At 40.6% G+C, this 288,358-nt stretch overlaps 1 protein-coding gene and 1 long non-coding RNA gene across 5 annotated transcripts; one reads left to right on the forward strand and one right to left on the reverse strand.

Annotated features, from left to right (window-relative positions):
* Window positions 1–5,402: 5,402 nt before the first annotated feature.
* Npsr1 (neuropeptide S receptor 1) lies at window positions 5,403–208,466 on the forward strand. 2 transcript variants are annotated; one of them, XM_021172302.3, is made up of 9 exons: window positions 5,403–5,549; window positions 43,099–43,231; window positions 166,430–166,533; window positions 182,655–182,748; window positions 185,682–185,883; window positions 194,673–194,749; window positions 204,706–204,792; window positions 207,788–207,968; window positions 208,337–208,466. In XM_021172302.3, the coding sequence occupies exons 1-9, from the start codon at window positions 5,403–5,405 to the stop codon at window positions 208,425–208,427; spliced, it is 1,116 nt and encodes a 371-aa protein (XP_021027961.1). In that variant the 3' UTR covers window positions 208,428–208,466. The 2 variants fall into 2 exon arrangements, with proteins under 2 accessions (XP_021027961.1, XP_021027962.1); XM_021172303.2 differs by lacking the exons at window positions 166,430–166,533; window positions 182,655–182,748.
* Window positions 163,790–220,862, reverse strand: LOC115031937 (uncharacterized). Of its 3 annotated transcripts, XR_015048917.1 has the most exons (9): window positions 220,681–220,862; window positions 203,461–203,649; window positions 201,757–201,906; window positions 184,575–184,923; window positions 183,293–183,544; window positions 182,967–183,180; window positions 166,504–166,653; window positions 166,126–166,241; window positions 163,790–165,256 (listed from the first exon to the last, which is right to left on the reverse strand). It is a non-coding gene; the product is annotated as an uncharacterized LOC115031937 (long non-coding RNA). The 3 variants fall into 3 exon arrangements; XR_015048916.1 differs by having other exon boundaries at window positions 163,790–166,241; XR_003837581.2 differs by lacking the exon at window positions 183,293–183,544 and having other exon boundaries at window positions 163,790–166,241.
* Between the last annotated feature and the right edge of the window lie 67,496 nt (window positions 220,863–288,358).

Genomic DNA, 288,358 nt, shown 5'->3' on the forward strand with positions numbered 1-288,358 from the left:
GGTTGTGGCCCTAAGTAGGCCGGATTTCTCTCTCCCCAACCAGAGCAGTCTCAGGTCCCGCGTGATTGGACTGGAGCAGAAGCTGTGTTCCACTCACCAGCAGTCCCAAAATCCTGCGGCGGGGGGTCGTGGGTAGCTGGCGGGTGTCAGGCAACCCTGAGCTCCCGCTACCCTGGCGCTGATCTGGCCGGATGAGGCCTGTGGCCCTACTTGGGCCGGTTTCTGCTTCCCTAACTAATGCAGTCTCAGGTCCCGCGCAATTGGATTGGAGCAGAAGCTGTGTTCCACTCACCAGCAGTTCCAAAATCCTGCGGTGGGGGTCGTGGGTAGCTGGCGGGTGTCAGGCAACCCTGTGCTCCCGCTACCCTGGCGCTGATCAGGCCGGATCCAGTCTTTTCTTATTCAAAGCTTCTTCTCTCAAACATGAGCATTGGGGAACAGTGTGGAGGGCAGGTGTTTGGCTGATACTTGTGCTGTCTGGGACCTGGAACACACACACACACACACACACACACACACACACACACACATCCATAGCATCACTTTCTCTTGAGTATGGGTACCCATGAATCTTGTTTCAGCTTTTTCTGCTGTGAGGCCTTACTTTTCTGTAGCCATGCAGTAAGCTTGAGAATTGACCCCTCTCAGATTAGCCCAGAGTCTCTGCTGTCTCACCACGTGGCCTGCAGCACTGTGTAAGAAAAAAAAATACACATATTACTACACAGAAGTCACCGGTGAGCTGACAGCAGACCCAGAGGCACTCACAGAGAGGCCCCATGGGAGGCAGGGCTGGTGGAGGCTGCTTTGCTGAGCACCATCATCATCCATGCCTAAGAGAACTCAGCCCTTTTGCATAAAAGCTCTGGATACCAAGTCTAAAGAAAAATATGTTTCAATTGCTTTTTATTTCTTTGAAGAAAAACCATATTGCTTCACACAGCCTAGGATCTAGATTAAAGGATAAGTGTATCAAATCCACAGAAACAATGAACTTTATGGTTTTTCTGCTCCAACTGTGTGATGGATGTCTTTGAAGTCCAGCTTCCTTACAAGTCTTTTTAACCAGTCACACAATTAATTTCTTCTTTAGCAATAGGAAACAGTGTTATCTACACCAATATTAATTTCCCATCTGAGCTGATAGCATGACCATAGAGGCAGAGTCCTAAGTTCAGATCAAAATGCCCCAGGATCTATATGAACTGGAAAAAGTTAGTAAAATTCTCACAGTGTCAGTTTTCTTGCACAAACATGGGAGTGGGTGCACAGGGCAAGGGGAATCCCCTTCTCCTTTATCCTGAGTGAATCCAGAGCTAATTTCCTTCTTACTTTGATATACACATCTGTAAAAAAAAGCTGATAGTAACAATGGCCATTGAAGCTCTGCCACAAGCCTGTGTTCCCAAACACAACCAGGCTGGCTTACTCTAGATAGGGAAAATAGAGAGAAGGCAGAGTGGAAAAACTCCTCACTTCTTAACAGGAACAAGCAGGCAGCATGACCTGTATGGCAGTGAGGCTCACTGATACTCTTAAACCAATGAGATGAGGAAAAGCTAAAAGGGTGTGTGTGGCATGTATGATACTCCTTAAAACCATTACACCATTACACACATTATGTCCCACTCACCCATTTCTGAGCTGACTCTAAATGAGCAACTGCATGAGTTTTGTGCCCGGGAGAATTATGTCAATGGCATGAGGGAACCTAGAAGTGGAGGTCTTCAAGTAAGACCCTGACAGCAGCCAGACTTCTTGATTTCAGACTAATACAGATGAGTAAGAAGAAATACTAGAACCTATCTTTGTGTGTTGGGACCACCCATACCCACTGTACACTCAGGCCTGGCTCAGGTTGTTATTGTCCTGCTGTCTTGTCATCTTAAGCTCACCCACCTGGGTAGAATAGTATATATGAATATAGTATAAACAGAGTTGAACCAGAGAACTCTACAAGATTAGGTGCATCCTCTCCTACTGAGGTCAGACAAGGCAGTCCTCTGCTACATAAGTGCCATATGCATTGGACCAGCCCATGTACTCTCTCTGGTTGGTGGATCAGTCTCTGGAAGTTCCCAGGGGTCCAGGTTAGTCAACACTATTGGTCTTCCTATAAGATTGCCATCCCCTTTGGTTCCTTCAATCCTTCCCCTAACTCTTTCATAAGTGTCCCCAACCTCAGTGCAATGCTTGACTGTGAGTATCTGCATCTGTCTCAGTCAGCTGCTGGTGGAGCCTCTCAGAGGACAGTCATGCTAGGCGCCTCTCTGCAAGTACAACATAGCATCAGTAATAGTGTCAGGGTTTGGTACCTGACCGTGAGTTGAATCCCAGGTTGGGCTGGTCACTGCTCAGTCATTTATTCAGCCTCTATTCCATTTTTGTTCCCACATTTCTTTGAGACAGGAAAGATTGGGGGTTGAAAAATTTGAAGGTGGTTTAGTATCCCCATCCCTCCATGGAGGACTAGGGGCCTGTCTAACTACTGGACGTAGTCTCTTCAGGTTCCATATCACCACTTTTGGGCATTTGGGCTAAGGTCACCCACATTGAATCCTAGGAACCTCCCACATCCCAGGTGTCTGGGACTTTCTAGATGTTCCCTCACCTTTCCATCCCTGGCAGCTGCATATATCCATTCATTCATGAATTTTTTTAAAAAGAAATAATTTTAAGAACACCTACATAATTAGTTGAACATGGAGAAGCCAAGCGGGTGCCTACTTAGATACTCCTCCTGATTAGATACTCTTCCTGAATACTGTTCGTAGTATCGGCAAATTCTTTGCATGCTACCAGAGGACAAAGATAAATACCAGCCCACCTACAAACTTTTCCATCTAAAATTGTAACCTACTTGAAAGCTGCTCTACACAATTTTGCCACAAAAGTTGTTGTCAGAGTAGGTAGCCACTATCAGATTGGATTTAAAGCTCTATAGATGTGACCCATCCTAGACACTGCCTGGCTGGCCGAGAACCTGAGACTAGATGGGCTATGGACTTAGGGGGCAAACAAATATTATTGATCTGCTAAAAGAACATAGTAGCAGAATGACTTCTAGTGGAATTCTGCTACACCCATAGATGGCATTTCTCAGCCATCATCAGATAAACTGCCTTCTGCAGTAGATGGGAGCAAATCAGAGACCCACAGCTGGGCAATGTGCAGAGTGAGACACTGGGACACTCAGTTCTAAATGGGATGTGTCCATCATAATCCCTCCCCTCAGAGCTCAGGGAAATGTGGAGATTGTAAGATACAGTAGGGATGAGGACATCTAGGAAAGAGATCATCTGTATACAACAGGACTGTAGCACATATGAACTCACAGAGACTGGCAGCATGCGTAGGATCTGCAGAGATCTAAGCTAGATGGGGTCCCAGTGCTGAAAGAGAAAGTTGACACAAGCCCTCATCTCTAATCTGGAAACTCTCTCCAGCTGACAATGGCTCACATAGGAAAATTAATTTTCTCTAATAGAATCTCACACTGGGTATACAAACAACACTTGCGGCTATGTCCCATGCTCATCAGTAGATGGCTAACACTACATGAACTCAGTGGTATTTAGGGGATGTTTTGTAAGGCTCATACTTCATAATGTTTTGTCTGTGCATTAACCTTAATGGTCTTTTGTGAATATGTTACAGTTTCTAGTTTTGTATTTTCATGGGATTTCTGTATGTGCAAATGTGTGTCTTTGTGTCTGTATGCTTCTTTTATGTTTCTTTTGCTTTTTCTTTGGCTCTTTTTTCTCCTTGTTTGTTTGTTTGTTTGTTTTGTTCCATTCTGGCTTGTTTGTTGTTGTTTTTACTCAGATGCCTGTTTTCTAATGAGAGAGAGAGAGAGAGAGAGAGAGAGTAAAAAGCTTGTGTGGATTTGTGAGTGAGGAAATAAGGAGAAGAGCTGGAGGAGGGGAAACCATGATCAAAATACAATAGTATGGAAAAATCTATTTTCAATAAAAAGAAATACTGTTGAAGCATAAAATTCTTATAGAAAAATTCATGTCTTAAAAAGTGCAGCATAATGAACACCCCCAAAGTTAACACATTGAAAATAACCCAATATAAAAGGGATCACCACCCAAGTATGATTCCAACCTCATGGCATTCTGCTCTCTGAAGTTACCATGCCAACTAAGTTTGCATCAGAATGAAAACATACACCCTTTTTTTTAATGTCCCTTAAATCTTGTCAATATTTTGGAATTGTCATCTCCTGTCTGTGCTCCTAGATTTAAGTTCTGCTTAAATTGTTTTGCTTTGCCAATGTGGTTGAGCATCTTCTCATGTTTCTTTGCCAGAAGGACCTCGTGCAGAGAGAAGTGTTTGTTTTGTCTTTGAGTCTTTGTTTAATTTTGACCCTTTCTCTAAGAATGCACTTACTCAGCTCTGGCATGTCAAAGCCCTTCTCTTGTGGACTTAATGTCTTCCCTTGTCCAGCCCACTGACTTCTTCCTGCTGCTGGATAAGTCACACTAAGACTTCCCCAGGATATTTCCCTAAGTCATGTTCTTTTGTGATAGAGAACCCCTATCAGTTACCGGGGGCAGTAAAGCAAAGGTTGGTCTACATGGCTCACAGATTGGCTGTGACTGTAAAGAATCAGGCTTGTGGCTTTGGTTATTTCAACCTCAGGTCCTAGAGAATATTTAAAACTGAATTCACAGCAGTCTGTTCTACAGTAAATCGTGAGCATTCTGGAAAGGAGCAGAGGAGACCACACTCACGAGATGAGTTCTCATAGGAAACCCCTAGTCATATTATGAGACAAACACAGACTCCTACCTCCGAGTAAGGTTTCAGTAGAATCATGGGTACTGTTTGCTTACATTTAGTAAATCAAAGTGTTATATTGCTAACTGAATGATGAGATGAGAATTCTATGTCAGAAAGTGATACTAGCTGAAACAAACGCATAACTCTGACAGCTATCAGAAGCACAAACATGACCTGAATTAGTGGACCAGCTAAATATCCCAATTGCTCCTTATTGGAAACTGGAGCAGAGATAAAGGTCTATCACACAAGTTAGGAAAGCACACTGGACATGCAAGCCCATCCAGGAAACGTGAGCAGGGCCTTGGGGTGTCCCCGTAGGATGCGGCTACACTGGGCAGGTCTGTGGGATGGTGAGGGCTGTGCTGGCTTCAGGATCATAACTGCAGAGGAGAGAGCAAGCAGCACGTGGATCTTTCTTGTCGTCAGGCAGAACACTTCACTGAGGTGGGCTCAGGGAGGGCTCTGTGCCTGCGTTCTGGTGAGCAATAGCCAGAAGCCTTGAGAGGCAGAAGAGGCACTGAGCAATCGATCAGCAGCTGCTGCCCCGGCTAACTGAACTCTCTCATCCAGCTGCAGGTGCAGAGACAGTGAGACCTGACCCTGCCTGAGCCATGCCAGCTAACCTCACAGAGGGCAGCTTTCATGCCAACCAGACTGTGCCGATGCTAGATTCTTCCCCAGTAGCTTGCACTGAAATTGTGACGTTCACTGAAGCACTGGTGGCTGAGGAGTGGGGCTCCTTCTACTCCTCCTTTAAGGTAAGTGCCCTGGCTTTAGAGGCTGGAACAGGTGGGACAGGAGAGAGCTGTGAGAGTCTTAGCTGCTGCTAGGGAGGATTTTTATCTTCTTTCTTTTTCCTCCTTTATTTTCTTTTTTTTTTCTTTTTCTTTCCTTTTCCTTTCTTCCTCTCTCTTCCTTTTTCTTCTTCTTTCTTTCTTTCTTTCTTTCTTTCTTTCTTTCTTTCTTTCTTTCTTTCTTTCTTTCTTTCTTTCTTTCCCTTGTTAACTAAGGAGAGGGGAATCCCCCAATCTGGTAAGTTTAAATAAGCAGAATTCATAGTTTTCAAAGCTCAGTACTGTGTTTTTTTAAGAATGCAGATGTGAGATGTTTTTGCTGTTTCTGTATAAATTTGCAACTTGTCAGTAACACTTACCAATGCGATATTTCACTCTCCGCTCCACTGGCAGAGAGCACTATAGTTAACCCTAGAGTAGTGCATGAAGAGTCTGTTTCTAGCAAAAATAGCAAGTTTTCATTATACATTTTTCCTCAATGCATGATCATTGAACTATTGTGGGTTTTTTGTTTCATTTAGTTTTTGTTTTTGAAACATCAGAGGTTTGGAAAGCCCTATTCATAGTGCTGACACCAAGAGAGAGCGGAAGGCAAGGAGGCCCCTTCTGTCTGTCCTGTGCCTTCTCAATGAACATTAGTCAGAAATACATTCTTTGTCGAGTTGTTGATGGTAGTGTTTGCCCAGGTTGCTGCTTTGAATAAATAAAATTAATCTGAATTTAGTGAGTTTCATCCCTGCAATATCAAAGCACCGTAACTCTCTAGTTAAACTACTATTGTCCCATGTTTTCTAGAAAGATCTAGTGGACAAGAAAAAAAATCGGGTGTCTAGAAAATATGAGCTTGCTGCTTCATACATGAAAACTCTGGGTGGTGGGGCCATTTCATGCCTGCCTGCCTAACATGCCCCGCGTAAGTCATTCTCCTAGTCACAGTCTTCAGCCTGCCCTTCCTGGCCAAAGAAGAATTCTTCCAGTCACTGCTGTGCTTTGCTGGTATTGCTGATAGTTTTCTGATGTTCTCGAAATGGTTTGGCTTTGCAGTTAAATTCATGATTACTGTGATATCCACTCTCTACTCTCTGGTTCAATCCCTGCTCCCAACTCTTAGAATGAAACTTTCAGCTGGGAGCTTTCCAGGGACTCACACAGGCTTTTTTTTTTTTTTTTTTTTTTCCTTTAGTGTGGAGTCTCAGAGTGAATTACTGCTGACTTCAGTAGACCCAGTCCCTTAGACTCACCTAACTTGCACACGCACATACACACACACACACACACACACACACACACACACTTGCTTAGCACACCTCTTCATTATCACCGACTAGCGTTTGAACACTGCCTTTTCTGAAACCAGCCCGCGCTCCAGAGTGGATCTCAGCAGGCTTCCTGTGCCCAGGATCCTTGGGCTCTGCAGTACCACTGCCAAGTTGCCTTTGATGTTTATGAAACATGACAGCAAGCATACTGAAGAGACTGCACAGCCCCCCAAGATATAATAATCAACAATAAGGCTATGGTTCCAAGGCTCAGGCAATAACCATTCTCTGCTGAAGGCTCATTTACCATCTTAAATTCCACCTGAGGAAATGTTTTGAACACCCAAACAAATCCCTGCACCCTGGCTCTCCACTACTATTAGCACACTCGTCCTGAAGATGTCATTGTCACTAGACACTGGATAATTGCACCCTCTGTTTCATTCCTGAAGTTGGGCCAGTGGCCAGTGCACAAAGAGAAGCAGAAAGGAATCATGCCCATTGAGCTGGGAGCAGTTCAGTGTTCTGTTTCATTTGTGAGAAATTTATTTATTGGCTAAAGCAGAAATTTTCAGGTACACAAAAATGAGGGAGGGGGGAAGCCTTGGCAACCTAGCCTCAACCTTAGTAGAACTTTATTCTGTGGCTGCCTTGAGCACAAACAGTTCTGTTCCAGTGTTTATACAGAAACCTGCCTGTGATCCAAACCCTTCTTAGCTGGGCTTCCTTTTGTGCCACATAATTCTAATGTAAAATGCCAAAAATGTGCCCAATTTACTACTCCCTAAATGTGTCCCTTTAATTCATATTGCCTTCAGAAAAAAAGCAGTGAAAGAACTATAAATTAGAGAAGAGTGAAAGAAAATAAATAAACCTTGATAGGAGTCCACGTGGTAGAAATTCCAACAGCCGTTGCTGAACAGCCACTTGTTCAACTTCGTGCCAAAGCCAATCTGTGTGGCTCCATGGGCAGCTCTTGTCATTCCCACACTCGTGGCATAAGCACTTGACTTCCATCTTGGTCTGGGTTTATCTAAATTCTGCCTGTTCTTTAAGGTTCAGCAGGGGTTGTTTCCCCCCAAGTACCTCTCACACCTTGTGCTCCTCAGGTTCTTGAACTACATCTCCTCTTGTTACTTCACGGAGCTGTCTCCCACTTCTGCTGTAGTATTTGCTGAGGGATGTGCTATAGACCCTGAGATCCTTACCTTGGTTTCACAAGGTCTTTTCTAGAGACAACTGATAAACAGCTGGGGGCATGAACAATGTATAGCATTCTTCTGTCATCAGTTTCCATTGAAATGGGCAACACAACATTGCCTTTATCCTTGGAAGAAGTGGGGGAACCTGGTGAGAGACCATTCATTTTGCCAGTCCATCCTCATCTGAACTCACTGAACTCACCAAAAGGAAAGACCACATTCACCCAGTACCCACTTTGTTTCAAAGCCAATGGGACTAAAGTCAGTCTTGGATTCCCATGTCTGAGATTCTATCAATAATGGGTCTTCTTAGTGTTAGGATAAGTCCTGGAAAATTCCATCCACCCAATCATAGACTTAGGTTGTTTCAACCTTCTTAGGCCATATCTCTAGATCAGTGTTATCATTTCTGGTCTTATCTGACACAAAGCTATGTTGGCAGAAGACACAGCATCCCTGTATCTGGCTTTCTGGCTCTTTTTATCCTCAAGCTTAGAACCTTTCAATTTCATCCATTTCTAACCTCCTCCCCCATTTTAAGTTCAGCTCTCAGTGTCCCACCCTTCTACATTCTCTTAAGCATGTCAGACTCCCCCGAAACTCAGAAGGGCAGTCAGGTGTGAGCCTACCTCCCACTTACCTCCCCAATATCTCTGTGTGTCTATCTCTGTGTGTCGACACGCAGTTGTTGTCTGGGGCTTTTCAACCAAGGCCTTGGTGAGCATCAGTCTTAGTGTGTTTCAGCTTGCCGTTCCCTCTCCCTCACAAGTCACATCCACTTCAACTACCATGGTTGAGAAGCTATAGTGTTGAGAGATTATCTGAGCTTTGAGAACCTACCAGTTTCAAGTACCTTACACATTATAGCATACATAGCTCTGTCCAAAAACAAGACACAGGCAAAAACCTTCACACAAAATCCTTTCATCTTACAGGTGAGCTTGTTAGCATTGTTTCTGGAACTTAGTGAGTGATGAGACATCTACTTTAAAGAAAGTGGGAGGGAGATATATCTGAATCATTAAATTAGCTAAATTATAAAATAACACAAATCAAACTCAGTGTTATTACTCATAGGTAAAGAGGGGGGGATATGAACTAAGACTGTTAAACATTACCTAATCGTGATCCCCCATCAAGCTTCCTTCAGTGAGTACTTGGAAATAATATGCAATTAGCCTAACTATTGTTTGCATGTAAATGATTGCTCCCTCCTTGCTAAGGGGATACAGTTGATCACTGTGTGTGCCCACTCTCTCTGCCCTGTTGTCCTGCTGGCAGTTTTTTAAACACGACCTTTCCCCCTGTTCTCACAAAAGCAAACTGTAACAGAACCTGCCCCAATTAAGGACACAATGCAGCCAAAACTGCTCTTAAGTTTCTATCATTCTGCAAGCTCTGTTGAGTCAGACAGCTCCCTTCTAAGACCCTATCTGTCTGCCCTGTGCCAGCATTTCCACCTTTGTAGCTCTCAGTTCGATACCTCCTGCTGATTTTTTTGCTCCTCTGAAAGCCCCACTTTACCTATTGTATTCCCTATAAGCCCTGGTGTCCTCATTGTCTACCTTAAAGCCCATCATGTACATTTAAATTCTCTAATTGGTTTTTCTCAGTATGTCCACTTGAGTTCTCCAGTCTAATACTATGGCTGTCCCTAAGGGGAAGCCTTATTTAGCACTACTCAGGCAAATGTCTATTAAGGTTCTGTTCCTTCCTAATTGCTTCTTCTACGAAGACTTAATACACCAGTGGGTCAACCCTCCACTCTGGGTGGACTTAGTCATGCATGCAGTCAGTCCAATGTCATTTCCTGTAAGACACAGGCATTGTTGATAGCTTCATAAGGATGGCATACAATTTGACCAGCTATTTACTAGTGCAGGAAGAGATGGCCTTCTGTCAAATTTTTCTGCATTATTGATAAGTTGAATATCAAGAGGCATAATCTTAATTAATTCAGAGTAAACTTAGTCATTGGGAAGATTTCAGTCCAGGGAGGATTTTCTAAGGGACTGGCTGTAAGGACTTATCTAAGTTCATGGACAGCCTCTTTATATCTACAGAAAGCATGATAGTGGTTGGGGCCTTATCCTACCAGGTTAGCATCAGGGTAAAAGGGCAATTAGGGTTAAGAAAGGAAACATTCCATTGACCCTCCAGAACATTTATCCTTTTCTGGACCACTGTCTGGCTCTGACTCTGGAAAAGGGGCTGCAACATTTTGTGATAGTTCCTTCAGGTTCCTGGTCCTTGGATCTCTCCTTTTCCTTTTTCTCTGCTGGCTAAATACCCATAACCTTCTAGAGAATGGAAATTTGACATCATCTCTAGCCAGCTCTGGGCTGCAGGAAACTGTGGTTCTGTCTCTGCTCCCTTTTCTCCCAACATGTCCGTGTTAAATGTAAATTGTCATGACATCTGGAGATTCTAGAGCCTGATTTCTCCTTTTATCGTGTGGCCTCCTCACATGCCAGACACCTTCTCATTCAGTTCTCTCTCCAACCAGGAGAGGAAATGCAATTACTCTTGCCTCACATCTCATACCACACACAGTCCAACACTCCTGTCTCTTCAGCCTCCTTCCTGGGTTGGGAAAATTACTTCTTGTGGTATTCTCCCATATTCATTGCTAAGGCTCTCTGATGTAAATGATCATTGCCTTGGCAATGTGTGTGTGTGTGTGTGTGTGTGTATCTGTGCACATGTGTGCACAGGGCCTTTAAACCTATTTATTGAAAAATATTCTATATTATTTTAATTTTTTCTTATAATATATTTTCATCATGTTTTCTCCCCAACAATTCTAGACTCTCCCTACCTTGTTATGCACCTAACTTTCTGTTATAACTCTCCTCTCTCTCTCTTTCTCTCTCTCCTTCTCTCTCTCTCTCTCTCTCTCTCTCTCTCTCTCTCACACACACACACACACTCACACACACACACACACAAAGTGAAAATCAAAGCAAGCAAACAAAAACAACAAAACAAAAAATAACAAAGTAAAATAAAACAAAAATTACTCCTTTAAAAAAGCACAGAGTCAGTTTTGTGTTGGCCAACTACTCCTGGGCCTGCCCTGGAGAGTGGTTGATATGCCCAGTTGTCTTAGTCAGTGTTCTATTGCTGTGAAGAGACACCATAATCATGGCAACTTTCATAAAAATAAGAATGTAATTGGGGCTTGGTTACAGATTCAGATGTTTATTCCATTGTCATCATTATGGGAAGCATAACAAGAAACATGGTGGCCTACAGGCAGACAAGGTTGTAAAGTAGCTGAGACTTTGATATCCAGATCCATAGGCAGCAGACAGACAGTGGGAGTAACTCAGGCTTTTGAAACCCAAAAGATCATCTTTGCTGATCTGCATACCAGGGGCAGTCAACTGAGAATCCTTAGCCAGGCTGGCAGGAATGAGAGGTTTTGTGGGGCTTGGGCATGGTCAGAAGGGCCAAAGTGTTACAGCTCTCTGAGGGGAAACCAAAACAAGGTGAGCTTCCAGGCCTCTTATGTGGCCAGTACTGCCCAGAGTTGGTGGTAGGCAGTGAAATGCACCAGGCAGCTAGGAGCCAGAGCCAGAGCCAGAACCACCAGGCAGGAAGTGGCTGCAGTTAAGCAGGCATCCAGCTTGTTGGGCAAGGTTGAGATCCAGGATGAATGCTTTGGGAGAGAAAACTCTTAGATGATCTTCAGTGAAATCCCCATGCACTTTATTTCTTGTAGACAGGAACAGTATCAACATTTTTAGGGTGGAGTGGGATCTAGGGGTAGATCTTCCCATTGGCTCAGTCTGAGATGTTAGGTGCCCTCTATTTGCATGGGGATGGACTCCAGGTGTTGTCCCTACATAATTGACTGTCATGGTTCTTCTAGTGGGATTTAGTGGTCATGTGTTCCAGGACAGGTACCTGGCTGGGAGCTAGTTTGAACTCTTGCTGCTCTCAGTTTTGAGTTTTATTGGGGTTCTGAACTTTTGCTACAACCTTATCAGTTCTTCTGTCTGGTGGATGCCCCACAGATCCCCAGTGACACAATTCCTCCAACAAGACCACAACTCTTAATCTTTTCAAATAGGGTCTGATGACCAAGTATTCAAATCTATGAGCCTATTGCCATTCTCCTTCAAACCACTGCAACAGTGACATTTCATTGATGCAAATGGATTTTCCCATTTTAGGCAGTATCAATTACAAATAGCTTTCCAGTTAGGATGGGACTTTGAAGATACATTCTTTTGCAGTGGAAAAAAAATCATGTCTCTTCAAGCTGTTTATAGTACTCCTCATGACATATTCAGATGCTCAGTACTATTATATTGTGTATTGGTACAGTCAAGGTTATATACCAAGGGAAATGAGTACATGGGCTGTATTTGGGAAGAAGCACATCAATTGATGCTTCAAAGCATCATCCCAGCATCCTGGAAATAACTTCCTGTTTGTACAGTGGGTGGTAGTTTCTAACTACAGCTATAGACTCAAATGAATGAGAAGGTCACTTTGGTATTTTTATTTTAGTGAAATTTAGTTTCTCTGTATTTCATTCATCTCACTGCAAGGAGAGGTAACTGACTCATCAGCAGGTCCAGTGATGTTCCCACGTTTTCTCCTTCATTCGGTGTCTAGAGCAAAGAATCTGAGAGCACAGGCCCTGTTGTTGACCTCTCGGAGACTCAATTCACATGTTCTCAGTGTCTATGTGACTAGTCTGTTTAACCCTCCTCCAGCGTTGGTTTCCTCATCTGATTGAAGCTTTACCAGATGATACTCTGTCAAGAAAGTTAAGGGATAAAATGCTTAAAAGCTTTTAAAAAGCATCAATGGCTTAAACAGTGTTTAATTTTAGCAACTATAGTATTAGGACATAATCCTTATACTATCTCCTGATACTACCTACAGGCCTATGATCTGCATGGAAGAAGTTTGGAGACCCTGGGGAGCCTGGAGCATGCCACACTGCTTGTCAGCAATACCCCAAGTGTGTGTCTAGAGATAATGTCTGGTGTCTGATAGCATACATCACTCTTTTTCTTTTTGTTTTAATTTTAATTAAACTATCAAAATTTTGGAACAAGATACAGATATATAGGGAAGATGCCATTTCTTACTTTTTCATTGTGTTATTAGCTTAATGGTCACTCCATTGAGGGTTCTTGGCTCAGATGAGAAGCTCTGTCTTGCTCATAAAGTGCATGGGTCTCTACTGTAGGAAAAAATGAGATTTTTCTAGGCTACCATATAGCAGAATTACATGACATCATAATACAAGTATAAAAGATAATTTCTTTTTCCCCCACTTAAGCAATATGGATGCCTACTTCACATATGAATACAGTTTTCTTGGCATTTTACAGTTTGTAAAACAACATCCTTTTACGGCATTCAAACTTCCTCTTGGCTTTTAGAGATATGAAAACAGCATTCATTTTTTAAACCAGATGTGAAAATGAATACTGAGAAAAGTTGCAGGCAAAGGGACCCCCAAACAAATGAATACCATAAAATCAAAAGGGAAATAGGATTCCCAGCTGATATCAGGAGAAAGTACATACTGCAGAAATGGGAAAGCAAGACTAGAATCTCAGTGCTCTAATATACCTCATGTTCTTTTCTCTCACATCACAGTGGCAAGCAAGCCAACCTGTAGTTACATTTTCATGCAGCATCCAGAGAAGATGGTCCTCACCTCCTGCTGGTTAAAGGCTGAAATGATTCAGGATTTCACAGTGACCCAAGTGGATCAAGAATCCGTTCATGGTGGGCATGGAAAATATACTTTCCACACATCTCTCTGCAGGCTCCAAAGATTTACTCATTCATGCAGAATATGACCCAGGTCTTTCTGACCTTTCACATCTCCCCAGCCACCCTCTGGGATCCTCTTCTCACTTTTTACACATGTACCAGGTACCTCCCTCTTCCTGTATCTTCTGATATAACTCTGGACTCTGTTGACCCCTTGCTCTTCTTTGAAGAGTCACTCAGTGTCCACTAGCATCAGTATCCCACCACTGCAAAAGCACTCACTGTCTGTAAAAATTGATACTTTCTCTGGACTGCACTCTGTGCAAGCACTAGAGAGCCAAAGAGGAGTTATTAGTGCACTAAGAGGCAGGTAAACTAATGCAGAAACTGAGGACATGTTATTAAAAGAGATTCTCAGCTCTTTGCTAAGACATATAAAAAGATAAAATATGCTTCCTTATTAATCAACTTAATATATAACCTTAAATAAATATCATATCTAAAATTAAGTCAAAGGGTAGTATTGCAGAAGCCAGTTAGTCAGGCTGTGTTGTTTCCTTTCCATTTTGGTGAGTGTCTTTTGTTCTACTAATTAAGAATCACAGATAAGCTTAACTGGGTGTTATGCTAGACACTGGAGGTACAAAGTTGGATGAAACAGGCACCTGACCCTGGGGCAGCTCTGTCTACCTGGGGAGACAGACACACGTGATAGCCACTTCTGATGTCACTTTGAAAGAAGATGCTGTTAATTAGATAAAGCAAAGCAAGGTGCTCAGCAGGATCATAAGCATATAGTCCAGAAGTCCAGAGAAAGCCAATGTTCTGCCTAAGAAGCTGGGTCTAGGTAGAGGAGAGAGGAAAGTGCTTGGCTCATGTGGTCCCTTGTGCTAATAATCATTTGGTATTTTCTCCCAAATGAGAAGAACTCTTTGATGTTTCATTAAGAAAACATGTTAACAGTTAAGACTGTACTTTGGAGCATTTAATCAGGATAACACTGAGATCCAGGGAGAATGCATGTGGATATGAGAGCTTCATGCTCAGCCACTCACTGAGAGTGTGAGATTGGAGAATAAGAAGCCACAGGCATTGGGGTTTGTGGAGGGGAGGTTTCCAGGAGTGTGGGCCTGCCCTGGAGTGTGGTTGATATACTGAGTGGCATTTTATTGGACAAAACTGATTTACTCTTTGCCAGCAAGTATCAATTACAAGCTTCTTGATTAGGGTGGCAGCCCATGTCTCCTTCCCTTTCTCAAGGCTAGGACTCGTTTTGACTTGAACTGGTGCAGATCTTACATGTGCTTTCTCAGTCACTGCGAATTCATATGTGTTTCAGTCTTGTGTCTGGAAGACACTGTTTCCTTGGAGTCATCCATCATCTCTGATGCTTACAATCTTTCTGCCTCCTCTTCTGCATAGATCCCTGAGCCTTAGGAAGAGGAGTTTTGATGAAAATGTCCAATATAGGATTGAGTATCTCACTGTCTGCACATTTGTGGATCTCTATGTTGATACTCATATACTACAAGAAGAAGCTTTCTTTGTGTTGATTGAGGGAGGCACTAGTCTGCAGAGTGCACACAACAAAAGTTTCAATAACAAAAAAACCCAAATGGTTGTCATGGCTATGGATAGAAAAGAAGGGAATACCTTGAAATAAAAAGCTCAGAGAACTCTCCCTACATGATACAATTGTTCTATATTTTGATTTCAGTAATTGTATAAATACCAAAACTCACAGAGCTGTACATTAAGAGGGTTACATGGCTTTTGCATAAATTATAACTCAGTAAAACTTTTACATAGATTAATAGCATGAGTAATTTTCACAACCTGTATTTTATTTAAAGTCATAAATTCTGAGTGACCATGTAGGGGAAGCATGGCTCAGGCTCCATAGGGACCTATAAGGAGACATTAGTATAGAACTAACAATGGGAGGAGCTAGACAATAGATGTGGCCCACAATAATAAGTGTCACAGGGCCATAGGGCATTGTTTAAATAGTCCCTCCTCCAACATTTCCTAACAAGGACACATTTTAATGTTCCCTCTGGCCTAATGGTTTGCTTCTCCTCAAGACATGTACATGTTGTACATGTACATACTGTGCTTGTCCTGTGTCAGCTTCTAGAAGTGGTGCTCAAGACATCTGTCTCTGTCTGTGTGCCCCCTCTGAAGAGCTGTGCCTGGGAGTCTTAGAGAGTGAGCGAATCCTTTCGTGGACTCAGCACCGTGCTGAAGGTCACTTGACAAAGAATTCTGGGGAGAGTTCTGAGTTCTCCCAGGGTCCTTTTCACCATGTTTTACATGAAGCCTATCATATGTACATTTCCTCAGAAATTTTACAATACATTATGCAATAAGGATAAAAAATGATGCTGGTTCTGTGAACATATGGGACACATGAATAAGGTTGATAAGAATGCAGCATATTGGATGGAACACAGGGCCTCCAATAGAGGAGCTAGAGAAAGTACCCAAGGAGCTGAAGGGGTCTGCAACCCTATAGGTGGAACAACAATATGAACTAATCAGTACCCCCAGAGCTTGTGTCTCTAGCTGCATATATAGCAGAAGATGGCCTAGTCGGCCATCAGTGGGAAGAGAGGCCCCTTGATCTTGCAAACTTAAATGCCCCAGTACAGGGGAACGCCAGAGCCAAGAAGTGGGAGTGGGTGAGTAGGAGAGCAGGGTGGGGAGGGTATAGGGAACTTTCAGGATAGCACTTGAAATATAAATAAAGAAAATACCTAATAAAAAATTGGAAAAAAAAAAAAGAATTCAGGATATGAGCCTGGAGAAGGAACCTGGGAAGGGACAAGCTCCTGTAACCAGCTTTTCACTTGTCCCTAGAGTCAGCTTTAACTCACTCCTTGACATTTCCCCTGAAAACTCATCTGAATTTTCTTTACCTTTAATGGTGCCTTGGTGTGAGAAAACTGGTTGGAAAGTCTCTGAGGTATCAAATAAAGGTTTTCCTTTATCTGAAAAAATAGACGGAACTGGTTTGTTGCTTTCCCTTTATCTTTCTACCTTGAGCTCAGATACAATGTGTGCAGCTGCAAGAGCCATTCTGGAACCAAAAGAGGAAAAAAACTAAAGAACCCCAGAGATCAAGGGCAGCTGCAATCTGCCTTCAGGTTTTTAGCTATATGAGGAAGAGCAAAACCACTTTTGTGTAAGTCGTTTTATAATAAATGGACATTGTTTATTTTTAAGCTAAAAACTTTATTGCCATAAAAAACAAGTGAGATGGAGATGTTGCATTGAAAAAAATGGAAGCCTTGTAAATGAAGCAGAGAGCCAAGGAGGCATTTTGGGTGTTTCACGGTTAGGCAGTACAGAAGAAGCTGGCTCTGTCTTAATCTGTTAGATTACAAAGGGTTCCGCATAGTTTGTATGTATCTGAGTAGGAATAAAAGGACTCATCTTCCCGGGGGAGGAAAGGCTTTAAAGTTTCAGATGAATTACTTAAAGGACTTAATTGGGGACAGTGAACATAACAGTGGCTCACTTTTCCATTATATCTTCCCAAGTGAAATAAACCAAGAAAATTTAGCTTTCCAGTTTCTGAGGACAGGCAGTCTCATACTGTGCACTCCTGAGTACTTTTCAGGGCTGTTCAACCAAGTTTTGCAACCCTGACACAATGCTCTGTTCTGGGGGGAGGGCTAGATGTGGCAATTCTAGGCACAGCATTATTACAGGGGAAAAGAAAGAGGCCATCTTGGATGAGTCATGATGACTAGTTTCTGAGATAGTCTCAACAAGCCCAGAGCAGACGACAGGTGGAGAAGGTGTGATGTTCCATCAAACACGTTTCTTAGATCCTATACATCTGGATACCCAGCTTACCATGTTCTCTGCCTTTTGCACCTGTGCATCTCAGTACTCAAAGATTTTCAAGTTCACTGCCCTCCCAGATTCTCCATATATTCATCTGAGTTCTCTGCTTTTCAGGTTCTATAATGCTTCTGACTTTTCACCCACTCACCAGCACTAACCCAGTACAAAAGCAAGCAGAGAAATTCCATGGAACTCCTTCCCTCTTCAATTCTGTCTTAGAAGAACCTTCCCCTCTAGGGGCAATAGGTGGGGCAGAGCAGGAGTAAGAATTGAGTAGAACCTTCAGAGAATCCCAGGAAGCCAGGAAGGTTCCTCCTTTCTCTCTCAAGCCACTCTTTTGCCAGTGTCCCCTAGTGGTCTTGCCACCCTACCCATGACATTCTGTTTACACTTTGCATGTTTGGTTAATCCTTAGTTTTACTTTAATCTCCATTCATAACATTAAACACATTCCTTAATCAACCAATTGCAAGCATCAAAACCATTCTGAATAAATTGATTCTGTTCTTCCAGAGTCTTACCCTATGGCTTATTACCTGAACTTGAGAATTCCATTCATATACAGATATTAAATCTGTGTTTGTTCAAGAATATTGTTCACCCAATTCACAAGTTGATAAATAATTGAAAGGAATATTGTTTGTGCTCTAATGTAGCTTCCCTCTGATCATCTCCTCCTATAGATTCTAGCTTCAGGCAAGAAAAGCAATCAATACAAAAGAAGACACTCTTTGGCTAAGAATAAATTTTATTAACTTTCTAACAATTCAGTATTTTTGAGGACTTTTTGCTTAAATTGAGTAAATATGCAAAGGATATTCAAGAACATAGAAACTATTACCACATAATAAGACTTAAAAATAGTTTCTAGAATGCTAATTGTACAAAACATGCTGTCCCTTCTATTGATCATTTGATTCATTCCTTCATTGATCATATTTAAGCTAAGTTAGGCTGTGTTAACATGCAATCCCAAACCACCATGTTATAATGTCTATTTTCCATGTCAGCCACACACTGTAACACAGTGATAAGAGAACTCTGGTGACTGAAGTCTCTCAGGAACCTAGTAATGGATGATCCACCCAACCCAGACTTCTAGAATCGTAGATCAGGGGAGGAGAGAGAAAAGAGGGGAAGAAATGAAGAAGACTAAAGAAGGAGGGAAGATGAGAAAAATTGGAATTTAGTAACAAAGTAATCCAAACACTGTTAAATGAAACAGACATGGCATTTTTCTAGAAAATCCCCCTTGCTCAGACCCCTTCAAAACTTCTCTACCAGCTCAATGTACCCTAAGGTTGGACCACACAAAAGAGAGGAGCCTATAAGACAGGGATAACCTGGAGAGTAGAAAAGAACTCAGGAGGAAAAGCTGAACAGGGAAAACAAAGGGAGTTAGGAACTCCCCCATCAGTTATCAGTAAATATTACTTAGCATCACAAAGTTAGTACAACAGGCCTAAGATCAATAATGAAAAATGTTTTGTCCTGAAAAGGAAATATTGAGGCATATGTCAATTTAATAATACAAAATTGCCAAAATAGAGAAAGGAATAACTATTTCTGTCAATAAAGTTAGGGGGAGTTGGGCAGGTGTGTGATGTCTCTAACCAAAGGAAAAGGTAAAATCATGGATTTGAATTTTTACAAAGTCAATAGAATAAATATTGAAGATAAACAAAGACTGCCTCAGCCTATAAAATTTTAAAAAGAAAATAAAAGCTAAGAAAATATACATTTAAATATACATACTGAGTCTGATGATTCATAGTATATGTGACCAATATAACATCATGAAGGTCTTTAAAAAATGAAGTTCTTTAGGAGAAAATGTGGAAAACATGAGTAAATATATTTAATACAAGCTAGAATGTAGGGAAATGTATCAGTAGCCTGAATAATAAAAGTTCAGTCATAAACATGAAACCAAGTGGACAAGAGTAAAGAACATTAATATTTAATTAACAGCAATGCTATCAGCATTCTCTTACCTTTGGGAAGATTCTAAAAGTCTTCTGAATACAGGTGCCTTTGTAATAACAAAATCTGACTTCATCTGAGTTCTCTGCTTTTCAGGTTCTGTAATGCCTCTCCCTCTCCCCCTCCCACTCCCCCTCCCCCTCCCCCTCTCTCTCTTTCTCTTTCTCTGCCTCCTTTTATCTCTATCTCTATCTCTTTATCTAGTTCTATATCTAGTTTTAAATCTATCTGTATGATTTATTAAATTGGCTTTGGTATGAGTAGTTCAGTAGTTTAACACTGGCTGCTTTACCCTGGAAAGGCCAAGGACATAGTTGTTTATTCATTCAAAAGGCTTGATGTCCCATATGCCCAATCTGGTGCTAGAAGCCTGAGGAATTTCTAGAGAATTGCTGGGTTCAGATTTAATATCATCAGCAGCAACAGCATAAATGAGTTTGCTGGGGAGAGTAGGGGCAAGCAGGCAAAATGCAAAGTTTCTTCTGTGCATGTCCTTTGATGTGGATTAACAACGGAAGGGGCCACACACAATTAGAGTGGTCTTCTTGCCTCCCATATGAGAGCAGGGTCCATGTCATCCCAATCCATCCCACCATTCCTTTACTATACCCTGAACAACTCATGATCTTGCATTTGAACTGCATACTTTAAAACTCAAGGCTTCAGACTTTAGAAGAAACAAAAGACCTTAGAATTCCTCCCATATCTTTATCCTGGGTTCACTGTTACTCTTCTGTTCTGTCTTATAGTAACGTGATGGTTTGTATATCCTTGGATCAGGGAGTGGCACCATCTGAAGGTGTGGCCTTGTTGGAATAGGTGTGACCTGGTTGGAATGGGTGTGTCACTGTGGGTGTGGGTATAAGATCCTTACCCTAGTTGCCTGGAAGTCAGTCTTCCACTAGCAGCCTTTGGATGAAGACATAGAACTCTCAGCTCCTCCTGTGCCATGCCTGCCTGGATACTGCCATGCTCCCACCTTGATGATAATGGACTGAACCTCTGAACCTGTAAGCCAGCCCCAATTAAATGTTGTTTTTTTATAAGACTTGCCTTGGTCATGGTGTCTGTTCACAACAGTAAAACCCTAACTAATGCAGAAGTTGGTACTGGGAGTGGGGTATTGCTGTGATAGGCCTGACCATGCTTTTATTTGAAAGAATGTGGATTTTGGGACTTTGGATTTGGAAAGCAGTGGAATGCTTTAAATGGGGCTTAATGGGTCATCCTAGTAGGAATATGGAAGACTTTGTTGCTGGGAGTAATTTGAACTGTGTTGACCTGGCCCAAGAGACTTCAAAGGAGAAGAATTTCAGAATGTGGCATAAAGACTGGTTTTGTGGTATTTTGGTGAAGAAAGTGGCTACTTTTTGCCCCTGTCTGAAAAGTTTGCCTGAGGCTAAGGTGAAGAGACTTGGATTAATTGCATTGACAAAAGAAGTTTCAAAAAAGCCCAGCAGAGACTTTGTTCTCTGGTTAAGTCTTATGAAGAGAAGTTTGAACAAGCATAGCAAGCTTAGAAAGGAAAAATATAAAATATATGGTTTGAGTATTAAAGGAGTACCAGGAAGTGAAATGGAGCAAATTCTTGTGTTCTAGGAGATAACAGATTAAGGGAGTGGGACCTTGGGGCAAGATCCTACCCAGCTAAATTAGATCCAGGCATGGTGGTACACACCTTTAATCCCATGAGACAAGCATGCTGATCTCTACATTCAAGGTCAATCTACAGAGCAAGAACCAGGATAGCCAAGCTTAGGCAGTGAAGGATTTAGAAAACATAAAGCTAGTGATAATGTAATAATACAAGGGGGGTAATGTTCTAGTTCCTGTAAGCAGCAGAACTCAGCAGCTTCAGCCATGTGGCTCTGGCTCTAGAGTTAAGAATGGAAGGAACTACTAGGAAAATTGATGCTGGTTAGCTGGAGGTAAGGAATTAGCGGTGATTAAGAAGAGACCAGCATCGTTGAGGTGAAATCTTCTGGAAATTGTTTTCTGGGAGCACAAAGAAGCTGTGTTCCAGAGATACCCAAGGTTGTACCTCATGCTGCGGCTGGACTTGGTAATGTGTAAGAGTCACTCAGGTGGTACTGCTTGTGAAGGAATGAAGGGATCATGGAGAGAAGCTAAGGCTTAGCACTGTGAGAGGCCAGGGAAGCCCATTGGAGAAGGTGAAGCCTCAGCTGTAGTTGATGGCCCAGGATTGAAGGGGTCATGCAAAGGATTTGAGGCTTGGCACCCTGAAGAGAGCCTATGAGAGGCTATTGGTGAAGCCTAGTTGGAGTGGAACACCCCAGTGTATTGGAGATGTCAGTACCATGGGATGATCACCAAGAACAGCAGCCGTAATGGAGTGGATCAACCTGAGCATAGAGTGCTACAGAGGGCAGAGATGGAGAAGTGATGCCAGCCCTTAGGAGGAGTCCAAAAGATCAAGTGGAATCCCAGACACTGAAAGAAGAAGCTGTAACATTGAAATTGCCTTGGAGACTCAAAGCTGTTAAAGATGCCAGAGCCATGGGATACATGCTGAGGAAAGCTGCTAACAGGGAGTGGAACCAGCCCAGGAGGAAGCAGTTTGTTGAAGTCAAAAAAGATGAAAAAGGAGTGGAGATCTGAAGACCACTTTGACATCAGCCATGGAGATGCAGAGTTTGGAGTTTGCCCAGCTGGTTTCCTGCCTTGCTTTGGGGATTACAGTTAATTAAGTTGAATGAATCTCAGAAGAGACCTTGAACTTTGGACTTTTAACATTGTTGCAACTGCTATAGACTATGAGGACTTTGAAAGTTGGACTAAATGCATTTTGCATTATGCTATGTTTAAGTATGGCCCCCATAGACTCATGTTTTTGAACAAGTCTATGGGGACCAGGGAGTGGAATGTGATGGTTTGTATATCCTTGGATCAGGGAGTGGCACCATCTGAAGGTGTGGCCTTGTTGGAATAGGTGTGACCTGGTTGGAATGGGTGTGTCACTGTGGGTGTGGGTATAAGATCCTTACCCTAGTTGCCTGGAAGTCAGTCTTCCACTAGCAGCCTTTGGATGAAGACATAGAACTCTCAGCTCCTCCTGTGCCATGCCTGCCTGGATACTGCCATGCTCCCACCTTGATGATAATGGACTGAACCTCTGAACCTGTAAGCCAGCCCCAATTAAATGTTGTTTTTTTATAAGACTTGCCTTGGTCATGGTGTCTGTTCACAACAGTAAAACCCTAACTAATGCAGTAACTTACTTCTTCCATTCTGCACAGCATATAGTAAGAATGTCTGCTACCCAGACTCTGATAAGTAGATACTACTTTATTAGGTATTTTCCTCATTTACATTTCCAATGCTATTCCAAAAGTTCCCCATACCCTCCCCCCACTCCCCTACCCACCCACTCTCACTTTTTGGCCCTGGCATTCCCCTGTACTGGGGCATATAAAGTTTGCATGTCCAATGGGCCTCTCTTTCCAGTGATGGCCGACTAGGCCATCTTTTGATACATATGCAGCTAGAGTCAAGAGCTCCAGGGTATTGGTTAGTTCATAATGTTGTTCCACCTATAGGGTTGCAGATCTCTTTAGCTCCTCCATTGGGGGCCCTGTGATCCATCCAATAGCTGACTGTGAGCATCCACTTATGTGATGTACATTATCTTAAAATTATTAATCCATAATGTTGTGCAGAAAGTAAGCAGGAATATTTCAATGAGCCACATTAGTTTTCCCATGTTTTTTTTTTTCTTTCCCTGGTTTCTTACATTACAGCCCTTTTCATTTTTGATACTCTAGTTCCAAGTAGTCAAACCCACATAATGCATAAGAGCTCTGACTTACCTACTCTTTCAATAGATCTTCTCTCAAAAACACTATTTTTCAAATATTCTGCCATCTTACATCATCATTGTTAATGGGTGAGCCACTCAGGATGCTGGATTTCCATGCCTACCGGTGAAGAAAATGGAGATGTTGTCAGACAGTGTTAGGCATCAGACTAGAGGAATAACTTGGTCTAGAGCACTGATTTCTACTGGAGTAACCAAGGTTCCTCCAAAATCTCAGACTTAGATACCAGTGGCAGTTGCATCCAAACAGACAGCTGAATCTGTAAATCTCAGGATGTAGATGCAGTAATTGACTTGATGTTGAATGAGGTGGATCTGTCATGTTCCTAGACCTGCATTGTTCATAAGGGACTGTCTTAGTCAGGGTTTCTATTCCTGCACAAACATCATGACCAAGAAGCAAGTTGGGGAGGAAAGAGATTATTTAGCTTACATTTTCTATTCTGCTGTTCATCACCAAGGAAGTCAGGACTGGAACTCAAGCAGATCAGGAAGCAGGAGCTGATGCAGAGTCATGGAGTGATGTTCCTTACTGGCTTGCTTCCTCTGGCTTGCTCAGCTTGCTTTCTTATAGAACCCAAGACTCCCAGTCCAGGGATGGTACCACCCACACGGGGACCTTCCCCCTTGATCACTAATTGAGAAAATGCCTTACAGTTGGATCTCATGGAGGCATTTCCTCACCTGAAACTCCTTTCTCTGTGATAACTCCAGCCTGTGTCAAGTTGACACAAAACCAGCCGGTACATGGACCTAGGAGTAAAGGCGAGCAAATGAAAGGACAGATGGAAACTCAGGCAGATGATGAGCTGTGTGAATTGGGTGCACGCTAACTCATTAGCCCATCACAACTTGGTCAGCACAGCTTAGTTGCATGAAGAATGGAGCATCTGGACTTTGTGGTTTTGGATACTCTCTCTGCATCCACCTGTGAAAAATGGAGCTTCCAGTCTTTGTGATTTTGGATGCTATCTCTGCATCCTCCTATACATTTTTGCCATCTGCCCTATGTCTCTTCTAACCTTTCAGGGCTTTCAGCTTTACATTCTGGTCCTTGCCTCTGCCTCTGCCTTCCACGTGTCAGCAATCCATGTTTTATGCTTTGCTGGTTTTAGCTGTTTGATTTTCAGTCTCCTGAATAAGCTGAAAATATCAGAGTCTGAGATGTGATGGTCCATCCATGAGAATTCTTCAGACACCACCTTCCAGACAAAACAACACATCCCTACTGCCTTAGTTTTATCAATTGCATGTCTCATCAGGAAGAAATCTATCTTTTCATTTTTTTACACTAATTATAGTTAGCCCTACATATCTGTGGATTCTGCATCCACATTCAAACACTAAAAATTTGTTACCAAAGGTCTGCCCTGAACACATAGAGACCTGTTTCTTGTCACTATTTTCCAAGAAGTACAGTATAACAACCATATACACAGAATTTGCATTGCACTGAGTATTATAAGTAATTTAGGTATGTGGTAAAGTACACAGGAGGATGGGCAAGGGCTACATGCTATGATTACAGCATTTTATTAAGGAGATTTGAGCACAGGTGGATTGTGTAGGAAAAATGCTGAAATCAATTCCATGTGGGCTGTGAAGGATGCAATAGCTTGACTTCTACTTGATTGTAGAGATTTGGACCTGATTTATCCAAATGTTAGTTTTTATTATCTCAAGAGTCTAGAGATTAAATAGCAATTTAAATGTTAATCCTAGTTCTTCGTACATAGCAGACACTTGGTTTGTTTATTCAGCAAATATTAATTACTCCATAGACTCAAAGCACAATAGGGTTTCAGATGATTTCTCACAGCTGTGGCTTGATACATTGTGGGAATTCAAATGGAACCTCAGAATTTAATTGTTTCAAAGCTTCCAATCTACCTCATTTGTGGTTAATAAGGACATCCTCTTGTGTGCCAAGAAAGAGTCACGAGAGCCATCGTTGAGGTGCATAAGGAACATTGGTATTTCTGTTGGTGGTTGAATCTAAAGTTTCCTGGCAACCAGAACACTGATTCTCATAATAATGTGAACATAGTTCCATGCTCCAAGTCCTTTCTGACTGAAAATGATACGGAACAGGAAATTAACACATTCAATTAAGCTTAGTCTATGGCTCCCAGCACTGCTGATTAAACACTTCAAACCAGTTGACTAATCCTCCCTGCACAGACTAGAAATGTGCATGCAGTCATTGAACATGTCCTAGATGCTAAGCTAAGAAATACATTTTCAATGGTTATCTGGCGTTGGTGGAAAGAAGCGCACATTTAAAATTTGCTTCCTGTGAAGATAGTGTTGTCACTGAAGATCCAAATAGAGAGTCTTTTCTCCAATAATTCTACTTGCTTGAGACAAGATCTAGGACAGACCATGCCCCATTTTGCGAGGTGCCTTTCGTTATTCAGCTCTGCTTCCTCATTATCAATCTTGGTTACTTGGTGCCCACTATGTACATGTCTAGACAGCCAGGATCTCTCCTCAAGAAATGCCCTTTGCTCAACCTATCTTCCCTACTGTCAATTCTTTGCTTGACTGTTTTCCAGGTCTTCAGACTCAACTCACCTTGTGAGTCTATATTTTTAGAATGCAAGTTCTGGTCAACCATGACAACCTCTCTTCAAGTTCCTCATTTGGGATGTTCATTCATAAACATTTTCCTGAAAGCCATTTTCTTTTTTTTACAATCTTTACCCTCACCATTTGACTATGAACTCTGTGGAAACTGTAAGTCAACTGAATGATGTTCACAGTTATACTATTTCTAAGACAAGTTTCCATTTTTGTTCTGATCATTCTTTGTGTACAACTGTGTATTAGTCCAGTCTCTTCTCAAGGTAAATACCTCCCCTGGATCAATCCTCAGAAGTTTGTAGAATGACTCTTAGACCACAACTACTCTAGACAGGTTGATCCACAGTCCTGCTATACTGCATAGGACAAGTTTTATCCTAAACTCCTATCTCAGCTAGCCAGCCAGCCAGCCAGCCATTCTTTGTCCAGAAATTCTTCCACCAATCTGCTTTGCTAGCCCCAGATAGGACCAGATATTTTAGAGATGCTGTCTCTATCTCTGTTTTACATGTCTATCAAAGAATTATTAAAAGTCTCCAAAAGAAGAAAATGAGAATTAAGTACCCATTTATACATACCTTTAAAATATTTTGGTTTTTTTCCTAACAGTCTATGCATATGAAAATGAGCTAGATAATACAAGGTAGAAATCTTAGCTAGCTCTAGGTAAGACAGCTGGAGATGGTGAATACAGAAAAGCAGTTGGGATTCCAATACTCCAATTGTAATTGCAAAGGTATTACAGCTGAGTTGCTGGGGAGGGTAATAATCTTAGATATTAAAATAAATAAATAAATAAATAAGATTTCTCAAAACTCCATATTCAGAAGATGGCTTTAGGCAAAATTGAAGGTAGCCCTCTGAATAATGACAGTCCTACATCTGGGTTTCCATGTCAGTCAGTGGGCTATTGACCACTTGGCAGAGTTTGCAAAGAAATACTGGATGAGAATAGATAAGACAAAGTGCTGAGCAAGAAATTGCTAACTCTTCAGTAACTGTCCAGACATCTCCAGGGCTCAGTAGAAAGGCAAACTGCCCATGTCTAATTAAGCATCTTCAGGAATCACAGCTTTGCAATCTGTCTCTGACTGTCTCACTGAAATATCCGTTTAGGCATATGGATATCTTTATATTCTCAATAAAATTAAGAATTCATAGTTTTGCTTTTGGTATTCCCAGCTAACCTAAAACCAACCAAACAAACAAAAAAACAAGAGCTTTAATTGGGACTTAGTAGTGGGGTGAAAAGCCACACAGTTCTCAGCAGAAGGAAAGTCTTTGCTGCTTGCTGAGAACCAAGGCTTTATGCATTCATTTATCATTGAGCCTTTTTCTACAATTTCATTTCCTGACTTGAAAAGTATCAGATATTTACTCCTTCCTGTGTTTGAAATATCAGTTTTCAACATCACATAAGGAACAGCATCCAAAAAACATACCAAGGAAATGTGAGGGTGCACAGTTCTCTAACCCTCATGCAGAGCAGATGATGTAGCTGAATCTTTCTGTCACTTGTGATTTGTGATTTGTGATTACTGTCATGCTACAGCCAAACATTGCTCCAGTGTCCAAAATGTGTAATCAGAATTGACCTTAGGCTTACTCTAGCCCAGCTTCCAAGCCAAGCTTGGAACACTGTTTGGATCAGAATGAAGATGAAGATTGTTTTCAACACGAAGGCATAAATTACAGTGCGAGGCAATGTTACTGTCTCTGCCCGAAGTGTGAAAGAAACCCACCAAGTGGGCAGAAATAGCATGAACTTCCTGTGTGCAAAGCTGCATCAGAGTCCAGGCTACAGGGTTTGCAAGCCAAGAGACCCACTTGTGTCTTCCACATTTGCTTACTGGGAAAGACTGAGCACAGGGACACTATAGCAGCCAGGTTCTGATGGGAGTATTGTCAACATGGAAGGCTTCCCCAGGGATGCCCAGATCCTGGTCTGTGATCAACAGTGAACGCACGCTACTACATATGCACTATGATAGTAATGTGATGAGCCAAAGAAGCCACTCACTTTACAACTGATAAATACACTTCAAGCTTTTGTTTTCCATATTCTAGGACTTCTATGGGCAAGATAGTTCCAACTACATCTAGCTAAATCATGACTTGCACTCCAGAAAAGCCTGACATGCCCAGAGTCAAGTAGAATGACTAAATGGTTTCAATCTCCTGAGATACTTGCCATCGCAAATGAACCTCTGTATTTGTCATCCTTTAATCCATCTAATATGTTAACATTTACTGTGGACCATTGTCTTTGGGCTCTTATTGCTGTGATAGAAGACCAGGGCCAAAAAGCAACTTGGAAGAGGAAAGGGTTTATTTACTTCACTCTTCCAGGTAACCATCTGTCACTGAAAAGAACAGGGCAGGAACTCAAGAAGGACGGGAACCTGGAAACAAGAACTGATGGGTAAGCCATGGAGGAGTGCTGTTGGCTGGCTTGTTTTTTCTTGCTTTGCTCAGCCATCCTAGGACCACCAGAACCTAGGACTACCAGTCTAGAAATGGCAGGGTACACAACAAGGATCAATCAAGAAACTGTCCCATGGCCCAATCCAGGGGAAGAATTTTCTCAACTGAGGCTCCCTTTTCCCAATTTACTCCAGCTTGTGTCAGAGTTACACCCAACTAGACAGCACAGCCATACAGATGTCAAGATCATCAAGGGGATCTAGACTCAGTGTCACACACACACACATGAACACACTGTCAGTCCTGTGTCAGTTCTGGCTGACATGACACTTATCATGGACTCCTGTGATTTATCTCTTCAGAGCTGAGCTGCACTACTCTGAGGCTACCACCCAGGCAGCTGACATCATCACATCAGTCAGTTATCCTCTGTTTCAAAGTCAATTAGTTATAAAACATAAACCACAGAACTGAGAGAACTCTACATTTAGGCATTGGAGATTCTAAATTCATCCCATAGATGGGCCTCAGTAAGAAACAGTGCCATGTTCCATCTGGGAACTCACATGGTAGAAAAAGAGTACTGACTTCCAAGGTTTTCTGTTTATCTCAACATATGCACCATGGCATGCATGAGTGGGTACACACTCTCACACAAACACATACAGATGCAAATAAATAAATAATAATAATCAATGTAAAAATAAATTTAAGAAGAAAAATGGCAAATTCTAGTATGGTTTCAATCCAGTTGTGAGGCATCTGACCGGAATCCTGTTTCATGTGGCCACTAGGGGGCATTTAGTCCTCAACTATATTCTGTGAAGGTCAAGAATGGTATTGGCCACCATCAGGATACATTGGATGTAAGGTTATGGGCAGAGACATTGATAAACTTAGATGACAGGACATCAGATTGATTCAGATAACGGGTGAACAGGGAGAATGTGAGCACCATGAGCAAAGGCCTGCCACCCTCAGAACTCTCCAGCAATTGAAGAAAGAATGTAATCCTTCCTATGACACTGCATACAAAGCTAAGCTAAATCCCTCCATCTTCATCATTGCTAACCATCAAGTCAGTCTAAGGAGGATTTTATTTTTATAATTATTCTAGCAATAAGAAAACCAAAGTCAAAGAGCTTCTCACCTAAAATGTATCTCACCTGGACATGAACCAAAGTCTTTGAATTCAATCAGGCTCCACCACTCCACTCAGCTCTGTGGGAAGTACTACTCCTGCATCGGCCTTTCCTCAGCTCCTCATCGCCCTTTCCTTCACAACTTCCCGAATCCTCACATTACCCTGATGTGTGTGTGCATGTGCGCGCACATGCACGCACATACATGTGAATACCATGAAAAATTAGCCAGCCATTCAATGTTTTCAAAGTTATATTTAATGGACAAGATTAAACTTAATTGAACACACCTGCTGTATGTTTTATTATAGCATCAATACTTGTAGCATCAATACTTTAGATTATATCCAATACACTGTGGACAATTAATACATGCTGTATAAATTCATAAATAAATTCATAAATAAATTGACAAAATAAACTTTTAGGAAGAGCGCAGAAATCAATAAAATGACTTTTTCCATCTAAAAATTTCCTCAGATGGGGAGGACCTGTGTGGACTATTTCCTCAGATGGGGAGGACCTGTGTGAACTATTTGCACAGCTTCTACCCATCAAACCCTGAGGAGAAGAAGCCTGGATTTGCTTTCAGAGCTCTTTGTGCCTGCAAATCAAATTTCAAACACTAAAGCAAGTCCAGCCCACCTAACTTCCCAGCACTCCTGCAGGATGGCTGGCACTTCACTGAGATAGCAAACCAGTCACTTGATTAGAGCTTTAGTCACTGGGTGCTCCCAGTGGGGCATGTCTCAGCTCCACACTTACTCAAAGCTAGAATGCCTCAGCCTGAAATATGCTGCTTATATAGAGAGAAAGCTGGCCTCCACAGTAGCCCAATGGACAGAAAATTACCATCTGCCTTTGGTGCCATCACTGTGCTTGCCCACTCACCATGTGCGCAGTGGACCATTCCTGGCTGTCACTGATGAGTCTAACTGCACACACCACAGGCAGAGCTTTGTGTAAAAGAAGGGGAATGTAGAGAGATTTAAACTGAAAGGGTAACATCGAGTTTCAGTGTGGAGAGCCTGAGTCCTCTTACTGTTTTGACTTGCCTGCAAATTGTCATCAGACTGTAATTATAATCAAAACATTCTGTACCAACAATAGAAAATAGGGAGCAAGGATGACAGCATGGGCTTCTGATCTCAGCTACTTGGGAAATTAGAAAGGAGATTGGCAAGTTCAAGACCCATTTGTGTTACACCATGAGTTAAGTCCATCTGGGGAAACTCAATGATTCCCTGTATGAAAATGAAAAGAAAAAATGGGGACTGTGGATGTGCTCAGCACTAGAATGTTTACTGTTATCCTTAAGCTCCCAAATTCACTCCAAACTTTAGAAAGCAGGAGAGGAGGAGGTTGAAGAGGAGGAAGAGAAAGTTAGCTCATTACCTGGTGGAGAGATGAAAGAATTCTTGAAGTCTATGTAGACACTTCTATGTACAAGACTGACTTGAAGTTACCACTCCTGAGGAGCCACTGGGGCTCCACAATGAAGGATCCAGGGAGCAGATTTCTGTTAGGAATGCTGCAGGTGTCACTGTGGAACACTTTGGCTAACATCCTCTTCCAAGTAACAGGACATGGATACCTAGATAAAAAATGCTTCTGCAGGACCACAGATTGTTCTGGTAAAAATGGAGTCTGTGGTGAAGGTAGACCTGATTCCTCATCCCACCATTATCTCTTTTCAGGGGTTTTTCTCAGTTCACTCATCACGATGAATAAGAGGAAACATCACAAGCACTCTAACTTCTTCTACCTTCATCACATGAGCTTGAAAGAGATGAACAAAGATCAGAGAGCTTCTAGGCAAGTGTAGCAATAAATCACTCCTCCAGACCACTATGCAGGCTGAGGGAAAAACAGATGAGTATGAAGAGAATCAAATAAATTTCATGAAAGGAAATTGCCTGAGATATCAAAATGCTTCTCGATATAAAACTTATTTCCTGAAAGAGATGGAAGTCTTAGAAACTCATCCATACTCTCAGCAGACTTGAATGGACGTTGCATTAAAAAGAGGGCATGGGTGAGTTCAGAAAAACATTGTTTTAACATGAAAATACCATTGCTTCAAAAATCTGGACTGAAAAGATAACTTGATAAGAAACATAGAAGAACACTCAATAAAGTCTCATAAAATTCACAGTAAAGGACAGAAAGCTAAGTAGTATGAATACAGGCAGAGGAGAGATGCAGAAACCTAGAAGGTCCACACAATAACCTAGCCATGGCAGTGGTGAGTGGATACATGGCCAGGAAAACCATGATAGAATTCAATTTACCTGATTCTTAAAAGTTGAGCTTTTTAATATAAAAAAATGCCAAAAAGTTTCACAGTGCAAAAAGACCTAACCCAAGTAAATTTGTGTCTAAATCTCAAAAATATTGAAGGAAAGAAACCAAACATCTAACTAGAAAAATGTGTTTAGTCAAAGACAAAAAAAAAAAAAATCCAAGAAGGAAAACTGTTCTGTAGTCCATGTTTGTAATGCATGTCTGATGGTTATAAGAAGAACACAGTGCCATCCCCCAGAATCGGTTTTCATGCAGGTACAGAAGAATTCCAGCTACCACAGAGGGTTTGTATCCTGCCCCAAACTTCCTAAGTGAAGCTAAGAATACTGCAGCCAGGAATTAAGCAAAACAGAAGAGTGATCTTTCAGAAGACATAATTAATAGCTAAATAATTCGTGGTTATGACACTTTAATACATGTGCCAAAAATGACTGTTAGGAAGGTATGTTAAAATTTATTAAGAATAGGAAGAATAAAACTCTTAAATCATTTCAGCATAACTTGGGGGCTTGTGAGGGAATGAAATGTAAATAATTTTCAAGTTAGCTAGTCTTAAGGAATACATAAAGAAATATATAAAGTAGATTACTGCCATATAAACCATCATTTGTCAATTGGGGAAAAGTGAATAAGAGATACCATTTCCAAAAGAAAATTTCAAATGCAGCAAGTGATAAAACATTTCAGAAGACTGAAGTCAATGGACAGAATGATTCCTCATGCCACACTGTCTCCATTCCTAGGAACAGAGGCATGCAAGAGGCAAACAGGACAGCACTCTCTATTACAAGTCACTTGTCTATTGATTTCATGGAGTAAATTAACTGGAGGACTGGAGAGATGGCCCAGTGGGTAAAATACTTCCTTGCAAACCTCAGAAACCATGGTAGCTGCCTGCAATCCCACCAGTGAAAAGGTGGAGCTGGAGGACAGGCTGGAGAGCTCCAGTCCAGTGTGAGAGTGACTCACTTTAAAAGAAAAGTGGAGAATAGTCAAAGAATATGCCTAATACCGATTTTCGGTGTACACACACACACAAGTGCATGCATACATCATACACACACACATACACACACACAAATTCACATGCACATACACACATAAAAAGAGAGAAATGTACATTTGTGAGTACCCCCCACATACACACACAAAAGAGAATTGTAAGTAAATTGAAATAGAATCACAGAACAATACTATATTACAATAAGATCCTACCACCATTCAACAATATTGATGACCTTTCATTATAAACCCAAAAGTCAAGAAGCTACAATTTAAATATATCTTGAATGTGTCCCCCAAATGTTAATATCCAAATTGGTCTCCAGAATAGTGATGTTGTGGTAGCTGAACCTTAATGAAGTAGAACCTTGTGGCAGACACTTCAGCTACAATAGCTTGATTCTAGTGCTGACTGGAAGGAATTGGAGAAAATTGATCCCCATGTCCTGGCTCATGAATCATGTGTGCTTCTTTTCTTACCATATGATATCTCTCTTTCTCTCTCTCTCTCTCTCTCTCTCTCTCTCTCTCTCTCTCACACACACACACACACACACACACACACACACACACACACACACACACACCAATGTCCCCACCATGATTGTATCTACCAATTTGTAATGTAGCCAGGAACTCGCTTCAGAGTCAAACAGATACAAATTAGAAATTGTGCTCTTGAAACACCAAAGCCTTGGGTAAGTGAACTACTTTATGTATTACCCAGCACCAGGAATTTGCCACATCAATTGAAAACAGGCAAAAACATGAATCATAAAGAATATACATGGTGGGACAGGAAAGATGGTTTGGTTGGTAATGTGTTTGCTTCACAAGCACAAATACTTGAGTTTGAATCACCAGCAACCACACAAAAACCATGTGTGAAACTCCAGTCCTGGGAGGAAGGATGTATGCAGACAAGTAGGTCATAAAATATTTGTCACTAACAAAACTGGAAAATATTGATGAAAGATAGCTCCTGTCTTTGTGGGGACATTGAAATTCTCATTTCTATCACCTGCAATGTGAAGAACTGTTGTACAAGTTAATTGGTAATTCTGCAATATTATGGAATTCTACTACTTCTTGATTTCAATCATTGACACCTAGGGATGGATTTTATGGGAATTAGATGCATGTAATAGATGTTTGTAGATTTATGGTTTAAAAAATATCTGAAGTTCAATGAACCCCCAATAGAGGATCAGTATAATAGTTTTCAATGTGTAATAATAATGTTAGAAGGCAGAGAGCTACTAAATAGGTCAGATGAAGTGATTTTCTATTATAGTCCATATGATAGTCCATCCACAGAACAAGCAAGCTAACTCAGATCAGAGTTCATTTGACAATACGGGTTTGTTTTTCAATTATCTCATCTATAAACTGAAGAACAAAAATCCTTTCTTTGGTTGCTAGGAAGATTAAATGAGGGGGCATATGTCAAATTACAGAAAGTTCTTGGTTCAATGTATTGCAATGAAAGAAAGAAGCAGGTTCCCAAGGAAAACCTTGAGGAGAGCAAGGTTGTATTCTGTTAAGAAGCTGATTCTGACATCTCAGACGTGGTGATATTTTAGTCTTCTCATTGTTTGCATATCTTATCATTTTAATTGCATATGTTGGTGGAATTTTTATTATTATGAAAGATCCCTCAAGATGCTCTCATCAGATTCTTCAAATCTAATTGCCATAGTAAACATGACATCTTTGTAGGACAGGTCTTAGCCCAGCTCCATTGCTGGCGCTGCAACCCAGACCCGTGAATTGTTAGCTCTCCGTCTGCACAGCCCTGAAACCCTGGTTTCCTGTTTCCTTTCTTGACACTGTATCTTGAAGCCATTATCATCTCTTACAGACTAAAGTTCCATGCTGTCCCTTTCTTTCCAGAAACTGAATGAGAAGTTGATCTATTTATCTTTTGTCGGAACAGGGAAGTTCAGTCTTCCTTCACATCCTTGTTCCTGGAGGATAAGATTCGCCTGGCAAGGACATAACAGAATGATGCAAAGTTGCACTCTCCCTGCATTGGTGAACACAGTGATAAGCAGGCAGTCTTACCTTCCATACAATTTTAGATATTGTCAACAACAATTCACCTTGACCTCAAGTAACCTTTTATGGTATGTCAACAAATGTGGAGAACAAGTTTATGTAAGTACAAGGAAGGTGGAAGTGTGCAAGGCCTTATGGGTTATGTCCTTTCCCATGTTTGTGAAGAATAGCAGTACAGGCAGCAAAGATTATCATTTCCTCAGTTTCTCAACAGTATCAAAGACATGTACAGCGACCTTCCCAAATCGATGGTACATCTAGAGTCTCTGGGTAAGATAGTGGAGATGGCTATTTTTGACCCACCCCCTCCTTAGACAAGAGTTGAAGTTAATGTGTTCAAATGTTCAGTGAGTGCAGTTCCTGAAGGATCTCCAAAAACTTCAGATCATTAGATGATAAATAGCCTTACTCTAGAGTCTAGATACAGAGTAATTATTAAGTGATGATGCTTACCGGAGTATATCATTTGAAGCCCACAGTCACAAATACATACACACACACACACACACACACACACACACACACATATGTCTCACATATATACATATACACACACATATATACATATATACATATATACACATATATATGTATATACATATATACATATATATACACACACATATATACATATATATACATATATATGTGTGTGTATATGTATATATGTGAGACATATATATATATATATATAATACATGTACAGACATATGTATACAGATGTATATGTGTATCTGTATACATGTAGGTATGTATATATGTGTAGATATATATGTGATATACATATATTCACATATATGTGTGTGTATATATATCACACATATGTATATATAACTACTTGCTAAATGTCCATACTAGGATTATCCTAAACAAACTATATTATGAAATTACCTAGACTGGAGAAGTGGCTCAACAGTTAAGAATGCTGCCTTGTCTTCCAGAGGTTCTGAGTTCAATTCCCAGCAACCACATGGTAGCTCAGAGTCATCTATACTGGGGTCTGATGCCCTCTTCTGGGATGCAGGTGTATATACAGGTAGCACACTAAATAAATAAGTAAATAATTAATTAGATAATTAAATAATTAAATATTAAAAAGAGAAATTACCGAAGTCATAACCCATACTTTTAAAAATTCTTTTCAAAGGCCTCCAACACACACAACTCCTTGTGGCCATGATCATAGTTCACAAACAAGTACTGTTTCTAAGAGATTGTGGGCAACTCTGACCGCCTAGTTTGTTCAAAACACATAGGGCATGGAGGCATTTACAGAAAACTTTGCCAGCAAGACAGCCAACACTGGTGTCCCAACACTGTAAAGACACACACATCAATCTCTACAGCTACTTCCATCAGCTGAGCAAGAGTGTCCTGTGACCCCATTTGACTTTACAAAGCGTATCACTTGCCCAAAGACTCTTCAACCTTTCATGAATCACAGTACCTCTAAGGTGTCACTATCCTTCCTGACAGCATAACATACACAGACGATATTCACTCAGGTCACAAATACTTGGTCAACTCCTTGGCACTCTAATGTATCGTTATCAGTTAGCCATATAAATGCACCTTCTAAGCCAAGTCAACAAATTTATTCTCCAACTTGATCTACAATGTGTAACAGAGAAGTTCTCCATGATCAAATCCATTGTTCACTCCCCACTACCAGACGACCACCTGCTGGATAGGAAGTGTCAGCATGATACATGGAAGAAGCCCTTGCTATCAGCTTCTGGCAAAGAGTTATTTATCTAGATAGATAAACAACTCAAAGCAGCAATTATCTAATAAAACTGAATTTCCCCATTAGATTCAAAATAGTCCGTTTCTGGATAATAGTGTGACCTCCCTGGGCTTTCTCGATGCCGCTCATATGAAAACTACTTTTGAAGTACGAAGTCATCAGACTTCCAACATCTCTGGTGAGAAGAGGACAAATGACAAGGTCTATGCCTTAACAGTTAGCAAGAATGTGATCCTCTAAAAGGGAAATGACAAGCACATAAGAAGTAAGCAATTACCTGTACCTTCCAAATTAGCAAAGGTCAGCACTGTGCCTCCCGCTCCCCTGTTGACTACCACAGTGCCTACCCTCATTTACTTTCATAGAGCTATGGTACAAGGCCCTGATCTAATCAGAAGCTCAGGCCTCCATCTGTAAACCCAGGATAGAAGACTGAAATATTGCCTGATGCACTCTAGGGTTCATGGGAGTTCTGGATTTATCCTGGACTTCCAGGAATGATAGTCTTGAAGAATATCCTAAGGACTTATTTCCATCTCTGTAACATGGCGTGAAGGTTGAGGTTTTAATATGGCAACCAAAGGGACCCCTACTTCTGTTTTGATCAGAAGGAACTAGCAAGTAAGACAATTTGACTTCACTCAACTCATTTTCCAATATTCTCCATTCCCACAGCCATATAAGCATTTATTTTTACATGCATGTGCATGTGTGTGTGTGCATGTGTGTATGTGCATGTGTGTGCATTTGTGTTCTATATCACAGGTTGACATTATTTTTATTCTCACCTTACATTTTTAAATAGTTTTATTAATTCTTTGAGGATTTTATGCAACAATTTTGAAGATATTCACTCCCCATCATCAACCCTACCCATAACCATTCTCTCTACCCTCCACACCCTTCCTATGCAACTTTGGATTTTCTTCTCAGCCTCATTGAGTCTAGTTTGTGTTGTCCTATTAGAATTTAGAAATAAATCCTGCTCTGACATGTGAATAATCTACAGAAATAATATCATTAAAGAAAATTGACCCTCCCTCTCCTGATACTATTAAATGCTGGTAGCTCATCAAATAGTGCTGGGATTTAATGCTTCTATCCCCTTTGCAAGTTGGAATTTTGTAGAGCTTGAATTTGCCTAAGTTTTCTTTCTTTCTTTCTTTCTTTCTTTCTTTCTTTCTTTCTTTCTTTCTTTCTTTCTTTCTTTCTTTCTTCTTTCCTTTCATTTTTTCTCTTTCTTACTTTCATTCTTTCTTTTCTTTCTTTCTTTTTTTTTTTTTTTTTTTGTATACTGGCACAACTGCTAAAGTTCACATGTGCAGCTGCCCTGCGGTATCTAGGAACACACTGTCCCTTTGATGTTGCCTACCATCACTGGAACTTACAATCTTTCTGTCCTCCCTTCTGAGAAGATCTCTGAGATTTGGAAAGATGGGGTTTTTATAGAAGTCTCCTTAAAAACTGAGAATTCCACAATCTCCTCTTCTCTGCATGGCTGAAGGTCTAAGCGATGCTCTACTAGACAAGTCTAGCAATAAATCATTAGAAGTCATTTTAATACTGTATTCATATTGGGTTCTCCCTTAAGGTCTTTGGTTTATCTCTTGTTACCTTGTTCATAGTGAGAGGTATGGGTTTCATCTCATGGAACATGCCTTAGATTTCAATAAAAATATGATTGGTTACTTCCATAGTGTTCATATTGCTCTTCACCAGACAGGTTATCTTGCCTGACCAATGGCTGTTGTAGTTTGCAGTGTTCTGAAATTTGTGAGAGTGATGATGTTTCTCCTCCCATAGTGTGCACAGAACTGTCCAGAACCATGAAAACTATTCAGTAGGGTAGTGATTCCAAATGAGTACCAACTTGGTTTCCCCACTTTCTGTGGCACAAATGAGTGGTGTCTTCAGCCTATACAAAATATAGATAAACCTATACCAAACACTTATCTCCAGGTTGAGCAAGAAATTTTGTCTCAAAAGAATAAGGTGCTACTGCCATTCACTAACCAGTAAACTCTTATGATCTCTCTACTGCCCCACAGCTAAGATTATAAAAATTTATCACTGTGTCTAGCTTTTACCTGTGTGCTGGGAGTCAGAATACAGGTCCTCATATTTTCACACACACGAAAAAAAAAAAAACACTTAATTTACTGAGCTATCTCTCCACCCTCTATTAAGCTACTTTGTTAGATTAATGTATATATGTATGCATTTATATTTGATGTATGTGTGCATGTATGTATATGTACTTGACACGTATCTTTTTATGTATTTTATGTGTATGTTCATATACAAAGATGTGACAGCACATGTGTGGAAATTACAAAATTTTTGGAGTCAGTTATTTCCTTCTGCCATGCACTACATAGGAATTAAAGTCAATTTCCCAAATAGCTGAACCATATTTCTCATTCTGTCAATCCATTTCATTTTTTAAATTTTTATTTTATTTTTAATTTATTTTTTACCCTCCATATTCCATTTCCCAACCCACCATCTACCCTCTGACCATTCCACATCGGACACCTCCTCCCCACCCAACCCCATCTCCATATGGTTGCCCCCAATCCCCACCCCACTTGTCCTTTAAACTCCCTGAGGCCTCCAGTCTCTTGAGGGTTAGGTATATCATCTCTGAATGAACATAGACCCAGAATTCCTCTACTGTATGTGTGTTGGGAGGCTCATATCAGGTGGTGTGTGCTGCCTGTTTGGTGGTCCAGTGTTTGAGAGATCTCTGGGGTCCAGATTAATTGAGACTGCTGGTCCTCCTACAGGATAACCCTTCTACTCAGCTTCTTTCAGCCTTCCCTAATTTAACAACAGGGGTCAGCTGCTTCTGTCCATAGGTTGGGTGCAAATATCTGCCTCTGACTCTTTCAGCTGCTTGTTTCGTCTTTCAGAGTAAAGTCATGATAGATCCCTTTTTGTGAGGCACTCCATAATAGTGTCAGGCCTTGGCACCTCCCTTTGAGCTGGATCCCACTTTAGGCCTGTCGCTGGACCTTCTTATCCTCAGGCTCCTCTCCGTCAATCCATTTCTAAGTGAAATAGTTCATTCTATTGTGTAAAAATATCACTTTTATTTAGACATTTCTCCTGCTTGTTAAAAAAAGTTGTACTGTATGTTGACTCTAGAAAATAAAAAAAAAATGTTCATGCACACACAAACTAACACTAAGTATTTGTTTGTTCTATGTGTTATGTTTATAAAATATTTTGTAAGTATTGGCAGGATATAGACTATAATCAAAATTACATTTGACTAGAACTATATTTGTCTATAAAGGAAAACATATGAGTGAAGTCTAAACATTTAGAAAAGAAATCAAGAAAAATTCACATAATTCATGAAAGAAAAAAGAAACCTATTTTCTTCCCTAGATTTAGCTTTGTCATGGCTTCCACCAGCTGTGTATTGAAGTAGCAAGAACCACTTTTACAATCCTTGAAAAATGCAACATGTGTTATCCCTTTGATGAAGAGGCTGCTGTAAAGCTGGGCTTTTGGTATGATTCTTTATAATGGACAGTTGCTACAATAGAAGCACACATGACTAGTCACCAAATACATTTCTTGCTTAAGAGAAGTAATTTTAAAAAAATGTTCTAGTGAGAAGGGGGTTGTAACCCAAAATAATTCCCTGTTTTCTTCTGTTTGAAATTGTATTGCCATAAGTCTAGAAGTGGTGGGGCATGCCTTTAGCCTCATCACACTTTAGGTGGAGGCAGGCAGAGCTCTAGCAATCAAGGCCAGCATGAGCTACATATTGAATTCTAGAGCAGCCAGACTTATGAAGTGAGAACCTTTACCAAAACAAAACAAAACAAAAAAGCAGGCAACAAAACAAACCAACAATCAAAACTACAATTATTATATTACTCTTTATTATAGATTATTATAATGAGAATGTAAAATCCAATGTGAAGCCTCAGGGCCTCAGGTGAGCTACTCTAACTGTAGAGAAGTTTATCAAGATTATGGACTTTAGATCTGCCTAATTTCAATGTATAATTTTTTTTACTTATAAATCCTTTACAATAAAGATTTAATTGCTAGATAAATAAACAAATGAAATAAAAGACAATAACATAACATTCTAGTACAGTTTAGCAGGATATATAAATTGCTTTGCTATACATAAACTATGGTTTTTAAAACCTATAACAAAACAAAATTGTGAAAAGTCCAGGGCAACATATAACTCTCGGAAAAATTGACCCAGACGCAACCATGCACATAGCACAGCTTCTTCTCCAAGTAACGAATCATGGCTTTTAGGAAGATTTGATTATATGTGTGGGTCTGAATGTGGGCATTGGCTTGAAACCATAAAGGTCTCCTCATGAGAGGAAGAAGGGAGTAGACTCCTGGGAGGGCACTAGAACACACAGACATGCCTGTGGGAAGCAAGTGCCTAGGGGCTGAAAGGCAGAAGTGGGGTGAAGGAAATAGAAGAGAAGGGAGGAAGGGACTCTACAAAAACACCTTTTTGAAAATGTCATAATGAACCTAATTCTTTGTGTGCTAATTAACAGTAAATAACATTTTAATGATGTTTGCCTTGGAATGGGAAGTTGATTAAAATGGAAAGACAGCCAAAGAGTATATGGTCTGCATTGTTCTGGTTTCTTAAAAAACAACTTATCCTCCTGTTATCACATAACTTAGATTAATTTCTATGCTAAGAAAAACAAATAGTGTTACTGGTGAGCTCAGCAGACACAGAGAGTACCAGCCTGGTTCTTCAATGAATAGATTATGGTGAGAGTATATATAATTATGGTCCTTGACTTAATGATGCTTCAACTCTTGAAATTTTTTGCTTTACAGTCATGTAGAAGAATATGCACTCAATATAAATACTGCTTGCTTGTGGTGCTGGGGTGTCAACACACCATAGCTGTCAAGGCTAAGTAGTATTTGATCACTAAGCCAAATGTCCATCTCCATAAACAGTTCTTTGAACTTTGAGCTTGGATATTTTTCCTGGGCCAGCAGCATGCAGTTTGATCTTCTTTTGCAATACAGTGCTCAGTGAGCTACACTGTCATGAGAAGAAGCAGTTATTTGCAACCATTTTCAACAAATCTCATATGCTATTTAATACTTTCTTATAAAATAGACTTTATGTTAGATAATAGTGTTGAACTGTGACTTAATTTAAGTGTTCTGAACAGGTAAGGTTAGCTAAGCTAAAATATGATGTTTGATATGCTAGGTAGGTTAAATACACATAAACTGATATTTTCATCTTTAAAAGGGATTGTTTATACTCAATCCCATGGGAAGTCCACTCACTGCATGAGGGCTGTCCACACTATGCAGGCTAATCTCCTTCACTGACAATAGATGCTAAACACATCTATGAAATTACCTGATTTCAACATCTTAGATTAGTGTTTCCCCAAAGATCAGCACTCAAGAATCTAGCTAAATAACACAGAAAATTTAATCAACACTTGAGATTCTTCTGTTCTTGTGCTAAAGCCCTGGTCTGGTTGGCTCCTAAGATAATCTCGCCTAGACCTCTTGGGATGATTTGGTTTTGATTTCAGGTTTTGCTGAATTCCTCTGAGCATGTGTTCTGTTCTTTCCTCATAAGCCTTATGTCATATCTCATCTGGAGTCTAGAGAGTCCCAGTCCCTCTGTTTATTCTGTTCTGTGGGTGTCAAGCAGACAAAAGGCTCCTTTTGAGGTGATCATGGAAAACACCTTGTGAGGGACTTGGCATTTTAAGTGAGTGGCATCCCTGCTCTTTATTAATTATACATTATTCAGCAGAACTTTAATATTACCATCTCATAAAATTTGTTAAAGGAAAAAGAGAGAGTTAACCCATAATCACACTACCTGAAATAGTCACTGTTAACATTTCAGTGCACATTATTTCTTTTCCTACGTGTGTAATTTTGCAAAGTTGTAATCATCTCCAATGTACAATTTGATCATATTTCCCACTTAAATATTATAATACATGTATTTTTTTAGTGTCTCTACTAAGTCTTCACCACTTACCTTTCATAGCAGCATAATAGTTCACCAAACTGATGAATTTGGTTTACTTATCTATCTTATTATTTCTAAGTACTTTTTTCCCATATCTTTGTGACTGTAGTGTTCTTTTATACACCCTGATCTCTCACATGGAGTTAAAATTACTCCCAGGCCAAAGAAGAATTTTTGTTTGTGTCAATTTACACCGAAGCTTAGATAAAGGAGTCCAGCTTCCCTGGGCATTTGCTGGGTGGGGGTTAGAAGCCATGAAAACACATTCTAGTGCCAAGCACAGGAGTCTGTACCACCTGTCTTAGGAAGCACCCTGGTCCTTTACCTGCTCTGTTTCAAGCTACTCTATGTCTTGCAGACAGAACAGCTGATAACCCTGTGGGTCCTGTTTGTCTTCACTATTGTGGGAAACTCTGTTGTGCTGTTCTCCACATGGAGAAGAAAAAGAAAGTCCAGAATGACCTTCTTTGTGACTCAATTGGCCATCACAGGTAAGTAAAAACACATATACCAGAATGAGAGAAGAAAGCTGGATGCAAAATTCCTGTGGTGTTAGAAAGTCTGGTAATAATTTCTATATGGATATAAAAGCCATGTTTGAATGTTTCCTCTAGCAAGCTTAGAACATTTAGATGTCTACAGATTCATTTACAAAAATGACTTCATATGTTACCAACATGAGTATGCCACCTTCAGTGTCCTCACAAAAGCTCTCTGTAAGGCTTCATCTGTCCTATACAGAAAAGCCTTCCTAGCATGCTAAAGTCATTTTATCTTATCATGCCATTTAAAATCATGAAGAATACATCCTAGAAAATCAACCATAGTGATCTATATTTAATGATAAAATGTGACATCTCCAGTCCTTTGCAGATTAAAGTCTATGAATATGATTTTCAAAATACAAATATGTGGAATACCGCTGTTGGAGGTAGCATGAAAATAAGCTGATATTCAGAATCTGGAAGCTCTAATGTGGCTGTGAGGCATGTCATGTCCAGTTCTGTGGGAAAAAAAATGTGGAGGGGAGCATGGATTCACAGGAGAGAGAGAGAGAGAGAGAGAGAGAGAGAGAGAGAGAGAGAGAGAGAGAGAGAGAGAGGAAGAAGAAGGAGGAGGAGGAGGAAGGGGAGGAGGGGGAGGAGGAAATGAGGCTCAAAGGGAGGGAGCAGTGATCCACAGGCCAGAGGAAGGGTGGGAACAAAAGACTCTCAGAAAAAGTCCATGAAGAACCAGATATGGAAATGAGTGATATGCTAGCAAGGTAGACTTAAAGTAGTTTAATTTGGATCAAATTTTAGGAAAAAAATGGAAAAATGTTTTATATGTTGCAGGGAAGATGGTAAATCTCTAAGAGGCTGCTCAACACATCTCATGCTCAACATGGGCTGTTTATTGCCTCTGCTGCAATAATGGCAGTGGACTTCTTGGGAATTTTACTTTGAGCCACAATCTGAGAAATTTCTTTTTATTGTATATTTTCTTTATTTACATTTCAAATGTTATCCCCTTTCTTGGTTTCCCCTCTAAAACCCCCTATCCCATCCTCCCTCCCCCTGCCTCTATGAGGGTGCTCTCCCACCCACCCACTACCTCCTCCCCACCCTAGTATTCCCCTGCACTGGGGCATTGAGCTTTTGCAGGACCAAGGGCCTCTCCTCTCATTGATATCCCAAAAGACCATCCTCTGCTACATATGCAGCTGGAGCCATGGGTCCTTCCATGTGTGCTCTTTGGTTGGTGCTTTAGTCTCTGGGAGCTCTGGAGGATCTGGCTGTTTGATATTGTTGTTCTTCCTATGGAAAAAAATTCTTAAAGAAAATTGTTGTACATTGTATTTCTTTAGTAACATTTAAATTAATTTTTGAAAAATTTATACAATGTAGTTGAACCATATTTACTACCATCCTCCAACTCCCAGTTGATAGCTCACATCTCAAACCACAAACATGAAGATAAAAAGCACATTTTAACTGGCATGAGTCTTTTAAACATCAACAGCCCCCACCCCTCACAAGGGGCATACTCACTCCAGGAAGTCCATACTTCCTCACCCTCCCCAAACATCCACAAGAAGAGACCAAGTGTTCAAATGCTCAAGACTTGTGCAGATATATTATTCAAGCTAACACATTTCCTTTTCTTTTAAGAACTTCGTTTAATTTTATACCCCAGTTTTAGTTGGGTTGTTTGTTTCCTTGAAGTTAATTTTTTAAAAAAAAAAATTTATTTGTATATGCTACCTGTTAATCCTCTGTGGGATGTATAGGTAGTGAAGGTTCTTCTCAGTTCGACAGACTACCCCACCCTTTAAGGGATAATTCCCTTTGCTAAACAGATACCATTTTGTTTTATGTGATCCTATTCACCAACCCTTGGACTTAAGGCCTGGAATTAACTGATCTTATTGTCTTAGAGAATGCTTTTATATTTTTATAGTTTTAGAAATATTTCAAGTGAATAATAATAAAAAAAAACTAAAAAAAAAAAGAAGAAGAATTTTGAACAAGTGAAATATTGCCAGTAGTCTAAAATTGAGTCTCAGGGTCCTAAGATGGTATGTCTTACAAAGGCTATTAAAAGGACCCCTTACACAAAAAGCCATGACCTTGGAGCCTTTGGTAGCAAAGATGGGAAGACATGAGTAAGAAAGAGAGCATTTATAAACAAAAGCAGGCATCACTAAGGAACCCCATTCTGAAAATTTATATAGATACCCACATCCCTGTATCTCCTCCAAGTTTCTGTAACTCTAAGCCCCTGTTATATTTGTCTCTGGCTACCTGTCTCCACTGATCCCCCCTGTCTCCCCTGATCCCACCTGTCTCCCATGATCCCTCATTCTCACTGACATCTCATTTTCATCAGCTCATGTGATTTTATTTCATGCAAGCCTAACCTCTTCCTTTGTTTTGCATTACCTGCAAAATCATGAATTTTTACGCTAAAAAGACTTTAGTAAACACTTTAAGAAACATAATTACATCATTAAAAAGCAAATATCTTAAAATTTTAAATAATATGTTCTTACAACTACCAGCTGCTACCCAAATTTCTCAATTCTATGTTGTTCCAACTGTGTGTCTTATCTGCACATTCTTAAAAGTTTAATTTATTTCTAACTGTCTATTATGTCAAAAAATCTTACTTTTCTTTGTTTAATTTGTATTTTATTTGCCTTACTTTTTACTCCTACCAAAGAATACCATTTAGATCCTTTGTTTTTAGAAACAACAGATACCAGACTTCGTAATAGAGAGAAAATAAGTTTCTGTCTAAAGAAATAACACCAGAGCCAGCTATAATGAGAAACATATTGACAAACATATGAATTCACATTTTTCTTTAAAATCTCCTAGTCAGAAAAGAAACCCTTCTGAATTATTTTAAATTGTGAGTTTCATGTTTCTAGCTATTAGCATATTATGTGGTCTTATTTCAAACAACTTGAACTTGTCAGTTTATAACCAATACTATAACCTATACTAATTAGAACAATGTTTGAACTTCATTACAAGGTATTCATCACTACTGCAGAGAGCTCAGACGTGAGGGTAAACAGTCCATATTATAAAATAAATTTTAATCCAAAGGAATTGTAAAATGCTATTCTGTTTTTTTTATTATTACGTATTTTCATAAATTACATTTCCAATGCTATCCCAAAAGTCCCCCATACCCTCCCACCCACTTCCCTACCCACCCATTCACATTTTTTTGGCCCTGGCGTTCCCCTGTACTGGGGCATATAAAGTTTGTGTGTCCAAAGGGCCTCTCTTTCCAGTGATGGCCGACTAGGCCATCTTTTGATACATATGCAGTTAGAGTCAAGAGCTCCAGGGAACTGGCTAGTTCACAATGTTGTTGCACCTACACGGTTGCAGATCTCTTTAGCTCCTTGGGTACATTCTCTAGCTCCTACATTGGGAGCCCTGTGATCCATCCAATAGCTGACTGTGAGCATCCACTTCTGTGTTTGCTAGGCCCCAGCATAGTCTCACAAGAGACAGCTGTATCTGGGTGCTTTCAGCAAAATCTTGCTAGTGTATGCAATGGTGTCAGCGTTTGGAAGCTGATTATGGGGTTGATCCCTGGATATGGCAGTCTCTAGGTGGTCCATCCTTTCGTCACAGCTCCAAACTTTGTCTATGTAACTCCTTCCCTGGGTGTTTTGTTCCCAATTCTAAGAAGGGGCACAGTGTCCACACTTTGGTCTTCATTCTTCTTGAGTTTCATGCGTTTAGCAAATTGTATCTTATATCTTGGGTATCCTAAGTTTTTGGGCTAATATCCACTTATCAGTGAGTACATATTGTGTGAGTTCCTTTGTTTTTTTTTTTTAATTTTTAATATTTTTTTATTACGTATTTTCCTCAATTACATTTCCAATGCTATCCCAAAAGTCCCTCATACCCCTCCCCACTTCCCTACCCACCCATTCCCATTCTTTTGGCCCTGGCATTCCCTTGTATTGGGGCATATAAAGTTTGCAAGTCCAATGGGCCTCTCTTTCCAGTGATGGCCGACTAGGCCATCTTTCGATACATATGCAGCTAGAGACAAGAGCTCCAGGGTACTGGTTAGTTCATCATGTTGTTCCCCCCATAGGGTTGCAGATCCCTTTAACTCCTTGGGTACTTTCTCTAGCTTCTCCATTGGGAGCCCTGTGATCCATCCAATAGCTGACTGTGAGCATCCACTTCTGTGTTTGCTAGGCCCCAGCATAGTCTCACAAGAGACACCTATATCTGGGTCCTTTCAGCAAAATCTTGCTAGTGTATGCAATGGTGTCAGCGTTTGGAAGCTGATTATGGGATGGATCCCTGGATATGGCAGTCTCTAGATGGTCCATCCTTTCATCACAGCTCCAAACTTTGTCTATGTAACTCCTTCCATGGGTGTTTTGTTCCCAATTCTAAGAAGGGGCATAGTGTCCACACTTTGGTCTTCATTCTTCTTGAGTTTCATGTGTTTAGCAAATTGTATCTTATATCTTGGGTATCCTAAGTTTTTGGGCTAATATCCACTTATCAGTGACTACATATTGTGTGAGTTCCTTTGTGAATATGTTACCTCTCTCAGGATGATGCCCTCCAGGTCCATCCATTTGCCTAGGAATTTCATAAATTCATTCTTTTTAATAGCTGAGTAGTACTCCATTGTGTAAATGTACCATAATTTCTGTATCCATTCCTCTGTTGAGGGGCATCTGGGTTCTTTCCAGCTTCTGGCTATTATAAATAAGGCTGCTATGAACATAGTGGAGCATGTGTCCTTCTTACTGGTTGGGACATCTTCTGGATATATGCCCAGGAGAGGTATTGCTGAATCCTCCGGTAGTACTATGTCCAATTTTCTGAGGAACTGCCAGACTGATTTCCAGAGTGGTTGTACAAGCTTGCAATCCCACCAATGTGTTCTTGGATTTGGTTAGTGAGAATTTTATTGAGGAGTTTTGCATCTATATTCATAAGGAAAATTGGTCTGAAGTTCTCTATCTTTGTTGGATCTTTCTGTGGTTTAGGTATCAGAGTAATTGTGGCTTCATAGAATGCGTTGGGTAGAGTTCCTTCTACTTTTATTTTGTGGAATAGTTTGTGCAGAACTGGAATTAGATCTTCTTTGAAGGTCTGGTAGAACTCTGCACTAAACCCATCTGGTCCTGGGCTTTTTTTTGACTGGGAGACTATTAATGACTGCTTCTATTTCTTTAGGAGATATGGGACTGTTTAGATCGTTAACTTGATCCTGATTTAACTTTGGTACCTGGTACTTGTCTAGAAATTTGTCCATTTCGTCCAGGTTTTCCAGTTTCCTTGAGTATAGCCTTTTGTAGAAGGATCTGATGGTGTTTTGGATTTTTTCAGGATCTGTTGTTATGTCTCCCTTTTCATTTCTGATTTTGTTAATTAGGGTGTTGTCCCTGTGCCCTCTAGTGAGTCTAGATAAGGGTTTATCTATCTTGTTGATTTTCTCAAAGAACCAACTCCTCGTTTGGTTAATTCTTTGAATAGTTCTTCTTGTTTCCACTTGGTTGATTTCATCCCTGAGTTTGATTATTTCCTGCCATCTACTCCTCTTGGGTGAATTTTCTTCCTTTTTTTCTAGGGCTTTTAGAAGTATTGTCAAGCTACTAGTGTGTATTCTCTCCAGTTTCTTTTTGGAGGCACTCAGAGCTATGACTATCCCTCTTAGAAATGCTTTCATTGTGTCCCATAGGTTTGGGTATATTTTGGCTTCATTTTCATTAAACTCTAAAAAGTCTTTAATTTCTTTCTTTATTCCTTCCTTGACCAAGGTATCATTGAGAAGAGTGTTGTTCATTATCCACGTGAATGTTGGCTTTCCATTATTTATGTTGTTATTGAAGATCAGCCTTAGTCCATGGTGGTCTGATAGGATGCATGGGACAATTTCAATATTTTTGTATCAGTTGAGGCCTGTTTTTTGAACAATTATATGGTAAATTTTGTAGAAGGTCCTGTGAGGTGCTGAGAAGAAGGTATATCCTTTTGTTTTAGGATAAAATGTTCTCTAGATATCTGTTAAGTTCATTTGTTTCATCACTTCTGTTAGTTTCACTGTGTCCCTGTTTAGTTTCTGTTTCTACGTTCTGTCCATTGATGAAAGTGGTGTGTTGAAGTCTCCCACTATTATTGTATGAGGTGCAATGTGTGCTTTGAGCTTTACTAAAGTGTCTTTAATGAATGTGGCTGCCCTTGCATTTGGAGCATAGATATTCAGAATTGAGAGTTCCTCTTGGAGGATTTTACCTTTGATGAGTATGAAGTGTCCCTCCTTGTCTTTTTTGATAACTTTGGGTTGGAAGTCGATTTTATTTGATATTAGAGTTGCTACTCCAGCTTGTTTCTTCAGACCATTTTCTTGGAAAATTGTTTTTCAGCCTTTCACTCTGAGGTAGTGTCTGTCTTTTTCCCTGAGATGGGTTTTGTGTAAGCAGCAGAATGTTGGGTCCTGTTTGTGTAGCCAGTCTGTTAGTCTATGTCTTTTTATTGGGGAATTGAGTCCATTGATATTAAGAGATATTAAGGAAAAGTAATTGTTGCTTCCTTTTATTTTTGTTGTTAGAGTTGGCATTCTGTTCTTGTGGCTGTCTTTTTTTTTTTTTTTGGTTTGTTGAGGGATTACTTTCTTGCTTTTTCTAGGGCGTGATTTCTGTCCTTGTATTTGTTTTTGTTTTTTGTTTTTTCTGTTATTTTCCTTTGAAGGGCTGGATTCATGGAAAGATAATGTGTGAATTTGGTTTTGTCGTGGAATACTTTGGTTCTCCATCTATGGTAATTGAGAGTTTGGCTGGGTATAGTAGCCTGGGCTGGCATTTGTGTTCTCTTAATTTCTGTATAACATCTGTCCAGGCTCTTCTGGCTTTCATAGTCTCTGGTGAAAAGTCTGGTGTAATTCTGATAGGCCTGCCTTTATATGTTACTTGACCTTTTTCCCTTCCTGCTTTTAATATTCTATCTTTATTTAGTGCATTTGTTGTTCTTATTATTATGTGTTGGGAGGAATTTTTTTTCTGGTCCAGTCTATTTGGAGTTCTGTAGGCTTCTTGTATGTTCATGGGCATCTCTTTAGGTTTGGGAAGTTTTCTTCTATAATTTTGTTGAAAATATTTGCTGGCCCTTTAATTTGAAAATCTTCATTCTCATCAACTTCTATTATCCGTAGGTTTGGTCTTCTCATTGTGTCCTCTATTTCCTGGATGTTTTGAGTTAGGATCCTTTTGCGTTTTGTATTTTCTTTGATTGTTGTTCCGATGTTCTCTATGGAATCTTCTGCACCTGAGATTCTCTCTTCCATCTCTTGTATTCTGTTGCTGATGCTCGAATCTATGGTTCCAGATTTCTTTCCTAAGGTTTCTGTCTCCAGGGTGCCTCACTTTGGGTTTTCTTTTTTGTGTCTACTTCCCTTTTTAGGTCTAGTATGGTTTTGTTCATTTCCATCACCTGTTTGGATGTGTTTTCCTGTTTTTCTATAAGGACTTCTACCTGTTTGGTTGTGTTTTCCTCTTTTTCTTTAAGGACTTGTAACTCTTTAGCAGTGTTCTCCTGTATTTCTTTAAGTGAGTTATTAAAGTCCTTCTTGATGTCCTCTATCATCATCATGAGATATTCTTTTAAATCCTGGTCTAGCTTTTCGGTTGTGTTGGGGTGTCCAGGACTAGGTGGGGTGGGAGTGCTGTGTTCTGATGATGGTGAGTGGTCTTGATTTCTGTTAGTAGGATTCTTACGTTTGCCTTTCACCATCTGGTATTCTCTGGAGCTATTTGTTATAGTTGTCTCTGGTTAGAGCTTGTTCCTCAGGTGATTCTGTTAGCCTCTATCAGCAGACCTGGGAGACTAGATCTCTCCTCTGAGTTTCAGTGGTCAGAGCACTCTCTGCAGGCAAGCTCTCCTCTTACAGGAAAGGTGCACAGATATCTGGCCTTAGGACCTCCCTCCTGTCTGAAGACAAAGGCCCAAAACAGGACCTGTCCCAAAGCTGAGTTGCTTTGGCCTGTTCCAGAAGCTGTTAGCTTCTGTATTCTACACTCTCACCTCTGCAGAATACTCTCAGAGGAGTCCTGGAACCAAGATGTCTGCTGCCGATGCTCAGGCCAAGCGCTCCCGGGCCCATCGGACCCCTATCCTCTGGCCGGGAAAGTGGCCAGCTGTCTGAGGCCCGAATAGGGGGCTGCCTTAGATGCTCTGTGGCTCCCGCCTGTCCCAGAAACTTTTAGCTTCTGTATTCTGTACTCTTACCTGTGCAGAACACACTCGGCGGTGTCCTGGAACCAAGATGTCTGCTGATGATGATCAGGCAAAGCGCTCTGGCGCTGGGTGGACGCCTTTCCTCTGGCCGGGATAGTGGCCGGATGTCTGGTGCCTGTGCAGAATACACTCGGCGGGGTCACGGAACCGTAAAATGCTGTTCTTAAAACATGCAAAAAGTACTTAAACTTTTACATAGCATATAGGTATTATATATACTTAATCTAAAGGAAGTTTGTTAAGAAAAAAGATAAAACTATTAGAATTATTAGCCCAGGTAAGATTGACTATGTCAACAGTTACATTGTATATAGGCTAAGTAGCCACACCAAAATAACAACATCATCATAATACATTTTCAAATTACCAGCTGTAATCTTTTCAGAAAAAAATAGTATCTTAAATTTAATATATAAAAAGTTCAGATTTAAAAGAAAAGCAGGGATAGTAAATCGCTATTTGTTGGCTTTCCATTACAAACAAAATGCATACTAAATATGATGACCATATTTGGTCTGGGGGTAATTTGTTAATAACCACAGATATATACATTTAAAATTAAGAATTTGAAATTTTTTCAACATTATGAAAGATGGGCCACAAAGTATGAATCCAATCCACAGTTCACCAGAGCCAATATTAAGCTCTAAGGTTGAGCTTATGAGGAATGGAGGGCAAGGATGGAGGAGTTTAATATTTTCAATGATTCATGCAGAGTTTATGAGGACTTAAAATTTTTTTGTCTACATTGACAGTGCCATGACTCCCCAGTTTTACTTGTAATTTTTAAAATAAGCCTGAAACATTCCATGCCTCAGTCACCCTAATGGTTGAAATAAAGTATAGAGGGAAATTTTCTACTGAAATGAATAGGGAAGCCTTCATGAAGATCATGTGGCCAATCTAAGTTAAAGAGAAAAGCTTACATCATCTCATACCTGTTGAGCACTAACATTCTGTTTGGAGCTGTGTGTGTTGGGTTTTTCTACATAGTGGACAGAACACTAAGACACTGGACCTGAGAAGCAAAGATAGAGGCAGAGGTTTAACTTCATCAGGGTGAGCTAATCTCACTCGAAAGTGCTGATGGTAGAATGTCTCTGCAAAGAACAAGCTCATCTAAGTGCAGCTGTCCTCTACAGGGGACTTTCTCTTGGCACCCAGGGGAAGACATTAATTTAGGCTGCTGCTGTGGTTACTTCTCTATTGCTGTGAGAATATACCTTGGCCTCAGCAACTTAGAGGAGGAAACTTTGTTCGGCTGATGAGTAACAGAAGGGTAACAGTCCATCATGGTGGCTAGTAGCATAAGCAGTGGTAGGAGCAGGAAGCTGATGACATCTTTGATCAGAGCACAAATACAGAATGTGGGGCTCAGGTGTGGTGATTTGAATAAGAATGACCTCCATAAATTCCCAATTTGAATGCTTAGTCACTAGGGGTTGGCACTATTAGGGGATGTGACCTTGTTGGCATAAATGAGACTTTGATGGAAGAAATGTGTCACTGGCACAGGGGTGTGCTTTGAAGATTCAACTGCTCAAGTCAGGTTGTGTCTCTGACTTTTCCTGTTGCCTGTGGATCCATCCAGATATAGAACTCTCAGCGCCATCTCCAGCACCATTTCTGCCTGCATGCTACCATGCTTCCAGCCACAATAACAATGAATTAAACCTGTGAACTGTAAACCAACCTCAACTAAATGCTTTCCTTTATAAGCTTTGCCATGGTCATGGTGTTTCTTTGCCACAATAGAAACACTAATTGAACATTGGGCAATAATTTAAACACTCAAAGCTCATCCTCAGTGAGGTACATCCTGCAGCAAGCCTCCACTTCCCAAAGTCCCATACCATTCCCAAAAAGAACTGCAACTGGAGGCCAAGTGATCAAATGCCTGAGCTTTTGGGATACTCAAACCACCATTGATACTGTTCTGGTTACTTCTCTTTTACTAGGTAACACAATCCATCTTTGAGGGAAGTCAGAGCAGGAACTCAAGCATGAACTAGAAGCAGAAACTATAAGGAGTGCTTTTGGCTGGCTTGTTTGCTCCTGGGCCAACTTATATAGCTCAGAGCCACCTTCCCAGGGAATAGCACCACACACACACACACACACACACACACACACACACACACACACACGGAATGGACTCTCCTGCATCTATTAATAGTCACAATTATCCCATATTCCAAGATCTGCCCATGGGCCAGACTGATCTAGGCAGTTCCTCAATTGAGGCTTTCCTTGGGATGACTAGTTTACATTGTGTTGACAATAAAACAAACTACAACAAGAGTTACCATAACACGAGCACTGTAGTATGGATGATTTAAACAGTGCTGTTCTACTTCCAATCAGGGGATCTATGAGACCCATCCAAGTGGAGGAAATGAACTAGTTATTCTGGTGGGACCAGGTTTTATTGCTACCATGGTAAGGACAGGTATCTAACCTTGTATAAAGTTACAATACTAGCACTGGACTGTGGTACACGAGGCTAAACAGTGAAGTAGAAGCAATGGAAAGCCATTGAGAAGGAAGCCCCACAAAGCCATCAGGCAAGTTCAGTGAGGGCTCCTGGAATAGAAGAGACTAAGACTGCTGTGGAAACAACGTTTCCAGATGATTGATTAGTGGGGAGGATTCAATGAGCCCTGTGGACTAGCTGCAGGGGATGCTGTGGCAGAACAAGGACACCAGAGGAGAAACTTGACTGTACAAAATAAATTCTATAAAATGCTCAAAAGTAGTCATGTGGCCTACCATTGACAGAGCCTCCCCTGTGTTTTAATATTTAAATTGAAATAGAAATGCATCAGTTTTCACTCTTCCCTCCCTCTAACCCCTCTCAGCCACCTCTCAAGTTCATCACCTCTTTTATTTTTTTATTAGATATTTTCTTTATTTACATTTCAAATGTTATCCACTTTCCTAGTTTCATTCCAAAAATACCTTACCCAACCCCCACATCCCCATGCTCACCAACCCGCTCATCAACCTACCCACTGCTTCCTGGTACTGGCACTCCCCTACACTGGGGTATGGAGCCTTCACAGGACCAAGGGCCTCTCCACCTATTGATAAACAACAAGGCCATCCTATGCTACATATGCGGCTGTAGCCATTGGTCCCTCCATGTGCACTCTTTGGTTGGTGCTTTAGTCCCTGGGAGCTTTGGGGGTACTTGTTGGTTCATATTGTTGTTCCTCCTATGGGACTACAAATTCCTTCAGCTTCTTGGGTCCTTTCACTAGATCCTCCATTGGGGACCCTGTGCTCAGTCCAATAGTTGGCTGAGAGCATCTATCTCTGTATTTGCCAGGTACTGGAAAAGCTTCTCAGGAGACAGCTATAAGACTCCTGTCAGCAAGCACTTGTTGACATCCACAATAGTGTCTGGATTTGGTGGTTGTTTATGGGATGAATCCCCAGGTGGGGCAGTCTCTGGATGACATTTCCTTCAGATTCTGCTCCACACTTTGTCTCTGTATCTCCTCCCATGGGTATTTTGATCCCCCTTCTAAGGGTCAAAGTATTCACACTTTGGCCTTCATTCTTCTTAAGTTTCATGTGGTCTGTAAATTATATCTTGAGTATTCTGAGCTTCTGAGCTAATACCCACTTATCAGTGAGTGCATGTCATATATGTTCTTTTGCGATTGGGTTACCTCATTCAGGATGATATTTTCTACTTCTGTCCATTTGCTAAGAATTTATAAATTTATTGTTTTTAATAGCTGAGTAGTACTTCATTGTGTAAATGTACCACATCTTCTGTATCCATTCCTTTGTTGAGGAACATCTGAGTTATTTACAGCTCCTGGCTATTATAAATAAGGCTGCCATTAATATTCTTCCTTTATCTTATGCATTTGATATTTTGATTATTATGTGATGGGAAGAATTTCTTTTCTATTTGGAGTTCTGTAGGCTTCTTGTATGTTCATGGACATCTCTTTCTTTAGGTTAGGGAAGTTTTTTTCTATAATTTTGAAGATATTTACTGGCATTTTAAGTTGGGAATCATTGCTCTCTTCTATACATGTTATCCTTAGGTTTGGTGTTCTCATTGTGTCCTGGATTTCTTGGATGTTTTGTGTTAGGACCATTTCCATTTTGCTTTTTTTTTTTTTTTTTTTACTGTTATGTCAGTGTTTTCTATATGTTATCTTCTGCACTTGAGATTCTCTCTTCTATTTCTTGCATTCTGTTGGTGATGCTTGCATCTATGGCTCCTGATCTCTTTCTTATGTTTTCTATCTCCAGGGTTGTCTCCCTTTGTGATTTCTTTATTGTTTATACTTCCATTTTTAGATCCTGGATGGTTTTGTTCAATTCCTTCAGCTGTTTGGTTGTATTTTCCTGTAATTCTTTAAGGGATTTTCGTGTTTCCTCTTTAAGGCCTTCTACCTATTTGCCTGTGTTCTCCTGCATTTTTTTAAGGGAGTTATTTATGTCCTTCTTAAAGTCCTCTATCTTTATTATGAGATGTGATTTTATATCACACTCTTGCTTTTCTGGTGTGTTGGGATATCCAGGACTTGCTGTGGTGGGAGAACTGGCTTATGATGATTCCAATTAGCCTTGGATTCTGTTAGTATGGTTCTTGTGTTTGCCTTTCACCATCTGGTTATCTCTGGTATTGGTTGGTCTTGCTGTCTCTGGCTGGAGCTTGTTCCTCCTGTGGGCCTGCAACCCTATGTTAGCACTCCTTGGAGAACTGCTCTCTCCTGGTGGGACCTGTGTATAGAGGGCTGTGGAACAGCTTTAGCTCCAGCGTGCAGAGGTGACCAATAGGCCGCCTCTTTTTTCTTTATTATTGTCATGTGCATGTTTACTACCTCTTGAGTCTACTTTTGTTGTGTTGTATATGTGGTTTCAAAACTGACCAGTCTGTGTTATAAGTTGAGGAACTTATCCGTGAGTAAGATTAAGTCTGCCTCTTTTAGAAGTCAGTAGTACTTAGTCTAGGGGTGTGTGGGACTCCATAAAATTTTCCTCCTTCCACAGCAACAAATTCATTGATATTGCCATCATTCCAGTCTCATTTCTAAGACAGAAGTTTTCACAGAACACTTCCTAGTATTCTGGCATTTACAATCTTTCTATTCCACTTTTCCATAATGTTCTCTGAGCCATAGATTCTAGAATCATGATATGGATGTATTGTTGGGACTGGGCTCCTCACAATCAGTTGGTGTCTGAACTATATTCAGTATGATTTTCTGTGTTGGCCTCCATTTGATGTAAAGAAATACTTCTTTGATAAGGGGTGTTAGATATATTTGAGTGAGTAGAAAGATGAGATTTAGAATGTAGTAAGGTATTGTGCTGGTCTAGCAAAGGTGGCAGCAGTAGATTCTTTCCTAATGCCAATTCCTCACTAGCCTCAGGAAGCTGGTTTGGTTTCTAGTACCAGGAATGATGCTCTCCTCTTGAGAGGTCTTAAGTGCAATCAAACAGTCATTGTCTGCCTCTGGCATGTGAGTGCTACTCATTGTACCTTTATTTATAGCCTATCAATCTGATAATTACCATGGTTCATAGATGTGGCAGTTGGACAAGATTTTTAATTCCTTCCCTTTCTTGGTACTTTGCATAGTACTTTCTGGAACCATAGAAGCTAAAGTAAAAGAAATTAACTTTCAGATGGGAAAAAGTGTGAGGTATCTTCATCAATGAGAGCCCATCTTCAACTCCTAAAAGGCAACCGAGGGTTACATCAGTAATTTATATTGTTTTAGGAGTTACTTAAACTATACTTACCAATACTTTAGAGGGGGGTTCTCACACCTGGTACTGGGAGGTTTGTTGGTTTATGGTTCTTGTAGGGACCTTTGTCATTTTAAGAGGCTTGAATTCTTCCCACATACACTTCTATATAAAATAATAATTATTTAAGGTTTCTATCAGGCAGTTTGAGGTCATTTCACCCTTATCACTGCTTCTCCTATATTTATGGTGTGGAAAATTAAGCAAAGAGAGCTTGCCCTAGGTCATACAGTAACAGGAGACAAGAAATGCAAGTCCAGGTACTCCGTTTTCCAGTTGTTATCTCTCAATAAGTGTAAGCTGCACCTTCCTAGCATGCCAAAATGTATGTAGGTGATCCATGGGTGCATGAACTACTTCAGGATAATGGAAGTGGATGTTGCAGAATTGAGAGGATGATGGCAACATATTTGACAAATGTGTAGGAGTATGCAAGATAGAACATAAGAATAACTAGGGGCAAAAGGATGTAAGAGCTAAATGTAGAAATCTCAAAAATTGAAAGTGCGATGACTCAGCTAAAATATCTATAGCCAAGCAGCTGCCTGTATTTCCAGCTTGCACAGTAAGTATCAGGATTGCATGGCTGGTGGAGACCTATTCATGAAGGACAGGGCACAGGAAGTTCCCTCACACTCAGTAGTTCCCAGTTTTGTGTTATTGGTTGAAATGGGTTTCACTGGAGGCATTTCTCTGCATTGCCTCTGTAAACATGCATGCCATACTTCACATCTATCAGCTCCTCCTAGATGGAGGGGGTTTCTGGGAGTCATTAGGATGGAAAGAGAGAATGCTGGGAGTGGGGGGTAGAAAATTACACCCATGTGTTCTCCTGTTCCACAAAACTTCAAGTTCTCCATCATCTAACCAGAGTTCTATTATGCCTTATGCCTATGAATACCCGTCCCATTAAAGAGGGACATTCTCTATGGATTAAATCCTTGGATTGGAAAGAATATAGTTTGATTACCCCCTACTATATGCCCTAGAGAGAGGGGTATGAAAGTGCCAATGCCACAGAAGACAAGTGTCACACATTTGAAATTGTCCTGATTCAGGGAGCTAGAGAGATGCCTCAGCCATCAAGGGAACTTGCTCTCCCAGAATTGCCTAGTTCAGTTCCCATTACTTGAAGTAGGTGGCACACGACCTCCTGTAACTTCAGATCCAGGGGACCCAATGCCTTCTGGTACCCCTACACATAAGTGGAAATAATCCAATAATCCATTTAAAAAATCCAACCTCAGATTAATATTCATGGTAAGTTACACTAGGATTTGCAGAAAGGCAAATGGTTTTATTTGCCCACCCCACCCTCCCCCCGACCTCTCCATTTTTTTTTTTTTATCAAAAATTGGGGAAGCTCAGGCCTGGAACCATTTTCATTTGCAAATTTACCAAGAGATAACTGAAGACACTATTTTTTTTTTCAAAGAATGTATTCTTCTCTAAACTCTTGTAAACAAAAATGTTCACAAACTCATTCTTTCATGAACATTTTGACTTGACAGCATCTTGAGTTAGTCAACTTGGTTATAATTGCAAGCAATTTTACTCCTGCCTTGGAAAAGTGAACATTTTTATGAATATTTATGTCCTAGTTAGCTTTTTTAGTGTTTTGATAAACACATGACAAAAAGCAATGGGGAGCAAGGAGTTTATTTGGCTTACAGATCTGGCTTGTAAGCCATCATTGAAGGAAACCAAAGCAAGCAAGGACTCTAGGCAGGAAACTAGAGTCAGGAACTGAGGCAGAGACCATGGAGGAAAGAGCTGAATGGATTGTTATAAATGAATAGCACACTTTGCTTTCTTCTACTTACTCATTGCCACATGGTCAGAGGCGTAGCACCCAGAGTGGGCTGGTTTCTCCCACATCAACCATTAATCAGGAGAAAACTACACAGACTGGCCTATAGGCTAATCTAATGGGGGTGGGCTGGATTCTCAGTAGGTTTCCTTTGCCCAGATGATCCGAGCTTGTGCCAAGTTAACAATAAACTAACCGCATCAATTGTTTTCCCAATCTACAAGGTGGCACTATCATTTAAGCTTCTGGTGATGACTTAGGGGGTAGTATATTTGTGGTACCCATTCCAAGGAGAGGCACCTGTTGCTCAGAGATACTAGCTGTGCTTGACCTTTGCCATTGCTGAAGAACAAGCTCTCTAAAAGCCCTGGATCGCACCAAAGCCCCCTCATTCACCTGCACTTTTACTTGGGACTTTGCACTTGTTTATCTCTTGAGTCTTAGTGTTGAGTGTGGAGATACTCAAACTTTCTCATGCAATAAATGCCCAAATGAGTTTAAGACATGATGCTTTCAAATTCCTAGACTGATTTATGTTGATTATTTTGAATTGAATACAGTTAAAAACCAGAAAACACTGGAGAGGCTTTCTCTAAATCCTTCTCTACCTAAAGAGAGATCATACACCAAGAACCCAATGAATATAACTTCTTCCATGGGAATTTCATTATCCCAAGGCGAAGGAATCTTACCCTGAGAGCTATCTGGAAGATGCTGTAGCATTCCCAGGTGGCCTGTTATATCTCCATCAAGTCTGTTAATAACTCATTGATATTTCATATAAATCTCACTTCCTTCTAAAGTGATTTGGTAGCAGCTCCACCCCCGTATGTGCCCTCCTACACCTAATTTTAAAAATTAATACATTTGTGTACTTTTCACCTGTCACTTCTCATTTAATAAACCCTGTTACTGGATAAAGAAGAGAGCCTATTTTTCCTTATCTTATTATATCAGCCAGTTCAGATGACATCTTTAATGACAGAATATTTGAAAAACTGTTTTCAGAACCATTATTAGTGGCTCTTCTGAGGCAGGAAATAAGTACAAGCAGTCATAGTTGGGTAAGGCCAGTCGACACTCATCATTAAAATCTGCTCTGTCAGTCTCCTACTCACAGACCAGAGCTTTGAATAACTCTCTGAGGAACAATCTCATTTCCAATTATTCTTTTATTCATTTAGCTGTAAGTCAATTAGAGTTAGACTTAGCTTTAGCTACTCATACATAAGACATAGATAATGGTGGCTTAAATTTATGTAGATTAATATTTTTTTCCTCAGGTAAAGAAGTACAGATCTGGGTAATCTAGGGCTCTTGTTGTATTTTCTTATAATTGGGGACCCAAACATTTTTACATACTTTATCATCATGGTATAGAAGGCTTTTGACTTAAGACAGTTGCTAGAATTTCTACCAATTCATGCCCAAATCCCAGCCAATAGAAGACAAAAGGAAGAGCAAAGGGATTCCTGTGAATTATCTGTCCTCCTTTTACTGGAACTCCCACCTATTGATGTTTTTTGTATGTTACTTACCACTTCTAATTGCAAGAAAGACTAATGCTTTTAATTTTTTTTCACATTGGATGTGAGCTGATTGGTCAGAAGAAAATGAAGTTTTATTTCTTAAGAAAGAGAGAGAGAAAAGTCTATCAAGTCTCTGTCATTGCTCAGCTTCTGTACTTCCCCAAGAACTAAGCTATCTAGGCAATAGATGTCTGGCCATTCATTCCATCCCCCATTTATGCAGATTCCTCTCAGAGTTACAATGTGCAGGAATGTTCCTTTACTCTCAAATACCAGTGAGCAAAGAAGAAATCTGTGACCCCAAAAGGCGTGATAATTGTCTCCACTGAAAACAAGCTTTTGATTTCCCAGCAGACCTTAGTGGGTATCCTCTAAACCAGTGTAAAGCTGACACTTTCCAGAGATGAGACCCCAGGCTGAGGACTGATCTCCACAATTTCAGATGCCTGTTGAAACCTCTGTGTTTCTCTTGAGCTTCTAGAAAAAATTTACAACCCCAACTTCCCATTCTTCCTTCTTAAGTTTGCCATGAGTTTACTACAGAGGCTGAGAAAATACAGGGAAGCATATGCTTTCACTAGTTTATCCAAGGGAAATTTAAAAGCACCCAAATATAGAGTTAGAAGAAAAGATGCACAGGAAAAAAGTGAAGGGGAAGAGAGCAGAGCTTCTGTGCCTTCCTCAGTCCCACCCTAAAAGTCCCAGAGGCTTAGGCATCTGGATATTCCCCAGCAATTATTTTTTGGGTGGGCTTGGGGAGGGTCTATAACTGGTCCTTGGGAAACTTTGTGGTTTCTTCTTTCTTTCATTCTTCTCCACCCTTTTCTGATCTTTTCAACTCCCTAACACTAGATATGAGAGAAAAGAAGTTAGAGGAGAAAGAAGGTGATGTTCTTGTTAGACTACTTCTTACTGAGTGGGGTGTGAATTACTTGGAGCAAGTTTAATCTTCACCCTCAGGGTATCTAACAGCTTCTTCTTCTCCTTCTTCTCCTTCTTCTCCTTCTCCTCCTCCTCCTCTTTCTTCTTCTTCTTCTTTTTCTTCTTCTTCTTCTTCTTCTTCTTCTTCTTCTTCTTCTTCTTCTTCTTCTTCTTCTTCTTCTTCTTCTTCTTCTTCTTCTTCTTCTCCTCCTTCTCCTTCTCCTCCTTCTCCTCCTTCTCCTCCTTCTCCTCCTTCTCCTCCTTCTCCTCCTTCTCCTCCTTCTCCTTCTTCTCCTTCTTCTCCTTCTTCTCCTTCTCCTTCTTCTCCTTCTCCTTCTTCTCCTTCTTCTTCTCCTTCTTCTCCTTCTCCTTCTTCTCCTTCTTCTCCTTCTTCTCCTTCTTCTCCTTCTTCTCCTTCTTCTCCTTCTTCTCCTTCTTCTCCTTCTTCTTCTTCTTCTTCTTCTTCTTCTTCTTCTTCTTCTTCTTCTTCTTCTTCTTCTTCTTTCTTCTTCTCCTTCTCCTTCTCCTTCTCCTTCTTCTTTCTTGTTTATTCTTTGCACACAGCTACTTAACAAACAACAAACAACAGCAACAATCCAACAACTAACAACTCACCAACAGCTCCCCAACTCTTGGGGCTCTAACATTTATATGCCTCTTACGAGTCCCCAGCATTCCAAATCTCGGATAATCGCAGAAACTATCTGCAGCAGGCAAAAACACACCTCTGCTAGAGCATGAGGAAAAATACTGTAAACTGCTAGGGACAGTCTGAGGCAGCTACATATCCCACACTAGGATTAAAACAAAAATCTATACCTATAATATTTCTGTGTTTAAACCAAAATTCTCTCTATAAGGCTCTGTTACATAGACATGGTTATTTAAATCAATAGCCACCATTTATCACTTAACCCTCAGCTATTAATACCCTCCCAGAGGTTGAGAGATGGAATGGATAATCTTAATACTTCCTTGATCTTCTAGTGAGCAGTCCTGCTTCTAAAACTATCAGGGAATGCTAGTCATTTCATAATTTATTCACATTTCAAAAGATAATTATTTTTTTAAATATCAAAAGTACTTTGGAAGTTGCATGCCAGGAATCAGGACAAGAACCCAAATGTATGTATCAGAGCCATGCCCTCTTTTGATCTCCTGTCCTGTCAGCTTCACTTGGTACACTCTCTATACACTATAATGTCTATTGGATACTTGGACCATTATACAGAACAATTCCTATACTGCTATTTATTACTCCATCCGAATTTGAGGCTCTCTGCAATTAATTGGTGAATATTCTTATAATGAAATCTTTGTGAACACTCATTGTAACACATTTAAAAATAATTTATAAAAGAGGACTTACTACATCAAAAAAAGACACTCATCTGGCTTTCAAATTGGCAAATGGCCTTCTAGGCCACCTAGGTCAGAATGAATCTGCTTGGCATCTTGGCTTGAGGCTTTATCTTGAACTTGTAAGGAAAACAGCTGCTATTTTGGCACATCCTGCAATTTTTAGCACAGCCATTCTAACAATTTTCTGGATGAACTTAATGACTGTTTTTATTTTATGTGCTAAAGTGCCAATTAAAATTTATTAGTCATTTATCATCTTCTAGACTTACTTGTCTGTTTTATTCAAATGCAATAAGGAGGGAACACTGATGAGAGCTGCTCCCATTGAGTGTGCCACAAAAGAAAGAAGAAAAGCACATTATTTTTGGCACACACTCAAATCATCTCTTTCTGGGAGGGCCAGACCTTTAAATACTGGCAAAGGAAATTAGTTGAAGTGCAATTTGCTAACAAACCTAGGAACTCTCCACCTTTGTCACTCTTCAAAAAGTATGTGTGGGCAGAGGAAGTGAGGCATTTGCCCAGAGCACAGAGAGAGAGAGAGAGAGAGAGAGAGAAAGAGAGAGAGAGAGAGAGAGAGAAAGAGGAAATGTTGCAGCTCTCCTTGGGGTGCCATTCATGTGAATTCCATATTTAATTCATTTTTGCATCATTAACACTTTTATTATTAGTCATTAACACCTAACATACTAAAAAGTGAATTTTTCTCTAAATCCATACATTTTGAATGTGATGTTACCATTTTAATTTTCTAAATGCTCTTCAGACAATAAGAAGTGGATAGTTTTAGCCATTGGTTTTTTTACTCTTAAGGTATTTTATTTGACAGTTTGTAATCAGAGGGTATTTTAAAAAACACCTGTCCTTTGAAGAGATTGAAAGTATTTGGAGGGGGCTGATGAGATGCCTCAGAGGATAAATGTGCCTGTTGCTAAACCTGAGGACATGAGATTGGTAACTGCACAATGCACAGTAGAAGGAACAAACTGATACCTGCAAGTTGTCCCTTTGCCTACACATACACACTAAATAAATAAAGTAATAAAAATTAAATAGATTTTAAGATTAGAACATACAGTTATATTAAAAAACAATTTTTATCCTTTAACAATAATATTATATATAATGTATATATTATGAATATATAATATATACATATATGTATTATGTATATGCATATATATATATATATATATATATATATACCAAGCCCACTCTGTTTACAGGTTCTCCAGTCCAGGAGTGAGGATTGAAAAGAAAGAGACAATTAGACAATACTTCAGCATGACCTCAGCCAATTCTGAGACTAAAGGCAGGTTTATTTTTTCCCAATTTGCTTTTATACCATTTTAATTACATGTAAGAAATAAGGGCAAACAGTACAATAAACACAAATTGTCAAGGAACAAGCAAGGCATTGAGCAAAGTCCTGTGATCAGTCCAGTGATCAGTCCCATGATCTCTGTTGCTAAGGGCTTGTCAGGATGACCAAAATATCTGAGTCTACTTCCTTGCCCAAGCCCCAAATCAGATTCTTGCCTGAAGCCTACTTCTTTTGTTCCACCCTCTTAAGATTCCTGCCTCAACTTACTTCCCTGCTCTAGCCTAAGATTAGATTCTGACTGAACTTACTTCCTTGTCCTTAGTCAATGTCAGATTCCTGCCAAGTAGCCCCTCAAAGCACCCAACAATATATAATCATTTTAACAATATTCAATACTCCATACCCTTTATTATCCTCTCTCTTGTCCTCCCCGGAAGAATTTCTTATTTGAAAACATTCTCTTTCTAAGTTCGTATCTTTTACAATTTTTTAATTATTTTATGTGTATGAATATTTGCTGCATGTATGTCTGTGTATCACTTGAGTACCTGGTAGCTTCAGTAAAGACAGAAGGTGATGTTAAATCCCCTAGAATTAGAGCTACAGACAATTATGAGCTGCCCTGTGGCTTCAGAGAACTGAATGGAGGTCCTCTGAAAGACCAAAGCATTAAGACATCTCTTTAGCACCCTTTTTAGTAACTCAACAAGTTATTGGGATCATGGGTAACTCACCAATACCTTATAAGTGGGAAGGATGGAACCTAATGAGCTCTTCCCTCATCTGCACTGGAAATGAAATGTGTGTGGTCTTGTGAAGGCCTAATACAGGGAAACACATTTTCTGTGATCTCACAAGTACAATGGCTTATGCACATGATAATGAGCTCTTGGTGCTTAATGACCTCTAAATGTGGAGGAATGACTTTCCTTCTAGGTTTTAGGCACTGCAAAGTACATTTTACAGCATTCCTCCCCCTCCCCCAGCTCTTGGCTTGAAAAACAATTAACATATACAAAAAATGGGAACAAAGAGGCTTTGGAAACACAAAACAGCCAGAAGAGAATGAACAATAGGTATTCTATTCAGTGTTTGCTGTGGCAGACTCAGCTATCATCTTCTGAGTTGGCTGAGATTGAGAGACAGCACTATGAGTTGGACAATTAGCAGTGTTTCAATGTGCCCTCACCAGAAGAGCCATGGTTTGGGCTAGTGGGAAGGGGATCTAGGAATACAGCCATTCTATAGGACTGCTCAGCATACCATACTTTACACATGTTGTCCTTCTGCTAGTTCAAAGTCAGACCAAAAATATATATCAGGGACTCTGTCACTTATTAAGTTCAGGGAGCTTTGGATTTATTATATCAATGCTGTGCTATTCTCTACTGGAACCTAGGATCATCAGACCAGGGATGATGCCATCCACAATGGGCTCTGCCCTCCCCCACCAGTCACTAATTAAGAAAATGCTTTGCAGTCAGACTTTATGGAGATGTTTCCTCAGTCAAAGTCCCCTCCTTTTGGATAACTCTGGTTTGTGTGTCAAGTTGATATTAGATTAGCCAACACAGCCTATATATTCATGATTGGGAACGTTTTGTAACACAATCAGTCCTATGATTTACATGTTTAAACATGTAAATTTATGCTTTCTTCATATTGTTAAGTGTTTTATTTTCTGTTTCATTTCTCTTACTGACAAGTTACACATGACCCATCACCCTGTTGGTTGATTTTTCCTACTACATGATGGAGTCTGTTGTTATAAATGCCTGTCAGATTTTATTTTGTTCCTCAGTTTCAGGATTACCACCTGAAAAAGAAATTAAGCATTTTAGCCCAGCTAGTTCATTCAGTACCGCATGATACTCTTAATCTTGTGGGTTTAAGCCCCACATTAGACACCAAATATAAAGGAAATTAAGCATTCTAGGTAACCTGTATAAAAACACATAATCCAGATTATATATATATATATATATATTTTACAAATGTTAAGCCTAGATGGGACAGTTTGGAGCTATTCAAACTTATTTCCCAACCACATGTCCCTTATTTCTTTCTGTTTTTCTGGCCACGTGCTCATGGTCCATCTCCTCCCATAGTGGCCTCCTTCACTAACTCCACGTGTCCTTTTTACTTCCTTTTTCTGGTCTCTCCTGAGACATACTCTTGATTCTTGAGTCTCACCTTTCTCCCTCTCCTGCCCAATCGTAGGCTTTACACTTTTATTGACCAGTTAAATTGGGAAGCAAGGTTTATATAGCATCATTTGGTGTATGTGAAGATCTGCTTGTAGGGGGGCAACCAGATCTTGAGATCCAGTATTTAGCATTTAAATACACATAGCACCAGACCAACACACTACAACCACAACATCTTTCCTATGATTTCTATTTCTTTATTCAACTGCTCATTTTTTATTATTTTCTAATTGCATTTTAATTATCCAATTACATATCTTTGCATTTCATTGAGTTTCTCTAAAAAGATTATTCTAAATTTATTTTTAGACAATTAATTTATCTTCATGAAGATTGTGGAATTTTATAAGTCTTTTTATAAAATCATATTTCTGGAGCTTTTGTTACCTGTATGGCCTTGACAATGTGTTGGAAAGAACAAGCGTCTCTTTCAGTTTTGCAGTACAATTTCATCAAGCTAAAATTTCTTCCCTGCAAGTTCTGAGCTGAAGAGATTGCTTCTGGAATCATCACTAAGTGGCGTTTAATCCAGTAATATAGCTTGTTCTGGGTTAACAGAGACTGTTCTGTGGAGCTAGTACAAATGCGGGCATCAACTTCAGGAGCAGCAGACAGCAGACCTCTCTGCAGGTACATAGGTGACTGTGGTTTTACAGGTCTCTAGGAAGACTTCTTTGTGTTCCTTTATGGGCCTCTGGTCCCTGGGCTATGGCTACAATGGGCGGAAACTAAAGCAGGGATGTTTCAAGTCCACATCAGACACCATGACATCTAGGCCTCTCTGTGGGGTTACAGATAGGCTTGTTTCTTGGTGGCTTCCTATATGAGTAGACCTGTACTCTGACTTCAGTTATGAATTATGGAGCAAATTAATAGTACCATTTCAAGATCCACCATGGGTGTAAGATCAGAGTATCTACACCCATGAACTGTAATTAATGAGTCCCGCTTCTGATACCCAGGTGAGAAGAACTAGTCACAAGCTCATAATGAAAGGGGTCAAGTATAAAACATGGGGGGCACTGAGTATCCACTAAGCTACAGAAGTTGACTATCCTGCTGAGGGTACTCAAATATGTACGTTTCCTAGTGGGACTTCATTTGGGTGAAATTGCTCCTAGATCATAGAGGTTGAAATCAAGTGTCAGAGTTAATCTATAATGTTCCATAGTAATGATTTCAGCAATTCTGGCCCAATGGCATCAGTAGAAGAGTCCTAACAGTTTCCTATGTGGGTAAGATGCCCACAATCTACAGCAGCTCTCTCACCTCCAGCCACGAGTAAGGAACTGTATAGAAACTGCTTTGGACCACAAGTAGGCAAGTTTTTCTGTATGTGTCACACAGGAGTTCCAGGGATGGGTGCAATAACAGGACTGGTAATAGGACTGGTGCATGGAGAAAGATATATAAGGGTCTGTTGTGCAGTCAGTGTTAGGAATCTTTTCATGTTGACCCCAGTGGATAGGTGTTTCCGTGAGTCTTTTTCTGGGCAATACTAAGCAGGGACCATGGCCTAACAGGGATAATGAGAGTTTATAATGCTGTTTGAGGATCCACTGCAGACAAAAAGTTGGCAACATAAAGCTCTGGATGTCAGTGCAATAGAGTGCTTGGCTCTGCTCTGATCCCTTGAAACACAGTTTGGGCAGTGGACTCAAGGCTTAATGATGCTACAGGTGTGCTAGGTCCACTAGCACGAGTTGAACGTCCTCTGAGACAGGAGTGAGGATTAATGACAGGAAAGGAAAAAAGAAGACACAGATAGATTTGGAAGGACTGTCCAGAGAATATTGCAGCCCCAAGTTTATTTCTCATAGCCTTTTTATACCCCCACAGGGCCTTGAGAAGCAAAATCGCAAACTAGCAGAAATGATGGCTGACATATACCTAAAATATCTGTTTCCATCCAGAGGCCTCCCTATTCCTTCCACCAACGTTTAACCCCTAACCTTGAGCCTCAAGTGTATCTCTTCTTATGGTTCCATGCTTCAGCAGGCCAAAAAAAATCTGCCTGCTTGCAAAACATCCTGCCAGGCCAGCAAACCCTGACCTGTTTGATTACGCCTAACAGGCAAACCTTCACAGAAGCAGGGAAAATGGCTCCCAACATACAGGCAAGTCTGTTGAAGAATACAGCAGTTACTAAGTCTAAATCCATTGGGCACCACCTTCCCCCCATGTGGATGTAGCCTCTGAACTCTCAAAATGACCTTCCTAAGTCATAGGAAACGTTGGGATTCATAATCTGCTCTCAAGAACCTGCACAATAGCAGCTTCGGGTTTGAATAGCTGAAAAAAAACCTTTGAATATTCAAGTGCCTGTGCCCTATTCTGGCATCTTGTATTGTCACTTATACTTTCTTTTGTATCTTAAGTATTTTAAAATTTTTCTTTGCCAGTGACAAGTTTCAAAACATCCATTTTTTAATATTTTCTAACGTCTTTTTTTAATGTCAGCTTCTTGGTAATTCCCTTTTCACAACTTATTTAATGTGTTATTATCTTGTCATTTACCTCTTACTCCATAATGCTGAAGTGTTCCCAAAATATAAAAGAATGCAAAACAGACGTTGCCTAAAACTTAAATATACTTCCTGAACTAAAGCTTTCTGGGATGCATATTCTTTGTCTGATGTGTCTGTGCACTTTTCTACATGTTTATTGCTAGAAAGTCCATTATATAACATGTTTGTTCCACCAATTGTTTGTCTAACATCTGAGTACATGTGCAAACCTTTTATTTAGATACTCATTGGAGTGATTGCACAATACATAGGCATCCCCTCCTTAAAGAGTAGGTTATGTTAATGATGAAAAACATTTTTTTTTCAGCAGAAAAATTCCCCGACTTAAGGAATAGGTTAAGTTCATAATGAAAAATGAATTTTGAAGCAGAAAAAATTATCACCCACTCTGGGAATAATTTAACCAAAGGGAATAAATTCTTCTCCCTATAGAACACTTTCTTCTCTTCTCTAGAAAGATTGCTCCTCTCTTTATTTCTTGGCTTTGTGCACACTATGGTGCCCAAAAGGCTCTTTGCTGATAAGCTTTTGCCCTCTCTTCTCTAAAATGGAGATGCTACCTCCATCATCTTCAGAAGGGCAAAGTTCATCAAGTTAGTTTAAGAATCTCATGCTTCCGAATTGCAAAATTTGAATTGTAAAAGTTGATGTGACCTTTTGCATTTTCACATGTCTGCTAAGGGAACAACTTTGGCTGCAAGGAGTGCAAGCCACCTACATGAACTGATCCTGTCATGCAATAATCAAAATATGTGGTCTCTGGTCCTAGGAAAGGGAGTTCGGCTGATTTAATGGAACAATAAGAATGACTCTGTCTTCCTGTTGTCCTATTGCTTTTCTCAGCTTTCCCAGCTTTACATGATAATTCCACAATGCACCCATTAATTTCTTCCTAAGTTGATTCATCTAATAAACACCCTTAAGCACCTTCCATGATGAATGGTCCTAGGAGCTGAGGGGTCCACTGTAGGCTCAGTGCTATTCTAGCTCTAATTCTTTAACATATCATTTGTTTTCCTTATAGAAAGTTCTATAGTTGAATGGACTTTCGTCTTGGTTCATTACAGCAATTTATCCAAAAGGAGAGAGGGGGGAGCAGCATCCTCAGCCTTGCTAACTTTCTTAGCAGAGGATGCCAATTAGTGTGCTGGAGCCTCTGTAATGAATGGCATAGACTGGTTTAAAAGATCAAGTCTTTGATATATTTCTGGAAGATAAAGGTCAAAATGGAGTTGTTGGTAGAGTCCAGTTCCCTCGAGGCCTCTCTTTGTCTTGTGATTACTGTCCTTTCTTTTTGAGTCTTACTGGTTTGCCCACTATGCAGGTCTGTCCTCTCTGCTCTTCATATACAGATTCTAATATTATTGGACTGGGGCTCCGTTCACTGTAATGACCTCTTTAACTATCCACAGTGTTGTAGTATTTGGAGGTCATATGAGGACTTCAACACACAAGCTTTTGAGGCACACAATTCACTCTTATCAATTACTTGTAGAAAACTTTTGACCATATTCACAGAGAGCAAGTATGTTTCCAGAAGGTTTCTCAAAGAAATAGGAAAGAGCCCTGCACAGCACTGTTTGCCAAATGTTCCACATGATTCACTGATCTCGCTTGCGTCATATGCTCATAATTGCACCAATCAATGTAAGTAAAGCATGAAGCGACATGCAGGGGTTAGGCTGAAGCAAAGAGACCACTCTCTGAGATCCAACTTTAGCCTAACACAGAGACTGAATGGGCATTATGAGCATTTCAATTAAATGCTTATGTTGTAACAAAATTGACAGAAAAGATGATGCAGAAGGAATCTCCATGTATTCTGAGTACTAAGAGGAAAAGTGTAGAGTTGCTGACATTCAACAGCTCATAGTCAGGAGAAAGGAAAACACAATTGTACTGGGCCACTAGACACTCATCACCTACATTAAAGAACAGAACAGAAGAGCTTCCAAGAGCTTTTAGGCTCTTCAATACCTTCTTTAAATTTTTTAGTTTTTAAATGCATGTGTATGCATGTGTCTCTGCTTGTCATTGTGTGTACCACATATGTGTAGTACCATGAGAGGCCAAAATAGGGCATCAAATTCCCTAGAATTTAATTTATAGGTGGATGTGATCATTCCTTTACGGGTTATGGGAGACAAACCCAGCTTGTCTGCAAAAACAGCAGATATTCTTAAGCTCTGAACTATCTCTTGAACTTCCATCTATTGAGAATCTTCAAAGGTTAAAAACATGCTGGCATTGACTAAAAAGTGTCACACATATTAAATTATAAAGTTATCGTATTCCACTAAACTCAAGGCAACTTACAGGGATCAAATACACTGGGAATAGACTTTGTTACTCTCATCATTGCAAATTCAAGTTCATGAGTGGTGAGCACTAATCTGGATCTTCCACCCTAATACCCTTGTCGGGTGAATACTTCCATGTTTAGATGAGGTTAATGAGACAGTGAGAGGAAACAGATTGTCAAAAACTCCCAGTAGGTCTGCAACTTTGGCACCTACCATCTTGCTTCTCCATGCTGAAGGGCATAAGAAACGAAGAGTGCAGGTGGTCACTTTACCCTGAAGAGGCTTGGGGATAGCAGAGCATATGTTGGAAGACACCAGTGAGAGTCTGGAAGTCTCCTCTCAATGCCACAAGTTCTTAAAGTTGTACTCTTGGGATGCTCAAAAGAACAACTTAATATGCAGAAGCAATTTCATGCTCTGCAATTGTGCCCTCAGCTTAACAACTAGTGATTCCATTCCAGTGAATGCTGCCAAGCACTTGTAGCATGGAGAATTATTGTCTATTCTTAGGTTTTTAATAATAAACATTTTATAATTCCAGTGATTTTTAAATCAGCTTTCTTTGACTTACTGTCTCTAAGAATATTGAAGTGCAGTTATGGTGTACAGACAGATATTGTGCATGATCCGTGATCAGGCTTGCCCTGTACACTGACCTCCATAGAGCCTCCTTAATTCCTTAGGTTTTCCTACAATTTGGTCATTGTTTCCAAAGTTAATGAACCAACAGACAAGTTTACAATGACTTCATGTAACATACATTTAAGGCAAACCAATTAATGATACTACAGAGTAATATATCCAACCACTTTCCTGCATATCCAAAACTTCTTTTCTGAAAGAAAAATTTGTATTGACATCTGATTCAAACATAGTAATACACATGCATTGAAAACCCATAGTATTCTTTATACATAGTTTCCCCAGCTTAACTGAAACCAACAGCTCACTGTGTAATTTCTGAGAGTAAACACAGAGCAGAGATATGTTGACATATATAACTTCAATCCAAGTCATATCATTTCTTTCTTAAATGACTTCAGTACTATTGATGCTCCATTTTCTAAACTTTCCTTACTAAAGCATGTGACAGGGATATAAACCTCTGGGGTATCAGCAAGCTAATTAAGGCATCAACTTGTTTTTATGAATAGTTTTATTCAGAACACATTCAGCCTCATTTACATATATGTTGTCTACAGCAGTTTTTATATTAACCTGGAAGAGTTCAATAGATGTGGCATGGTATTTTAATTCAGGTCTGAAATGTCCACCAAAGTCACAGATACTGAACATTTGATGGGGAGCAGGAGTCTAAACTTTTGACAGAGGAGGCAGGCCTGGTAGGGGTAGACCATGAACCTGGTCCTTCAAGGGTTATAAAGTAGCCGCACTCCTATGAGTAAGTACGTCACATACTTCTGTTGCCAATGACCTACTTCCACTGCTGTGTGCCCTCCCCCAATTATGGTGGACTGACCCACTCTGAAACAGAATCAGAATAAATCTTTGCTCCTGTAAGTTATTTCCATAACTTATTTTGTCATGGTAGTGAGAAAAGTAATATAGAAAATTAATTCTGAGAGATATTTAGTGCAAGAAAAGTGTAGATCATAACACTTTGGAATTTGTTCTCAAGAAGAATGTGGAAGACTTGGAGCTCAGGCTTGAGAAACACTAAAATGACATGAGCAGAGCTTGCACGTCCTTCTGCTGGACGTTCAGAAGGTAGGAATGAAGATACAAATGGAGCAGTACACTTAGGCTGCACTGACAGCATGCCAGAGAGGAGGGAGACTCTATTGGGGATCAATCTACAAGATTTTTACACTACATTCTCACAAAAACTCAGGATATATTATATTGATATTCTGTGATTTTAAGCTGGACTAAGTTATAAAGGTCAGCATCATACTGAGGCTGTGGCATATGGTGACTCTTCACAGCTCTGAGCAAGATTTATCATGAATTTAGAGCACCATGTAGAATAGAGCAGATGATGTAGAGTGAGTACCCTGGGCAGTCATCGTCACCTAGGGAAATGATTACCCCAGTTCCAGCCTTGGGACCACTCATATGTCACAGCAGTTGTGCTAAAAAGAAGTCCACATATATTTCAAGATGGAGAAAGAACTTGGCACTATCTACAGAGTACTGACTTAGCAGGCATGCAGAGTGTAGAAGTTACCAGGTCATAGAGGCCAGTGACAAGGTTCCAGAAAACATCCAATGAGGCTATTCAATATGTCCCAGGGATGTTTCTGCAAAGATTTTCTAGGTACCCATGTGTGAAGTATGAAGCTATGAGGGTGAAGCATAACTTACACTGGAGATCCAGAACTTCCACAAACCAATCAAGGCTTCAGCTTTTTATATGAAAAAAAAAATAGTTGTATTGGAACATGGTCAATCTCATTAACTTACTTGAAAGCAGAACTTTCACCAAGGAAGGCTTCAGGCACTGAGTAGTGCATGCCAAAGAAAAGCCTATCTGTGCCTCTGTCAGCATGGTTGTAGGGTTGGATCAGTCTGAGTCAATTGGAGCTCAGATGACCATATCACCATAAGCTTCGGATGCCAAGATATGGAGCTGAAAGATTTCCTGTTTGCCTGCTGGGTTGTTGATTTATTTAATGTGTATGGTGTTTTCCTTGGATGGATGCCTGTATATCACATGTATGCCTGATGTCTGCTGAGGCCAGTAGGGGATTTCAGATCCACTGGAACTAGAATTACAGACTGTTATAAGCCTCGAAGTGGATGGTGGGAATTGAATCTGGGTCCTCTGGAAGGACAAACAGTGCTTTTAAGAACTAAGCTATCTCTCTAGCTTAGGCCCTGCTGATTTTAACTTGGCTTTGGTCCAATCTTTCCATGCTAGCTCCTGTCTTATTCTTTTTGGAACTGAATTGTTATTTGCTCCTGTAACTCTATGTTCTGGAAATGTGTAAAGTTGTTTTCTGGTTATACCAGGGCTTAGTTACAAGTCTGTCTTGAATCTCATATGAGACTTTGAGCTTGACATTTTAACACAGTATTAAGACTGTTGAGATTATGTGAATTCTTGATGTAGGAGAAAATGTGTTCTACATTATGAAATGGCTGTGAATACAATGGGGGTCAGGAATAGACTGGAGTCATTTGGGTCTGATATGTTCCCCCACAGGCACATACATTTCAAGAGTTGGTTCCCAGTGCTTGATGACATTTAGGGAGGATATAGATTATTTGATGTGGGGCATTGGGCTATGCACAGACAGGCTGGTCTCCAGTAGAGCTGAGGTCTGAACCCGGGAATGGTCATAATTCACGTGCATGACACGGTAGGCATTCACTCATGCTCCTGGAACTCTGGCTTCTGCCTAAGTTATCACCCCCCACACCCCCCACTAAAGAAGCTAGCAGTCACATAGGCAATGTCCCAAGCTTCTGACCTTCAGGCTAAACTCCTCCCCAGTTACCTAGCAACAGTAAAGACCATAAGAGGGGCTGCTTGGCTCCACTGCGCCCTCTTACTCCTCACTCTCACCCTCTTACTCCTTTCTCTCTCACTTCTTTCATTCCTTTGTTCTCTTACCTCTTGCTTCTCTCACTTCCCTCTCCTCTCTCTTTCTCTTCTCCTCTCCTCTCTCCTCTTTTCTCTTCTCTCTCTCTCTCTCTCTCTCTCTCTCTCTCTCTCTCTCTCTCTCTCTCTCTCTCTCTCTCCCTCCCTTCTCTCTTTCTCCCTGCCTTTCTACAATAAAGCTCTAAAACCATAGACAGTCTCTGTTCCTCAAGATCCACTGCCCTCACTTTCGCCAGTGTGGGAACCTCTCTTCCTCATCCCTCTCTCCCTTAAGCCCAGGGCTACAGGGGTGGCCCTGGGGCACCACATTGGACTGACCCTTATCCACCTCCTGAAGAGTGGGTCAGAGGCTTGGATGCCCACCTGGAGCTGAGTGGAAAGCATGTGGCAGCCCTCCCAAGTCCACCTGTCCAGAGCATAGGTAGAACTCTGGTGGGGTATGGGTCCCTCCTTCCCCTTCTTTCCCCTGAGCCCCCTTTTCAGATCCCACAATTTGATTTGATGTAAGAGGCATTGTCAGCAGGGGTGGGTCACTGTGTTTAGAGTCTGGTGATTATAGTCCAGTCTCCATTCTGGCCCAAGCTCTCTGCTACCTCATCCACCAATTTGGAAACAACCAACTACATGCTTCTCCTGCTACTGACGGAAAATGTCCCATTACTATGTGTTGTGTGCTATGATGAACCTATTTCCCCTAGCACTGACCCAGAATAGGTTGTCCATCTGTTAAGATGCTTCTGCCAATATTATGTGCATGGCTTGAAAACCGTAAAAAATTTCTGTCTGACCCTTTAAAAAAAGTTTGCTCTTAGTAAAAGGAGATAGAAATGGATCAATACCCATTCTTCTACATGATAACCTCCAGTTATGTGACCACCATTTGTTGAAAATGCTGTCTTTTTTCCACTCGATGGTTTTAGCTCCCTTGTCAAAGATCAAGTGACCATAGGTGTGTGGGTTCATTTCTGGGTCTTCAATTCTATTCCATTGGTCTACATGTCTGTCACTATACCAGTACCATGCAGTTTTTAATCACAATTGCTCTGTAGTACAGCTTTAGGTCAGGCATGGTGATTCCACCAGAGGTTCTTTTATCCTTGAGAAGAGTTTGCTATCCTAGGTTTTTTGTTATTCCAGATGAATTTGCAGATTGCCCTTTCTAATTCGTTGAAGAGTTGAGTTGGAATTTTGATGGGGATTGCATTGAACCTGTAGATTGCTTTTGGCAAGATAGCCATTTTTACTATATTGATCCTGCCAATCCATGAGCATGGGAGATCTTTCCATCTTCTGAGATCTTCTTTGATTTCTTTCTTCAGAGACTTGAAGTTCTTATCCTACAGATCTTTCACTTCCTTAGTTAGAGTCACACCAAGGTATTTCATATTATTTGTGACTATTGTAAAGGGTGTTGTTTCCCTAATTTCTTTCTCAGCCTGTTTATTCTTTGTGTAGAGAAAGGCCATTGACTTGTTTGAATTAATTTTATATCCAGCTACTTCACTGAAGCTATTTATCAGGTTTAGGATTTTTCTGGTGGAATTTTTAGGGTCACTTATATGTACTATCATATCATCTGCAAATAGTGATATTTTGAGTTCTTCCTTTCCAATTTGTATCCCCTTGACCTCCTTTTGTTGTCGAATTGCTCTGGCTAGGACTTCAAGTACTATATTGAATAGGCATGGAGAAAGTGGGCAGCCTTGTTTAGTCCCTGATTTTAGTGGGATTGCTTCAAGTTTCTCTCCATTTAGTTTGATGTTGGCTACTGGTTTGCTGTAGATTGCTTTTATTATGTTTAGGTATGGGCCTTGAATTCCTGATCTTTCCAATACTTTTATCATGAATGGGTATTGGATTTTGTCAAATGCTTTCTCAGCATCTAACAAGATGATCATGTGGATTTTGTCTTGGAGTTTGTTTATATAGTGGATAATGTTGATGGATTTCCATATATTAAACCATCCCTGCATCCCTGGAATGAAACCTACTTGGTCAGGATGGATGATTGTTTTGATGTGTTCTTGGATTTAGTTAGCAAGAACTTTATTGAGAATTTTTCCATCGATATTCATAAGGGAAATTGGTCTGAAGTTCTCTATATTTGTTGGGTCTTTCTGTGGTTTAGGTATCAGAGTAATTGTGGCTTTGTAGAATGAATTGGGTAGAGTATCTTCTGTTTCTATTTTGTGGAATAGTTTGAGAAGAGTTGGAATTAAGTCTTCTGTGAAGGTCTGATAGAACTCTGCACTAAACCCATCTGGTCCTGGGCTTTTTTTGGTTGGGAGACTATTAATGACTGCTTCTATTTCTTTAGGGGATATAGAAGAGTTTAGGTCATTAATCTGATCCTGATTTAACTTTAGTACATGTTATCTGTCTAGAAATTTGTTCATTTCATCCAGGTTTTCCAGTTTTGTTGAATATAGCCTTTTGTAGAGGATCTGATAGTGTTTTGAATTTCTTCAGGATCTGTTGTTATGTCTCCCTTTTCATTTCAAGTACCTAAGGAGCTAAATGTGTCTGCAACCCTATAGGTGGAACAACAATATGAACTAATCAGTATCCCCAGAGCTTGTGTCTCTAGCTGCATAGGTAGCAGATGATGGCCTAATCGGCCATCAGTGGGAAGAGAGGCCCCTTGATCTTGCAAACTTTATATGCCCCAGTACAGGGGAACACCAGGGCCAAGAAGTGGGAGTGGGTGGGTAGGAGAGTGGTGGTGGTGGTGGGGGGGTTTATAGGGGACTTTCAGGATAGCATTTGAAATGTAAATGAAGAAAATACCTAATAAAAAATTGGAAAAAAAAAGTTTGCTCACCTTTGAACTACTCTCAACTTATCAACCAGAAATGTGCTTTCCATATGGAAAGTAGAGTAATCCATGCCTCAGCAGCATCTTTTCTAAAATTCTGCATGACATATGGAATAAAATCTGGAAGTGTTCACAAAGCCTTCAGAGTTACAAGGGCTGGGTTTTCCTTCATGTCTTCTCATTTCACATCTACAAATCTTACCACTTTGCTCCACATGAAGGACCCCTTGCTCCCTTTCATCAAGTCAGCCATATTCTTAACTCAGAGACTTGCATATGCAATTATTTCTGTCCAAAGAAGTCCTTTCCACTAGATTGTCTTCCTGGCTTCCTTTCTCACGTCTTCAAACTTCTGCTTAAACATCAATTTCTTTTGGAACATTCAGTGATCAACTGAATTAGTAAACTCTTTGAGTCCAAGACATTAAAAAATCCTGACTTTCTTGTGATGCACTTTCTCTTCTTTCTTATAATAGTTATCAAATTCCGTTCTGCTGTGATTGATTTACTTATGGAATTTAAAGTTGATTGTCTACAATGTGAACAATATGAAGCAGAAATTTTGTTTTATTCTATCAATATGGAATAGCAGATATGTAATAAATATCCATTGATGAAATTAAGAAGCAAAAAGAAGAATGAGAAATAAACATAGATTTATTCATAAATCATATTTACTAAGTACTATAAGAGAATATTTAAAAATAATAAATGAGCACATTATTATTACCTAAATTGTTATTACCTATCTGGTTAAAAGAATTTAACAAAACTGGATTAGACTATAACTGGATTAGACTATAATGCTGATTATAGTTGCATGATCAAACACATACAGAAAATTGGAATAAGAAAATAAGATAATGCAGAATTATTTGGAAAAACTTCCTGGAACAACATGTACCAAACAGATGGAAGAAATAAGAGAGAGCTCATGGAATGATTACATAGAGACCCATGTGGAAGATACAGGATACAGGAAGGATATTTCCTACCACGTCAGAAGCTCAATAAATTATCATATGGTCCTAACACAGCAGTCCAGTTTGAAGTTATGTCCTTCCTTTATCAATTAAGCATTCAGTCAATGGAACAACAAGGATCTTGTGCATCTGTGTGTATACATATACATATGTAAATGACAGATCAATAGATAGCTAGATAGCTAGATGGATAATTGATTTGAGATAGAAGATAATAGATGATAGATAGATAGATAGATAGATAGATAGATAGATAGATAGATAGATAGATAGATACTGTGATGGATAATCTTGATGAGATTAGGAATAACTGGTGATATAAGCTTCTAGGCATACTTGTGGGCATATAAGGATTGGGAAGAGCTATCTAAAATGGGTGGCACCATCCCCTGGGCTACGATTGTGGACTGTATGAAAAGAAGAAAATGTGCTGGGTGTGCATGTATTCTTTCCTCTCTGGGATTTTAAAAATTTTTGTTTGTTGTTTATTTGTTTGTTTGTTTTTAAGAGAAACAAAAATGCTTAATTAAAATATAACCATGTAATTTATCCCTTATGCATGTTTCTTCTAACCCCTTCCATATCTTCTCCCTCCAACCTCTTTCTGGTTCTTGATTGTGTGATGGGAGAAACCAATACTATCAAGCTTCTTCTGCCTTAAATGCCTCACCCTGGTAGACTGTACCTGGAAATGTGAGGTCAAATAGATGCTTTCCATTTTAAGTTGTCTTTGCCAGAGTATTTTATTATTGCAATAGAAAGGAAGCCAAAGCAACTATTTATAAATATAAAGTAATCAATACAGACATCAATGTATATATCATTTAACTTTATTAATGGTTTATGATGCTTTCTAGTAAGAAGAAATAATTTATGGAATTAAATATCTGCCACAGACTAAAAGAGAGAAGTACATTTAATCAGGTTATACACATGATGTCTTTTCCTTCAAGTAAATTGTAAGTCACCAGTTGTCACAATGACTATAACTCATTAAATCAACTGAAATATACAGGGCATCTGCTATTGCTGATCTTGTGTTAAATTCCAGGCCAATGCACCCCACTCTGTGAAACATGGGCTTGGCAAAGACAGCAGAGTTTCCACAGCCTAGAAAGCATGGTAATAAGGGGTTCTGAGACATGCCATCCCCTCTTCCTCTGATTCCCTGATGATCTATGACTTCCAGTAATGGTTTGGTTCTCTTATGCAGGCTATTGCACACAAAGAGTGCTGCTAGCTACAGAAGAGAAGAAGAATGATCAATGGAAGCAGTTGCTTGCTGGGAGGCATCTAGGAAATGGGGAGAATAATGCAAAGCTATAAACTGAAAAGGAAGGGTCATAGGAAAAATAAATCAATAAAATAAGTGCTAAGAGGGCTTCACAGTGACATTATATTCTGATAAAGGGCCTTCTGAAAGAGATGAATCATAAGTGATGAATAATATTCACAAAAAGATAGGTAAGAAGGCCATTCTGGTGTTTTTTTTTTAAATGGCCCATAAGTTTTCTTGGAGGTCAAAAGGAACAGATTCATTAACGGAGTTACATGCCACTTAATGATGGGCCAGGTTCTGAGAGATGCATCATTAGCGATCTCATCAGAGCATCGTAGCATGCACTGTGCAAGCTTAAATGGTACCAGTTCTTTCCTGTGGCCTTACTGAGATCCTCTGATGTGAGATGTGGTAATCATGAGTTCCATGAAGCTGCTGCTGGCATAATGTAACATGATGCTTTATAGTAAACCAACCATTTACTATATTGTTCTGCTTGACAATGTACACTAAAATATTAACAAATGTATAAGCCAGCAAATTAGTCATCTAATATGTTTACCAAGTTATGTGGTATACATTTATAAAACTGGAATCATAGTATATTTTGCATGTGGATAATGTTGGCACTGGGATTGAACCTATGAGCTGTGACTTTCTAGGCAAGCAGTCTACCACTGAGCTTCAACCACATGCTTCTTTACACTTTTTATTTTGAGACAGGGTCTCTGCTGCCCACGATAGTGATGGACTCATCCTGTAGTCTAGGTGGACACTGAACTTGTGCTCTTGGCTCAGCCTTCTCAGTGACTAGGTTTACAGATATGTGCTCAGATAATGTATAGTGCAATCTTTGATCACATCCCAGTAACCACATCACTAAAGCATAGGAAATTTTCATTTTCATTTTTATTTTATAAATTTATTATCTTGTATGTGGTGTATCATGAATGGAAATGTTCTTAGCAGAAGTCACTATTCATCTATCCTTTTTGAATATAGTGACAGAAACACACACACACATGCACACACACACACACATACATAATCATACACACATAAATATACACATACACTCATACACACACATAAACATATATATACACACTCATACACACATATACTCATATATATATATTTTATATGTTGGGAACTAAAAATGGGGGGCCCGGGGAGGCCCTAGGGAAGAAGTGGGAAAGAATAGCCCACATCCGGCCAGAGTTCCTCCTATGCTCTGGGCAGGAGGACACAGGAGGGCTGCCAAATGCTTTCCACTCAGCCCTGGGTAGGCATCCAAGGTTCTGACCCACTCAACTCGGGGTGGACAAGGGGCAGTCCCCGACCTGGGGGCCCCAGGGCCACACCCTGTAGCCCCGGGGGTTATGGGAGAGAGAGATAAGGGAAGAGAGGTTTCCCAACACTGTCCAGAGTGCGCAGCGGATCTTGATGGAGCAGAGACTCTGTATGGTTTAAGAGCTTTATTATAGAAATGCAGAGAGAAGGGAGGGGGGGAGGGAGGGAGAAAAGGAGGGAGAGAGAGAGAGAGAGAGAGAGAGAGAGAATAAGAGGGAGAGAGGAGAGGAGAGGACCAAGAGAAAGGAGAGAGGAGAGAAGACAAAGAGATGGGAGAGAGAGGATGAGAGAGAGGGGTAAGAGGGAGACAAGAGAGTAAGCAGTAAGAGAGTAAGAGGGCGAGGTGGGGCTGAACACCCCCTTTTATGGTCTTTACTGTTGCTAGGTAACTGGGGAGGAGTTAAGCCCGAAGGTCAGAACCTTGGGCCATTGTCTACTCAACTACTGACCATGCTTCTCTTGTGGGGGTTGTGGGGGGGGGAGGTAACTTAGGCAGGGGCCAGAGTTCTAGGAGCATAAGAGAATGCCTACCGTGTCATGAAAGTGAATTGTCACCACCAGGGTTCAGACCTCAGCTCAACTGAAGATCAGCCTGTCTGTGCAGAGCCCAATGCCCTACACTTATACACGGAGATAAACACATATACACACACACATGAACTCATGTACATACATACACACATATACTTCTATACAGACAAAAACACACACATATATACTGATATATACTCATATACACATGTACACATACATACTCAATATGCATACATATACAAAAATACACAAAAACATCATACATGCATATACATATATACACATACATTTATAAAATCACACATAAAAACACATACATACACACATAGGAAAGCCTGCACATTTGCAAACATTCATACACACACATTACACATATTTATACATATGCATTAATATATACACATATATAAATACGCAAATATGCACACACAGCATATATACACCTCACACACACACCTGTATTGAAGCATCACACTAAAAATTCTGATTTACTTACTAAGACATCAATATTTCTTCAGCACTCCCAACTTATTTTCATAAGCATTCGGGTTGATAAACAGTAAGATGATGCACATAAAATGCCTAGCCCAGGGTATACATGAGAAAGGTTAGCTTTTGTGAACTGCCATGATCCTCTGGGCTCAGACTTCTTGAGGGTATCCTTCCTGTGTCACTCAACTACTTGGAAATAACAACTGAGACCCCATCATGTCACACTTCTCACTAGCATGCCAACTGGAATTAGCAAAAAATTTGCCAAGGGCACTAGGGTCTAGTTTGACCAGCTGGGTCTATTATAATCCCTGGGGCAGAACCTGAACATCAGCATTTTCCCACAGCCACCGCACTGATTGCTCTTCATTTCTCCATTTAGTTCCAGTTGATTTGTATGTCTCCGTGCAGTTCAGTTTCATGATGTAATTGCTCCCATTTCTTCCATTAAAATAATCCCCACTCACCTGTGCCCTTTCTTTGTTACTGCCTCTCTCTGCCCTTGGCACAAAGCAGAAACCTAATGCATGGAATTAAGTAAAACTCATTTTCATCATCTTGTTACAGATACTAGACTGAAACCTCTCAAAGATCTGTCCTGCTTTCCATAGACTATGTTTTATTTGATGCTGTTGTGTCTTTTTATATCTTTTCTTAACACTGTAACCAAATCTCAAAATCCAAGTACATTTAATTAGTGAAGCAGGTGAGAGTGTAATTACTGTGCAGTTTGTTGTTTCAGTTATACATAATGACATTGGTAGTCTAGAAGGTAGTCTGGTGACTGAAAAGCCAGGAACCTTTTTCCTTGGAACACACTGAGGTAGATTGTTGGGGTGTGATCGGATCAGGTTGGATGCCACTATGGTACAAACAACCTGAACAGAGACATGTTTAAACTTAAAAGCCGATGTCCTGCTTGTGGATTCTGGGCCTAGAGTTAATTACTTCTGAGAAAATCCCTTTATTTGTCTCTCAATGAGCTCATGTAACCACCTCACTGCTGTCTCTGATTCTCTTCCTCCCGTAATTATTTTTCTTCATTTACTTTTCCTGATAGCCTTATGTTCACTGAGTATCTGTCAAAGGCTGTATTGCGGTACACTGACTCTCATACCAAATGGCAGAGCTTGCCTTCCATCTGCTAGCTTTATTAAAATCTAAATGGGGGTGTGTGGGGGGGAACATATGTGGGGGAAACATACATCTCTACACATTCTCTGGAGACCCATGTGAGCTGGCTGTTCTCTTGAGCTGCTGTGTGGTGAAGATCACATGATGACTGGTGTGGTTTTGAGACATAACCCTCTGAAGACAGGCCATAAGGATTGTGGATAGGTCAGTGGATTAGGAGTCATGATAGTCACCATCAGCCTCCACATCCAACAGAACTTCAATTGTCACAACCTCTCTTTTGCCACAGAGTACAGCTGTGAATTTAGTAAACTGTGAATTTAATAGGTACAGTTTTCTTAATGATTCTGCATCTTTTAAAATCTGCTAGCCTATTTAAGATTTTGCTAACACAGTCCTATGATGGGGAAAATACCCCACCAATATCCTACACAGAAGATGTTGAATTTGAGTTAAAATGCCTCAAGAATTCCAGCTTTGTAGCTCATTTTTAGACCAAGTCTAAATTGGAAATTTGAAAAAGAAATAAATAATTTAGCACATAACAGTAAGTAAAACTTCTTCACACTAGAAATAAAAAGCAGGCTTTAAGTAGGATAGAGAAAGAAGCTGAAATTCTGTACAACGTAGTCAGTATACACAGGCAATATTTAGAGGAGAGGGAGGTTCCTCCTTTATAGAGAACTGAAGGTTGCAGGTCAGATGTAAAATTGGATTCTCAGATATGCACAGCAGCATGTGTGACCGCAGAACAGGAACTCTCCCACTGTCCAGGAAGTTGGCCATCTTTGTCCCAGGTACCCCAAGAACTAGGAACTAAAGTTTATAGTCTTCCACATGTAGGCTACTTGAGTAGTGGAAAAAGTCACTGAATGCATCCAGGTAATGTTACCATGTTATGGACTTGTTAGAACAAAATGCATTCAGGTAATGTTACCATGTTAGGGACTTGTTAGAACAAAATATCCCATATGCATGTGGGTTAAAATGTTTGTTGCCTCTTGTGCTTCTGAGGGTCAAAAATTTAAACAGGACTTAGCATAATTTCTCAGATTTGTCCAGTAATGCTAGGAGCTTAGCAAAGACAGTCTGACACATCCCCTAGTTCCTTGTGAGTTGATTCTTTCTACAACTTCTTTGCTGGGTGACATCTGAGTTCTAAGAATACCAAGTACGTGCTACAAGCATTCCCATGGCCCAAACTGTGAAATTTTAAGTGTCTTTTCTGCTTTGTTCTGCTGGTAAAGCACAGCTCTAGCAGTAGCCAAGGTTCACAGAAAGACGGTCACATTGAGGTATAATTAACATAAAAAGTAACTTACAATGAACAACTACATTGCTGGGACTTTTGAAATATGTTCTACTTGCTATGGTTCTGCAAATCTCAGTTGAGCATATTAAAACATGGGTTAATAACAAGTCAACAGCACTCTTTAGATTTCTCAAAAACTACCCCATAGAACAGTTATCCTCAACCTTCCTAATGTAGTTTAATACAGTTCCTCATATTGCAGTGACCCCTAATCATAAAATTACTTTCATTATTATTTCATAACTGTAACTTTGCTACTGTTATGAATCATAATGTGAGTATCTGATAAGCAACCACTGTAAAAGGTTTCAACTCTCCAAAAGGTGTCTTGACCCACAGACAAAGAAGTGCTGCCATAGAAGGACCTTATAGCACACAACAGGGCACTCACAAGTCTCCCTCTGAGTAAGGAAAGGAGGAGGTCATGTGGAAGATGAATTTGGGGAAAAGAAATGTTATTATCACAGCTGGGTTTTGAGCCTCAGGCTGACTCTATTCCTAGCCTTGCCTGGGAGATCCATAGGGCTATCCATTCCAGACTCTGCCTGAGGATACTGGCCAGCCTCAGGAAGGAAATAAATCAAGCTTCAGGCTGAGCTGTAAGGGAAGGTTTCCCTATACCTCCAGATATGCACTGAGAACCAAAGTAGATACTAGGAGCCAATGGATGAAGATTTACTGTTATTCCAAACACAGATCATCATGAAGACCTATGAGAAACTGCCAGTTTCTCAACCTTCCTTTCTAACCAGCAGCAGAGATCTGTAAAGAGAAGCATCACTGTGGTAACCCTCCCCCCTCCCCCTGGGCTGGGACAAATCACAGGAAGATGTGTGCTAAGAATGGCATGTACCATTATGCTCCCTCTATCTGGAGGAAGATTAACTGCGGATGCCTGGTGTGAGAAAGAGTATAATGGACTCTGGCTGTCAGCCGATATTCTGTGTGTGACAGGTCTCCCCCTGTCTGTCCAATACCTTGGAATAGAGTAGAGATATCCTCTCCAAATTTGGACCGCTTGAGAGGTTTCAGATAAAGAAAGAACACCAGGCAACCATGGAAAAGGCGACACTAACCCAAGTTAGCATTGCTCTTAGAGTAGCAGATGAGAATATGGTTCCAGAAACTTCTGAAGAAATCTTTGACAGCCAGTCAGGCCCAAGTAGATCACAGAGTAGCCCAGGCATAAAAGCATTTAAGAGAGTCAGAAAACCCTGGCTGCATTTACCTAGCAGCCTGGCCATGGATTAGTGGCATTCAGAACTTGCTCACCATGGTAGGCACCATAAACACTGCCTATTAGTCCAATATATAGAAGGTTTACATTTGTAGTATGGGAACATCAGGTGTTGGTGCCTCCACACAGAAAGGAAAGGCCTTTTCTGTGGTGGCAGCACCAGGAGAGAAGCTCTTTAGTTCACAGTGGAGGGGGGTTGTTGATAATGTCCTGTGACGCCAGAAGACAGCTGACTGAAAGCAAAATGAGCAGGAGGGCAGTTGTGTCAGTTCAATTCAAAGATGGAAGCATAAGAAGCACTGGAGAAACGTGAGTGGAATTCTTCAGACTGGAGATGCGCATACGGACATGCGCACTGAGATTCTGCTGGACAGAGCCTTCTCTTCAGCAGAAGGTTGCCTGTACCTGTAGCTCTGTACTCGGTAAATGCAAAAGCACGTTGACGGTGAAAGTGGGCTCTCTACTCCACGGTGGACAGTGGTACTGCTTGGCTCGGAAGATGACCTTAACAATATCATTCACCTGCTGACAGGCGCATCACTAATGCCTGGCAGAATGAGGGGCTGCTGACTTCCATCTTCAACTTTTGTCTAGGAAGAAGAACAGAAAAAGAACATTCGTTTTGGGAGCAGATTCCACAGACAGTTTCTGATTCTGACCCCACCTTTCCTGATTTCTGTTAAAAGCCATTGCAAGTGAATTCCCTAATTCTTTCTGCTTTCACTACCCCATCTGTGAAGAAAGCGGCTACTTTTTCATGCCGTCAAAATACTAAGTCATGTAGAAAGGTACTTACCATTGTGTCTACCTCATAAGTCCTAGAAGAGTTAGAGTATTATAATTTCTCAGAATCCTTTAAAGTACTGTCCAGGAACATACAGCCCTACCTTTACCTCTGCTTCTTCTGAATGCCTGAGAGAGGCAATTCCATCACTTTTCACGTTTACCATACAGTCTCTGGGGTCTCACTCTTTCGGCTTAGAGTACCTGCTGTAAGTGCCTCTTGCCATGCTCTGTGTCTGGATGCTCCAAATCTGGTCTGACATTCTCTTTGTTTACTTTGCACTGAGATTTGAGTGTCAGAGGCAGCTTGAACCCTGAGTCTGATAGCTGTTACCCTGGGAGCAAGTCTTCTTTTAGGGGTTAAAAAAAAAACAACAAAAGCAAAAACAGAAACAAAACACAGTGTTCCCTCATGTTTAGTGTAGATAACAAAGTATCCAGTAGCAATACATTCTTTCATGTTGTCTTTCTTATGTAGGGAATCCTAATGTTAGAGCACATTCATTTGACTCAAATTCAGAATTTTCAGAACTAGGACATGTAGCAAGTGTTCTCAGCTGCATACATTTCATTATAAATGAATTCTCAGACTCTGTTCCTGAACATAGATTAGATGAGGGAGCCATATCAGTAAGGAGGAAAGACATGGGCTGTGAGAGTTGGCGCAGAAAGAAAAGAATCTGAATGGAGACCTGAAGACCCAGAGAGTCTACCCACAGGGCACAGCACTCCCTGTACTTCCGCCTGTCCATTTCCCAAAAGAGGCAAACCAGAGAGCTCCACGGGGCTCCCAGCAGCCTGTTGGTGAGAGAAATCTCAGTGGTGGTTGAGGAATAAAGCAGAGGCAAGAGCCAGCAATCAGGCCTGGGTCTGACAGAAGAGAGCACCAGCACTGAGATTTCTTTCCAGGGCACATCTTACCTACACAGGAAATTATGTGTGCCATCAAGCATATCAGATGTTGTCTTTCCATGTATTATCAGAGCTAAGAATGTTCTGGCCCAATAAGACTCCAAAATAATATAGAGGACCTCGGATGGGCTTGCTAACTTTCACAGATTTTTATCATTTTAAGATTAAGAGTCAGGTGTAGTAGTGTATGCCTGTAATCCCAGCACTTGATGGGTGAACTAGAGACCTGAAGCTAGCCTGGAATATCTAATGAGAACCTGTCATAAAAATAATACAAATTTAAAATTTGTATAAATTAAGAATACATACTAAATAATAAGATAATGTTAAAATAAGCTACTGCCTAGTTATAAAAACTAGGGGTTTTCCCTCAAGAAAACACCAGTTTCTTCCATTACTTATTCTTACTAATCACTTCAGTGTCCATTTGTGAACCACATGGTTGTACTGTCATTTTGTGGCTTGAGCAAGGCTTCACTGCACACATGGAAGTTACAGTTTAAGGTCTCTGTGAAAATGCCACAGACTTGGCAGATTGTGATGGTCTGAATGAAGATGTCCCTCATAGGCTCAAATGCATTTGACTATTTGGTCTCCAGTTGATGGTACTTTGTAAGAGGGGTAGAGACCCTTTAGTAGGTAGAGACTTGCTGGAAGAAATTAGTCACTGGGCTGTGTGGTGAGGGGTACACTGAAAGTTTATAGCCTGTCTCCACTTTCCTTTCTCTCTGTCTTTGTTGCTTTCTGTCCTGTCTGTCTATCTGTCTGTCTCTCTCTCTCTCTCTGTGTCTCTCTCTATCTGTTTCTCTCTGTCTCTCTGTCTGTCTCTCTCTCCCTCCTTTCTGTGTGTGGATGAAATATGCTCTGTCGGCTTTGTGGTTGCTAGGTTAGCTCTACACTCCCGCTATCAATGCTTTCCAGTCATGGTGGGCTGGGTCCCCTCTGGTACTATAAGCCAAAGCAAACCCTTAAAGATTTTGTGTCATTATATTTTGTCACAGCAATAGAAAAGAAACCAATATAAACCCCTTGTGCAGAACTCAAGGACCAGAAGGTCACCTGGTAACTTAAGACCTCTGTTGGAGAGGTTGTTTAGGTAACTGGGGAGGTCTGAGAGCTCATACGACTTTCCAGGGTTGGATCATTAGAAAATGTTATCATGATTATGAAAATGCTTGGGCTTACACATTCTTAAGCAAGGGTTTGTATATTTGGTAGAATAATTTCAGCATAGGGTAAGTTGAAGTTCAAGGACCTTGGTGTTCTCTGGTTGGTGACACGGAAACAAAGCTGCTGGGACCTGGGGAACACTGAGTAGAAGGAACTAGGCTTCAAGACCCACCCACTGTACAGGTGTGAGAAGTGGTGATCTCCATTTAGGCTTTTCTCATCTGTAGAGTGGCACTGAGGTCTACATACCTCACAGACATATCCTTACATGTCACACGTATGAATGTAAACTCAAGTTACACACATAAGATATCTAGTAGATGCAAGGACAGAGTCGTGATGTGAACAAAAGGTAGAAGGACCTCAGAGCCCATTCTTACCAGTCCAGCCTGTGAGATGAGAAGGTTCTCAGAGTCATGGGGAGTAGAGAAGAATGGAGATGGGACTTACTCATTGTACTGGCTATTTTTGTGTCAACTTGACACAGCTGGAGTTATCACAGAGAAAGGAGCTTCAGTTGAGGAAATGCCTCCATGAGATCCAACTGTAAGGCATTTTCTCAATTAGTGATCAAGGGGGAAAGGCCCCTTGTGGGTGGGACCATCCCTGGGCTGGTAGTCTTGGGTTCTATAAGAGAATAGGCTGAGGAAGCCAGGCGAGGCAAGCCAGTAAAGAACATCCCTCCATGGCCTCTGCATCAGCTCCTGCTTTCTGACCTGCTTGAGTTCCAGTCCTGACTTCCTTGGGTGATGAACAGCAGTATGGAAGTGTAAGCTGAATAAACCCTTTCCTCCCCAACTTGCTTCTTGGTCATGATGTTTGTGCAGGAATAGAAACCCTGACTAAGACACTCATGATGTGTGTAACTGGGTTCTGGGGCTCTGATCCTGTGGAAAAAAAAAAAAAAGCTGTGTCTTCAACTGAACAGTCTCTGTGGCCCGTTGACTGATTAGGACTTCAATGATTGTGAGTATGTGGAAACATTGCAGGTCCACAGCCTGATTTTGACTTATCTTTGTGTCTCTTTAGCCCTGAAACAGGCATTCCTTGTCCACCTCTGGGAATTCCTAACATTCTGTAACCAACAGACAAAAATATTTGCAATAAGTTAACAAAACCCTAGCTTCCACCAATGAAAAGGCTAAGATCACCATCAAATAGCAGTTTCTCTGTGCTGCTGTACCATGTACTTAATGTTTCCATGAACATATTTAAAAGTGCCTTGACTTATGTTTTTCTCTCGTCTGTTATTATAAAAACTTCATGAAACTGAATCCACATTGGGTCATAATATTTGGAATGACTCGAATTTGTGTTTCCAGGCCATTATCCTTTTTATTTGGATCCAGAATAAATTTTACGGTATCCCCATTAAGGGAGTTTGTGTTTTGTGTTCACAATACTATGTTCCATTAAGGTTTGTTGGCTAGACTCTTAGTCCACAGTGTAATGGCATTATCAGGTAATGTAACTCTTAAGATACATGGTATCATAGATGATGGCAATGATGACAACCTTCATGAAATGAATAATATTTGCCTCATCAGATGAGTTAGGGCTTTTGGAAGTAGGGTTGTTGTAAAGATCAATCCTAGACTCTCTCTTCCGTTGTCATGTGACCTCATCCTCTTACACCTGTCACATGTGTTCTCACTGTGCAAGGTAATTCTTCCATGTTGTGGCACAGAGTGAGGCCTTAGCCCAATGAGGTAACATAATCTTACCTCTAGAAATTTGAGATAACACAATATACTTTTCTTTGCAAACTACACAGACTCTGGTATTTTGTTACACTGACACAAGACAAACCAAAGTACTGTGTCAGAAATATGAGCAATTAGTACCTATTAGCTGCTCGTGGAAAGTGTTTACAAACTAATGACAGAATGGTAATCTGGTTGCTGTCAGAGAGGCCTGAGTGATGTTCAACATTCTCAGAGGACATGCATGTATACACACACACATGTGTGTGCTACACCTCAAAAAGGAGAAATGGAAGGAGATCTTCTTCTCTTTTTGATCAAACGCTAATGGCTGAAGTAACTTGTCACCGAGTGCTTTCCTATCTTGTACGTTAGAGGGCAGAGGGTTAGCACACCAGATTGTTCAGGGCCTTAGTAAAACAGCAAGCAGCCTAGTAAAGATCCCTCCTAAGAAAAAGTCCACAGCATGCTCTTCCTCCATGACAGTGACATTCTATCGCCAACACCCGTAAGGAGTTTCAGAAATATTACGGGAAGTAAGAAAGGGATTTTGCGACACCTAGCAACTTCCTAAATAAATATATATTCCATATTCTTTCCTTAGAATGAGCATTTTAAATGTATTCTCATAGTGTTGCCAGAGTGTATCCCTAAATCACAGGCAGACTGCTTTCACTCTCAAATGCAAAATGTTGCTGGACTTCCAGTCCAAGCGCACGCCTGGCTAACAGCCCTGATTGCAACCTGTCCCATTTTCTCACTTTCAAAATGTGAGGGAAAAAAAATGAAATTCTCATTACTATGGCAAACCACAGTGACAGACAATCTGATGTCAGACTCAGAGAGAAACTGGCACTAATTATGAAGCAGATGGAGTTGCATTAAGCAACACCAAGCCCATGAGCCCTCTATGCCATACCTAAATTCAATTTCAAAACACAGACAGCCAGACAAAGGAAGTCAGAGATTGGAATCCTCTGATATATGATCCAGCAGACAGAAGAACTACTCCTCAGACACTGCCAGGCTATGAAAAAAAGTACAGCAAAGTTCAGACTTTCTACTTTCAAGAAAGGGATTTGAATCCCAGTGGAGAAAACAGTCAAGACACAGGGGCAGATATGGGGCACAACACTTTGTGCTCATTCTCAGGAAGACACAGACAGATGTGCACATAGAGAATTCATTTAAACACTGTAAGTGCTGTGCTAGGAACTGTACATGGTATATGGGTGTTTGCTCTGGTGTGTGTGTGTGTGTGTGTGTGTGTGTGTGTATACTAATTCACCGTCCTAAAGAATCAAGCACTTGAGAAGAAAAAAGACTGAGCCTATATAATAAAGACCCATAACAAACTTAGGTGTTCCTTGGCATTACCCACTCTGATCTGCATCCAACTGCATCTTGGGAAAGAGTAAACACAGGAAGGAGAGGAAGTCATTGCCATATCACCTACTGATCATCAAATATAAAACCAAATCTGGATTTTTTTTCTGAGAAAAGCAATGAAGACAATATATATAAGCATACGAACTTTAGAAACAAACTTCATACAGAGAGAGAGAGAGAGAGAGAGAGAGAGAGAGAGAGAGAAGGTCAAATCTGGAAGGCAGAAGAGAAAAGCACATCTCTGAGAATACAAACACACACACACACACACACACACACACGCACGCATGCGCTAGGGAAAAATATCTTAAGGGAATATTTTTGTGTCATCTAAAGATATAAGGTGACATAGATAGGAACATGTCATAAATAAAAGAAAAAGAGAAGAGAATTCTCTGTTAGCTGACAGGGTACTGAAGGGAGAAAGCTGTCCTTGGACACAGAGATGAGCTGCATTAGGAGAGATGGCCACTATGTATAGTATAACAAAGGCCCTGCCATAAAGAGCTTTTACTTCCCAAGAAAAAATGAGCTTTCTGACTCTTCAAAGTTTCTAGAATGGGTATACAAGCTCATTTTGCAACTATCCTATGACTTCCGATACAGAGCCAGGCAGTACAGAGGAGCATAGGTTGTAAGGAGTAGGGGCTGAGTTTGCTTTTCCCAGGATGCATCTGTCAGTTCCAGGTTTTAGGGATAGACTATAACAAGAAAGGTAGTTAGATGGTTTGTGCTTCAGCAGAATGATGTCATTAAAAGGTGATAGTGTGGGAAGGGTAAGGGTGATGGACAGCTGGAGCAGCAAACAACAGAAGGAAACAATGACCTAGAGGTGACATTCATAATACAGAAAATCCAACCAATTGCTGGAAACGTAAGTCTGAGAAGCACTCAGAAGGCCGTAGAAAAGGTCTGTGGAAAGGATAATGGATGCTGGAAGCCCTTTAGGAGGACACAGGAATGGAAGAGTGTTCCGGGAAGAGAAGCGGGAGTAAATGTGGGAGACATGGAAGTGGGTTAGAGCAGAACCATCTCTGAATGCCTCATCAGCAGGGAAGAAGGTTTGAGGGATTAGCATCTTACCAGCAAGAAAGTCTAAGGGTTTGCCACCCTTAACACATGAATGGGAAAGAAGTTCCTCACCAGTTCCATCATCCGATCTGAACAAAGTACGTTCTACATGCATCTCCAAAATACTTTATTTCAATTCTATGCCAAGCACTGAAACTAAGAAGAGACAAAAATGCTTCCAATGTCTTAACCCTGGCCATGTATGTGTGCTCATGTGTGTGTGTGTGTGTGTGTGTGCATGTGTATGTGTTCATATATATGCATGCGTGAACATGTGTTTGCCTGTGAATATCAGAGATCAACCTCAAGGGTCTCCCTTGATTGCTTTCCCCCTTATTTTTTGAGACAGAGTCTCCTACTGAACATGGAGTTCATTGACTCAGGCTGTCTGACTAAAGAAAACTCTAGTGACATATTTGTCTCTGCTTCCCAATGCTGATTTGCACATATTCTCTGACACCCAGCTTTTGTGTGGATGCTGGTCATCCAAATTCAGGCTTTTGTGTCTGACACTGTATGTTCTGAGCCACCCCCGCCAAGTCCATTCCCAAAGTGTAAGGAAGAACATAGTTGTTATTTACAACACTGTAATACTTCTCAAAGCAAAAAATGTAAACAGCTTTAAGAGCATAGTTTGCAGTTCAAAGATTTCATATGATAACATCTTACCGTCCATATGCCATGATTATCAAATGACACATGCATATATCAGTGTTTTAGTGACTATGGCCTTTATTTTGAATGACTTAATAAAAATCTTAAGGGTGTCTTATATGTAACAGAGTAGAGACAGAATTAAAGGGCCACAATCAAATAGACCACAGAAGTCTTGAAACTACTGAGGTACAAGTAAATATTAAAAAGTCAGTACATATGATTATATAATGAAAATTAATATAGAATAGTATTCCACAAAGAAAGACCATGTGTGAATATGCATATGCCTGACTCAACAATTCTACTGATAGAATAATTTCCCAGAGAACTAGTTAATGGTGTATATAATGGCTTCTAAACAAGGATGCAATTTATAATGTGATTTATTGAGTGTAAAAGAATTGAAATAAGAATAGTGGTAAAGTTGCATATAGGGAAAACAACCTTTATCTAAAGGGAAATAATATAGGACAATATAGATAAAATTCTCGCATGAGATAAGATTTGAGACTGTCACATAGCAATGAAAACCCCGTGTGACAGTGTAATTCTACTCTCAGAAGGCATGCCTATGTTGCAAGCAAATAGAAAACAAAGTCAGGAAACCTCTGATGATGATGACGGAAGCTAATATGGCTAGATGGAAAGATCTGGCATGCTTGTTATTTCTGTTTTATGCTGGTTTGCCTTGGACCAGTTTGGGTTTTCTAGTTTTAAGACAAGTTGCATGTAAAAGAGCAAAAAAAAAAAAAAAAAAAGGATGCAATTATGCATTCAAAGGTAGAGAGAAGAATATAGAGGCCACTCTGAGGGACAAGGTAATTGATGCAAATCCACTGCATGGCAGGAAGCCAAACTGTGGCAGCTGGAATGAGCAGAAGTGGGAGGACACCACAGCTCTGAGGGGAAGGGGTTACATGGTGAAGAGATAGGGAGTCAGGCTGCAGATAATTACCTCGCGTCTGCCAGCATCGATGCAGATGGAGATGTTTTAGCCATTCCATCCCTCTGCAAGGAGTTGGCACATCTTAGAAGAAACTGTGCTGCCTACCAGCTTTAAAGCAAGAGTCTATAGGATAGAGACAAGGAAGCTGGCTCTGCCAAAAGTCGATGTTCCCTCCTCCTGCTTGCCTAATTGCAGCCATCCCCAGCCAAACGGGAAACACAGTCACCAAGTTTGAATTTACATTTTCAAAAGGAAATGGGAGCTTTGTTCCCTCTGGAACCCACATGACATTAAGTCAGAGCCTGTTCTTCCATCCAGATTCCAGCAATCCCCAGACATCTCTCTGCCCAAGGCAAGGGACTGCTCTGTCAAGCTCCTGTTTCCTCCTTAACAGCTCCTGGGAATAGCAGAGCAGCCAGGCACAGCACAGTTACTATTTTTAGGAACTTTTCATTTGACCCTAGTGACTTACAATAATAAGGGGATGTTCCATTGCCCAATAATAATCAACATGACCTTGGAGACCAGGTATCTTTTCCCTCAGGACCTGCTCCAAACACCATCCAGCAGATGGGGGTGCTGATGGGGACACAGCCATCATGTTGACAGGTCCTGGCTGAGTTCTCTGAGTGCTTGAGGATTTGCCCATAGCACAGTTCCCTATGCAGGATGGAGGTGTACACATTTCCCAGAATAAATGTGGTCCATGGCTCTCATTACACACACTTGAAATAGAAACAGGCCATTAGGATTCTTGTTCAGATCTTCACTGAAATTCTTTGTCAGACAATTTTCACATGATCTAATTAGCATTTTACTAGTTGTGATTTATATCAAAAAAGAACTATAATGATTAAAATAATGAAGATATTTACTACCATGTACCAAATTCTGTTTTATCTTGATAGCTACCCCACAAAGAAGATAACTCAATTTCCACAGGTATCAGAGAAAGAATATATCCACTTGGCTTGTCTGAAGCCATCAAGCTCTCATGGGAAGACTTAGTCTTTTGTTACTGTGTTCAGTTATAGACCCAACAGTGAGTGCTCTAAGGAATAATTCCAAATCTGTAGCCACACAGATTATGTTGGCTTAAATCAGTAAGTTAAACAAAACAAAAGGACAGGAGCATGGAAAATGCTCTTATAGGTGAAGGGGGATGATAGCAAAGGGAATGATGTAAGAAGGTGGGAAGTGGGAGGTAAAGGGGTGAGGAAGTAGCAGGAGACATGATACGTGATCTACACATATGAAGTTGCCAAGCAGCATGTGCAATCAATGAAAATTTCACTTTGACCTCTTCCTTTAATGTCACACAAGACTGAATTGTTGGTGGGTTTTTCCAAACATGTAATTAAATATTGACTTTCTTGGCTTATTGATACCTGACTGCATCTTGAAATCCGTGTCAGCTCACATGAAGGGTAACTCCTGGTCTATACTACCATAGTACCACAGAAAGTGGGATCACCATATACCTGAAAACACTACTCAAAGAACTTGGTCATGTTACTTCCAGCCAAGAGCTGATAGACGTTCGAAAAGCTTGAAATAAATCAACCAATTCTATACATATGTCCACATACCTGCATTTGTCACATACGCTACTTTCCTCTAGGATCTGAATAGTCTCTTCCAATACAGTGTGAGACATTTGTAGGGACAATATATGTTCAGAAAGGGATAGAACACAGCCAGCTTTGCTTAAGAGGCCCATGCCCCAGTGGAGGGAAGTCAAGGGCAGGGAGGTAGGAATGGGTGGGTGGATGGAGGAACACCCTCATAGAAGCTGGAGGAGGGAGGATGGGATAGGGGATTTCCAGGAGGGGGGAACCAGGAAAGGGGATAACATTTGAAATGAGGGAGAGAGAGAGAGAGAGACCTGGTGTAGGGCCCAGAAAACTCACTTCTAATTCTCTCTCAAAGCCATCATTGATCAGGTACTTTTGAAAGAATATTTCAAAACCTCTGAAGGAAAGCACTTGGTCATGAACACGTAATAGCAACATGGAATCATAAGGACTTGGGTCAAATCCTATCTCTACCTCTAAAAAGCTGGTTACCATAGTGAATCACTTAGCTGCATAGCCTTAATTTTTTTTCTGTTTAAAAAGTGATATATTATACAATAACTAAATAATATTTGCATATGCAAAATATGTAACATCAATGTCTAGGTTATAATATATAAGCAATATGTTGCTACTGTGTTACATTAAAAAACAAACAAACAGATAATACCACAGTGTGCAAAAGTCTCTACAGTGTAGTGGAAAGAAATGTCTATATCCAAGTCTTTGAACCTAGGTGGCCTGTGTTGTAGGGTGAGGGGAATGTCTGAGTAAAGGCACTACCATATGCTACCAAGATGCTCAAATGGGTGGCACATTTAGATTTCCACTTGGACAAAAAAACAAAAAGGGGTGAGTTTCTCTAAAGTCTCCTCTGATGGTTTTCACAAGATCTCAGTTGTTTGATTTTTATCTATGAAGACCCATGATCCAGATTTTGGGGTGAAAGCCTCCTAGCTCAGACAGGCAGAGTAAGCACCCAGCTGACCTTCCTCCATAGCCAACATCTCAAATGAAAATTCTCCTTCTCCATGACACCTCTAAAGACTCTTCAAAAAAAAAAAAAAACAACTCTCAAACTGAATACCCCCCATCTCCTTCCCGTGCAGCTCTCTGTCTTCCTGACTTCCTTGTACTCTCTATGTTTTTGTTCCTATGTTCACTTCCTGTCAACTGGTTGCTTGCTCTTCCTCTTAACCTCTGGTTAACTTTATTTAGTCCTGTTTACAATAAGCAGAAAGCTCTTGGATTAAAGGTGTGTGCTCGGAATGAGCCACACCACAATGAGAAACAGGTATTTTTACTAAATAACACAATCTCGGGGTTCACATTGTGACCAAATATCCTGAAGCACCTGTCAGTGCATATGGAATCTCAATTCTTAGCACAATGTGCAGATGGCTGCCATGGTATGCTCTGAGAGATAAACTTAAAACACTGGAGCTGAAAATAAACATCACCATACATCCCGTTATACCCACATCATGTATGTGGATTTTCCTAGGTCTTATCACCTGCACCAACGTTTTGACAATTGTATGATGAGGTTAGTTGATCTCCACCAGGGTCTTGAATAGTGGGAGATAAATTCACTTTTTATTTTTTATTTTTTATTTTTGGTTTTTTGAGACAGGGTTTCTCTGTATAACCCTGGCTGTCCTGGAACTCATTTTAGTCTCAGACTGGCCTCGAACTCAGAAATCCGCCTGCCTCTGCCTCCCGAGTGCTGGGATTAAAGGCATGTGCCACTACACCCAGGTAGACAGTAGAGTAATAGGTGCTCTTAGCCACTGAGGCAACTCTTTCACTCCATTTTTCTTCCATTTTCTAAAAGAAAAAATTTTTGTATTAATAAGTTCAAATGACGTTTCAAAAAAGGATGGAGATGTCTTGTGTATTCTAGCCCACACTCTCTCAATGATTTTGCATGAATAACTGCGGTTCAATATCAAAACCAGGAAAATGGCCCACTGTAATGTATTTGTATTGCTCGATGCCATTCTGCCACTCATGAGTCCATGTAGTATGCCCCAAAAATATATTGCTTAGGAGTGGTATGCTGTGATGTGACTCAGTGGAGAACGGATGACTGACACGTGGCATGAGTCACTAATATGCAGTTCTGATATGAGTGAGTGTACACTCAGTCTCCAACATTATCCTCCCCCAAACATTTTACTTCTGTCTCTGAAGTTCAAAAGAATTAAAGATAATGAGAAATTGATCACTTTCTGGAAAGATAGGAAAAATAGGTCAATAAACACACAGAGAAAGTGCATAGTAGAGAAGGAATCTGAGCCAATGCCATTCAATAAGAAATCAGAATAAAAAGCTATCAGCAGGGAAAATGAGGAAAATAGAGGATTTCAATGATGTAAGGATGTCAGAAGAAAATGGAAGATTGCTTTGAAAAGCCACGTGGCCTAATGAGAGAGCTGAATAAAGAAACCTATTATTTAATGAACAAATATATAAAGCAATTAGCTTTTGTACATACTAGCAATAACCAATTAGAAAGTATAATAAAGTGAATGGATTTTCTGTAGCAGTTAAAATACAAAATACAGGTGAAGAAGTTCGGAAATAACCATGGCAGCATATAAAGAAAGCTGCAGAGCTTTATTGAGTGACTTTTTAAAAATTTAGTATTGAAAATTCAACGTTTCTGGAGAGGAAGCAGAATGAAAGGTCAGAAACAAATCAAATATACATAGGAATTTACCATATAAGAAAAGTGCATGTGAAATGAATGGGGTCAAAAAGCTGTGGTGAATAAGTGGTAGCAAACTTGTGTGTCCCTGCTGATTGGCACTCCACTCCTGCTTTTTGGAGCATACTTAACCTTGTGTTGTCTGAAGACTTCTCTGGAAGAGAAGACTGGAGAAGCCATCCCCAGGGCTGCTTGCCTTTCCTCCAAATGCTATTAGGCACTCAGGCTCTTTAGAATCTATTGTTTATGTCTACCTGATGCTGGGCAGCATTTCAGACATGCAAACCAGCAGACACTATAAATAGTTAAACGTCTATTTATTTGGGCTATACCTAAAGCAATTACATGTGAAAACTGAAGTCAAATACAAATGGATTTTGAACCAACAGGTCTGTGCCCACTATGAAGAAGTAGCAAATTTGGCCCTGCTGGGAAGCTATGCTCTGCTCTCCTCTGCTGTGCCCCTCTTCTGCCCTCCAGGTTCTCCCTGACACTGCAGGCCTAGCACCCATCAACCTGTGACATTACAGTCTGTACGTGCTTGAGTTTGTGTTTCTAATCTTCTTTCCTCACCAGCATGCAGATCAATGGAAGCAGAGACTAGGTCATCTTTATTTGGCAGCTTGAGCACACTGCAGCCCTATAAACATCTGCTGAAGAAGGGAAGAAGGAAAAGAGGGAGGTGAGAAATACACTAGAGCAGAGCATTCATTACAACAGTCTCCTAGCATTAATTTTGGAAAAGGAATGTGAATAATGCCAAAGGATTTTCCTAAGTATAATATCAAAGTGGACATTACTGCAAAAAAATTAGCTAAACATATGAAAGTCAAACTATAAAATAAAAACATTAAATAAAATTACAAATTAATTCAAATATTTGCAATATAAACAGTATCTACACAGCTGATACATGTTGTGTTCAACAAAAGAAGGGCTTCTGCTGTGCATCAACCAATAAAAGGTAAACACTTAATAGAAAAATTAACACAAATACATAAATAGCTAAGATTCAAAGGGAAATGTGACTCACCAGCAAGCCTATTTTAAATGTTCACTCCCACTTCAAACAAACTAAATGAAAACAGAATATCTATGAGTAGTTTTATTTTCTAATAAGAAAAGAAAGTAGGTTTCAGGAAATCAGTAATGTAATAAGTCTTTTCACTCCTTTTAAATATGATATGAAATGATATAAAACATTTAAAATACTTATTCTTAGATCATATTTTCTTATACATGGTTTAAAATTATTTACTAATATGCATTACTTACACAATACAAATATAACTGAATGTAAAAAGGATGATATCCAGCCACAGGTTCATGCCCAGAAGACTAGCACTTGCAAGGTAGGAAGACTGCTATTTTAGGCTAGATCTGGTCCCAAAAGAAAATAAAAATTACAAGACCACTTTGACTGCCAGGTTGAATCCATCCTGGACAACAACACCTAGGTGCCAGCAACAGGCAGACATGGCATACCTTCCAACCACAGAGATATACATGATGCTTTTCTGCATTGGATCAGGGGTGAGGGCAGGGGCATGCAGAGGTGAGGGTCAACAGTGCACAGGTAAATCTTAAAAGACAAATAGCAATTTTTAAGTAGCCAAAGAAGAAAGAGACCAGGAATGGCATATGTACTGACAAGCACAGAGCAATGTTCTATCCTAAGAAAACAAATGACACTGGACACACTATGAGTCCAACAATCATATCTGATCCTAAAATTCTATCTCAAAACAGAGGTCAGGCTGAGATTCACTTCACTGGGTATGTGTATAGGTTTGGCATGAGCCTTACTGTCAAGTCATATCAGGAGTGTTCTTCCAGGAAGAGTTCCCAGACTTCTTTCTCGGTCCACAAACAGCTGATTTCTCACAGTGAAAGGACCAGGGTGAGATAAGTGGTAGAGCACTTGGTGAGGGTATGAAGAGCTCAGAGTTCAAATTCAAGTTCTATAACCATAGGAGGGCAGAAAGAGAGATAGACAGGGACAGACAAAAGGAAGAGACAGAGAGACAGGAAGAGAGAGATAGGGAAACACAGAGAGGCAGGAAGAGAAAGAGACAGAGGGGGAGAGAGACATAGACAGACAGAGACAGAGGCACAGAAAGACAGATACAGAGAGATGGAGAGGCAAGAAAAGACAGAGACAGGGGAAGACAGAGAGACAGGTAGACAGGAAGAAAGAGAGATGCAGGGAAGGAGAGAGAGACAGAGAGACAAGGAGAGACAGGGAGTTGAGACAGAGCTGTCATTTGGGGAACAGTTCTAGTGCCATCGCAGGCAGCAATTTGATACTAGGACATGCTATATATCAGTGATCTAGATGCAGGAAATTCATTCTACCTTCATTACTACACCATCAAGACACTACAGAGAACCCCTCAGAATGGCTTTTGAACTATGTTGTTTTCCATACCAGAGGTCCATGACAAGACATAAGTTTTGGATTGGCCAAGGCTAGTTTTGCCTTATCAATGAGAGCGGGCTGTTGTGGGAAGAACACATCAAAAACTAGAAAGTGAGCCTAGCCGATCACCCAGAAGTCTTAGCTCTGCCTAATGTCCCTCTGTCACACTTGACAATGGAATTTGTGAGCTGCAAGTGGTGGCTACAGAAGGGGAAACAGTTTGGGGACAAACTCAGTTTTCGGGTAAATAAAGAAGGTGAAATATTAATTCATCTAAAAATATGAATGTCAACAAGCGTAAGATTTGGGGAAGAAGATGATATAGGAAATGATTCAGTAAATATTTGCTTGAGCCAATCCAAAGCTCATTCCTCAGATTATGATGATGAAATGGACAGTATGGTAGTTAGACAGCAATGGTGCCAGGTGTCTTAACACAAACCCACATAGAGCAGAAGCACCATCAACAATTGGGACAGCATATAAGGCAAAACAAAATAGGACATTTTGAGAAATCATGTTCTTTGCAGAATTTAAACAAAAGGCTTTTGTGAAGAGTAGTTCTCACAATCACACCTCTACACAAACGCGTACTCTAGAGGATAATAGCGCCATTCATCACTCTTGATCAGCACTTCCACAAAGATGCAGCTCTATACTGTGTAGAGATTATTTTCATGACAAAATACACTATAATTTCTATTTAATTTGCACCATTAGTTTGGCTTTTAAGGGCTCATCATGAAGTCACAAAATGTTCCTTGGAGAATTTGTTGTATTGTATAGAAAGAAATTAAATGACCTTCAAGAAAAAGAACTCATACTAAAGACTGTGTACTTTCGGCTATAAAAGAAAGCCCAGAGTGGAGAGAGACAAGGATGATGCTCCAACACTGGTAAGGCAGATTATATAGCTGTCATTCAAGAAATTCTTAGAATTACCAGAGAGTCACAATCACAGGAATTGTAGAATCAGTCAAAATTTCCATGAATAGCCCCCTGAAGTATGTGGAAATTTGAGAAGAAGCCAGAATAGAGGAGGACCTTCGTGGGAGGTAAAATAGCCACTACAAGATGATGATAATCTACAGTTAGCCCCCTGCATCCATCTACCCATTGGTCTTTTGCCCTGACTGGATGCTACCCTCAAATGGCAAACTGTTCTGACCCATTACACCAGAGTATCTGGGGCTGACACCTAGCATCAACACTTTCACAAAGTGCTCAGATGATTCTGATGCAGGAGAGGTAAGGATGCTTCCTAAGGAAACAGTGGCAATTAAGTATACACATATTAATAAAGCGTGTCCTAGTGATTACGTAAGGGCAAGGGCGATAGGAGGAGTGGTGGGGTCTGAATCAGAGATAAGCAGCTGTGGAGGGGTTCTTATTAGATCACACTCCAGAGTGCTCTCTGAGAACTTTCCTTGCCTTACATGCCAACAGCTCTGGGCTAGAATTCTACAACTAAATCGTAATTATTACTAGGCCTACAAGAGATACCTGTATGAAAATTTAAAATTAAATTACAAATTTTAATTTAATTAATGAGAAGAAAATTCTTCTGCTGCTGTTAGGGAAACTATATCTTCTTAGAACTCAAGTGGAAAGGAAGGCTTGGCTATATATTCTTCCTAAGCCCAGAGTACAGATTTCTCTCAGGTCCAGCATTAAGTGGAAGAGAAGGTCTCTTCTGATGAGTGTTCCTTAGAAAGGAGTCTAAGGAGTGTGCTTTTTTTTCTAATTAGTAGATTTCAGTTTCATAAAAGCCTTGTTCACCTACATGTATGGCCTCTGTCATCTCCTTCTGCTCTTGTTCATGTCTGTGCTAGCCCCTTGAGTGACCACATTTGTTTCTATGCTATTTTTCTTGACAGAATCTCTCCAGAAAAGACTCTAGCAGTACCAGGCTTACCAGACCCTCAGAGATCAATAACCAATAGCTGTCTGTGGTCATTGTGTGGATGCATAGGAGATTAGTCACCAGGATGGAGGGATAAAGATGACAAGTTTGATTTGTGGAAAGATAATTGAGGTTTTGTGTTCAGGAGAAATGTGTATTGAATGGACAAACACAAAAGTATAGTGAAATCACCAAGATTCCTATTTCCCATTCCTCTGACTACCCAGTCCCATGGCCCTCAGGGATGGTTCATGACTGATGCTGTTCCTTCCCTGGTTGGGATGCACAGTTGTCTCTACAAAGAGTAAGCAGCATCCTCCACAGAGAAGCCCCAGAAGCCTAGAAAAAATATCACACAGGTCAAGAGGAAGGCTAAGGGGACAGAGTCCTCTTATTTCTCATACTAGAGCCAGGTCTTTCCCTATTTTGCTGATTTTGATAAAAGACTAAATAAATGCATGCATAAAATGAGGATATTTGTAGGGCTACAAATGTTTCATGCCCAGGATGTTTCTCCAAAGAGCCAACTGAGTAACTACTAGAAGGGGCTAAAATTGGGAGAGCAGCCTGCTGGGATTTAGAGATGCTGGAAGAATGTGTTTACTGGAATAACTTACAAAAGAAATGGGTGCTGATTAGGAAATGTGCATTTCTTTTAAGCAGTAGCTAAAGAGTTCATGATCTTTTCAGATGAAATCATCTAAAATTGCTGTCAAAACTTCTGGTAAACAGATCACTCAGCTATTTACAGCAACTGAAAACTGTAAACAACTTCAACTTACACCACAGAAGGAACAGTTAAGTAACATATGCAAATGAATTTAAAAATCCTACAGACTATACAAAATAAAACTAATTGTTACTGTGGTGAAATAAGACACAAAACTACATATACTGTTATATGTACTAAGTGTTCTGCTAAAAAACATAAATTCTTACATTAAAATGAACAAACAAAACAAAACAAAAACAAATGATGAGGAGCTGGAAAAATGGCTCCACGTGAGTGTAAAATAAGTAAATAAATCTTAAAATAAAACTGATGGTAGAGATCACCAAAGAATATCATCATATATAATAAAACATAAGTTGCCAAGATTCTCTGTCTCCATGTTCTCAGCATAAACAGAGGACAGTTCTCAGTGTATCACCACTGATGTTGATGCAGTTGACCCCTCCCTTCCACCTCCCTATAGTCCTTTCTTGGCTTGTGTTTCAGAAGAGCATACTCTTTAGGCTCTTCTGTTTCTTTGATCCATTCTTGCTTGTCTTCTTCCTGGTCTCTGTTAGTGTTGAATGTGTAAGATTTTTTTGTTTTGCTTTATCCACCCTCCCAAAGAGACACACCATTTCATTAGGGATTTCATGTAAATTTCCTGAAGCCTCCACTTCAGTATGTTAGGTCTATTAGGTCCCATCACACCACAGGGGGGCCAGAAGGGGGAGGGAGGGAAAGAGAGAAGGAGAGGGGGATAAGGGAGAGAGAGAGAAAGAGAGACAGAGGGAGGGGCAGGGGGAGGGAGAGAGGAGTGGACATAGGAGGGGAGGGGAGAGATTCTGTTTAAAATTTTTAATCATTTCCCTCCAGGCTTTTTTTTATTAGATATTTTCTTTTTTTTTAAAGGTTTATTTATTTATTTTATGTAAGTAGACTGTAGCTGTCCTCAGATACTCCAGAAGAGGGCATCAGATTTTGTTACGGATGGTTGTGAGCCACCATGTGGTTGCTGGGATTTGAACTCTGGACCTTTGGAAGAGCAGTCGGCACTCTTAACCACTGAGCCATCTCGCCAGCCCCAGATATTTTATTTATTTATATTTCAAATGCTATCCTAAAAGTTCCCTATACCCTCCCCCCCTCCCGCCCTGCTCCCCTACCCACCCACTCCCACTTCTTGGCCCTGGCATTCTCCTGTACTGGGGCATATAAAGTTTGCAAGACCAAGGGACCTCTCTTCCCAATGGTGGTAGACTAGGCCATCTTCTACTACATATGCAGCTAGAGACACAAGCTCTGGGGATATTGGTTAGTTCATATTGTTGTTCCACCTATAGGGTTGAAGACACCTTCAGCCCCTTGGGTACTTTCTCTAGCTCCTCCATTGGGGGCCCTGTGTTCTATCCAATAGATGACTGTGAGCATCCACTTCTGTATTTGCCAGATACTGGCATAGCCTCATAAGAGACAGCTATATAGGGTCCTTTCAGCAAAATCTTGCTGGCATATGCAATAGTGGCTGGGTTTGGTGGCTGATTATGGGATGGATCCCCAGGTGGAGTAGTCGCTGGATGGTCCATCCTTTCGTCTTAGCTCCAAACTTTGTCTCTGTAACTCCTTCCATGGGTATTTTGTTCCCTATTCTAAGGAGGAATGAATTATTCACACACTGGTCTTCCCCTCCAAACTTACTCCTTCTGCATCTTTTCTTTCCTGTATAATTTCCTTGAGATTTGATCAAGGGATCAGAGCCACAGTAGCTATTGCAGGAATTATAGGATTTAGTACCTAGATTGGTGGTTCCTCACATGCATGGAATTCAAAGAGAAAAGATTTAAAAAGAAGCAAGTTCCACATAACCAAGAACACAAGCAACTCAAGTTCTCTCGGCAAAGGTCCCTGGTAGCATACCTCCCCTTCAGCTGTAAGCAACTCACTCCCACAGGCCTAGGAAGCTGCTGTAGCCCAGGCAGCTGCCATAATTCCCTCACCCACAACCCATTCACATGGATGGCCAGTTTTCACTTCCACTGCTCAAGCTGACTCCTCTGACTGGATCAGCATATACATTGCTGACCATCACAAATGTATAGCCTAGTATAAGGTCCCCTAACTTTTCTTTCATGCACAATGGTCCAACAGAGGTAGAAGGATGTCATGTCAGCCATGTAACCCAGCACACATCTCAGCCAATGGCGTATCATTTTTTAGCTTTCAGCCAAAAATGTATTTTTGACTCTTTTCTTTCTTACTCAGTACTTTTAATCTATCATCAAAACTAGATATTACTTTTCAACATTCAGAGTACTGACAGCATCAGCCAACACTTCTCTGGACTATACCAGCTATTGAATTCTTATACTGGCTCTTATTCACATTATACAGCTAACTAACCATGCTTCTATGATAGTTATCCTCACTCAGACAATTTCATAATAGCATCCAGAGAGATTATTTCAAAGCATGGCTAAGTGTGTGGTTTCACTCAGTCAGTGCCTTGCAATCCTCAAAAGGTACTAAGTAGCCTTCCTATCCTCCCTGGCTCTCTTGATTTCATCTATTCATCTCCCTTTTGATATAAGCAATAACGATTATTATTATTACTATTATTATTATAACATATGTCACATATGGTTTTAATATAATATCATATATTACATTATATATTATGTAGTCTTTTATATAACATATAATATTAATGCATCATATTATATCAAGACATATTAATATGTTAATATATAATGTTATACTATACTATATAATATTATATATTAAATATAATATCATATATGACTATATATTACATATTATATAAAATATATAATAATATATCATATAATATCAATATATTGATATACATTAATATATTAACATATAATTATATTATATATTATGATAATGTGATTTTTTATTAGTGGTAGTAAATTAACCCAAAATACCTATAGCATGCAAGCCACCCAAAGATTGACTGGGCTGTACTGTGTGCTAGTTTCTAGTTCTGATTTAGGTGTGCTTAGTAGTACACCTAATTTTGATTGCAGGAGAGTAATAGGGCTTGTTCCTTTCATGGTGGTGGAACATTTGTTTCAGTGACTTGTCATGTCTACCTACACTCTAAATTCCAAAATAAATCACATAGTGCATCTCATTATCAATAGGGCAAGTAACAATATACTACCTAAAACTGTGTGAGCATCTACTTAGGGACACAAAGACCTAAGGACTATGATGCAGCTCGTGGTCCTCCATGTCTGGTCAGCAGGAAGTTGTACTACCTTAGAAAGATTAAGCAATGAGATCTTATTGGAGTAGGTATTGCTTTGTTGGAGAAAGTATGTCTATGGGGGTAGACTTTGAGGTTTCAAAAGCCAAAACCATACCCAGTGTCTTTCTCTTCCAGTTGCTTGTGGAACTGAATGGAGAGCTCTCAGCAATTTCTCCAGCACCATGTCGGCCATGTTGCCATGATGAAAACAGGCTAAACCTAAATTAAATGCTTTCTGTTATAGGAGTTGTCAAGACCATGGTATAGCGTTTCCTCACAGCAATAGAAACTTAATACACAGAACATCACTGGACTCAGCACTTATGGCTGGTCTTTAGTCACACTAGGTATGGCCAGGCCCCCCCAAAAAGAATGCATTGGCTGTCACTTGTGTCAACACAGAGGATTATGTGCTATCCATGTGGTGAATTCACTCAGTGGCTTTGAGACCCTTGCTGTAACTTTACTATCTCCTTAATGAACTCAAGCAAACATTTAACCCATCATCCTACTACTTGGCAGACACCACTATTTTGCAGCATTTTGTTTACTCCTGAAGCACTTTTGACTTGCAACAAGCTATAGTTTTTATACTTACTATTTATTTTATGTATGCTCTCTTCCTCCCTGAGAATATAGACCTTTGTGTATCAATGGGAATTATAATATTACATGTACATATTAAATGCTTAGGAAACAACCATCAAATTAATAAAGAAAGAAAGATACAAAGAATAGTGAGCCTCATCTCAGCTTGAAGGTAAGGACCCAGAAAAAAAATCATTAAAATGTAGGCAACCTTATCATAAGTTTTAGTCAGGAACCATAGCCAAGAAAGAGTTCATGTCAACAGAACATTGCTACATTGTTCTAATTACTGTCACATTTAAATAAAATTTGAATAAAAGCATTTCTCAACTCAATTTTTATATTTCAATGTTACTTTTTGCCACTTAGAATCCTTCACTATTTTATGTAAATTTTAGGATCTTTTTTTTTCATTTCTTGTTTTCTTGTATTTTCAGCAGAACATCATTTTGACAGTTTTACACCATGTGTCTGTGACCATATTCACTCCTTATTACACTGCCTTGTTCCTCTCCTGCTCTCACCTACCCCACACTTCTCCCAAGCTGGTATCTCTCCTTGTTGTTGTTGTTATTTGACCCACAGTGCTACTCAACTAATTTACATAGAGAGCATGGGTAGGGAGTTATTTTCTGGGGCATAGACAATTTACCAATGGCTACACCTTCCCCACATAACACCCCCTTTCCCAGTAACCATTAACATTTACCTCTAGGGAAGCATGAACCCTGCTGCCCCCTCCCCCATCCATGATGGAAAATGGAAGGACTGGTCATAGACTGGTATCCACAGCTGCTGTGTGTGCATGGCCGTGGAAGAGTCATAAGACATATTACAGCAGTTCTCCCCACTGTCTCTTCTAGCTCTCACGGTTTCCCCCTTCCTCTTCTGTCACCCTTCCCAGGCTTTGGAACGGGTGAGACAGATGTTCAGTTTAAGCACTGAGCACTCAAAGGCATTGATTCTCACCACTTTGTCCAGCCATGAAAGCTGAAACAAGCTGTTTGGATTTTTTATATCATTTGCATTGATAATTTTAATTTAGGAAGAATTGTCTTCATAAAAATATTAAATCTTCTAGTACACAGATAAAATGTTTTCAACTTATTTGGGCATTCATTAATATTTTAAGTAATACTTTATAATTTTCAGAGTAATTTCCTTATGTTTAAGTTATTTCTATGCATTTTGGATTCTTGTGTAATTGGAAGGATGATTTTCCTTATTTCATATTCAGATTGCTAGTGATAATACAGAAATACATGTTTCTTGTGTGTTTGCCTTATATTTTGCAACCTTACAGATTATACTACTAGTGCTGATAGGTTTACTGGAGTATCTACAGTTTTCTAAGATGATACCTGTGTCAATAATTTACTTTCCTTTCCAGTTTGGGTGCCATTTATTTATCTACTCACTTGTCCAATTGTTTTGACTAGAAAGTCCATGTCAGCACTCAGAGTGCATAGAGCTAGTTACTTTTCTCATGCTACGATAAAATAAGATGACCCAAAGCTACTTGTAGAGAAGTTTGTTTCAGCTTACTTTAGCCAGGATCCATGTCCAAGAAAGAGTTCATGTCAACAGCACATTGCTACATTAATCTGATTACTGTAACTTTTAAATAAAGTTGGAATAAAAGCATTTCTCAACTCTCTAGAGGGAGAGTCCATAATGGAGGAGAGGCATGGCAGCAGGTAGTCAGAGCAAGAAGCTGAAAGAACATCTCAAGCACATAGAGGAAGCAAAGAAAGCAAGAAATGGGACACGACTGTAATCCCCCACTTCCTTATTACAAGCAATACTTGTAATAAGGCTCCACCCATTGAAGGTTTCATAATGTCTCCAGACAGTGCTACCAGTGGGGAAGTCAGGAGTTCAAACACCTGAAACGATGGAGAACATTGCTCATTCAAACTGCAACAGTGGGCACTCTCAGTTATGTTTTAGTATTGGGTGGGGAGATACAAACTTTCCCAAGTGAATATGGATTTTTCTGCTGAATTTTCACATATGCTCTTTTCATGTTGAGTTCTCCTTCTGTTAATAGTTTGCTGGGTGATAATTATCATAAGAAAGTGAAGGGTCATAGTCACTTAGTTTTCTGCATCTCTTAGTGTGATTATAGGAGTCTACATTTTCTTCCCCTTCATTTTATTTATGTGATGAACTATCTTGCTTGTTTTCTGATTAATCTCATTGGCTATGGTATATCACAAGTATGCTGCTGTGTTGCATATACTAATTTTTCTTAAAGACTTTTTAATCTATAAATGGCATTGGTCTATAACTGTTATAAATGTTGTTGTGTCTGACTATCCAATTACTGAATACCCCTAAAGAATGAATCAGAAGGTATTCAATATTCAATTTTCTCTTAATAATTGGAAAATGTTAGTAATGATTCTTTTTTGATTGATTGGTAGTATTTACGAGTGAAGCTATCTGGTCCTAAATTTTTGTTCTGAGTTTTTTGTTGTTGGTGTTGTTGATGTTTGTTTTAATTATTATTACCAGTTAAGTCTCTTTACTTTTATAAATAAATCAAGATTCTGTAATTATTTGTGAGTCACTTTTGGCAGCTGATACTTTTTCTAGGAGTTTGTTTATTTTATCTAAGTTATCTAACTTATTGATGCATATTTTGATGGCATCCCACTACAGTTATATGTATTTCTTTATGTTTTATAATAGTGACTTTGATTTTGTTTTTTATTTCATTTCTGATTTTTTTTTCTTGGTCATTGCAGACAAATGTAAATTTTGTAGATTCTTATCAAGCAACTAACTTTTGATTTGGTTGATTTTTCTGTGTGATTTATAGTCTTTAACTTTTTCTCTTTGAATATTATTTCATCCCTCCGTCAGCTTTAGGTTATCTTACATTGCAGATAGTGCTGGCGGGTTACTAAAGTTTCAAAGTTACTGTAATGACTCATGATTTCTCTCTTTTTAATGTGGCACTCAAATCACAAATCTTCTTCCATATACCACTGACATAGCAACCATTTGAAAGATGTGTTTGGGGAGTGTGCTTATTTTTAATTGATTAAACATTTTATTTGTTTACATTTCAAGTGTTATCCCCCTTGCCTCTAAGAGGGTGCCCCCTCTCCTACCTTAGTGCTCTAGCACTCCCCTTCTCTGAGGCATCAAACCTCCACAGGACCAAGCACCTCCTTTCCCACTGGTGCGAGATAAGGCAGTTCTTTGCTACATTATCTAGCCAGAGCCATGAACCGGCCCATGTATATTCTTTGGTTGGTGTTTTAGACTCTAGGAACTCTGGGGAGTCCAGTTAGTTGATTCTGTTGTCCTTCCTATGAGACTGCAATCCCCTTCTGCTCAGTCAGCCCTTCCCCTAACTCTTTCACTGGGGTCCCTGGGCTCAGTCCAATGATCAGCTATATCTGCATCTGTCTTAGTCAGGTACTAGTAGAGCCCCTCAGAGAACAGCCATACCAGGCGCCTGTCTGCAAGCACATCTTGACATCAGCAATTGTGTCAGAGTTTGGTGACTGCAGGTGGAATGGATGGCACAGTTGGGAGACCTCTGGGTGGCCTTTCCTTCAGCTTCTGCTCCATTTTTGTTCCTGCATTTCCTTTAGACAGAAAATTCTGGGTTAAAAATTTTGAGATGGGTGAGTGGCCCCATCTCTCCACTGGAGGCCATGTGTATGTACTGGAGGTGGTCTCTTCAAGTTCTATCTCCCTGCTGTAATATATTTTGGCTATAAATCCCTGGGGTCTGGGAAGTCTCTTCTGTGCCTGGTGTCTGGGACTTTCTAGTGGTACCCCAAGTTTTCCAACTCCCAGTGCTATTCATTCTCCCAATCCTTTGGACTGCTCTCTTGTCTCTCCCCATACCTGATCCCCCACACACACCTTGCACATTTTCCCTCCTTCTCTACTCTCCCACCCTGGTCCCTCCCTCCCCCTGCCTCCCATGAGTACTATGTTCCCCCTTTTAAGTGAGTTTGAAGCATCAACACTCTGCCCTTCCTACTTGTTATGCTTCACATGGCCTAGGAGTTGTATCGTGTGTATTCTGATCCTTTGGGCTAATTTCAAGTACATACGATGTATGTCTTTTTCGGACTGGGTTGCCGCATTCAGGATGATATTTTTTACTTCCAACCATTTGTCTACAAAGTTTGTGAAGTCATCTTTTTTTCATAGCTGAGCATTTTCCATTTCCATTGGTTACAGTTATGTCAAGGTATCTTATATTATTTGTGACTATTGTGAAAGGTGTTATTTCCCTAATTTCTATCTCAGTATGTTTATGCTTCCTGTAGAGAAATGCTCCTGGTTTGTTTGAGTTAATTTTATATCAAGCCACTTTGCTAAAGTTGTTTATCAACTGAAGGATTTCTCTGGTGGAATTTTTGGGGTCACTTAAGCATACTATTATATCATCTGCAAATATTGATACCCTGACTTCTTCCTTTCCAAATTGTATCTCTTTGACATTCTTTTGTTGTCTAATTGCTCTGGCTAGAACTTGTAGTACTATGTTGAATAGGTAGAGAGAGAGTGTGCGGTCTTGTCTTGTTCATGATTTTAGTGGGATTGCTTCAAGTTTCTCTCCATTTGATTTGATGTTCTCTACTGGTTTGCTGTATGTTGTTTTTACTATGTTTAGGTATAGGCCTTAAATTCCTGATCTCCCTAAGAATTTTAACATAAAAGGTGTTGTATTTTGTCAAAGCATTTTTCAGTATCTAGTGAGATGTTCATATGATTTTTTCTTTGAGTTTGTTTATACAGTGAATTTCCATATATTAAACTGTCCCTGCATCCCTGAGATAAAGCCTACTTGATCATCATGAATGATCCTTTTGATGTGTTCTTGGATTCAGTTTGTGAAATTTTTATTGAGTTTTGCATTAATATTCATAAGTAAAATTGGTGTGAGTTCTCTTTGTTTCTTGGGTCTTTGTGTGGTTTAGGTATCAGTGTAACTGTGGCTTCATAAAATGAATTAGGTAGTACTCCTTCTGTTTCTATTTTGCAGAATAGTTTGAGAAGTATTGGTATTAGGTCTTCTTTTTAAGGTCTGATAGAATTCTGCACTAAAAGCATCTAGCTCTGGTTTTTTTGTTTGTTTGTTTTTTGTTTTGTTATTTTTGTTTCTTTGTTTGTTTGCTTGCTTGCTTGTTTCATTGGGAGACTTTTACTGACTGCAGCTACTTCATTAGGGATTATGATACTGTTTAGATAGTTTATCTGGTCATGATTTAACTTTGATATCTGGTACCTGTCTTGAAGATCATCTATTTCATCTACATTTTCAAGTTTTGTTGAGGATAGGTTTTTGTAGTAGGATCTGATAGTTTTTTGAATTTCCTCAGTTTCTGTTGTTATGTCTCCCTTTTCATTTCTGATTTTGTTAATCCAAATACTGTTTCTTGGCTCTTTAGTTAGTTTGAGTAGGCTTATTGATTATCTCAAAGAACCAGTTTTTGGTTTTGTTGATTCTTTGTATCATTCTCTTTGTTTTTATTTGATTGATTTCAGCCTTAAGTTTGACTGTTTCCTGCTGCCTATTCCTCATGGATGTGTTTGCTTCTTTTTGTTCTAGAGCTCTCAGGTGTGCTAGTGTAGGATCTCTCCATTTTCTTTACCAGGTCACTTAGTGCTATGAATTTTCCTCTTAGCACTGCTTTCATTGTGTCCCATAAGTTTGGGCATATTGTGTCATTATTTTTATTGAATTCCAGGAAGTCAATAATTTCTTTCTTTATTTCTTCCCTGACCATGTAATCATTGAGCAGAGAGTTTTTCAGCTTCCATGAGTATGTGGGATTTCTGTTGTTTTTGTCGTTATTGAAGACCAGCTGTGGTGATCTGATAGAATGTCTGTGTGTCTGTGGTGATCTGATAGAATGCAAGGGATTATTTCAATCTTCTTTTAGCTGTTGAGGCCTGTTTTGTGTTTAATTATGTGGTTAATTTTGCAGAAAGTACCATGAGATACTGAGAAGAAGGTATAATCTTTTACTTTATTTGTTTTTATTATTGTTGTTGGTAGTGGTGGTGGGTTTTTTGTTTGTTTGTTTTTTGTTGTTGTTTGTTTGTTTGTTTTTTATTTTGGGTTTTTTTTTTTTTTCGAGACAGGGTTTCTCTGTGTAGCCCTGGCTGTCCTGGAACTCACTTTGTAGACCAGGCTGGCCTCGAACTCAGAAATCTGCCAGCCAGAAAGTTCTGGGATTAAAGGCATGTGCCACCACGCCCAGCTTCTTTTGCTTTAGCGTGAAATGTTCTGTAGATATCTGTTAAATTCACTTGGTTTAAAACTTCTGTTAGTTTCTTCATGCCTCTGTTTAGGTTTTGTTTCCATGATCTGTACATCAGTGAGAGTGGGATGCTAACATCTCCCACTATTATTGTGTGAGAATCAATGTGTATTTTGAGCTTTAGTAACATTTCTTTTACAAATGATGGTGCCCTTGAATTTGTGGCATAGATGTTCATCCTGGTGGATTTTTCCTTTCATGGATATGAAGTGACCTTCCCCATCATTTCTGATAACTTTTGGCTGAAACTCTATTTTATGGGGTCTTAGAATGGCTACTCCAGCTTGTTTTTTGGGACCGTGTGCTTGAAATATTTTCCCAGCCTTTTAGTCTGAGGTTGTCTGTCTTTGTCACTGAGATGTGTTTCCTATTTGCAACAAAATGCTGGGTCCTCTTTATGTATACAGTCTGTTAGCCTGTCTTTTTATTGGGGAATTGAGTCCATTGATGTTGAAACATATTAATAACAAATGATTGTTCATTCCAGTTATTTTTGATGTTAGTAATGGTATTATGCTTGTGTGCTTCTTTTCTTTTGGGTTTCTTGTGAGATGATTAATTTCTTGGTTTTTCTTGGGTATAGTTTCCCCCTTGTGTTAGAGTTTTCCTTCTATTATCTTCTGTAGAGCTGGGTTAGTAGAAAGATACTCTTTAAATTTGGTTATGTCATGAGATACCTTGGTTTCTTCATCTATGGTGATTGAGAGTATTGCTGAGCATAGTAGTCTGGCCTGCCATTTATGTTCTCTTAGGGTCCAAGATGTCCTGACTTTTAGAGTCTAATAGGTCTGCATTTATATGTTATTTGGCCTTTTTTCCTTGTCACTTTTAATATTCTTTCATTGTTCTGTGTATTTAGCGTTTTGATTATTATGTAATGGGAGGAATTTCTTTTATGGTCTGATCTATTTGACGTTCCTTAGACTTCTTGTATGTTTATGATCATCTCTTTCTTTAGGTTAAGGAAGTTTTCTTCTATGATTTTGTTGAAGATGTTTCCTGGCCCTTGCATTGGGAATTTTCAATCTCTTCTATTCCTATTATTCTTACATTTGGTCTTTCCATTGTGTCCTGAATCTCCTTGATGTTTTGCTTTAGGAACCTTGTGCACTTTGCATTTCATTTGACTTTTATATTAGCATATTCTATGGTATCTTCCATGCCTGAGATTCTCTCTTTTTTCTCTTGTATTCTGTTGGTAACTCCTGATCTCTTTCTTATGTTTTCCATCTCCAGGGTTGTCACCCTTTGTGATTTCTTTATTGTTTCTATTTCCATTTTTTAGATCCTGGACAGTTTTGTTCAATTTCTTCACCTGTTTGATTTTGGTTTCCTATATTTCTTTAAGGGAGTTATTTATGTCCTTCTTAAGGTCCTCTGTCATCTTCATGATGTCGGATTTTAGGTCAGAATCTTGCTCTTCAGGTGTGTTGGGTACCCAAGGCTTGCTGTGGTGGGAGAACGGGTTCTGATGGTGCCAAGTGGCATTGGTTGCTGTTGCTTAGTTATTGCACTTTCACCACCTGGTTATCTCAGGTATTAACTGGCCTTGCTATCTCTGACTGGGTCCTGTCCCTCCTGTGAGCCTCGTTATGACAGACCTCCTGTCAGTGGATCTTTCTCTGGGTATGGGTGTGGGTGTGAGCACCTGATCTGCTCTGGAGCGCAGTTGTTAACCAAAGAAAGATGTATCTCTGGCAGGTTAATGCTGATAGGGCCCCACCTCTGCTGGACCCCATGGTGGCCCCAGTTATGCCAGGTAATAAAAGGGTGGTATATTATCTGTAAGCCTGTAGGTGATGTATCTCCTAGAAATCAAGCTGTCTCAGTGTGGAAGGGTGTCAAGAGCACCAACTCTGCCTCAGGCTGAGTTGTGGGTGGGCTGGAGATTGTGTTTTTATATTTATATTTATTTTTCTAGAATGTATCTTTATCTTTCATCCATTTGTTACTTATGATTCTGATGTTTTATTTCCATATATATATGAAAAAAAATTATTTTTCTATTTTCATTGATTTCTGGATGTATTCTGATATGGAGAAAAACATTTTGTATGATTTTAATTATGAATATATATTGAGATTGTTCTTTGACCTCACATACTATTGAAGACTGTTCCATGTGCTCATAGAGAGAGTGTATGTGTTGTTGTTGAGTGGGCTGTGACATAGATGTCTGCTATTCCAGTTGATCAGAATAGTATTGCTTGTGATTGTAGATTCTATGAGGGTATCTGTGCAATTGACATACACATTTCTGGAGGTAGAAAGTGAAGTTTGCAGTTGTCACTATAAAAATATTTTTGCACTAAAATAAACCATTTCCTCTACAGGTTACTTTCGGTCATAGTGTTTTGTCACTGCTATGGAAACCCTAACTAAAACATTGCCCTTCGACTTCACTCCTATTTTGTATTTTTAATCTAAACTAACTCTCCTTTAAGAGGCATATAATTGAATACTGACTTCTCCATACTACCAACCTCTCCCTTTAAAGTGGAATAACAAGGAGAAAGAGGAGGAGGAAAAAGGAGAAGGAACAAAAAGAACAAGAACAAGAAGAAGAACGAGAACAGGCTCTATCCTGCCGAAGACAGAAGAGAGGAAGATCACTAGCAAACACACAGGAATGATGGGCTTGAAAATGTGGAGAAACAGATATATGACACAGCAATCTTCAGCGAGTGACAGAAAGAGTAGGCTGCTTGAAATATGGCTAGCTCCAGGGGTGCCACATGTGCTGGGTGAAATGTGGCCAGATCAGAAGTGCAACGCCATTGGCTGCAGAGATTCTGGTTGAAATGTGACATGATGAACTTCAGTGACAAAGCTGAGTTTCACTGCAGTGAATAGTATAACCTCCCTGCTATCACTGTGAAGCCTGAAGACTGTGGATCACAGTACCATACAGGCAAGCAATAGCATGGCTGTATAAGACAGGAGCTATAAGGCAGTCTCATAGGTAAATAGAACTGTTTTCAGACAGACTATGAAAACACAGGCAAAAAAAAAGCACCCTGGACCTGAGTTAAAAGAGAACACCCCACAGCAAAGGTAAACACAGCCCTCCCACAACCCACCTCCACAGAACCAGGAACACTGAGGGAAGCAGCCTGGAAACATGACTATTCAGGACAGAGAAGAGAAAGTTGCAGCTGGCAAGTGGGTGCAAAATACTAAGAGAGGCATCCCTTTTTCAGAATAGGGAAGCACCTACCAAAAGATACATCTGACACAAACATTTTTCTCAGTAGGAGGGGCATCCTGTCTAAGTTATTTGTGTTGTTGATGAATAGCCATCTTCCTACTTGCTCACACAGCTATATGAAATATAATGTGGGGAGCAGGGCAAACCGCATTCGTCCCAGCTAGGAAGAAATGCTGATAGATGTTATGAATTTGATTTCATTTTCTTATATTCTCTTTGCTCTAAAATGTATTTTATGAATCCTTTGAGAATTTTTTTACGATGTATATTTACCACATTCACTCCTCTCAACTCCTCCCCTTTCCAAACTCTCAACCATCCATCCTTTCCAACTTTGAGATTATTCTTCTCCTTCTGTCCCTAACTAGTCCAGTTTGTGTTGCCCAGATGGTCTTGGGATTGGAGGTGCCCTGGAATGTAGTTAACCTACCATGGGTCACATAATTTAAAAAATAGAAATAGATAAATAGATAGATGGATAGATAGATAGATAGATAGATAGATAGATAGATAGATAGATAGATAGATAGATAGAAAAACTGAACCCCCAGAAGCTATCTCATGCTAGTAACTCCTTAGTCAGTAGTGGTTTTAGTGTCCTCCTCTACTTCTCTTTGTTGAGATTTTGTCTGGATGGAGTAACCCAAATTCAATGCAAGCTGCCAAAATCGCTTGGAGTTAATATACGTGCATCTTTCCTGCTTATAAATCATGGTTTATTTGATGTTCTCCATAACCGTTGTCTCTTACAGTCTTTCCACGCCTCCTCTTTACACCGTTGTATTTCCAATGTTTAGTTGTCCTGATACAGCCAATGCCTTGCCTTGAGATGCCTTGGTGACTACTATCTGTTCCTTTTTGCACTTACTCTCTACTTTGTCTGCTATATATCATATCGCTAAGGAACATGCTTTCTCCTGTTTCTACTTTACTCTTTTTCCCTACTTACTCTTAGTTTCAAACTTTTTAAATATTTGTAATAATTTAATATTTTAATAAAATAGTTTTAGAAGCTCTAAAAGTCTATAAATTATATTTTTGAGCAGTTTCCTGGCCCTTCTTTCTTGAATCATATCAAGGGCTATAATAGAAGTACAAAAGTATTTTGCTGAATGCTACAGGGCAGACCTGTTGTTTAGTCATTGTTTCTATCAGTGCCCACCTTCAATAGAGATAAGTTTCCATGAAAATTCACACAAAAAAAAAAAGTCACGAGAATAAGGAAATGAAAACACCAGAGTATACATACATTCCAACCCTTAACAGACTGCCGTGAATGACATGGAAACAGAGAGAAGGCTACCATGACAGCTCCACAAGGTCTCAAATCCCTTCAAACCAGGAAAATAAGCAAAGAGGACAAACTAGCTGAAATGAATCAAAAAGAATCTAGAATTCTACTTTTCAAAGGAACAATGCATATGTAGAGGCCTAGAGAAGAGGAATGAAGGATGAAAATTAAGACAGACTCCAAGTCATAACCAGCCAAGAGGATGTAAAGCTTGACAGTGCAAAGGAAAGACCCAAACTGAAGGAATAACTTAGCAAGGAAACGGAGACTCTGAAGAGAGAAAAAACAAAAACGTTGGAAATAAGGCAACTAAACAATCAAAAATGGAGTTGAGCCGGGCAGTGGTGGCACACGCCTTTAGTCCCAGCACTTGGGAGGCAGAGGCAAGGGGATTTCTGAGTTCAAGGCCAGCCTGGTCTACAGAGTGAGTACCAGGACAGCCAGGGCTATACGTAGACACCCTGTCTCGGAAAAAAAAATGGAGTTGACATGACAGACAGACAGTATCAAACAGAAAAAAAGAGCATTTGGGATGGGAGAGAAAATGGAAAAAAATACTCCACTGAGACTGCAATAAAAAGAAACAACGCATAAACATGTTCACACCACACACTCAACCAAAACCACAGAACAAAAGCAACAATGAAAATTAAAGGCACAGAGAATACAGTTTGTTAAGTGGTTAGTGTCTGGTGCCCCCCTGCCACATGTAAACCATTCCATCTGGAAACTTGGTGACAAGTTGAAACAAAGTCATACATCTTTGAGAACAGGGTCCACATTTACCCCTTGGTTTTACAAACCACACATCTTTGAGAATGACTCCATATTTCTTTGTCCATGCAACAGTAGTGCCACGCTTCTGTGACACCAATGATCTAGTGAGAGGGTGACAAGTGTCAATTTGGAGTGCTATAACAATCTCTTACAACAATGTGGCTGGCAGTGTCAACTTCTCCATATGCTTTGCCTAGTTATCAGTGTTTCACTGTCTCTCGTAGACCAGGCTTGCTGTTATTCATTTGTTCACTTGTTTACTTCTTTCTCCCAGCTTCTTAGTTTCTAGAAGAATAGAGCCCGGGAGTTTCCTGCTGTGCTACTTTTGGTAAATTCACTACCATGTTTTGTGAACTTCAAAAAATATTTTAATTAATATTTTAATTAATTCTAAGAAATGTATTTTGAGGATATTCATGTCCCTCTCCCAACCCCTCCCATATTTGGCCAATCTGCCCCTCTTGTTTGTAACCCCTGAAATTTGAGTTTTCTCCCTCAACCCTGTCAAGTCCACTTTTGTTGGCTTGGGAGTGGGACCTGTCCGGTAGCATGGTAGATATACCAGAGATTATAGCATTAAAGTAAATCGACTCTCCCTCTCCCAGCATCCATCAAATGCTAACAGTTTATCCATGCCCACCTCCCCTCATCTCCATTCCTGGATGCTGAAGGTTATGTCTAGCTGGATCTTATATAGGCTGTGCACATGTTATCATACTCACTGTGAGTTTACATGTATACCTGTAAAACACTGTTTCCTTTATGTTATCTACCACCTCTGACTCTTAATATCTCCCCTTTTCTTCTTCCCCAAAGATTCCTGAATTTTAGGAAAAAAAAAAAAACAATCTGATATGTTCGTTCTATTTGAGGTTGAGCACTGCATTATCTTTTATTTTTATTTTATTTTATGTATGCATGTTAATCAGTTGAAGGTATCTGTATTAATTGCTAGATAGCTACTCTATAAAGAAACTTCTTTGATGAGAGTTAAGAGGTGAGCTGATCCATTTATATATCAATAAGTCATTAGGAATCGTTCTAATGCTATGCCCATCTGGTGAAATAATGGTATTGGGTTCTCCTGTAGGGTCTAGTCCTATTTAGCCACAGGTTCTTGAATATGTTACCAGTTCCAGGTATGGATTCTAGCTCATGGAATTGGCTAGATCCAATCAGAAAGTGGTAGGTTAATCTAATAACATTTGTGTCACTCTTGTGCCAACGGCTCAGTCACAATCTTGTCGGGCCAGTAGTTATTGTAGATTGCTGAGTCTATAGTTGGGTGAAACTGGTAATTACTTTGTCCCATCTCTGGTAGCCCTGAAAAGTAGCCAGGACAGATGAACGAGTCCCAGGTGTGTACCACTTTGATTTCCCTATATTCACCACCTATATGTGGTGTCTTCCATTATGGAGTCTTCTTCAATTGCATGATTTTGCACTTTTTTCACTTCTTTGATAATGCAAGCATGTAGAGATTATAAGTAGCCTCAAAGATCATTTGGTCTCAACTAAGTAGTGTTAATGGGTTACTTTTATTACCACCTCATTTTGATTCCATTCTTATCTCTTTTGCTGTATTTGATCAATTTTGGGTTTTTTGTTTGTTTGTTTTATAAATCTAAGATATCTAAAACTTATGTAAACCCATTAATTCACCTGAAATCAAAGAAGAATGCATTTGTGTCCATATATCTGCTTTTAAAGTTTTCATTGGCTTCTCTTTTTTAAATTAATTTATTCACTTTACATCCCAATCATGCACCCCCATCCCTCCTCTCTCCCAATCCAAGTCTTACAAATCCTTCCCCCATTACCCTCTCCTTTCTCCTTAGAGAAGGGGAAATCCCTTGGGTGCCACCCCACCCTGGGACAACCAGTTGCAGCAGGACTAAGTGAATCCTCTCCCACTGAGGTACAACCAGGCAATCCAGTTACTGGAAAGGAATCCAGTAGCAGGCAACTGAGTCAGAGGCAGTCTCTGCTCCAATTATTAGGGGACTCACATGAAGACCACACAGCACATCTGCTACAAAAGGGTAGGATGTCTAGGTCTAGCCTCTACATGCTCTTTAGTTGGTGGTTCAGTCTCTGTTATTTACATATTTTTATTTTTAAATTTCAAATTCACTAAGATTGTTGACTTGTATTTTTGTTATTTTTCTAAATTAATGCCAACCTTGAATATTTTAAATTAAAACTAGTCTCTGCTTAAGCACTAATAATAGGTACTGTTGCAGATTTGCAAAGTACTGTTTTACCTAAAATTTGTTTACAGTGTAGATCAAATTGTCTCCAATCTTACTAATTTTTCAGCCTACACAAAATATAATTTCTGTTTACTTCTTCTAGTTCCATTAATTTTTATTTACCAGGCTTAGAATTTCTAGCTTTTCCTAGTGAACTGCATCTTAAATTAATATAGAGTACCAGTACTTATAAATGCACGTAAAATGTATCTTATTGATTAAGTATTTTCTCAATCTCATCAAATTCATACTTTTATAATTTTAAGAATATTTTTAAAAATAAAACGTCTCATTTACCTGGTGTTTCCACTGAATGGACGTTTTCTATATCTAGTTTCTGGGTGCACAAATATTTGTAATAACAGAAGAATTTTACAAAAGCCACTGTGTACCCATGAGAGACACAAAGTGAAAAATGCAGAAAATTATTTCTATTATTATTAAAATAGTTTTTACCTGATAAACACATGGTCTTGGTGACCCTTAGAGAATCTTCAAATTTGAGAGTCACTTCCTTGAAATATCCACTGATCCAGTGTATGACTTCTTTCTGGTACATCTAAAATCACTCCATCTTGGTGCCAATCTTGAGAAATATGAAAAGATGGAGAAACATTCAATCATTTTTTTCAGGGCTTTTTTCTTTCTTTCTGGAACTCAAGACAGCTGGAAAAATTTTAAAACCTAACTTAGCTATGTAATATCTTTTCTTCTTGACCAATGTGTAACCCATTTACCAGTTTTACCATTATTACATCCTCCTTTTGGAATCTACATCATGAGCCCTTGTCACTGCCACAATTCACCTTAGTTAAATGACCTTGGAAATCAGGACAGACTGTTATTTTATGGTTAATTTCCTATGATGTGAGTGTGAAAATGAAAGAAAATTATGGAAATGCAAGAACAGGCAAGGTGCAGGCAAGGAGGAGGCAATCTTAGATATGAAGCCTTGCTAAGAATGAGATCTTGAGTCCACAGCATCTCAGGGTAGACTCTTGAGGAACAAGGAGCTACATTTAGAAAAAGGCAACATTCATGGGACTAAAGAAGATGATGCTGAAAGCAGAGAGGGATTCCCTACCGACCCCAAAGCTGAAGCCAGTGGGCAGTGGTGAAAGGTCATCACAGCCACACTGGAAAGAATCAACACATCACCATTGACGCAAGATACCATGTCTCAGAGACCGTCCAAATTCTTTCAGGAGAAAAACACACTTGGAAATTCTGCCATCAACGAGTTGTCCTGATCATGGAGTCAGCCATGGAGAAGACAGAAAACAACACACAGTGGAGGTCAAGGCCAACAAGTTCCTGGCAAAATGTACTTTAAAGACGCTCTGACACTGAGCTGACAAGGTCAACATTCCAAAGACACTTGATGGGGAGAAAAAGGCACAGATTTCCCTAGCTCTGAATTCTGATGCTTTGGATGTTGCCAACAAAACTAAAACCATGAGAACTGAGTGCAGCTGATAATTGCAAATACACCATTTCTCACCACTGAGAAATGAAAGAGCTAAGAGATCATAGCCCACTCACTCCATCTATTTTTCAAGGGACAATCCAGGATGTGAGTGAAACACAGTGCTCTGTTTGGAATGGAAGGTGAGAAAAGATGACACTGTGTGTGTAGGCAGAACAGGAAGGTGACTCACAGGGCTTCTGTCCTTGGCATTCCAATTCATGTATCAGAGGACTATCTTCTGAAGTAGAGCCATGCCTTGCTTGTGGTTTGAGGACACTCTGCAACTTAAAAGAGGAGTTAGGTGTTATTTTGATCTGATGACACACTCCAGCAAGAGGGGGTCAGAAATTTCTCATTGGATATCAATGAAGTAAGCTAACACCAGGGATGAGACATTAGGCTCACATGCCTGCATGTACACATCTGCACACTTGCATGTACACATGCACACACACACACAACTTGATTCTGGATAATCTAGAGCTTAAAGATTATTACAAATATACAAACTTTATTGAGTTCCATTAAGTTTTTGCTATCCAGCAGTTTATAAGTTAATACTAGCAATTAATTTTAATCTTAGAAAATTAAGAACATTATTTTTCTTGCATAACTACAAAAATGTAATGAATGGTTAGATTCCAGGATTATTTAACTGGAAAGACATGTAGTAAGAGGTGAGTGGAAAGGATTAGGGTATCACCTCCTTGGTACCCTCTTCTTATCAGAAGGTACCCTCCTTTATCTGGACTATATCACAAAGGAGATCCATTATGGTGCTAGGCATGTTTACTGCCTAGTGTCACACTGCAAGGCTCTCAGCCAGAGAACATAATGGATGTACACAGGGTTGGAGCTTTTGCCTGCTCACAGATGAGGAAACTCTAATTCAGAGAGAAAGAAGCTGGGCCTCTGCCAGTCATCTACCTTTTATGCTTCCATATAGACTTCACTCAGACCATGATTTTCAATCTGACAAATCAGGACAAATAAAACTGCCAGAATCAAGGCAGACTCTTTACTGGGACAGTTAGCCCCATAATGGAGAGGAATGTTATTGCTCAAGGCATTTGCATAATATCTACTGATCAAGCTTTCTCCAAGCTGCTATTCTTTACTCTAGCTCCTAGCAGTGGAGGAGGACTGTTTCAGGTCTCACTATCACAAGTTCATCACATGAAGGCCAGGCCATACAGAGCAAGAGTCCCCTGGGTGATCAAATAGAACAGAGCCTCAGGAAGAGTCATGAGCAAGAAGGAAGCTGCTCTTCCTTCTCACCTTGCTGTGTGACCTTCAGCAACCTGCCAGTCCATGGTGTTCTTTTCTCATCACATGCTGCCTGGAATCCCTTCATTCCTGTAGCTCTGGGCCAAGGTTAGATGCCCCATTAAAATGAAAGTGTAGCTGGGAGAAGTCATTAGCTCTAGAGAATTAGCTCATCAGTTATATTTGCTCTGGTTTAGAGCTCTTTCAGCTTGGTGAAGTGTTAGCAGGTAGACAGGTTAAGGGAAGTCTTGCTTCAGAGGGGGATAGATAACACAAAAGAGCCAAGTGCATCATTACAAAATGATGGACAGGCCAATGTGGACTGTACAACATAGGCATCACATTCATATCTCCAAGTGCTTAATCACTCAATGATTAATGGTCTAGGAAACTTTGCCTGCTTGCTTCCAGTGATGGGGCTCCCCCCTCCTCCTAGAAGCTACTTAAAATCTCCAGATGTTACTGAGAAAAGTCCCTAAGTGCAGCGTATGCTCTGACCTACTTCTATTCTACTCCAATCTACTGCTTCTTCCTGTGGACAGGCTTTGTGAGTATCCATGAATGGAGCCTGTCCCAGATCATTTCTTCTTCCTGGTAAGTAATGCCCAGTCCTTTGTCTGCAGGGTGTACACCTAGCATAGCTTAGTCTTTCTGGCAGCAGCCTCTACCCAGTGCTGTGCCCCAAAGAAGACCCAAACTTCAGTCTTAATTCCTGAGGTGAGAAGTTTTGTAGAATAATGCACAAGATTAAAACATACAAGAAAATGTCCTAGGATTCCTCTCTTCCTATCTTTGTTACTCTTCCAAGTCTCAGATTTTCAGAACCCTGTCCTTCTCTGTCATTTGGAGACTTTCTTTCTAAAATCCTTTCCTGAGCTTCCAAGGGAAAAAAAGGATACAAAGCAATATGTGTATGGGGGAGGGGAAATAATAAAAAGAAAGCTTTTATTTTTATGATCCAAAAAGGTATGATATTTAGTAGTCTCTCCTCCACAGCGAAGCTATCTGCACACTCCAGGTACTGCCAAGTTATATCTTAAGAAAGTAAATGTACCTGTCTCATTTTACGGTAGCATATAACACCTGAGATATCTAGGAAACAGCCAAGGTCACAGAGTAACTAGAGGGCAAACAATTCAGATATAATGTACAACAAGTCTGGGCCTACACACACTCAAACTGACTCTCATTCTCCCATAAGAGGGCTGATGACCCATGGATAGACATTGAGTGGGGCAGAAGTACAGAAATGATGTCTTATGTTTTTATTGCTATGAACAGACACCATGACCAAGGCAACATTTATAAGGACAACATTTAATTGGGGCTGGCTTACAAGTTCAGAGTTTCAGTCTGTTGTCATCAAGGCAGAAACATGGCAGCATCCAGGAACTCATTATGCAGGAGGAACTAAGAGTTCTACATCATCATCTGAAGGCTGCTAGCAGAATACTAACTTCCAGGCAGCTAGGATAAGGATCTTTAAAGTCCACACCCACAGTGATATACCGACTCCAACAAGGCCACAAGTTCTAATAGTGCTATTCCCTGGGGTGAAGATATACAAATCATTACTGATGGCAAAGGCCTAATCACCACTTGGTCTTTGTTATGATAACAATTAGAAGTGAGTTGCATCTCCTTGTAAAGTTTCCTTTATACTCCAAGTATGACAGACCATTTACATTTTTAAAAGTAGGAATCTGTTCATTGTCCAAGAGTTGGACTTTTAAGACAACTCATCCTGAGTTTTCCCTTAATCTTTAATTTCTAATTAATTAAGAGACATAGATCTGATTCAGTGTTTGAGGCAGAGATATCCAACCTCAAGTCAGAAATCTTACTCATGAGTTTTTCACAATCTAATTAAAATCAATGAATTCAAGGAACTTTCTATAACCTGTAATTCCATGTTTGACCTGAATGTTCTCCACTACCTCAACTAGTAAAGTCCCACTCACTGGTTAAACACAATGTTCACAGGGAACTCTAGGAACCTGCTGGTCTACACAGCTTTTCCTTTAGCCAAACCCATCAGCCACCTCTTATACGGACAAGCATTTTGCAACCTGGTATTCTTCATTGTACATGACACTTTGGGAGACTAAAATGTGACAAAGTTAAAGACAAGAATGGGCTTTTTTTTCTCCCCGTGCACCTAGTGTGAGGCTTACTATGTGAAACCAACTAGTCAGTGTAAAGAATATAAGAGAATGAGACCACAGGAGTCTCGCTGAGCCTGAAGAGCAAAGCTTTATTGGGACACAAACTGCTATGATATCTCCAAGAGAGAGTTTGTATAGTATAGAGTGTGGTTTAAGCTTGGTGGGTGAGTCATGGGAGCACTCTGGGGGGAAAGACACTGCTGTACACAAAAGTCTTACAAGATGACTTCTGGTGTTAAGATTCCAGGATGCTATGGTCAAGATGCTCTGCTTAGATAAGGATAAGGTGACCTTTCAGAAGTGCAAAAAACTGTTTCCATTTTCCCCAAAGTGCTGATTCCCACATGGGTTATCCATCTTGGCATCTTTAGTGACTCCATCCTAGCCAGGAAGTTGAGCCAGCCTAGCAGTCAGTAAGCAATAGTTGTCTGATGGGTATTGAATGAAGGGATGTGAAGCAGAGTCCTCTAGGGAAAGAAGGACAAAATGTCTTGGAAATGTGGTGGAAGGGATGGGTATTCATAATATGAGTTACATTTCTCAATCCTAATCTCATCTAATCCAGCGTGGTTTGGTCATTGGAACCTGAACAGGGGTGGTGGGGAGATAAAGAGAGAATGGACACACAGATGCATGTGCAGAAAAGTTGGGGTCAGATGTTCTATCCTTTCTCTGATGGTGTCATGCAAACTACCTCCACAACCTAGAAGCTTAGCTTAGTGTGTTCATTAAGTTCAGCAAAGGATGGGAGGATTTAGCTAGTCTGTAAGAGATTTCAGTAGGTGAGCAGTCTCAGACTACAAACATCTTGAAGAAGGAAGCTGTTCTTCCTAGGTTTTGCACACAGTGGCCAGCTGTTCTTAAACACTCATACCTGAACCAGAAGGAAGCTTTGTCTTTCTGAGCCTGACCCAGGGGAAAGACTTTGCCAGTTTCCCATGGATTGGAGGCCTTGGTTTTTGGGTCATGTCATATCAGTAATATACATCTACTCAGGGACTCCATCCACTTTTTACATATTCATTCAATGTTTCCTCCATTTCCCACATTCCCCATCAATACTGACCACCAGCCCTGAACCACCAAAGGTGACATATGCAGTTCAGACAATCTCATTCCTTTCCGACTGCATATAAATGGAATTCTGTAGTCTGTGTCCTTTTACATCTGGCTTCTTTGGCTCATCAGGGTGTTCATAACATCCAGTATTGCTGCTGTCCTGACCACAATTTGTTGTCCTTCTTAAGTGCTGTTCCAGCATGACTTTGTAACAAGTACAATATCTATGCTGCTAATGAGGATCCCTGGATCCTTTCCAGGCTAGGGCTGTTCTGAGCCACAAGCATTCCCAGACATGTTTTCTGTGACACTGTTTGTGATTTCTGATTTGAATTTTGTACGTTGTGCATAAATTATGTTTAAAAACTTGTAAAGATATTTTCCAGGCTTTTTTTTTTAGGTATGATATTAGTGCATCCCTGGATGCCTTGCTATGTAGACCAGACTGAGCTTGAGCTCGTAAAGATCCTCAGGACTTTTTGATTCAGGTGAGAGACTTAGCCTCTTAGATGCTGACAAGTAGGCAGAAAACAAACAAACAATGATGTTTGTTCATATTTACTGGATCATCACAAAGCCAATACATTGGAGGGAAAGCAGAATTCTACAAATTACCCAAAGCCATACACATGCTCATTACTCGCATTGTAGATCTATGGATACTGAAACCTAAATATGAGGCTATCTCATTCAAAGTGGCAGGGATAGCTCCTGGAAAGTCACAGTGCAATGCATGGTTGACTCAAAGCTCATGCACTGAGCCTCTAACAGCACACTGATTAGACAGGCTGGAACTCAGGGGGCCTGTCAAGCAAGGGAAAGAGGAGCTGAGATTGCAACAGCGAGTTCAGCCCAGCATCAGGGACTGTCATTTTCCTTCCCTCATGCCCTAATTAATCAAATCCTCTCGAACATGAAAGGGAGTGAGATTGGATTTTTGATAAGATGAATGAAAGAAATCAGTTCCCATCTGGAGCCTTGAAAACTCTCCTGTTTAAGCCAACAGGGAACACTTCAGTGCAACCTGCAAGGTAATTTTCTAATTTCCCAAGAAGGCTAGAAGATTTGGCTATGTCAAGACCAATCTAGATTCACAAGCCTTTGAGAATAGCTGAACAATCAGGGTCAAAGGTCTACAGTAAAAGTATGACAACTTCTGTTTTGTAAAAATCTAACTATGAGATGATAAATGATCTCATTCCCTCTACCTAATTGAGCTAATATAGCCAGAAAAGTCGTGGTCCATATGTAAGTGAACAAGCCTGGCTGTGGATCAATAAAACTTTATTGTGGAAATTAGCATCTGAGTTTCTTATAGTTTCCATGTGCTCAGAAATGTATTTATCATTATTATTTTATATTTTTGCCAATGAAACATTCGAGAGCCATGCTTAATTTGAAAGCTACACACACACACACACACACACACAATATGAAGAAAGCAGAAACCTGAGTTTTGACCCTAGTTTACCATTTGTTCTGTGGCTTTACATTTTTTAAAATTATATAGATTGATTGGTTGATTTACTGATTTGAGGAAAGCATTCACACACCACAGTATATGTGTGGGAGTTAGAGGACAACTTGCAGAAATCACCTCTCTCCTTCCACCATGTGGGATTTAGGATGTCGCTCCAGTTATCAGGTTTCCAGGCAGGGCCTTTACCTACTAAGCCAACTATACTGGCCCTTCTGTGGATTTTTACAGATGTTTAAATAATCCAAGCTTCAGTTCTTTTCTGTGTAAATGGCCACAGCAGGTGCTATGTATTTAAAACCTTTTTTTGTGGCTGGCATGGAGCGGAGTACTTTATATGCTTGCCTCAAATTATCCTCATAATGAGCACAGGAGGCTAAGGGGTTCAGAATGTAGGCCAGGAAAAGAGGAGGCATTTAGCAGGGCTGGAGCCCTGACTTCAATATTCAGTGCAACACCGAGGAAAAAAAAGCATGAGAAGCTGAAATAGCAATGTTTCTTTTTTGGATAGCTACAGTGATGAAAAGAGAATCTGTGACCTCATCTGGCCTTTGCCATTTCTTGACATTGATGCTTCTGCTGTGGAACATGGTGGCTCACAGGGTACGATGGTTAGTTAAAGGGACCCTTGTCTTGGAGGCTGGTTACTTGTCCTGTTCTACCCATCTGGCCTACTTCCTGATGAAGATAAGTGAATGTCACTTGTAGAGAAGAACCTCATAAGAGATACGACAATAAGCAAGACTTTCTGAGGAGATTATTCCCAGTGTCTATCTTACATGTCATTCCTAGTTTTGAGGCTCACCACTTCTCTTGTTTTTGAAACGTCCTCCAGTTTCCCCCTTCTCAGCTAAACACAGTTTTCTCTCTCCATTAACTAGTGAGTCAATAGTATACCCACCACCCCAGTGTTGTTCTGACCCCATGGTTTGGTTCAGCTACTCTCCTGTCTGTATAGGTCCCTGACTTCTGACATCCCTGCTGAACTTGAACTCCATTCTCCATGCTGTACAGACAATACACATCTGTCCTCAAATGGAGTGAAGTCCCTCAGATACATGCAGAAAATAGGCATCCTCCGCACCTCAGTCTGCTTTTCAGTCATTGCTCAAAGCCCCTGGGTAAGCAGGGTAGAGCAGTCATAAAGAGAAAGCCTGGCACATGGAGCCCTCCTGGATGGTTTTGAACAACTATCTCTCTGAATCAAGCAGCTGCAAGCTAGTCTGTGCAGCAGGTTCTTCTGCTGTGAAGTGAGACCTAGACTAACCTTGTAGGGCTTGGGTAGCAATTAAATTATTTCTTCTAATTCTGATTTTTTAAGTGATGCCAAATATTTAGTGGTGTAGGTTCCCAGTGTTGTGATTATATTGTTAATGTTGTCAGTATGTGTGGACCCTAGACCTTCTGTTCACCAGAGAGTATGAAGGTGCAGTGTCTTGTGGGAGTAGTTATCCTATCAGATTCCAAAGCACTCTAACAATGAGCATACCCTGAATGAAAGGAGTAACTGAACAGCTCTAAACCCTCTTTCCAATATAATATTACCTTTTCTTTTAATTGAACATTGCCCATATCTTCAGTACTGTGAAAAATGTAGAAGTGCTGAATCTTGCCAGCTTCCCCTGTTTGGGTTGAGCAATGATGTCATGCATCCTCCCAAGCAGGAAAGCTTTGGTTGTCAGTTTAGCGTTTTGATATAATTTCAGGATTATGGAAAGCTCCAGTTGCCGTCTTCCCCTATCCTTACATGCTAGATTCTCACTCTACTTCACAACATCAATGGCTTCCATAGAGCAGGTTAGGAGTCGTGTTAGACTTGCTGCTGATTAGATTTGGGTGGTGGACTTTTAAGAGGGATGCCAGATGTCTCTGCACTGTTACTAGTCACATTACTGTCAGGCTTTTCTGCTGTAAACATACTGTCTTCCATTTGCAATGAACACAAATTATGGAATTGTATAATTAGTTGGTAACTCAAACTTTCACTCAGCTCTTGGCTTGCAAAATCAATGCTGGAAAGATTTCCAAGCTCTGATTTCCTCCTAAGATCATTCCTTCTGTGTGTTTATTATTTGGCTTATTGAGACTAAGAAAGGATTTTCCATTCTTCCATTGATACATTTTTATCAGTAAGGGACCACTGAGTCTTATTTTTTTCAACACATTATAATTTGTTACAATCATTTTGGGCACAAGTTGCTAATTGATCCAGGACAACACTACAATTTGACTCCCATTCCTATTGAAACGTTTTTAAGCATCCTTTGAGTAATTCCTTACATTCTAGCACTACAGGGTCTCGGGCCTAATTTGTACCTTTTTTTTGCAGCCTAGTCCTGGAATCATCCACTGCTACAAAGTCATGTACATCAGTACAAGTTTGAATGAAAGGACCACGGGTAGAAACATAACTGCTAGAAATTAGGACTATTCTAGGGATGTTGGGTCATAGTCTCAATTGACCTCTAGATAGTTTTCATGGGTCTTAATTGGATAGTATCCACATGAGTAGAAAATTGGAAGTTATCATAAAGATAGAGATGAGGAGGCTGTTGCTGACATTTAGTAAGTGAGGTCAGCAATGGCAAATGTCTTGCAATGCACAGAACCATCTAGCCTAACAGAGAACTGCCCTGCAAACTGCATCCCCACTGATTAATGGTACTCCAGTCCCTAGACCACTCACTACAATTAATCTCTCTTGTGTTGTACTCTTGTGGGAACTTGTTTCATTCTTTTCACCTCATCCATTGACTAAACCACTATTTTATTCTTCTATTTAGTATCAAATGAATTAAGTCCATTGCCATGTAATCTAAGAAATAAAAGATGTCATCATCATAGGTTGAGTTTAAAAAAGACTCTACTTCCCATTTGCCATTTACTTTTCAGAAGAACCTCTTCTACAGTTTGCCTAGGAGCCCAAGACTTCCGGCAAGACATGCCCTCTCCTCATACAGTATGTGTAGTAATGTCTAGTGCTTGGCCCTGTTCATTGCATCAGTGCTGTAACAAACATCTAAGTTTTATGTGCTGAGCACTTTCCTAAGCACCTTACATGCATTATCTCATTTAACCTCTGTAGTAGTCCAATAAATCAAGTGGTTTTATTACACACTTCTACAAAGGATGTAGGCTTTAGCAACACACAGAGAAACTGCAGATTGCTACCATGACAAAGCCAGCATTCAAAACCCCACAGGCAAATGCCACTCTGCATATTTGGCTCATTCATGTGAAGACATTTTCAGTGAAATGAAAAATATAAAATCAAATAGATGTGTCACAAAAAAATCTTTACCACAGAGGAATAAATCAAAGAACTGAATTAGGCTTTCAGGCCCTGCAAAGTCAATGTAGGGAGGCCATATTTCATTCTGTGGTTTCCTGGTGGCTTAAATTAAGGTCAAAATTAATCAGAATAAAGGTTTTCTCTTGTCTTGAGGGAAGTGCACAGTGAGATGTCTCCTGCTAATATTGATTCTATGGAGCTCTTCTACAGCAGTCACCGAAGTACTGCTACACCATTGATACAGTAGGTAAGTCAGTAACACTAACACACCTTCACAGAAACCAGAAGCATTGCTCGGCCCAAGGCACAGGCTCCATGGTCAACACCTGTGCATAGCTAGTCTTATGACATAGTATTCCCTAGCATTATGGTAACATTCTTAGTGCTTTGAATTTTGAATAAAGAGATATGTGCTATGATCTTAGTTTATGCATCAAAAACATAAGAGTATAAGAGACCAAACCTAGAATGACCTCACTCCTTCCTGCCTTATCTCCTGGTGAGTACTGTATTCTCTTTTTATATACTGTTATTGAAAACAGAGCTTTTCTAATATGTCCTGATTATGGTTTCCCCTCTCCCTACTTCTCCAAATTCCTCCCCACTTCCCCTGCCATCCAGATCTATCCCTATGTGTCTCCCTTTAGAAATAGACAGAATTCTAAGGTAATATAAAATATACTATAACATAATATAATATATTATAGCATATAAAAGAAAGAACAAAAAATAACACATCGGAGTAGAACAAAACAAACAGAAGGAAAAGAGCCCACAAAAAGTCACAAGAAACAGATATATGTGCAGAGACCTAGTCATCTGCACAGTCAGAAATCCCATAAAAACACTAAACTGGAAGCCAACATATATACACAAAGGACCTGTAGAGCATATATAAATAAATAAATAAATAAATAAATAAATAAATAAATAAATAAATAAATAAATAACAATATATGACAATATATAATAAAAATAGTATTTTTTAAAAGCCTTGACTAAAATTATGAGGCAAAGAACCTCCAAAGATGCTGTTGAATTCATTTTCTGCTGGTCATCTATGGCTGAGTATGCAGTCTACCTTTAAGGAATACTTTGCTTCTTGACCTTCATATGGTCTATGAATTGTTTCTTGGATATTCCACACTTTTGGGCTAATATCCTCTTATCAGTGAGTGCATATCATATGTGTTCTTTCGTGTGAGCTTGAGTACCAGAGGCTTTCCATGGAGATCTCTGGCCAGGCCTGGTGTGAGGGTTCCGGAGAAGGGAAGAGAGGGTGGGCAGGGAGGCGAAGACTTTGCGGAGCCAAGCTGTTCTGCACTCACGCTGGGCTGAGAGGCCAACTATCCAATGAGTGCGGCAGAGCCTCAGGCAAAGCCTCAGGCTTCTGGAGAGCAGATCTCTTCCCAAGTGTTACAGCTCTTGGAACAAAAGGCTCAGATGGCAGAGTAGTTCTCACACACCTTTAATTTCCTGGATAGGATTTATATACAGTTTTGGGGGTGATTCAGGATTCAACAACAGGTACCTCTCATTGGCTTGGACTGAGAGTTTGGGGAAAACCTTATTTGCATGTGGGAAGGCTTGGTGCTGCTCCTACATAGCTAGCTATATAACTCTCCTGCTCCGGTGGTGGTCATGGTGGTGGTGGTGGTGGTGGTGGGAGTTTAACTTCCACAGGAGCCAGGGGCCCAGGAGACATGATCAGACATGTTCTGTCCCATATAGGTGGAAATCACCACCCATTGGGTCCTTGCAGTTCCAGACCTTTGCTTGACTGGAGACCAGGCTGTCTGTGAGCAGCCCACTGTCACACACTTTTGTGACTGAGTTACCTCACTCAGGATGATATTTTTAAGTTCCATCCATTTGCCTGCAAATTTCATGAAGTCATTGTTTTTAATAGCTGAGTAGTAGTATTCCATTGTGTAAATGTGCCACATTTTCTGTATCCATTCTTCTGTTGAAGAACATCTGGGTTCATTCCAGCTTTTGGCTATTATAAATATGGCTGCTATGAACATAGTAGAGCAAGTGTTCTTACTATGGAACATCTTCTGCATGCATGCTTTGGAGTGCTATAGCTGGGTCCTCAGGTAGTACTATGTCCAATTTTCTGAGGAATCACCAGACTGATTTCCAGAGTGGTTGTACCAGCTTGCAATCCAACCAGCAATGGAGGAGTGTTCCTCTTTCTCCAAATTCTCACCATCATCTGCTATCACCTGAGGATTGTTTTTTTGTTTTGTTTTGTTTTATCTTAACCTTTCTGACTGGTATGAAGTAGAATCTCAGAGTAGTTTTGATTTGCATTTCCCTGATGACTAAGGATGTTGGACATTTTTAAGGTATTTCTTGGCCATTCAAATTTCCTCAAATTTCAGTTGAGAATTCTCTGTTTAGCTTTGTTGTTCCCCATTTTTAATATGGTTATTTGGTTCTCTAGAGTCTAATTTCTTGAGTTCTTTGTATATATTGTATATTAGCACTCTATCAGATGTAGGATTGGTAAAGATCTTTTCCCAATCTACTGGTTGCTGTTTTGTCCTATTGACAGTGTCCTTTGCCTTACAGAAGTTTTGCAATTTTATGTGGTCCCATTTGTTGATTCTTGATCTTAGAGCATAAGCCATTGTTGTTCTGTTCAGGAAATTGTCTCTTGTGCCCATGTGTTCAAGGCTTTTCCAAGCTTTCTCTTCGATTAGATTCAGTATATTTGGTTTTATGTGAAGGGCCTTGATCCACTTGGACTTGAACTTTGTACAAGAAGATATGAATGGACTGATTTTCATTCTTCTACATGCTGACCACCAGTTGAACAAGCACCATTTGTTGAAAATGCTGTCTTTTTACCACTGGAAGGTTTTAGCTCCTTTGTCAAAGATCAAATGACCATATGTGTGTGGGTGTCCGGAGCTAGTTTCTCACCAGCAAGAACACACTCGGACAACTGGGTTCTTCTGCAGAAAGCTTTATTGCTTCATTAGGAGGAAGACCCCGAACCCTAGAAAATGGTGCTGCTTATATACACCTTGGAGTGGCGTGTCAGCATCTGATTTGTTGCTTGCCCATCGCCTCATTGCTACACCACGGGATGGGCAGTGTCTTGGAATGAATTCACTCTTGCACCTGCACACATTGCTTGTTTACCAGTTAGGCACAGCGGAAGCCGGTGCCATCTTGTAATGGCGATTGCTCACGGCTCTCCACATCTCCCCCTTTTTGTTTTATTAAAATGAGGCCGGACTAGGTCTGTGTAATTATGTCCATCCGCTGTGGCTCCTGTCTTAGGTCGTTCCTCTAATGTCACACCCTTTCCCGTCATAGGGTAACCTTATCGCAGGTTGATCTGTGCATGAGGAAAGTTGCCCATCCCTGGATGCCGCAGTGCTATGTGACAGTAACTACTAAATGACCTAGGGTGAACTCTACAAAAGAGGCCAGCCAAAAAATGAAGAACTCAAATGCCGACTAATTCTTGAGCATAGATAACCAGATTTCGGGGGAGGCCCCTTTCAATGGCCGCAAGTGCTTGAGCAATGACAACCTTGTCACATGTTTGTTGGGCTCTGAGCTTGCAAACCAACCAGAGCATGAACACAAGTCCACAGCAGATGGCAGTACCAAATAAACCTACCTCCACCCATTCCTTAAAATAAGAAAATGCAGATGAAATCCAGGAGGAGAGGCCCTCTGTCAATGACAGGTCCACTCGCGTTGAGTTGATCCTTAAAACTGCCACCCTCAGGGTCTCAAGAGTCTCATCGAACCCTTCGGACAAATTTCCTGCAAGATACAAGGAGAGCTGTCTAGACAGATTAGCTGCATGAGTAAAATTTTCATATTGGACACTGGTGATACACAGAGCACACAATTTTCTTTCACAACCCAACTGGGCCAACTGGTGTAGGACACCTATCTGTTCCTCAACCAGGTCAAGGTGCTGATTCAAAATCATCAGCCCTCCCTTCAACTGGGCACTAGCAGAAGTTTGGACATTGATGGCATCAGTCAGATCGACTAAAGGCTGATTTAATTTTGTGCCTGTTTAGACCGTACTGGCCATAGCGAACCCTGCAGCTGTAGCAGCAGCTGCACCGGCTGAAATTGCTATGATCACGGCAGCAGTAATGCCAAAAATCTCTTTTTTGTCGAAACAGGGATAAGGTGGAGGGTGTTTCCACGGGAACAGGGATCCAACGTGGGATCTGGGCCACCATGGTGCGGGTGTCCTTTGTTGCATCCCAACATTGAGAAATCCAACAGGAATCATTTACACAGTTTTCAAATGAATCATTAGATAAAATAAACAAAAAGGGAGGATAGACACATACTGGAGTTGATATATAGCTGGTTTGATTAATCTGTGTCTTATTTAAACCAGAGATCTCTTCAGTATGAATTATATATTTTTTTCTTGGTCCATATGCCCCAATCAGGGTATAATTGGAGAGACCAGTGTAAATGGCCTTTCCTATGGCACCTCCTTTTAAGAAAACAAGGGGATTAAGATCTGTACAGCTTCCATTAATCCCACAAAGTAGCCATTTGCGGTAAGGGCTCATTCTGTGGTCCTGCAAGAAGAGGCCCGTTCTCATTACAAACTCTTCTTCAGGCCCAAACAACATATTGGGGGAGAAGGTAAAATATTTGTGCTCATTAATTCATCTGGCTACAGACGACTGGCAGTCTGACCATGGCGGCAACTCCCCTACATCCTCTCCACCACAATGAGGAGCAATCCTGGGTTGACGAGGACGCTCCATCTCATTCCAATTAGGAGACAGAAATGTACCATTTAGCCAGACTGTCAATTGCCACCAAAACCATGTAACATGAATAATATCATTATTTCCTTTTCCTCGGGTTTGGGTGAGATTTACAGTCCCACTATCCAAAAATGATCCTAACATATGGATACTGAACTGAATACACTCCCCCTTTTGCAATAATTGAAAACATAGGGAACCCTGTTCTTGGAGGGAGTGATTTTCTCCTAACAGGACCCGTAAAGGGTCAAATGGCAAATATGGTAAATCCAATTTTTTATTAGTAGTAAAAAATTTTGGAAAAACTATAGCATCATGGCAAACTGGCATTGGTTTAGGGAAAGCTGAAAGAATGGCCCATTTCTATTTGCTCATCATACTAGGAACCTGAGACAAGTTCAGCATTGAAAGAAGCAGGAGCAGTCCTCAGGAGGTCAGCATCTTCCACACCATCCTTGATTAATATCTTTTGGGTGAGTCGTTCTGGCAGCCAAAATGGGTTGTCTTCACTCTGTGGAAAAACACAGACAGCTCCCCTGGATCTTATTAAAATATGATCCGGGCCTTTCCACAGACCAGATAAGACATCCTTCCATTTCACCATTTCTTTTGGTCTATCAGGGTCTGAGCTATGTCGATCAGCTGCAGAGCGAACTTGCTCGTCAAGATTCAAAAAATTAAGTGTGAAGAGTGCCATGGAGACAGCTACTCTTGGCACTGAGGGCAGAGTCTCATCAACTCCCCCTTTTTGTTTTATAAAATAAGACTTGAGTGTACGGTGGGCATGTTCCACAATGCCTTGTCCTTGAGGATTATAAGGAAGGCCAATCAGGTGAGTGACATCCATTTGATAACAAAATTGCTGAAATTTAGTAGAGGTATATGCTGGCCCATTATCAGTTTTAAGGATTGTGGGCTTGCCCCAAGCATTCCAAGCTTCTAAACAGTGCTGTATAACATGAGAGGTTTTGTCACCTGTTAAAGGTGTAGCAAACATAACACCAGAGCAGGTGTCAATGGAAACATGTAAATATTGATTTCTTCCAAAGGAAGAAATATGAGTGACATCCATTTGCCAGACCTGTAATGGCCTGATGCCTCGGGGGTTTATCCCCACATGAGGAGTAGGCAAAAATTGACAACAATTTTGACATTGGGTAACAATGTCATGAGCTTCTTTCCTGGTTAAAGTGAAATGGTGGTGCAAAGTTTCAGCCATCACATGGAAGCATTTATGAAACTCCCTTGCAGCCTCTGCCTGCGAGGACAGAGCAGCAGCCACGATTCTAGTGGCTTTGTCTGCCAAGTCATTTCCATGAGACATGGGGCCAGGAAGGCCAGAATGAGCCCTGACATGAGTAATATAAACAAGATGTCTTCTATGTAACAGGGCAGACTGAATTTGCTGAAAAATGTGAACAAGCTTGCTAGAGGGTCTAATTAAACCAGCAACTTCAAGCATATTAACTGCATTAACCATATATAAGGAATCAGATACAATATTGAGCGGTCCTGAGAAAGTTTTAAGGACCTCCAGTACCACCAAACACTCTACAACCTGGGGTGATGTCTCATTATATTGTTTGGATGTTACTTGGCCATTTACTACATATGCACCTATGCCAGATTTGGATCCATCTGTATATACCACCACCCCATCCGCAAGCGGGTGTTTGGCTGTCATTACTGGAAACACTATAGCTTGGCTTAAGGCAAACTGTAAGACTGGATGTTTTGGATAATGATTATCAATTTGTCCTGAATAGGATGCAACCAAGACTGCCCAATCATTAGTTGTTGCTGCCAGGGTTTGAACTTAAGCAGAGGTATAAGGTACAGTTAGCATATGAGGTTCTTTCCCAAAATGAGTAATGGCTGCTTTTATCCCCCGAAGTGCAAGTTGAGCAACTGCATTAGGATACCATTCAATGATTTTTGCAGGGGAAGCATTAGGGTGGACCCACAATAAGGGTCCATTTTGCCACAAGACTGCTGTTGGTAACTGTGCAGTTTTTAATACGCACAATTCAAATGACTTCTACTTGTCAATGCATTGTAATTGAGCATCTTGTAAGGCCTTTTCTATAGTTTGTAAAGCTTGACATGCAGCTGGGGTAAGTGCTCTGTGGGAGGAAATGTGGGTATCTCCCTCTAATATATCAAATTAAGGCTTTAATTCCGCTGAGGGAATTTTCAAAATTGGTCTCAGCCAATTAATATCTCCCAGCAAGTTTTGGAAATCATTCGAGGTATGTAGTTGATCTTTGCGAATCTCTAATTTTTGAGGAACAATTTTGTCAGGATAAATGAGTGACCCTAGGAAGGCTCCCATTCGAGCAACTTGCACCTTTTCGGTGGCTACCTGCAATCCCCATTACCCTAACGTTTTTATTAATATAGGGTATGCATCTTGCAATAACTGTGAATTTTTATGGCAAATCAAAATATCGTCCATGTAAAGTATCAAAAGTAATGATGGAAAATGCTCTCTAACTGACTTAAGTGCCAATTGCACATACAGTTGGCACATGGTGGGGCTATTCGCCATCCCCTGAGGTAGGACCTTTCATTGGTATCTTTGATCAGGCTCTAAATGATTAATGGCTGGGATGGTAAATGCAAATCTTTGCCTATCTTGAGGGCATAAAGGTATAGAGAAAAAACAATCTTTAATATCTATAATTATAATTTCCCAATTTTTGGGTCGGGCAGAAAGCAATAGTAACCCTTGCTGAACTGGCCCAAACAGGCGCATTTGTGCATTAATTGCTCTAAGATCATGTAATAAGCTCCATTTGCCAGATTTTTTCTTAATTACGAAAATAGGTGTATTCCAGGGTGAGGTAGAGGGCTCTAAATGACCCAAGCATAGCTGTTCAGAGATCAGTTTTGTGGCTGCTTCTAATTTTTCAGAGGAGAGAGGCCATTGAGGAACCCATACAGCTTCCTCTGTAACAATGGTATGGGCATGGAGCCCCCAACGGCCCCTAGGAAAAACCCAAATCTTGTCTCCCATTATTACCTTCTTGAGGGATAGGTTCAAGTCTACCCTGCTCTCCTTTCCCTAATCCCCTTCCTTCTTTATAGCCCATTTTCTTCATCATTTGAACAGTTTGTGGAGAGTATTCATTAGTCAAGGTCATTCCCAGTGCCTGTAAAATGTCTCTTCCCCAGAGATTTACTGGGAGTGGTAAAACATAGGGAGTGAATTGTCCCATTTGACTTTCAGGCGCTTGCCAGCTCAAAGAACGGGAGCTAACAGTGGAGCAGGACTGATAGCCTAGCCCTTGTAAAGAATGTGATGATTGAGTAATGGGCCAGGCTTTTGGCCACCAGTGGGAAGAGATGATACTTTTATCTGCTCCTGTATCTAAAATCCCTTTAAATTGTTTCCCTTCTATAACTAATTCTAAGGATGGCCTGGAGTCGAGGCATTATTAAGTAAGCAGAATCATTTCCAGTAGAGCCAATCCCTCTGGCAGCTCAAGGAATACCAGAGGAGGGAAAACAGCCATGTAGGCTTGGCAAAATTATTAACTGAGCTATTCTATCCCCTTGTGAAATAGAAAAGACACCCTGAGGGCAGGAACAGAGAACTTGAAGTTTCCCTTCATAATCTTGATTTACGACTCCAGGGTGAACAATAAGGCCTTGTAAGGTAAGGGAGGCCCGGCCCAGTATTAGGCAACACTTCGGGATGGCAGAGGCCCTTTGTAGTCACTAGGAACGGGCTGCACCCCCATTTGGGGTATCATCATGAATCAGGTGGTGGCATGTATTTCCAATCCAGCTGAGCCTTCTGTTGCCCTACAGGGGTCCACCTGTTGCATGCTGTGGTCCCATATGTTTGGGGGCCCTGAGACCTGTGGCCCTGATACCCATTTTTTGGAATGCCCTCATTCTCTTAGAATGTCCTTGACTGAGCTGCTTGAGGGAGTCCTGGCTGCAGGGGCCTGCCTCAAATGTCCTTGACTGAGCGACAATCTCTGGCCCAATGATATCCTTTCCCACACTTAGTACACAGTCCTGGCGCTCTCCTTTTGACAAGGGCTCTACAGTCCTTTTTTAAGTGTCCTGGTTTGCCACAATTATAGCAGAGTTTGAGCTCAGCCGTGTCAGGGCACTTCTGCCCTTGTAGAATGGCAGCTGCCAAACCGGCATTAGTGAATGGCCCTCCAAACTCATGGCAAACCTTTAACCAGTCCTGCAATCCCTTGCTCTTTCTGGGTGTAATAGCTGCCCTGCATTCCTGCATAGCCTGTTCATAGACCAACTGTTCAATTAAAGGCATAGCTGCCTCTGGGTCTCCAAAGATTCTCCCTGCTGCTTCTGTCATTTTAACTACAAAGTCTGAGAACGACTCCTGGGTGCCCTGAGTAATCTTTGTCAGATATCAGCTTGCCTCTCCCTTTCTAGAGAGTGCCTTCCGTGCCTTAATGGTGGCAGCTGAGATCTGGGCGTACGCTTCCCAATGGTAATTTGTCTGGTTAGCAGCGTGTTGTCCCTGACCTGTAAGCAACTCAAAAGTCCATGTTCTTTGGTCCCCTTCAACTGCTGCATTGGATCTTGCCTGTGCTTGGCAGGAATCTTGCCACAAAGCTTTCCATTCTAGATACATTACCATATTAGGGGCTGCAGCTTTCACAACAGTCATCCAATCCCCGGGAGTCATAGCCAGAGTAGCAAGCCTTTCGACTTGTGCTATAGTAAAATTGGCGTTGACTCCATAGTTACAGACTGACTCAGCAAGCTCTTTAATCTATATATACTCCACCAGAGCATGAATGCATCCGCCATCGATGCCTTCAAAGACCGGAAATGCTTGCTGCACTTTCCTCTGTTCCTCTTTTGAAATGAATGAGTCTGAATGGAACCTCTCCACATAGGGAAGAGGTGCACTAGGACCCAGAGGTCGAGGGCCCGGAGATGGCGCAGCAAGCTGATTTTCGTCTCTAACTGCTTTTGTCTTATTCTGTGACTGATTAGCTCATCTTTCATCTGGATGGTATCTTTCTTCCTCATACCGAGCCACCTCTTCCTCTAAGTCTATTTCCTCAGAGGGGCCAAGCTCCTGATCCGATTCTGAACTATCAAAACCTAGAGCCTTAAACTCATCTAACGGCGGATAGAGGCTCCCTCCCCTAGGGGCCTCCCCAGCTTGATCTCTCTTTATCTCTCCCTTCCCATCCCTTTTTCTAAACTCTCCCAGGGCATTCTTTCCCTTATTTCTCTTTTCCTCGGGCTCAAGGACCGTGGAAAGGCTTTTATTCTTAGGTGCACCTTGTTTCCTCTGAACTCTTAATCTCTCTCCCCGCTCTGTCTCTGTCTTGGATCTCCTTCAGGACCCTCTGCCCCACCTCAACCATTTGCTGACAATCCTCGTCTTTTAAGCACAATCTTACCAGCTTCCACAATGGCATGGTCCCTGCTTTAAGTTTGCCGTTCTGCTGTTCCCTAACTAGATCTCCTTTCAGTTTCTCCCAAGAGGTGATAGTTAATGACCCTGAGCATGCATACCATGGCGCTACGCGATCTATCTCTTTAACAAAGCCCTCTATAGTCTTAGTGGCGATTTTTAGGCCACACTGCCTCAAGACTGACCGTAAGGCGGTCACCACGGAGTGGGAGGTTCCCATACTGCTCTTTTATCTAACTGTGCCTGACCTCAACTGAGAATCAGTCAGCAGTTCCACCAGTGGAAGCAGAATGCAACCAAAAGAAAAAGAACAAGCCCCGTGAAAGCAAACAAAAAAGCCTCTAACGCTGGAGAAAGTTCAAGACCGAACATACCTTAAAGAGCTTATCTCGTCCTGCAGTTCTAAACCCGCCCCCCCAACGGAGGGCCCCCTCAGTGCCTGGCGATGATATGGCTTTTCCCGGGTTCTCGGCTCCAACTGTCCCAAGCTAGTTTCTTGCCAGCAAGAACACACTCGGACAACCGGGTTCTTCTGCAGCAAGCTTTATTGCTTCATTAGGAGGAAGACCCTGAACCCTGGGAAATGGTGCTGCTTCTATACACCTTGGAGTAGTGTGTCAGCACCTGATTTGTTGCTTGCTCATTGCCTCATTGCTACGCCCCGGGATGGGCAGTGACTTGGCACGAATTCACTCTTGCACCTGCACACATTGCTTGTTTACCAGTTAGGCACAGCAGAAGCCAGCGCCATCTTGTAATGGCAATTGCTCACGGCTCTCCACATGTGGGTTCATTTCCATGTCCTCAATTCTATTCCATTGATCCATCTGCCTGTCACTGTTCCAATACCATGCAGTTCTTATATCTATTACTATATAGTACAGCTTGAGGTCAAGGATGGTGATTCCCCAAGAAGTTCTCTTATTGTTGAGAATACTTTTCACTATCCTGGTTTTGTTGTTGTTGTTGTTATTCCATATGGATTTGAGAATTACTCTTCCTGACTCTATGAAGAATTGAGTTGGAATTTTGATGGGGATTGCATTGAATCTGTAGATTGCTTTCAGCAAGATGGCCATTTTTACTATATTAATCCTGCCAATCCATGAACATGGAAGATATTTCCATCTTCTGAGGTCTTTTTCAATTTCTTTCTTCAGAGACTTGAAGTTCTTATTGTACAGATCTTTTACGTGTTTAGTTAGAGTCACAGCAAGATATTTTATGGGTTTTTTTTTTTTTTTGTGACTATTGTGAAGAAGGAAGACCAAAGTATGGATGCTTCAAAGCTTCTTGGGAGGAGATACAAAATACTCACAGGAGAAAATATGGAGGCAAAGTATGGAGCAGAGACTGCCCCACCTGCGGATTCATCCCATATACAGTTGCCAAACTCTGACGCCATTGCAGATGCCAAGAAATGCTTACTGACAGAAACCTGATATGGCTGTCTTCTGAGAGGCTCTGCCACAGCCTGACAAATACAGAGGCAGATGCTCACAGCCAACCACTTGACTGAGCACTGGGTGCCCATTGGAGGAGTTGGAGAAGAGACTGAAGGAGCCGAGGAGGTTTGCAGCTCCATTGGGTTGACAGTGTCAATAGGCCAGACCCCCTAGAGCTTGCAGGGACTGGGTCACCAACCAAAGTGTACACATGGAGGGACCCATGTCTCTGACCGCATATGTGGCAGAGCCTTGTTGAAAATCAGTAGAAGGAGCAGCCTTTGGGCCTGAGGCGGGGTTGATGCCCCTTTGTAGGGGAATGCCAGGGTGGGAAAATGGGAGTGGGTGCATCAGGGAGCACCCTCATAGAGGCAGGGGAATGGGGGATGGTATAGGGGGTTTCTGAAGGGGAGACCTCGAAAGAGGATAATATTTGAAATGTAAATATAAACATCCAACAAACAAAATAAAACCCTATAGGATTTTAACATGGGGCTATGGTTAGGTTCCCAAATCTGGACCATGACCTTGGTTGACAGTCCTGTGGTATATGCTCAATAAACTATCCCTGTCTGCCTGGGGAAAAAAAAAAAGATACTTTGTTTCCCCAGTGAGACTTCCTTGGAGAAAATGAATTTTTCATTTGTAGGTGGTTATCAATTGGAAATAACTTCTTGGTGAGGGATGCGGGCTTAAGTCCACTTCTGCTTTCAGAAGGACTCCCTCTAGGACTCCCTCTGATGCAGACATGTGCAGGTCCTGTGAACACTGTCTCAGTCTCCGTGAGTTCAAATGTATACATCAATCATGTTGATTCGATGGCCTTGTTTCCTTGGTGTGCTCATTTTCTTCTGGCTCTTACACTCTAAGCTTCCTCTTCCAAAGCTCCAAGAGTAGTTACTTAATGGGTGCATCTATTTTAGGGCTGAGTATTCAGAGTTCTCTTACTCCCTGTTTGTTGTATGACTGTGTGTCTCTGTATTTCTTCCCATCTGCTGCAAGGGGAAGCTTCTGTGATGGCTGAGCAAGACATGGATCTATACCTCTGACTGGGGTCACCTAATGGGATTTTTAGAAGCAGGTCCTGAAACAGGATTAGGCTTTGGGGAAAGTAACACCTGTGAAAAGGGATGGAGAAGGATTGCAAGAAAATACAGCATCTCATGATATCAATTTTGTCTTCTCAGTGCACTAAAGCATTTTACTATCTTGTGGAAATGACTGGATATTGCTCCCCTAGTTCACTTAGTTCTTGGCAGAGGTTGTGCTTTGAGCTGCATTGCCTCAACCAGAAACACAAAGTGAAACTCCAAGGGCCCAATAGCTAAAAGGTAACATCAAACCATATTGTTCACAACTACATACAGTTCTTTGAAGAGAGATCTGGAGAGATGGCCATGTGCAAGTCAATATCCCTTCTCTAGGCACAAGAGGCAATATGGTGACATGACAAACAACACAATTACAATATAAGTGTCCCATATTCTCTATCACTTGAGCTTCTAACACCCCAAACCATTTGTGTGAACTCTCCTTACTAGGAAAACAAAATATCATGAAAAGGAAGCAAGTTGTCCACTTCCTCTGTTCACCCATAACTACACACACTCTTCCTTGTGTATTTTCTCCTAGCATGGAGAAGAGTGTTGGTGAGAGGGCTGTGCCTTATCCTAAGGTATGGCTCTCACCTAGTAACTCAATGGAATGAGAACTTAGTATCCGTCAACAACCATGAATGACCCAAACAACAGTCAACCCCACTGAATGAGGTAGTTGCTTTCTGTACACAAGAGATGCAAGGAGAATAATATACTTGAGGGGAATTTGTCTTTCTTTGATTAAAAATGACATCTTTATGTTTTGGAAGGTATTTCTAGTGGAAAAAGGGAAGCACTGGCAGCATTTGTGACTTGGGAAGCTTATTTGAAACATGTCAGGAACAAAGATTCCTAAGAACCTGCTCTAATGATAATGGATGTGATTATTTCTTTCCTAATTGAGCAGTAATGACTGAGGTGCAGGCCACTTCCCTGGATTAATAAAGAGCCAAAGAGTTGACAGTTTAGGCTATTAAGCTCAGCTGGTACTTCATCTTGGTGAAGGGCACAATGCCAGACTCATATTAATATTCTAAGAATAAGCCCAAAACAGTGAGATAAGAATTTATTTTTGAGACAAAATGCTATGTAGCAATTAAGTACCTGACATGAAGTTGGACAGTGCAAGGTCTTTCACAAAATAGACCACCTGAGTGCTTCAGATCCATTCCATTCGGAATGCCATCAAGTATTTGGCTGTCAAAATAAAGGTGAAAGGAAAGGGACTCTTGACAACACACACACACACACACACACACACACACACGCACGCACGCACGCACGCACGCACGCACACACATGTTTAATAACAGTCACATGTAAATAAGCTATTATGACACACCACCTCCAACTCCCTGCTCCAGACTTAAAACTACACTCAAGGCACTGGACTGACTCCAGAGCACTGCACTATCTGGAGCTACACCACTGCTACTGTTTCCCAGTGTTCGTCTAGGAAAACCAGAGTGGTTCTTCCTAGAGCAATACAATTGAGCTAAAAGAAAAATCTGTTATCAGAAATGTCAAAAATAACCCTGTGTATGAACACCTGAGCAAGACATAACCTCTGCCACTCCAAAGACTTAATTCTGCAGAGATCACAGAGACCAGGGAACATTTCCTTCCTTCCTTCCTTCCTTCCTTCCTTCCTTCCTTCCTTCCTTCCTTCCTTCCTTTCTTTCTTTCTTCTTTCCTTCCCCCCCCCCTCTCTTTCTTCTTCTTCTTCTTCTTCTTCTTCTTCTTCTTCTTCTTCTTCTTCTTCTTCTTCTTCTTCTTCTTCTTCTTCTTCTTTCTTCTTCTTCCTTCTTCTTCTTCTTCTTCTTCTTCTTCTTCTTCTTCTTCTTCTTCTTCTTCTTCTTCTTCTTCTTCTTCTTCTTCTTCTTCTTCTTCTTCTTCTTCTTCTTCTTCTTCTTCTTCTTCTTCTTCTTCTTCCTTCTTCTTCTTCTTCTTCTTCTTCTTCTTCTTCTTTCTTCTTCTTCCTTCTTCTTCTTCTTCTTCTTCTTCTTCTTCTTCTTCTTCTTCTTCTTCTTCTTCTTCTTTCTCCTTCTTCTTCCTCCTTCTTCTTCTCCTTCTCCTTCTCTTCCTTCTTCCTTCTTTCTTCTTTCTTCTTCTTCTTTCCAATTCTGATTGAGAATCAAAATTTCAAATCACTCTCTGTTTCCTAGCATCTAGATTCTGCAATCATTCCTTCAATCTACAGTGAAGGGAATGGTTGATGTGTCTTAACCTTCCCTGTAAAATCTCCTATGCAGTAATCAAGTAATAATGTATCCATCCATTCCTTCAATAGAATTTTACAAAGCTATTACTGTACAATGCCATGATTCTAGGGCCCAAAGATGGGGAGCTAAATAAAATATAACCCCTGCTGCCCTGATGGAGAGTCGAGTCTGAAATATTAAGAAAAGAATTCATTAAGTTGTCATAGGTACTTCTAAAGGAGGGTAGAGAAGCATGGGGTGGGGGTGTGACTAATCTAGTCAAGCTCAGTAGACAGAAAGGAAGTAACCTTGAACATAAGAGATGCTTCCAGGCAATATTTATAAAGATCTTCCCAGGCCAACAGAGAGGGTGAATAAAGTGAGTGGAAGAGTGAAAAGCTGGGCATGTGGGGAGCAGGTAAGGGTTCCCAGTGTCCACTTTCATCAGCATCACATGATGATGTTCTGCAAATACCCTTCCTAACCAAGTGTGTGACTAGCAGCAGGCTCCCTAATGAACCTGCCCATTTCTGACCCAAATTCTTGCCATATATAAGCCAGAGAGGTGTTTACTTCCAAACTGGTTTCTGCCAGTCATACTCATTATTAAAATTGTGCAATTTAGCTAACATTAAAGAGCTGCTGTTTCTGTGAAAATTAAGATAGATACTTTGCAAAGTCCTGACATTTTTTAGTGAGTCACTAAAAAAGCTGCAGTGGAATTAAGCTCAAGGGATGCAGCTATAAAAGATGAAGGAAGATTATAAAATTCCCTCCAATAAGATTCTGCATCAGATTGCTTTGCTGGTATCTCAACTTCTCACTCTAATTTAAAGAAACCAAAATTGGAAATCATAAAAGCTACATTATGGGTATGTTTTATTCAAAAATGATGAGAAATAAAATTCAATAAAAGTCTTGGCCTTCCACTAAGGAAATAACAAGCAAATGTGCATTTATATTTTGTATTAATATGCTTAAGGCATATTGTTTGTATGCCTCATTTCTTTAACCAAAGTTTTTATCAATTAACCTGATGCTAGTATTAGTGTGCTGGCTGAAAAGTTACTGTAATAAAACAAAACTATAGTGGGTTAAGAAAATATCTAACTAAAGAAGGCTACAGGCTTCCAGAAGCCAGTATAGGGCATGTGGAGTTTATTCTGCAAATCAGAGAGTGGAAAAACCCACAGCCTGCCAGACAAATGCAGCCTGCAGCTAATTTTCATAGTCTTTTTTGGGACACAGCCATACCCACTCAGGCTACTTTTGTCTATAGCTCATTCCAAATGACAGTAGTAGAAGTGAATAATTGTTACAGATATTATATTATATGCAGGTGTTCAGAAAGGTTAGTGTGCAGTCATCAATGCATAAGATCCTTCCCTCTCCAAAAGCAATTCTCCCAATAAAAGCCTCAGACATTTGTGACCTACACTGTTGCGTAGTCCCCAGGAAAGAACAAACACAAAAGATAGAAACTTCCCCTGTTGAGAACACATAGAAAATGGCAACCCTATTGCCATTAGAAATCATATCATATGCAAAATCCACAAAGGATTCAAGGCAGTAGTTTGATTTTTATGGAAGAAGAATTTCCAAAGCTGAGTTTACTCCACCTATAATAACCAGCCACACAGTTCTACAGAGTTGAGATAGGTGGATTACACCTATCATCCTATAAGCATTGAGTCCCAATCTGCAGCAGTGTTATAGTAAAACAGATATATTTATCTGCAGAGCCAGCATTAGAATACCCATCTGGAGTAAGCTACCAGCTCCTACCCTAACAAAGCAGCCAATGAGAAATTCAAAGCCTATGCCTAAGAATGACTTTACAGACAATAAACCCAGGCTTGCAAAACTCTTGAATAGATTAATTCAACATTCTACTTGAACATCTTTGAACAAATGTGCCCATTTTCAAAACATAGTTAATTATAAATATACTTTATTAATAATATTTCATTAATATAAATATTTCAAAATATACTTTATTATAAAAAGCTGAAAAATATCACACCAAAATAACTAGACTCAATGTCTATACATCTTAATAAACTTATATGCAGTTAGAATAGCCATTTTGAAGCAGTGGAGACTCACATTGGAGTTTAAACTTTCATTCTCTAATATATTTTTACGCACTACAAAAAAGAAAAATCCATGAGAGTTAGAAATAAATAAATTATTAGTTTTATATCCTCTTTCATAGCTTATATTCATAACCTGGATTCGGTCACTCCTTTTCCTCTAATATTTAGCCTTCCTTGTCCTCTTATGATCATGTGTAGTGTGTGGTGTGTCCAGTTTTAAGCACAAGTAAGTATTGCTACCTTTTGTAATTGTGTGTAACTGTATGTGTGTGTGTGTCTGTGTGCATCTGTGTGTGTGTGTGTGTGTGTGCGTGTGTCTGTGTGTGTCTGCATGTGTCTGTGTGTGTCTGTATGTGTGTGTGTAAGATAACTTCAGACATGTTTACCTTGATTATTTTTTTTTGAGTCAAGGTCTTTAACTGGTTTGAAGCTCACAGATTCAGCTAGCCTGATAGCCAGTGAACCTGACTATCCCTCTGCCTCTGCTGCATAGGAATTACAACATGCAGCATTGTGAGTGACTTATTTTTTTGTAGGGTTTAGAAGTGGAACTCAGGTGCACATACTTACACAGAAAACACTAAAAAAGAGAGTATCTGCTAAGACCGCGTTTGTGCTCCTCCATACACCATTCCATGTCTGCCATTCAACCAAAATGTGTTAGAATCAAAAAGAAACTGAAGTCCATTACTAAGGGCCAAAACAAAGAGAGAAGTCGAGTGCTTAGGCAAGAACTTTAAAATGAGTATTATGAAGAAGGAAAAGACCATAAAGTAGATATTGTGAAAATTAACACATAGATAGCAAATACAGTCATGAGAATGTTCAACTATTACAGTAATGCAAAAATAGTCCATAGTAAGATGCTAGTACCTACATAACAGAAAAACAAAAGGAAAATATACTAGCAATATCAAGTGTGACTAACCACAGTCTACCCCATGATGTTGATGGAAAAGCATAGAAGGTGCAGCAATGCTTGAAGATAGTTTTCGATGATGAGACCTACACTTACCGTGTTCCATGTTCCAACAATTTCTTTTACTTCCCCACTAGAAGAAGGAAAATATTATTCATACAAAGCCGTGTGCAAATTTTTTATCATCTTTGTCCAAAATAGTTAAATATTGGAAAGAAGCCAGATATTTTCCAATGGGTTAATGAATAAACAAACTATATTTCCACACCACTTAACATCACTCTGAAGGAGATAAGAAGAAATAAACCAAGCATGTAACTTAGCTGAATCCCAATGGCATCCTATCGTTTTGAAAGGACAGTTAATATGTAATAAATAGATCATAAACCTAGACTTACACAAAATTGGCAAAACTCTAACAGTGGACTGTTCAGCGATTTGGAGGAGACAGGTGAGTACACAGTATGGCTAACATTGGGGAATTTGTTCAGCTAGGAAACTTTCTTGCATTCTTGCTGTATGATTAAGTTGTGACCATATATGAGGCTAAAGATGCAGTCATTAAAAAGTGGTGAAAGTGGGGCTGGAGAGATAGACCAGCGTTCAGAGCACTTGCTGTTCTTGCAAAAAATCAGAGTTCAGTACCCAGCACCACTTATAACTATAGCTGAAGAGATTTTTCCAAGTTCTCTTCTGGCCTACACACAAACACACACACACACACACACACACTCACATTCACACTAATAAACAGAGAGACACACAGAGAGAAAGACAGAGACAGAGACAGAGACAGAGAAAGACAGAGAGAGATGCAGAGGGAGGGGAGGGGGAAAGGGTGGGAGAGATATGAAGAGGCAGAGAGGCATACACATAAAAATATATAAACAAAGGCTTATAAAAACTGGTGATATAAAATACACAGTGTTATTTAATCCATAGTCCTATGCCAACATCAGTTTCCAGGTTTATATTATTATATTAAGGTTTCTAGTGTTGAGGGCCTTGCAGTGCTATTTTTCCACTTCCTCCAAATTCCATGTATATTAAAGTGTGTGGTTGTACAAACATGTGCAGATGTGCAGAGTCCAGTAGAGTATGTTTATGGACCTGAGCTGAAGTTATAGTCATTCTGAGGCACATGATACGGATACGGAGAGGACTATGGTCCTCTTCAAGATCAATACCAACTGCCATCTCTCTATTCCCCTCCCCATTTTTCACTTCTAAAATGACTTTAAAACAAAAATTGGTTTAACACCTGGTAAATAAATATAATAAATATGAAACCATTTGAGGAAAGAGGGATGCCAGGTAACAGTAGTCATTTTAATAGATAGAGGATATCTATTGACCTGGAAATATGAGAAAAACTTTAAAATACCACAAGATTAATTTCAAGAATCATCTTTTGGCTTTGAGAAGCCAAAGTAAAAATTAAGCCACTATTAGGGCAGGCTCCATGCCCAGAAGTAATTGGCTGACACAAGAGAAACTCAGTATTTTAGTAGATTTTTTTTTCATTTTGCTTTATTTGAGCTTGTGTGTGTGGGGGGGAGGGATATTGGTCTTTTCCTTCTTTATTTTGATTTTCATTTTTCATGTTTTGTGGGTTTTTTCTGTATTCTTCTTGGAGTGTTTTTTTGTTTTGAGATAGAGAGAAAGAGAGAGAGGGAGAGGAGAAGGGAGAGGGAAAGGGAAAGGGGGAAAGGAAATAGGGAGAGAGGAATTTGGAAGATAGGAAATCCAAGAAGAAAACACCTGAATTAACTTGAGATTTGAGCTAGAAAACACCATCAACTTGTAGATTGCAACTTGTAGATTGCATCTTTGGTGTCACACATCAAATATTTACATTATTACTCATAACAATAGCACAATTGTGGTTGTGAAATAATGAAAACTAATTTTATGGTTAGGATCATCACAACATGATGTACTGTATTAAAGGGTCACAACATCAGAAAGGCTGAGAAACACTGTTCTACCAATCACACATATAGTTAAAACTAAATTTTTACCTACATAAAAAATAAAGTTGGTTTGAATATTCTTATTCAATCTAAGTAAATATTAAAAGAAACTTGAAAGTAGTTCGAAACTAATTCCTCAGAATAAAACTCAATGGGAAAAACAGAGAAGGAAGAGAGGAAAGAAAAAAAAAAACAAGGAGCGAGATAAGGAAAGAAAAACAACCGAAGGACAATGAGCCAACATCAATGAATAGACTCAGTCATACACTGAAAATTCATAAGTAACCTAAAGCAGTATAATTATTTTAATGAATCCAGCAAAGCTAAATCAAAGTGCTGGAAAACATAAATAGAAAGCCTGAAGTCAGTCAGCAGAGAAGAGAAGCTCAGCACACAAAGGAAGAAAGGCAAGACTTGTACCGGCATCTAGTCAGGAACTGTTCAAAACCAAGGACCAAGCAGCATTTTTAATGCTGAGTGAAGAGGAAAGGATCACTCAGATGTCCATGTTTGGCCAAAGTATACATTGTACACCAAGGTGATTTAAAGCTGATTTTAAGATTTTTTTTTAAAGCAAAAACAAAGTGGGAAGCATTCCAGCAAGGATGTATTTGAAAGCATGTTAAAGGGGAAGAGACTAATAGCTCAGCAGTCAAGACCTCAAACTGTTCTTGCAGAGAAGCTAAGTTTCGTCCCAGCATCCATGAAGGTGGCTCAGTCATCCATAACTCTCATTCCAGGAGATCCAGCAATCTTCTGGGACCCACACTCACATGCATACACCACACATACACAGATATACTCTCATATACATACTTAACAACAAAAAACAAAGTTAAATAATAAATGTTATATGGGTCACTGATGGCATGAGAGCGACCCCAGACCACACATAAAGAGCTCTGAAAAGAGCAAAATGGAAGAATAATTCTAAAATGCAATTAGATTTATTTTGAAATATGTTTGTTAATTTGGGAGGAATTTTATACAGTCTATTTTCATCTGTATCCATATTCTCCACCTTCACATCCCAACCCATTTAGCCTTGAGATTTATTAATTTGTGTTTTGTTTTGTTTTTCCATTGAACACAGTTTGTGTTGTCCAACTACCTTTCTGTGTGGGGCCAGCCATGAAAATCTATAAACCGGAAATAAGACTATTAAAGAAAACTGTCTCTCACTCAAGTTATCACATTGTTAATAGTCCCCCAGCTAAAGTGGGAATTCGTGATGAACTTCCCTAGTCTCTCCATGCTGAGGTTTTTGTCTGGCTTGAGTTGCAGGAGTCTTTTGCATGCTATCATGGCAGGTCTTATGGATGCTGTCATGACTGCTTGTTATGCAATGTCCCTGCTGTGTCTGAGAAACCACTGTTTCTCTAGAGTTACCGCGTACTTCTATATCTTAAAATCTTGCCATCCCATCTTCTGAGACTTGGGTGCAGGATAGTTGTACTCCATTACTCTATAGTCTTTTATCCTCTTCCTGCTACACTTAAGGGTCTCTGTGTTAATTAACTTATCCTTCAAGTAGGTTCCGTGATAAAAGCTACAAGATGCACTGAAGTACAGCTAAAGCAATAAGTCATTAATTGTTATTCCAATACTAGTTCCATTTAGCAAAATAACAGTAGTAAATTCTCCCTTAGGTCCTGTGATCTATCAAAGCCACAGGTTCTTGGCTCTTTTCATGTCAGATGTGGATTCCATCACACAACACAGGCCTTAGATCCAATAAGAAAGTGAGTGGTAACTTTTACAACATTTGTGTCTTAGTTGTACCGGTTGGCATATCATAGGCCAGCAGTAACTAGGACTTGTTCACAGGTGAGATTGAAAATCAGTTTTTACTCTAGCAGCATACATAGCACCTTCATGAACCATGAAATCATCCCAGTAGTGATGAATCTTCCAGGAGAGTACCAGATTGATATTTCCGTGGTCTATGATTCAAGTTTGTGGTGTTTTCAGAAAGAGGGACAGAGTCAAGTACAGAAATAACCAAGAATATTAAAAATAGCCTCTAGTACCTGAGTTTCTTGTTTATGGAACCTCTTTTTCTAACAACTCAAACACATGCAATTCTTATTGGTACTGTTTTTTTTTTTATTTGCCAGCATGTGGTGTTTATAGGGTACTGTCCCTACAATCTAAGGTAGCTACATTTAAACCATTTTAATAGACTGGTGTATAGCCTGCCCTCCCACCCCTCATCCAAATTTAACCTGTACTTTTGTATCAGTATGTTCTATCTTCTCTACCTTGAAAGCATCCCCATTCTGAGTACCCTTACTAATATCCTAGTCTCTGTGACTTTCAAAATACAACATATGTATTCTGAATATTCAAAGCTATATATCTATACCTATGTGATTTTTGGAAACAAAGACAATCTTTAAAAACATGTTCTTGTTAAATTGCATGACTACATGTAGAAAAGTAATAATAGTCTTCTCAACCTGCACAAAAGTGAACTTCAACTATCAAGAACATTAGCATACAACCTGAAATCTTGAATAGGATAGAGAACTAAACAGGGAATACACTTGAACTTATTATAGACACAGGAAAGGGACTTTCTAAACAGGACCACAATAGCAGCGACATTAAGACTACCAGCTGACATATAGGATTACATGAAACAGAAAGGCTACTGTATATCAAAGGACATTATCACTTTAGTGAAGAGGCAGCCTACAGAATGGGAAAAATCTTTACCAGCTCTGAATCTGAGAGAGAATTACTGTATACAATAGACAAAGATTCAATAAAAAGAACCCTTAACATCTTAATAAACATTCCAATTTAAAAAGGGACATGGATCTGCAACCCTATTGTTGGAACAACATGATGTACTAACCAGAACCCCGGAGCTCTTGTCTCTAGCTGCATATGTATCGAAAGATGGCCTAGTCGGCCATCAATGGAAAGAGAGGCCCATTGGACTTGCAAACTTTATATGCCCCAATATAGGGGAATGCCAGGGCCAAAAGAATGGGAATGGGTGGGTAGGGAAGTGGGGGGCGCTATGGGGGACTTTTGGGATAGCATTGGAAATGTAATTGAGGAAAATATGTAATAAAAATATATATAAAAAAAAAAGGGGGACATGGAACCAAGCAATATTGGCTTCATAAAGAGTTTAGAAGTGTCTCCACTTTTCTATTTAGGAATAATTTGAGGAAATTAGTGTTAACTCGATTTTGAAAGTCTTGTAAAATTCTGTAATGTATCCATCTAGTCTAGACTTGGTTTACATGGGAAAGTTTTCAAATTGTTCTTTTATCTCATTCTTTGTTATTAGTCTACTTAAACTCTTTACTTTATCTTGATTTAATCAATCATATTTACAAAATCACTCATCTTTCTTATATTTTCCAGTTTAGTGGCATATAGGTTATGTCTTCATAACAGTCTAAATTGTCTCAGCATACTGTCTCCCTTTTCATCTCAGATCTTATTAATTTGGACCTTCTGCTTTTCTTCTTTTTTTTTAGATTATCATTTTTGTATTAGATATTTTCTTTATTTACATTTCAAATGTTATCCCCTTTCCGAGTTTTCCCTCAGAAAATCCCCTATCCCCACCTTCCCCCTATTCCCCCACCTACCCACTCCCATTCCTGGTCCTGGCATTCCCCTATACTGGAGCATAGAACCTTCACAGGACCAAGGGCCTCTCCTCCCACTGATGACCAACTAGGTCATCCTCTGCTACATATATAGCTAGAGCCACAAGTTCCACCATGAGTTTTCTTTGGTTGGTTCCAAGGAGCTCTGGAGCCCAAGGTCCTCAATGAAGGAGCCAGAGAAATACCCAGGGAGCTGAAGGGGACTAAAGCCCCATAGGAGGAACATCAATATGAACTAACCATCTCCTTTTCTTTGGGGTTGATTTTTCTTTCCCCTCTATCATTTGATTAATTTTCCTAAAAATTTGTCATTTTTGTTAATCTCAAGGAACCAACTCCTCATTTTATTCAATCTTTGTATTGTTTTTAATTTCAATCTTATACATTTTGGCTTTGACTTTTATTAGCTCTTCTTATCTACTCTTTTTTGTGTGTATTGTTTGTTCTTTTTTCCTGAGGCATACAGATATAACATTAAATTATTAATGTGAGATTTTACAGTTTTTAAAATGTAGACAGTACTAAAAACTTTCCTGTTAAGACTGAGAGCCATTTATATGTCTCTTAGATTTTGGAAGATTGTGTTTTTAGTTTATTTCATTCATAGGAATTCTCTCTGTTTTGTTCATGATTCCTTGCTTGCTCCAATCTTCAGTAAGGTGTGTATTGCTTTGTTTCCATGATCTTGTGTACTTTTTGTTGTTTTATTGTTGACAACCACTTTTATTCCTTTGTGGTCAAATAGTGTGCACAGTGCTATTTCATTCTTCCTAAATTTCTTAAGATTTGGTTTGTATCCTAAGATGTGGCCAATTTTGAAGAAAATTCCATAGTTTGGAGGAAAAAATTGATTTTTCTTTTGTTGGATGGAATGTTCTAAAAATGTCTGCTAGATCCTTTTGATTTATGATGTCATTTAGTTTCAAAGTTTCTCTGTTTGCTGGATGACTTGTCTAGTGATGGACTATTAAAGTCAGTTATTATCATTGTGTTGGGATCAATCTGAGATTTTATATCTAATAGTGCTTTTACAAAATTGGGTACTCTTGAGTTTAGTGCATATATATTTATATTTACCTATTAACGACATCATTTATCCCTAACATAAATGTATATTTATAACATCCTCTGAGTAGTTTTTTTTAATGAGTATGAAATGTCCTTCCTTATCCCTTCTTATTAGTGTTGCTTTAAAGTTTATTTTGACTCATGTTAGAATAGCTATAACTGCTTGTTTCTTTAAATCTGTTTGCATGTATGCTTTGTCCATCCTTTTACCCTAGGGTGGTATCTATTGTTAATGTTGAGGTGTGTTTTTGGAAGCAGCAAAAAGATGGATCCTGTTTTCTAATATAGTGCTTGGTATTATAATTTGACCTGGCATCTCTGGTATTTTGGAACTTGTAGAATATACATCCAAGCCCTGTTGCTTTCAAAGTTTCCACTGAAAAGTTAAATGTTATTCTGACAAGACTACCTTTATGTGAGATCCATTCCTGCTTTATTGAGGCTTTCAGTGCCCTTTCTTTGTCTATGCCTTTGGTCTTTGTAGTAGGAGGCATGCGAGTTTCTCTTCTCCTGTCTGATAGTCTCTATACCCTTTGTACCTTAATAGGCATTTCTCCCTTAGATTTCAGACATTTTTCTCATAATTCTTTTAAAAATATTTTTCTGTGCCCTTAACCTAGGTTTCTTTCTTTCTTTCTTTTTTTGCTTCTATACCTATTCATAGGCTTTTTTTTCCTTGCCCAGAGTCCCAGAATTTCTAAGTGTTCCATTCCTGCTGTTTTCTTAAGATTTTAACATTTCCTTTAACTTCTATTTTATCTTTTCTTTAGGACCTGATATTCTCCTTCTACTTAGTTAATCTGTTGGCAAGACTTTCCTATAAGCTGTTCCTATGACTTTTGAGCTTTTCATTTCAGCATTTATTTCATTTTAGCTTTTATTTAAAAGGGTATCTCTCTTTAAATTTTATTTTTATGCCTTAGATAGTTTTCCCTCTTTGATTCAAGTGTTTGTGTCTTCATGGTCTTCATTCAGCCATCTGTTCATATCTTCTCTGAACCTAGAACTTGAACATATAACTGCTATGTTGAAATTTGTTTTGTGCATGAACTAAATTGGTTTTCTCAGGGGGTGGGTATTACAATGGGGTATTGATTTCTAGAGGAAATACATTGCTTTGTTCATTCCTGTTGTTATGGTTTTGAGATAGAACATAGGCATCTGGAGTTAGGCTATTGGTAGTGTTTTGATCTGGCTATCTTGCCTTTGTTGAGTAGTTGCTTAAATGACAACTGTAAAAGGTAACTTTATAATAAAGTTATAACTGTGTGTTTTATAATATATGTAAAACCTACATACCTAAACAGTAGCAAAAATTTTGAGTAACTTATCCATAGCAGACTGAATGTTATAGAAAAAAATGTACAATATTTGATGAGAGTAAACAATGAAAAATCAAAGTTATACAATATAAACATTAAATTAATATCAAACAAAATAGAGATGAAAAGAATCTAGCAGGAAAAAAATAAAATAAAATATTCATTATCACAAGAAGAAATATAAGACAGGAGATGTACAAAAACTAAGAAAATGCAAATAGCAGATTTCAGTGCAACTACATTAATGATAGAATTGAATATAAATTGTCTGGTGCCCCAGGAAAGCCCAAACTCATTAATGTTCTGTCTTAATGAGTTTACCCTCTGGCATTCTCAGAATGAATTTAAGGTGCTACCATTTAGCAGTGAAGCCCATGGAAAAAATAGTAAAAAAAAAAAAAAAAAACCCTTATTATCACTTACTAAATCCTTATTTCCCCACATAAAGTTGATCTCAGCCTACATCCTTTTGCACAGCTTTAATCTGCTCTCAAGCACGAGACCAATTATCTGTCTCTCAGATTTTCACACAGCTCTCCAACTGGTGCAATGTCAATTTCATTAGATGACCCACAAAACTGATCCTTTTCTCGATAATGAAATACATCTGTCTATAACACATTCCAAGACACAAAGTTTATTATCTCTGCTGCTTAAAGGAAAATGGGGTTCTCTCCTATAGCACCATTCCTGTCACTTCCTAACTCCTATTTTAGGTGTCTGAAACAGCAAACTGATATACTATGCATAGATGCCATGTCATTTCTCTCTTACTCTCTCATTCCTTTCCTCATTCGGCCACCATCCCTCATGATCCTTCTACCTGTCCTTTGTACTTTGGGTTTGACGAAACTGTGGCATCACTCTCTCCTTGCCCCCACACTACCCAAAACCATGCTTCACATTAGAACCCACATTGACATTTACAAGATTCCCTTAAAGAAGCAAATATGCCCTGTGCACTCTGCTGTGGTTTTCTACACATCACTACTTTCTAGTATCTTTTATGTAATGAATTGTAGGGAACAGGGACATTCTATGCATGTGATTAGGCCTTTAAAAGCATACCCTTTGTTCCCAGGCTCCTATTAATTACCTCTTAGGGGCTTTTATTTGCAGTGTGCTCAATTACTAAGGTAACTAAATAGCATTTTACTGATCAGAGCTAGTATCATTTGCTTAATAGCAACTAGCAAATGCTCTCATATACATGGCTATTGCACTACTAGAAATAGGCTTATTTAATACTAACCTCCGGGGAGAAACAGATTTTACCAGAATACACTATAATTGTTCATATAGCCATTTAGATCTAATGAAGCATCAGTATTTTTCCCACTATTTTTCAATTAAGAAAAAAATGAACCAATAGAGAATATCCCAACAAGACCACCATCCATTCCATTCATTTCATTGATTCATTCCTCCCAGTCAAAGCTCAGTTTTAGTCTTGTTTGATTGTTTATAGCTCACAATTCTCAGGCTCTTTATAAACCTGCCCTGATCAGTAATAATTGTTGTCATAGAACCATTTCAAGGGAAGATGGCTCCGTGGGTAAATCCACTCACTGAACAATCACAAGAACCTGACTTTAGACCACAAGAACAGATAGATATGGCTATGTAATCCCAGCATTGTGGGGAATAGAGACAAGAGGGTTCTTGGGGCTGGCTAGTTAGCCAATCAAATGGCAAGCTTAGGTAACTCAGTTAGATACCTTTCTCAAGGAAATAGAGAGTGAATAAGGGGGATACCTGATGTCCTCCTCTGGTTTTTGTAGGCACATGCATTTGCACACATATGTGTTCATTCACCACACATTCATATAACACACACACACACACACACACACACGGAGAGAGAAATGATGGAAGGAAGGAAGGAAGGAAGGAAGGAAGGAAGGAAGGAAGGAAGGAAGGAAGGGAGGGAGGGAGGGAGGGAGGGGAAGAAGGAAGGAAAACGAGAGAAAATAGAACTGAAAAGAGAAGGAAAGAAACAGGGTGTCTCTCACAGTCCAGAACTGCCACAGGGTTTACTTTCTTCCAGATTTCACGATTTTTTGTGTCATTCCTGAGTACTTATCTTTGATACCTCTTATTGTTGTTACCTAAAGAGAAACAAAATGGCAGACAAAGAGACAGGCATAAGACTTGGAGGCTCCCTGTTTGGCCACTGGGAGTGAAGTTAACTGAGGCCATTCCTCTTCTTGGTTCTATGATCTTTCTGAGCCTTCCCAAAACCAGAAAGGGGGATCTAATCACATGATGTTCATTCCAAAGAATGCTATCTCATTCTTTCAGGTAATTCTTTAATCTATATTTCATGGATGGCTTCAGTAGTCCATTCTGGAACTCTTCAAGGACAGCTGCTTCTCAGCTGTGAGCTGCATGATTCAAACTATGAGTTCTGTGTTCCTGAGCCCAATTTTCACTCCATGCACTAGATCATCTCTAATCACTAACCATGTTATGTACCTACACTTAAGAAATCTGAAAGCCCCAGTGGGTGGTACTGATGCAGCTCAGGGGCTAGCAAAGGTAAAAGGTCAAAGAAGGTAATCATGGCCCTTAGATAGCTTTGCCATTTGGGGAAGAGACAGCTGCTCTTGCAGGACAGAAGGTGTGCCCAATAGCAATTTAATATAGAGTAACTATTTGCTCTCAAGAAATGTTTCTTCTGAGAAAAAGTACTTGAAGAGTCCATATTCCCCATCAGAGAGGTCATCATCCAGAAAACAAAAGAATAAAAAATAAAATAAAATGTGAAGCAAAAATAAACTGAACAAGAATAAATACTCTATCTGGAAAAAGCTGTTCCCAAAAGCTGTGACTTATTAATCAGAGCCCAGTGAAAGAGCTAAGATGCCTCAGTGTGATTTATTGGCCAAGGAAACCCCAAAAGTTCTCCAAACAATACAGGACTCTTGCCTTTCCTTCTAAAAGATGATTTATTTATGTGGATAAGTGTTTTGCATACATGCATGTGTACCATGTGTGTTCCAGATGCAGACAGAAAGTAGAATTGCAGACAGCTGTAAGCCAGTCATCCCATGGGTGCTTGGAAATAAGACTGGTTCCTCTGCAAGAGAGGCAAGTGCTTTGAAAAGTGAGCCATCTCTCCATATCCTTGGCACTACTTTTGGTGCTCCACCAAACTAGATGCTGAGACCTTTTGTTGAAGACACCACAAACCTCAGGTTTGTAATACAGGAAAAACAAGCTAAAATAGAGCCAGAATTGTCTTCCTTCATACCAGCTTGCACCTTTATAATCCCAGAAGGTGCTATCCAGGTTTCTGGTGGAGGGGTTGGGGTAGAATTGTTCTCAATTGCCTTATTCAGCTGCTACACATATGAGCTGTGAGACCAATCTGCTATATTAAGATGAGTCCACTTGTGTGATAGTAGCCCTGAAGTTATAGAGATAACAAATTGCTCTTTTATTTGATTTGAGTTACTGGAAACCTGGTCAATAACCCATAGCAGGGGAGACCATGGGCCCTGAGAAGAACCAACTAGTTCTATTGAGCTAGATTGACACAACATCAAGCTGCCCTCTGAATAGTTGTGTTTGTATTCATTGATAAACTTTAGTCTTTGCCTTAAGAAGAAATACCCTACTTTCCAGTGAACAGTGGTAAACACACAAAAATAAAATCACCATTTCTCGAAAGGCTTTTAGTCGTGGTACTGGAACATCAAAACTTTCAACCTACAAACTGTCCTCCCTACAAAACTTGCTGGGGTGGTGCAGAACTTGTGGGAGTGGCCAACCAATGACTAGTCGAACTTGAGGCCCACACAATGAGATAGTCTGCACCTGACACTAGCTGGAAGGTCAGAAACCAGAGGCAGGACAGCCTAGGGACCCAGGAGAGAACTAATCTTAATGAGAGTCTGTTGTACTCATAGAGTGGTTCCTAGCCCAATTGTCATCAGAGGGGTGTGATCCAGAAACTGATGGGAAAAAATGCAGAGACCCACAGTGAAGCAGTAGGCAGGGCCAGGAGAACTCTGCAGAAAGGGAAGGGCATAGTAGGAGCCAGAGGGGTTGAGGACACCAGGAGAGCATAGCCTACAGAATCAACTAAGCCGGGTCCATCGTGGCTCACAGACACTAAAGTGTCTTTAGGTCTGAGCTAGGTCCTCTGCATATACCTTAGGTTGTATAACTTGGTGTTCTTGTGGGATTCCCAACAATGAGAGAGGAGTTGTCTCTGACTCTTTGAATGTCCTTGGGACTCCTTTCTTTTTCCTGGGTTGCCTCAGCTCATCCAGCCTTATGAGGGTTCTAGTCTTACTGTCTCTTGTTAGGTCATGTTCGGTGAATATTCCTGAAAGCCTTTCTCTTTTTTTTTTTTTTTTTGTCTAGTTTTGTTTGTTTTTAGGGTTTTGTTGTTGATGTTGTTGTTCTGTATGTGTGTTTGTTTTTAAGGGAAACATAAGGAGTGGATCAGGGAATACGGGAGGTAGGGGATGGTCTAGAAGGAATGGAGGGAGGGAAAGTAGAGATGTAATGTATGAAAGAAAAATTAAAAAAAAAACAAACAAAACATCATGATTGCACACTGTGCTGAGTATTTGTAGTGAATGTGTTCTCAGCCCTAAAAAAAAGACATGTATACCACCCTACCTAAGGTTCACGGAACATTGCAGAAGAGGAGTTGGAAAGAATGAAAAATAAGGAGAAATATAGTGAGAGGATTGGTTTCTTTAAAAAAACACACACAGAGAAATATTGTGGGGATATGATTTTGTTTTAAATCCTAGGTGGGGCTGCTTCAGATTGTCCACAGCAGCTGACCAATTTCTCCAAAGGGGCATGATTTTGCCACTGGCTTGTGTGATGTTTTAAATTCTGGGACTTTTCAAAGGGTATATAAATGTTAGGGCCCCGAGGGGTGGATTGTTGGCTGTTGGTTGGTTGCTGTTGGTCAGTTTTTTAAGTAGTCCTGCTCAGAAAAGAAATAATAATAATAATAATAATTAATAATAATAGAAGAAGAAAAAGAAGAAGAAGAAGAAGAAGAAGAAGAAGAAGAAGAAGAAGAGGAAGAGGAAGAGGAAGAGGAAGAGGAAGAGGAAGAGGAAGAAGAGGAAGAGGAAGAGGAAGAGGAAGAAGAAGAAGAAGAAGAAGAAGAGGAAGAGGAAGAGGAAGAGGAAGAGGAAGAAGAAGAAAGAAGAAGAAGAAGAAGAAGAAGAAGAAGAAGAAGAAGAAGAAGAAGGAAGAAGAAGAAGAAGAAGAAGAAGAAGAAGAAGAAGAAAGAAGAAGAAGAAGAAGAAGAAGAAGAAGAAGAAGAAGAAGAAGAAGAAGAAGAAGAAGAAGAAGAAGAAGAAGAAGAAGAAGAAGAAGAAGAAGAAGAAGAAGAAATAATTGAATATTCTGACTGCGAAGATCAAGCCTGTCCCAAGGAATCCAATGCTCCTACTCAACAGGGAGTAGTCTACCGACAATCTCACCTCCGTCCCCCTCTACCCTTCTCTCTCTCCTATCTAGTGTTAGGGTGGAAAGGAGAGTGGAAAAGGCTGGAAGAAAACAAGAATCCACAAAGTAGCAAAAGACTGGCTACAGAGAAAGGCTGGGAGGTAACTCCTTCTGAGCAAAACAACCCCATTCCAAACAGTGTCACAGCAACTGTCTGTGTTGTGATGTAAGAAGAAATGCTGCCAAGATTCAAGAAAACGGGACCCTTGTACACCTCTGGTGGAAATATAAATTAGTTCCACTACTATGAAAATCAGCATGGACATTCCTCATAATGATAAATGAGATAATTGGCTTTAAAGGTCAACTTATCATAACCTAGAATCACCTGAGAAGGAAGTCTTAAATGAGGATGAATCTAAATCAGATTGGCCTGAGAGCACATCTATGGAGAATTGTATTGATTGTTAATTGAGGTGGGAAGATGGGTCCTGAATGTGGGTAGATCCTTTTCACTGGCTAGGCACTGTAAAAATGGAGAATGCCAGCTGAGCAGAAGTTGCAAGAAAGCAGACATGTGTTCATTCTTTTCTCTCTTTACTATGGATGTCACTAGAGTGGCTGCATGAATTTCTGCCTTGACATTTACTCAAAGATGGGACATAACTTGGAGCTGGAGGTAAATCAGACCTTCCTCCCTAAGTTTGTCAGGATGTTTTATCACAATTGAAATGAAACTAGAACACACACACACACCATATAACACAGGTTTGCCAGTCCAAAGTATATGAATCAAAGTCAGTATAGCAACAGCCTTAGTGTCTATCAGCTGAGAAATGGGTTTTTACACTGTGGTGCATATACATATTATATATGCCAGTATAGATTTATCCATAAAAAACCAAACTATCATCTGTACAAATACATATAGGTCCAGATATAGTTGTGTTAAGTAAAATAAACCAGACACAGAAAGAAAAATACATTTTCTCTTATATATTATGTCTATATTTGAGTGGGGCATAAGAATATAATGATTAGTTAAAGGAGGTATTTTAAAATGCAAATAAATTTCATAGAGATATGTAACAAGAGATAACATAAATATTTTTAAAGCATGGTAGATACAAGTCTGAAAATAAGATGTTGAGACCCATTATTTTAAACAGCACATATATTTGAATAAAAATGAACAAGGCCTGAGTGTAGCTTATGTTAGAGCACATTTCTAGAATTTGTGATCCTGAGTTTAAGTCACAATACTATAATAAGCATTTCATCACTTTTAGATAAAGAGCTACTGATGCAGGAAAACTCAACGTAGTAAAATTGATGCTGTAAATAATGTATTAATAAGTGTGCACAGAAATGATAAATTACACAAAAAGTGTAGCTAAAGGAGTGTTCCTTTCAATAGGCATGAGAGATAATAATGTAGTAGCCAGGCATTTAAGAAACTGTAAGGATATTTTGTACAATTGAAGTGTAGAGGTATAAGAAAGTTGCTGCTAGTGTTTCTTCGCCAAGACTGACTTCTCCTTAGGCTCCATTCCTAAAACAAAATGATATAAGCCTGACTTATCACCAGCTATTAGGCTCATCACTGAATCAACATCTGCTCAGGGTCACAACCACCACCAGGTCCTTGTCTGCCATTAGGCTCCCTGTGTTCGTATCAAACAAAGCATAATCTGTCAGGTGAGCAAGATGAACCTGGGTAACAACTATGTGAAAGGAGCAATTTGGGTACACTTAAATAATTATGGGAGTATCCCTGCTGTGTCAATCTCCCATCTGCCCAAGTGGGCAGTACAGCCTCTGTTTACATTGTATAAAAAGAGGGTCCTGGGCAGGAAGAGACTTAAGAATAACAGTATGTGGAATGCATGAGTCTAAGGCCTATATAACCTGGTAAGACTTTCTGTTCAATGCCAACTCCTCTGAACATTAGCCAGAGCTGGATGCACACTATTATTAAAGAGCTTTTTCTTAACTAACCTCTAAGTGTATGGAGCGATTTCTCACTGGGAAGCTATATTAATTCTACAACACTAAAGCAATAAATGGATGCTGAGAGAAAAGGTTCTCTCCAGGAATAAGACCTCTAATAGTTTATCAATTGTGTGTGTGTGTGTGTGTGCGTGTGTGTGTGTCTGTGTGTGTGTTTAAAATAATAAAAAATTTTAAAAAGGCCATGAATTTTGCAGGTAGGGAACATGAAGGGAGTTGGAACTCGGTGGGGGGAGGGAAAATTATGTAAGTACGGTATTCACATATGAAATTCTCAAAAACACAAAATTTAAGTAAAAAGCAAGTGTTCCTTGAGACAAACCAAGATTCAAAACTTCCAGTAGTCTGGCTTCGCCCATGTTAGGCAAGCAATAAGATGGTAGCTGACACAGTGTGGGACAGATGAATTACCCAAGCATTTCCGGCCTTCAGCTTTGTCTTCTTTCGTCTTCTCACAGTACTTGCTTTACTCTAGCAAGCCCTCTCCTGGGACCATCGCTTCCTCCTCGTCATAGCCGAAATCCTCTCTAGGCAAAAAAAAAAAAAAAAAAAAAGCTCTGACACTTAAAGACAAGCAACTCCTTTCACACCTCACTTTTCCTCCACAGCCATCTGCTAAGCTAAGAGAAAACAAAACCAACCCAGGGATTTGTTTTCACGGTGAGGTATCCGTGGATTTGGGCGAGATTAAAACTAAACATCGTGTCTTTGTTAGACTCCTTCACGGGCCTGATCAACATCCTGACAGACATTATTTGGCGATTCACGGGAGACTTCATGGCCCCTGACCTGGTCTGCAGAGTCGTCCGCTACTTGCAGGTATGGAACTCGTCTCGCAGTGTGATGAGCTACACTAAAGTCGACACCAGTTCTGGGAATTACAGGGAAATAAATACTGAACCGTTGCTCCTGCACAATCAGACACTCCTTTCTTCCTAGCTGAAAAGACAAGCAAATTTTCTATAATTTCAGAAAATGAGTCTTTCTTTTGCTACAAGTGATACATTTGCAAAGCAACAATTAAGCAAATAACAGGTACAGCATTGAGTGGAATCGGTGGTATGTAGTGACACTTTCGACATCTTATAGCTAAATTGTGCCCACAACTTTTGTCAATACTTGCTGTTTTACTCCCTCAGTCTCTTCTCGTAGAAAAAATATTGACAAGCTCCCCATTAACAGTGACTCCTAATTAATGCATTTCTCTTCTTGTGCAGTTTTCTAGTCTAAATGATGCCAGCTTTACAGATGGACAACATCATATCTGAAAAACACTGCCCTCTTAGAGTCCCCTGGCTAGGGATTCAGAATATCTGTATTCATATTCAGAAGTAAGATTATGGTTTCATCCATTGTATTGCCTTCAGGTCCTAGTAACATTTTTTTATTGTTGGGAAACAAATGAGAATAGTTGTGATGTTAATGTCCTTTGTGCTATGAATATGACTTTAAAAGGAGTCATTGCAGAGGGATGGTCTTTTCTTACAGTGAATCTGTTACACATCCCTGGAGCATGCCAGGGGTGCAGTCATTAATATGCAATACTTACATGACAAATGTCTTACACCTACTTGTTGAGAATACTGCTGTATACACAGTTGATTTTAATTATTCATTATTTCAGTAATGGATTATTGAAGTGCAAGTTATAACTAGACTCAGTTGCCTAAAACAATATGTATTTATCCTTTCATGGTGTTTATTAGTCAAAAATTCAGGATGGTTTGGTTGGGATAGATACAGGCTAGCCATTAGGTTCCATCATATGATTCATGGCAGTGGGCCATTGGTGGGCCGATTGGGAAACAGATAGTTCACTTCGATGGCCATTGTGTGATCAGAGCAGAATACTCACTGTCTCACCAATGGGCCTCTCCATAGATGCTCGATAGCATCCTCACAGATACAACTAGACTTTCCAAAAACAATCTGTCATGGTAACCAAGGTAAAAATACCAATGTATTTCATAAAACAGTCTCAGTAGTTACACACCATGGCCTCTACATTTTTCTTTTAGGAGACATAGGTCAATGCTGACACAGTATGGGGAAGAAGGGAACCTCTAGAGAGACTAAAAGCAAGAGAGAGAGATAAATGGGACCTGTTGGAGGTTGGCCACTACGTATACCATCACACTTCCCAAAATCACAGTTATAATCCATAGTTTTCTTCATGTGTAACAACTTCAAACTGTGACAACAAATAACGGCAATGACATTTCTTCCAATTATATACTCATAATAAATAATAAAATAATAGTATGTAAGATTGGCAGGAAAACTCTAATGATTCTCTCCTCTAGGATGACAGCAAGAAAATGTTATTGATGCTGGCATGGGGTTTTCTAAGGCTCTAGAAATTAACCAAAGGCTTACAACAGCCAAGAAGCACTGATGTAAGAAATGAGCTGGGTGGAGAAAACCTGAGCTTCATGGTGTCCTAGCTTTCATTATTCCCATCCTGCAATGACCATGTCTGTGGTGGCTTTGAAAATTAACAGCTTTCCTTCACAGTAAAACAAAACTTCTGCCAGTCATGGAGAGAACAGATCTGGGCAGAAACTTTCAATGCTTTTTCCCAGAGAGCTGTCCCTCTTCCAAGTGTCTGGAAGTCCTTTGAAAGACTGGAATTGCAAGGCTGTCTATATTTCACCTTGCTCAGAGCTTTTCCATTGTAAAACCTCTTTTCCCTCTGGGTATTTGACACAAATAATTACAGAAAATTGATTAACTTCACACAAGCCTTAGTTGTGAGATAACTGTTGAGGAAATCAATAAATGAAACAAATTTTAAAACAGAAGCTGAGAGCTGACACACTTACGGGAGCTTTGAGACTCTCAGACATAGTCCTAAGACCCTAGAAGATAAGTGTATGGCCCTGACTGTGCAATTGTGAGGAAGAAATGGGGACAGCCCAAAGCTATTGACCTTGCTGAGACAGCTGATAAAGTTCAGTATCTTTCATAATTAAAAAATCTTTGAGAAATTAGGACTAGGCAGAAAGCAACTCAACATAAGGCATGTTTGCATCAGGGCCAGAGCTAACACCACACTGAACACTGATGACAATAATGCTCCTTCTCCAATATTAACAACAGACAACAATGTCAGTCTTACCACTTCAACACCAACTAGAAAGACTGGCAACAGAAATAAAATCTTCCAAATCAGAGATGCAATTCTAAGGGACAGCCAGAGTGTTAGAATTAGGAAAGCCACAAATTTGTGGAATATAAAATCAAAACAAAAACTATGGAGCATGCACAAACATAACTATTCAAAGAAGAAATTATGAAAACCAATCTATTTATTATAACTACAAAAGTGTAGTAAAACACTGAGGACTATATCTGTCAGGTCTACAAACTAGAAATTGTATCTCTACAGTTAAATAAGTTAAAGAAAATAGAAATTAAATAAGACATAAATAAGTAAGAAGATATTTAACACCCATGGATTAGAAGCTTTTTTAAAAATGCTTTAAATGATCTACAGAAACAATATAAGCAAAGCAAAATTCCAACCACATTTCCCACACAAATAAAAAACACAAACACAAAACTACACTACATATAGAATACCAAAGACCCCAAATAGATAAGGCAATACTAAACAAAGAGATAAAACCTTTATCTGTTACATTGATGATTTGAAAAAATCCATGGCAATGTCACCTACTGTTAGTGGGTTATTAATCTATGTCTTTAATTCCAGTACTGTACTTTTATGAAATTAGTGTACCAGAGTTTGGTACAATTAGGCCTAGGATTGGTTTGCAATAGATAATATTTCCCTTGATTAGAATGAAGTGACTTTCCTTGTTTCTTTTGGGTACTTTCAGTTTGAGGTCTATTTTGTAAGCTATTAGAATAGTTGCACCTGCCTGCATCCTGGTCTCATGCCTGCCTGCATCCTGGTCCCATGCCTGCCTGCATCCTGGTCCCATATCTGCCTACATTCTGGCCTCATGCTTGCCTGCAGTTTTGTCTCATGACTGCCTGCATCCTAATCCTATACCTGCCTGCATCCTGGTCCCATACCTGCCTGCATCCTGGTCCCATAACTGCCTGCATCCTGGTCCCAGAACTGCCTGCATCCTTGTTCCATGACTGCCTGAATCCTGGTCCCATACCTGCCTGCATCCTTGTCCCATAACTGCCTGCATCCTGGTCCCATACCTACCTGCATCCTTGTTCCATACCTGCCTGCATCCTTGTTCCATGCCTGCCTGCATCCTGGTCCCAGAACTGCCTTCATCCTTGTCCCAGAACTGCCTGCATCCTGGTCCCATAACTGCCTGCATCCTTGTCCCAGAACTGCCTGCATCCTTGTTCCATGCCTGCCTGAATCCTGGTCCCATACCTGCCTGCATCCTTGTCCCATAACTGCCTGCATCCTGGTCCCATACCTACCTGCATCCTTGTCCCATAACTGCCTGCATCCTTCTTCCATGCCTACCTGCATCCTGGTCCCTTAACTGCCTGCACTTGTCCCATGCCTGCCTTCATCCTAATCCCATACCTGTCTGCATCCTAGTCCCATACCTGCCTGGGTCCTAGTCCCATACCTGCCTGGGTCCTAGTCCCATGTGCTTGTGATAATTATTTTCTGTGCTCTTACCTACAGGTGATACCTATCTTTCAAGATGAGTTTTTTGTAGACAATATGAAGAAAAATTTTGTTTCTCAACCCATTCTACTCGCCTGTGGTTTATGATTGGAGAGCTGAAGCCATTAATATTATTGAAAAGAGTTGATTTCAGACATTTCGTTTTGTTTTTGCTGTTTGTCCCTTAGTTGTACTTAATGTTTTAGAAGTCATAGCTTCATTTGTTTTCTTTCCAAGGTCTCTGGGCTTCATTTGTTTTCTTTCTAGAGTCCCTTGTCTGTACTTAATCTTCTCTTCAATCTGAAGTGTTCAAGAAATGAGGGGTAGGAAGAAAGAAACACAAAAGAATTTCTAATTGAGTTATTGAGTTTTTTTTAACTCCATCTTCATTTTCATTTGAGTTATCTTTGATATTTCTATTTCTTTATTAAATTCAGTTTTCAAATCCTGACTTTTCTCATCAATTAATTTATCTTGATATTTGTGTTCCTTGGCAATCATTCAGACATTTATTACCATCTAAGTTCATTGAATTATTTGTGTTTTCGTCATACTCCTTGAATTCTTTGGTGAAGTTTAAGGTTTATGGTTGTTCTTTTGAGTTCTGAATCCTGTAATTCATATAGTTAATTCTTCTTGAAGATAATTTCTATAGGAATAATGGATTTAGGAAATATATAATTTTGGCCTTTTTATTGTGTGTTTTGGCTATGTGATTTTTATCTTTGTGGGTCTGATATAAAATATTTTAAATTTGTAAAATAACTACAGACACATATAAAAATACACCATGATGAAGTTAGATTTATCATAGAGATTTGAGTGCATAATTCAATAAGTGTAATAAATAATATTAAGAAAATTAAAGACAAAAACTACATAATCTCAATAGGTGCAAAAAAAAAAGGTTTTGATGAAATATCCAACATACCCTCAGGGTAAAAGTTTTAGATAGAGTAGGATTGGAGGAAGCATACCTCAACATAATAATGACCATATATGGCAAACCCACAGGCAAGATCATCTTAAATGAATAAAACCTCAAAGCAACCCCATTAAAATCATTAATGAGCCATGGCTGTCCATTTATCCACTACTGCCACTTTTTTCAATATAGTCCTTAAAGCACTAGCTGGAGCAATTAGAAAAGAGAAAGAAATTAAGGGATACATATTGGAAAGGAGCTATTCACATTATCCCTGTCTCCAAATGATATATTAAACACAGAAATACCAAAATTTCATCAGAAAACTTCTAGAAAGTACCAACATGTTCAGTAAACTGATACAATACGGAATCGACTAACAAAGCTCAGTAGCCTCTCTCCGTAGCAACACAACTTATTGAGAAAGAGATTATACACACACATGCACAGTAGCCTCAAAAAAATCTACTAATATATTTAACAAAGGAGATAAAAGACTTCTCTACTGAAAAGTTTAAATACGTGAAAAAAGAGATTGAGAAAGATATTAGACAATGGTCTAGAAGGGCCTATGTTCATAGTTTGGTGAAATAAATATTGTGAAAATGACAATTCAACCAAGAGAAAATTACAAATTCAAAACAATCCCAGTCAAGTACTCTACAAAAATCCTCCACTTAAGTAGGGAGAAAAAAAATCCTAAAGTTCATATATGTATTGGTGAGGGTTCTCTAGAGGAAAAGAACTGATAGGATGAATGAATGTAATGTGTGTGTGTGTGTGTGTGTGTGTGCATATAGATGTCTGTGCATGAGAGAGAGATGGAATTTATTAATGTAGTTTATACACAAAGCTGGATGATGTCTTGGGTAGTTTTCTGTGTTTAAACAATGGGCTATGGATCTGAACAGAGAGTTCTCACAATAAGAAATTAAAATGGATAATAAATAGCTTAGAAAGTACTCATCATCCTTAGCAATTAAGGAAATGCAAATGAAAGCAACCTTGAGATTTCATCTCAACCCAGTCAGAATGGCTAATATTAAGAAAACAACTAAGAAGAAATGCTCCTGAGTTTCTGGGGATGCCAAACCTGTATTCACTGTTGGTGGCATTGCGAAATGATGCAGCCACTCTGGAAAGCACTGTAGAGACTTTTCAAAAAACCAAAATAAATCTACCACATCACAGCTATACCACAGCTTGGAATATCTATAATATTTGCTCAGCAATGTTCATGCTGCTTTATTCAACAACTGAAGAAATGGAAACAATACAATGTTCTGCACTCAATGAATGAGTTAGAAAATATGGTACATATACATAATGGAATTCTACTCAGCTACAAACAAAAACGAAATCAAGGATTTTCCAGTTAAATGTGTGGCAATAGACATATTATACTGAGTGAGGTAATCTGGACTCACACAGGCAAAAGTCATATTTTCTCTCCAATTTGTGCTCTTAGATCTACATCTATACTGAATAGATTATAGCTATTATAACATAAGAAATGGGAAAGTGGGGACTTTAACCACAGAGGGAGGAGAGAGGGCAATACAGAAGGAGTGGAAGGTGGGAGGGGTAGTAATACTAAGGATGCTTTTAAAAGGCATAGGGGTCATTATTATATTTACTTAAACATGTATATCCATACATACATATGGATATATGTTTAAATATGGGCACACATACACACACATACATATATAGGAACAGAACTGAGAATAAATTAATATGTACATATGTGTGTATATATGCGTGTATATACATATATATGTCTATACATGTGCATATATGTACATATACATGTATGTACATATATATTGTCTTAGTCAGGGTTTCTATTCCTGCACAAACATCATGACCAAGAAGCAAGTTGGGGAGGAAAGGGTTTATTCAGCTTACACTTCCATGCTGCTGTTCATCACCAAAGGAAGTCAGGACTGGAACTCAAGCAGGTCAGAAAGCAGGAGCTGATGCAGAGGCCATGGAGGGATGTTCTTTACTGGCTTGCCTCCTCTGGCTTGCTCAGCCTGCTCTCTTATAGAACCCAAGACTACCAGCCCAGGGATGGTCCCACCCACAAGGGGCCTTTTCCCCTTGATCACTAATTGAGAAAATGCCTTACAGTTGGATCTCATGAAGGCATTTCCTCAACTGAAGCTCCTTTCTCTGTGATAACTCCAGCTGTGTCAAGTTGACACAAAAATAGCTAGTACAGAGGGGATAGGGGATTTTCAGAGTGAAAACTAGGAAAGGGGATAACATTTGAAATGTAAATAAAGAAAATATCTAATTAAAATGAAAAAAAATAAAGTTGAGTGCAGGAAAAAAAAAAAGAAGTGGAATTTTTTTCAAGGACACAAAAAGAGTTCAGTACTTACACTTTACAAAACAATTCAGCACATATATCTTAATGTTTAGAATGGCAGATTCCGGTATTGTCTTTTTTCTGCAGGATTGTTTTGGCATATGGTATCTTTTGTAGTTACATACAAATATGAATTTTAGGATACATTTTTCTATTTCTGTGAGTAATGACATAGGGGTTTTAATTGGAATTGCACTTAATCTTAGACCAAGATTACAGTGCTAGGCATGAATCCCCTTCTGTGAATCAGGCATCAACTCCAATAAGAAAGTAATTAATTCTTGGCGTGACTCTAACTAAGGAAGTGAAAGATCTGTATAATAAAAACTTCAAGTCTCTGAAGAAAGAAATTATAGAAGATCTCAGAAGATGGAAAGATCTCCCATGCTCATGGATTGGCAGGATCAACATTGTAAAAATGGCTATCTTGCCAAAAGCAATCTACAGATTCAATGCAATCCCCATCAAAATTCCAAATCAATTCTTCAACGAATTAGAAAGTGCAATCTGCAAATTCATCTGGAATAACAAAAAACCTAGGATAGCAAAAACTCTTCTCAAGGATAAAAGAACCTCTGGTGGAATCACCATGCCGGACCTAAAGCTCTACTACAGAGCAATTGTGATAAAAACTGCATGGTACTGGTATAGTGACAGACAAATAGACCAATGGAATAGAATTGAAGACCCAGAAATGAACCCACACACCTATGGTCACTTGATCTTCGACAAGGGAGCTAAAAACATCCAGTGGAAGAAAGACAGCATTTTCAACAAATGGTGCTGGCACAACTGGTTGTTAACATGTAGAAGAATGCGAATCGATCCATTCCTATCTCCTTGTACTAAGGTCAAGTCTAAGTGGATCAAGGAACTTCACATAAAACCAGAGACACTGAAACTTATAGAGGAGAAAGTGGGGAAAAGCCTTGAAGATATGGGCACAGGGGAAAAATTCCTGAATAGAACAGTAATGGCTTGTGCTGTAAGATCGAGAATTGACAAGTGGGACCTCATGAAACTACAAAGCTTCTGCAAGGCTAAAGACACCATCAATAAGACAAAAAAACCACCAACAGATTGGGAAAGGATCTTCACCTATCCTAAATCAGATAAGGGACTAATATCCAATATATATAAAGAACTCAAGAAGGTGGACTCCAGAAAGTCAAATAACCCCATTAAAAAATGGGGCTCAGAACTGAACAAAGAATTCTCACCTGAGGAATACCGAATGGCAGAGAAGCACCTGAAAAAATGTTCAACATCCTTAATCATCAGGGAAATGCAAATCAAAACAACCCTGAGATTCCACCTCACACCAGTCAGAATGGCTAAGATCAAAAATTCAGGTGACAGCAGATGCTGGCGAGGATGTGGAGAAAGAGGAACACTCCTCCATTGTTGGTGGGATTGCAAGCTTGTACAACCACTCTGGAAATCAGTCTGGCGGTTCCTCAGAAAATTGGACATAGTACTACCGGAGGATCCAGCAATACCTCTCCTGGGCATATATCCAGAAGATGTCCCAACCGGTAAAAAGGACACATGCTCCACTATGTTCATAGCAGCCCTATTTATAATAGCCAGAAGCTGGAAAGAACCCAGATGTCCCTCAACAGAGGAATGGATACAGAAATTATGGTACATTTACACAATGGAGTACTACTCAGCTATTAAAAAGAATGAATTTATGAAATTCCTAGCCAAATGGATGGACCTGGAGGGCATCATCTTGAGTGAAGTAACACAATCACAAAAGAACTCACACAATATGTCTTCACTGATAAGTGGATATTAGCCCAAAACTTAGGATACCCAAGATATAAGATACAATTTGATAAAGGAATGAAACTCAAGAAAAATGAAGACCAAAGTGTGGACACTGTGCCCCTTCTTAGAATTGGGAACAAAACACCCAGGGAAGGAGTTACAGAGACAAAGTTCGTAGCTGTGATGAAAGGATGGACCATTTAGAGACTGCTGTATCCAGGGATCCATCCCATAAGCAGCTTCTAAACGCTGACACCATTGCATACACTAGCAAGATTTTGCTGAAAGGACCCAAATATAGCTGTCTCTTGTGAGACGATGCCGGGGCCTAGCAAACACAGGAGTGGATGTTCACAGTCAGCTATTGGATGTATCACAGGACTTCCAATGGAGAAGCTAGAGAAAGTACCCAAGGAGCTAAAGGGATCTGCAACCCTATAGGTGGAACAACATGATGTACTAACCAGAACCCCGGAGCTCTTGTCTCTAGCTGCATATGTATCGAAAGATGGCCTAGTCGGCCATCAATGGAAAGAGAGGCCCATTGGACTTGCAAACTTTATATGCCCCAATATAGGGGAATGCCAGGGCCAAAAGAATGGGAATGGGTGGGTAGGGAAGTGGGGGGCGCTATGGGGGACTTTTGGGATAGCATTGGAAATGTAATTGAGGAAAATATGTAATAAAAATATTAAAAATTAAAAAAAAAGAAAGTAATTAATTATCTTCATAAATCTTGTGCCACTATTGCACCAGTCAATATTGTTTAAGGTCGAATCCTGGGTACAACCACTCATGCGTTTTCTTTCCTTATCTACCCTGTAGTATCATTCAACACTATGAAAGATAGCATGAAAAAACTTTCCTATCCAATTTCTTGCTCTTCAATCAAAGTGATATGAGTTCTGGATCACCTGTATTAAATGGATAATTTAATCTGAATTTTGTTGTTGTGATTATTATGCTGACATTTCTGGGTTTGAAATAGCTAGCATATATTTCAACCTCATTCCTGTGGCCAGTTAGTGTTGATTTGTGACTCAGGTAGCTGAGGCAATTTCAGTTCAGTTAGGGAAAGTCACAGGTCTGACCTGCTCTGCAGGTACTTTGTCTGGGTTAGTAGAGTGGAGCATGAACTGCAGGGTTAGAGAGGTGTGGCCTTTGACCTGAGCAGCAACTGCTCTAGGCAGTGCTTAGCCATGGGGCTAGAAGGCAAAGTTACTGGGAAAATGACTTCTGACTGGGGGAGCTGGCAAAGGCTCCACAAGGGTCCTGAAACTCAGTGGTTGGGTACCAGTGGGCATGGGAGGTGACCTCTATCTTTAGGGATGAACAGGTAATCAACATATATCCTGATATAGAGGAGTAAGTTGCTTTCAATGGAGTAAATGCAATGACTTCCTATGGGGAAAGTGGGGATTCCATACAGCTTGTCAAATGGTAGGTTAGAATGCCAGAATGAGAGGCTAAAATGGTGGCTCTGCACTCAAGACCATACACTGGTCTTCTGGGGGACCTAGGTTTGATTCCCAATACCCACATGGCAGTTAACAACTGTTTGTAACTGCAGTCCCAGAATGTATCATCCCCTCTTCTGGCCTCTGCAGGCACTGCATGCACATGGTACACAGACATACATGTAGGCAAAATACCTGTGCCCATAAAATAAAAATAAATAACTCTCTTATTGAAATGCCATAGAGAAATGAGAATTTTTGCCTATGCAGTGAGTAGGGGCTCATCCAGGTCCTCAGATGTTGATAATGGAGTGCCAGGGGCAAGATAGACAATATACTCTACCTGTTAAGAAAAAAGGCACTTTAAGAGGGCCCTGGGATGGTGGCCATCAAAGACCAGAAGGCAGGGAGGGTGTGCTATTTCTAAGAGGAAGGGTCTGAAGTTCCCAAAAAAGGGACAGTGGGGCTCAATTTTCAAAGCAACAGATAAAGTCTTGCGGGGAGTAGCTTGAGATATGGCCTGGGATGGTGGCTTTAATGTGTCCAAGGGAGGTGAGAGTGAGGGCTCTGCCTGGGAAGAGAGCAGTGTGAGTCCTGCAAAAAGGATGAGGTCAAGCAGCAAGTGAGTAAGGAGATCCTGGGAAGAGGGCATGGCTGGGATTCCAGAGGGAAGAAGAGAGTGTGGTTCCAGGCAACACAAGCAGCCATAGTTTGGGGAAGGCTGTGGGGTTCCAGAGAGAGGAGAAAGAAAGAGCCCCACTAGTAGTGTGAGCAGTGGATATGATGGGATGGTCAAGACATTCAAGATGCCCACCCAGTAAGAAATTGATTCACAAATTTAAGTGTGTAGTAGTTGATATCATAAGCTGTATAGCCATAAATAATACTCACGTATAGAATATTGAGTAAAAATGTTTACACGAGGATTGAAATTTGTTAATTAAAACACAAATTCTATTTATTGAAAATTGTTTAAATGTCTTCACTCTCTACATAGAAAAGAATTGGTCACAGTACTTGCAGTTACCACTGAGGTGTTCTGTAAAATATTGATGCGTGCAATAAAAATAAAGTATTAAAACCTAAACACAGATAATGTACCTTTAAAAATACTCAGTATGAATCACAAGCATAAATGTAATACATAAAACCATTATGGGATAACTGGAAAGTTTAAAAGACAACAGAATAAAAGCAACCCTCTTAAAAATAGGAAAGAGTAGGTGCATCACTAAAGATGGCAAACATGCATCTCATTAGTGAATCGCAAGTTAGAACATGAAGGTACCAGTCCTCACATATTACACAACAGCCAGCTTACAGAAAAGAATAAGAAACACTGGCAATGCCCAACACTGGCATATTAATAAAACCTTGGGCTCACTGTAGATAGAACTAAAAATGATACAGCTTCTTTGAAAACCAATTTGACAGGTTCTTACAAAGTTATGCATAATTTCACTACACAGTTGGGTAATTTACGATCATAGACATTTGTGCAGTTGAGCAGACAACGTATATCCACACAAAAACCTGCATAAAGGTGGTTTTCGTTGCTCTAGTAATCACCAAAACCGTTTACCAACCAAGATACCCATCAGCAGTTCAATGGATTAACAAAGCATGGCAAGTCCGTGGAATATGACAATGAGTATTTTTTCTCTAATATGTAAGAAAATAAGCTGTTGATGCACATGAAGGAATAGTAAATCACACAGTTACACAAAAGGAGTCAATCTGGTCAGCTAAATACCGCATGACTTCAACTATGTCACATTCTCAAAAGGGCAAAGCTGTGCTAGAACATAAATCAGTGGTTCCCGGGGATTTGTAAGAAGAAAGGGTGACTAGACACACATAGGGCATTGCAAGGTCAGTGATTCTCATCTGGATAAAACAGATGGTAGATAAGTGTCATCACACTGTCCAAGCCCACAGAATGCAGTGACAAGCCTGAACCTTAATATAAAGCACATAGCTTAGTTGTTGATAATGTACCGAGACTGATCAGCTAGTTTAATACCATATGAATTCAAGATATTAACACCATCAGATATGCCATGCAATGTGGGCAACAGGAATTCTCTGCACTGTTTGTATGACTTTATAAACCCAAACTTGCTCTAAAAAAATCAAATGCATGGTTTTAAAGGCAGCCTAAGAATAGTCGTTTACATGAACACAATCTGGCATTTTTCTAAGTAATATCACTTTGCTTCTAGCACTTAAATCTCACTTCCCTTTGCAGAATTTCCTTGCATGTCACATTCTCTGGGTCATGTCTGTCAGTGTTGGGGGTGGGGTGGTGGGAAGGCAGACATGTCCTCAGGCTGCCATCTGCTCTCCGAATGGCACCCCATATGCTGTTGGTGTGTAGAGTCTCCATTGTTGACATTTATGAATTGACTATAATTGTACTGTTATTTCCTTCTTTGCTTGAGTTAATTATGAAGATGTTTAAATTTCTGAGTGTTTTTTTTTTAATGTTACTTGTTTCAGCTTTGTCACTTGTTTGAGATATGTGAGTTGAGTAAGTCCTACTTTTTGGATTCTACTGAGAGATTTCCTTTGTTGATAATCTAGGATCTAATCACATTTTTGTATGTTGTCTAGCTATTTTGCATTTTGTACTAGAGAGTTCAATTTTGCCAATTTAAATTTTGTAGGCTGTTTTGCCTGTAAAGCCTTGAACATTTTTGTTACACACATTTAGTGTTATGTTAGTGATTACATCTACATTTATCAGTATGCTACAGACATTATGTGCTGTGTCTTTTATCAGCAGAAATAAATCTTTGTCAAATGGGAAGCTGCTAGCTTTGAATTTGATTGGTACCATGCAGTAATTTTCATAAAGTTCTTTAAACATTTTTTTAGTTGTTTGATATGCCTCTGAGCATCTATTTTTAAATTCCAGTCTCATTTGTTCTTTTATTTATATTCTGAACAAAATATAGTTAGATCATAGGGAAGGTTTTGTCTTAAATATTCTTTGTTTTAATGAAAGAGATTAAGCCATTTATACTTACAGTGGGAAACCTCTCTATCACTGTTGTCTTTGGAGTTTTGTTCTTTGAGGATTTGTTGCAGATACAGTTGGTAATTGTGGGAAGCTGAAAGAGTACTCTTCCAGGACATTTGCACCCTAGCCCTGGGAATCTATGCCTGCTACACACCATATCTGACAGAAAAGGAACTGGCATGGGTGACTAAGAATCTGAAGTGTGGGATTACCCTAAACTAATTTAGGGAATCCTAAAATGCAGTCATAAGAGGAAAATACAGATCTGGCACACAGGCAGAAGAGGGAGGGCACTGCAGCACATAGGAAGGAATTCCACTGAAGGCCACAGGGGCAGGATGCTGGCAGCTACCTGAACTGGAAGAAACTGGGAATGGAGTCTCACCTAGAGTCTGCAGAAGAGGCATGATCCTGAAAATGTCTTGATTTGAACATAGTAGAACCATTTTAGACTTCTGCTCTCCAGAGCTATGAAGAGAATAAATTGAGGTTGTCGAAGCCACCAAACCTATGGCTATTTGCCATAGGAACCAGAGAAGGCAGAGAAGTTAACTTTTCTCCACTTTAATATTTTCTTTGTTTATCTTGTTTTAACTTATCTTTCAACTTCAGATGTATCGCTATCAAAGGCAGACAGACAACTATGTAAGACTTAACAAGACTTCTCTTTTTTTCTTCTCTCCCCTCACAGCAGGACCCAGGTTCTTCCCTGAAATGCTAAGTCATGCATCCCTAACTGTCTGGGAAGCACTTTGCATTTTGAGGCCTTCCTTGTGTGGCATAGTTATCTTGTCCCCTTTCCTCTTAACTTTGAAACAATTCTTATTCAGCTGGTGTCTCCTCTGAGGACTCTGGAGGGGGATGTGAGGTGTTAAATTTCCTTCCTTCATATATGTCCAAAAAAAGCTGTTCTGTGCATTGGCACAGAAATGAAATTTACAAAATTCTTGGATCACAATTTTTCTTTCAAAACTCTGAACGCGTTCTCTGGCATTTACTTTTTTATGGAGAAGCCTGGCAATTTGAGACGTATTTCTTTTAGATATCTTTATTTTATTTTACTGCACCTAGATGTTTCATCTCAGAAGTTAAATATTCTTTTCAGCTGTGTCTCCACATCTGTCTCTTTTTGGTTAATATTGCTTGCAGCCTGGAAAAATCTGTTTTGGTGCCTCTTCTCCTGTCCCAGATTCTGAACTGACTCAATACAGAAGAGATGTCTAAGATTCAGAACTGCCCAGCACGTCCTTCTTTCCAGCTCACTCACTCTCTCTCATCTTTCTCATGCCAGCCTCTTGCCATTGTGTGGGCAGCCTTAGCCATGGTTCACACAGAGAAATCTCAGTTGTCTCTAAGGAGGTAATAGCTTGACTTTTCTTTAAACGTAACTACTCTTTCTGTTTCTACCTTGGTTACTCTTTACACAAAAGAATTTCTTTTTATGTCCCTCAGGTGTGTGTGTGAAGGAGTGGATGGCATCAGTCTCTGATCATTCATTACTATCCTCTTCCAACAAGATTAATGCTGGGAAGCATGTGTGGCTATGTTATAAAGACAAAAAAATGGGGGCATATGGTCCCCGATTTCTGATGACCTAGTCACGTGACTGTTTAGACTGTATGATGGTATAACCTTGGAATCGTGGTTTTTATGTTCAACACCAGGGCCCCTGTGGAACATGAGTCAGTCAACGCTGTAGCATGAGATAGGCTGTACACTGGATGATTTTGCCTAACTGGAAGTTAGTATAGGGTTCTCAGTATATATAAAATAAGATAATCTACAATTTTCAAACAATTGACACTAAATGCATTATCAAATGACAACATTTCAAGTGATGATAGCTTTATCCTAAATTGAAGGGCAACTATAGTGGGCTGATATTTGTCCGAACTGCAGAAAGTATGGCAAAGGAACAGATTCCAAACTAATGTGATCACCAAAGGAAAAGTCAGACTCTCAGCCATACACTACCGTTTCCTATGGCGTATGGATTTTGTCACAGAAAGAGATATCGTATTGGCTTGTAGAAATTGCCTTCTGGTTACTCAGAAGTTTTCCATTGAGATCATACTTTCTGGCATGTCTCAGTTAACTCGATTCCAAATAGGACTGCTTCACAGAAGAGATGTTAACTTATGTCCCAATTCCCTTCTCTACAGAGAATGCAACTAAGTCTATGCCCACGCTATTGAAAAGGTGTGGATGAAGTTAACTGGAGAAGAGTCAGAAGAGAGAAGCTCAGAGCTTAGGCTACATCCAGCTCTACAGAGACTGGGAGGAAGGCAGTGTGGGTAGGGGGTGGGGCTCTCTGAGGGTGATGCTGGGGTGAATGGCTGTGAACGCTGGGAGACCAGAACCCTTCCTTTACCTCTCAACTACTCTTTCTGATAAAAGGCAAATGAACTTTTGTTTCTGAACTATTCTGGAATGTCAATTGTGGCAGAGAAAATTATTTTAGCTCTAAAAGTCAATTCCGGATAGACGTGTCAGGCAACTCTCAAGAGAGACTGAGCTTGCAATATGGGAAGGCAAGAAGCCAATAGAACACACAGAGAAAGCTGTGGCCATTCTAACCCTATTGCCGGTAGCAATGCAGAGTCCTATGGCAAAGCCCAGATCTGCTTCCAGCAGGGAGGGCCAGTACCTCTCTACCTCAGTTCTCACCTCACTGATATCTTGATTCAATCCCCTGGTTTGTAAGTACCAAGAATATTACATACTATGTGCATTTCCTCTCCCATGTGAAGTCACACATGTCCTCTGGTTCCCGTCCTTAGGTTGTCCTGCTGTATGCCTCTACCTACGTCCTGGTGTCCCTCAGCATAGACAGATACCATGCCATCGTTTACCCCATGAAGTTTCTTCAAGGAGGTGAGCTAGCATTCTTTCATAAAGATTCTTTTACGGGGTAAGGATATTTTCGCTAATATTTTATTGATGTTTTCTATGCCCCAACCACACTCCTCTCCCCACCCCTCTCTGTTGTCTTTCTCCTCCTCCATCACTGTCTAATGGTTCAGAGTGTAGATAAAATTATAGAAAGAAAGTTTGGATGCCAGAGGAATTGAGGAATGTTGCCTGATCCTTACCCCATAAGAGAAATCCTTGGTAGGCCAGGCTGAGGCTGTGCTTCCATCTACTTCCTTAAGGTCCTGCCAGCAAGCACACTCTTACAGCAAAGTGGGCACAATTCCTTCAGGCTCGTCATTCTCAAGAAACAAATACCTGCCCCTCCTTATCCTCAAACCACGAAGTGTTTTTAATTCACTGAAAACAAGGGAACTTCTCCTTACTTCAGGATTCCTGGAAGAGAAAAGAAGGTGGCCAGTAATATCCTCAGCTGATGCTCACAGTAGTAAGCAGGGCTAGGGGTGCTGCTTGATGTTCAGTATATGGTGCAGGAGGAGAGGCAGACCTTGGGAAACTTCAAGTCCTGAGGCAGGAGGGCATCATGAAGGTTCCAGAACTCTCCAACCAGGTGGAAGGGTTGGAGGCTCTTCATCCATGGGGAACAGAACGGAGATGCTACTGATGGGGTACCAGGAGCCGTCGTGCTTTGGTGATGAGCACTGTGTAGGACCAGCTAGGTGCTCTCTGCTCTGCACATGGGCAGACCTGGCCCATGGGCTCCTAACCTTCTCATATACCCACATAAACTGAAATTTGACTGGGAAAACAAAGAGGAAATCAGGTATCTTTTAAGTGTGACAAAAGCTAAACTAGGGAAAATAAATAATGCATTTAAAAGACATCCCATAGAATCCCTACCTAAAGAAGGCAAGTTGAATGAGTTATGAGAACCTTTGAGTAGATCTACAGAATTTCATGGGAGAGCCACAGGAAGTAGAGAGCAGTGGGAATTTCACTAATTGACCACACAAGAGTTCATTTGTACTGTTCTTCAATAAAGTGACAGTGTCCTTAGCTAGCAACTACTGAGAGATTGGTACTGTTGTGGGTTTTAGGGTAACTGATAAGAATTAGTAATGTACCAACAATGGTGAAGAAGAATATGTGTTAATATGAAAATAATCTCAGACTCTGATAGAACAAATGTTAGCAAAGTAGCACATATATGCATACACACACAGACTCCCCCCACAAACAGACTGACAGATATGTATATACACAGACCTCTCTCACTCTCTCTCTCTCTCTCTCTCTCTCTCTCTCTCTCTCTCTCTCTCTCTCTCTCTCTCACACACACACACACACACAGCAAATAAAACTTTAAATAACTTGGAAAAGAATGGGCTTGTTAATATATAATATTGGACTAGCTTTATAGCCAGTTAAAAACATGAATTTACTATGACATAGCTAGTTCAATACAGACCCTTTTAGACTATGAAAGTGAGTCATTCAAACATGCAAGACTAAAGAACATAATGACAACCCTTCCACCATCCTAAGAAGGATAGAGTCTTTATAGAAATCACATCAAAAGCAGAAGTAATAAATCAAATTATTTGTCACTGCATCAAGGTCCTCAACCATATATACAAATAAGAATCATGAACAATAGCAAAAGAAAAAGTGGAATTTTGTACCCCAAAAGACATAGAATTAATCTTTATTATTATTATTATTATTATTATTATTGTCACTATTATTATTTTATTTATTTTACATCCCAAATGCTGCCTCCTCCAGGTCCCCCCTCCCAGAGTTCTTACCCCTATCCACTCTCCCCTTACCTCTGAGAGGGTACTTCCCCAGACGTCCCTCTCCCTGGGGCATCAAGCCTCTACAGGATTAAGTGCATCTTCTTCTGAGGCCAGACAAGGCAGTCCTCTGTGACATACATGCCTGGGGCTTCAGACCAGCTGTGTATGCTTTTTGGTTGGTGGCTCAGTCTCTGGGAGTTCTCAGGGTCCACATTAGTCGACATTGTTGATCTTCCTATGGGGTTGCCAGCCCCTTCAGTCCTTCCCCCAACACTTCCTGAGGGGTCCCCAACTTCAGTCCAATGCTTGGCTGTGAGAATCTGCATCTGTCTCATTCAGCTACTGGAAGAGCCTTTCAAAGGACAGCCATGCTAGGTTCCTGTCAGCAAGCACAAAACAGCATCAGTAATAGTGTCAGGGTTGGTGCCCACCCATGGGATGGATCCAAACTTAGCTGATCATTAGATCAGTCTCTGGGACACTCCTCCATGGATGGTAAGATTGTAAACTGGTACAACCATTCTAGAAATCAATCTGATGGTTCCTCAGAAAATTGGAAATAGTTCTGCCTGAAGACCCAGCTATACCAGAATATACCCAGAAGATACTCCCCACAATATCACAAAGACCAGTGCTCCATGCTCCACTGTGCTCATAGCAGTCTTATTCCTAATAGCCAGAAACTGGAAACTAGTATCTTTCTTGTGACAATCTTGACAAAACTTAAGAACATCCACAAAAAAAAAAAAAAAAAAAAAAAAAAGAGGAAAGGAAAGGAAAAAAAGAAAAAGACATGAACACAGATTAAGAACCAAAGAAATAAATTATGAGACACACTGCTAATTAAAGAATTGCAAGATTAAACATGTAGAGGAAAGTTGTACCAGCCAGCTAAATGAGATTTAAAAAAAGAATTGTCTTGGAGTTGGGGAACAGGGGGAGGTAGGTGGGCCTGCACCCTCATGTACAAGCTGTATGCTGCAGAGGGCATTAGATCCATTTGAGGAAACTGAGGCTGTAGGAGACACTGACAGGTCCCAGTGGCTCTCGGTCAGAGGTCAGTCTCTATGGAGGACATTGTGTGTTCTCAAAGCACGTGTCCAGGTGCCCAGGCATCTTTCTCTTTTCTTTAAGCAGAGAAGCAAGCCAAAGTCCTCATCGGAATAGCGTGGAGCCTCTCGTTCCTGTTCTCCATTCCCACGCTGATCATATTTGGGAAAAGGACACTTTCCAATGGTGAGGTGCAGTGCTGGGCACTGTGGCCGGATGACTCCTACTGGACCCCGTACATGACCATCGTCGCCTTTCTGGTGTACTTCATTCCCTTGGCAATTATCAGGTGAGAGGCCAGTGGGCTGGACCCTGCCTGAGCACTGTTGTACTTTGCTTCTTCAGGTCAGTCACTGTTCCAAAAACCTTGCGGGAACTCACTGGGATGCAGGATCCTGTCTACTGCTACCACGTGCTAAGCCCAGCTCTCTGAGGCAGAGTCAGGAGAGGAGAACATTTACTGAGGATGCGCTCAGACACGTATATTGTGCCAAGTGGCTACGTCCCATCTTTCACACCTGCCCAGCACCTCGTTGCTTTAATATGCATCAGTTTTTCTTGTCTTTCTCCTTGACTATTTCTAAGCATCTCCTGACAGTGGCCTGCTTTGTGTTTAGTGATCATCTTTGGTTTCCTGAAACCCTAAAGCTGGGAGGAATTCTAGGTATCACCATCCAGCTGCGACATTTTCTCAAGGGTGTAGCAGTGACTGGGACAGCAGGTCACTAGCTCCTGTGAGATGAGTAGCTGTCCAGTCGTCTTTTCTGAACGGACAAACTAACGTCCACATTTGTCTCAACTTGCTGCTCTCCTCTCCACCAATTTGCACAAGAGGGGGTTGAGTGGAAAGATGGAGGTCTAAGTTTATGTAACCAGCCCAAAGGAAAGAAGCAGCAATGCAAGCACAAGACTCCAGTGGCTGGGCGTGGGTGGGGCCTCACTCCTGATTGATTTCTCAGCCTTCATTAAGCCACGCCTTCTAAGTCCCTACTTACTGGGAAGGTGCCAGCAGCAGGAGACCTTGGCACATTTCTCAGGAGGTCTGTGACTCTGAGACTGCTTTCCCACACTCCTTTGACTGCTTTATGGGGTAGGACTGCTCCTCCAGACCTCCAGACTGCCTGCTGCTTAACTTTTTTTGTTGTTGTTGTTAGTGTGCTTGAAAAGTCAAGGCTGAATTTGTTTGTAAAATAGTTTCAAAGGGGGTGTTTCTTTCCCCTCTCACCACAGCAGAACCTCCTTTAGAATTGTGCCTGCTTCCTGGCTGCCAGTGACCTTTTGTGTCCTTGAGCTTCTTGGAAGCATTTCCTGTCTGTCAGGAAGCCAGCGGTCAGCCACCAGCTTTACTCCTTTCTAAGTCAAGAGTGGTCTTCTTTCTGGGGGACAAGGCATTCTCCACTTCTTGAACCAATCTCAAGCACGTCTCTCTCTCTCGCGCGCGCGCTCTCACTCTCTCTCTCTCTCTCTCTCTCTCTCTCTCTCTCTCTCTCTCTCTCCCTCTCTCTCTCGCTCTCTCTCTCCCTCTCTCTCTCCCTCTCTCTCTGTCTTGCTCGCTCGTTCTCGCTCTCGCTCTCACTCTCTCCTTCCTTTTTCTTTTTTATGAAAACCCCTGACTTGTTTCCGTTGTTGTTGATAAGATCTTCGATATAAGGTTAAATAAACTTAATCCAAGCTTACTTAAACTAAGAAAAAACTCAATGGTGTGCACTCACTTTGGTAACCAGGCCTCTGACATCTTGTCCATGCTAAATTGCTAAGTACATGCTTCTAAATTTGCTATGGTGATAGGCAAAACAAAAACAAACACACAGAAAAAACGGTTTTTGTGAGGGGTGTTTGTTGTTAGTGCTGCTTTGTTGTTTTATTTGTTTGTTTGGGAGACCTGAGATTGTGTGTAGATCCTGCAAGTAGCTACATAGCCCAGGCTAGCCTACAGCTCACTGCAACACCTACTTCAACCTCACAAGAGAAAATACAGAGGTGAGCCACCACATCCAGGTGTCCTTTTTTGTTTTCGGTTGCATTTCCTTCCTAACAAATGAGATGAACATATTCGTGTTTTTATCACCACTTTTGTCCTTTTTAAATTAAACATATTCTAACACTTATGTATATGTGTGTGAAAGTTTTCATTTTCTCCATCCTATATCCTTAGAGAGATTCTTTTACTGGTAGCCTTTTCTGTTTGTAATGTATTGTAAAAGGCTTACTATTGGCCACTCATTACTCACACCTCACAGCAATTCCAGGATCACCCTGCCTTGGGTCGTCCAAACTCCTTCACAGCCTTCATTTCTCCTCTCCACCAAATCCACTGGAGAGTTTCACTGCCAGCCCCAGGGTCTCTATTTCTCCAAATTCATCCCCACTTTCATCAAGTTGACTTTATCACTTTGGAATAATGTAATTGTCAGCATCTAATGAATATAGTGTTATTTTTTTTAATTTCCTGAGGCTCAATCTAGTATCCAACAAACATTTGGTAAATATGGGACTAAGTGAGCAATACAGACCAAATAATAATCTGTACTAAATGTTCCATGGATGTGTCATGGTCGCTGCTATTTGTCTGTCTGTCTGTCTCTCATATTTCTCTCTCTTTCACACACACATACACATACACACAAACAGACATTTCACATGTATGTTTCCAGTGTGAAAATTCCATGCCTGCTTCAGTTTGTGTGTTAGTTCGTATATTAGTATTTATGGAAGGAAAGAAGGAAATAGAAGGTGAGATATCGCATCACCAGTAGCAAACTCTCTGGAGAGCTGTGCATGAATAAAGATGTTGCAATTCCATCATCAACTAAATCAGTTCCCAAGGCTTGAAGTCACCGTGACTGACAGACAGCAAAGGCAGCACTCTGCTTTTCTGGGTCACAACAACTCCTGCGGTTTCACAGTTTGCTTGGTGGGGCTGCCTAATTGTTCCAGTGAGGTTGAGGTTGTTTGCCCTGGTGTAATTGCTCCGCTTCCTCTGGGCTTCTTTTCTTGTGACCTAATTGATTACTTACCTTCCTATCACTTTCCCTCTCAGAGACAAAGGCGTGGGCAGAAAAGATCCATGGTCACAATTACAAAGGTACAAGTGGGAAGATGCACATTAGTTACAGAGGGCTGGTTTGTGTTCTGTGAGGAAAATCTATTCATTTTGCTTGGGCAATAGGGCTCAGATGGTGTTGGACCACCATGGTAAAGGAGTCCTTTTTAGAGTACAAGGCCGTGGTGATTAAAAGGGTCCCAGTGGCCAGCACTAGCCATAACATGAGTCCTAAGGCCGAGGAGAAGAGTGGGGCCTGAGGCAACCTGTCACATCAGGAAAAGGAGCGATAGCCTAAATACTGTCCGCTAATGAGTAGTAAAATCTTCTTGTTTAGAAACAAAACAAACAACAGTGGATATTTGTGTGGAACATCCAACCTCCCTTCCACTTCTTCTCCTACATCCTCCTAGCAGACCCCACCCCACCCCACCCCACCCCACCCCACTCCACCCCAACCCTGGCACTAGAGGGGTTAGGAAAGGCTAGATGATCCAATTCAAACCAAAGAGGTGAAGAGAATGTCTTCAGGAGAACAACTCGGATTTTTAACAAAAAGTCTGAGAAGGAGGTTGTCTCTGCTCAGTCACGTCTGTGTTGGTGCACAGCTGGCATGAGCAGCCTGCTCTAAAGAGAAGCCTGGGAGCCACAGAAGGGACAGGGGACTTCAGCATCAACAGCTCCGACATTCTCTACCTGGGTATGAAACGAACACTAACACTGATCACAGTATGTTGTTGGTGGCAGTAAAAGGGATAATGTTTGTGAGAGGCTGTTACCGTGGACTCTTATTATATAGAATATGAAGTTCTCTGTTCTACACTCAGAGATTCTCTGGCAAACTGATCTTAATTTTAATCTCTCTAAAAGTTCCTCATTGTGTAACCCAAGCCTTTCCATCCATAAAGTAGGGGATTTATGCTTTTATATTCATAGCTCTTATATGAACTCACAAAGTAAGAGTTTGTGTACGACAAAAAGAGAACTCTCACAATTGGCATAGGTTGTTATTTTATGGTCTTCAGCACCTATTAAAAGATGGGGCCAAGGAGATAAGGATTGCTTTATGAAGAGACAGACTCAGCAGAGTCACCTACAGATTACTAACCTCTCCGATCATGATTACTAACCTCCTGCAACATGAGGTAAGGGCCAGGACTCTTTTTCCCACTCCATATTCATGAGTTCAAAGGCAAGGGTTTTTCAGGTATATTCTCTCCTGTCCTGCACCAGGTCACTCCTAATGTGGCAAGACCAAATCAAAGGCAAGGAAGCAACCTTGGCAAGACTGTTACTGTCTCTCTCCAGGGTAGTACAAAAGTTTTCTGCTCATTGTCTACCCCTTTTAAATCTCTACACCATACCATAGCTTAGGCTACAGCTTAGTAAGGACGTATAAGACTACACATTTAGTGTTCAGTGTGTTAACTATTTTTGTAAGGTAAGTTTTATTTTTACAGAGAGTGTTTAGCTATATTAAATCTAGCAGAGAAGCACACCCAGTGAGGGCCCCATTAGAGCCCTCTAATGCAAAGATTTTTATTTCTAATGCAAAGGGTGGCCTGTACATCACTCTCAATGGTCAGAGTTTGGCCTCACATTCTTACACTATTGGTTTATTTTAAATTGTGCAGTTGATATACAAATTACAATTCTGAGCACCAACTCAGAAAGTTGGTTGAAAGTTTGGACAGCTCTTTTGATTTTAGAAAGATCTGATCCTAGAGGAATTTGAATTTCTGCCAAGTAGTTTCTTCACAATAATTCTTAAATGAAGTTTTGTCTTGCATAACCCTTTTATGGAAAGGACAGTGCTTTTTTTTTTTCTTTTTTTACATTTCCTACAAGGGCATGTTGGTATTAAATAAAAAATTAGAACTTTCTGCAGCAAACCTTTTGTCCTCAAAAGCACTGTGGGTCTGTGCCATTCCAGGTGTTTACTGTGGATAAACAAGCATGTATATATGTATATGTGCTTATTTCTTTCATTTGTTTGCACAAATGAAAACTATATATATAAAACCAAGGTCAAACATTTAGAAGTGTAATCAACCATTTCACTTTGCTGCTCTCCTGGGAACCAGAGTTTCTATTGTTGCAGTGCAGAATCAACCTGCAAACATACAGGCTCTGAGTGTTCTTTCGCTTGTCCTCATCATTCTGATCCACAATGAAGGAATACGGTCTATCCCTGACATCATCCAGACATGGCCCTGCAAGCCTGACTCTACTGACTTGACTTTCTGTAATCCAAAACTGCCTCTGAATTGCATAAAGGAGAATGTGGTGTTTAGATGGTCTTCTATAAGTTCAGGAGGTAAACTATATCAATACAGGCCAGAGGTGCTCTGTGACAGAGAAATCCTTCAGGTTTCATGTTTCCTAGAAGCCTAAGTCTTCTTTGAAAGTTACCACAATCCAAGACACAGATGAAGGTCAAATATCAAAGACTGCCTTTCCTTGAACTGTTTCTAGTACGTGATCTTCAGCACAGGGCTGCCATAGACAACCTCTACACAGCCTGTGTTGTCTAACAGGGTATTCCAAGGAAGAGAAGCTGCCTGGGAAAGGGAATGGGATGAAGAGTAACGTTTCATTGCAAGGTAGCACACAAAGAATGATAAACTACATACAGCCAATAGAGGATGGAACAAAATGAGAAAACGATGAGACAATTTGATGCCATGACAGTGATAGCATCTCATGAATATGGACTTGCTCAGGTGGGGCAGGAGTTGAGCTGACTTTCAGCTCTCTGTCCTGCATCACCATCACTTATGGCGCTATGGTTGCAGGCTACAGTAGCAGGATAGGGGTGTTTAAAGATTATGATACCACAAGAGAAGGGATGTGCATGTGTTTCAAGAGCATACAGACTAAAGTTGGGGAGACTAACATCACTCCCACAAAGGGCTAAATGTGCATATTTATGAAATATTACCTTCTTTTGTTTGATAGCTATCGAGTTTGATGATATATTGATACACATATGATGGTTTGAATGAGAATGCCCTCCACAGGCTCCTATGCTTGGTCCCCGTTAGTGGAACTGTTTGGGAAAGATTAGGAATTTATTCTTGATGGAGGAGAGGAGATGTGTCACGGGGGGGGCAGGGGGTTGAGGTTATAAAAGCCCACCCCAGTCACAATCTCTTTCTCTCTGACTACTGCCTGTGGTTCAGGATGTAAAAGCCCTCAGCTTCTGCTTCATCATCACGTTCGTCTGCTTCCCACCATGATGATCATGAACTATCCCCTGTAAGCAAGCCCTCAGGGAAATGCATTATTTTATGAGTTCCCTTGGTCATGATATTTCTTTCTTGGAATAGCATAGTAACTAAGATACAAGAGAATAAGATGAATTCTACGGATAAGAGGTAGTAACGTCCATCTATCAGTTTGACTACACCTATTGATACAGGACAATTTAATTAGAAGGATTAAAATGCACTCTATTTATATTTTATGATAGTAAATAAATTTTTTGAAATAAAAAAGAGAGAGATTGCAAAGGTTTGTACTCACACCAAAGAGATGGAAAGGTAGGTGCAAATTCTGGAGTCATTTTGAAGGGACAGCACCACAGTACTTGCTCACTTATTAGATGTAAAAAAAAATGAGCAAGAAGGAGAAAATGGAAAAAAGAAGTTTCTGGTGAGTGACTGTTGCTCACAAGAAGTAGCTTTTTTATAACAGTAGACAACAAGGATGCACACCCACTGGTTCCATTTGTTCAGCTGTCAAGGGTAGCCTGGCTTTGTACTCCTCTACTTGTCTGTAAATAAAAGTAGGGCCAATGAGGCCCAAGGCTTCAACTCATAAGACAGATCTATCTTTAACATCCTACATGTTACTAATTGTCACCAGCGTTTGAATCACTGGTGAGTTAAATACTGGGATTATCACTGGGTAAATACCGGGTAGCATTAACATATCATGGTAGTTGGGACCTTACCTCTGGGAGCTGTTTGAATGTACAATGTGGCCTATAGAATCATGTAGACTCCTGCTTTTCAGGAGGTTGTCGAACCTTTGGCAGGGGGAACTCAACTGGAGGAAGTAGATCTTAGAGGGGATAGGAGAAGGGATTCTTAATGTTAAGAGTCTAATTCTACTTCCTGTTCCATCTCTAAAATACCCAGATGTGATCAGCCTTTCATGACTGCTTACATAGCAGTAAGATATTCTGGTCTCCATGACTTCCCCTTAAACCATGAGCCCAAATCTTCTCTTCCCTAAAGCTGTTGCTTATCAACTCTAGAAAAGCAACTAATATACCTTCTGTCTCCTTTACTCTGGAAAGTTCTGATTTAACAAATGTTCCATATAGAGCAAATGCTCACTGCTAAACTCCCCCCCCCTTCCTCCCCCTTAATCGAGGCATATAGACTTCAGGAAAGTCCCTAGATGGACTATCAGAAGGAAGAGAATGCTCTACCAAGGCCTGAGGTTCCCTGGAGCATGAAAAGTTGCTCCCAGAGCAAGAATGAAAAAAGCAATAAAAAAACAAAGCTTTAACATGGTCATTAATTAAGTTATAGTCTAAAGCCCATTAGAATCCATTAGTGCTTTGTCAGCTACCACAAATTGGAACTCTGTTTTTTTTTAAACTACCAATTCTCAAGGGGAAAAATTATGCACTTTAAAAATAAGGCAGTGTTCTGCACCAAAGTTTTTAGTTGAAGTGTTCAGTAAACTTTAAATGTCAAGTAACATTGAGGAGAGTTGAAATTTTTGTATTTATCAAAGGAGACGGGAAATACAAAATTTGCCGATGTGTGTATGTTATTAACATTCTGCTGGCATAGACCTCATCATGAAGAAGAGTGGGTGTGGTGGAAAAATGGGGAGGTAGTGGAAACAAGAAGAAAGAAAAGTATAGTTTTAAGTCCACTGATACTCAAGTACTGTGCTCAGCTCTTTAAGTATGATCATATTTGACACTCAGGATTTTAAGAAATTTGTGCTACACAATCTCAACTTAGGCTTGGGGTGTTGGTTATCAACTACTGTGTAATATGTCATCACAAACCTGGGCCAATCTGTAGTGCCTTTGTGCTGGGGCTTGCACAAAGCTAACTGGGTCTGTGTTTTGTTAACGTGTTTGGGCACTAAATTGGGGCAAGAGGTCGCCAGATGCACATCATTCCAAGGCCCCTCATATTTTTGCAGAATTAATTCTCCTGGGGCTGTGAGAGATTAACAGCAGCCCTGCCTTGAGAAATAATGCAGTTATACAATTGCTCCATTCATTGTATCATCAGTGAGGACAACAACCTTAGCTGAGGCAAGTAGCAGATTCCTGGTGAACTCAAGGAGCTATGATCCCACTCCTGCAAGAGGAGGGACCCAGAGGCTATTCTATAGTGAGTAGGTATGCTGACATCTTGCCATGCCAGCCTTTACAGAGTGCATTGAGAAGGGCTAATAGACTTGAAGCCAGCCTGAACTACATGGTGGATACTTTCCTAACATCCATGAGTTCCCTTTGTAATTTTAGATTTGGAAGGCAGAGACAAGGAATTCCAAAAGCAAGCTGACCAGTTCAAACTATGTTTTAATCTGGGATTAAAAAATGAAGCCAAACTTCATTGAAAAGGTAGAAGGGCAATATGGGGGAGAACTTCTGATATCACTCACAGGCTTCCATATACCCACACACACACACAGAGAGAGAGAGAGAGAGAGAGAGAGAGAGAGAGAGAGAGAGAGAGAGAGTAACTAAAACCAAATAGCACATACATAGTAGAAAATCCTTACCTCCTAAGCTGAGTTTGAATTATAATCAGCACTGCATTTCTGACCACCTGGATTATTTAAGTCCTCCAGATTTTTATCCACTTATTTAAGATACTAGCAGCTCCGTGACCTTGATCTTCTGGCACCTTCAGTATGATCAAGCAGAGCTGTCAAGGATGGTTGAGATCCCTCTCACTGGATCTTTCTCAAGGAGAAATGAAAGTAGTCAGCTTTCAGATTCCTCACACTGGGGACTTTTCAGCCATGGTAATGCTCTCTGATGTTTTTTTATACAGCGTTATCTATGGCCTTGTGATCCGAACTATTTGGATGAAAAGCAAAGCCCATGAGACGGTGATTTCCAACTGCTCAGGTAAGGCTCTGAATTTCTCAGCTCTCTCCTAACCTATGTCCTGCAAAACTTCTCCTTTAGCTATATGAGCTTGGGGTATTTGGGTCCACAAAATTGCTTGATTATAGCAGAACCAAACAATAGAATAGACCCCCAAATGTTGCCCATGAGAATCTATCTTCCACTTGGCCTCCCTGAAAGCTGAGAGAGAGGGCTGGCGAGATGATAGAGGATATAGGGCCACTATTGTACAACCTGTGGACCTCAGTCCAATACCCAGAAGTCACATGGCAGAAAGAGAGAATGGACTCAAGAAAGTTAAATAAAAAATAAGATGAAAAATATGTGGAAGAAAGAGGAGGGTATTTTGAGCTTGTCTGACTATGCAAACATCATCCGTCCCTTGGGGCAGCTTTTGAAGCATCATGGGGGTTGCCCCAGCTGTAAGCCAGGCAGGGAGAACCTTGGGAGCACAACATATCCTCCAAACTTGAAGATGGGCTTCTCTGTTTGGCTAGAATTTAGAAATGAGTGAATCTACCATCTGACTACAGGATGTTCTTAAGCCTTAAACCAGGCATGACTCAGTCCACACATTTTCCCTGACATTCTACCCCAAAGAAGACTGACACTGAGACAGCCCTCTAGGAACCTCTCCTAAGTTTCACTCACTGAACTTAGTTGTATGGCACATCTATACAACACTTTAGGACCTGGATGCTGCCCTGATTTCCAGGAAGGAGTACTGTGTCTGGCTGGTTTACACTGGTAAAGATGAGAAAGAAGAATGATTTCTGGTTTTGTTACGATGTGGCAGTTATATAGGTTATCTCTAATTCTCTGTTCGTACTTGGGTTCTCCAGATCTCCACAGATGGAGATTGGCTTCTCACAGGAAAAGCTTCTTTTCCATGTGACAGGAGGTGGCCACGAGGATGCACAGTTTTATTTGGCATGAGTATCTCTATCTCTTTCCCTGGAGAACGTGGAGAGGAATGTGAATCCTGGCATTTTCCTTTTAATGGAGGTGGTTATGCTTGAGCCCGATGCAGTATAAGACAATGGGTACAAATCTCAGACCATGGCCCAGTGACAGACAGACCAGGAGGAGAGAAAGGGCTTCTACTGTTGGCCATAGAACATCCTTCCATTTTCTATCTCTCTAATCCCTGCCTAATTTCCAAAGTAGTATTTTGTAGACTTAAAAAAAAAAAAAAAAAAAAGTCTCAGCCAGGCGTGGTGGCACACGCCTCTAATTCCAGCACTCCGGAGGCAGAGGCAGGCAGATTTCTGAGTTTGAGGCCAGCCTGGTCTACAAAGTGAGTTCCTGGACAGCCAGGGCTATACAGAGAAACTCTGTCTCAAAAACAAAACAAAACAAAACAAAAACAAACAAACAAAGTCTCCAAAGTGAGGCATCTTGCTATTTCTATGTGTAGCACATGCTGGCATGACCAGGATCAAACACATGTGACTGATTAGAACGCCCATGCTTTTCCCCTTAAGCCCGGCCACCTCCCACGAGGAAGAAAATTATAGAAAGGGAAGTGGTAAATGACTTTTAAAACGGCTCCAATGTGGAAAAATAAATAAGTAAAATAAAACCTGTTTTTATTAAAAATCCAAACTCAAGGTCTTTAGCCCAGCGCCCATCCACAGCATGCCCATCCAGGCGCGCCCATCCATCCACAGCGCGCCCATCCACAGTGCACGCATCCATCCACAGCGCGCCCATCCACAGCGCGCCCATCTATCCACACTGCGCCCATCCATGGGGCGCCCATCCATCCACAGTGCGCCCATCCACAGTGCACGCATCCATCCACAGTGCGCCCATCCACAGCGCGCCTATCCATCCACACTGCGCCCATCCAGGCGCGCCCATCCATCCACAGGGCGCCCATCCACAGCGCGCCCCTAGAGTAGCCTCCCAGGCCCAGTGCTGAAATGTTTGTTCTGTAGGTGAAGGTTCAGAGTTTGTATTGGTTGAGGTAGCTTGGGTTCTGTTCTTCCAGATTCAGTCCTCCCATCTTGTGATTTCTGCCTTGTTCCTCCCTGCCCATCCCCCTGAGCTCTCCCCTTCCCAACCTCAACCCTGACAGCTCTTCTGCCTGCTCTTCTCGCCCAATGAGCTATGGTGAAGGTTACTTCATTTTCCATGAGTTCACTACTCAGGAAAGAGAGCAAGGCACACACAGCCAGAGGTCTGAGGTGATCTTTGGTAGGCCTCCCCATCACTGTTGGCTTGCACTTTCTCTCTCAAGTGTTCCCTATGTCTCCCTCTTTTGTACTTTCTAGTCACAACATTGGACTTTCCCAACTTTCAGTACTGAATCAGTACAAACCACTTAGAGATGTGTGCCCACTAATATGCATAGCATTGCCTTTTCCTAAATTAGAAATGGCTACTGTCAATTTCACCACTTAATGTAAATTTGAGTCTTCATGACACCTGTTTTGAGCTTGTCACCATCTGTGACCTGCTTCCAGAATGAGGCCAGCTGCTAGTCTCGAAGTCTCACATTCTGTCAGTATTTTATTCATCAGTGGACTTTCCTTGACACCCCACATGTCAGAACAGCCAGGCAGCTCAGGATTTGGCTGGGAATGGGATCTCCAGCGGTGCTGGCATGGCGGGATTATTGCTCATCATCGAGGAACATTGGCTACATTAGTGTGAACAGAAGCTCACTTTGTAAACACTGCCTGCCAAGCCCACCTCACCCTTCGTGTGGAGCCCTTTCTCTTGTTGACAAGCATGTTTACTTTCTGCCACCCAGAGGTTGAAAGGAACAGCTCATAAATGACCAGAGACTTTGCCACAAACAGATGGCATAGACCGAAACATTAGACCTCAGGATCTGGCATATATTTGAATATTAGGAGAAACTATACCTTATGGCGTGGGCATTTTCTGCATGAGAACATGAAATCAGGGAGGGAAAGCCATGAAACACAAAACGTGGTATTTCTGTAGAGAACTGAATCTCAGACTCATGGCTTTGCTGGTGTGATATGATCTACCCTGTGTCAAACTCTATGTTTCAAAGTCTATGAGGCAGAGTGAGGTAGAGAAAAAAACCTTCTGGTTAGGAACTAGGTTAGAGTTCTGCTTTGTAGCTCGAAAGCTCCATGATGAGACTGTTTCATGCTCTCAGCACCAGCTTCTTCTGTGGCTGAGGACAGACAAAATGCCTTTCTATACAGAATTATGTCTAAAAAATGGCATGTACAAAAAAATTACAAAGATAGGAGTAAATGACTATTGTGGGATTTTGTAGCTAGTAAGAGTCCATATCATTAACATGTTGGCACTCTCCAGCTGATCTACAAACTAATAGGATTCTATATCAAAGGCAAATTAAAACTCATTTTATTGAGTCTGGTAGATGTTTTTAAGACCTCTATTAAGACATGAAATAAGAAAAGTTCAAGAGCTGAGACATTCCTGGGAAAGTAGGACAAATTAGAGAAGGTTTTCCGTTTCAAGTATGAGTTGTTAGGGTATCTTTGACATAAAATAGATAATAGTAGAAAATATTATGTGCCTCAAACAGACCTACACATACATAAGGACTTGAAATATGTCAGAAGATCATGGAGAAAGAATTAAAATGTTAGTTCCATCCATAGTCAAAGCGTAACTCCAGGGGACTTAGAGTCTTATATGTAAAAGTAGCTCATTAGTCTTTTAACAAAAGTAATATAACATCTTTCCAACCCTGGAAGAGAAGAGACTTGTAAGACAAGATACATGATAAATCATTCAGCAAGTGGACATGTGTTAGTATGACTCTGTTAGCATGTTACAAACCAGTCTGAATACTCTAGGAGAAATGTTTGGCATAACATGCCCAGAAGAAGGTGAGTATACAGAACATCTAGAGATCAAGTCTAAAAAGCATTCACAATTAGAAGTCAGCAAACCATGATCAGTGGCATATCAGAAGGGAAAGCCAGACTCACATCCCCAGCAGTAATTAGGAAGTATCTGTTTAACTCTCAAGGAGATGCAGTTGTCCACCTACAGAACTGCTCTCACAGCGATCTGATAATTCTAAGGACTGGCATGCAAACAAATCTCATGATGTTACTTTGCTTGGCAGTAACATCCCTCTCACTTGCACTGGGCTGCTGATCTGTTTGCTTCTGGTCTGTCCCACATACTGGCAGCCATGGCCAAACCCAACCTCCTCAGATTTAAGTCTTCCTTCCCTTCCCTTCCTAATCCCCATCTCTCCATCCAGTAGAGACCGCTTGAGGCAGCTGAGGCACAAAATGGGCAGCCACAACCTTGCTCTGGTCATTTTCTCAAGGATAAATCTTAAAAGGGTGTTTTCTGCTTAAAACTTCAGGCTGTTAATAGCTGTATTTGGGGATTAGGCTGTTCTTGTCTGCATCTGCACACATAGAAAGGCCCCTGGCTGATTTAAGGCTGCTCTGTATTTTCACTTCACAATGGGCTACACAAGAAATATAGCCAGTGCAGACCAGAAGCAGTTGGTATTTACAACTCTTTTAAGATCAGAAATTTGGAGACTTTCTCTTACTCCTTTATTATTCTTGTTATCAATTAACTCTGATCTATGCTCATTTCTTTCTTTTTTTTTTTTTCAGTTCCTTCCTAAGCATGGCTGGTAACAAATCAAATGCAATAGTAACCAATGCTAATACACCATTAGCATTCAGTTAAGTACTCTTATCCCTGTCATCTCACAGAGTACACTTATAGATCATCTTACCAGGCACCATGTGGTACACACAGCATAGGCATCACCAGTACCCCGAGGCTGCTTGCCTGCACAGTGCCTGCTTCAGTTAGCAGAAAGAAGCTCTAGCACCTATAAAAACTCTAAAACATGAGTAGACTTAACAAAATAGAAAGTTTTCTTTCAAAATTATTTTTACTTTATGCATCTGAGTATTTCACTGCAAGCGTGTATACTCACTATGAGTGTGCCTGATACCCATGAAGGCCAGAAGAAAGCATGAATCCCTTAGAAGAGGAATTTTGCCTATTCTGCAGTGTGAAGTGCAAAAGCATCTAATCAGAGAGTTTGTTGAGACTCCCTCAGACCCTGGTGTTCCTCCTGTCAGTGCTGATATAAACTCCTCCTGAGAAAAAGCCTCAAAATGATTTCATCTTAAAGATTCAGACAAGGAAGTAAGCTAATGGAGTGAGCAGGTACACCCCAAGACAAGAAATGAACAGTGGATTCTCCTAGGGATGTAAGGTCAAAGGGCTAGGTAAGTTTGGAGTCAGCTAGAACATTCTGAAATTATCAGACACCTTCATTGTGGTCATGGGAAGATGCTGGATATGAAGCTCAAGATGCCAAAAGCTTTGCTAGCTCTGCATAGGCCTTGTGGCAGCAAGCACAGAGGATAAAGCTGTGACACCCCCGCCCCCATTGCAAGGAGCATCAAGTTGAGAGCAGGTACCCAGGGAGCGGCAGTGGTGCTGACCTATCTGCTACCCAGGGACTGAACATAGACAAAGGACTTGAAGCAGAGAACAGGGTCGTTGCCGAAGGGCACAGACATCTTCAGAGAGCTCGTGGGGATGCTTCCAAAGAGGCCGTGGCTGTTTCCCTAATGGTGCCCAAGCCTGAGCCTCTCCATAGGGGTGGCTGGCAGTAGAGGGCAAGGTGGAATGGCATAAGCTGCCTAGACCAGAAGCAAGGGTGAAGACTTGGTCAGGACAACATGGTGCCTAGGTGGCCTAGGAAGAGCTAGAGACATTTTGAGATGTGCAATATGGTGTACCGGAAAAATTAGCACCAGAAGGGTCCTGGGAAGGAAATGGCCCAACCCAGAGTTGAACAAAGGACTGCTAATGTGATCAAAGCATTTAACTGATGAGCTCAGGAACAACTAGGTTATATTTGTGGATAAAAGTGCTTACTGTTAAAATCTAATCAATCTCCAAAACTTCAAAATATTCATTTTTAAAATATGAAGTGGATGCTCACATTCAGCTATTGGATGTATCACAGGGCTCCCAATGGAGAAGCTAGAGAAAGTACCCAAGGAGCTAAAGGGATCTGCAACCCTATTGTTGGAACAACATGATGTACTAACCAGAACCCCGGAGCTCTTGTCTCTAGCTGCATATGTATCGAAAGATGGCCTAGTCGGCCATCAATGGAAAGAGAGGCCCATTGGACTTGCAAACTTTATATGCCCCAATATAGGGGAATGCCAGGGCCAAAAGAATGGGAATGGGTGGGTAGGGAAGTGGGGGGCGCTATGGGGGACTTTTAGGATAGCATTGGAAATGTAATTGAGGAAAATATGTAATAAAAATATTAAAAATCAAAAAAAAATAAAATAAAATATGAACCCGAGGTTCATAAGTAAAGTTTCAATACATGAAACACACTTGTTTTAAAATGTTTCCAGATAGAATTTCTTATTTCAGAAAACAATCACCTGTGCACATTCCAGGTCTGTGTGAGGAATCTGCCTATTGGACAGGAAGGCAGTTCACCTTGATTTAAAGTTACAGAGAACCAGTGCCCAGATGCAGGTGCTGGGTCAATATAGAGTGAGTGGGATTCAGGGGAGCAATATAGCTCAGGGGATAAAGGTGCTTTCTGTTCAAGACTGAGTCAAATCCCTGGAGTCCAAATAAAGGTGGAGGGAGAAAAGTAACTCCACAAAGATGTCCCCTGACTTCCACACACATTTCCTGGTGTTCCAGAGCCGTTCTCCACAATAATAATATATAATTATATAAACACAGAAATAAGAAGTAATGAGATCCCAGTCAGCCTGAATCCCTGGAGAGGTAAAAACCTGGAGCTGACCCTTTGGAGAGCTCTGGCATGACCCCACTACAGTTACACCCTAGATCTAAAGCAGTATTCGAAAGCATGCTTTTTCCAGCCTCAAATCTAATGAGCCTGCTACCTCCCAGCGTCCCAAGCCATTCATCCAGTGACAGCTGAATTTCACTGCTTTCAGTATAGCTCAGTGCCAAGTCCTGAGTAGAAATAATCCTTTTATCTCCCAATAAAGGAGAATTACCTGCATTCTGTAACTCAGCTCTCTTTGAAGAGCTGCCTTTGGAGCTGGAGGCTTCGCCTTTCCCGGAGTGGTCACATTAAAGATGATTTCCACTGATCTCGTTGGGAGATCCAGAGGGCAGGAAGTTGATGATATTGTCATCTAGTCACCCTGTGGAAAGTGTTGAGATTTTTCCATTTTAAAAGATTTCAGAGCACAAATGTCATTCTCACAAACTTTTCTAAAAGACAAATTAAGTTTTCAAAGCCACACTGTTTAGGGACCAGCTGTTACCTTGGGCCAGCGTGCAGGGACACTTCGAAAGGACATAATTTGATCTGCTATCATCTTTCCTTACCCCCGTGGAGATAATCTCACCCTGATAATTTCCTGCTGTCTATGGCAACACCATTGTATAACAGACTATCTACAGTAGTGAGCCATCAGTTTTCTTCTTTAAAGACAGCTCTTATTCATCCCAAAACACTGTTGAAACTTAATTCATTTCAAGTGCCAAGGTGACTGACATGTCAGCACAGATCTTCACACCTGGAATACATTTTTTTTATCTTCCTAGTAACCCAATAGGCTGCACTTTATTTTACAAACTAGAAAACCAAGGCTGGGAACTTTAGGCAAGTATCCCAAACATCTAGTCACTGGTCCAGATGAAGGGTGTGTTCAGGTCTGTGCCTGAGGGCTATATCCATCCCATGATACCACCCTGGAAATGAGGGTCTTTACCCTTACCAGCTGCAGAAAGGTAAACTGTTAATTCTTCATGGGAGCATACTACTCTGGGTCTACAAGCACTCTCTGGCCTCCTCCCACTAGAAGGCTGTGGGGAGCGGGTGTGGCGGCAGTCCCAAAGGCGCCAGGGACTGCAGCTAAGTCGTATGACTTGCACCTGACTTCCATATAAGCCACAAACATCGTGAGAGCTGCGCAGGTATACCAGGTTACTGGCGAAGCCATTTTGGTGGAGATATGCCCCTGCTGCCCTGATTAGCTGAAGCTGCGTACCTGGTGAGGTGATGTGGCCTGCTGTGAGTGGATGGGAACTGATAGTATATAAGAGTGAGAGGCCCAGGGCTCGGGGTCTTTCGCCTACGCAGTCAATGCGCAGCTCAATAAACGTGTGCAGAAGGATCCTATTGTGGTGTCTTTCTTGCTGGCGAGTCAGGCGTCCCACAGAAGGCCACTCTCACCTTTACACACTAATACTTATGGTAACCCAAAATATATCCAGAAATGTCCAAAGCCCTTGCAAGGCAAATCATGCCACTTAAGAGCCATGGGTGTGGAAGGACTCTGGAAACATTATCTTCTTACACTGCTAAGGTTCTGTGATTCTGGAAACTATGCAGAATGATACAAAGATCCTGACCTGAAGAAGTACAAATAATTATAGCTAGTATGTAGTTCTTTGCACCGACAAAGCCCATTTATTAGTAATAGTTTGCCCCCTCCAATGAAGAACTGGACACATTGTAAAAAGGCTTAGAAGCATTCCATGAGCTGCTGTCTGGAGAACCCCAGTGCCCTCACAAGGATGTCTGAGGTCTTCCTAATTTGTCCTCAGTGGTTCTCTCCACCCCAAATGTCAGACAACCTAATAAACATCAGAAGGAGAGGCTATGCTTCAAGCAAACACATCCTCCTCATTCTTGCTCTATGCAACAGCTTCTGACTTACCACGTCTCATGCCCACACTTGCCTCTTTACCTTTGGAATTCATCTCTCCTCATTGAATTTACATGATGATCTCTGGATCTCTCTCACAGCTTCCCAGCACAACTACTGGCACAGAGTCGACAGGAAATGGCTTTCTCCTCCATTCCTGGCTGTGTTGTGTATCTCTCATCTCATCCATCCTTGTAAAGAGTGGCATACCTCTTGCTTAAAGGAAAGTATCTAGAAAACAAGAAAAAGAACTCTACCTGAGCCTTTTTATTCCATCTGTATCTACTGTCAGATATGCTTTGTTTGGTGGACCAGGTTAGATGGTATTGGAAATAAGACTGAATACTTAGAACACAGGTAAACTTCTGGACAGTTTCGACCAGGATTAAAATAAATTCTAAGTTCAAATTAATGAGGATGGCAGGGGTCTACAGTTGGCTTCTCTGGTGAAAGGCCTTCTCTTTCCTGAGCTATCTCTCTTTTTGTGCTTCCTGAGGCTAGCCCAAACTCCATGGCACCAGGTAAAGAGTGGGCACCAGTATCTTGACCATGATTATTCTGTGTGTTCAAAGTTTTCATGTCCTATGAGATGGGAAGGTCTGAGAGTAACAATTCCTTCAGGCAAGTGATCCTATAGCCAATGTTCCAACTCCCTATCTCTTTACTCATTGAGATCCATTGCACATTTTTGCAAATCTTAATCAACCTTATTTTTTAATCACAACAACTCAACTGTAAGAAGCATTTCTTGATTTATTCAACAAGCATTTGTTAATCCTTCAATATGCAGACTTCAGTGATAACAAAGCCTTCTCCACAGATGCTTACGTTCATCTTTTGAATTTCTTGCCTTCAGATTACAGTTGCATATGATTTAAAGTTTATGTGCAGGCTCAATTGCAGTTCTTTCATTTGGCTTGGGTTTTTACAGAATTTCTGAATGTGATCAGTGAGTTGATCTGGAGCAGCTATTCTAGAGGGTATCAGAAGTGACTTCATAGGTTTCTCAGCACAGGTCATGCCTGAGGGAAGCTCTCAACAAGCAGGATCCACCCCCTTGTAGCCTTGTGGTCTAATTTCAGCTATGGATGATTCAGGTGGTCTGAGAATCTGGGCATTTGCACTGGGTTGCAAATTGAGCAGCTCTTATCAGCCACCACTGAGCCATCTTAGTCTAACACTGTCCCAGAGGAGCAGGACATAAGCCGGTCTGCACAACTAACCTTCAGTGTTCCACTCAATGGAAACTGTCTTGCCCACTTCACCATCCCACTTTTCTGTCTACAGATGGCAAACTATGCTGCAGCTACAACCGAGGGCTCATCTCTAAGGCAAAAATCAAGGCCATCAAGTATAGCATCGTCATAATCCTTGGTAAGCAATGCCCCTCATGTAACACAGCTGTATAAACTTTCTAAAAATAAGCTGGTGATGGACAGGCCACGTAGGGAAGGAATGTGCTACAAGCACATTTATCTTTCATTAGAAAGAATGGTATTGGATTCACCAGTGTGTTTGACTGCTGCAAGAGCCAATAGTCAGCTCCTAATCCTTCTCATGGTAAATCTAGTTGCCTACCAAATTCACGGACTGAATCACATAGAGGAAATCTGATTAGGAACCAACTCCCCAGAGTTTATATCCAAATCATCCTCCACTCAGTTGCTTCATTTAGGACATTGTCTTCCCACAAGGACAAGAAAAAGTAGGTGTGCACTCTTTTTTTTTTTCTGGATATTTAATTTCAGAGTCAATAATATTTACTGTATGGCCACAGCTTATCTCCCTGTCTTAGTTAGGGTTCCTATTGCTATGAAGATACACCATGACCATGACAACTCTTCAAAGGGAAACTAATTGATGCTAGCTTACAGTTTCATAGACTCAGTCTATTATTATCATGGTAGGAAGGATGGCAGCTTACAGGCAGACAATGTCTGGAAGAGCTGAAAATTCTTCAACTTGATCCACTGGCCAGACTTGAGCATAATATAAATGAGACCTCAAAGCCCCAGCTCCACAGTGACACACTTCCTCAAACAAGGCCACACCTCCTTCAGTAAGGCCACACCTCTTAAATAGAGCTACTACCCATGGGCCAAGCATATTCAAATCACCACAGAACCTCATCCTACTTGTCTTCAGCCCTTTTCTTCTACACGTAGGACACATGAAATCAGTTTGCACTCCTGTCTGTCAAAAATGTTCAGACAGATTCATGGTCTACATTTGATGTTTTGTTCACCAACAATGACACATCCTCCAGCTTCCCTGGCACATTTCTTTTAAAAAAAATATATAACTCTAGTTTCATCCCATGTTGGTGATTCTTGCTGTTTTCTATTTGTATCTGACATAATACACACTCATAGAAACAATTTTATTAAGATGTACATTAACATACAGGTATGTATTCAGACTTTTAATATAATTACACACACACACAAAATTTCTTTATTAAGTCTACCTCTCTTGACACAATCACAAATCTATGAAAGCCATGACATGCTCTTGAGTTATATATGTTGTCCCCACCCAAAGTTGGGTTATGTATACACTACTGAGTTAATATTTAACTCAATATGAATATGAACAAATGAATGTAGATATATAAAATGGAATTAATGCTGTTTCACATTAATTTAGCTGATATACCCCATCTCTGCTTCTTTAGAAGCATTTAGATGCTCCAACAAGGAATTAGCTGTATGCCAAATTACCAGAATAGCTCATCTCCCTTTTCTAAAGTATAAAATGCCAGATAGATCACAGGCAGCATGCACGACTCAGCCAGCAGAGCATAGGCACACAGCAACACCACAAAGATGAGCTGAAGAGATATCCACAGCTCTCCAGGGCTCTAAGAATTCTCTCAGAAGCTTCTGGAGGACATCAGAGATTCCTTGTCTTGCCTTCACACCAGAATCACAAACGCACATTGTCTGGAAGATGAAAAAGTAAATGAATGCATAAACATGCATTTTAAGCTGCTGTATCCCTGTTCAATCAGAAATTATATTCATAGTCATGTAAAGTCTTGTCAGTGTACAATCAGGTGCCCACAGGTGGGTCACCATACTGTTGAATAAAGAGCCCAATCTATAACAAATACTTTTGTAATGCCCATTTACCATCATGAAATGATAAGTATCTTTTATGGTTTTTCTTAAGTTGGCATATTGCTTTATTAATCACTTAAAGTAAGAGTAAAATAAAAAGAATATATAAGAGACCAATATCAAATTCATATATAACAGTATAGGCACAGCTGCACTAGAAAAGAAATAAAGACATCACATGCCTATGCCTCTGCAGCTACAAGTGACAGCCAATACAGATGTTTTGAAGGAAATATACAAATGTAAGCTGCTTTACTGTCACTTACCTGACTTTCTGAGTCGGCAAACAAAACTCAAGCTCCTTGATAGAGTAGGAAACCCAAGCTTACTAAAGTAAATAGAAGTCCAGGTCTGAACCTAAAGGCTTGAGAACAAAATTGACTCTGTATGTTTCTGTTTAACTCCAAATATGGGCCATTGTTCCAGTTCAATGAGACTCAATCAGAATTCTCACAGTCCTTATTGTTATATTTATGCCTTTGATAGATTAGATGAGGCCCATTCACCAGCAGAAGGCAATCTGTTTTATGTACTCCACTGATGCAGATATTAATCTCATTCAGAAACATCCTCACAGACATATCTAGAGTGATAGTTAGCCAAATGTCTGGGCACCCTGGAGACTTGTTAAGATACTTAACCATCACAACTGAGATTCCCATATCCCACTCTTGCTCTTTGATGCTTTGGACTTACACCTAGTTGATTTGGACAAAAGTATTGCATGGGAGTTTTCTGAAAAGGTTAACTTAAACATAGAAAGAAATCTTGAGACCAAAATGATCTTATTATTGTCCATGCTTTAAAATGTTAAGATCACTTTAACCTTCTGTATTTCCCAGAACTAGTGGTCAATGTCTGGTCAAATTTCATATTGTTCTGTCTGCTTCAGAGATCCCTAATAGGTCTTGTTCATTTTCCTTCAGCATTGTGATAGATTGGAGGCCCTCCCATGCCTATCAGATCCCAGACTTTCTATAATATTTCCACACCAGTGGAAGAAGTCAGAGCTCCCTTTCCAGATACAGAGGATCTAGAACATCTCAGCTTAGGAATGCTGTCTCCAGGATACATGTATACTAATACACAGGTTTAAGCAAATATGTCAGTCATGTTAGCACACTCAAGGCCACTATATCTAAGAGATCTCTAGTATCAAAGACCATCCCAATTAAAGTTCCAGTCATAACTAACTAAGAGTGATGCTTCTGGTAAGGCCACAATGGTGCTAATGGCTTTCTTCTCCCTAGCTTTCATCTGCTGCTGGAGCCCATACTTCCTCTTTGATATGTTAGACAACTTCAACCTCCTTCCAGACACCAAGGAGCGTTTCTATGCCTCTGTGATTATCCAGAACCTGCCCGCCTTGAACAGTGCCATTAACCCCCTCATCTACTGCATCTTCAGCAGCTCCATCTGCTCCCCCTGCAAGTAAGTTGTGTTCTTGCTGGTTCCAAACCAGCAAGAGAGAGAGTAATAAGATGATTTAAGGCTTTGCTTAATGTCAGTGGCTGAAGTTCAGATCCTGCTTCTACAAAGAGAGAAGCTGCGAACCTCTGTACAATTCCACTTCTGCATGTGGAAAGTAGGGAATAGGGCAGGGTCTACTTTGTAGATGTCACTGTCCACTAGGCTGTGATGGCAAGTGGTAGAGGAAGAGGTCCATTTGTTCTAGCCTAACAAGCATCTGATCTTTAATCTTTAACCTTTTTTTAAAACTCTGATCTCTTAATGTCAACACTGTCTTTTCATCAGGATAAATCATTTTCCTTTATTTCTTTATTTCTGACTTTCTCTAGGATGCAAAGATCACAGGATTCCAGAATGACCTACCGAGAGAGAAGCGAGAGACATGAGATGCAGATTCTCTCCAAGCCGGAATTCATCTAAACCCTGAGGCAGTAGTGCTAGGCTGAGCTTAGTCAGCTTTCCTGGATCTTTACCAGTTAGTGTATGTGCTTGAATCCTGAGCCAGTTCCTCCTCCTTCTGACTCTTGCATCACCTAACAGATATATGAAGCCAACTTTCTAATGAGGGCATGCCACCTGCAATTCATGCACTAGCCACCATTCTCTTAACACCTCTTTGTGTCAGCTTGCAAAGATACTTTTCTCTTTCTGATGTCTCCCAGACCTTCTTCCATTAGCCCAGCACCTGCATCATCAGTGGCCCTGTGTCCTTGTGAACTGATGACATAGGCAAGCAGAAAGATATTGGACGGCTATCACTGAGTCATCTAATTACAATTTTGAAAATAAATGTGAGACTTAACAAAGGTTAGACTCTTAACAAAGGTTAGACTCTGGTGGAAACCAGTTTTATATTGGATGTTTAAGGGGTGTAGATGAGATGTTTGCCCCTGAAATGCCAAGAAATTCTCTTTCAGACCCTGCTACTGTATACATCTCCAAGTGCAGGAGGAAATGTTAGCAGGAACAAACTCCCAAGCATTGTGATTTGTGAAAAAGACAGTACAGTTTCCTGCAAAACAAGGACACCATGCAGGCACATTCTCACCTAGCAGAATGAGCACACCAAACAGTGATAGAGCCTGATGATGAACTCCAGAGTGAGCGCTGAGACCTTAAACTCACAGCACTTTGGACTGTGTAAAGGTTCTTCCCTTCCCTGAATCAACATTCAAGCCGTCCTAAGTTCATTCCACATACCTCAGGGACATTTCTGCCCATGCTTACTCTCAGAATCCTCTTCATCTGGGGGCTCAGTTTCTTGAGTTTCCCAACCAGTTTTTGCAAGCTCTTTGCTGTGTGCTGTAGCCTTTGTCTATCGGGCACCTCTGCAAGGATGTGCTGGTGGGGCTTATTTTGACAGGTCTGCAATTCAGTATTTATAAGTATAATTCAAATGAACTATGACTAAATGTTTTCGAGTCAATTTTTTTTCCTTCAGATTTTGCCAGAAGTGGAAATGGCATCATTTGACTGTGTGTACATCTCCACCCACAGCCCTATGATGCATGTGAACACACTATTTTTAGCTTCTCATACAGTCTTTGACATTGAAATCTCCTTGGCAAAATCCTCCTCTCCAGAGTTGAAACCTTTTCTTGTCCTTTTGGCTGACTGCTGGTTGAGTCGTTAGCATGTTCAGTCTATTTTATAAGCACCCATTCCTCATTATCTTATCAGCTCAAAGACTGCCTGCTTAAGGTCAGGGTGGTAATTTTTCCACAAAATTCTTTTTCAATTCCATCTGACATTAGGGAAAGCATCTCTTTAGGCAGAAATTAGACACTGTAGCAACTGTCTCTAAGTTATTAGTCCCCATGTTTGAGGAGACAGAATAATCTACCTTTCTGTTCACACAACAGAAAGCGACTTTCTTCTTCATCCAATCAGCTAAACTTGAGCAAGCAGAAGCATTGAGTGGCTAAGAAGTACCTCTCAGCATTTCTCTTTAAATCAAGATGGGCCAGAGAAAACTCAAAGAACTGTTGCTGAGATAGCTGCCTGTAGAGGAGCCAATTAACAAGTAGAATCTGGTAGGTGTCCTAACTAGCAAAACAGGAGGCCCAGGCCCTTGATAGATGCTTTCCATCTCTGTCAAGTTCTGGCCTACCAGACCTGTCACATGCCTGCACCATACACTGATCGATTCTTAACATTAAAGAGAGAGAGCAGTGAAAGTTATTTTTCTATCCATGGACTGTGAAGGTAGCCTACAGGAGCCTGTGGCTCTCCTGCTCACAGGAGCGTGGAGATCAATAAGGTACAGGTTGTTGTTGTTTCCAAAATTGGAAAACATGCTTTAATCATGATAGTCCTTAGTCCTATGACCCTGGATGAGTCATGCTCTGTCTCTGGGCACCACTAGTCTCTCTCTAACATGGGGGCAGAATAATAGTGGAGCAGAGAACGTTGAGGTTTAGAGACTGTAATGGATTAAATTAGACGTGCAGGAGAGTGCTGCTAGAATTCTTCCCTTTGAAGACTAACACTACAGTGAGTCAAGGTTGAGTCATCCCTTTGGGAAGTATAAATTTTCTCCTTACCATATGAGCTCAGTAATATCCCAAACTGGAAAGGATGTAATAGAAAATTAGAATGTAAACCATAGTGTTGCTATCTGTAGCCCTTGATGCTCCCATGGGACAAGAAAAGACAGTAAGGTGGCATGTAATGTGTGAGTATATTATCACACAGCTTCAAGGACAGGTAAAAATTTAGGCTGATAGGGCAAATGTGTTTAAAATATTGAGTCGCACTACAGAAAATATCTCTTTTATTGAAATAAATTCAATATGAATGCAAGAGATTCTCTTCTTTCAGGCCATATTTACAACACAATTTAATTGAGATTTAATTTCATCAAGCAACAGCTCCCACAGGCCAACCCACCCCTATACCAAAACACTAATACCTTTTTAATGACTTTCACTGTGATAATTATGAGAATAATGTACTTTTGAACTAATTCAGAATACATCTCAAGCATTCTGTCGAGCTTGGTTGAGACAGCTCTGCATAGAAATATTAAGAAATGTGCTCGGCTATTCCCTCTACATTCACAGTATGGATTTTAAAAGATTATAGGCCTTAATCTCATGAGGAAACAGGAAAACAAAACAATATTTTTATGAGGAAATAAAGGAATTCTAGTCTTGGGTGTTGGTTGATATTTTAGGGAAGCTGCACATCTGACAGCCTAAGTCTGGTTTTTTGTTTTGTTGTTTCAGTTATCATTTGAGTATTGCTCATTATGTATGCAGCTCTGTTCCTACAACCTGGCAACCTTCATTCCTGTAAAAGGAGATGGCCCTTACCAAGCTGCCAACTTTCTTTCCTGGAGAACTATGAAACAGTCATGCCTCATTTAAGAATTCATTATCCACAACAGGGCTGGACCAGTTAACATTTTAAACATGCAGTTCCAACCTCATAGAATGTTTAAATGAGTGGGAGTCTGCTCAGATACTCCCGGGAAAGATCCCGGAAGTAAGGGGATTGGGGTAGCTCAAAGTTGCCAACATAACTGCATACACATCAAAAGGTGATTAAATGTAATGGAAGTATTTGAAGTTCATTCAATTACATTAAATGAACATAGAATACAGATTAGAATTAGACATATATCAATTAGACATTGATATATCCAAAATAAAGCTTTCAGGATAATTGTTAAAAGAATAGAAACAATATGCAATTTTCAGATTAAAAAAGGGTAATGCTGGATGTGGTGGCACCTGCAAACCCAGCACGTGAGAGACAGAGACAGGGAGACCAGAATTCAAAGCCATCCTCATCTACAGAGATCTGGAGGCTAGCCCTGTCAGAAAGAGAGAAAGCACGAGGAAGAGAAAGTGAAGGGAGACCACCTCCCTGCCTTCTCTTTCTCTGTTCCCCACCTCACCACTCTGGGCTTACAGACCATAATTTTCTTTTCCAAGTGAGGTCCCAAGTGTTTTTATGTATCTGGCTTGTTTCACTTAACATAATAGTTTTTACCTTTCCCCATGTTATTGCTAATAACAGGATTTCATCCTTTTTTTGCACTAAGGTTCAGGGAACTAAAACTTCCTTATCCATCTACACATCAATGAGCACATCATTTGATTCCATATCTTGGCTACAATAAATATAGGAAATCAGATTATCACTTCTAAAGCTTTGCCATTTATGTGATTATTATTTGTTAGTTGATTTTTTTCAAGAAAGGAAGAGAGAGAGAGACAGAGAGAGAGAGAGAGAGAGAGAGAGAGAAAGGAGAGAAGGAAGGAAGGAAGGAAGGAAGGAAGGAAGGAAGGAAGGAAGGAAGGAAGGAAGGAAGGAAGGAAAAGAAAAACAATACAAAAGAAGACAAGAGGAAGAAAATTATAGAACAACTGAGTCAGGTAGAGAAAAACATAAGAAAATAATGAATTTTTCACCAAAATTTAACTATTACAATAAATGAAAATAAATGTTCCAATTAGTAATAAAAATTGTCATACCAGAGAGTTATTTAATGCAATTGTCTGTTCTTTGTAAAAATAAAATGTCTAAAACTGGAGTCAGCAGATTTGAAAATGAAAGGATGAGGCCAAGTAGTCCATGGAACCATCAAGTCAAAGAAAGCTACTTTATTGGAGTCTCATAGACTCCAAAAACCACAGTGAACAATAGGCAGAGCTGAACAGAGAAGCCTCAGAATGATATGTGTTTTACTTGAATTGGATGAAAAATAATTCTGAATTTCTTTACATTTAAAAGCACAGCCTCAGGATGTATGCTTTTACCTTATCAGAAATGGGAGAAAATGAGGTACAAACTACAGAACCATACTGAAGAATTTTATCTCATTTTATTCTAATAATTACAAGCAGGCCAATCTCAAAAGTATGCTGGATACACCACATACATCTTCCACTTGCCTGAGGACCACATACCCCATGCCTGCCTGCAGGTTATCCTCCCAGCCCTTTCCCTTTAGGTAGGGACCACAAACTCACACTATCAACTTGACCACCATCTCTAAGCAGGAACCCTACACTTTTGACCTCCCTAATCACACCCATCACATGATCTGAGGGCTATTTTTTTCCAGAGATGTTGAACTCATGTGACCAACTCAATTCATCTCTTTATCTGATCTTCCACTCACCCACTCTAGATCAGAACTCTAAACTCACACTATCTACCCAATCTCCCCTTGCAGCCTGCTAAAGTACCACATATTTTCTACCTATCTTTTGGCACCTGACTCCTGCCTCCACTCTCTATGTATGGAGCCTAGACTCACACCACTGCAAAACTCAAGTTTAATCTCTGACTGCCCGTCTCCAGGTAATGATCCTAAGATCACACTGCCAACTTTACTTGTTCCTGCTGCCTGAAGAAGAGTCCAGAGTATCTTCCCTAGACTCCCGAAGACTGGTTGTAAAAAGAGTCTAGCTCTACAGAAGTTCTGCTCCTAGGCTTAGAAACTGTATGAGGTTGGATCTGAGTTGAGACCACTTCTCATACCCATTCAAATATCAACAGTGACTTGTCTAAAGACTAAAGTCCAACACCCACTCAACTTGTGTCCAGACTGACAACTGGGGGTAACAGAAAACAGATCTGAACACCAACTTAACAAAACAAAAAAATTTCCATACCAAGATACACTACTACCAACATATCACCAGATGCTGACATCTAATCTCCAAAACACAAACATGAATAATGAAGATAATAGATCTCCACCAAAATATAGTGCTTCCATGATATTATCTCTAGAGTAAGTGGCCTTCAGGTAATACAAGACTGATTTCAAAATAGCAAGAATAACCATAATCATAGAAATAAATGAATGGTGAGCAGAAGGAAGACGAAACACAGTAGTTGACTAAAATAATGAAAAAAATTCAAGGCACCAAATTTAGTTTTAAAAAAAAAGATAGAATCTCTAAATGAAGTCCAAAATAAAATAAAACTCTAAATAAAAAATTAGAAATTCAAATAAAAATCAGGGGAAACTTCACCAATTGACAGGATAAGTAAACTAAAGAATATCAGGTCTGGAAGACAAAGTGCATGAGTTGGATCATGCAATTAAAGAAAAGGTCAAATAACCCTGCCCCAAGTATTCAGAGTTCAGGAATTCTGAACCACTATGAAAATCCAAACCTAATTTAAAAATTTAGAAGAGTTCCAGCTCAATATCAAAACTTAAAAACCCAACAAAGTCACAGCAGGAAATGTCCAAATCTAAGGAAAGAAGTTCAATCAATTTCCAAGAGGCATATAGAAGACTAAATAAAATCAGAAGAAAAACACTGCACATCACTATCATAGCCAAAACACTAAATGTAGGGAAGAAAGAAAAAAATTGAAAGGTCCAAGGCAAAAAGATCATGTCAACCATAAACCTAGACCCATTAGAGCAATAGCTGATTTTCACTGAACAAGATAAAAGGCTGAAAACCTGAGATACATGTTCTACAATCCTGGTTCTTAACCTTCCCAAGCTGTGACCTTTAAGCACAGTTCCTCATGTTGTAGTGACTCCCAAACATAAAATTATTTTCATTGCTATTTCATAACTTTAATTTTGCTAGTGTTATGAGTTATCATGGAAATATCTGATAGGCAGTATATCTGCTATACAACCCCTGCGAAAGGCTTGTTTGATCCACTCCCAAAGGGTTGTGACCCACAAGTTGAGAGCCACTGTTCTACAAGTTGTGAAAGGTCACAGATATGAGCCCAGATTACTGTACTCAGAAAACCTGTGATGATCAAAAACAAAAGGAAATGTTTTCAGAATAAAATCTGATTCAAGGAATTTATGACTTCAAAGCCAGAGAATGCTAGACTGGGTACTAATGTCGAAAGAAAAGGATAGATATATTCAAGACAGCACAGGAAACAACTCCAGAACACTGAAGAAAAAGAGGACCAGTAAAATACCACAAAAGCAACAAGAATCAGTATATACATTGTTTAGCAATAATCCTTAATGTAAATGGTTTCAGCTCTCTAATAATGAAACACGGTTGGATCATGAAACAAAATCCATCATTTTGTGACCTCCAAGAAACACCTCAAGATCAAGATAGAGATCACCTTAGGGTTAAACAATGAAAATGTTGTTCTAAGGAAGTGGACCTAAAAAATAAGCAAGTATAGGTATTCTAATATCACACACACACACACACACACACACACACACACATATACATACACATACATACATCAGTCTTCAACCCATAAGAATCAGAAGAAATAAGGAGGGATACATTATAATCATTAAAGGAAAACTCCATCAAAAAGATATTAAAATTCCAAATTTATATTCATCAGACAGAAAAGCACTAACTTTCAAAAAAGACATCAGATTTAGAACACAATATAATTGTAATAAATGATATTATACAAGCCATCCAGAAAAGAATTAACAGACTCTTGAGTTGTATAACCTCATAAATCAAATAAATATGACTGTCATCTATATATGACTGTCATCTATATATGAGTGTCATCTATGTGTCACTAAAGAGTACACATACTTCTCAATAACCCAGGGAACCATCTTCAAAATAAACCACAAACCAAGACACAAAGGAAGTCACAACAAATATAGAACAATTGAAGACATAGTCTGCATTCTATCTGATCATAATCAAATAAAGAGAGACATCAATAATAATAAAACCCATTTAAAGTGTACAAAATCTAGTTTTTCCTTTAACTCTTTATAGTAGTAGATCCCATATCCTCTCCTCCTTTCCCTGGTTCTTTTCTAGCTACTCGACCCCTTTGGACACTCATACTGAAATATATATATCTAAAGTTTAAAACCTAACACATACATAAGAGAAAACATGCAATATTTGACACTCAGGATGATTATTTCTAGCTCTATCCACATACCTGCAAATCTAGTTTCCTTTTTCATAAGGGCTGATAATACTCTATTGTGCATGAATTCACAGAGACTGTAACAGCATACACAAGACCTGAACAGTTTCAAAACCAGACAAAACCCTAGTACTGAGAAGGGAAAATGGACAAAAAGTGCCATGCCTACACCAAGAATACTCCAAGAGGCTATTTGCAGTTGATACACGCTGGGAACAGGAAAAATCAGTTTTATCCAATACATTGTCACTGTCCAGGATCCATGCCCGGAGGATTTGGCCAACACAGAAAGAACTCCGTGGTTTTTTGGTTTGTTTGTTTGTTTGTTTGTTTGTTTGTTTTTGTTTTGTTTCACTTGGATACTTTTTATTGGGGGGGGTTGTTCATTTGTTTTGATGTTTTGTTTTTAAGGGGGTTGTTGAAAAAACATAAAGGAGAGAGAAAAAACAAAGTTAGGGAATAAGGAGGTGGGAGGAGTTTAGAGAAGGAAAAATATTACCTAAATATATTATATAATTTTTTTTAAATAAAAATAGCAAAAGATAAATTTAAAAAAAAAACACAAATTCAAGGAAAACAAAACACCTCTAAATGACAAAGGGGGAAATCAAGATGAAATTTTTAGTTCTGGAATTTAATGAAAATGAAAATATCTTGTACTAAAATTTATGGGACACAATGAAGGCTATCCTAAAATGCTTTTGTATCACTGAGTGCCTACAATAATAATAAAAAAATACAGAGATTTTGAGAAACTGATCTAATGATGAAACTTTATCTCAAATGTCCTAATGATTTACCTAAAATACTTAGGTTAACAGGAAAAAACAACTCCCCCAAAGACAGATAGGGAAAAAAATCAAAATTAGAGATAAAATTAATGAAATGAAAATTTAAATACAAAGAGTAAATCAGACAAAAAGTTGGTTCTTGGTAAAGATTAACAAGAATAAACAAATTGTTAGCTAAGTAAATCAAAGGAAAAGAAGAAGGGATCCAAATTAATAATATTAAAGGTGAAAGGGGAATCATTTAAAAAGATGCTGAGAAAAGTCATAAGGACAGTCTTTAAAACTGTATATGCCACCAAGCCTAAAATACGTTAAAAGACACAAAGGGATTTTTAGATATAGACAATGTAGAAAAGTTTAATTGTGGGTGAAGTAAATAATTTAATATACCCTTAACATTGAATAAGATAAAAGCAATAATTAAAAGTCTCCCAACTAAAAAACTCCAAAGGCAGAGGGATTCAATGTAAAGCTGTACCAGACCTTCAAAGAACAAAAACACCCCTCAAACAATTTCACAAAATATAAAACAAACATTTTCAAATTCCTTTTATAAAGCCTTTTTATGAAATTCCTTTTATCAAACTGATACCAAAACCAAGATCCAACAAGTAAATAAAATTATAGTATAGTAGTTCTAGTTAGCATAGCTGCAAAAGTATAAATAAAATAGTTACAAGCCATATTCAAAGAAACATAAAAAATATCATATATCACAATCAAGTCAGCTTCATCTAAGACATGCAAGGATCATTCTAAGTATGTAACACAAAAGTTGTAAAGCACTGCAAAAATAGACTAGGACAGTCTATTTATGAAACTACACAATCATTCTATTAATCTCATTATATGTACAGAAGTCCTTTAGCAAAATCCAACATCCACTCATGATAAAAGTCCTGGAGAGGGCTGGTGAGATGGCTCAGTGGGTAAGAGCACCCGACTGCTCTTCCAAAGGTCCGGAGTTCAAATCCCAGCAACCACATGGTGGCTCACAACCATCTGTAACAAGATCTGATGCCCTCTTCTGGAGTGTCTGAAGACAGCTACAGTGTACTTACATATAATAAATAAATCTTTAAAAAAATTTTAAAAAAAAGTCCTGGAGAATTTAGGGAAATAGGGGACATATCCCAACATCATAAAGATAATATACAGGAAACCCACTGGCAACACCATCATAAATCCAAAAAAAAAAAAAAAAAAACTTGAAGCATTTGCACTAAAATAAGACTTAAAATAGAGATGTTCAGCATAGTGTCCCAAGTCTTACATAGAGCAATAAGAGAAGAAGGTAAAGAAGTTAAAGGGCTACCCACATCAAAGGAAGAAATCCAAATATCTTTATTTGCATATGATATGTTTGTATACATAAAAACCCTGAAGACTCCACTAGAAATCTAATCCATATAACTAATAAATACAACTAGCAAGGTAGCAGGATGTAGAATTAACAGAAAAAACAGTAGCCTTCATATACACTATATAGAAAGGAAAATCACAATGGGAAAGAAATGGAAGAAACATTCACAAGTGCCTCAGAAAAAGAAGAAAAAACAGCTTAGAGAAAAGAGATTTTCTCTAGGAAAGAGAAAAGGGAGAAAAAACCTTGCACAGTGAAAACCTTAATACCCTGAAAAATAAGGTGAAGAAGACACCATGAAATGATGAAAAGACCCCTTGCTCATGGATCAGTAGGATGAATGTTGTGAAAATGGTCATTCTACCAAGAGAATATACAAGTTCAATGCAATCCCTATCAAAATCCCAGTACAATATTTCATAGAAGATAAAAAAAATCATCTTAAATTTTATATGGAAATATGAAATACCAGACAATCCAGAAAAATACTAAACAATTTTTTAAAAAGAATAATTAGAGGTGTCAAGAACCTTTCCAGATTCCAAATTATAATATAGAGTTCTTGTAATAAAAACAGCATGGCACTGGCATAAAACCAGACTCATTGATTAATAGAGAAGAAGTGAGACCACACACACAAGCCCACACTTCCATAGTCACCTGACTTTTTTACAAAATGGTCACTAATACACATTTGAAGAAAGACTTCTTCAACAAATTGTACTAGTCAAACTGGATTGCTACATATGGAAGAATGAAACCACATTCTTATTTCTCACCCTGCATAAAATTCTATCCCAAATGGATCAAGGCCTTCTATATGAGAGACAATACCCTGAATCTTATTAAAATAAAGAAAAAAGAAGAGAAGAGGAGAGAGGAGGGGAGGGGAGGGGAGGGGAGGGGAGGGGAGGGGAGGGGAGGGGAGGGGAGGGGAGGGGAGGGGAGGGGAGGGGAGGGGAGGGGAGGGGAGGGGAGGAGAGGAGAGGAGAGGAGAGGAGAGGAGAGGGGAGGGGAGGGGAGGGGAGGAGAGGAGAGGAGAGGAGAGGAGAGGAGAGGAGAGGAGAGGAGAGGAGAGGAGAGGAGAGGAGAGGAGAGGAGAGGAGAGGAGAGGAGAGGAGAGGAGAGGAGAGGAGAGGAGAGGAAAACATACTAGAGAATAAACTTAAATTCATTGATACAAGAAAAGACTTTCTATGGGACCCAGGGGGTATAAGCATCAAGACCAACAATCATGAAATTAGAAAACTTCTGTACAAAAAAGGACACCATTATTTCAGGAAAGAGGCAGACTATCAAATGGAAAAAAGTCTTTACCAACTGTACATCTGACATAGTATTATCTAAAATATACAAAGAATTCAACTCTAAACATCAAAAAACAAGCAACCCATTTAAAAATTAGGGCATAAAACTAAACAGAGTCCTCAAAATGAATATAAATAAACGAGAAACATTTTTTTATATCCAACATCTTTCACCATCAGAGAAATGCAAATTAAAACTACTTTGAGATTTCACCTTACCCTGTTCAAATTGGATAGATCAAAAAAACCAAGTGGCAAGAGATACTGTCTGAGTGTGGGGGAAGGGGAATGTTTATTCACTGATGGTGGGTGTGCCAACTAGTACAGCCAGGAAACCAGTGCCAGCAGGAAATCAGTGTTGAGGTTTCTTCAAAAGCTGTAGACATACCACATAACGCAGTTATGCTCTTCAGCTCTTTATCCTGTTATAGAGATGCCTGCTCACTCATATTCACTGCTTCTCTATTCACAACCACGAGAAAATGGAAATAACTCAGATTTCCATCAATGTACAAATGGATGAAAATGTGCTACCTTTACACAACAGATATGATTTAGCTCTCAAAAAATGAAATTTTGAAACTCACAGGTGAATGGATAAAACTGAATATAGTGAATAATAATTCTGAGAGAGGCAGCCCAAAACAAAAGGATAAACATTGCATATTGCTTGTTTTCTCTCATTTGTGGATGTTAGCTATGAATCTCCAGACATATGTCTTACATTTAAAATACATGCAGAGGCCTAGGAATTTTTTAAATGTCATGATTTTCAAAGGAAGGAAGACAGGACACAGTGGCCTAAAAAGTTAAAGGGAGCAACAAAATGGGAAGGGTTAAATTGGGGTAGGCAGGGTGAAGCATGGGCTATGGAAAGCAATAACTATCAAAACCAAAACAAACAAACAAACAAAAACTTAAAAAAATTTTGTGGAGGGTCTGCTGCAGCCAGAAGAAAGACACCCAAGCTCCTCCCCCACCAGGGGTCACCTCAATGGGTGAATGTGTGAAGGATAAATGGGAAAGATGGAGTATGTGGTAGAGAAATGGAAGAGAAAGAGAAGCTGGTGGGGGGGTTCATATACTGAAGAAAAGTGGAACAGGAGACTCTACAGTTGTGAGAAAAAGCAAATGTGAGGAGGCCATGGCGAGGTCCTGGCCTGAGCTGTCTCCAAGGACCATGTCTGGTTCCATGGTCCTGCTGCAGCTAGAATCTGTGTCAATGTCTGTGGCCCAAACTACCACCAAAGGCCAAGGACATGTCCATGGTCTGAACTGCCACCAAAGACCATGTGGATGTCTGAGAACCAGGCTACTGCAGAGGGAGACAAGGTACTGACCTGATTCACCTGCACTGTCACCTGAGGCCATGAGGACATCAGGCCCATGCTTCGGTGTCTGTGGTCCTATGGCAGCTGGAGTCTGTGTTGATGTCCCAGGCCCATGTTACCAGCAAAGACCATGCAGATGTCTCTGGTCTGGAATGCTGCTCAAGGCACTGTACTGAGCAACCCCACCTCCCACCTGCCCCCACACTCTGGAGAACTGTCCCTGTCCCTCACTGGCAGCAACATTTGGAAAAATAAACACTGCACCTTACCTGGGAAGCAAAGTACAGCTAGTCCTGGTAGCAAAGGCGAGGGTGAGCCAATGCCGGTACTAGGGTTGTTGCCAGTGAGGTTCCATAGACTTCCGAACATTACAGGATATTACCATTCCCTTAGATACCTTCCAGAACTTGCTGGTAAGACCCTATTGCTGAAGACAACTCATACTTGAGCCACAGAACATAAACAGGCGAAGCTGGTACTGACCTGGAAGCTTCGTTTCTCCTGGCTGTTTTCATAATGCTGGGTGGAGCTATGGATGGTACCACAGGAGGAAAGTCATCATCATGCCTACTCAGCTATGAATTCTGCAAGTTACTGTACTGAATGGCCTTGCCAGACATGTCCACTGGAACAACATAGCACAAAGTCACAAGAGTACAAAGTACAGCTACTTTCTGGTTGGGTTTAAAGCCCACTTCATAGATTAGAACTCATACTCTGGCACTGATTTTTAGGCTAATAGCTTATAGCTAGGCAAATCACAGAACCTAGAAGAGAACCTACAATTGTTATTCTAATAAATAGATATGGTAGTAAACTGACTCTTAATGACTTACCATTATAATTATAGATCAATGAATCTATTAACCCAGATCAGGGAAATGTCTATTTGCAGTTGATGATGATCAATACAAAGACTCACAACTTGCCATGATCAGGGAATAAAAGACTGTGGAATGTCCATGCCTTATTGAATCACCTAACACACCTCCTGTTCCCAATGATCAGGGATCATTGCTGAAGATGGATCAGAAAGAGTTTAAGAGCCAGAGAGACAGCTTCATGTGTAAACTCACAACAGGTTTGACAACTTGCACAAGGCTTGTAAATGCTTACTACAGACCAATACCCAGTATAGAGAGGGGAGGTGGGCACAACGTCCAACCCATAGCTGAAGCACTATTTATAATTGATTGCTATCGGGAGAAGAAGCCCTTTTAAAAAAAAGATTTTGGCCCCTAGTACACTGACCACACTCCTGTGGAAGGCTACACATGCAAAATTATATGGACATTACCAATCATATTTTATGGGCTTAAAAAAGGGATAAGACCCAAAGTCAAGAGGGTAGAGAAAGGAGGGATGCGGATGTTGTCTTATCTTAGTGTTCCATTGCTATGAAGAGACATGATGATCATGGCAACTCTTTTAAATAAAGCATTTAACTAGGGCTTGCATACAGTTTCAGAGATTTAGTACATTATTGTCACCACGGGGAACATGATGACATACAGGCAGTTGAGAGTTCTACATTCAGATCCAGAGGCAGCAGAAAAAGAGGGCCACTGAGTCTGTCTTTGGGCTTTTGAAACATCAAAGTCCATCACTAGTAACATACTTCCTCCAATAAAACCACACCTCCTAATCCTTTCAAATAATAACATTCCCTCACACCCAGACATTCAAATATAGGAGCTTATGGGGGATAGTTCTCACTCAAACCACCATGGCTATGGAAAGAATTGGGGATGGTGAATATGGTCAAAATACATAGTATGGAATCTTCAATTAAAAATTAATTCAAAATTGAATTACCAGAATAAGTCAAATGACATATTTAACATGGGTAGGATACTAGACTGTCAGGAATAGTCATTGTTTTTCAAGCTAATGTGTAGCAGTTACCTTTCCCTTACAAACATTAGACATTGACACCTCCTTAGTACCCTCCTATGAAAGCTGGTCATGATGTTGCACATCAGTAACCCCAGCTTTGAAGTAGCAGGAGAATGCTTGGAGATCACTCATCCAATGACGTAAATGAATGAGGGAGAGAGCTTATCTCAAACACTAAGGCAGATAGTAGTCAAGGAAGACACAGATGTGGACTCTGGCCTGCACACGCATAAATGAGTGCACACTCACACAAACACAGAAATCAGAATCAGAATTCCATGTGAGAAGTGGAGGGATCTGAATTGGGGACTGGGCACATAAAAGGAAAGCCAGTGGGGGTTCTATGTCCTATTGGAGTTCAATGACAAGAGGGAAATGTCCAAAGGGGTCTCAGGTACATGCAGAAAACAGGATGATGGCCACAAGACCTTTTCCTGCACTTAGAGACATCATATGTCATTAGTCATTTCCACTGAGTGTCTGAATGCTGATGCCAACACTTTCCAAAGGTGACAGATGCAACCTAGATCTTCTGTACCAAGACTTGAGTTAATTCAGCAGAAATCATTATCCATCTTCTGTTCTCTTCCTGCCATGTAAGGTAGTCAGCAGCCATTTGTCTTTTGCTTCTGGACACTCCTATTCATCCTATCCAAAGGGTCCCTCTCTCCTACTCCCATTTACCTATACTTCTTCATCCTGAAGGTGGTGGCAGATACGTCATAGACCTGTTGATGTGGTGCCCCTGAGAAAAAGGGAGAAAGCACATAGCACCTTTCAGGATGGGTTTGCTGTATAAATAGGGAAGACTGGACATAGAATGCTGGGGTTGGACTGGTGGTGCTATGCATTAAAATGCTAAATACTGACTCCCAAGATCTGGTTGCCTCCTGGTGAGGGGACCCTCATGTACACCAGGTGATGTTTGTAAACCTTGTTCCCAAGTTAACCGGTTAATGAAAGGCTAGAGCCTGGGATTGCACAGTAGAGAGGAAGGCGAGACTTGAGCATGGAGTGAGGGATTTGAGGAGAGACCAAATGAGGAAAGGGAAAGGAGACAAAGGGAAGAGGAGGCTGTCATGAGAGGAGGTGGACTATGAGCATGTGACCAGAAGAAACAGCAAGTAACAAGGAATATATGGCTAGAATCTAAGTTAGAATAGCTTCCAAATCTGCCCAGTCTATGCTTACAATCTGTAAATAAAGCACCAGGTTTGTATGCCTTTTATACAGGCTAGATAGAATATATAATTCCCACTACAATAGAGCCTCCCTAATCCCAGAAAACTAATCACAATAGGTAGATAGTCCAAGGCTGCAGCATGTGGCAAGGAGTAATGTTTGCTGCAAATCACATCATGTCCATAACTGCCTGACAGACTTTTTTTTAATTAGATATTTTCTTTATTTACATTTCAAATGTTATACCCTTTCCTAGTTTCCCCTCTGAAAATCCCTTATGCCCTCCCCATCTCCCTGCTCCCCAACCCACCCACTCCCACCCCTGGTCCTGGCATTCCCCTATACTGGGGCATAAAACAGTCACAGGACCAAGGGCATCTCCCCCCATTAATGACCAACTAGGCCATCCTCTGCTACAAATATAGCTAAAGCCACAAGTTCCACCATGTGTTTTCTTTGATAGGTGATATAGTTCCAAGGAGCTCTGGGGGATACTGGTTAGTTCATATTGATGTTCCTTCTATGGGGCTTCAGTCCCCTTCAACTCCCTGGGTATTTCTCCAGCTCCTTCATTGGGGACCTTGTGCTCCAGGCTAAGAGACTTTTAAAGCTGATCTAAAGGTCCTAATCCTGGATGCTTCAAAAATCACTCTGGAAGTCGAAAACATGAAGGTTTCTGGATTCCAGTCACAAAATTTCAGTTCACTGGGTTTGGGTAGAGTACATAAATCTGTGATTATACCATATAGCTCAGATAAATGAAATTCTGCCAACAGCTCCTCAGTGGGCCAGTCCTTGGGGACCTAGTCATCAAAGAGTCATGGGTGTTAGAGCCCAGGCACCTCACTGCAGGCTGCTCAGACCCACAGGATTTCCTTGTATATCTTGACCATGAATATGCTCTCCTACGCACCCAGTGTCATACTTCCTAAACACTCCAGATACCTGTAAGCAAAAGTGCATTTTGTGGAGGGCTAGGGATGTCATCCAGGGGTACTGTACCTGCCTAGTCTGAGCAAAGTCCTCCCCAGCACCTCAAAAATGTATTTTTCCCTGAAGGTAGACATTAATCTAAAGGGTTTTTTTGCACATATATAGATACCCCAAAACCAACTGAGCTGGGGTATATGACTATGTGTTTATATAATATCTTTGAACAAGAAAATAGAGTTTGGGGAGGCAGAGACAGGCAGATTTCTGAGTTCAAGGCCAGCCTGGTATACAAAGTGAGTTTAAGGACAGCCAGGGCTATACAGAGAAACCCTGTCTCAAAAATAGAGTTTGAAAGCAACCTTCTGAAGGGTCTACCACAGAATGACAAGGGGCTTCTGCATTGAAACCTTCTAAGGCTCTCATTCTCAAGTTTTAGAACCTCAAAATACCAAAGGAACCACCATTTTTTGTTTATGTGGACTATATGTGTTATTTTATTAAGGACTGAAATTGTGGAGCAAATTAATGTTTATGAATTATTTACAAGTAACAAACTTCTATGTTAACCAATTTGCCTTATATGAAAAGCAATTTCATTTTCAAAAAATACTTTGTGAGAAGAGTAACATGTTTTAACTTTTTGCAAATCTCTTTAAGTTTGGCTTAATAGATGACAGCTGGATTCCCATACTTTTGCATTCAATCTGTTGTAATATGTTATTTTGATGGAAATATATAAAGAGACTCATGACTCACACAAATATGTAGCTGGCTTCAATTTGCTTCTGAACTTAATCTGTTTTTCTATGACATGCAGTATAACTTCTGGAAAATTCCACCAGAAAAAGAAAAAAAAAAACTTCTCAAAGAGGATGAAAATGAAAAAGGCCAGTAAGAGCTTATTGCTGTGCAAATGCCTGCCCCTTTGCAGACCCTTTGAAAGGCTCCAAATCTTCACTGATGTTGGCTGAGCACTGGACTCTGAATGCTTCTTGAGCAGAAAGCAAAACAAATCCAACAAGCTCATTTGTTGTGATTATTGAGACAGTGCTGTAGCTCTTGTTTGAGATACGAGGGTGATATAAAGGAGGTGAGTGAGCTCCGAGTCCCTCCGTATACTGACAAAGCTACTTAAGGTGCTAAGTATAGACTCGGTTGACAGCTTTGTTCAAATGAGAGAGATGCATGATGCTACCTGGGCCCACAGGCTGTGCCCACACCGGCTGCTCAGCGACTCTTCGGGACTAGAAACAAGAGATGCTCAGATTTAAGAAAAGAGTAGTTAGGATTTACCCCAGAGGCCTATGACTGTTTGGATTCTGAGCAATAAGCAGATGGTGTTGGTGGGCTTGTGGGCCTCTCCAATGTCCTGTTAGACCCGCCCTCTCTCTGTGAACCCTACCACTCCTCACTATTCCTGACATACACTAGACATAAGCATTGGTACTTTTTAGAGTTCTCCCCTCTCTGATAACAGAATCCCCCCAGACAACTACTTCTCCAAATCTGTTTCCTTCTGGAAGCTCCTCTACATTGCTTAATACTGCACCTCCGCTCAGCAGTGTTGAGCCCCCACAACAATCTCACTGCTCATTTTACTTTTTAAAAGTCTTTATCACTTTTATTTAGATATAAAACACAATAATAATATCTGATGATAAAGTATTCATAAGTCTCTTACATTTGAACGATAAATATTAGGTGTAAATGTGTGCATACATGCAAGCTCATGAAGGGTAGAAGACAGGCTGCTGGATTGGTTCTCACCTTCTACACTGTGGATCTGAGGATAGAAAGCACTTCTGTTTGTTTTTTTCTCTTTTTTGTCTACTTATTTGACATGTTATTTTTTTATTGGCTATTTGTATGACTTCGTGTCTGTATCTCCTATAAGACAGTGACCATTATTTTTTCTGTTCAGTCTGATGTCCAGAACAGTGGCTAAAATAGAGAACGTGCCCATACATACTAGTTAGAGGAATTCAGAAGTAAGATTTGCATATGAAGAGACAGTGGGCAGCATTGACTTTGTACATGGAGTGTGCTCCCAAGGGAAGAGGAAGACAGAGCCAAGTATGTCCACTTTACTATCTCCAGATTCACACAGGTTAAATCATTCTTCCTCCTCCAGATCTTTGGAAGACAAATATAAACTGGAATATGCCAATAAAAAGAAGTATCAAGAAGGGAGAAGGTATCCAACACTGATAAGCTTTCACATATACTATGCTTAAGTGTGTGGTCAGTCAAGGGTGTGGTGTTCTCAGAGTGAAGACCCGCAATTCCAGGTTGAACATTCTGCTCTCTGTCACCAGGTACTCTTCCAGAGCCAAGAACACCTTCGCCCTTTATTTCCCCATACTTAATTTCTGGGCTCTTTCAGTCACCCATCAGGTGAGCAACCAACCCTATACTGAGTATCCTCCATCAGAAAAGTCTTTCTGTTGCTTCTGATTTCCTGGCTCAATGCACTGTCATTCATTTGCTCTCTGGGAGAGACTTCTTGAACCATTGCGAGAGAAGTCTGAATTTATGCCAGAAAGTTCTTATGTGGATAAGAGATTTTTAAGTGATTAAATCTTTTGCAGACTTGGTCTATTTCCCATTCCATCATTCTTCCCTAATTATGTCCTGCATTGCCTGATATTTCTGGAGTGACTATACATCTCAATTCATCCAAAATAATTAGAGTTTATACCTGTTATTCCCATATATGTATTAATAGATGCCCTTCTTTCTAAAAAAAAAAGTGTTTCTAAAAAAAAAAAGATCAGAAAGCTACAATAAATATGGATTCTTATATTTGTACAATAAAATTTGGTGACAACCTTAAAAGATTTCAGCAATGAAATACCAATTAGAAGATGTCCCACACTTGAATATAAACTAATTCTCATCATGAATTTTCTTGAAAAAAATTAAAGTTCAATGATTACATTAAAGTACAAAGATATTAAAGTCCACATTTATATTCTCTTTTTCCCTTGTGATATAAAGTTCAAAGAACATTGAAGTCCAATATCCACCCTGATTTTTTATTCAGATCATAGACAAGATATCAGAATCAAGGTATCAAAAATTAGAGTTTTTCTTCCCCATGAGAGTTTTGAATGTGTGACAAAATATTGTTTTGTAGGAGGGAATTATAGCAATATTTTTCCATCAATAAATATATTTTATATTTTCAGGCAAAATAGCCTATAGGCAATAACCTGGTCTCATCTTCCTGGTACCTGTCTTTAATTAGTTATAAGTCATATTACTGGAATAACCACTACAATCTCAGGGTTGAGCTTAGCAAATCAATGAAGAAAGTAAGGTGTACCATCAAACATGTCCTTCCAAACTTCTCATGATTATGTCTTTCATGTTTACAAGCTTAATGGAGAAGGTGGTAGCCTTAGGAATGCCACAAAGGGGAAGACATCAAATGTGTGAAATACTGTATGCAACAGAGCCGACTTTTCTGCTACTGCCTTCATTAAACAGAGGCTTGACTAAGAAAGATGGTTGTTGTTATTGTTGTTGGTGGTGGTGGTGGTGGTATTGGTGTTGGTGTTATTGTTAAGCCACTGAACTTCTGGAAGTGGTCTGTTGTGGTGGGTCATAGAGTATGTTGCCAGCCTTTGATTCTAGTGGGAGAGGCATTATAAAAGTGGAACAAAGACAGCCAGCTGAGAAGTTAATTCACTTTGTAATAAATAGTCCCACAAATGAGAATTTATTCCTGAAAGAAAAGTTTATGAAAGAAAGAAAGAGAAGGAGAGAGAGAGAGAGAGAGAGAGAGAGAGAGAGAGAGAGAGAGAGAGAGAGAGAAGAAAAGTTTACTCATTCTTAAAGATCTAAAGAGATTTTCCCCTTTGCTCCCCTACTCCCCAGAATCTACTTGGTACTTCCAAGTTACACCCCCTAGCTTCCTGAGCAAAGCAAAAGGAATAACTCTCCCTTCTTTCATCTCTCCAACCTTGGAAGGTGGATGTGACAGAGAAACAGCCTTCTTGATGACTATTCTCACCTGTTCCATGGTCAAGTTGTCACCTGCTCCATGCTCAAACTGTAACCTGTTCCACACTCAAATTGTCTTCTTTTTCTTCAAGTACATTTGACTTTTCTTAAAGGACATCTGTGTCTTTCCCCAATTCTAGCTCCAAAAGTCCATATCCACTGTGAATGTACCTTCTTTTCCTTGCCTTTGTTTAAAAATAAGTTAGAAAGTCTCAGATCTTAACCAACCCAAGAATATTTGTAAGACAGAAGCACTTCAATGAGCCTATCAAAGCCAAACACAAAGTATATATTGAGCAACACTGTGTTACCACAGCCCTTGAGCCAGTGTTATGTGACACAGCACCTCCTGGACAGAGCAGACTGGACAGCGGTGGACACCTGACCCCATAGACTAATCAACAAACTATGACTAAAAGACTTAGTCAATGAATAGGAACAGAGAATTCAAATAGGACTGAGAACAAAGAGTCCTCTCTACCCTTCAGACACCAGGGCCCATGAGTAAGGCAGAGGAGGTCAGCTGATGGAGGCAGGACAATGGGACATTGTTAAAGCAATACAAATGTGAGAGGAAGAGAAAAGAATAGGAAGAGTAGGAAGTTTGAAAGAACCCAACTACAAAGGTATTGTGGATCCTACAGCTGTTTGGTTCTTTGCCTTTATTGAACAGTGTTCCAATCTAGCATATTGATACCCATTCATTGGATCCATCTCAAAAGGGTGCTGTCCGGCTGCACTAAAAAAAAAAAGTGGTTTTCTAGACTCCATCATCAGACTGTGGTAGAGATCCCAAGGGGGAAAAAAAAAATACTGGTGAGTAGGACTTTTCTTTCTTCCTACCTAAACTATCAGATTTCTAAAACTACAAACTTTGGGAGAAGGTATGAATAAAAGATAACACTTTAGAATATTTGCACTTGGGAAAAAGGAGAGTGAATCAGGGTAATGCCTGAGATATTCTTCAGAGGACAAGGAGGCTTACAGATTACAGCTGAGGAGATGTCACCCACAGGCAAACTCAGAAGACTCGTCTGGACCACAAAAGGTAATACTACCAGTTTCTTCAAGAATTCCATGCTGCGAGAAAGTGACTTTACTTTCTCTTTTGTCACTAAAGGGGAAGCAAAATCTAGTCTCTATTGTCACATTTCTGCCTGGGAAGGAGACTGATTTCTTTTCCTCTGGGATGCTGAAGTAGGGACGAGACTCTTCCATGCACAATAACCATGGTTCTGAGTAGAAGAACCTATAAGGTCTCTGCTAGAGCTCAGGACCCAGAACCATGACAATGAAGAATAATTCGTGCCCGTAAATAAAGGAGCTCTTACTCTGACAGAGCTGTAATGGCAAGAGGCTTTTGTGTATTACTCCCAAAGCAGAGTAAAAGGAGGAGAACCAAGTAAGAAAACATAATCATAAGCTACCCAAATGATGACAAAATATTAGGTGACAAGACTAGGAGATGTGAACCCCATTTAAGACAACACAAACAATCTTGAGGGGGAGAAATGAAAGAAAAAGATTGGTAGCTACAGACTCTCCGAGCACATCGTCCCCATGTCTTCAATAACAATTTTGGGTGAAGTGAAGAAAGCTCAGTTGGTAAAATGCTTGCCATCCCCAGGCAAACATGAGGAGCTGAGTTTAACCCCCAGCACCCACGTTAAAAACCAGATATGTGGATCCCTAGAACTCATTGACCAACCATCCAATCTAATCAGCAAGTCTGAGGTCATAGGAAGAGATCTTATCTCAAAAAACAAAAACAAAACTAAGTGGATAACTCCTGAGAAATGACACCCAAGGCTGACCTCTTGTCTCCATGTGCAAGAGAACACACACACATACACACACACACACACACACACACACACACATTGGGGGAGAGAGAGAGAGACATACACAGAGAGAGAGAGACAAAACAAACACACACAATGCACACACACAGAGACACACACACACACACAGAGAGAGAGAGAGAGAGAGAGAGAGAGAGAGAGAGAGAGAGAGATTGAGAGAGAGGTTGTCCTGGCTAATCTATCAGCCTAAGAAATGCAAGTCTGGTAGGGGGCAATGTCTATGTCTCAGTGGAGAGACACGTACAAGTCCCCATGACCTACAAAATTCAAAGCTGAGAAATGGAGCCATCTTTCTTTCTTTCCCTGTCACCCTACAAGCAACAAAGATGATTGATTTCCTCTGGAAATCAGGAAAAGGTTATTCCAGACATTAACAGAACTGTGGCTCTTTCAATAAGCAGTGTCTCTTATGAGATTATGAAACAAGTGGGGCCCTGTTCAGCAATGCCTTGGTCATTCCAAGTACAATCAAGGCACTGTGGCTTTCACTTTATGAAAAGGGGGTATTCCAGAACCTACATAGGAACTGGACAGGTGAGGGGTGCATTTGTATAATCAAAAGTTTCAATAGCAGGAGAAACTACCATAGCTTGCACACATGGTGGAACTGTAATACATTACTACCCAGGGGAGTCCCCTTTATGCCATAGCAAGGACTCATAAGGAAAAAGGTGTGTTTGGGAATGGGAAGTATTTGGATTTTTTCTTCTCTCTCTCTCTCTCTCTCTCTCTCTCTCTCTCTCTCTCTCTCTCTCTCTCTCAGTTATAGCTGAACGAACATATGAGGGGACATTTAGGATTTCTGCTCCTCTTCTTCTGGGTATGCGGTTTATGGGGTTGCAGGACCCTTTCCACCTCACAGAACTCCTTACACCATCTGGACCATCTCTGTCCCAAAGCCTCACTCAGGAACTTTGATACAAATGGAGGGAACAATGAAGTTGGAAAAAGTCAGCATTCTTCACCCATCTTTCCACAGAAGGTTGAACCCCAAAGACAGAGCAGAGATCAGGATCTGGACACATAGCTACACTGGCATACAGTATGAATTTTTGCAGTGCCCACCATCATGAAAAGCATGGTCCACATTTGTCTAGCAGATGAAACACCAAAGGAAGGTAAGCTGTTCTGAGTGTGGAGAGAGTGCTCACAGTAATGAAGGTGGGAAGAAGGGCACAAGCCTGGACCAGCCAAGAATGCTTCCTCCTCAGAGGTAATAAGCAAGTCTGACCAGGGGCAGTATCAATCACTTGTGGTTTTTTGCTGTTGTTGTCATTGTTGTTGTTGTTATTGTTTCCTTGATTTAGTTCCCATGGACTCAAGTTTAAACCCTGGTTTAAATCCAGATTTGGAGAGGTCCCTCAAAACCTAACAAGCAACAGGACCACTTAATTTGTTCCTGTCAAAATTAACACAGATGGAGAAATGGCTGCCTGGTCCCCAGTCACCAAAAAGCTGAATAGACAGACCTAGAACAGGGAGCAGTGTCACAGACAGTCTAGCATAGCTATAGGTAAGAAAGAGAAAAAGTGCTCAAGAGAAACCTGACCAATGCCACCTGCAGAGCCACCTTTTCACGGTAGCATGAATCAAGGTCACCAGGAAATGAGACCCACTGTGCCCCTAGGGAGATGATGCATCTCCCCATGCTTCAAACCAGGGTCACCTCAGCACAGTAGCAGACACAACCATAGCCTCTATAAATCACTAGAGAGAAAGCATCTTGTTTGATCAGGTGGAGGCAAAAGTCACTGAAGCATGGGTTAGACAATGGAAGAATTCAAGTAAAACAAGGAAATAATTCAAATTGAGAAAACAAAGGCCCAGTCATTGACAGTGCTTTAAACTAGTTGTTCAGAAATGCAGATTTGATGACTTTAGAGCCTGATGAGAGCACTGCCTATTCCTGCCTCATGCATCCTGCCTTGACTCAGACATTAGGAGCAACTACCAAATTATTGCAGAAGATTCCAAACAGACACCTCACCTTACACTTATTGTTTTCAGAACAGTCTTTATAAATCTTCAAATGCCACCTACTTCACCCCCCCCACACACACACACACACACTTTCAGAAATACTGCACGCCTTCCATTACCCTGTGGGCAAAAGACTCAGGACTCCACAGGCTTTAGAATACCATCCATTTATTCACCCATTAAAAAAATATATTTATTGACTGTCTCCTTTCTGCTAGACTGCTATCAAAAGCCCTGATGATATGACAGGGAATCACATAACAAAAGTCCATGATTTTAGGGTGTCACGTTCTAAGAGCAAAATCATTACTCTGCCTCATGGATACCCTACAGTCGCCAATGTTGCAGCTGCCTTCTGTCAGCTCTTGAAGACCAGCCACTCACAGCTCTTCAAGCTCTGTATCCAAAACCATTGTTTTGATAGCTTAACACCAGTCATAATGGGAGGTTGTCTCATATTTGCTAGCATACTCTTCTTATATTCAACACAAAACAACTACTCAACCCTCAAGATCTTCCAAATGGATGTATGGTTCTCTGTGCCTTAGCACACACTCTCTGTGCACATATTCTCTTCTCCTCCTTGATTGTCTGTTAAATATGTGTTATCAAAAAGTAACTCAGAAAATATCCTCTGTGTGAAGCAGCTTTGGCCTTCAGAGGTAGAGCTGACTCCTCCATTATAGCCTGCACAGACCTAAAATATCTTCATCACTTAGCTCCTGGTGTGGCCATCTCCTGCTATACTGCACATGTCTCAAACCTCCTAACCACAAAGATCCTGGCCCTGATTTTGGAACACTTGAAAATAAATTCTTATTGAATAAATCTGGAGCTAAGAAGAAAATTATTTTGTTTTAACAGCTTTCTTAAGACTCCATTTTAGGAGTCAGCTGTGGGCTGAGGTGAGCCAGAAACCCAAATTGTGGAAATGATCACTGTGATTTATAAAGACTACGATGCCAATGTTGTGAACGGTTTAGTGGCAGTATCACTTGAGACAATTGTCCGAAGATGTATTGACTGGACAGCAAGTGATTCAGGCCAGGACATTTGTTCAAAGCTTCAGGGACAGCCTAGAAAAGAGACAGGAAAACAACACTAGTTAGTATCAGAAAGCAAAACCTGTAACTTCTCAGTCAACTTTCTCTAGCACAGGCCCAGGAACTTATGTCCAGCTTTTCCAATGGTGACTGATGAATATCTAAAGCTATAGAAATTTGCTCCACTCCCCCCCCCATGTCATTGTGAAGAGCTGGCAAAAGTCCAAATGCCCCCTCACTTCTACTCGTTGAGTTCAGGAGCAGAGAACAAACTTCCAAGAAACAGAACTCCCGGGACTGAATTTGATAGGGCACTGAACATTTTCATTTAAGGGCCTATAGGCACTCTAGCCACGGTCAGCGGAGTGGCATTAAAGAACTGGTAGGTAGATTTGTCTCTCTCAGGTTTGGCTCATACATAATATAGAAGCAATAATGCTGTCTGCCAAGATTTTCTGGTAGGAATTAAATTGCTTACATTTTTTAATAGAGTGTTCTCATGTCTGAACTCTGATTACCAAAAACCCCACTCTGTTAGAAGGCTGCATCAGGGAGAATGAAAGGGGAGGGGGGTAGACAGAGACAGAGAGACAGAGAGACAGAGAGAGACAGAGACAAAGAGAGAGACAGAGACAGAGAGACAGAGAGAGAGAGAGAGAGAGAGAGAGAGAGAGAGAGAGAGAGAGTCTGAGAGAGGATTGTAAACTGAGAAAGTGCCATTCCTACTGTCCCCATATCTGATGCTGGGAAGTATACAGGGATCTGAAGCAACAAAAGGGGATTATCTAATGAGAATGAGCATTTCAGTGAAGGTATAGACTATTTTGTCTCATTGCTTCAAATGCACTGAAAATTGAAAGGGCTAGCTAGCTCCATGAAACGTCCAGTGACAGTTTCTGGAAACTGAGGATGAGGCTTAGGAGACAGAGGGTAGCAGAGGAGTTGTGAGGAGCCAGGGAGAAGCAGTGTCTTTTCCTGACCTGCAGAGACCCCGGTCCCACATGGAGAACCCAGTGCAGGGCAGAAGGAGCTCAAACCTACTTCATCCCCAGTTTCTGTGTTGTTGCCTTCAGGGTAAGCAGATTATCAGGCCCTATTCCTTTATTCTCCTGGCTCTGCTCTCAGCAGTAGAGGGCTTGGTAAGAATCCTGCCCCAGGAGCTACTTCTACCATCCCTATATCCAGCTTGACACACTGTGCCTTAATTATCTATTTAATTGCCAGCATCTACTCCCTACAGCTACAGGAAGGACTTCCATCTTCTTCCCTGTGGTGTCCTCATTTCTAAACAATAGTGGGCCTTTTTGCATATTAATAGGATGAATGACTAAATGAAGGAATGAGCAAAACTTGTAACAATATGATTCATGCCTAATCCCATGAATAAGCAATGAAAGGTCAGAGTGACTGGATGAGCCCCAACCACTGAAAACGTGATTCCTGTACTAGGAACCTCCCTTGGAGGTTCACTAGAAATGCACCCTCAATCTGAAATCAACCTTACACACTAACAAGACCCCTGTGTTGGGTCCTATAGCCACTGAAGTTAAGTCCTGTTCTAAGGATAGTGCTTCCTGTGCCCAATATGCAAAGGTCAATAGAATGAATGAATTAGAGGTGCAAATGGCCCTGCCCCTACCCCTAATGACTATCTAACCTACACCCTATGACTATCTACCATCCACCCCATAACCATCTACCATTTACCCCACACCTATCTACCCTACATCCCATACCAATCTGCTTTGTACCCCATAATTATCTACCTTATACCTCATACAATTCTGCCTTATACCCCATAACTATCTACCCTATACCTCATAACTATCTACCCTACACTCCACCCTGACCTAAAGGCCACCCAAGTTAAAACAATGAATCAAGCTTTCTGCATAATCCAGTGTCTCCTGCAGCCTCCCACTGCAGCAACTCATGCTTTTAGCAGCACCCAGATGCTATTGTTAAGGTAAAATAAGGACCAGCAGGGATAGTTGATGCTGCCAAGGTTGACTGAAAAGACAAGACTCTGATTTGCCATGGCAATGACAGGCCCAATTTTGCTTGTAGCACAATAGCCTTTTATTACAGGATTCTAATGTTATAAAATTGCCAAAGAGACCAGGAAATAACTAAGAGACAAAGGCAAGGCATCCTGGGAGTGCCAAACCTTATTTTAACAGCCAATGCTCTTGGCCCAGTCTGAGCCCACTGCCTTCCTCAGAAGTGCTGAAGGTTTTTCAGAGACAGGTTGAGAGGGCAGGACCATTAAATGTTTTATAACTACTTTTAGAAGAGTAAAGAAAAGAACAGAGGAATACCCCATTGCCCATGCCAAGAGATGGGTTGCTGAAGCCCAAGATGGACATGTTTGTCCCATTCTCTGACTATTTAGCAAGCTTATCTTTTCTGGATCTCATTCTGTGATCTCTAAAATGTGAGTGCTGAGTTTGCTACCTGAGCATAAGGATAACGGAGTAAATCAAGTGAGGTGTGTGGAAGCACTCAGCACAGCACTTGGCATAGGCATCGAGAGTTCCAGCTCAGACAAAAGTGTTGTCTGTCAAATAGCATACCATCTACCCACAGCATCCCTGAGAAGGGTTGAAGGGATGTCTCCTCTCATAATGTTGATATTTAGGTAGGGACTCTGATGCGATCAAGCCTTCTAATCCAAAGGGAAGAAGATCTTGTAAGACTCTCACAAGCCTTAACTTACCAGAGACCCCCTGAGCAAACAACGTGGAGCCAGGGATCGATGCAAAAGCAAAAGGAATTTTATTGTTCCAGCATGCTCAGGATGCCCTGCACATGAAGGAGAGAGAATGACCCCAGACAGCCCATTCTTTTTTATACAGTTTTCAGAGCAGCAGCCATGAGGCACAATGTGATTGACAGAACAGTGTGACTTTTAAACTGACTGGTCTTTAGGGAATGAGGTGGCAAGGACTTCCCTTGCCTGTAGGTGGCCAACGCTCAAGGAATGTGTCTAAGTGCTCTGGGCCTCCCCCACCTGCAGGTGGCTGATGGTCAGTACCCCCTCCCTGTGGTCTGAGGAATGTAATTAACCCCTCCCTTCCGGAGGGGAGGGGTGCCTATGTGCTCTGTGGCCTTTCTCTTCCAGGAGCGGACAGGTCTGGTGGGATTTTCCAAAGTTCCAGAGCTGACCTCTTCAATCCCTGACCTGGGCTAGAACCTGGAAGTCGGTGAGTCAGAGGAGCCCCAATTCAAGTGGGCAGAGCTGGAAAGGTAATGTCAGACAGGAGATGAGGCCTTTCCTGGGGTAGCCAGATGGTGATAACTAACAAAAATGCAATGCCCACCAGAAGCACAGTGACCTGACACAGAAGGGCACAGGCACACCCATTCCTTATAGGCAGCCTTGAGAGAACACTAGGAAGGAAATGGGCTTCTAGAAAGAGCCCAGCAGCTAGGTGCCATGAGACAGAGCAAGTTCAGTGCTCTCATTGGGGTAGAGGTAGAGGAAGAGATGTTGGAGTCAAAGGCACTGACCTCATGGAAGCTTTACAGAACATAGGAGACAGAAGACTCCTACTAAGGACAAATCACAGAAGCCTAAGAACCACAAAAGATGGGTCAATGAGCCAGATGGCAGCTATAGGAGAATTAGAGGCAGCTAATTAGGAAATGTCAGTGCCATTAAATCATGATATTAGAATCCCTGGTATCACTATACTTCAGGGTGTGTGTAAGGCTTCATGTTGTGAGCTTGTCCACAGCCTTAAAAGTGTTCTCTCAGTCAGTGAGAGCATCTGGCATGCCAAGTGTTCCAAGCAAGAACTAGAATATGTAGCAAGTACAGCCACTGGGGAAAAGCTAGAAAGCTCAAAGGACAAAGCACAGTTGTGGCTAAAAAAAAAAAAAAAAAAAAAAAAAAAGTGTTATTAGGTAGAAGGCAAACAAGGAGGTGGAGAGTGGACAGTATGTTTGGGAGGAATTACTAAAAGAAGCACACACCCTTCTTTGGAACTAGAAGCAAGATGCAGCATCTTTCCATTTTGACATGGGTGTGTCTTCTTTACCATGAATCTCCCTTTCATGACTGTTGGAGGATACAGCTCAGTTATTTCTCTCCAACGTGAACATTAGAAGATGGCATAGTCAGTTATATGCCTTCCTCCATGGCACTGTTACCATAAACGTTGGTAGCTCCATATTGGTTGCCATATGCTATTGCAAAATTTGGAATTTTCTCTTTGGATCTTCAGCCTAAGTAATAAAAGAATTTTAAAACAGAATTAAAGGCAAACTTGGGGACAATTTTATTAATACTTGAGAGAAAAACAACAGGCCAGACATGCTGCAAATCTTGCAGCTGTTAGTAAGAGGCAGACAGACTAGAAGAAAAGCAGTACCATTTATAAGCACCCGTGTGGTTCAAGTGGGAGGTAGCTTCAGAGCTAGAGTAAAAAAGACCAGAGAGTGGGAATAAAGTTGCAGTTTTCTGAGTAAATTGGAAAAGCCAAAAGTTTATCAAAGCTTCATAATGGAGGCTCTATGTGAATCACATTCCTGGGGCAGGACTCTTAGCCAGGTGATTGGTGGGCTCAATTGATTTACTCTTAAGTGAGGAAACCATGGTATGTAATGTTCACTCATTGGGTAGATCAGAATGTCATATAGATTTCATTCTTTTGACCAGGAAGAAATAGCTTTTCCTCTATAGGTCTCAGAGAACACTGATATCCATCCTCAAACCTAGAAGGATCTGTAATATCACTCCGTCAAGAGTAGAAACCCTTAAGTTGTGTAGGAGATGGGCTGCAATCAGAGAACAGATACAGTACATTTTCATCATAACTCCAGATCTCTTTACCAAAAGGGATTCTCACCTGTATGGAGTTTCATTCACACCCCTATACCCAGTGTTCAGGATAATGTACTCATTTAGGAACAGATGAAAAATCAGAGCCTCTGTACTGAGGCATATAAAGTTTGTCAGACCAAGGGGCCTCTCTTTCCAATGATGGCCATCTTCTGATACATATGCAGCTAGAGACATGATCTCTGGGGGTACTGGTTAGTTCATATTGTTGTTCCACCTATAGGGTTGCAGACCCCTTCAGCTCCTTGGGTACTTCCTCTAGCTCCTCCATTGGGGGCCCTGTGTTTCATCCTATACATGACTGTGAGCATCCACTTTTGTATTTGCCAGGCACTAGCATAGCCTCACACGAAACAACTATATCAGGGTCCTTTCAGCAGAAACTTGCTGGCATATGCAATAGTGTCTGGGTTTGGTGGCTGATTATGGAATGGTTCCCCGGGTGGGGTAGTCTGGATGGTCCATCCTTTCATCTTAGCTCCAAACTTTGTTTCTGTAACTCCTTCCCTGGGTATTTTGTTCCCTATTCTAAGGAGGAATGAGGTATCCACACTTTGGTCTTCCTTCTTGATTTTCTTGTGTTTTGCAAATTGTATCTTGGGTATTCTAAGTTTCTGGGCTAATATCCACTTATCAGTGAGTGCATATCAAGTGACTTCTTTTGTGATTGGGTTACCTCACTAAGGATGATATCCGGGGAATGCCAGGGCCAAGAAATGGGAGTGGGTGGGTAGGGGAGCAGGGCGGGGGGGGGGGGGGGGAGGGAGGGTATAGGGAACTTTCGGGATAGCATTTGCAATGTAAATAAAGAAAAGAAAATAGCTATTTTTTTTAAAAAGGCAAGAAAACAAACAAACAAACAAAACCCACAATCAGAGCCTCCTCCTGACACTCCCAGCCTCCAGCCAGGACAGAACCAAAGTCACTTCCTGCTTCTGACCTCAGGAAAGAATTACAGCTGTTCATTTTCGCAGTCCCTGTCCTCAACTGCCCGACCACTTTCTAGATCTTACCCTCATCATTACTGTGTGCTGAGGTAGCCCTGTGCCTGGCGCCACTTCCCACTGTTTATAGTTGCACCAGACGGCTTGCTAGTAGTTCTAAAGATAGGCCACCGTTTGGACAGACATCATCTGAATCACCAGGGAGATGGAATGATTTATCTACCAGGTGATCATGAAACATGGTTGTATTTGGAAAGGCCCAACAGAAGTAGGACCAGTGGCCACCTACTGGAAACCTGATTTAACAGAAAGGGGAGGGTCAATATTACAAGAAGTAGAACTCCATATTATGTTATATGATGCCCTTTCCATCATTGGTGGGTGGAAGAGTAAGCCCCAACAGTGTCATTAGAACAGGAGAGCTGTGCCTGCCTCTCAACTGCTACAGTACTCAGGAAAACGGGCCCTGCAGCCCACCTGGGCAGCACAGTAGAGCTAACCCAGATGCAAGAGGCCTGAGTGAGCTGCCCTAAGGGTGAGAGCATGTGAGAGCTGACCTCCAAACTTGTCTGCTGTGTGGCAGTGCAAGCATGAGAGGTGCCTTCCCCAACCCTAGACCCTTGCTACATACTGCAGAGGGAAGAACTAGCCTTGACCTTCATGTGCTGCAGCACAGGAGATAGCAGGCCCTCCTCACACCCTCACCTGGGCGTCAGAGTAGATCTGTCTCTGGTTGATGAGGATGCTGGTGGGCCAGCCTTAAAGGCATGAAAACGGAGGAGCTAGTGAGCTGACCAGCTCAGATACCTCTCATATCCAGATCCAGGGCTTTAAATAGGCCCACCCCAGCATCTATCCCATCAGTGAACTGCTGAAGTACAGGAAGGGGCTGGTCCTGCAGTCCTGTCACTACTGAATCTCCATGACACAGGACAGCATGATATCAGAGAGGATCCAGTATTGATCAGTTATCAGAAGCCAGATGCCCCCAACCAGACCAATGAGTTACTGCAGTGAGTATTTGTAAGCAAAGAAATATGGGCAAGTGGATATTCTGTGGGACACACTGTGACACACTCTAGCTTCCACAATGGGATTTATTTTTTCTATTGAGGGGAAGGTTTCGAAGGTAGAAGGCAGGTATGAGGAGAGGGAGAGATGAGTGGGATGGCATACATGATGTCAAATTCACAAAAAACAAATAAAAAGTTTTTAAAGGTATTTTAAATGTACAGTATCTGATAGAGAAGCATCCATCAATACCCCTTCCCTACCATTCACATGTGCTTAATTAGTGTTTCCTGTCACCTGAACAAGTACCTGAGACAGATCAACTTACAGGCTTTCTTTGGCTCACAGTTTGGGAGAGGTGATGTCAGAAGAGTGAAGGAAGCTATATACAAGGCTAAGAGAGCACCTATAAAGCTCTTCCAAAGGCCATGTGGCACCATCTTCATCCCCAGAGCAGATCTTGGAGGCCTTCACACCAAGTCCCCTGGCCAAGACTGGCATGTTCCTCAGTGGGGCGTTGACACCACATTAGTCACATCTCCAAACCCACGTGCTTCTCACTATGTTCAGTGACCTAGCCAAAAATGATGCCCCTGAAAAACTTCAGCGGCAAGATTCTTTTTAATTCTATCAGGGAACCTGGGAAAGAGGGAGTGTGAGAAAGGGACGCCACTAGGAACAACCGCTTACTTCTGCAGCAGAATCATATTATCTTAGTCCATTTCAGATCTAAAATATTTTAAGCCAGATGTTTTTATAAAGAAAGAGTGTAATCTGGATCAGGGTTCTGGGGGATTGAAGGTGTGGCCCTGGGCTCTAGCTCTGCTGAAAGGCAAGGGGTTTGAGGTCATAGGTGCTCTGCCTTAATCAATGGAACAAGACTTCTATCTGGAATAGATCGGGCTCTAGAGGACAGGTCAGTTCCTGTGAGAACTAACCAATTTGGTCCAGTTGGTTAAAAAATACCTGGGGTAATCAAGTCCTTTCAACCAGATAGCCAAACTTTTTAAGCTAAAATATATTTTTAACAATATTGAGGAGTAAATTTTAGCTTTTGGAAACATGATTGATCTATAATTTCACTAACACAACGTTCAAAAGATATCTTGCTAAAATCAAACATAGTTTTGAAGTAAACTTTTAAGTGAACTATATAGAATATACACAAAAATACTTACAAAGTCAAGGTAAATAATTTGATGAACTATACAAAGGAAGGACATCCATCCAACCACTGCTCAAATAACTCTCTTTTCATCCCTAAATCCTGCTAAGACACCACCCTGCCCACATCCCTAAAAGGAAAGACAGGGGAAGTCAGGGGGAAGGGGACAGACTGAGCTGATCCTGGCATCTCAGAGAAACCTCTGGAGACATAATTACTGCATTCGTTTCCTAGGCTGTCTCAGACACTCACCACAAACCATGTGCTTAAAGCACAGGATTTATTACCATTCAGCTCTGAGGCTGTTTGCAGAAAGCCCAAGGCCCCTTGGAAGCGTAGAGGTAGAGATCATTTGGGGCCTTCGGTAACACTGCTATCTGCAGACATCCCTTGGCTTGGCAACCTCAGTACAGCCTCTGCCTCCACTCGCACATCTTCTATCTGTGTCACTGTAGGACATGCTCCAGTGTATCTGTGTCCACATTTCCCTCATCTTAAAATGATACCAGTAGCATTGGATTAAGATCCACCCTACTCTAGTAAACCTGAGACTCATTGTACACACGAGTATTCCCATTCCCAAATAAATCAACATATACTCTTTTTTAATGGGTCCAGGGGACAAAATTCATTTTGATAACCACTAAGTACAAGACAATATCCTGATGAGCATAAGGAAAACATCAGAAAGTTTCAGTAACTGAGAACATAGTGAACTTTCAATGACATCATCAGTATTGGTTCTTGAGTTCTGGCAAGCATACCACAGCAAATTAAGACATGGGCAGTAGGAAGTGGTGGAGGGGAGCATGGGAGTGCTATGCCCTCCTCATGATTTCTCTGTAAGTCCAACACTATTCTAAAATTAAAAGTTTATTTTAAAAAGGAAAGTTCTTAGGTTGAGCATTCAAGGAGAGTTGAAAAGTCTCTCGTAGAGAAGTCTGCTGGGTCCTCAGCCCCTCATCCATGTCTTATAAATGTAGATGTCAGAGGAAGGTGACTGACAAATGACCAGAAATAGATTTTATTGTATGTTTTATTATAAAATCTTCTTATGGCTGTCTCTTTCTATATCTCTTTTATAGATTTAGCTAGAGATAGGGAACAGAAGAATGCCTGTCTAGATTTAATCTTTGCACAGGATATTATAGCTCTATGAATCTTTATACCAATTGTCACTCCCAGCCTACAAATAATTAACCTGGGACTTAGAGAAAAGAAACTAGTTCAAAAGCAGAGCATCAGAAACATTAGCTCAGCTCTCAGACATGACTTTACCATCATATTCTGCAGTATTCACTATCCAGTACTCACTTTCCTGCCTCTATTTTCACTGTTTATCCCGTTCTGGTTGTAAATGATCAAACTAAAATATGTCTGTGGGGTAAGCTGTCACCAAAATCATATAGGGAAAAATCTGACAGCAGGCTTTAAAGCATAAAAAAATTATTTAACAATCAACCAGGTGCACGGTGGAGAAGAGAAAGTCAGGGAAAATGAAGGAGAGAGAGGATGGGGCTCTCCATCGGGAGTTAGCGGGTGGTGAATCAAAGAGCCTTCTATTTCCAGAAAAGTTGCTTGAGAAATTAGGTCTTCAGCTGTTTCCTACCCCTTTCTTTCATGCTTCCCTGTCTCAAAACAGAAAAATATGCAAAGAAAGGAAATAATAGAAGGAGAAGAGAGGGAGGGAGAAGACAGTTCTTCAAATAAGTCATCTATTTTCTGCTGCCGGGCAGGAGCAAGGTGCTAAGGATTTCACAATATAATTAACATGACAACCACACCAGAGAATCATCACTATCCTTTTCGTCTAGGGAAGTTCTATGTGTTTTTCCTCTATGACTGTCTGAGCCCTGGCATGGGCAAGCATCTTTGTGGTTGATTTTACAAAGGTAACAGTCATGAGGAAGAAGCTGAGATGTTGTTGCTATGATCGCTTCCCCCTGCTCAACAGTCACTAAAACAAAACAGCAACAAGAGAGATGAGATGACAACGTGTTAGGTGTGTTATCGGTGCTTCTGGAAGAGAAACATGGCTATCAAACTTAGCTGTGAAAACTGCAAGTTACAATAATGTCTGGGCAGGAAGACATGCTCCCTTGTACAATACTTGTATGAGCATCGTGGTGACTGAATAAAGTCCCTTTACACAGATGAAACCCATAGCTGGTGTCATTATGGGACTAAGAACTTATGTGCCATGGTTTGAATGGAAACAGTCTCCATAAGCTCTAAACAGCAATAGAACAGTAACTAAGATAGAAATTGGTACCAGGGGCTGAGATATTGTGACCATCATGATTATGCTGTTGCTCAGAAGAATATGAAAGACTTTGAACTAGAAAAGTGGGCAATGCTTTAAACAGGGGTTAAAGGGCCATACTAGTGAGGTCATAGAAAATAGTACTGAAGGCAAAGTGGGCTATGCAGGCTCATTTCAAGAGGTTTCAGAGAGAAAGAATACTAGGAAGTGACCTAGAGACCATTCTTGAGATATTTTAGCAAAGAAAATGGCAAAGGGTTTTGTCCTTGTTCTAAATATTTGCTGGAGTATAAATTGAAGAATTTGGGAATTATGTCATCTGCAGAGGACATTTCAAGACAGCTGTGTATTGCCTGTGTTATGTAGTTATTAGTGATCACTCTTATGCAGATCTGCAAGAAAAAAGAACAAGTGTGTGTGTGGGGGGGGGGGATGTGGAGAATCAAATAATATTGTTTCAGAGGAAAAGGAGAACCAGGAAATGTTGTGTTACAGTCCAGCTTTGTACTCAAGACAATGAGAAGTCTAAAGAAAAGCATGATATACCAGTCAGTGATGATACAACCTTTAATCCCAGCACTCCTTAGGAGTCAGAGGCAGGCAGATTTCAATGAGTTTTAGGCGAGCCTGGTCTATAGAGAGAGTTCTATGAAAGCCAGGAATACACAAAGAAACCCTGTCAGAAGAAAGGAAGAAAGAAGGAAAGAAAGAAAGAAAGAGAGAGAGAGAGAGAGAGAGAGAGAGAGGAAGGAAGGAAGGAAGGAAGGAAGGAAGGAAGGAAGGAAGGAAGGAAGGAAGGAAGGAGAGAGAGAGAGAGAGAGAGAGAGAGAGAGAGAGAGAGAAGGGGGGAGGGAGGGAGGGAGGGAGGAAGGAGACAAGTAGGCATGCCTAGTGGTAAATAAAATTAAGTGCAAGACCCCACCCAGATAATCCTGCTATCTATAAAATGAAAGGGCCTGTGGCCCTTGGTCTTGCAAAGATTATATTATATGCCCCAGTACAGGGGATGCCAGGGCCAGGAAACAGGAGTGGGTGGGTTGGGGAACAGGGCGGGGGAGGGTATAGGAGACTTTCGGGATAGAATTTAAAATGTAAATGAGAAAAATAATCTAATAAAAATTTGTTTAAAAAAAAAAAGAAAGAAAAGAAAGGGCCTGTGGGGCTGTCTTAGCCCTAAACAACAATGAAAAGGTCAAGAAATGTAATTCAAATATGTTGCCAGGTAGATCTGCCTGCCTCTTCCTCCTAAGTGCTGGGATTAAAGGCATGTACCACTACCACCCAGCTTAAAGCAAACATTTTCAACAGAAGCTAAGTTAGCTAACACATCCTGACCTTTGGTTCCTAGAATATATCTAGGTACTTTTGCATGGGATTGTCCAAGAAGATCAGATTCTAGTTAAACCTGAAAAGCCTCAGCAAAAATACAAGACAGAGGAATCTCTACACAATCTTGTCTGGTTACATTTTGCATTATGCTATAGTTACAAGTCAATGGGGACCAGGGACTGGAATGTGGTTATTTGAATAAGAATGGTCCCCATAGGCTCATATGTTTGATTGATTGGTCCCCAGTTAGTGAAGCACTGGGGGGAAGGAATAGGAGGGCAGCTGACCTTCTTGGAATACATGTGGTCTTGTTGAAGGAGATTGTCACTTCGAGTGGGATTTGAGGTTTCAAAAGCCCATGCAAGTTGCAGTCACTTTCCCTCTATCTGCTGCCTGAGGATCAGGATGTAAAGCTGTCAGCTGCTGGTCCAGTTTCCTGTCTGTCTATCTGTTCCTAGTATGATGATCATGGAGTAACCTTCTAAAACTAAATTAATCTCAGTTAAATGCTTTCCTTTATGAGAGATGCCTTGGTCATGGTGTCTCTTCACAGCAATAGAACAATAACTAAGATACTATGGCTAGACACGTTATAGGCCATAAAGGAGAACCTACTATAATTATTTTGCTAAATGGACCCTATATCAAACCCATCAATTAGAGTTTTTCTCAAGCCTCACCGGAGGACCTCCTACTTCAAGTAGATGGTAGTGTAGTCTGAAGTTAGCTATAGATACTAATGTTGGCCCTATTGAATGTCTATACATTTCATGAATTTGATACTGTGGTCTTAATCATTAAAAGTAGAATAATAATGATATATCCAATCATTAAGTTAATTTTGAAATGACAGTTTAATAAAATGAACAGGCTGGTAGCTTGGAGAAGTAGAGGATATGACCATCAATTCTGAGCCCACAATGACACTTCCTTCAACTGAGTACTTCCTAAGATCAACAAAGCAGGTCTTAAGTCTGTTCTCAGTAAAACACAAAGACAGAAGTTGGTACCAGGAGTGGGATTCGAACCATGAAGGAAGACCCCAGTGTACTGGAGATGCCAATACCATGGGATAATCACTAAGAACAGCAGCAGCAGTAGAGTGCAGCCTAGAGTTCTACAAAGGTCAGAGCTGGAAAAGTGACGCCAGCCCTTTGGAAGATCCCAGAAGATCATGTGTGGATCACACACATTGGAACAAGAAGCTGTAACACTGTAGTTGCCTTGGAGACATCAAGATGTTCAAGATGCCAGAGCCATGGGATACCTGTTAAGGAAAGACGCTAACAGGAAAGTGGAACCAGCCCAGGAGAAAGAAGTTTGTTTCAGTCCTCAAAAATAAAAACGAGTTGGAGATCTGAAAACTGCTTTGACATCAGACATATAGATGCAGAGTTTGTAGTTTGCTCAACTGGTTTCCTGTCCTGCTTTAGAGATTACAGTTATGTGATTGGATGAAACTCAGAAGAGACTTTCATCTTTGAATATTTAACATTGTTGAGATTGTTATAGCCTATGGGACTTTGGAAGTTGGATTAAATGTATTTTTCATTATACTATGGCTAGATATGGCCCCTATAGACTAATGTGTTTGAACAGCTACGGGGGGCAGAGAGTGGAATGTGATAGATTGTATATGCTCAGCCCAGGGTATGGCACTATTTAAAGATGTGGACTTGTTGAAGGAAGTAAGTCACTGTGGGTATAGACTTTAGACACTTGTCCTAGATGCCTAGAAGTCAGTATTCTCCCAGCAGCATTCAGATGAAGATGTAGAACTCTCAGTTCCTCCTACACCATGCCTGCCTGGATGCTGACATGCTCCCACCTTGATGATAATGGATTGAACCTCTGAACTTGTAAACCAGCTCCAGTTAAATGTCCTGATAAGAGTTGCTTTGGACATGATGTCTGTTCACAGCAGTAAGATCCTAACTAAGACTTGATGATAGACTTTAAAGATTCAAACAGTGGCAATTAGTATTCAGTGAAGAAGAAAATATATCATAAGGGAACAATGCAATTGCAAGGAAAGCTATTTTATGTATAATGGCAGGGGCAGTTTCTCTGATGAAGTGATATTTGAGCAAATATATGAAGGAAATCAGAAAGAACATCTTATGAATATCTTCAGGAAGAACAACACATATATAGTATAGAATAAATTTAGAAGTCCTAGAATAGTAAGATATTCATTGTTTTTAAGAAATGACAAAACAAAACTTTCATCTAGTGTGGAAGAAACTAAGAATCTCATAGCAGCAGAAAAGATCTCTGTGTTGTATGGCTATAATAGAGAGTCTTGGAGGCTCTGATGAGGGCTTTGGTCTTTGCTCTATAATCAGAAGCTAAGAAACTTAGTCAAGATGAACAGTGATATGATATATCACTTCAGAAAGACTTTTACATGCTACTACATGGAGATAAGACTATAGGGGACATAAGCATCCTCCAGGTGAATACAACCCATCTGCACTGCTTTTGTTGACTTCTGCAGCATGGGCTAGTGTTAAGGGGTTACAACAGCACTTAGGGCTACATCTTGTCATTTTGGGGCATGTAGTTTAGGAATATGGTCTTTGCTCTGGGTTGGACATTGTTGACTAATCAGTGAATATGTTATTAACAATTATTATACAAAGTATGATAGCAGAGGGAGGCTAATCTGTTATTGACAATACAAAGCAGAAGTCATACCTTTAGACCAGACTATGGTGAGGTACAATCACTTGTGTTCTAGTATTTTCCTGTTTTTGTCTTAATCCATTGCAATCAGAGTGGCTTTTTTGTGTGTGTGTGTGTCCAAAATGAATTCTAGCCAGATCCATCCTCTAAGGGTTATTTTTCCCTTCTTCAGGAAATAAGGGTGTATCAAAAAATCAAAGACAATTTATTGGAAGTTATTACTGTGACTTTCTGGGAAGACTACAACATTTCAAGTCATTTAAGGTTGTAGAATTCAAGGCACAATTTTGAAATCATGGCTCATAAAATTTTCAGTTGTGTGAGAAAGGCAAGAAATTTAAGGAGATGTTAATGATTTCAAATAAAGAAATGGGTTACACTTATTAAAATGTAATAAGGTTACAGCACTGAGAATAAGTTACTGTGAGTGCTTACCCCCAAAATGAGGCATCTGTATCATCCCTTTATGCCCAAGACTCAACTAACATCGTTGACATGGAGCAGAAAGAATATTTAAAAAAAAAAGAAAGAAACCCTAGAGGGCCCAGTGTTAGAAAGGATTCATGTTTTTTGTTGCGGGAGGTGCTGCAGGATTTGGAACAGGGTCGAGATGAATATCATCAAAATTCATTTTGGACATGTGTGAAATTTTCAAAGACTAAATAAAAACACTTACAAACCAATGCAACACGTAAAGACATGAAGATACATTATGCAAATAGTAAAGTGGAGTTTCAGCTTTAACCAGTAGATTTCACTTATACATAAAGATTTATCCAATTCGGAGCTTTGTCTAAAGAGAACATGATTCTTAATGGGAGCCTCTATATCATGATTTGCATTTGAAGCAGCAGTGCCTTCTGTTGTTTATCATCAAGGAAGGCTCAGGGAAAGTGGCCATGGAAGACTTTATTTCTCTAGCTGGTTTATAACCTCCTTAGTGGCTTTCTGTCCTCCTTGATCAGACTAGTCAATGTTAAAGAATTAAAAGGTTCAGTCTGCTGTGAGAGATACATCCCAACACCAAAAGCATGAGGGATGCTCATTCTTCAGGGTAGTCTGTGACGTTTGCCATTACTATTTTATCTCTCATGGTTCCATTGCATTGCTCTCATAAATATTTTCAGATTTTTGTGAGAGCAAAAAGATAAAAATAAAATAAAGAGAAAAATAAACATGCAATAACTGATGGAAAAACATGCTGAATGTAGTATACTGAAGACATTAGTTCTAGATGTGTGAGATCCGACAACCAAGAGAAAGTACTGGACAGGTAGCACAGGTACAAGTCAGGGAAGTGGCCAAGGATGGAGTACTACAAGAGTTATTTACTAGGTGACCAGTGGGGACATAGACCTGTGGTATTACCTAGAAAGTATATGTGAGGAGAGAAAATGGAATGGCTCTGAAGCTTGAAATACTCAAATGTATGCCTCCTGGTATGATGACTCTGCTGAGAATATTCCTAATAGCCAGACTTAGTCACATCCACAAGATTGACAAATTCATTAATCCAATGTGATGTGGGAAAGAGGGAGTTTCCTGTAGCAAATACTTTATTTTTCTTTTTCTAAATTGCTGTGTATTCATGTTATAGCAAAGAATTTAATAACTGACAAATCCCATTTTTCTGCCATGGCATCTCATGAAGAATTTTCCTTTCATAATCATTGCTTAGTTAATTAACAGACCTTCAGAACCAGCACATGTGACATGGACTTACATAAATCTTAGTAATTGAAATACCGGTCATCTTGGGTTCAAGATCACAGGACTTTTTTTCCACACTGAGAAGAGATTCACTTTCTCCTACATAGCTCCTGGAAAGTAGATGAGGAATACGTGATTAGTGTTTCAAAGGCGCATGGTTCAGCTCAGTGTAAATCACTTAGTGATAATTCCAGACCTCTCACAAGTGTAATGGAAACTTCCAAATGAGTGAAGCCTCTCTCATCGAAGATGCAGTCATCACAGGGGATGCTGGTCTTACTCTGAAGGCAGAGAGCCTCACCCTCTTCAATTACTGAGTGACCTTGGGCAAGTCATTTCTTTTCTTACTATGTTCAAAATTATTGCACCCCTGAAATTTATGTATAAAACTTAACCTACTATATAATAAAATAAGTTAAATAAGATAAAATAGTAAAAAATTAAGAATCTTTGGGAGGTGCTAATGTTACCAGTCAGCCTTTGCTCAATTTGAGTAGGAATTAAGAAAATACACAATGTAGCTGTGTCAGCAGCTCTCGGTGCTCACAGCTCTCGGTGCTCTTAGCACTACCAGATCTCCCTGCTCCCCACTCAGCTAGAGGCCCTTCTGCTCAGTTCCAGACAGAAACCAAAAAAAAAAAGAAAGTCAAATCAATGTCATCTGAATATGGCTTCACTGGACAAACACTACAGCACAGAGGGTAGACTTCCCAAGCTGACTAACTTAAGATGTAAGAAATACAGCTCATACACCCTAAAAGAGGCCAGTTCACACAGGCACACAGTCAGCTGCTAACCATAGAATCTCTCCACCAGAGTGTTACTCTTATCTTGTAGCACCAAAGGCTGCATTCATATGGATGTTCTATGAATATGTGGATCAATCCGCAGACAGCTGTCATGAAATGGGAGAAGTACATGTTTTCACCTTCCCAGGAAATCAGGAAACAATGTCGTGACCTGGAGAACCACGGGCTTCCATATGGTCTAGCAGCAACAGTGAGCACAGTACCACAAGCTGTGGCAGCTATGGCCACTGTGAACACAGGGGAAGCAGTGGAGGATGGTGGATGAAGGATGGCAGCTACAACAGTTGCCATGGCAGATATAACAGTCATCATGGCAGAAGTAGTGTAGTGGTGATGCCTGTAGCAATAGCTACAGAAAGAGCAGTGCCTATTACTGTCCTGGTCAGCTGGGCACACAGAAGTGGTGGCAGGCTAAGTGGAATTTGTCACTACAGTTCGGGAAGTAGTGGGTACAATGGTGGTCAGTCACATGACAGCTGGACTGGTGGCAGTGGTGACACAGTAGCTGCTTCACTTCTGCTCGGTCATTTGTGCTGAGGATATTGACTTAGATGTACTTGGTACAGCAGTGACTGCTGATCTGAGCATCTTGACATGGAGGAACATCATTGCACAGTCCTGCTACTGGCACAATCCAACCAGTCACAAAAGTAACCTCTATTCACAGAAGTTTAAAAATAAAAAGAGATAGGAAATAGTTGGGGCATATGGGTCTGTCCTTCTGATTCTGTCTCAATAGCATTATGAGGGAAGAACCTATATGTATAGGGTTAGCTCACCAGGAGAGTCAGCTGTGTTACTTTATGTAGCTACCATAAATATTATGGCCAAAGTCATAATATGGGAAAGGTATATCACCTCATAGGTGACAATCTTTCATGGGGAAGCCAGGGTGGGAACTCAGACAGGAACATGGAAGCAAGAACGGAAGCAAAGCCATGGAAGGATGTTTACCATTTGTTCCTGAGGCTTACATCCAAATACCTTTTTAGAGCCCAGGACCATCTAGTCAGAGATGGCACTGCCCAACATCATTAATCAAGAAAATTTCCTCAAAGACTTCCTATAGGCCAATCTGAAGGAGGCATTTTCTGAATTGAGGTTTCCTCTTCTCAGATAACCCTAGCTTATGTCAAGCTGACAAACAAAACAAAACAAAAACAACAACCTAAAACCCTAACCTTAAGATGTCAAAATTGTCCAAGGATTCATTTGGTCTGTTTAGCTCAGTAGTTCTCAAACTGTGAGTCATGACCTCTTTGGGGGTCAAGTGACTCTTTCAAACAAGTAGTGTAACAGACATATGATTTATAACATATGTCATATACCATATGATTCATAACAGTAGCAAAATTAAAGTTATAATATAGCAACAAAAATAATTGTATAGTTTGGGTCATCACAACATGAGGAAGTGTATTAAAGGTTCACAGCATTAGGGAAGTTAAGAACCACTAGTTTAGATAGGCATTATGAATAGCCAAAGTTCAAATATCTGAGAACACCAGCTCCAAGAGTAGGGTTTGGAACCTGCCGTGCTATAGATCCTACGTATTTGAAGTTGATATCCCTCAACAGCTTGTCAGAATTCTTTCAGCAACCAGGAACTCCAGTTCTGTAGCTGTAGCTCTTTACCTTCTGCATCTCCTATCTTGCTCCACTTTCTCTGGCCCCAACATCTCCATACTCCTTCAACATCTCAGCCTTCTAGAGTCTTCACTTTCACACTCTTTTAAAACTCTTCTACTACCTTCTAGTTGGCAGCTGGCACTAGGTATGACTGGGGCTGGTATCCCCAATGGTTGGCTACTCTGTATTAGCAGTTCAGTTCATCTCACCATGGTAAAGACTGCAGCAATAAATTGTTAGAATGGGGCCCACTTAATGATGATACAAGGGAGTGGTGATCCATAGGGAGGTGCTCTTCACAGATTGCTCTCAAAAGAGAACTGCTGTCCATATAGCCAAGTACAAGGTACACTGGCTATCATAGGCAAGTCAAGGAACTACTATTTTCTGACCAGACTGAGGAATGTCTCTAGGATATCTGGGGCTGGCATGAGTGGGGTCATCTAAAATAGACAGAGCCAAAGTGACTGCTCCTGGAGCAGAGTAGCTGTGACTGAAATAGAGTCCCTTGAACCAAAGGCTTGAGGTGTCATGGCAGCTGTGGTAAGTTCCCCCAACTAGAAGAAAATTTCTTCCAAGAATCACTGGCTGGTTTGCTGTCTTCTCTGGCTATCTGCTGCTGGATCAAAGTCTTCTCAAAAACAGCCATAGTCATCGTGATGAGAGTTGGAGAAATCCCAGAGTATTTGTTTCATGAAATCATGGTTGCTGATGGCTCCTGGGGTTTCTGGAGAAATGGGAAGGCTGAAATGTAGTCTGCCATAACAAAGGACACTTCAGCAGCTTCAACAATTCATTCCCAGCCCACTGTGCTTGCAAGCACCTGAAACAGTCCTTGTGTAGCCTCTATCCACACTTAGGGAAGTTACCTGGGCTTCTGCCTCTCAAGCAACTGTTGTTATAGTTAGGTAGCAGAGAAACGTCTAACATCTGTCAATCAAGCAGCTGATATGCTCCACTGAACAGTTTTATTCTATAATATTTTAAGATAACACATTGGTGCATCCTCTAAGGAAGCAGGTTCCCAACATCATCTTCTAAAGAAAAGGGACCTGGGTTCTTGAAGGATGCTGTAAGGTAGGTTCAGGGACTTTTGACTTTCCTCTTGGGCTTTCACCAAAGTGGCCTACACAGTGCCAGTGTATTGCTTTTTTTTTTTTTTTGTGAAAACTGACGGGCCTGAGTTCCATGAATTAACAAAAGAAATTCTATTCCTGTGTTCAGAATAGTGATGATAAATCAGAAGAACTTTCAGTAACTCCAGGCTGGAGACAGAGAGTTTGACTAACATGGACTTAAAGTGTCTAAGAGGTAAAAGAGTTCTGCAAATATCTGGATACACCCTGCCCCCACCCCCCACACACACACCACACTTCACCAGAGATACCATGGAAGCAGCTGTAGGGGATTCCTCTAGGAAAAAAATAAGTGGAATCCTGAAACTCTATGTCATTTTAAGCTATATATATACTTCATCATGTGTCTCCAATAGTCAAGAGCTTTAAAAATATATGCAATGCAGATAATGGAGATACATGCATGACTGCAAATAAGAGTATATTCTAGGAGTTTGGGGAAATTACAAAGGTCTCTGGTTTAGGAGTTGACATCAGATAGGTAGCTAACACCTCTAGCCCTGCCCTTGTTAGGCAAGGATCTTGTACAGAGCATGTTGGCTGATTTGCTTAGCATGAAAGAATACTTAATGTAAGCTTTTAAGAGGGATCTGTTCATTCTCGGGAGGCCTGCAAACCATGAGTACAAGTACAAGCATATAGCACAAGAAAGACTCGGGAGCTTTTACAAAGTCCTGAGCAGCCCTTATCTCAGAGAGGCAGGCCTGAACTCTCACCCCCTCACAACCTTTCAGCTCTAATTTTACCTGGGTTAGACAATGGAGACATCATCTTGCAATCATTAACTTTCACCAAGGATATGTTCTTCTATCTTCTATGATGTAGTCACTAGGGCCAGCAGAACAGGCAGATCCATGAAGTAGGAGGTGTGTATTCAAGCATTCTCTGATTCTAGCCCCTCCATTTTCCCAGAGAGAACATTCTGTAACTACCCCAGGGGTCCACTCAGCATGTTAGGAATAGAAGTCACCAGTACAATTATGAGCAGAGGCATTTATTCCTGAATCTTGTCACTGTTGAAACTGTTGTGTGGAATCCGCACAAAGGGGGCAAGGAGGAGTATCAGGGTATGAGCACAGCTGGAAACAGCAAAGACCTTCCAGGTATCTCCACACATAAAAAAGTAATGAGATATTATGTTAAGTTAACAACATTTCTCTTAAAAACTACATGATACAGCAGAATTGAGGCCATATATATAACAGCCCTGCTTATTAGAGACACATGCTAAAATATTAATGGATAAAATATATAGTTTAAAATAATTTAGAATGCAAAGGATTCCATGTACATTAAGCAGAAAATTCTTCTTTCAACCTGCTAAGGTCGGGGTGATGGGTTAGATGGTGGTGGGCAGTGTGAGTGCCAGGCTTCAGTTTATCTTTACAATACATGTACTTTCCTATGTACACACCTATACATAATGTGATATATATCATACACCAAAGGGTTTCTATAAAGGAGAGAGAAGGATAATGGATACAGGTAGTTAGAGGGGATGTGGATTGTCTGACAGCCCACAGACTGAATCCTTGGGTGAATCTGGATATAGGCATAACGGAGTTCATTTAACTACTCTCCTGCCACAGACCAGAGGGTCCCAACTCTTTCTAGGGACATTTGGTAGGAAGACAAACACAGTTAAGCTCTGTAAAACACTATTAAAATGTCATTCTCATGATACTCCTTTGATATATATATTTGATTGTTTTCCTAATTTGGACTGTTGAAAACAAGCCGCTCAAGTGTTTGAGCACGAGGTGGCAGATCTCTGAATATTAGTTGCTCAAAGTAGGAGCTGCCAGCCACACAAAGCCTCATGACATCCACTGATTTGGACACTATATGATCACTCTGAGAACCTAACAGCAGCTGTAGGGAATTACTTCAAACATCTCTACCATTACAGAAAACCCACCCCAGCCATGGAAGACATCCAGCGCTAAATATAAACCTCTATGGATTCCAGGTGACCACACTCCCTCTAGCTTTCTCAATCAGACCCAAGTGGCCGAGTGGAAGGCATGTGCCAGGTGCAGTGCAAAAGGACTATGGTTAGTCCTTTTATAAGACCGGTGATTGGTAGAGCTAGAAGCTGTGTTATGGTTGGTTTAAATAGCAAGTCTTCATTTGCATGGTCTTCCTCCTTCCCAGCAGTAGAAACAGGTTATTCATTGTTGGGAATGGTTCCCATACTGTTTGTTGTTGATGCTAATTTCGCTCTCCTTGGAGGGATTGCAGAGTGAGTCACATACTCAGGCAACTTCTTGTGAACCAATCCCCTAATGAATAAAGCAGCCAATCACTGGGCGAGTAGGAGGGACTTCCGAGATGGACGGAGGAAGAGAGGAAGCAGGAGAAAGTTAGACTTTTTTGGACAAGGATACCTGAGGACAAGACATAGCTATGAGTGTCTCCTGGTTTCAGTGGCAGATCTGTCAGGATTTGCCACAGGAGGATTTAGATTTAACAAGGCTTACAAGAGTAGGATTTTAGTTGCTGCACCCAGAAATTGTGTTACCATAATTTCTGAAGTAAGTTTGTGTTGTGTTTTCCTTCATTTGGTGGCTCGTCCGGGTTCAAGGGAGAAAGGTACAGCAGCAAAGTGTGGGTTTACCTGATGTGCACTATAAAGGTCTTGGGGTTTTGAAGTATGAGGATGGCATGGTAGCAACCAACCAGTGGGAACTTAGTGAGCTGGGTGGAGATGTTTCGGGAGCTCCAGGCCAGAGAGTATCCGTGAGATAATAACAGATCAGCCATTGCCCACCGGTGTATAGCTGGCCAGAGCGCAGGGGCAGAGATTGCTGGCAAAAGCACGGGTACATTCCGGTTCTCTTTTAAATATTTACCACAACAATTCATTTGGCTCACCTTTTTTTTTTTTTGAGATTTCTTTTTTATTTTATTAGATATTTTCTTCATTTACGTTTCAAATGCTATCCCCTTTCTTAGTTTCCTCTCTGAAAGTCCCCCATACCCTCTCCCTGCCCTGCCCTGCCCTGCTCTGCAACCCACCCAGTCCTGCTTCCTGGCCTTGACGTTCCCCTGTTCTGGGACATATAATCTTGGAAAGATCCAGGGCCTCTCTTCCCATTGATGACCAACTAGGCCATCCTCTGCTACATATGCAACTAGAGACACAAGCTTTGGGGGGTACTTTTGAAATTAGCCAGTCCACTGTGCTGGCTGTAATTGTACAACATCAACCTGGGCTTTTTCAGAATGATCTTTTCTTGTGTGGCTTGGGGGTTTTGTCCTGAGTTATCTTGAACTACATTAGTGACATGAAAAGGAATAGTGATGGCAGTAAGTCACTGCAGGAGTGGCAGCATTGACAACAATACCAGCAACTAGAAAGTGGCTGAAGATGCCTGAGAGCAGCCAATAGTACAATAGTAGATGTGGCAGAGAGTAGAGGAGGCAGAGGGGATAACCAATAAGAGTAGAATAGAAAAAGTGGAATGCCCTAAAGAGCTAAAGACAAGAACTGCAGGTCTCAAGGCTGGAGTAGCAGGGAGCAGCCAGTCCCTAAACACCAAGAAATGGAAGGCCTGAAAGCTGTATTTTTAATGAGTCCTAGGTCTCCACACCCAAGGCGGAGGAGCTATAGCAGCTCCTACCAGCTCCTGATCAGAGCTGAAAGGTTACACTGGATGTGACACTAGAGGACAATAATCATCTAGCCAGGGCATTTGGAGTCACAAGTCTCTAGGTCTCAGGACTCAGAACTACAAGCTCCTACATTGTTCAGACTAGGGCATAAGCTCTTGGCACTTAGGAACCAGGATTCTAGCACCAGAAGACCTGCACCTCACCTGCTTCTCACCTACTCTAGCTATCAGTAATGCATCTGCTTTTGCAAACATTTGGCAGTTTCATAAGAAAAAGTTCATAAAAGAGTGGCTGGGAAAACTAAGTCGTATTTATTCTTACATGCTAAATTTTAAACAAAATTGTCAGTGATGCTGAAGTGCTCAAGGACTAGTGAAGGGTTATTTGGCATAATTTGAAGTTTGAATCTGATTATCTGTATTATGTTTTTTAAAAATATAAGACCATCCCAAGCATAAATAGAAATACACACATTCTCTCTCTCTCTCTCTCTCTCTCTCTCTCTCTCTCTCTCTCTCTCTCTCTCTCTCTCTCTTTCTCTCTCTCTCTCTCTCTCTCTCTCTCTCTCTGTGTGTGTGTGTGTGTGTGTGTGTGTGTGTGTGTGTGTGTGTGTGTGTGTGTTTTGCCAGCCTGTTTGTCCCACTTGAGTAGTACCTGGTACCTTTGGAGGCTGGAAGAGGGGGTTGGATTCCCTGGAACTTGAATTAGAGATAGTTATGAGCCGCCATGTGGATGCTGGCAATTGAACCCAGGTCCTCTTCAAAAGCAGCCACTGTTCTTAACCACAGAGCTACCTCTTACTCACGTAATATTTTAACACTTGTGTCCAAGAAAACCACTGATAGTACAGCACTGAAGGCTACTGTTGGTGCCTGATCACATGTCTGACTAGGAGCTGGCCCTCACTGCCTCTTCCTAGAAACATGAGGGTACTGAACCTCGTATCATTAATATAGAAAAGGACAGAAACTAAGAGCTCCATTTCTGATGAATACCTAACACTGTAGCACGACCATAAAACCTTAAATTGCCAAGGTGAATCACTGGAGACTATCTGTACAAATATATTATGGTTCATAACACACACACACACACCTAAACACACACATGAAATTTTAAATGAAGAGATTAAAATATACATGTAGGTAACCAATTGTATTTATTCTATATATCAATGTTATTATTTTTTGGTTTTTCGAGACTATATCAACACTATAATGAAGGCGCTAAGATTATATAATTTGTAAAAATAGTTTTAAACAAAAATAAAAACCAGCAGTTGTGCACTGAATAACATCTATTAGCCAGCTATCCAGTTTGTCCCTGGGAATATGATTATAAATTGCCTTGAAGAGTAGCCATCTAATGGGAGATAAGATGCATAAATATATATCTCCAATATAATATGCAGGGACACCAAGATGTAAATAGAACAAGACAACCTGGAACTCTCCCTAGAGGAGACAAATAACCAAGAAGAATCAAGAAACGTAATAAAGAACTTTACAAGCAAATAATGGAAGAAATGTATTTCCAATTATTGTGATTTGAATAACATTATTTAAAATATGTATTAAAATCCTCACCCATGTGCTGACAATGTTAGCTCATTTGGAAATAGTTTTCCCAGTGGACTCACATTATGATAAAGTCATTAGTCAAGAGTCTAATGTGACATGACTGGCCTCATTATAGAAGAAAGTACAGAGACAGACACACAGAGGAAAAGTCATATGACTACATAGATACATGGTAGAGATACATGGTGGTATTGTGTGCATGAATGTGTGCATTGTGTAAGTATATACCTGTGTGCATATTTGTGTACATGTATTTATGTGTGTCCCTGTGTGTACACACTTGAGTGTATGCATGAGTGTGTGTGTGTGTGTGTGAGTGTGTGTGTGTGTAGGCATAAGAGGTAATCAGATGTGTTTCTCTGTCTCTCCTTATTCCCATGAGACAGGGCCTCCTCATGGACCTTGAGCTCTTTGTACTTCAGCATGGCTAGCTAGCTGGCCAGTGAGACCCAGTGCTCTTTCATCTCCCCCTGCCACAGTTTTTTGATCACAGGAAAATGCAGCTATAACTGGCTGCTTTGTGTGGTCTGGGGACTCAAACTCAGGTCATCATGCTTGTACAACAGATATTCTCTATCCACTGAGCAAACTTCCCAGCCTAGGACTGCTATTTCGGGAAGCCATGGAACTTTTAGGACGTGAGGCTTGCCTTGGAAATAGGCCTGGTCCCTGAGGATAGGGCTTTGAAGATTGTATTCAGACCCTAACTCCTGCTAAGTGCTTTATTTACTGGTCTGGCATGATGTGAATAGTCTCCAGCATACAGTCCTGCCACCATGAGCTGAGATCTTCCACAAGGTCTTCCCTGCAATGATAAATTAAACATCTCTGAACTGACCCATGGTCCAAAATAAACCTTTCCTCTTTATCTATGGTGAGCTATTTGTGTCTGATATTTTGGTCAGGGAAACACAGAAGTCACTAAAACATCAAAAATTGCTTGCTGCCACAAAGCTAGGCACACGGACATAGCTCCACTTCTCTGTTCATGTCATGCCCCTCCCTTCTAGAACCATTGGAGGATAAATTTCTGTTGCTTTAGTCACTTCACTAGTGTTATTTTATTCACAGCAGCCTTAGTAAACTGATTGGTCAATAAGAAGAACTAACCAGTGAGAAGGCACCAAAAGCATGTGTGTGTGGTGGTGTTTGCCAGTCCTCGTGTGTCCCTGAGCTTAAAGGCAACGGAGGAGCTACAGTAGATGAGAACAGAGAATCCTGAAGGAACCACTCAAGCTACCCTCAAGTGAAAGGCTATGGAAGTGGTTCCAGGTAAGACAGATGTACCAGACACGAAAGTGTAAGACATGCTGCCTTAATGTGGGAGGAGAGAGACAAAGAAGTGACAGAAACCTAGGTTCAAGGCTATCTCACAGCAAAAGTAAAAACTGAAAGCTGGCTGGAGCAAAGCAGGGAACGATGGATTAAGTTTTCAACACACTGACTTTTTAAAATGATTTTAGACATAAGATTATGTCAAGAAAGCAGCTATGTGAATATAAAGCTCAGGGTAGATGCAGTACATAGAGATAAATATCTGGGAGACCACAGTACAACTGTCCATTGAAACCATGGAGAGTAGACCCAAGTTCCAAAGAAAATCCTGAACATACTTAGTAGCATGTAAGTGATGGGTAAAGAGTCCAAGTAAGGGATGGGAAGTCATGGTAAAGCTGAAAGGGAAGTATCAAGGGAGCGGGGCACAGAGGTTACTATGGGGTAGTTATAGAGGCAAGCATGGTGAGTAGGGTCTAAATCTAGAGACTGAGAAGATGCAAAATGAGCAGACTTGGCCTGAGAGATCACAGAGGTGGTGGGTGATAGTTTCAGCCAGGTGGGAAGAGCACAGGCAGGCTGTCCTAGTGGGACACTGAGGAAATGAGTGGACAGACACAGTGTTGAGATAAGGGAAGGGGAGGGGGAGCTGACTCTGCTTGGGGACAAAGTGGGGCTGGCACCACTGTTATCAGCACTTTTAGGGAGACCAGGCTGGCTAGGAGGCAGGCATTTATATAGGAAGCTTGCGTTTTTAAATAGATTTTTGAAGGGCATTTTTAAGTGAAGTATGACTCATGCTGGTAAACAGGGCCGGATAGGAGGAGTGAAGGTGTTAAGGATGGAGATCTTTAAGGTCATCCTCACTTTCCTGGTCTTTCTTCTGTAGTTTGTCTTCTGACCTTAGATTCACAACCTGCCCTCTTTTTTTTTTTTTTTTGTATTAGTAAAACTCTTATCTTTATTAAGCTTAACTGTTACAAAAGCCTCCTGAGGTGGCAGTGTCCCCATCTCACAGTATTCTGTGGTAGCTGGAGTTTAGAGGGGACAAAAGCCTGGGATCTGGCAGCCCCTCCCCTGGAAAAAAAAAACTAGATACAACCAACCATCCACAATATGCCACCTAAAGAGATGAGGCACAGTGAAAAGTAGAGAAAGGATATTGTTCAGGATGGATTACAAAGAGGAACAGATTTTTAAAAATATATAGTGATTTCCAACTCTGTCTTTGGGAGAAAAATTATGAGCTTTCAGTTTGAGGAGGAAGTGAAGTAGGATGGGGCCATGTGGAAATGAGCTGTCCCAGGCAAGCTGAAGCCTGGTTGATCAGTGTGGTGTCTCAGGTCTGGTTCTCCAACGTGCTCAAAACTCCTATTGCAGTCTTGGCTTGAGGGCAGCAATCTGGTCCTTCTGCCCCAGCTTGTGGTCGCATCATCAGAAAGAACTATCCCTAAAGAGGGAGGAGTCTGTTCTGTGAGATTTCATTTTTTTCCTAGAATCCAGGGTGACTGGAGGTTCAGTAACAATGCTTTATGCCTCTGCTTTCAGCCTGATTAAAGAAGACAGACATAAAGCGAAGGCAGAGATGTCAGGCTTTTATCCAGTATTGGGTTCCCATTGAGGCTCTCTGAGGAGTGAATACTGTTAGGTTGTTTCTAACTTAGTTTCATTCAGGCTAGGTTGGCCTGGAGCTTATTATGTAGCCAATTTTGATTTGAACTGTTGATCCTCCTGCCTCTACCTCCCGAGTGCTGGAATGATATATGAACAGCTATGGTGGATTTCAGAGTGGATGTCTATTATTCCAAACAAGTGTCTCCTTTTCCTGTCCCTCTCACCTAGTAGAAAAGTTTGAGGCTTGGGAAGCCTGGAAGGCTCACAGGAAATTCCAGACCTGTCCTTACAACATGTAAACTAATCTGGCCTCCAGGAACAGGAGTTTTCCAGAATGATGGGCTGTGGTCCCTGAGGAGACATGAACTCTCAAGTGGATTTCAAGTATGTTGTCTTCCTGAAGAGACTCATCCTCTGAGAGACTCTAAGGGGAACAGCAGCAGAAAGGACCTGTGTGAGGGGAGCAACTCTATGAAGCACTCTGTTGACCATTGACCCCAAGTCATACAAAGACCGGAAGGAGAAAGCTAAGGAGAAGCCCTGGCTAGTTCATGGCTGAAATTAATTTGAATCAACTACCCATTCTCTCTTGGCCTGTTTGTTTAACATGTTTACACTTGGGCCTAATTTACTTTTCTCTTCACAGAGAATCACAAGGTCTCCTTACCTTAACAGCAGTGTGCGTGTGTATACATATGCATGCATATATACATACATATATACATACAAAGACAGATAACCTGCCCTCTTAGGAACTGCTACATAATGTCTGGAAAGAGACTTTTTGTCCCAGAAACTGCCACTCTGAGAAGAATCCCTTATTAACATACCCCTTACCATGTTTCCCAATGCCTCATTCATTTTCCAATCATTCCTAAGCATTTCTTCCTTTGAGACAGCTAAACTAGTTACAAATTTCTCTACTTCCTGTCCTCCAGCTGTCTAGGTGACTAACTTCCTTCTACCTCTCTGTACTGGCTATTTTTGTGTCAACTTGACACAGCTGGAGTTATCACAGAGAAAGGAGCTTCAGTTGAGGAAATGCCTCCATGAGATCCAACTGTAAGGCATTTTCTCAATTAGTGATCAAGGGGGAAAGGCCCCTTGTGGGTGGGACCATCCCTGGGCTGGTAGTCTTGGGTTCTATAAGGGAGTAGGCTGAGCAAGCCAGGGGAAGCAAGCCAGTAAAGAACATCCCTCCTTGGCCTCTGCACCAGCTCCTGCTTTCTGACCTGCTTGAGTTCCAGTCCTGACTTCCTTTGGTGATGAATAGCAGTATGGAAGTGTAAACCGAATAAACCCTTTCCTCCCCAACTTGCTTCTTGGTCATGATGTTTGTGCAGGAATAGAAACCCTGACTAAGACAAATTGGTACCAGCAGAGTGGGGTATTCCTGTGACAACCTGACCATGTTTTGGGGAGGACTGTGGAAGGACTTTGGAACTTTGGGCTTGAAGATCCATTCGTTGTTAAGAGCTCTGTCAGATGTTGTGTAGGAGCTTGGAAGATAATGTTGAGAACAGTGCAGAAGATGGAGGTCTGGTTTGTGAAATTTCAGAGGGAAAATTAAAGACCCTTTTCAGGGCCATTGCTGTTTTGATTGTGAAGATTTTGTAGTTCTGGTTAGCTGGGGCTGAAGAATCAGCTGTGATTAACAAGATACCAGAACTACTAAAGCAAAAACTTTGCATTATTGGGACTATTGATGTTGGTTAGCTGGAGCTAAGAAATTAGCGGTGATTAAGAAGAGACCAGCATCGTTGAGGTGATATCTTCTGGGAAGTGTTTTCTGAAAGCACAAAGAGGCTGTGTTCCAGAAATAGGCAAGGTTGTACTCCTTCTGCAGCGGGACTTGGTAATGTGTAAGGGTCACCCAGGTGGTACTGGTTTTGAAAGCATGAAGGGGTCATGCAGAGCAGCTGAGGCTCGGCACTGTGAGAGGCCATGGAAGGCCATTGGTGAAGGTGCAGCCCCAGTTGCAGTTGACGGCCCAGGACTGAAGGGGTCATGCAGTGTTTTGGAGATGCCAGTACCATGAGATGACCACCAAGAGCAGCAGCAGCAGTGGAGTACAGGCATGTGGAGCCCAGAGGACGACGTGTGTGCTACAAAGGGCATGGCTGGAGAAGTGACCCAAGCCCTTGGAGGAGCCCAGAAGATCTTGAGTTGGATCCCAGACGTTGGACGGTTGGAGATTGATTTTTGCTTTGATTGTGACTGTGCCCTGATATTTTCCCTCTTGAAGGAAGAAACTGTTTTAGTGGAGCCCACAGTTAAGAGACTTTTAATTGTAAAACGACTTTGGATTTTAAAGAGATGGATATTTTAAAGAGATTGAAATTTTAAGAATATGTAAAGACTGTGGGACTTTTAAAGTTATTTAGATTTTGGGGATGAATAAGAATGTAAGGGTTGAGGCTTACTAGTGATGTGTTTGTGTGTCAAGTTGACAAGGGGTCAATTGTACTGGCTATTTTTGTGTCAACTTGACACAGCTGGAGTTATCACAGAGAAAGGAGCTTCAGTTGAGGAAATGCCTCCATGAGATCCAACTGTAAGGCATTTTCTCAATTAGTGATCAAGGGGGAAAGGCCCCTTGTGGGTGGGACCATCCCTGGGCTGGTAGTCTTGGGTTCTATAAGGGAGTAGGCTGAGCAAGCCAGGGGAAGCAAGCCAGTAAAGAACATCCCTCCTTGGCCTCTGCACCAGCTCCTGCTTTCTGACCTGCTTGAGTTCCAGTCCTGACTTCCTTTGGTGATGAATAGCAGTATGGAAGTGTAAGCCGAATAAACCCTTTCCTCCCCAACTTGCTTCTTGGTCATGATGTTTGTGCAGGAATAGAAACCCTGACTAAGACACTCTCTGTATGATATCTGATGCTTGGATTCTCAGGGGAAGGAAGGGAAGCAGTGTGGCCTCATCTTCATTATATTCCTATCCCCAGTTTTACTTTTGGCTTCTAGAAAAACCTATGTCTATCTAGTTGCTACAACATGTGTAAAACTTTCCTACACTTTTAAGGTCAGTGTGTGCTTTCAAAAGGGAAATGATCCATTCAGATGGGACCACACATTAGAGAGGCATATCGCAAATAAAAGTAGCCAAGGTTAGAACCAGGGAATTGGTACAACTTGAAACCAGCCTAACAATCTCAAAGGGAAGAAGAAAGAGTCAGAAGGCCATAGGAAGGATAGTAAATATGGACAAACTATAGTACAAGGGGTGCTTGAAGCAGCTACTTGAGGTCTACCCTAGCAGCAGGGTCAAGGCACCTTATTTAGATACAATTGTTCAGGTTGGGAAAGACTAAGTAGATATTTCATTGATCAGGCTTGCTAATAATCCCTAGTCTCATGCCACCAGCTGTGATCCTCAGGGCATGCTCAATATCATCCCTTCAAAAATGTCCCTATCCTAATCTTTGAACCTGCTAAATTATCAGGTGGGTTCCAAACACCAGAGGAGGCCTAATAACAGGAAAACAGGAGGAGCAGAGTATATAGTGCACGTGACACTGGAAAAGAGCCAGCAATGACATAAGAGCAGCCTTGAGGCAGAAGTGCAGATGTTCTAGAATCTAGAGGTGATTCTTCTCTCAGAGTGCACATGCCTTGCTGAGGTTTAGATTCTAGCCCTCTGCCACCCAGAACTATGAAAGAAGAGAATCTTAACTGAATCTATAAATTTAATATTTTGCCCAACAATGAGAAACTATTATATGTTCATATGACTAAAGAAGCTAGCTGAAGAATATGGGGGTGGATGGGAGTGGACTTGGGACTCTGGCAAAGCTTCAGGACACAAAACAGGGCTAGATGGTTGTTTATCCCAGTTTCACACCTTCTGTTGACCCCTGGTCCGTTACTGACTTGTTTTCTGCATAGCAGCATGCTTTTCAATTACACCTATTTATTTCTGCATATTGCATTTTAACAGAGTGCAGAGAGACAAAGACAGAAATCTGGGGAGAAAAAGATAAAAACAATCCTTTCTGGTGAGGGTAGGTATCCATTCTAGGCCAGCAAATTGCTTGAGAGACAGCAGACAGTCACAAGAAAAGCCTTTGTCATAGAGGACACCTACCCAGTCCAGGGACATAGCTCCTCTCTCTGTTCCATTCAGCCAAGACATAAGCTATTCCTTTGTCTCTGTCGTCCCTGGACTAGAAAGCTCAGGAAACCAACTGCATAATCAATCACCATGCCTCTTTACTGAACCATGACCTTCCTTCCATGGCAATTATGGAACACTAGGGTATTGGCTCTTCCTTCCTCAGTCATACCAGAAGATGCAGAGCATCTGACAGCCCATGCAGGCAGGCTGTAGATGAAAGTAGGGCAACTCACCCTCCCCGACAGCCCTCAAAGCCAGCATCCAACAATAACACCCAGTTGCAGTTCTGCCAAAGGCAACGGGCATCCCATGCACTGCCAGTTGGAGGTGAAGAGACAGAAAACTGCTGACTGCCAAAGGGCTTCATTTCCCATTCCATGTGTCCCATTCCCAGTGTAAAGGCAACCTACCTCCCTGCAGGGCATCAGTGTATCAGACTGAGCCCTACCAGTGGTACTGTCAATTTTTCATCTAAAACACATACTTATTAAGGCTTTCTCTAGAATAAATCATATTGTGGTCTCCAAAGGAGAGTAGTACTCTGGGCTCAATTAAAAAACCCAAGAAATGACAACAGCAGCCTATTCTCCACTGCATGCCAGTCACAGGAGCTTTGCTATCAAAATCTGAGATCCTACTGTGCTCTTAAAATAAGAAATTCTGATGTGTAGATGCATGTTCCAGAGCATGGTAGTTTACATATATAGTTGCCAATTGAGGATGGTTGAAATAGTAAGGCATCATAGATAGAGGCCTTGTCAAGGTCCTGGAAGGCCATAGAAAGTAGTTGTTCAAGACAGAGGTCACATGGGCAATCATTTTTCCAAAGGTCTTCAAATCCCAGCATTTCCTCTAAGAGTGTGACGTTACACCTTACATACATTCATGTTGGCCACAATCTTCTTTTGCCTACCTATCTAAGCAGAGCTAAGAGAAAAGATACTGGTTATGGGTTGGTCAAAGCCCAGAACATCCACTGGCATGTTTCATTAGAAGGCAGGATCAGTTACCTCTAAGATAAACCCTGTGCACTCAGCCACGGGTGCGTTCCCTGATGTCCCAGGTACCTTCAGAGAGGTGAAAGTAGTGATGGATCCCCTGTCTCTCTCATTGGATGTCACTGCATCAGGCAGGCACTCATACGAAGAGGCTTACTGATTCCCGTACAGCTTCTTTGTCGTGCCCTTATGGAGAACATGGAGAAAATGATTTATTCCAGAACATCTAATGGCATAGACATCCTCCAAAACAAACGATCTAGGGTCACGTAGCAGCCTTTGGCCTTGATCACTCACTCTCATCAACAAGGAGTGAAAGGAGTTCTTTATTTTGAGCAGCCCTCACCTGCTTCTACTAGGATCATACCATGGTATCCCAAGATTATAAAACTTTCCTAAAAGACAGTCTTGGTAAGGGCATTAAGTTAATTTAATTTAGGATTAGAATATTTTCATGACAAGGACAGGTCCATTGCAGAAGGCAAAATAATGATCTCCAAAGATGTTCCCAGTCTAATGCCAGGGCCCCTGAGTATATTAGGTGACATGGCAGAGAGAATTCAGGTTATACATGGGATGGTGTCTGCTCCCCAGGTGGCCTGACATCAAGGAGTTAAATTTGTAATCTGGAGAGCTTCACTGCCAGCATGCGGGGCCTTACAAATGAAAAAGGGACTAAACTAGTGCAGTCAGGCTGCCCTCCTTAATATTGCTGTTTTCAAAGAGGAAAAGAGGAGCCTCAAACAAAGGGGGGTGTCCTTTAGATGCTGAGAAAGCTAAGCGTGTTGCTTCTCCTTAGAATTTCCAAAAGGAAAGCACCTTATGATGCTGCCTTAACTCAGTGAGCCTGCCTGAGACATCTGCTCTCTAGAGCTGTGTGATATTAAATGTGTGCAGTTTTGAGCCCCTGCATCTGTGGACATTAATTATGGCAGCAACAGGAAGTGAAAGACGTCCTCTATCTAGCATTTGTGCTTTGGATGGGAGAGTCCAGATTCTGGATACTGTCATAAATTGAACCATACTCAGTAGAATTCTACCCACTAGATGCCAGTGAAGCCTTCTCTTGAAGTAATAATAACGATATTTTTTTCCAGACACTACTGGGAAGGTGGAGTTAGTGACCAAGGTCATTCATCTTAATATAAGCGAACCATTGTACCTGTGACATATTTCCCCACACACGAAAATCTTGTCACTGATACCTTAAAAGAGGTTTTTGATCTTGGAAAAGTTAAATTCCAAATGATGTAACATGCAAAGCTCTCATCAGTCTTTAATGCTCAAAGAGAGGATCTCATGGTTGGTTAGGAGAAAGAAAACATACTAGGAAAAAGGAGGACACAATGCTGAGATCTACAGAACCTGGGTTGGACTTTCCCTGCAACTTGCATTGCTCTTTATACCAACTGTGTTGGACATTATCCCAAACTGGGCTCTGCACTGCAACATACAACATGAGTGAAATATGATTTCTGGCCTAGGGACATCACTGTCTCATTAAGGAAGACTTGTGTGTAATTTTGCAAAATCCTCAGTAGAGACTGAGAAGCTCAAAAACATACCATGGAGATATGTATTCTGAGCTAAGAACACTCAATCTGGCCACAAGCTATAAGAAAATAAAACAACAGGGCCAGATGTTTGAAATCAAGACTGCCTAAGAAATGTCATCATGCTTTCTGAAAAAGGGTACATTCAGATTGTTTCATGAGGGAATTGAGACCCAGATTTTGAGGAAGAGGAGAGAGGGAGCCACAACCCAATTGTAGGAAGGTCATGAGCTCACAAAAGGAAATTCCATGCAGCATGTGGACAGCTAAGCACCAGTCTCATACAGCTGTGATCATTTGAACATATGCCTGGCAATAGATTTTAAAGGGGGGGAATCATTCCTATTTGGAAATGACAACAGTGATTAAGAGGTCATTCAAATGCTTCTAAGAATTTAGCCTAGAATCCTCTTTCCCCAGTCACTTTCCATGAAACCCTGTGTATCTCTTTCACGTTTCTGTATGTATAAAATGGAAACAATAACGTCAAAGCCCAATTCTACTGAAGGAGTTATAAAAAGCTCTTGACAGAGTGTCTTGAACACACAAAATAATTTGTAAGTTGCTATTGCTAGTGTCGAAGGTATTGTGAGCAATGTCTAACTTGTGGACAGATTGCAGTTAGCCTGCAGGATTCTTCCCTACAGTGTAGGGTATGAGGTTCAGTCAGGCAAAGTCACCAGCCCAGAACTTGGGGAGGAGATATGGGAGGAGGGAAAGAGGCTATGGCCAAGAGCACTTCTGTATGGTTCATAAATCTGGTGGAGCACCAGAGAGGAAGTTCACAACTCCCTGGCCATCCAGGAGGGATGACTATCCTTATGGCTTCACCTATGTACGTGGTGTTTCAGACTGCAATGTCCCTGTACGGATAACACAAGGAGCCTTCTAAAGAATACTCTTCAAGGCTTCTCGAGCTATAGCCAGGATGGCCACGAGGGAGTGGTCAGTCTTGCGATGAGCCAGAGATGCAAAAGTCTTTGATCATTGCTGTATCAGAATATTAACAGATCTCTTCATTTTTGAGAACCCGAGAAAAGCAGAAAGTTAGTGGGAATTTCCCAGTTTGAAAATGCAACAGCAGGGTATATGGGCCAGCTGCACCTTGCAAGTCACAGTTATGTGACTCTGGGTTAGAGACTGATAAAATAATCCTCTCATGATACCCTTTGATGTGAGAACCCACTGGCAGGAAGTCTGAATGCTTTTCCTTTATAAGACTCTAATGAGTCCCAGAGGAAGAAATTTCTTCTGACTTCGCTCTGAAAAAAAAAATCCATATATTGATTAAAGAGGTGTTACTACTTTAACATCATTCCTCTTCCACTTTGCTGGCTCAATTGACTGCTCAGCAGTTTCTTCAAGGTCACAACACTGGGACTCTGATGCGGTCTCCTTCCCTTTCCCATTGTAGCCACCTGCAAACAAGTTCTGGAATGTCTCTTGCTGCCCTTGCATCCAGATCAAGGCATCCCCTTCCCTTGTCTATGCTTCCTCACTGGCCCTCAAGTCGCTCCCTGCCTATGTCCTCATGCATTCTGCAGTTACAATCTGGCTGGCAGTTTTGTTGATCTAGAATTAACTAAAAAAAAATGTTTCTGTTTGGGCCTGTGAGAATATTTCCAGGATGGACTAACTTAGAAGATTTAAGAGTCTTTCCCAGAGAAGGAAATATCTTCTGACAGCCCCTCAGATAAAAAGAGACCCTTAGGCATTGGTTCTCAACCTGTGGGTCACGACCTCTTATGTAAAGTAGTCTAATGGGCTTTTCACAAGGGATTGCCTAAGGCCATTGGAAAGCACAGATATTTATATTACAGTTCATGACAGTAAAAAATTTGCAATTATGACGTAGCAACAAAAATAATATGGTTGGGGGTCACCACAACATGAGAAACTGTATTAAAGGGTGGCAGCATTAGGAAGTTTGAGAACCAATGAGCTGGGGGAAGCAAGGCTCCTTTTGCCTGCCCACGTTTGTTCTCTGCGGCTGGGTGGATCTGCTCTGCTGCTATCATCCTTCTCTGACCTTCAAACCTGGCTTCTTCAACATCCCTACAAAGATTAACGACCAGCACGCCTCCAGAAGTGATGCTGAAGGCTTCAGCAGCAGATTAGAACTTCTGAAGTGTCCACTCTTACAGACCGATCATCTAACAGGTTCTCAGTGTCCCTCAGTGTGCAGACAGCACTATTGAACTATACAACCTGTACAGTGTAAACCAATCTAACTATCCTCTTTTGTGATATATATTCATTCTATAGGGTCTGTCCCTCTAGACCATTGCTTCCCAACCTTCCTAATACAACAACCATTTAACACAGTTCCTCATGTTGTGGTGACTCCCAAACATAAAATTATTTTAGTTGCTACTTTATAACCATAATTTTGCCACAATTATGAATGTAATGTGGATATCTCTGTTTTCTGCTGGTCTTTGGTGACCAAGGTAAAAGGGTCATTCAACTCTCCTCAAAGGGTCTACAGGTTGAGAACCTCTGCTCTAGAGACTCCTAATACACCTTCCAAATACAACAGCAGTGAAACTGAGTCATACTTTTTTCTAGAGCCACCAACAGGCTCCCTTTAGGAATCACAAATGTCCATGGAGCAGTAAGAAGTCATCCATCCACTCCCGGTATATTGGGTATATTATCATCAGTGGCTGAGAGCATCAAGTCGAATTCATGTTGTTAAGAGGATTTGAATGCCATGAGAATGATCAGGGCCACTGTATCCAGGCCATGGAGAGGTACAGAAAACTTGAAGCAAGGAAAAATAACTTCATTTAGTCTGAATTTTGTGAATTTCAATATTCTGTTTCCTTCCTAGCATTCTTCACAGTTTATAGGTTTTGGCCTTGTCCCCTATACCTTCCACTGAATTTTAACCCATAAGAAGAGAAGAATTGTTCTCACTTTATCTGTCCCTACTATCCTGTACTTGGTAGATTTAATAAAAGGCTGTTGGATAAGTGAGTACATGAACGAACAATGGTGAGAATGGATAGATACAAACAACATCCAATCAACCATCAGTTCCATGTAACTGTACCTTATCCCCTCTCTCTGTACAACAGAGCCTTCTGAAATAAAAATAATAAAATAAAAGTTCACTGCAGTGAAATACTAAAGCCCCGGCTGACAGCAGCAGCACCTCGACCTTTTGTGCACACTATCTAACACGTCATGATAGTCATGATACAGGACAGTGCATAGCAAGTGATTAGAGCAGTAAGACCTTCCAGCATGCACCCACCCCACAACAAATTGATAAGACATTTACAATATTACTAAGTGCATAAATGCCATGGTCTTGTAGCACACTCTGTAAGCATAAAGGGTATAGGAGATGAGCCACCTCTATTCAGGTATGTCTCCTTTAATTAGAATCCATCAGGTTCTAGACCCTCTGCATATATGTTGTATAGCTTGGTGTTCTGATAGGACTCCACCAGTGGGAGTGACGGCTGTCTGTGACTCTTTTACTTGCTTTTGGGACCATCTTTTGACTTCTGCATTGTCTTACCCAGACTTAATATGAGGGGATGTGCCATGTCTCACTGCAGTTTGAGATGCTACATTTGGTTGATATCCCTGAGAGGCCTGCCCTTTTTTGGAAGGGAAATGGAGGAGGATCTAAGGGAGAGGGGAAGTGGTGAGAGGAGAGCAGGGAGGGGGGAAACTGCAGTTGGGATGCAATACATGAGGAATGAAAAAGTTCAAAAAAAAAAAAAAAGATCAATCGGGTTCTTTAACAGTTTGGGCAAACAACAAAATATTAGTAGGACCTAATATGAGTACTGGAACATTCTCAATTATCCAGATTTTTTATTCAAAGACCAGAAAACCAATAAAATACCAAGAAAAGAATGATTTTCAAAACTGAATCAATTTAATGTGCTGTATGAAAGCCCACAGTAAATTCATTTAAACCTGTCAATACCATTTTAGTCCTGAGAATTATGAATGTCTAAAAGAAGTAGACATCTCGCAAGAGCATCCCTTGTTGCACAGGTACCTGTCATGAATTTGTGTCTTGCCCTGCCCCATGGCATAAGATTTTACTATCACTGTCATGCACGGGAATAGGCATGGTCTTGGGGAAATACAGAAGAGATGAAGAAGATTTTAGTCCAAATCAGTTAAACACTCAGAATGACTTAAATATTTTATTTTCATGGCAAGAGTGATTAAGCCAGAAGTGCTAACATTGCTCATGCGACATCAATCAGGTTGCTGCTGTTGGACAGGGGATTATTCTCTTTATTTTAGGCTTAAATCACAAGACGTTTCACTCAAACATGAGTGACAAATTTACCTTCCTTGGGCTTCTCAAAAGAGCATAAAGCCAATAAATTATCCCTTTTTGCTGAAAGTTGTAATTTATTTTATGTCCCTTGCTTCAGAAGGAATTTATAATAAATAGCCACCCATAACTAATGTCACCTGTCCATTTAAAGCAACAAGGCCTTTTCAGTATCCATGAGTGTATCATTTCAGTAAGTTTTTAAATGGTGATACAAAAACAATAATTCCTTATGTTTGACCTACATTTTCTCCAACAACCTTCATCTCCAGACTTCTCTTTCCACCTGAGACATCCTAGTAGAAATTGGATATACATTCCCAAAGAAATTCATGAGAAGATTGGTCAAATATATAAACAAAGATTTTCAAGTTACTAGCTATTAGTAGTCAATAGCTACAAAGGCCAGCATCCCTGGGTTACCTAGTTAATGAGGGAAGTCCTTATGTTTCCCCAGATTATCACCTTTGGAGAGTTTACAGGCTACAGCAGGAACAGAAATCCTAGACAGAGCCTGATTAAACTTTTGAAGTGAGGGAATATAGCTGAGAATCTGGGAAATAAAGAGAAATTGAGCTTGCAAGACAGAACACCTAAAGGGAAAGAACACCATGGTCATCTGAAGAAGCTTTGTCTCAGATACTCAACGGAACACAGGAGGTGAAAACCCAGAGCAAGGAAGAGGGCACCTGGGGGACTTAGAGAGCAGTGTCCGCAGAGATGTGGCCAGAGCCTGTGTCTGTTAGTGGGATTGCACACGCAGAATACTTGAGAGTACCACCCTGGACCTATCTAAAAGTAAATCTGAAAAGCAAGACTGAAGGATCAAAATGGTCTAAAGTAGTTTAACTGAATTCCAGATTCAAGTTTACAGATACTTATGGGAATAAAAATAGTAATAATCAGAATCCAGCAAGATAAAATTCATAATGTCTAGCATCTAATCATAGGTTATTAGATAAGCAAAAAGCAGGGAAACATGCTGAATAATTAAAAGAATAACCAACTAACAGAAATGGGCACAGAACGTATAAGGAACAGTAGACAGGAAAATTTTTATTGCAGCTACACACATATGTTCATAAGGTAAGTAGAAATACGGCAGATCCTTTTTAAAGACTCAAAAGCAGGCCTGAGGAAATGGCTCAGTGTGTAAGAATGCTGTTTGCAAGCATGGGCGCCTGAGTTTAAATCCTCCGTGTTCATATAAAAAGTCAGGCCTGGCAGCCTGTAGCTACGACCTCGGGATTGGGGGTGCCAAGACAGGCAGATCCCTAGAGCTTGCTGGTTGGCTAATCTTGAGGAGCCAGGGATCTTCAGGTTCAGTGACAGACGCTATCTCAATAAACAAAGTGAAGGGTGACAGAGGACGATACCTGATGCTGTTGCCTCTATCTGTGCTCACACAGGCACAGGGACTCACACACTCATGTAAGTAACATATTCACACACACACACACACACAACGGTCAAATGTAGTTTAAGAGAATGAAAACTGTAGCTCTTAGTATAAAATAAAACACATTAGCTGGCGAGCACAGTGCCATTACAGTGAAAAGGATTCGTACAAAACAGTTATGTTTCTCTTTCAAAATGAAAACCAGGAACTAAAAGAGTGCCTCTCTCCTGCCTCTCTCCCAAATAAGAAGAGCATCAGCTAGCCTCAGGACACTAATGTCTGTAGCTGGCACCTCCCAGAAACAACAAGGAGAGAAAACCCATCGGAAGAATTGATGTCTGATCTAAGAGGTTCAAAGGCAGAACAACTCAAGCACAAGGAAAACACAGCACACTATACCATGAGTGACACATTACAACTTGAGTTGTGTAAAACCAAAAATAATTTAAATAGTAATAAAGAACAGCGGGCCTTTACAGACAGAGGGGCCAATGAGAATTACAAATTTCTCCTTAGAAAGAGTGAAACTGGAACCACTGCTAGCAATGTCTTGGAAATGCTGAAAGAAAAAAATTTTTTTTAAAAAAAGCCTAGATTCTATGCCTATTGAAGGCATGTTCCCAAAGAGAGGCAAAATAAGGCATTGTCATGCAGACAGCATGCTGAAGGCAGCTCAGCAGCAAACACACAGTAGGAAAAGGAGCTGTTCCAGGAGGCCCCTTTTTTTAATTAGGTATTTTCTTCATTTACATTTCCAATGCTATCCCAAAAGTCCCCCATGCCCTCCCCACCCCACTCCCCTACCCACCCACTCCCACTTCTTGGCCCTGGCATTCCCCTGTACTGAGGTATATAAAGTTTTCGAGACCAATGGGCCTCTCTTTCCAGTGATGGCCGACCAGGCCATCTTTTGATTCAAATGCAGCTAGAGTCAAGGGCTCTGGGGTACTGGTTAGTTCATAATGTTGTTCCACCTATAGGGTTGCAGACCCCTTTAGCTCCTTGGGTACTTTCTCTAGCTTCTCCATTGGGAGCCCTGTGATCCATCCAATAGCTGACTGTGAGCATCCCCTTCTGTGTTTGCTAGGCCCCAGCATAGTCTCACAAGAGACAGCTATATCAGGGTCCTTTCAGTAAAATCTTGCTAGTGTATGCAATGGTGTCAGCGTTTGGAGGCTGATTATGGGATGGATCCCCGGATATGGCAGTTGCTAGATGATGGTCCATCCTTTCGTTTCAGCTCTAAACTTTGTCTCTGGCCCTTTTTACAGACTGGGAAGTGTGTGCACGAGGAAATGAGGAAGTCTGCAAGGAGTACTGCAAAGACTTGCCTCTTCCTTTTATTTAAATTTCACATTTCTTTCCTCAACTGTTGTCTGTAATCTCTTAATACCTCAGTGAACCCCTTCATCAAAATAATGAGCAACCACATTGCCTGTTGCCCACATCTCCTTCTGATTTCACATCTCCATGCTTATTCACACATTTAGGACCCATGTTGCTCTTCACATGGCTTCTCCCTCTCTTCTTGAAGTGTTTGGTCACGTGTTCAGGAGGCATACCAGATGAAAATAAACCTGTAATGATAAACCTGAGCCATAGGAAGACTTCTGGCACTGGTGGCAACTTTCATATTGTTGTTCTAGAAGACGGTGCTAAATATTGGCATATTATATTTTCTGAGAAGGTCATTGCTTCTAAGATATTTGTCCCAGCCTTTCATCTACTCTTTGGAACATGGTCGGCATACCATTCACCTCATTCAGTGTCTTCACTTTGTGAGGAAACTTAGTCCAAAGACGTAATTTGCCCAAGAGGAAATGGGAAGTCACGTGTCTGAAGTCACATGGTAGTTGAATTAAGCTTCTGAAATAGGAAATCCAGCATTCTTTACTCATATTCTCCTCAGGAATCTTGGAATTCTGAAATTTTCTTTATGAATTCCCTATCTCTTTTGATTGTCAGCTTTCTGTTGCTATGACAAATGACAAATTTTTGAACTAAAGCAAGTTTAAAAGAGAGAAGGTCTGCATTGGCACATGGTTTCAGAGCCTGGAGTCCTTATTGGTCCTATTGTTTAGGACCTTTGGTCCTTCATAGAGCAAGCAGTTGACAGCAAAGCCGTTTCTCATAAAGGCAGGGAAGTTGTAGGATTCTGAGAGTAAAGTTCCAATATCCCCTTCAAAAACAATTGTGCTCACCTCTTAAAAGTTCTACTATCTTCCAGTAAACACTATGCTGTGAACCAAACACCTTAAGGCTTGGCCTTTTGGCAACAGTCCAAATTGAAACTACATCACCCTTCAAATCTACCTCCTGGCCTATGCCTTTGCTCTTCTCTCTGATGTTGTATTTACATATGGGATCCTCCAGCACAGCACTGCACAGCTCTGAGGAGCAATGCAAGACCTATGCCATGTAGACAGGAATCAGAGCTTCAGGTGCGCAGGCGCAGCAGAGAGAGCCGGCTTGTGCTGAAAACACCATCTGAAGAGATGATGCTTCTCAGAGGTGGCAAGTCTTCTTGGAGCTGGCAGCCATTTTTCTGTCATCACTCAGTCATTTCCCTGCACAGCTCAAAAGGCAGTCTGGCTCTGCTGGGAGTGACATACGCTGCGCTGCACGGAGCCTCCAGCCCACTCCACCTGCCAGACCCACTTTAAGAAAAGTCTGAGTGAAAGGGACAGGTGTGGAACTCACACTATTTTGACAGAGGAGTCATTTACTTACTCTCTCTCGCTCCCACCCTAAGTTTCCATATGTTTGAGAGAATTGCTACCACTCTGAGTGAAAAGCAAAGAGAAATACCAAGAAATGATTGTAGGTGAGTTGTCAAGGCACTTGGGAGGAAATGCCGAAAAGAAGTCTCTGGGGATTTTGGTATGAAAAGAAATGATTAGGAATGAGGCCTGGCCAGCCCCAGTTTGCTCCTTTGTGCTGGGAATCATGAGTAAGGAAAGAGAAAACAGCAAGATAATATTTCTTTTAATTGCCTGCTATTTAAGCTTAAAGGTTAGAAAATTTATCTCTTAGAGCTTCGAAGCCGAAGCGTCCAGTGAATGAAACAACTTACAGGACACCTTTGGCTGTATGCATGAATCCCCCTAGGAGAGAACTCAGACCAGAAGATCAAATGAACAGGAAATAAATTGATCCACTCAAAGAACAGGATTTTAGGCTTTGCCCCAAAGCAACTCTGTTGTGATTTTGTGGACCAGAGGAGGAATGAGATAGAGACCCCAAAGCAGTAGGACAGAGACCAAAGGCTGAAGAAGAGAGATTTCCACATTGGAAGAGGCACCACAATGGGAGTCATATGCCACAGTCCTTCTCTCATCCAGACCCCAGCAGAAGTCCATAGCTTGCTGCACCTTTTGTTGCCTTACAGGCAAACAGGCTGCTTGCTCAGTTCCTGCAGAGAAAGAGGGGAAAGGCACAGAAGAGATGCTGGCATTGCTAGATCGCCAGAGCCCCCTCTTAATGCTAAGTAAAAGACTAAGCATTGACAGGAAGTGAAGTACCACCCAAATAATGTCCCACTAAGACATGCTTCACACACAGGTGCTGTAGAATCATTGTCCCTATATGTTAGACCCAGAGAACTTTAGAAATCTTACCAGTGCTGAGGTACACTCAGGCTTTCCTAGAGAATGGCCAAGGCATGATGCAGTCTCTGCCCTGAGCTACTCCCAGCTAGTGCCATGGTCTTAATTAGATTAGTTTTGATGAAACTCCTACATTCCAACACAACTATAACCATCTTTACTGGTATGGAGTGTTCCACTTATTCTATAATGATTGCCCAATCCCTGACATGCAGCAGATACTTCATATGGCTATTCCAAATAAGATCCCAGAAGTGAAATTCTACAGGTTATGACATAGAAAATATGCCACAGCTAGCTCAAAAATAAGTTACTTTGTTTGCAGTCATTCAGCCAGGATGTGATGCATTATGATGTGGCCCATCATGTGTAAGTAATGCAAATTTTATTTCAGTTGATAAGAGGTATTCAGAAAACCTAGTTAGCATTGAGCGATGGACATACCCAAGCACTAAGAGAGCACACAGCAGGGCACCCAGCTAACTAAAGGAGGAAGAGGACGTTAAGGACTGCTTTTTCATACCTGCCAGGTGAGTGAAAGATGGCTGAGACGTGCCCTGTAATGGGCACAATTAAAGTTGGAAAACATAGGAAGAAAAGATAACTTCTTTTTCCCAGATAAGATGGGCCAAGTCTTTGCTACTCCAGAAAAGCAGAAGCCTAGACTTTCTCTTGGAGTTTGAGTCTAAAAAACTGCCTACTCTTGCTCTGTGGAATATAATCCATCCCAGAGACCCAGCTCTTACCACCATGAGCAGTTGGACTCTTGGGGCCACATTGTCCCAAGTGGTTGCCACTTCCACTATGTACCTATTTTAACTTTGCTTGAAATTAAACAAAGTTCAAAATCTAACTTCCTATCAGGCACATTTCAAGTGCTCTATAACCATGTGTAGCAAAGAGCTGCCTTTCTGTGCAGCTAAGATGTAGGAATGTCCCCACTGGTAAGGAAAGTTCCCAGATTGTACTGCCAAAGGGTTCCCTTGTCTTCCCAGGGAGACCTTAACTCTGATCTGGAAACCATTCTTCTCTAACCAGTTTCCTACTCTGCCCTAGTTTCCAGTATCTGTAGGTATCCCACCCTGAAACTTGACTGTGGATCCCGCTGTTCTGAGTGTTCTGGATCTGCTTTCTTGAGCGTCTCTGGGTCCTTGTAGATGCACATTAAAGGAAGAGATTTGGAGGTTTCCATGCATGGTTCCACTGCTTATGAGCTTGTGACACGGCAGCGTGTCAGGATGGAAGCAGGTCACTGAGTAGAACTGCTCATTCATGGGGAAGCCAAAGCCAAACAACGAAAACAGGTTTAGGGTTCCACAATACTTTGTCAGAGAATGCTCCAATTATCTAAAGTCAGCTCCACTCCTAAACTTCCTTTACCTTCTAAGCTTGTCTAAGCCATTAAAATACTTGTGCTCTCAGGAACGCATTCCAGATATAAGTTATACCATCCATTGTTTGGTACTCTGGAGAAGGCATGTTTCACCAGGCCTGACTTTACCTGGAAGTTGTCCCTGAGGAAATCATGACGTGATGTGTGGAAAGCTCAGACACCAGAATGAAGACTGTTCTTTTCCCTAGGGTGCAGCTGTCTGTCTTCATGAGCTTTGTGATGCCTGTTTGCTGCTTCTGAACACAGCTGCTCAGAGCCCCTGGCACTGCTCCCTGGCAGCGTCTTTTGCTGGCTTTCTTCAGCTTCTTTGAGGATGCTTTCCATTCAAATACCAAAAATAATGGAATTTTAGAATGCCTATGCTGTGAGTGTTGAGGACTGTGTGAGATATCTTCACATTCTTTGCTACAACTCTGCAAAACAGGGAATATTCGTTCCATGCTTTCTGAGGAAGAAAATTAGATCCCTAGTCAACTGAAGATTTCAGAGAGCAAATTCACCAGCTAGAACAAGAAGCCATGTGTACCTGGTTCCTCTCTGATACATGTCTTTCTCTAGGGAAATTGGCTTTCTTTTTTAGAATACTAGAAATCATTTTAATCAAATATCCTATATTTTATTTTATTTTCCAGAAAGACAGGACTTCTCTCTGTAGCTGTCCTGAAACCCTCCCTGTGGACCAAGATCACAAAAATATATCTATCTCTGTCCCCCCAGTACTGGGATTAAAAGTATACACCACCACTGCCTGGCCAAAGATTCTCTTCCTAATGGTTTGTTTATAAACAGTGTGACAGGGAAGTCATATGACTTTACAACAACTTCCCAACCATCCTGTGTGGACATTACAGAGCTCTAGTCTCAGTCTTTAGCTTTGGGCCCTGAACAGGATTCTAAATGGGAGAAGATAGGTCACATTACATAGTACCCTTAGTCCTTCCAAGTTCTTTCTTGCTTAGAGTACTATCGTTATGTTGATAAGTTTTTTTTGCCAACTTAACAAAAGCTGGAACCATCTGGGAAGAGGAACCATCACTTGAGACATAGGCTTTATCATATTTGTCTACTGGCAAGTCTCTGGGTTTGGTTTTTTGTTTGTTTGTTTGGTTGGTTGGTTGGTTTTGGTTTTGGTTTTGTTTTTTAATTAATGATTGATGTGAGAAGATTCAGACCACTGTGGGTGGTGCCACCTCTTGGCAGATTGTCCTCAGTTGTATAAGGAAGCAATCTGGGCAAGCCATGGAGAGCAAGCCAGTTAGCAGCATTCCTCCCTGGCCTCTGCTTCAGTTCCTGCTTCCAAGCGCCTGCCCTGCTGGAGTTCCTGCCTCAACTTCACTTCATAATGAACTGAAAGATGAAATAAATCCTTCTCTCCCCAAGTTGTTTCTGGTCAGTGTTTTATCACAGCAACAGAGAAACAAACTAGGACAATTCTCGAGTAAGAAGAAGATAGCAGGCAATGGGTCAGTTTTAGTGTTTTACTGCTATGAAGTGATACCATGACAATGCTACTCTTATAAAAGAAAACATTTAACATTTAACCAGGGCTGGCTTATAGGTTCAGAAGTTTAGTCCATTATCATCATATCAAGAAGCATGGCAGCAGGCAGTCAGACATGGCGTTGGAGAAGAAGCCAAGAGTTCCACATCTTGATCTACAAGCAGCAGAAACAAAGAGTGAGCAGCTGAGCCTGACAAGCTTCTGAAACCTCAAAGCCCACTTCCAGAGACACACTTCCTCCAATGAGGCCACACTTACATCAACAAGGCCAATCCTCCTATCGTGCTACCCTCTATGGACCTCTGGGGGGACATTTTCTTTTGTTCATTTGTTGGTTTTCAAGTTAGGGTGTCATTTGTGTCCCCTGTGGTATATAACTGACTGGGAGCTGTGGTTTTCTGTGACTATTCAGTAATTTATCTATCTCTGTATCTATATAGTACATATATATATTTATAATATATGTATTACATATATACATATTATATTATATATACAGTGTTACATTATATTATATAATATATTATATATTACAGTGTTACACATATTACAAAAGAGAGAGAGAGACAGAGAGAGAGAGACAGAGAGAGAGAGAGAGAGAGAGAGAGAGAGAGATTCCACAAGTTCTGTGACACTAGAGAACTCCAACTAATACAAGGGGTTAGGAGTATTCCACAACAGCTAGCCATTCTTGAGAAGGGGATAGGGAAAATAAAGAAAAAGAAAATGCTCACAGCTCTGAATGCTAAGGCTTAGGAAAGGAGTGCAGCTTGATTTCTCTGGTCCCCACAAAGATGTTTTAATGATAAGGAAAGCTTTGTGGACCTGGAACAAGTGATGAATCAACACTGTTGTTTTCACATCTACAAAGTAAGTGTCCACTCATGTAACTGAAAATAAATTCAGTGCGAATATGAAACTAAATGTAAGGGCCACCAAGAAGATACTGATACTAGGGTGCCCTACCATTCTCAAGTACATCCAGAGAAACCCAGAATCTCTGTCTCTCATTCCAGTGTGGGGTCTTCCCTACCTGTTGTATAGTGAGCTGACAATGTTGTAGCATTGCAAGCTTCTTATCTCCAGTCTTATGAGGTGGAAGAAAAGGAAGGAACTAGCATTTGTGACACCCAAACATTTGTATACAACAATTTAACCTTCCTAGCAGCCACCTGCTGCTGTGTCTTGTCTTGTTTTTTTTTTTTTTTGATTGTTTTGTTTTTAAAAACAAAACAAAACAAACAAAACAAAACAAACAAAAAAAAAACCAAAAAACAGTTTCCTGAGGAGACAAGGAAATTTAGGGATTCAAAGTGAGTTATGCCAACTCATACACCAAGCAATAGATCCTGTGTTTTCAGTAGAGTTGATAAATTTTCCAGCCAATGTTCTTTCCCTATGCCATGGTAAAGTATCTTTGACTAGGACCTAATGACCCCCTTTCTCATTTCAGCTTCACCATTAATTTCTTCTTCTAGAAAAGGGTGTGTTGGTTTCAATCTTATCTGAAGCTATGGTCTTGCCATGATTTCAACATGGCCACTGACACTCATAAATAAAGACATCTATGTTCTTCATTTAGCGTTTCACTTTCCACTGAACTGAGAGACATCTAAGGTATAAGGGAAATGTTACTTGTGTTCTGTATTAGCTAAAGAAACTGAAGATCAACTCTTTATTCCTGACACACCTATTTCAGATAGTTCTTTTCATCTGGCATCTTAGAGCCTCTAGCCTACCTCAGCATTGGATTGGTAATCATAAAATATGGGTGAGCTGAATTTCATCTACTTTTTGACTTACAGTGGTTTAACTTGGGACTTTTCAACTTTACAAAGGTGTAAATAATATATATGCTTTTGGTAGAAATGGTACTTTGAATGCTTCTTTCTTTCTTTCTTTCTACCCCACCCCCACCCAAAGTTGGATACTAAGCTAGAGCCTCATACATGCCAGAAATAGCTGTGGTGGTTTGAATATGCTTGGCCCAAGGAGTGGCACTATTACGAGATGTGGTCTTGTCAGAGTAGCTGTGTCATTGTGGGCGTGGGCTTTAAGACTCTTGTCCTAGCTGCCTGGAAGCCAGTATCCTTCTCATGGCCTTCAGATCAAAATGCAGAACCCTCAGCTCCTCCTGTACTATGCCTGCCTGGATGCTACCATGCTCCTTCCTTGATGATAATGGACTGAACCTCTGAACCTGTAAGCCAGCCCCAATTAAATGGTTTTCCTTGTAAGAGTTGTCTTGGTCATGGTATCTCTTCACAGCAGTAAAATTCTAAGACAGTTCTATCAAACAAGCTTATGACAAATAATAAAATTCCCTTGAAAGCTACTGGACAGCTACAGCAAACCAGCAGCTTCAAGTCAGTCATAGATCATGAGGGACACAAATGCCACTCTACTGTGTTGCTGTGACTTTCAGCAGATTAGGTGAATTCAACCCACTTTCAGTTAAGATATTTTTTTCAAAGCAATGATAGATTTTCCAGTACACAATACTATTGTAAGTCCGGGAGCATCTGCCAGACAAAATTACCTCCACATACTCACTCGTTCAATTTTAAAGAATATAATCCTTAACCTTGAAGGCCCTTCATTCCCCTTTCCAACCCATCTTCAGAGAGATGGCTGCCAATCTAACTTCATATATATCATTCAATTGTATTTTGTCACATTTTACCGTGTTTCCATCCCTTAAAACACTAGGGTTGGGGGTGTGGGTCAGTTGTAAAAAGTATTCTTAACATGTTTGTCGTGTGTAAGGTCCTGGATGTAATCCTCACTACCACATACATGAATTAACTTTTCATGTTATTGAAATTTTTATAAGTGGATTCATTTCATATGTATTCTGTCCATTGCACCATTGCCGTTTAACTATATTTCTTGAGAATTACTGATGCTTCTGAGAGCTCTTTTACAGTTGTGTACGGCCTGGCTGTATGCTTATACCTGGTGCCCTTGGCCATTCCAGTTTTTGATCCTCCAGAACATTGAAGGAATTTTCTACTTCTCTGTGTCTGTAAGCTATTATACATAAAATATCTTATAAGAGTCCCATGATTTTTTTCTGGAATCAACAATATTTTTCTTGAATTACATGTGCATGTATGTATGTATGTATGTATGTATGCATGTGTAACAATTAGATAAGAAAGAGATGGGCTTACAAAATGGAAATTCTTAAAAATACTGGTTAGTCAGACTAACCTTTTAGCCAGTTTTATAAGTTAATATGATAATATTGGAGAAACCAGATTTTGCCTTTCTCAACAGGAATTGATTACAAGTAGCTCCTTGGTTAGGGGTGAAGTTTGTATCCACTTCCCCTTCTCTGTGCTGGGATTTTGTTTGGTTTGAGTCTGTACAAATCTTTTGCATGCTGAACAGTCTCTGAGTTCACATGTGTAGCAATCTTATTGCATATGGAAAACAACGTTGGAATCATGGAATAACCATCTCTAGCTATTAGAAAATTCTATATCATCCTTCACATAGACTCCTGAGCTTTGAGGGAAGGAATTTGAGAATGACATTCCATGTAGGTGTGTGGGGGAGGGTGGGTGGGGGTGTGTATGAATGTGTGTGTGTGTATAGCAATTATATAAGAGAGGGAGGAGGTAATTCTCTCACTCTCTGCACATTGTCCAGTTATGGATCTCTTTGTTAATTACCATCTATTGCAAGAGGAAGCTTCTGTGATGAGGGTTCAGTGATGTTCTCCACTGTGTGTAGAGCAATATATCATTGGGAATAATTTTATTGCTATTATCTTTTAGCAGAATAATAGTAGCAAGTTTCCCCCTGTGCCTATGACCTATCTATTCTCAGATTCTTGGCCATTTTTTAGCATTGTCAGACATGGGTTCTAGCTCATGGGATGGGTTTTAAATGCAATCAAAAAGTGACTGATTACTGTCACAGTTATTGTTCTGTTGGTACAAGGAGACACCATAACCAAGGGAAATTATAAGAGAAACATATTTAACTAGGGGTAAGCCTATAGTTTCAGAGGGTAAATCCATATCCATGATGATGGGGAGCAAATTGCCAGGCAGGCATGGCACTGGAGTAGTAGCTGAGACTTTATGTCCTGATCAGATTCAACAGACAGCAGAGAGGGGTGGTGGTGGGGCTGACATCAGCTTTTGAAATCTGAAGGCCTATCCCAGTGATATACCTCTTTTAATAAGGTCACACCTAATCTAACCAGGCTATACTTTTTAAGCTTCCTAAACAGCTCTATTCACTGGGAACTAAGCATTCAAATCTATAAGCCTATGGGAGACATTCACACTCAAACCAACAAGATGCAATCCAATCCTTGCACTGGATGTGTTACTTGGTCTCATAAGATGTCTCAATGAGGCATTGACTCTCAATTGTATAGTGACTTCATTTAAATAGTGTGTGTGTGTGTGTGTGTGTGTGTGTGTGTGTGTGTGAACCTGCTACAGTGGTAGCTTTTCAGACAGCTTTTCAAGTGGGTATATCACCCACACTCCAGGTCATGTCCCATGCTCAGGTGTAGTTGGCCAACACAAAACACAGCTCCTTGCTTTTTGTGTGCATTTTTGTTTCCTTTGGTACTTTGTAATTGATTTTTGTTTCCTCTTCTATGTTTTTGCTGTTGTTGCTCCTGTTCTGGCCTTCGTTTTTGAGAGAGATAGAAAAAGAGCTACAAATCAGATGGCTGAGGAGGTAAATGAGATCTGGGGTGAGTTGGGGGAGGGGCAGAAAGAACATTGTTATTAGGTATTGTATAAAAATAGTTTTTTTAAAATGGCAAGAATATAACTCTATTTTGCACAGCAGCATCAATTCCAAATTGTTCAAATGTTGCAGTGTTTATGGGTCATTTCAATTTGCTTCCTCAGAAAGGCTCAGACTTTAGTTTTCTAATGGGTCCTCTGTACTTCCTTAATTCTTCCTGATTCTTGATTCTGGTTCATCTTCTAGTCTACAGTGGTGAATCTCTCCTGTGCATTGGCTGCTTCTTGTAGTTACAATGAGTTGCATAGTCTTGTGGGGGGCCTGGGAATTCCTTGCTTGAGAAAAACCTTCCTTGGAGAAGGACACAGTGTCCTATTTGGTCTTTTCTCTCTCTCTCTCTCTCTCTCTCTCTCTCTTTTTTTTTTTTTTTTTTGAGTCAGCATTTCTCTGTGTAGCACTGGTTTGATCTTGAACTTACTCTATAGACCAGGCTGGCCTTGAACTCAGAAATCAGCCTGCCTTTGCCTCCCAAGTGCTGGGATTAAAGACGTGCACCACCACTACCTGGCGGTCTTCTAACCCTTAAACTGTTGTCTGTGCATTTCACAGTTAATCCATCTGGAATTGTATTTTGGGGTATGAGAAATGAGGACTTGATTCTATGGATTCACACAGCTTCCTTTGTTAAATGCACCATTTGGTCCCAAGCTGTTTCCTGCTGTTAGCCAGCTGTTTCTACTCCTGTGCAGGCATGTACTTCCATAGCAGATATAGTAACCTTGCTGTCTGGCAAGAAAATGCCCTTCTTTCAGGTTCACCACACTTATCCTTGTTGTATTTCACCCCAAAACATTTCCCATTTGTCAAGTCCCATAAGAGAGTCTTACATGGATTTGATTAAATGTATAGACAGACAGCTTCGAAAAAGCCTGAAATTATTACATCTCAAGTTGATTCTTGGCTCTTCGTTTGCATCTTTATTCTTGAACGTCATAGTTCTACAGTCTTCTTTCACTGCACTGACCCTATGCTACTTTTTTGATGTATCTATTTTAATTTTATGTGTAAGAGTGTTTTTGCCTGCATGCATGTGTGTCTACGTGCCACATGTGTACAGGGCCCACAAACACTTTAGTGCCCATGGAACTGGAATTACAGAGTTTTGAGCCACCATGTGGATACTAGGAATCAAACCTTGGTCCTCTGGAAGAGTAATCAGTTCTTATCTCTGAGCTATCTCTCCAGCTAGTAATGCTCTGGTTACCTAAAAGATTAAGTTTCAGAACCAATGAGATGGTTCAGTTGGAAGTTATTTGCCAACAAACCTGGATCCCACTTTTAGGAGGAAACAAACTTCCTGAAAGTTGTCTTCTAACCTCCACATACATGACAAGGCATGTGCATACACACCCCATACATACATAAATAAAAAGTTTTGAAAATTACATTTATTTAATTTTGTGTTCTCTGGAATAGAATTACACTATCAAATGTATTAGGGTTTTCATTGCTGTGATGAAACATGACCAAGCAACTTGGGTAGAAAATGGTTTCTTTCAGATTTCAGTTCCCGATCACAGTCTATCACTGAACTCAAACAGGTAGGAACCTGGAGACAAGAGTTGATGCAGAGGCCATGGATGAATGCCACTTACTGGCTTGCTTTTGATAGCTTGCTCAGTCTGTCTTCTTAAAGTATCCAGGAACACCTGCCCGGTGGTGGTGGCACCTCACAGAGTGACCTGAGCCCTCCCACATCAATCATCAATTAAGAAAATGTACCATAAGCTTGCCTACAGGAGGATTTTCTTAATTGAGATTCCCTTTTCCCAAATAACTCTACTTGTGGCAAGTTGACATAAAAGTAGCCAGCACATCACTGTTCTGAAAGCTTCGGCAGAAAAGACATATATTACTGGATAGTCTCTCTGGGAGAAGACTTTTTCTTCCAGAGAAAAACTCACTCCGTTTCTTTGCTGTGGCTGACATACTTGCACCTTCTTTTTCCTTTTGGTTCATTTCAGAAAACTTGCATTTTTCAAAGAATCCAGCCGTTTCACCTGTATCCAAGCCTACAGTGCAAGTTGCTTTGCATTTCCTGCCATTTATCAGCTCTCTGCAAATTCCATAATTTTAGGTTTTTAACTTCCTTTGTTATGATCATAGTCTAACAAAACAGCTTTGAGTTTGTAGATCTCTTCTGTTTGGTTTCTGTTTCATCAATTTGTGTTCCTTTCCTTCAGCTTTGACTGGGAGTGATTATTTTGCGATTATCTATATTCCTGACAGACATTTGAATTCTTCATTCAGGTTTTCTTTTTCTTTTTTTTCTTTTTTGGCTTTGTGCGTGCATTTTAGGATAAGAGAACGACAACTGGATTTTTATACCCACTTTATATCTCTGGATCTGGTGATGACATGATAGATTTTTTTTTCTGTTCCTTCAATTTTTATCATAGATTCTTTTCTGTATTACTTAAAATTGTGTTTATTTTCTATTGAATTCCAATTTATGGGCTTTCAGTCTTCAATTTTGCTCTTGAGAATTAATGTTTGGTCCTTTGTATGAACAATTCCTTCATTCCACAGTATTGAGCACCCGTGTAGCCAGGGATAGTTGCAAGCGCTTGAGTTGCACTTGTGAACAAAATTGGATCAGGAGTGGTGTTTTCCCCGGTGCATGTTCTGCTGTCAACTCTTGGGAAATATCTCTCCTGTAATATAACATAATGGAATGCACATCCTTTATTTGTTGGGTGCCCTTGTTCTATGTATGACCACTAAGCCGAGATTGCTTAGTACTCACATATACTTAACTCATCTTTCTATCATATCATATCATATCATATGATATCATACCATACCATACCATACCATATCACCTTCTAAAGAGTCGTATTAAATGTCCTTTGTGTGATTGTGGATTTATCTTCCTCTTCTATTTCTTATTATCATCTAGAAGGCAAATCATTTGAAGAACAAGAAACTATGCTCAAATTAAGACATAGATAGGATAGATCGAGGATTCCAGGGTGAATTGTTGGATCTTTACTGTCTTTTTGCCCAATAGTCTCAAGTTATAACTAACACAACTAATGTCTTCTCATCCTGTGAGAAATGCCCTTTACCTGCGTCTAGCCACATTATCAGGTTTTCTGCTCTTGCGTCAGAAGCACAGTGCACCATAGACTAGCCACTGCAGTACCTGAGGCATGCAGCCTAACCAGGTTTGTGGACCTAGAGCTGACACACTTGCTTTGGCTACCTTGCTTTCCAGGGTGCCAAGTCAGTTTATACTACTGGGTTATTTCTGGCTAGCAGTTCATCAAAAACATTTTTCTCCTGTGACGTTAACTCATCTAAAGATTTTCTATTTCTCTTTACTTTCCATAGACTACATAAAACTCTCTCTCTCTCTCTCTCTCTCTCTCTCTCTCTCTCTCTCTCTCTCTTTGGTTTGAAAAAATATGTTTTATGCGCCCTAGAATTTACCATATTGTAAATAGAAAGTATAGTTTATTTAAAAAATCATTAAGTTTTATTACTTGCCAGTGTCATTGCCAGAAGGCATGCGAACTCACAATGAGGAAG

This window comes from Mus caroli, unplaced genomic scaffold (assembly GCF_978045245.1).
Source record: "Mus caroli unplaced genomic scaffold, Mus_caroli_1 scaffold_11, whole genome shotgun sequence".
Classification (NCBI taxonomy): domain Eukaryota; kingdom Metazoa; phylum Chordata; class Mammalia; order Rodentia; family Muridae; genus Mus; species Mus caroli.

Bases quoted from the DNA above. Each gene is read 5' to 3' on its own strand.
- Npsr1 (XM_021172302.3), top strand. From the start codon at position 5,403: ATGCCAGCTAACCTCACAGAGGGCAGCTTTCATGCCAACCAGACTGTG. The intron at 5,550-43,098 runs GTAAGTGCCCTG...TATGTCTTGCAG, and splicing joins CCTTCTACTCCTCCTTTAAG to ACAGAACAGCTGATAACCCT. The intron at 43,232-166,429 runs GTAAGTAAAAAC...TGTCTTTGTTAG, and splicing joins GACTCAATTGGCCATCACAG to ACTCCTTCACGGGCCTGATC.